General features: G+C 44.2%; 3 protein-coding genes across 6 annotated transcripts in view; 1 reads left to right on the plus strand and 2 right to left on the minus strand.

Annotated features, from left to right (window-relative positions):
- LOC104048812 (claudin-15) overlaps positions 1-1,766 on the plus strand; it is a 16,861-nt gene extending 15,095 nt beyond the window's left edge. For all 4 annotated transcript variants that reach the window (XM_064457295.1, XM_064457298.1, XM_064457299.1 and 1 more), the window contains one exon: positions 1-1,766. This exon is cut by the window's left edge and continues 1,370 nt beyond it. The gene's annotated coding sequence lies outside the window, so the exon portion shown is untranslated.
- Positions 774-2,454, minus strand: DUSP28 (dual specificity phosphatase 28). Its single transcript, XM_009509383.2, is given in 3 exon segments — positions 774-818; positions 820-948; positions 1,857-2,454. Coding segments are annotated over 3 exon segments (522 nt in total). The 5' UTR covers positions 2,205-2,454.
- Positions 2,455-15,570: 13,116 nt separating this feature from the next.
- On the minus strand, positions 15,571-240,057 carry GPC1 (glypican 1). Its single transcript, XM_064457300.1, has 9 exons — positions 239,335-240,057; positions 129,017-129,175; positions 46,824-47,215; positions 30,474-30,639; positions 25,859-25,989; positions 22,653-22,772; positions 21,771-21,904; positions 20,395-20,570; positions 15,571-19,894 (listed from the first exon to the last, which is right to left on the minus strand). Exons 1-9 carry the CDS (start codon positions 239,489-239,491, stop codon positions 19,677-19,679), a joined length of 1,653 nt encoding a protein of 550 aa, XP_064313370.1. The 5' UTR covers positions 239,492-240,057; the 3' UTR covers positions 15,571-19,676.
- Positions 240,058-288,358: the final 48,301 nt, after the last annotated feature.

Below are 288,358 nucleotides of genomic sequence, written 5' to 3' on the forward strand. Positions count from 1 at the left end.
GCTGACTTGTAAACTGACACATTAAGGCATGAATTGGGCACTGATAGACCTTGTTAGGCTTAGTAAGTAAAGCTAAAAGGATTTAGGAATACTTTTAGAGTGCCAGTGCCACCACCTTCCCTCCAATATCAGCTATTGTTTTAAAAATCATTCCTTTGGTATTTTGGAAAATAATTTCAAAAGCTGACAAGGCACTTAACTTGCATGGTGGGACACGAAGTCCTTACCATCACCTGTATATTCTGTCCTCTGGATTTTTAGGTAATTTTGTGATGATATTTTGGTCTAGTTGAATGTAAGGAAAATGCAGAACTCAGGCAGACACTAAGCAGTTCCAGTGTTGGTTTCCCACCAAAGGTTGTGCCAGCTCATAAACATGAAGTATGAGCCAGTAGGTGAGATAGAAATTCAGAACTTCCTTGGCCTGGCATCAGGTCTTCTAGTGACGTCAGTGGGAAGTTTAATTAAAATCCAAGAGTAAAATCCCTATGTAGTAACTCGTTCATTCGTTCAATACATTGTTATCATATGCAGTGCCATTCAGGGGAAAATAAATGCCAAAGATGCCATGCCTTTCTTTGGTTTGTTTACAGTCCTTCCAATCACTTTCAGTTTCTGCTGATGCTCCCTGCTTATCTGCCCCTTTCCCATGCACTTTCAGGGGTAATGGTCTGAAAGAATTTGAATTTAATGAACCATCAACTCAGTTTTGGGAGTGAGGCATTTTACGCATAGGTGATATGTGATGTTTTTTGGTTTGGGTTGGTTTCTTTTTAATCTGTAGCAAGCCTCTTAACTATGTTTAAAACATCTTCACACATTGCTATTTCTCAGTCCTTTGCTCAGCACCTCACACTGCTTTGGTATCTGCAAATCTTCTTCATATCTTTGCAGCTGAGACCAAAATCCTGCATTGGGTTCTGCTGCTGGTCTGGCAGTCTTCACAGTCTAGGAAAAAAGAGACACATTTTAGAAGCAAGGGCGGATTTTTCGTTTGTTTCTTCTTAGACTTTTGAGAAGATTTACTTTGGGTTTGATTTGGCTACAGAATAATAAACAGATATTTTGGTGAGCTGACCTCACTCTATGCTTGCCAAGACCTCTTGGCATGTGATCCCTGTTACAGAATGGAGTCATGGGCAAGACATGAAAAGGAGCTGTTGAATTTGCTGTACATGTCCCTCACAAAGTGTGGTGACACCACGCATGTTTAAGAGAGCGTGACATTTGGTCACGTATCTGCATGCCTCTGTCTAGTACTGAGCAAACAGTTATCTAAATTAGAGGCTAGTGATATACCTACCAAATGGGTGAAGACTAAAAGACTGTAGAGCATGAGTCATATGTATTGGACAGGCATCCTAATAAAGTTGAGATGCTGTTACTCATAGCTAGCTAGTCCCTAGCTGCTTAGCAAGCCTAACAGATGATGTTTCTTTGCTGTGTTGAGCTGTCACATCGGTGATAAAAGCAAATCCTGCAAAAGAACTTCTGCACACACTTGCATCCATTTCACTCATTTGCTTTACGTCTCTGTGTCTAACTTCACATAGCATGAATAAGGAAACGATAGGGAAAACACGTTCACAAAGCAACCACCTTTGCATATTGGCTACCAGTGCTTAAAACCTATTTGTTCTTGTAATTATATTTGTCCCAAAAACTTATTTGTCCAAGTTGGGGGTGAAAAAACTTACAGTGGACTTTTTATTCAAATGTTGAATAGCTGTATAACTGCTAATAAACAGATGAGAGCACCAAAATAATTCTGCGAGAAATCATCATTACTCATAATAAACATTGCATTTCGTATCCAAAAAGATGTTTAAATATAACTCTGGGTATAAGTACAATACCTCAAAGGCATCCTTGAGTGGGAGGTTTCTGTGTCTCATCAGATAAGCAGTGCAAATGGCAGCTGATCGGCTGCGGCCATTTTTACAGTAAACTAAGCACTTCCCACCGCTCTTCACAGCCTCTTCTATGGCATCACTGCACTGTTCAAAATACTGATACAGGTCTTCAGCCGGATCATCAAACACAGGTATGCGTATGCCCTGGACCTGCTGGAGGCCAGGGAACGGCTGCTGCCTGGTGACATTAATGCAAAAGGTGACTCCCTCTCGCGTGAGCAGGTCCTCGTTGCAGGCTGCCCTGGCGTTGCTGATGAGCAGTGAGGCGGTGACCTTGCAGAGCTGGAGCATCAGCAGCCAAGGCCGCAGCGTCGCCAGCACCACCACCCCACTGCAGAGCTCCCAGGTTGCCTCTTCTGCACGGCATTCAAGCCACGGCACAGCCCCGGTGCGGTGGGACGCCTGGGGTGTGGGTTGCTTACCTCAGCAATGTGTACAGACTGCACCAGGCTGTGCTATATTTATCCCCTCCAAACAGTCTCAGGCAGGTCCTAGCGCCTGCTGGAGCCTGAGAGTCACATTTCAACAGCTAATTTAAGAGACCACAGATCATTTGTAAAACAATTGGCTTTGTACAGTCCCTAGCCTCATAGCAGCCTCTTACAAGGGCCTAAACCCCCTGTCTTCCTCACAAGAAGGCTGCTGCTGGGGTCAGCACTGATGCAGGATTGGTGCAATAATGCAGTACTAATTAGATTACCTCTAGATCATCTAGTTGCTCCTCACCTACAACAAAAGTGTCTTTTGAGGACCCAGAAAATGATTTACTAGGCTAGCTAGATATGGTAGTGCTAATCTTGCTGGACTTCAGCAAAATTGCTGGTGTGGTGCCAGAGTATCTTATGCATGAGTGTGCAGACACGCATTCAAGCTGTGAAGGCTGGGAGGAGATGGGGCCAAGGACCTGGCCACGGGAGCGCCATATCAGCTGATGCCAGGAGGGTACTGCAGGGCTGGCCACGGGTACCAGCTGCTTCCTGGCAGACTGAGCACGTGGCTGAGCTTCTTGAACACTTTTCTTTCTAGCCATGATGTAAAAAAGGAGCCTATGGCCAATATTTGCTGCTAGCATGAAGATGAACCTAGACTATCACAGCAGCAGGGCATGGATTAACGTGACTGGTGTGAAAAGCAATGCCAGCCAGTAAGGAATCAGCCATGAGGGATGAGGATGGGCTTTTATTCCATCATGGATGGAGAAGAAGCTGACCTGCCACACATCTGCCATCAGTTGTGCCACTAACAGCCTGCCAGAGAGATGCAGGCTCTGGGGTCAAGGGAGATGGCTCCCTAATATGTGCGCAAGAGCACAGTGTCCCCTCCTGCCACTCGGCACATGCCTCAGCTGCCGACGGGCTCTTTCCTCTGTCCCATCCCTTCCTTTGCCCAGGACTCAGGGTGTCTGGCTGGAGAAGGGCTCTGCCAGCCAGAGGAGGTACAGTTCATGCTGGGTCTCTGGAGTCAGAAAGGAGAAAGCTCAGCAGGAGAGCATTGCCCCGACACTGCCCACCCCAGCAATGTGGGGAGGGCTATTGGGTTCTCCTGCAGCCACAATTTCTGGGATTTTTCAGGCCCTCCCTGGCACTGGCTCTTGCCCAGCTCAGCATTTCCTTGGCGTACCTTTATTCCCAGGCCATGACACTGCAGATCAGAGGAGGAGACTTTCTGCTATCACAGGTAGGGATTTTCCTCGTCGGCGAGGCACATGTCAGTTCCCCACACTGTGGAAAGGAGCCAGCTGCTGCCTTACCTTCCTCTGCCTGCCTGGGAGGTGGCAGAGGCTCTTCTTTCTTTTGTCTGCCTTCATCAGGGGGCTTTCTGGGGCCCTTGCAGGGGGGTCCCTGGGTGGTAGTTTATTGTCACACTCTAGTTCAAACCTGGGTGCAAGGAGAAGACACCAGCGTGACCCAAGGCACTACAGCCCCTTTGGAGCATGCAGCATTCATCAGAGCCATTTTGACAATTCTGTGAAGGTCATTGGTTGCCAAAGCTGAGCACACTGTATCCCCAGGACACCAGGAAACATCGTTACTGACCAGAGCAGCTCAGGTCATGGTGGAAAGACAGTGTTGCCTGAATTCCTGTGCCTAGTGGCATGACTGCATGCCGGGGATGCAGCTGACAGGCCCTCTCCTGTGGGCCCTGCATGAAGCCACACTTAGTTGCAAGAGCAGCCAAGGAGGGTGCTGAGAACAACTGCTTTGAGGGTGGCAGTCCTCAGCATCTGCCGGTGCAGGCAAGCCCTGAGCAGCTGCCAGCTAGGTCAGCTGAGGGCTATGGGCATGCACATACTCTGACGTCATGGTTTAGCCTCAGTTAGCAACGGAGCACCACACAGCCGGTGGGATTGGGGAGAGAATTGAAAGAGCAAAAGTACAAAGGGTCATGGATTGAGATAAGATATCTAATAATAATAACAATAAGAAGAATTAAAAGGAAAGTAACGAGAGAGCGAGAGAGAGGGGTGAAACTTGGGTGGGGCTACAAAAAACCCCAAACAAACAACAAGTGACGCAACCGCTCACCACCCACCAGCCCCTGAGCCGTGATTGCTGCTTCTCCCAGCCAACTCCCCCCGAGTTAATATACTGAGCATGATGTCATATGATATGCAATAACCCTTTGGCCAGTTTGGATCAGCTGTGTTGGCTGTGCCTCTCCTCTCCTGGCTTCTTGTGCCCCTGGTGGAGCATGGGAAGCTGGAAAAGTCCTTGACTAGTATAAGAACTACCTAGCAAAACTTAGCACTTACTTAGCAACAACAAATACCTCAGTGTGTTATCATTATTCTCATACTAAATCCAAACCACACTATACCAGCTACAGTGAAGAAAATTAACTCTATCCCAGCCAAAACCATGACAGTATCCACCCGTTATTCCACCATTTACATCATGCTCGGGTCCCATACTAGCCAATACCACCTCATTAACCACGACCCCCCTCCCCCCCTTCCCATCCTTTGATATAATGTACGGCCATCATTCCCTTAGTCTATGGACCATCCCTGTAAAATGTCCATAAAATAGTCACAAATGTCCACAAGATATCTATTGAGTTCATGTAGTCCATGACTTTGGGCTCCGTCTATTGTAATAGTCTTTCAGGGCAGGAGATACGGGGTGTGTGTGGTGTTGGATTGTTGCATGCTGAAGTCAGTCCTTGTTCCATCTCCGCTGCACTTTGCTCAGTTTAATCAAAGTTCATGCTCCATGAATTGGAAGATTCCTACTGTGATATCATTGATATGGCGTATAGCAACCACAGAAGAGATGACATCCAATATTATATATCAATAAACAACATACCATTCAGTGCATTGGCCATTTTCACCCCAAATCAAATCCCCTTGGGGTACACATCAGACTTCTCCATCCTTCCGCATCACCCACCAAGTGCACCCAGGTCCTTGAGCAATAGCAGTTCCACGGATGGCTTTGCCTTTGCCTGAGACAGGTATCACCCAGACTGTTTTCTCCAGCATATTTTTACATGCACTACAGGGACTTTATCCCCTTCCACAGTACGTAAGAGTTCTGACTGGGCAGGGCCAGATCGATTGGCAGATCCCCTCGTGTTGACTAACCAGGTGGCTTTTGCTAAATGTGTATCCCAATGTTTAAATGTCCCCCACACCCTCCCACACCCCCCACACCCTGCAATTGCTCTCACTGTAGTCTTTAACAGTCCATTGTATCATTCGATTTTCCCACAAGCTGGTGCACGATAGGGGATGTGAAACACCCACTCAATGCTGTGCTTTTTGGCCCAGGTGTCTGTGAGGTTGTTTTGGAAGCAGGTCCCGTTGTTGGACTCAATCCTCTCTGGGGTGCCATGTCCCCACATGACGTTTTTCCAGGCCCAGAATAGTGTTCCAGGCAGTGGCGTGGGGCATGGGATATGTTTCCAGCCACGTGGTGGTTGCTTCCACCATTGTAAGCACATGGTATTTGTCTTGGTGGGTTTGTGGAAGTGTGATATCATCAGTCTGCCAGGCCTCCCCCGTATTTATATCTCAGCCATCCTCCTCCATGCCAGAGAGTCTTTACCCACTTGGATTGCAGCACATGTTTCACATTCGGGGGTATCCTGTGCAATAGCGTCCATGGTCAAGTCCACCCCTTGATCATGAGCGCATCTGTATGTTGTGTCTCTTCCTTGATGGCCTGAGGTGTCATTGGGCCCACTGAGCTAGATATGATTCACCCTTATGTTGCCAGTCCAGACCCACCTGAGCCATTTCAATCTTGGCAGCCTGATCTACCTGATGGTTGTTTCGATGTTCTTCAGTGGCCTGACTCTTGGCTACATGAGCATCCACATGATGTACTTTCACAACCAGGTTCTCTACCTGGGCAGCAATAGCTTGCCATAATGTGGCAGCCCAGATGGGTTTTGCCTCTGCGCTGCCAGTTTTCTGCTTCCACTGCTGTAACCACCCCCACAGGGCATTTGCCACCATCCATGAGTCAGTGTAGAGATAGAGCACTGGCCACTTTTCCCGTTCAGTGATGTCTAAGGCCAGCTGGATGGTCTTTACTTCTGCAAATTAACTTGATTCACCTTCTCCTTCAGCAGTTTCTGCTATTTGTCATGTAGGACTCCATACAGCAGCCTTCCATCTCCGATGCTTTCCCACAAGACGACAGGACCCATCAGTGAACAGGGCATATTGCTTCTCATTTTCTGGCAGTTTGTTACACAGTGGGGCCTCTTCAGCATGTGCCACCTCCTGCAGTGATATTCCAAAATCTTTGCCTTCTGGCCAGTCCATGATCACTTCCAAGATTCCTGGGTGATGGAGGTTTCCTATTCAAGCCCAGTGTGTGATCAGCGTGACCCATTTATTCCACACAGCATCAGTTGCATGGTGTGTAAAGGGGCCCTCCCTTCGAACACCCAGCCCAGCACTGGCAGTTGGGGTGCCAAGAGCAGCTGTGCTTCAGTACCAACCATTTCCAAAGCACCTCAAACCCCTTCATATGCTGCCAATATCTCTTTTTCAGTTGGAGCTGGGCTTCGGACCCTCCAAAATCCTAGTGGTCTACCTCAGGTCTCCCCTGGCGCTTTCTGCCAGAGGCTCCAGGTAGGGCCATTCTCCCTGGCTGCGGTGTAGAGCACATTCTTTACATCTTACCCTGTCCAGACTGGCCCAAGGGCTACTACATGAACTATCTCCTCTTTAATTTATTCAAAGGCTTGTCATTGCTCAGGGCCCCATTTGAAATCATTCTTCTTCCAGGTCACTTGATACAGAGGGGTTTCAGGCTATAATTCGGAATAGGCGTTCTCCAAAAACCCACAATGGCTAAAATAACTTGTGTTTCCTTTTTGCTAGTTGGTGGAGACATGGCTGTTATTTTGTTGACCACATCCATTGGGATCTGATGACATCCATCTTGCCATTTTAGTCCTAAAAACGGGATCTCCTGTGCAGGTCCCTTGACCTTACTTCGTTTTATGGCAAAACTGGCCTTCAGAAGGATTTGGACTATTTTCTTCCCTGTCTCAAAAGCATCTTCTGCTATGTTGCCCCACACGATGATGTCATCAATGTATTGAAGGTGTTCGGGAGCTCCACCTTGTTCCAATGCATTATGGATCAGTCCATGGCAAATGGTAGGGCTGTGTTTCCACCCCTGGGGCAATCGATTCCAGGTGTACTGGACACCCCTCCAAGTGAAAGCAAACTGTGGCCTGCACTCTGCTGCCAGAGGGATTGAGAAGAATTCATTAGCGATATCAGTTGTGGCATTCCACTTGGCTGCCTTGGACTCCAGTTTGCATTGAAGTTCTAGCATGTCCGGCACAGCAGCACTCAGTGGCAGAGTGACTTCATTCAGGCCACGATAGTCTGTGTTAGCCTCCACCCTCCATTAGGCTTCTGCACTGGCCACATGGGACTGTAAAAGGGTGAGCGGGTCTTGCTGATCACTCTTTGGCTCTCCAGTCAATGCATCAGCTCATGGATGGGAATCAGAGAGTCTTGATGCAATATTGCTTCCAGTGCACTGTTGTGGTGGTCATCAGCTCCTGTTGTTCTTTGGCCTTCAGCAACTCCACAACAAAATGGTCCAGGTAGACAACTGTTTCATTACCTCTGTCTCCAAGACAGCTACACCAAAAGCCCACGTGTACCCTTTTGGGTCCTTGAAATACCCTCTCCTGAGGCAGTCTATGCCAAGGATGCACGGAGCCTCTGGGCCAGTCACAATGGGGTGCTTCTGCCACTCATTCCCAGTTAGGCTCACTTCGGCCTCCAATACAGTTAGCTCTTGGGATCCCCCTGTCACTCCAGCAATGCTGATGGGTTCTGCCGCTGTATAGTTTGATGGCTTTAGGGTGCACTGTGCATCCGCATTAGGGTGCACTAAAGCCTTATACTCCTGTTGGGCTGATGTGCCAGGCCACTAGGTTCACACAGTCCAGTAAACCCTCTTGTCCCTTTCCTCCACCTGGCTGAAGGCAGGGCCCCTCTAGTCCTGATCGTAGTATTTGCTACTCACTTCTTGCAGGTGTGAATTAGAAGTCCCTCTATTGAGACCAGAGATAAAATCAGCGCTTCTACTCCTCTGTCTAGGGAACTGCTCACTAGAAACTGGGGAAGCAACTTTTCTGGAAGAACCCCTGAGTGACTGTTTTTCCTTGCAACTCATGTACCCGTGCCTCTAGGGTTGAGGTAGATTTTCCATCCCACTTCCTCATGTGCTTTCCATGGTCATGGAGGTAAAACCATAGAGCAGCCCATGGTGTGTATCATCTCTCTCGAGCGAAAGGATGCTTACTCCTAATGGCTCTGATACTGGTCTGACAAATCTTCTTTGAGTTGCTGGACCTACCAGGACAATTTCTCCACAGTGAAGAAGAGGGAGGAAGAGATAGTTGCTTCGCAATCCTGGAGTCTGCCAATCATCCCCCACTGCTGGTGCCTCTTCATCTTTTCAGACCATTACTACCAACAAGTTTATATGTGATGCTGGTGTGCTCCATACAAACTTCTGCCACACGGGTCGTGTACACTGCGCTTCATCTGGATGACTGTTCATTATCCAGGTCACTATAAATCACCTCAGGCATGGCTAATTATCTCAGGTACTGGTTACCTTTTTCTATAGTGGTCCATTTTCCTGGGTGATATATAAGATCTTCCTTGAAGGGATACCTTTCATTCAACAGGACAGGAGTTGCCTCCAGAGGCTGAGGACTCGTACCGCGTTCCAATTGCTTTGGAATTTAATGCCCCCTTCTCTAGAAAGGGATCCCAGTTTTTTGGCTTCCTTCCCCTCTAATTCCACGCTACTGGCCCCGTTATTGCCGCATTAAAGCAGCCGGGTGACAATGTGCTCACCTAGACGGCAGCCAAAATAATTTCACATATCTTGCAGCTCACTTAAGGATAGGGATCAGGTGGTTTCTGTCTTGTTTATGAGTTCTTCCTCTTCCTCCTCTTCTCCTCATGAGGACCCTGCTTTTCCATCATCTCTAAATGAGTTGACTTTCTTTTCCAAGATTTCTTCTTGTGTATAGGGGTGACTGATACCAACATGGGTTGATTCTCTGGTTCAGCTGCAGTGCCTGTTGCTGGGGTTGGAGTAGCTGCAGTGCCTGTCACTTTCTTTTCCTTTGTCTTTTTAGATCCAGAGGCCGCCTCTTCCCCTTGGGGGTACTGAATAGTGTTAAACAGGGCTCGGTAGGCCTGGTCCAGGCCCCAGCACATTGCAGTGATTTGTATCTCTCTGGAATTGCCTGGGTGACAACATACTTTCTCCAAATATTTTACTAATTTTCAGGACTCTGCACCTGTTCAGGGGTGAAGTCCCAAAAGACCGGAGGTGCCCACTGTCCTTTGCATTTAACCATACTATCCTCAAACCCTGCCACCCATAACTATAAAGCCTTGGGGCAGACCTCTATATGGTATTCTTAAATTGCTTATTACCCTTAGATAAAACTGAAACAATATTCCCAAGAAATACCAATAAATACATCTTAACTACCCAAGGATGTTCAAGATACTGAAAGTTATTGTAATGAAGGAGGAGACATCATAGAATAAGGTAGTGAAGGTGCTGTTCTGTATTTCCTCCATATAAAACCACTCGGAGGAGGAGGTATAATCGCTAATTGTCACTATGAGGTGGTACCCAAAGTATAACAACAGCTTCAATACAAAACCCAAATACCCAATAAAGCTCAAGGCCAGTGTTTTAATAACAACTCTCCCAGGCAAAACATTGCTAATCACTGCAGAGCACAGCAAACTACAGAAACCAACTCCAATCTTTAACATGCACTGCAAAAATAAGAGCATGGTGTAGATCGGATAAACTAGTATTGAGAACAGATGAATCAATGCTGTGACCAGCAACTGTTATTGTCTCAAACGCTTTGTGACCTACATTGGGTACCAAAAAGGGCTCTTGTGGTTTAGCCCCGGTTCGCAATTAGCCACCACACAGCCGCTCGCTCACTCCTCCCACCCCAGTAGGGGTGGGGGGAGAATTGGAAGGGCAAAAGTAGAAAAACTCATGGGTTGAGATAAGAACAGTTTAATTAATTAATTAAAATAAACCAACAATAATAACAACAATAACAATATAAAGAAAAGGGAAATAATGAGAGACAGACAGAGGTGAAAGCCGGTGGGGAAGAAAAAACCAACCAACTAACCAACAAGTGATGCAAACGCTCACCACCTGCTGACCAATGCCGCCAGTACCCCAGCCACGATTGCTGCTTCCCCCAGCCAAATCCCCCCAGTTAATATACTGAGCATGATGTCATATGATATGCAATAGCCTGTGTCGGCTGTGCGTCTCCTGTCCCGGCTTCTTGTGCTCCTGGTAGAGCATGGGACGCTGGAAAAGTCCTTGACTAGTATACGCACTACTAGCAACACTTAGCACTTAGCAACAACTAATACCTCAGTGTATTATCAACATTATTCTCATACTAAATCCAAACCACACTATACCAGCTACAGTGAAGAAAATTATCTCTAACCAAGCCAAAACCATGACATCTGGAGCGATAATGATGCAGCCAGAGTAGGTCAGGGAAGCTGTGGTTACTGTGTTAGGTATCACCAAGCCCAGCATCCCTGGGATGTAGAATAGAGGAGCATGGGGTGGGGGAGGTGATGCCAGGGAGGTGCCAGTCCTTTGCCACCTGGAAAACCACATGAGAAGGACAGGGTCCATTACTGCAGCTGCCTGTCGGCAGGCTGTGATCAAGTGCCAGCAGCCCCAAGGCTCTTGGGTGATGCCTCACTACAGGCATCATGGCTTTGAGCTGTGGCTGGAGCCAGCGGTGGAGAACGTCCCAGGGCCCTGTCTCCCACCAGGCAGTTCTTCAGAAGTGTTGGCTCTTGCATCCATTGCATACAAAGGCTCCACCTTTGGACCTGCTCCATGGCAGGCAGTTTGCTTTTGAGAAGCATGAGCTACTCTCCAAACTGTGGGTGGGGTGGGATATGAGCTGGCCAGTCAGCCCCTCCACGCAGCAGGGGACCCTGCACCCACCTGTAGTGGTCAGGGTGGCAAGGTTTTTACCTGGCGGTCCTACCCGGCATGTACACCTTGTTGACTGTCAGGCAGTGGATGTCACTGAGGTTTCTGGCCAGGTGGAAGACGTGTCTCTGCTCAGTCAGGTCACTGTCCCCAAACTGGACTCATTCAGGGATGGTGTTGAAAGAGCCAAGGTTGGAATGCAGATGCCCTGCAAGCAAATGAAACAGGCAGAAAGGTGAGGACTGGCTGAAGGGAAAGCACTGAAGCTGCCGTGCCAGAGCTTTGGAGAGGACCTGTCAAGTCCTCATGCTCTCCAAAAAAGCTGTGCTGGAGCCAGGGTAGAAACAGCATCCTCAGCCCCAGGGCATCCAAGGCATTTCCAGCGACTGGAGTACAGACTATGCCTGTGCAAGCCTTATTTCTCCCTTGGCCCAGAATCCTGGGTTGAGGTCCCCGCTTCCCAGGGAGGGGAAGAGTAATGGCACTCCTTGGCCCAGGAGTGACTCCTGAGCCCCGCCAGGGCAGAGAGGGCGTGATGGGTATGACCCCACCTTGTGCAGCAGGAACTGCTGTGGAATGTAGGCTGCCAGCATCCCAGATGGCAGCTTTCACTGGGAAGCAAGGGAAAGCCAGGTCATGCTCTGCACCCAGCAGTACCCAGCACTCCAGCTCACCACAGCCAGTGCTGTGGTGGCAGATGGAGGGCCAGGGCTGCACCCAGCCTGACTGGAGACATCCTGGGGAGCAGTGCAGGGCCAGGTCTCACCCTCACGACACTCATCTGCATGGGGGGACTTGCAGGGGTGTCATGGCACTGCGATGCAGTGATGGTGAGTTATGGCCACACTCCTGCAATGGCTGTGGACAGCCTTACCCTGGGCGGTGGCAGTTGGCATCATGGCCCCCACCCCCAGCTCGTGTCCCAGAAGTCCATCCTTGCCCACCTCCTGCTGGCAGGGTGCTTCCCGATGGCAAGGGGCTGTGAGGAGCTCAGCCCTTCCCCAAGGGGTCTCCTGGACCAGTGCCCTGCCTCCCCTTGCCCTTCCCTCCCCATGGCAAAGCAGAGCAGCCCATGCTGCCGGCAGTGGCTGGGCGGGAGGGGCTGTGTGTGCAGTGAGAGGCTGTCCCACAGAGCAGGTGGGCGCTGGGGTGCTGCAGGGTTGGGGGCTGATGCAACAGGGTCCCTGTGTTGCCTTGGCAGGTCCTGACCCCTGTCTGCCGGGGTGTGTGCCCCGTGTGTCCCCCCGGTCTTTGCCTGGCCTGTGCCCCACCACATCTCCCAGGACCATGTGCCGGGAGCTCGCTGCTGCTGCCGCCTGGGACAGCCCTGGGGCTGCCCGGAGGAGGCAGTGGTGCTGCGGACCCCTGCAATGGGGAAGGCTGCAGAAGCAGCCCAGCCTGCTGGTTGAGCACCACTAGTGCCTTCCCCAGCCTTTCCTGTCCATGGAGGGGCTGCTCACAGCCACCTTTCAGCAAGCAGCCTTTCTACAGCAACCTGCTTTCCTAATGGGTGACTTCAACTTGTTACCTGCCTCTGGGAAATTACTGGGAAAATTGCTTGTTAACTGGCAAATGAAGTCTGCAGGTGGCTAGGTGTTTAGGCTGGGATTGCCTTAGTTTGTACAGTTAAATTGCCATTGCTTTATGATAAAGAAGAATAGAAGAAATACTGGTGTTTTCAGCTGTCCCCTTGATTAATCTTAAATGTAGGGCTGATGTATTGAGCAGTGAGCTATTCAGCATGGCCTTTCATAATAAGTAACCCTCCACATGTCTCCCAATGTCTGAGCTACTTGGGTGGGGGGACCTGGCCTCTGCCCTGGCAGCTGCCACTTGGCCAGGCTGTGCCCAGCAGTTTTGGTGGGCGAGGGAGCCTCTTCCTCGCTTTCACCGTGCCCCTGGCATCTCTGGCTCCCTGCTGATCCGGCCACCCCAGCCCTGCCCAGCACACCCTCGTTGCCCTGGGTACCAGTGGTGGTGGCCAGGTGCTGGCATGTGCCCAGCCAGGGTGGAGAGGCTGCTGTTCGGGGCACTGAGCTCGGGCTGAGCCAACCGCTCCATGCAGCCCCTCCACTCCTTGTCCTGCCTGAGCGGGGCATGAGGATCCCCATCACTTCCTCAGATGAGTTTCTGCTGTGCAGTATCACATCTCACCATCAGAAAAATCTATTTCACTGCCTCATTTTCCTTCCTGAGCACCTGCTATTTGTTTCTGTGTGTCATACTTGGCTTCAGTGTGGCCCAAAATCTGTTCAGAGGGATTATCCCATTAAAAGAACATGGATAACAGCAAAAACACTCCTCGCTTTGAAAAGTGCCTGCTGTGCTGAGTTTGCCCTTAACAGCTGCTCTTGTTACCAAAATCAAGCTCTTTGTGTGACACCACTCTTGATGTGGCATGAACCCTCCACCAATTCCTAAGGGCAGCAGCAGCCCAGCCGATTGCTCTGGGAGTTGCCAGAGGGGCCTGGTGTGACTTACCAGGGTGAGACTGGCTTACCAGCTCCTTGCAGCTCACCCCAGCACTGGTCCAGAAGGCCCCTGGGTGCCACCAGCCCAAAGCTGTCATTGCTGTCGCATGAGCAGCAAGAAATGTCACTGCTTCTGCACCTGTGATGCCTCACCACGAGGCTACAGATGTTTACTAGCTATCTGCCTGCAGCTGACTTGAACACAGTCCTTCATGCCTGAAAGGTTGCCCCTTCCCAGCAGCCTGCCCTGTATTGTGTCCCTGCGCAGAGGAGGAAATAGGAACAGGGTAGTTATAATTACATGTAGAGTAATTATAAGCTGAATGAAAATGTCACCTCCTGGCAGGGAAGACATTTGCCTCCTCTGAGACAAGAGGGTTGAACTGCAGGGTAATAGTCTCATCCCCTGGCTAGAAAAGGTCTGGTGCCTCAGTCCAGATTTTGCTGAGAGCTGCGGGTTTCTGGTCTTCGTGCCACTGCAGTTGGGGTACAGTGCAAACACCTTGCGCAAACAGACCCAGTTACACTGCCTGTCTCTTGTCCTCTTGCCATCCACCACTGTAAAGAGCCTGGCTCCATCTTCTCAGTGAGCTACCTCCTTGTAAGTAAAGGTCTGCTATTAGGGTCCCTGGCGCCTCCTGTTCTTGGGGAAGCAGGGCTGTGTGTGGCTGCAGGGAAGCAGGAACTGAGCTGAGCTTGTACCATGCCCACCCCATCACAATTTCTTAGCAGTGAATTTGCAAGCATATGGTGTTCAGTGGCTTTACAAACCAAAATGCTTTTCAAACAGTTTTAATACACACAGAGCTTTAAGTAGCCATTATTTAAGATCCCACAGAGGAGGCAAAGGAGGTGACTAGTCTGGAAATAGTTTCACGTAGTAGAAGACCAACATTTCCACACTTGTCTATATGTATATAAATGTGTGCATGTGGTGCTTAAATACCTGTAACTGCAGGACATGAAACTAAAGAAATACCTACTCACTCAAGGGTATAACTCAATTTATTAAATTTAAGTGATATTTGCTTCCAGGCAGATACACTTCTAGTAGTTTCCAGTTATCAAGTCTCTCTTAGACACTTCATGAGCTGCTTTTGATGCATTACCTTGACTTCTGCATTCACCCACTTCTGGAATTGAACAGTGCAGAGCTGAAGCACAAACCTTTCTGCTGCATCAGTTCAGTCTCAGTTGCTCAAGATTAAACATCCACATCACTGCGATGGGCTGCCTGTCTGCTTTGCTTGCTGTTAACCCCACCAACAGCTGCACTAGTACAATGCCACAGTAAATAATTAGCACAACACTTTGTGATGACAAATACCAAGGGTATTTCTGATTCCTTGTACTATTATGCCATGAGTTCTTGTGCATCTCTATGAGAAACAGAACATTTAGCATACTTGCTTCAGTGACTCAAGTTAGGTTCACCTTGTTTCCACAGACATCACATCCATACAACCCCAGCAGTTGTTCCTCCAGCTTACACAGGGTCGAATGCAGGCAAACCCGTAACGCCAACAATGGCATCAGCCCATTGCAAACCCTGTGGCTGAAAGCAAACTTTCATTCCTCGGGACTCCTGACCTGGCCTTCATCTGTGCCTTAACAAGGAAAAAGAAAGAAAACTCCAAACTTGGCTTAAACAGAGAAGAAATAAAACTGCCCTGTAAATACAGATTTAAGTCTCCAGCCTTTTTATTTATACAAGGATTCAAAGAACATATTTCAACTTTAGATAAACAGTGCAAGAGAGTTACAAGTACCTTGGTAACAGAAAGAAATAGATAACTGTCCGACTATGCCAATAAGTGAAATAATTCTTACTCCTGCAGATAGAAATGCATCTGTTTAAAGCAAAGGTGGACTTTAGATATTTTTGCTATACCTTAGCCCCTACCAAGCCCACCAGAAAACAACAGGCAGTTTGTCATTTGTAAATGATGAGTAGCTACGCTCTCAAAGCCTTTTGAGACCCTTGCCCTTAGTTAAAACACATGTTATGGCACAAAAGAGCAGGCTGAAAGACAGAGACATTTGGAAATCCACTATTTCTGGTTCTCCCCTTTCCAGGGACAGGGGTCTTCTCTACACCACCGCCCCCCACCCCTGCAGCCCTGTGAAGTACAAGGCCTTTTCAAACCAGAACACTGCAAATCACCATCTTGGTAACATCAAAGCAAATGTTCCTCCCCAGCCCCCCCCCGCTCCCCAGAGCTCCCTATCCACATAGCCAACCACGGCAGCTGCCAGCCCCCACCGTGGCTGCAGCCCTCAGCCCGTGACCACCATGGGGCCGAGGAGGTTTGTCACAACCTTTTCGAGCAGGTGGTAGCCCAGGAAATGTAATTTATAAGCACTGAAGGGTCCCAGGCTCTGAACCAGCCTGAGCGCAGGCTCGGGGCTTGTCTGGACCTGGGCTGACTTCAGCTTGTTGAGCCGTGCCAGTGGTTGTCTAGCCATTGGGTAACTAAGGTTTGCTTTAGTTTAGAGTGATACTGAGTAGATACCCTGGGGGGACTTGGCTGTTTTGGCTCCCCAGCACAAGGTGGTGTGGCCAAGTGCAGCCCCAGGCCATCAAATTGCAGCAGGTTGGAGAAACCACTTCGGGGCAACGAAGAGAACAGAAAAACTGAATAACTGGGAACTGGAAAAAAGCAGCTGCATAGGTGGACCACGTGAAAAGGTATACAAAATAAACCCAGCAGCCCCAGGGCCGAGCAGGGAGGAAGCATCAACACCCAACATCATGTGTCTCCCGGCAGAGAGGGGGAAGAGCCCCTGGCACTGCCCTTGCCCATCCCACAGACCTGAGGCTGACGATGCTGCTCTAACCCCCAGCTTGGCTCCAGGAGGACTGGAGCAGGTGCCCTTGGGGCCCAGAGGGACACTGAACTGTGAGCTCAACCCCAGCCAAAAGGGGAAGGCATCAGGAAGGGTTTCTCCTGCATAACAGTTTTTACTCTGTCCTTGAGGCCTTGCCTTATTAATTTGGACTATTGGGTTTATTATCATAACAGGACCAATAATTTGGGCTACTAAAATGTTAAAATAGTAACTGGACAATCAGTAAATCCTTGGCTTCCTATTTAAGGTGTGTTCCCCTGGGACCCGTAAGAAGCTTTTGAGGGTAATATGCTGACAGCAAACACTAACTGCACAGAAATGGAAACAACAAGAACTTCCCTTTCAATCTCCCATTCTGCAAAGCAAAACATTGACCTTGGCAGTCATGTGTTAAAATTCCAATTCAACCCAACTGTTTTTTGAAGAGGGTACAATGTTCTAATGCCACCCCCCATTTTTTTTCTGGCTTTGGATGTAAAGTTTCTGCAGGATTGGTTGTGGGATTTCTGTAATTGAAGGCTGAATTTATATTGGCAATTCTGGTAAAAAAGGAAGAAAAAAAGACAAGGACTCTTTAGAGCCATAAAAGCGAAATGTGGAACTTGCCATATAAGTAAATAAATCTATATAAAACCATGACTTGTATTTATCCACTCCTGGGTTTTGATGGGTCTAGTGGTGTTGCCTGTCCTTTAGCCTGTCCAGAACCTTGGCTTTCATTTCTGAAACCCTGCCAAATTAGATCAGAAGCCAGCGAGTACAAAGCAGGAAGGATACCAAGTCCGTAACATCAGTCACTGTGACTTGGAGTAGCCAAAGCTGGCCTGAAATCTCTGCCTAGTTTGATGAACCATGAGCGTCATTACCTGGCCCCAGGACAAGGTGGGCAGGAGCTGCTGCTGCCTCCCAGTGCCTGGTGGGACCCCTGCCCAAGGGAGGACGGGTGACAAGTTCCCTCCATGCCTGCCTGTGCCAGCTTTCAGCATTACCTTGCTCATGTTCTCGTTTTTCCCTTAAATTGCACATTCTAGAAACTGCTAATGTTAAAAATGTTTTTTTTTTTCCTTTTCTTAGAAAACAGCCAAACCCCAACCCCACAATGTTTGCTCAGCCTGAAGACACATCTCCTCTGGCAAGACAGAGGAGAAACACTCAAACATGCTGCGCAGACCAGCAAAGTAGGAGATAGATACACCTCTGCCCTCCCTCTTGCCCACAGTACAAACACATTTGAAACTCAAACCCAACCCCATATGAATGAAGCCCAACCCCTGGGCATGTTCTTAGCCCCAATGGTCACAGTGACTGTGTTGTACCTATAACATCCGCTAAACCTACATCTCCAGCCAAAGCTTGCCATACCTGTGAGGTACAGAAGCCCTCTGGAAGCCCCGAAGCACACAGCCCTACAAGCACAGACACTCCTACAGCTACATGAGGATATTTATATTTTTCACTGACCACCCCCAGTCTCAAAACCTGGCACCGAGTCCACCCCAGCAAGCATTTTGGGGTTAGGGCAGCTGCCCGTGTGACCCAGAGGCTGATGCGTGGTGGGATGGGGCAGCAGAGGGTGAGCCTGGCCCTTCCTTGATCCGAAATGGAGCTGCAGGTGGGTGTCTGACCTGCTGTCTCACCCCGTCCCTGCAGTGGTTAGAGAAGGTGCATGGGAGGATGGGGAAGGGATAGGGAAAGCAGGGATTCACTTAAAAACCTACAATGCAACAGGAACAAACACCAACATAAAAAAAAATCCTGAACAAAACATGTCCTGTCCCCACGTCCTCCCCAGTAGATGCTACCTTGAGTTAGTCTCCTGGGCAGGGACACTGCCCAGGCCTAATCGCTACCAGCCCCCCTGTGCCCTAAGGCAGCTGCCTGGTGTCACTCCCTCATGTGCCTGGTGTGAGCTCTCACACCAGTCACAATGATCCTGTTAGTAAAATGTCTCTGGTCTTTTTTAATACAAAAAAAAAAAGTGATTCCCATCCACGACTGGGGCCGGAGGAGGAGGAGGCAGCACAACTGCCTGTCAAGTGGAGAATCCCACTGTGCATATTTTCGTCTCTCTGTTACCTATGACGGTACTGCACTGCAGGTAGAAATTGGACCATTATTACTTGGGTAAAAAATGGCTTTCCAACTAGCATGCAAAGAAAAAATACCCCAAACCCTAACACTCATTCCCAGTCACTTAGATGTAGGAGACCTACATTTCAAATTGTCGTCAGCTACGAGCTCTAGTCAAGAAACCCACTTGTGACCTTTCCAAAGAAAAAGGGAGTTCTGCGTTTTTTGGGTCCAACAGCCACCGCCAAACTGTTTCAGTTCAACCCACCAAACCTGCTCACACTCCTACATACGCTGCTGGATGTGAAGGGCCACCTCTGCCTGCCTAGGAAGTACAGAGGAAAAACCCGAAAAAGCCCTGAAAGCAGCACTTGAGCAGCGCTGACGATCTCAGTCTCTCCACATTACGAAGTGGCGTTGGTCCTGGCACCGTCGTGCTTTTGGCAGCAGTATGATAAGCAGTGCTCTGGCCAGCGGCTGGGTAACATCAGGGCAATTGCATATTCCACTGGAGGCAGCAAAAGAGCTGCTCTTGGAGAGGTCGGCTGGGTTCCCCCTGGAGGCCTCTCTGCAAAGGCTTGTTTCAGCCCGGAGAGCCAGTTTGTGGCAATAACAAAAGTAAAACAATGAGGTACGGAAAGAAGGGCCCAGCATTGGGGAAGAGACCAAGAAAGAAGAAAACAGCTCGAGCACTGCCAGAAATAGCAAACAACTGAAACCTTTTTCTCCTCCCTCTTTTTTTTTTTTTTTCTGCCAAGGTGAATTAAATATGTCCTTTTGTTGGTTGGTTCGTTGGTTGGTTGGTTGGTTTTTGGCAAAGTGAAGCCCTCAGCTGCAGTCTCTTTCCTGGCTGTGCTAGTGAGTTACCGCCACAACTGCTGCGCGGCAATGAAAGCCACCGAAAGGAGGAGGAGGAAGGCAGAAGGCAAAGATCTGCTGCTGGCTGCATTGATGCCGTGTCCAGACTGCTTAGGAATAGCATGTGTTTCTGGCTGCCTGGTGCTAGGACTCTTAGAAAGTCTTTTGCCACAGACATCATCAGGACAGCTGTCACCACTCCCGGAGCCGCTCATGTCATCACCTGTGCAGAGACAAACATGGGGTGAGCCCTGACTGCCTTTCTTATGGCGGTCAACATCGCTGCCTTCCCCTGGCTGCAATCCCAGGGAGCTTGGTCACCAGCCCTGCCCCAGAACCTCCTCTTCTCTGCATCCCCCGCTATGGGATGCAAGCCCATACCTGATTTCCAGATGACTTTAGCCACCCACTGCTGCAGCAGCTGGAAACCTCCAGAGCAGGTGGGAACAGTGGCCCCATCAGCAGGGCTGAGCTGGGACTGGAGAGAGCACCTGAGGTTTCAGTAAATTGCTAAGAGCAGCACAGCCTCCAGCCACCCTGCAGCAAGTTGGCTGCACTTGAACAGACCCCCTGTGGCCCAAAGCCAAAAGCCAAGTTGACACAACCCCTCTCTGCCATCATGGCCCAGCTGCAGGGTCTGCACGGAGGCCCATGCAGGCTGCCAGGACCAACTGCTCAGATCCTCTTGCCTGCCGTGGACCTCTCTGGTTCTGCTAAACTTACTTGCGTCTTGGAAATCCACGTCATTCCCGATGTTAGCATTGCCCAGCCGGTTTGTCATGATCTTTAGCTGCATGATTTGCTGACGGATGGTCATATCTGGCTTGGTGATATCCACCTCCACCTCTGGGTTGTTAATCTGATTAGCCAAGCCGTCCCCCATCACTTCAGGCAGATAACTGCGAAGGAAGGCAACAGGTTTAGATGCCTCCCCCCAGCCAAGCTCACCTCTCCCCATTACAGGCACCAGTGATAATCCAGCCTCTTTGTACTCCAGAGAAACTGCAGTCAGTGGTGTTGGCTTGTCGGACAGCCTCCATATTTTGGTGTTTGCTATGAGGCAGCCAGCTCTGTGCATGGCTGAGCCATGCTGCCTTGGGCAGACCCCATCAGAGGAGTCTCACCCTGAGGCTACCTCAGCTTGCAGGAGGTGGCTGGTGGCCTTGCAGCATCACTGTCCCAGCATGGGGAGGGACTTCCTGCAGGAAAGACTGTGCATGGGGCTAAGGGGTTGCTCTCAGGATGGTGCTACCTGTGGAGCCACGGTGACACTTCTCTATGGAAAAGCTCTCTCCATATGGGAGGCTGAGGAGTACTTCATCCCTGCCCCAGTTAAACCCTGTGGGTACTGACATCCTGAGATGACTGAATGCCCCCAGCCCAGTACGACCAGCCAGGCCCCCAGGGAAGCTTCAGTTATCTGGGAGCTGTCAACCAGCAAACAGAGCTGCACTGCTCCCTTTGGCACTGCCCCTGGCCCATCTGCTCCTGCAGATCTGCAGCATTGTTGGCAATGACATGAAATATGGAAGAACTGAAGGTGCTGGCTCTGGGCTGGCAGAGACCATCACAGCAGGTCCAGGGAGAGGAGTGGAGAAAGGTGCATGTCCAGCAGCTGCCCATTTCTCCTCACAGCCAACCTTTAACCTTCAGCTGTGGGTGGGAGGTGTTTCTGCAGCTTTTTGATGTCACCCAGCTGCCTCCTCTAATGGGGGAACAGCATTTCAGATCAGGTATGGATAGAAAGACATGTATGCAATTCTCAGCAACAGTCTGGAGTTTGTGAGGTAAATCCAGCCCTTCTGTCTTCTGAATGCACGGGGAATTGCACAACTGCTTCATTAGTACAAAACTACACAGTTATTTCATGGTGAATGCATTTCAATGCTTAACCCTCCAACACACAGCAAAACGACAACAGGCTTGACATTCCCAGCTACCAGTTTTTCAGGGAACAGCATTTCTGTGGACAGAGACGGACCTTTTGGCTCAGTCTGAACAAGTGGGACTGGCTGAGATGATGTGTAAGTGCCTTTTGTCAAACCCTCTCTCTCTCACCCCAGAATGGTGCTATCCTGGCACTTTGACCCTCTCCATACCTGCCCTTGGTCATCCCGTTCCAACACTTGTCGTCCACTGCTGAGCTGGCCATTACTTTTTTGCTGCACAGACTGCTGGGCAGGGTGATCCAGTAAGTCTTGAGAGCTGTCAGATTCCCTTTGGCATCTAAAACCTGTAAACAAAGAGGATGCTCAGGGCCAGGAGAGCTCTGGAGTGTCCCAGGGCTGTGCAAAGAACACAAGAATTCTGTCGATTATTTTTGTTTTACCATCACAAAATCTGTTTTTTATGCAGACAGGGATGTGTCTCCAACCTTCCCCTGAAGACCAACTGTCAACCCATGAAACCAAGGCTGAAGGTTACATGCTAAGGACTGTTCTGGTACCATAAGATTAACCAGGAGAAGGTTATCTTCTGGGCCATGAGGGCAATGCTGAGAAGCAGCCTTGCTGGGAATCAGCAGGGGTCTGCCAGGGTGGGACAGGTAAGCACGTGTGAGTGAAGCCTCTGAAATGTGGGACCTTGGCAGGTCCCACAGCTCACTGTCCACAGAATCCAAAATCTCCATGGAGGTGGACCTCTGGCCTCAGTATCCAGGCTGGACTGCCTGAGGCTCAATGACACGGATGGCAAGGAGCCTTTTCTGATAAGTTTGGCACCAGATCCCTGAGAAATTGGTTATCAGCAACCTAGACCCTGACCCTGTGCTGTGGCAAGATCAGATCTGCTTAGGTCATGCCAGCACTCGCCGAACTGATCTTCTTCAGGCTCGCCAGCAAAGGTGATTCAGCAGCCTGCGGGGTGGTCTGCCCTGACCCGCAGGACCCAGTGCTGTGCCGGCCGGGCTCCCAGGGGAGGCAGCGCACCAGCACGCCTGCCCTGGCACGCCAGTGGGGAGGGAGCTTTGGAGGCAAACTCACCAGCATCTCCAGTGCTTGTGCAGAGGATTTTGCTTCCAACACGACCTTCCCCCGCCTTTTCTTGTCCTCGGTGCTGGAGCCTTTTGTGCTGATTTTGGGATTTCCACAGCCTTGGAAAACCTGAAAAACAAACCAAACTCTCTATCCCATGTTTTGATACTATTTCTTCAATTAATTAGCACTCCACAGTTTTTGTTTTCTTCTTGAGTATGTTTATCTCTCCTACCTGCAAGATCTCAGAGATTCTGGCTTAAGTTTCTGGTCAGGTTACTCTTGTGCCAGGATGTTTCAGCGTACTGTAACTGGTTTTGGTTACCGTTATCAAGCAAAATGTTCAGCACTAACACGAAGTTAGCACGTGGTTTTGGATGAGTCACCAATGTTGATATTAAATTATTTCTAGCAATCTTACCTGTTCAAATGATTGAAAAATAAAATTCTGGAAAGAACAAGATGGGAGTTGCTCACACTCGTTACACTAGTGGTGCGGGCTTCAAAACTGCAGAGCATGTGAACTTCATTGACAGACAACAGACCAAGGTAGGACTACCCCAATGACTCTTGCAATCAGCTCCTACGCTTAGCAAATAAATGCCCCCTCCAACCAGGGGAGTGCAAAGACAGTAGATGTGTCACATCTGTCAGGCTGGATGTTTCAGGGGCAAACGAGGAAGCCAGACTGATTTATCTCCTAACTTCAGGTACTCCCCATCATCCTAACTACCTGCCCAGGCATGCTTTGTAGCCAGAGAGCAAAAGCACTTTGAAGGTACAAATCCTCAGACTTTGCCTCTAGGAGAAGACAAAGGGTGCCCTGGAAGTGCCTGTTTCTCCCAGTCTCTACATGACCAGTCCAGACAACACCACCTCTGCTGCAGACAGCCAGTGCTCAGGCAACTGAGCCTCACTGTGGCTGGTGGAAGGAATGCTTGGACAGCCAGATTTAATGAAGCGTCAAAGGTCACTCAGAGGGCCTTTGCACTGTCAGTTTGATTCAGGAACACCAGCGTTTACAAAGAAAGCCAGCTGATTTGAAAAGATGGCACCAAGCTTGTTGTGGTTACCAGGGTGCTGTCAGAAGCTATTGATAAATTTGACTTTGCATGGTGCTCCCTTAAAGCAGAGAAATCAGGACCTCAGACAGGAGAACTGCTGATGCAGCTTGTGACAGCTGCTGAATGCTTTTGCTAGTGGATTCGGACAGTCATCAGCAAAGTCCTAATCCAGACAAGTGTCTAGATTTGGTAACAGTGGGTCTCATTGGTGTGTCTGAGGGACATTCAGCCTGGAAAGCCCCCTCCTGAGGTCCACTGTCCTGCTGATCAGATGGATCTAACGCCTATGGCAGTTCAGCACCAAGCCAATTTGTTCATCTGTCTCCTTTGCTCTGTGCAAAAAGCCACACCTTGAAAACTAAACATAGAGCATTTTCAACTTGGTTCTACCACAATAAAACCAATTTAGTTTCACTGTTGTATCTTTCTAATTGGCCTATTACTGTTGTTAGCAAGAGACAACTCTTTCAGGAGGTAAAAGCCCTGGAAGGTCTCCAGGACAGTGGCTCTTATAGCGGCTCCAGCACAGCATGCTATCAAGGCAATCCTCTTGCCAGCCCAAGGGCTTTAGGTGAGCAATGCCCATTACTGATGGAGAGAACACATGTCCTGCAGACTGAGGCGATCAATAGCCTCCTGCATAATGACAGCAAATAGATATTTGCAGCCTTTGATAGCTCCTGCTGCCTGAAATCCATCAGAGAACCGCAGGGAGCAAGGGGGAGTGTGAGGAAGCAGGGACAGTGCTCCGTGGTGCAGTGAACACAGAGCTCATTACCAGAAGTGGTTCTTTCCAGTTTTTCCCAGGAGAACCCATGATTGAGGGTGTCACTGAGTTCAAGGGCCACTTCTGGCTCTTCTCACAAATGTCAGACAGTGGCTTGGCTCTAGGCTGGTAATGTTTGAAGCCCTCAGCTGCAGCCTGAGCCTGCTACCCTCAGCCCTGAGAGAGAAGACTCCCAGGACTGGCCTGGGCCAGTCCTGAGCTTGTCTGATAATGATATCCTTTAGCTGATTCTTTGCCATGCTCAAACCCAGAGCTTAGAGCTGCAGCAATCTGCAGCTCCTGACCTCTGCTACCAGTGCCACCAGCAGAGACTGCCACATTCACCTGGTCACCAGATCATACTGAGAAGCTTATCAAACATGTTTGGTTGCTCCAGTTGAACACCAGTTAGACTACTCCTTTTCATTTTACCAGATATACTATATGCCCCTTGGAAACATGTTTCTTTGCAGATGATGCCATGTTTTCCCACATCATGGGCTTGGTTTTATGTGGACAACCTCAGTCCCACCTGACAGGGGAAGAAAGAACATGGCCTTTCATGTCAGAAAAGAAACCTAAATGAGTACTTGGATGCGTGCTGCTGTTAGTGCTTTGACGTGTGCCAGTGAATTCCTGCTTGGCTAAGCAATACTTTTGGCCCTTCCCTTCTCCAAGACCCTGTTAGGACCTGCCCCGCTCCTTTCATCTGCATCTCTGCCCTAACTGTGGGATAGCTGCAGGACTTGAGGAATACCTGGGTTTTTATTCCCAAAGCTTCTCTTACTTGCAGCTACAGAGGTGATTGTGGTTAAGTGGAAAAATATACTAAAAATAGAAGACCAATAGAGGAGAGCTTCATGATATACATTTTGGAAGACAGGTGAGCATCAGGAGAGCCTGTTTTACATCTCCAGATGGACTGCCAGATTGCAACACTGTCCCACAGATACAACCTGATAGCGCAGTGTTTCCACTGTAGAACATCACCCCAAGGCAGGTTAAAGCAGCTGCCTTCTCTCACTAGGGACTGTGCACTTTCTGTAAATGTCTCAGCTCAGCCAAAATACGTCAATACTCTTCAGACACAGGCGCACCTGACAGCAAATGGCACCGTGCCTCCCACAGTCACCGTGTATGCAGTCCCACCTTGTGTGTCTGTACCTAAAGGAAGCTGGCTGGATGTGGCAGGGAGGAATATCTGGAAACACCTGAGAAGGTTTTTGCCTGTGTAAGATGGGTGGCTTCCTATCATTAAGAGTGGGCATCTGATCTCCTTCATCCTTCATCTCCTTTAGTTCAGCTGAATAATGAGCACAAAAAACATTTGGTCCTGGCAACTACCCATGGTGTATCCTCAGCCAGGCCAAGGTACATGCTCTTACCTTGGCTGTTATTGAATCTTTGTTTTCTTGCAAGTTAGAAATAGCTTCAGCGATCCTCATGTGAATAGTCCCTATTACAGTGTCTACGTTGTACGGTCCATCAATCCGATCAGCCACTATGACCAGGGAATCTAGTAAAACAAGACAGAGACATCTCTCATCAGACTCTGTACAAAACAAGTTAAAGATCATGCTCATGCCACGTGGGATAAGCTGTTGGCCCCTTGGCAGGCTGGTGGGGAGACATCTCTCAATTTTCACTACTGCCCAAGTACATGCTTATTTTCCTCTGGCATGGGGCAGGTGTCCCTTCACAGAACACAGGTAAAGCCACGCTCAGTGACAGAGGAACAGAGGTCACCTCCTGCAAATGGTAAATGAAACACAAAGTGACCAACATTTCCTGGGGTGCTACAGAAAGGAAAAATGGAAAATTGGTGCTGAAATATTAAGTAATGCATAGCAATATGTGGACCTAACCCTCCTAACTCACTGTGTATTTTCAGCAAAGCACTGCAGCCAGCAGAAGGTTGGAGGACTGGGATCAGCAAAGTGCCAAAGGTACTCAACATGGGCAATAGCTTCTGTGGCAGTGAATGAATGAGAAAAGGAGTAATTCTTCCACTGTAACCTCTGGAAGGACAACACATGACCAGCCAGGGAAATATCAGGCTCTGAAGGCAGAGGATCACACCAAAATGTCCACAACTAAATTGGTAAACACGACAAGGAGTGACTGAGGTGTGTTTCTTGCTCTCAGCTCCTCTTATCTTGGAAAACTCTGCTGTCCCAATGCTCCTGCCTAGCCTGGAAGCTCCTGCCTTTATGGCTGCTTTGAGACCATGCTTGGCTTACAAAAAAATTACCAACCTTTGCCTACCTCTGAAGATGTTTCTCAGCACTCTAGTTGGGTCTGAAGCAAAGGCAGCTTATATGCTCACAGGGCTCGAGGCACTGGGGAATGCCACTGCAGAGGAAGGCTGACATTCTTGGTGTCCAGCGAGATTTAGATAGCACCTCAGAGCAGGGCTAAAACTAGGTATGGACATCTAAAAAGGGATCTTAACCACCTCTGACTTTGCCCGTCAAAAATTTTAATTCTGAAAGTCACTGCTTAGCTGCTGCTGCCTCAGTTTCCTATTATTTGTGCTTTAGTAGGCTGGAGGCCAAGTCATGCATAAGCTTCATCAGCATTTAGGGACTTGGCATTCAGTTACGTGTGACCTCAGATGGCTCCAGTGTGGCCTGTGTCCCTCAGGGCACACCAAAAACCTCCTGGCAGGGCAAGGGATCTGCCAGCGTGCTGGGGTGGCCCGTGCTCATCTGGAACAGAAAGTGCTGCATGTTCCTGTGGCCTCGCCACATGGAAGAAAACAAGTGTGATGGCTTCATGTTGGTTCTTCTTCTCAACACAAAGAGGGTCAAAACCCAGGGTCTACGATGGAGATCTGTACCATTCGTAAATGGAGTTACTCGTTAGGATTGACTAATTCTTCTGTCCTAAATCCTGATACCATCAGCCTGGCAGGAGACTGTCACAGCAGACAGCGTGATGTTGCAGAAAAGCTTATTCAGCATGAGCTGGTAGTGCCGAAGTTATTGATGAGCAATGAAACCACCAGGTGAGTTATACCCAGCAGTTCAACAGAGTATCAGTGAAACATGTCCTTCAGCCTGCACCATCCCACAGCGTGTACGTGTTGCTTGTGATACTGCTTTAAAGGACCGATGCTTATCTTTGAGACACACAGCATATTTCCTTCGGGCAGGAGTCTAGCCAGCTGGGGCACAACCAGGGACTTCCACCATTTCAAACCTGCTAGGAAAGTGTTCTGTCCCTTGCCTGGGCAAGCCAGCAGGACTTGGCAGAAAGACCCCAAATGACTTCCATGAGGTCTAGGTGAGGTTTGTGCAGAAACACTAGATCCACAGTGGAGGTAGTATGTTAATAACAGGCCTGATCCTGAGCCTACTGTTGTCAGTTTAACAACACACTCAACCCTAGCAAGTATGTTCTCTCTGCTGTTACATCATTGATGTTCAGACCCTGACAGCTCTCAGACAATGACGAAGCTGGGCAAGGACTGGATGTGGAACAGCACAAACCCACAGAAGATACCAGATTATGCCCACAGGGCTCACAGTCCAAAAGCAAGTCCAGCTGGCGGGGAGCAAGGGCACAAGTCAATTAGAAAACCAACTGGGTGGGCTCAAACCGCAGCCAGTCTGGAGTGCGGATCACAAAATACTCTTTGCTCAAGTCTATAATATAGGATTTAACAAAATACAAAGTCACAGCTTGGAAAAATTATGCATTTATTTTCAGCACTTGAAAAAAAAGAAAATAATTTTTGCTGGTTAGCCTGAGCAAGAATGGAAAGAAGGGCTACAGTTTCCAAGTTAATGTGTTATCTTTTCTGCAACACAATCCTACGGCAGCTCTAAATTCTAAAGTTAAACATGCCATACAAGGGGGTAATGGTTTTTTGTATTCTGGGAAATAACATCACAACATTAGAGAGCTTGAAGTTTAACTTTGCTGCCACTCAGGTATTGTGGTGTCATCTTTGAGACTGTATTTTCCAGACAATTTTAGCTTGCAGAGACACTAATGTTGAAAGACAGACATTTAAATCAAAGGCTGCACCCCCAAAATTAGTGATAAATTATGTTTGAACCACTTACTATAAAAATGTCCCTTAATTTGACCTGCCCTAATTTGTCAAATTGAAAGAGTAAGTCCGTGTTTAGTGTAACAAAATCCTTTCCAGCTACACAGAAGGGTCTGGAGAAGGGTGAAGAATGGACAAGGCCAGTGAACTGCTACTTTTGACTCTATGTCTTGCTCCAGTCCTTCATCAAATTGTGACCTCTGACACTAAAATGTCCAAATGGAATTTGAAAGAAGCTCCAATTTGCTCCTAGCCATCACCCCTTGACAAGAACAGTGTCTCTTGGGGAAGAGGAAGCGAGATTATGTGCAAAACGCACTTGGAATTGCCTCCCTGTCAATCAAGGAGAGCTGTACATTGACTTTTCAGGAGGTGGGCAGTTATCCTGCCAGGAGAGCAGTGACAGGTAACACATGGCTTGCACTGGTCAGAAAGGCCAAAGCGCCATCAAAATCCTGGTGTAAACCCTTGGGGAAGAGAATATTTGTCCCCCACTTTTATAGCAGCCTCCCAAGCCGCTCTCAAGGGGAGTACTTCCAATTAGCTGGAGTAAGTTGCCACTTGGTTCGTTAGCCCCTAGCACGATATGGGCAGCTGGCCAACACACCTCACCAAGCCTCTGTGTGCAGTGGTTCGATATTTATTTTGCAGTGTCTCTTGAGAGGCAGATGACACTCCTTGAGCCTCAGCAGGATTTTTATTATTAACACCACCACGCATCAACTGAGCTAGCCTGTCGGGCTGCAGCTGGCCAGTGAGTCGGCAGTCTTGCTGGCCAGGCAGCAGGAGCCAAGACAATGGAAAAGGCCAAGCCCTAAGCTCATCCTCTCTGGTGCCTGCTTTCTGTGAGCCCAGACAAACATCAAGGCTCCCTCAAGTCTCAGATTACTCCAGGTCTGAATGTACAACGTGGGAGAGAAAGAGAGGAGTTTGCTGGGTGATGCTCTGGGGCACAAGGAGGAGTGAGAACTTTACCACTGCAAACAGCCTCCCCTGGTGGACTGCACATGGGGAGAGGACCTGCACTGTAACAAAAACACACCATTTTCTAAACACAGACCCTCACTAGCCTTAAACCACGCCTATCAGCTCTACAAGCCACTCAGCAGCAGTTCACATTTAAACCAGGAGCCACAAGCTCTGGAAAATCAGCTGAGTGACTCATGAGCATCTTAAAAGAGATGCCCAGGTCTGATCAGGCACAGAAACCCCTGGTTGAACTTTTCCAGCCTGTGTTGCACAGGAGATCAGACCACACCATGACAGTCATATTTCTGGCTTTAAACTCAATGAAACGGACATCTCTATACATATACAACCCACTTTAAGAGCCCATCATCTTAGCCGACTGACAAAACAAAAATGAAATAAGCTCATATTTAAAATGCAAATCTAATTTTCCCATTCCTGGTGATGCCTGCGACTTCCCCCTCCCCATGTATTTGTTTAAGACACCTCTTCCCATTTAGAAGTATGTGACTCTGAGCCCTTTGTTTTCCACCCATGGAAACAGTTTATGGCTAGTTTCTAGACTACCTCCTGAGGAGGGCAGCAAGTGCTTCTCCTGTGCCTTTGCAAGTGCTCTGGTAAGGACAAGGAGGAAGCTCTGACAGGGTACAGGTGGCATGATCTGTCCCTAACCTTCAACACTCAATAGGGAAGGAAGAATTACTTGAATGAAAAGTGTGGGCAATCCCAGATGAGCACTGGCAAGATGAAAACTCTTCACGCCCTTGTTAGCCACCCTAGCAGTGTCCTTTCTAATGGTATTAAAGGCCAGCAAAATGTCCTGCAATAGCTTCTAGGTGTCAGATCACGGACAGGGAGACTGTGGTGTAAAAGAGCCTCCAACAGTCCTTTCTTTACTTGCCAAGCACAACCTCAGAGGGTCCAAAAGTTGCCATGAGAGGCAGCTGTGCTGCAGCAGAGTAAGTTCATCTTACCCATCAGGTACTTCCACTCAGTGTTCAGGTCCGCTTGGTTGGCCAGGCAGCCCTTCACAACGTTCAGGCAGTAGTTGTTGCATGGCTTCACGTTGGACATGCCCCGGCAATGCGGGCAGTACATCAGCTTCATGATGGCGCGAGTGCACTCATGGCTGAGAGATACCTGGCGGAGACAGATCAGCGTCAGACACATAGGCTGGTCAGAGGAGCACATGGGCGGACTCCCCCCACTTCCCTGGAGCGAAGGAGCTTGGTGTGATCCGAAAGGCAGCACAGCTCCCTGGGTGATGACCTTGGGAAAGCTGCTTCCACTCTCACTGCCTCTCCTTTCCCTCACCCTTCCTCAGGTGTCACCCCTGTTGGAGGGACCTCTGAGGCAGCCGCTATTTCCTCGGGCTGTGTCTGAACCCAGGGTTCTGGGAAGAATCCGTATGTAAGCATCATCCCTCTTCCAGCCAGGTCTGGTGGCCACAAGGACAGCCTGGGCTGTCCACCAGTTGTAATCATGACCTAGACACATAGTGCACATGTACTCCTGGAGCCTCTGCCATCAGTGCCACTGCCCTGCCTTCCTGCAGGAAGGGTTTGTGGCCACCAGCCAGCAGTCAAAGGTGTCCCACCACAAACCACATCTCCAGCTTCCTGGGGGGACACACAGCAGGGGCCTGGATATTGAAAGTTCTCAGCTGGCATCTTTGGAAAGGAGGACGGTGTTGGGGGAAGACTTGAAGAATTAAAAAAATATGGGCAACTGAGAGCACTTGACACTTGGAAGTGATTGCTCTCTGAGAGTACTTCAGCAGGCAGCCAGGGAAGTGGGCCAACACACACCATGCCAGTGGCTTGCAGGCACTGCACGTGCAGTCGATTCTTTGCAGAGGTGACTCTGGAGGCAGCTTTGCCACCTTTAATGAAACCACCCTGGTCCCATAAGCACAGAGCCAGTGCACGTGCAGAGCCCAGAGAGCAGTGTGGCAGCCTCTGCAGCATGTCAAAGTCCCCATAGCCCATCAGCCATGGGACAACTGTCCCTCTCTGACTGCCACAGGCAAGGGGCTGTCAGTGTAAGCTGAGGGATGCGTAACAACCTAGCAGACCCTGCAGAGATACTAGCAGAGCTCAGTGCTCCTTGGTCTTATTGCTGAAGTGTTCTGTCCTTTGTGGTCTTTTTCTATCTTTACTCAGATCCATTTGCAATTCCCTTGATGATATTCTACAGCCATTTACAAAAAGAAACATAAGTCTCTGCATGCAAGTCTCCCTTGGTACCAGGTACTCAGCACTGACAAGGAGCCCAAAGGGGGAAAAGTGATGGAAGGGGCAAATCTTGACATGGAAAAATCCCTGAGCCTCGAGCTACAGCTGCAATGCTCAGAACTGCCCCAACCTCTTTATTACTTGTGAAAAATACCTTGAACATAGCCTTTTAAGTTTCTTCTTGGGGACTCCAGAAAGATTTGGTTCCGAGGTACCCTTAGGAAAGTGTGAACATGCTGAGCCCACAATCAGAGGTTGAGAGAGAAAATCCCTAAGCTTCCCCCCTCCTGAAACTGCCTGCATGGTAGCACCTCACTTCCAGTCAGCCTTGGAAACCAGATGTTGGATGGTGCTCCATCAGGCAGGAAATTCATTGGAATAACCTCATGAGAATCTTCTTCAGGACTAAGACAAAAATTTCTACGTCTCAGAGAGAGAACCCAAAGAGAGACCGCTTCCCTGCCTCAGCAGGCAGAACAAGCCCTGAGATGCCTGTGGAAAAACGCCATGCTCCACCGTGGCTAGAGGGGCTGAGCCTTTGTGCTTGAGCACACCAAGGCTTTGCTCTGCCTCCTCAGCGAGGTTTCTGCCTCCTTTCTGGGACAACTGCCACAGACAGAAACAGGCACCCGGCTGCCATGCAGCTTCACCGCCAGGAGATGGAGGCTTTGTCCCACTGCACTGCACGGATGCCACACACTTCATCCCTGGGAGAAGCTGGTGAAGGCACCCCCATCTCCTGCCTCAGTGATTGAGAGGGGATGCAACACAGCAGAGGGACAGGCAAACAAAAGAATAGTTTATTTTTCATCTCAGGGTTTAAATAACCATGACTGAATAGTGACTGAGAAGACAACAGGACTGAAAAGAGCATGTTGAACGCTAACACAGGCTGTAGCTGAAGATCTTCTGAAACCAGAGTATTTACACAGAAACCAGGAGATGCAGCTTGGAAATGAGCTGCAACCTCTCCTTCCCCAGACAGAGCATCTGTGAACATGAATTATTATATGGTTAAGCTCCAACCACAGCATGTAACCTGCACAGGCAATCAGGTCCTGAACACAACTTTGTCTCTGTGTTTTATCAGCATGCCTCATCACTGCTCATCCTGCCTTACCCAGCCGTAACTGTGGAGCACTGCAACCTCACGCAGCACAAACTGGGCTGCAACATTCCTGGAGCTGCAGCACAAATAAGCCACATAGCTGGGTCCTGAAACGTGGGACTTTGCACAGTACTGATGAGAACCAGAGAGCAGCTGGATGGTTTGCCTGCATCCACATACATCCAAGGTTGCACTGTGCAGCGTTTTGGAGTGGAGGGAGCTGAAGTGCTTTGGCTGGAAAGTGGGATTGCAGTGTTGCCTGCCCAGGAAACACCCCTGGGGTGGTGTGGGCTAGCCATCCAGTGGCAGAGAGGACAGCCACCAGCAGCTAGAAAACAAAGCTATTTGGTACCCTGCCAGAGACCATGGGGGACATGGAGAGAGGCAAGTGACAGATCTTGGCTCAGAAAAGCACCTCCAACACGATTAACTTTCAAGTACGGTGTAAACCCAGCAACTGTACTGTACTGCAGCTACCCAGGTGACCACACCAAGCCCATATTTAAATGAGCTTGTGACAGGCCCAGTGGGCATTTCACAAGTATTTCTGCTTGCAGAATTTATCCTGGTCTCTGCATTTATTTTTGTGCATGCCTTTGTCTGACAAAACAGAAAGGACCTTCGCACCCTAAGCACAGCACTCCTTTGCCCACCAGAGAGTACCTGTGCAGGGGCACCCGTGCCCTGCCACCATGCAGTGCTAAGGAAGGGGAGCAGCAGCAGGGGCCTGCTCCTCGGTGCCCACCTACTCCATCTGGCCTCCGGCATGACTGGTGAGTGTGGGCAGCTGCCAAGGCTCCCTGTGATGCAGACAGCTGCCTGCTGTCCTGCAACCCACTGCCCTCTGACCTCTCCATGGCTGTCAGCCAGCCAAAACTGCCTGTCCCCAGTTACACCACCTGCGTCCACGCTGCTGCCCACAGAGCAGCCGCCTCCTGCCCATGCAGCTCTTGTGGGCTGTTGCCACCTGCCTTGGGGCAGTAGGCAGGCAGCGCACTGGGTGGCAACAGTGGCTGAGGCTCAGGCTCACCTCCTGAGGCTCTGGGGAGGGGGAAAAAAAGCTGGATTTGCACCTCAGCAAGGATAATTTCTGGATGTCAGAGAGGAGTTGTGTGTGTACCACCAGCCTGTCACTGTCACAAGGTGGCTTTGTTTCCCAAAGGACAGTGGAGTGCCACACTCCCTCAGGTGCAGGAAGTCTGCAGGTCCAGGCAAGGCAGCACCCCTCACCCCTGCTCCTGTGCCCCAGAGTCTCTCCTCTGAAGAAAAGCAGGTGACACCAGCTGTTGCTCCACTGAATCTGGAAGGTGCCAAGTGATCAACTTAATCTCTTGGCAGAAAGGATAAGTATTAATTTTTGCAGGTGGAAGAGGCCAGGCTCCACTCCCTTTCCCCAAAGAATGACTCAAACCTCTCCTATTGGCAGCAGCACTCCTTTCTCACAGGCAGGCTGCAGGGGTGAACCAAGAACAGAGGGATGAGAGGGCAGGAAGAGGAATTTCAGAGAGCATTTTCTGCATGTTTTGCTTGGCCAGAGCTCAGTTCCTCGTCGTTCCACCCATCCATACAGGGCAGAGGACAGTCAGGGCTTGATCCTGCACCATCCCTTTGGGGGACTTCCAGCATGTTAAGGAATGGAGCCCTTTAACCATCTCTTAGTCCTTGTTGATTAGTTTGCTGAAGTAAACTTCCAGGGTTTTTTCAGGTATGCTGTGTCCACACAGGGGAATCCCTGCCCCAGTTAGGTGGGGCTGAGATTCCCTCCCCTGTATGGATACAGCAACACAACCAGAAGAGCCCTGCAGCCCACTGCTGAGCACCTGCTCACCTCTTAGGCACAGCCAGCTCCAGCAGTGGCACTGGGGAGAACAGCTCCTCAGGCTAGAGCTGTGGGACCAGGAACCCTCCATGGCAGCTTGTTCAAGAGAAACACCCCCACAGTGAGAATGAAGCAGTTTCTCCAGGCTGGCAAAGTCATGGCTGACCTCCACCTGCACACTGAGACATCTTCACTTCCTTGTGCTGCTTCTTTCACACTTCATCCTTTAAAAGAACCTGAAATGTTATGACCTACCCCTCCTGGCCAACAGCTAATGGATGCCAACTAAGACCTGATGGAGACCTCCTCTGGCTTCCCAGCGCAGATTTGCAATAACTGATAGATCAATAAACAATGTCCTCTATTCATCACAGGTGACCTGAAAGCAGGAGCATGCAAACTCCTGCAGATGGAGTGAAAGCTAACATAATTTCTGCATCTATAAATGACCTGGCACAGCACGAAGACAGTACATGACAATAATTCATTTCTGTAAGTACCATCAACCTAACTGAGCCTGTGGCTCGTTCTCCTTTAAGGAGACATGATTCTCCTTTAACTTAGTGGCACCTATACTCTTTTCTTAGCTCAGTGACCTAGAAACTGCATTAAGATGTCAAGAGAACATGCGCAATACATTGGAGAAGCCATTTCCCAAGGATCTGAAAAAGAATTACTACTGAAGGATATGGCTTGGAGACAGGGCACTCCTCATTCAGTTGTCAGAGGTATAAATAAATATGCAAACCAAAGTTAATGCCAGCTTAAAAATACATTGTTCTTACGTCATTGCTCAGTTAAAATCCACATACTTTATTCTGATCCAAGTGACATCAGTGGGTACAGTCCCTTAAAGTGTAAGCCCAGTGAGGAAGTGATCAGGAAAAAATATTATCTTCTAAAATAGACCCAAAATAGGGGACAAATCCATATTAAGCAATAAATCATTTTAATTAAAACTACTTTACAGCTGGGGATGCAGTAGTTGATTCGAGTAGCAATGAGGTAATGCAATGGGAACAGGTGGCTGCCTCATAAAAAGCCCCGTTCCACCATAAGCTCTGACATTTCAAGGAGGTTGTCATCAGGTATTATCCTGTGACTGTGACTTGCAGCAAGAGCTGAGCTCTGTGCTTTTCCATGGCTACTTTCCAAAGCCTGATGTGCCCATGCTTTGCTGATGGAGCCACGCGACCAGATGTGAATTGCTGGAGGCAAGCACTTTGCCAGAGCAAAAGGTCTTTGCAGACTCTCTTGTATTATGTCTTGGACAGAGCTGGAGCTTGCTTACAGGTTTGCACAGCTCATGGCACAGCTGCCCAACGCAACCACTGAGCTGGGTCTCACCATGTGACCATTCGGCACCGGCGTTTGCACAGCAGCCAGCAGAGAACAGGCACATGTGGAGATAATATAACAGAAAATTGAGAACACATAATTCTCAGCATTCAGAGTGGCATTGGGCATTGGTTTCCCTAATTTTTCCTCCTCCTGAGCAATGTTTAAATCAATTACAGTAAAATTAATGACTTTTGCAAGCAATTTGCTGAGAGGATGGACTGGAGGATTAGTCACTAGCTGGATTCCTTGCCAGCCCCCAGCCAATTTATAAAACATTCAGTGTGAAGGGCTTCTAACAAAAAAAAAAAGCTCCTGCCATCTATTTTATTAATATGCTTTCCAAGCAGAGAATCACAGAAGCACAGGGGACTCAGGGATAACAACCAACCACCTGCTTTGTCTCTCTGCATTGAGACAGATTTGAGGAGAGCTAAGTTTTCCTTCATATTACCTAAAACACAACTTCAGAACAGTTATAAACTTTCTGAAGCAAAGACACAGGGAGACAAAACTACTTGTAGAAGGGGAAAGCACTCAGCTCAAACAGGTGAGATACCCCTGCACAGACACTTGAGGGACTGAAGACACCTGAGGGCAGACAGTTCTTGGGATGGCCAGAGCTTTAGTCTCTGTAGGACACACAGCAGCAGGGCAGTGCTCTGGTCAAAATGGACTAGATTTTTCCAGAACATAGGAAAAAGCCTTCTTGTCCTTCATCTGTGAAGAACAAATCAAACTTATTTGCATGTTCAACTCAAGTTACCCATCTTTGCACAGATACACATGCTCACAGATAACAAAAGCATGTTTTATAGAGTCATGGGACACTTCTCTCTCAGACCCAAAATTATCTGTTCTTTCTCCCACTAAAGCACCTACCCAGGGTATATGCTGATTTTCCAAACAACACCCACTGATTGGTAGACCTCTCTTCAGCGTGAGGTTTGGTGCAAGTCACAAGGGATGCTGAAGAGGGGCACAATTCCTCCTGGCCTGACTCTGGACCTCTCTGAATCTACAACAGTGGGAGGTTGTTACCCTTCTGAACTGGGACCTCATTTGACAGGTCACACAGAAGAACAGAGAGGTACAAAGAAGAGACATGTTTTCTGCCGTTACCCTTATGCCTACTGCTTGGAAAACACCCAAGAGCCTCTGAAAAACCCTGAGTAATATCAGGGCACAGAAAGGACCGCTGAAGTGAAGATATGTCTTGTATGTAACTGAGTTTTCACAAGTGCTCTCTTTTAGCTAAAAGCTGCTACACCCTCCTCACTCCAAAAAGCATTTCTTTATCCAAGCCAATTAATTCCTGAAAAGGAGGCTGGAAAGACCAAAGAATGAATTGTGGGATGAAGAGAGGAAGGCCCTGGGGAACTGCAACCAAATAAGCACTAGTGCTGGGACAAGTTCTGTACATCACATCCAGGAGTTACAGAGTCTTTTCAACCGAGCAATGATCCTCCCTCCCCTTCCCAGGTTCCTAAGCATTGGAGAAAGGTTAAGCTTTAGGAAGCCACAGGCATCTAGATAATCATTTTAACAGTGGCAGTACCAAGCTGTTACTGCAGTAGCACAGCGTATGGTCAGGCTGTGCTGCTGGCTCTTGGGCACAGCACGCCTGGCTTTGGCTGGCTGCAAGGGGTGAGCCTGGCTCTGCTCCTCCTGCAGAGAGTGGCACGGCTCCTCCTGTGCCCATCAGGAGGTGGCCAGCTCCTTTGGCACCCAGAACCTGCAGCCAAGCTGCAGATGCTGCTTTTGAAGTGCTGGCTTCAAAAAAGGAAGGGAAGGGAAGGGAAGGGAAGGGAAAGACCAAAAAAACCCCTACAACCAAACAACCGAAAAAACAACCCCAACCCCAAATCGTTTCTCCTTTTGAAGACTGGCTTAAAAGCAAATGAGAACCTGCAGCCTAGCTGCAATGTGATGGGACGCCTCAGCCTTCAGGGGCCTTTAAGTACATCTGAAAGGCATTTAACACCAATAAAATAGGCTGAGCTCTTGCTGGTATTTTTCCTACCCCCACTATCCCCTTGCACATTCACCCCCAGGGCTGCTGTGAGCCATCTGGGCCTTGCTTCCCAGGGGAAGAAGTGTTTCCCAGGAGAAGCAGGGTTAAGTAAGGGGGGAGAGATTTGGGGATAGAGGAAGTGGCCTGGGTGAAAAATACAGGCTCCTGGAAGTGCTGTCAACCCCCCTGGGTTGTCATGGGGGCACAAACAGGTTGGCTGTTGGAGGGAGAAGGCTGAGCTAGTCCCTAATGCTGTTGGTGGAGGGGTTGTTCTGTGGGCTCTGTCCCCTCTTAAAATTTTGCCCAAGGGAATATGAGGTTGGCCTCTAGGGAGCTCTCTGCTGCGTGGTGTTGGTGTTCTCTGAGCTGGACCACGTTCCTGCTGTGTGGCTGCTCTCCTGGTTCCTTCCTGGCTCTAGCCTCCGAGGAGCAGTGCAGACCCAAGGTGGGTATGAGGACCTGTAGCACCCGGATGGGGTTTTGGTGTGATGCAGAAATGGTTAGGGTGAATACAAAATATCTCCAGACATGTCAGATACATGTCAAAACGTGCCTGCGCTAACTCTCAGGTATATTTTTCCAGGAAGATGGACTTAATGTCTGAATGGCCATTCTAACCTCCAGAAGTTAAACTCCAGTTAAACTTAGTGACATCAGGCAATCTAGGTTTCCAAACTGACAGATGCTTTAAAGGCAGCAGATAGCAGGCAGCTTTCTAGAGGTAGGTACATGTCCTGGGCAGCCGGAGGCAAAAAACACTTATAGCTGGAGACCTCCACAGGTTTTGGGGGGCTGAACACAGCTGTGCAGGCAGCTGCAGCCAAGGCGTTCATAGCACCCTCACTTACCTTCTCATGCATATTTTCAAGGCAGCTGATAGAAGTAAGGGTAGTTTTTCCTGCCAGCTGTGAAAAACCCATTCTGGGATAGTGTTTAAAAGAAAACAGGTCAGCTCTTCAATTCACAGACCAGGCCGTGCACACTGTGAAATGCAGGTGGGTGTTCAGAGCCACTCCAATTACCCCAAATCCCTCAGTTGGAATTGCACAGTTGGGATAAAGTTGTCAGTATAAAGAACAGCAGGTACAAAAAAACACCAAGCAGGAGAGCAGGTCCTGCCAGGCTGGTGGTGAGGACGGCTGCCGAGCCACCCGTGGCTTGAACGGCAGCCCAGGAACATGCTCAGAAAGCCAGCCTTGCCCTCTCTTTTATAGCAAGACCGGCACTGGGAGGACAGGTTTGTGTTTTGCCAGGCAGCTGGCCTGCTCTGTAATCAGGGCTATATGCAACATGGCAATTTCATGTTGGGAAACATTTCATTTTTGCAGTCTCCCCACAGAAGGGCCCTCAAATACTATGACCAAAAAAAGCAGTGCTGTGCTGTTCTTTGCATCTCCACATGTGCAAGCTGGAAATCAGGGCGATGGTTACTCCATGCACTGGGCCATCAGCACCCAATTTCCCCGGTGAAAGGAGCGGGAGCTGCAGGTGCTGCCAGCCCTCCGCCAGCACAGGAGAGCTGGTGCAGGGAGCAGACCCTGCTCTCTCCACCACATGGTCAGCAGCTGCCTTGTGCATGTTTATGCCAGCCTTGATACAATTAGCACCTTGACGTGTGTTAAATGAACCAAGCTTTCCAATCTTTCAGAATAAAATTCTAAAAGAAACAGCTGTGGGGCTGACAGAAATATGATTCTTTCAAAGTCTAATGAATTGTATAATCACTTCAGTCATTATTTTGCATCTTTCTTCCACAAATGTACAGCCACGAGTCCTTGGAGCACAGTGAGTTTTAAGCCTCACCAAGCCCATCGTTCAAGATACATCACGCGTGTTTCCAAAACCCCACCAGGGATCAGAAAATGAGCAGGGCACAGGTACAGCATGCTGGGTGGTGGCTGCGCTGGTGTCCAGTGGCAGGGGTAGGGCACAGATGACCCTGCAGTTCAGTGACCCTCTTGCTTTCACCTCGCTGTGTTCAGCTCAGCACAAGGCGAGGAACACAGAGGATGAATGCTGATGCCAAATCCATGCTCTTTGTGCTCCAGCAAACCAGAGCTGCTGTTAAGCCTGAGGCCAGACAGACTGCCTGGGTTCATCCCTGCCAGCCAAGCAGCCAAATGGCCATTTTGCAGACTCAGAAAAAAACATAAAAGAAAAGAACACTAGGGTAATCCAACCAAACTGGGGCAGCGCAACGGTGAACAGAGGTGGCCCCGTCTCCCTCCACAGCCAGCGGTGAGGGCACTTCCAGAGGGCAGTGACGATGGCTCCAGAAAGCAGTACAGCCTGCGAGGGACACCAGACTGAGGAGGGCCGGACTCACGGCTAACTGGGAGGATCTGCGCCTTCTGATTGCTGTCTAGTGTCTAACTGCCTTCAGATATTAAAATAAGGAAGATTCATGTGGATAGATAGACTGCTGTCATGCTCCTCTTCCTCCAGAGAAAAATACTGCAAGTCAGCACCTGCCTATTCAACACACTCCATGCTCTATTCATCTGACACAGTTATTTCCAGCTGGTACAATTTTCAATCCTTTGAAAGCTAGATTCAATTGACTTTTAACCACTATGTAAATGTGGGAGACATATATCTACTTGCCTGCATTATTTCTATTATATTCAGAACACCTATGGGTTTTTATCCCTGAAGGGTTGTGATTGAAACATAATAATGGATAGAAATACTGGAAAGTTATATATGAAATACATCAGGATGTGTTCAAGACTGAATGCTCCCCATCCAGCTTGATTTGAATCTGTCCAAATTCCAACATTATTGCAAAACTCTCTCCCTAGCTTTACATTCAGCAGTGCTGGAAAAGAGCAGTGGGCTGTGAGGGGTGCCTGTGGCGTTGCAGGAACTGCTGTACCAAGCTGTTTAAAGCAAGAAGGCAGCTGATGGCAGGCTGGTGTCTCAGGGATCATGACCAGCTCAGGAAAAAGGATATTAAGCTTCTGAGTTTGCAGAGGGAATCGGGCTGGCTGGCACTTCAAACATTTCAAGCCATACAATCCCACATACAAACTGCCCAGGGACAGCTCAGCAAAAAAACATGAGGCACTTCAGCAGAGGTGACACTGACGTCAGCAAGGAAGGGCACATCCCAGCCCTCTGCACCCGCCAGCCCTGCAGTCCTCAGCAGTGGGGCAGGTCTCGGTGGCTGTGCACAGGCAGGAGGGAGCGAGTGCAGAAGATGCTGCAGGAACTAGTCTCTGAAGGTGCAAGATTTTATTTCAGCCTGCAGTCTAAGATGGTGTTCACAGGCAGAGGTGCCTGAAGTACCACAGGCTTCTCAACTCCTGGGACTTCAGGCCCCCTCCTCCTGAATACAGCCACACCTGAAAAGGGTGCTTGTGGCATTTTCCACCCCATGAATTGCTGCTGGGTGTGCAGCAGCACAAACTTTTAGCACAGGAACCAACCAGCTAATTTTCAGAAAGCCCCATCGGTGGTTTGCAATGACAGCAGGGGAAAAAAAAAGGAAAAATCCAGCATGCTCCAGTCGTTGCTGTTCATACCTGGCTGTGGTGAACTGCATCCTGCCTCCATCCCTGCCAGTGATGCCAGCACCCTTGGGACCCACTGCTCCCTGCTGCTTGTGGAGAACCCGCAGGACTCCATCTCACATTACCTCCCCTCATTTTCTTAAAGGGGAGGCCAGACCTGAAGCTGAACTCCTGGATGAATGGCATCTGACCAAGCAGTGCTGTCTACAGGTACAGGTAGCTGCCATTTGAAGGTGGGAGGCTTACTAAATCCCATGCAAACAAGCAGATGATCTCCCTGAAGGAAAATGCTACCTCCCTTGGTGGGAGCAGCCCCCCAGATGAGAGCTTCTCCCAGATGGAGCCATAATTTACTCTGGCACCTTACAGCTCCTTGGGGCAAAGCTAGTCTCTGCACAATGGCATCCTGCCATCGAGTTATCGTCATAACGCAGGAACACACACCTCTGCCGTGCAAAAACTGAACAGCTCCAAAATGAGAGGTGGGATAACATCCTCTGAAAAGGAAATAAACATGGTGATATGACAATATTGCCACTTGGCAGTGCCACTGAACAACATTCTCATAACATCAATTTAGAAACACTAATATAGTCTTTTCAGGATCAAGAGGAGGTCAATATAGGCAAATGCTTAATTTTATTACAGAAGTTAAATCATTTGAATGAAATAAAATCTTATTTATGGTTGCATGTACTTGCTGGTGATGCTCTGAATAAAGATAAGCCACTGAAAGGATGGAGATATGTCAACGAGCACATGGGACAGGAGTTCACTGCACTTAAGCTGTTTTAGCACAGTGGTTTCATATGTGTGTCAAGAAGATGATATTCTTCATTTTATTCAGTCAGATCAATTTTATGCCTACTTCACCCAAAAAGCAACTGGAAGCTGAAAGAGAGAAGTCAACTATGTCTTTCCAAGCTACGGAAAAAAGTGGGGTATGAGAAATAGCTACAACTTTAAAGGACACGAGGACCAGGAATGACCATGCTGTCTTTGTAGTATTATTGAGTTGTTGGAAATGCAAAACTATTTAGATAAACATTCTTTTCCATATGTGTCCAGCACATACACTTAACTATTAAAATAATTTATAAAAAACTCTATTTTGGGGCCTTTTTAATTGGAATTCAGTTCCCATCCAAATGCAGCTTGACCCACCATGTGTTTAAAAATTACTCATATGGTAAATAGGAAAGCTGCCATTTACCTTATACTAACATATAAGTTTAAAAAATAAAGCTGAAATGTATTGTGAGACACAGTATTGCTTAAATAAAAATGTACTGATAGACAACCTTCATCAGTAAAATGAAATACAGGATTTAGCGAAAAAGCTTGTAATTAGTAAAGAAAATCATCATGTTTTGTTTTAAACTCAAATGAGAATCAGCCTTAAGACCTACTGAGAAAAGTAAATGCAAAAACCTATTAAAATTGATTATTTAAGTAAGTGTTTCTTGCTTACATAGCTGGTGTCACTTCACATCAAACCCCACTAGCATGGGGAAACTTAAAATTCTGGAGCACGAAGCAACAAAGATCCAGCAAAGGGAAGACTGTCATAATAACTCACTTGCTGACTGATGAGCAAAATTGATTTGAAAACACCTACTCTCTCTGACTTTGGAAACAGAACATTATTTCTTTACTTTTTCTGTGCTCTCACCTGGGATTCACAGGTTGCCAGGTCTCCGAGGGGAGTTGAGGACTCTCAACATTTTTTGCCGCGCATGGGGCAGCTCTCCTCCCCATCGCTGGTGCAGCACGGGCATGGTGCTGAGATGCAGGAGGCCAGCAAGGACCCATGCACAGTCTCACTGCCCTTTCTGGGTGCCCTGGTGCAGACAGGATCACCTCTGCTACCTGACCCCACAACACTGTGTGCAATAGTACTGACCTAAGACTTAGATGCCTGATCAGTATCGTGAGTAATAAATAACAAAACCAGCCAGGATATTCCTGTTTATCACACTGCATGTCTCAGGATTTTTTATAAGGGGTTATCTCTCAGCCCTTGCAATTTTTACTGTCTCAGTTTTGCTTCCCCCCCAGTATTTCAATTCACCAACACCACATATTTCACAGGGGCACATTCTCGCTCTCATTGCTGAACACGGCAATTGCTCACACCAAGTATGGATCTCTGAGCAGCAGCTGGCAGGCAGCGAGTCTCCCAGCACAAGGCCTTCACCTGTTCACATGAAGCTCAGAGTTGCAGCAAATGCTAATTTTGGGCAGCTGCCAATCTCACAACCAAAGAAAAAGATCCTAAACAAAACTGGGATATTTCTCTCTTGCCCTAGCACGCAGCATGAGGTGTGCATCCCTGGGGGAGCCCCTTCTCTTCACTAGGGATTTTGTGGCTGCTGCTGTTTTAGTAGCTGCTACTTCACACAGATGATAAAAAACTCACTTGGCATTGTGCAACTTAAATGAAAACCTGCAATTTGTGCTGAAAGAATAGCTACAGAAACTCAGAGATGCTGCCCCAACACCCCCACCCATGTGTGGCGTGTCGGTAACAGCTAACCCTATACCAGGGCAGGCTGCCAACCCGCACATTCAGCCCCAGCCCTGCCACACCACCAGGCTGCAAACAGCCACGTCAGCCGTGTGTGTCCCAGGTTCCCCGGGCCACCTCCCATAGCCACTGTGCAGATGGCAGCGCTTCCGCCGCTGCCGGTGTTGGGCCAGGTTGGTGGCAGGAACTGCGGCATTAAAAGCGTTAGATCTTGGTGTCAGAGCCTGCAGTCTGTCAGGGTGACTTTGCCTTAAAAGATAGCATGGCAGTAAAGATGAAAAATGGTTTTGCCATTTTCTCCCCAGCTGCCCTCAAACTATTTATCCCCAGCAGGACGCAGAGTGCCTGCTCCCAGCACACCACTCACGTTCCTATCCCTGCGTGCCCACCAGCCACCTGACAAGGGCTGGCCAAAGTGATGTCTTCCTGTGAATCAGGCAGCCGGAGGCTGGAGAAGAAACACCACTTGGGCACAGAGGAGAGGGGGCAGGGATTAAAGAAATCTTATTAAATCCCTGCCTGTAGCTTAGTCGGGGCAGGCTCTTCACCCTTTTAGGACAGCCAGAAAATCTGGCAAACAGCACCAGTCTTTCTCTAGGATGACCAGTAATGTAGACTTTGCACAAGGACCTGAGACAGTGATAGGATACAGGTGACAAACACTGAATGGGAAGCACATGAGCAGATGAAACCAGGAGGGTTTTAATAAAAATCAGTAGCTTTTGTGGGATTTGCAAATAAATAAACCTGAAGTAATCTAATTTTTCAGACTGCCAAAGCTAGGTAAATTATTTCTACGTGTCCATTTCCATGGGCTTTCCCCAGGCTTCCTGACCAAAACACTCACCACATTTCCCTAAGAAATTTCAGCTCAAAAAGTTATTTTTAAAGACCGCTGCTACCAGCTGACAGGAAAGTCAAATTCCAGACTCTGATCTTAATAAAAGTCTTACACATTTTCTCCTAACATCCTAAGTATAAAGCAACATGAAAAATTACTAAAACCAATGCACCAGTTGTGGATTGCATTCAGCACTTTACATCTATTTGGCACTAGTGTAAGTCCATATCCGGTAAAGGAAAGTGGGTTAAGCAGGCCTTTTATTTTAGACGTAGCTGAGGGCTACCAGGGCATCCATAAAACGGATTTCTTACCTCAGCATTCTTACCCCCTCTTGCCTAAAGTACTAAACCCATTCCTGAAGACAGGGGAGATAGGCCAGTTTTGGCCTTTGTTACAAAATCAGCACTCAGGGTGGCTTTGCTAAGGTTTCCTGACTCATTTCATGCAGTCTATGCTACAACAGCAACATGCCAGGTTATCTGCAACCCCAGTGAGAGCTCTTTTGAGAGACAGGAACAGTTGGGACCCTCCTGGAAGACCCTCCATCCTGGAGGAACAGGCTGGAGGGAGGCAGAGGGAAGAGGAGGATCTGTGACTGGTCATCTACCCCATATGGTGTTTGATAAGCAATGCCAAGAGAAGGAGAATTCAGAAACTGGGGACCAGAATCAAAATCCAATGGGTCAGAAGCCTACATGAAGGTGGAGGAAAAATATGCTGCATGTTGGTATCATAGGTCCTTCTCTTCTGCTGATACTATGACTGCAGTTGCTCTGCCAGCCTGCTTTACCCAGCAAAGTCAGCTACAGGCAGAATCACACACATCGAGCTGGAAGTCTCTGCCATTCAGAGGATTTATGAAAAATATTTTACTTTGGTCCTCCTGAAATTACACCATTCTCCTCTTTTATCTGTCTTAAGTGTCAAGAGAGTGTGATGTTAATGAGATGTACAAAGGCTTTTGGGTAGCTGAACAGTTTTATAGTCCCATGATGATAAATTAAAGCATTTGTCACTGTTACCATATTAATGTTTTTTCCTGAGATCAAAGTCTGGATTTGCTGCATCAAACAGTACTGTCCTCTGCTACGCATTACTACGCACTACCTTCCGAGGAAATTAATTGCAATTCCGTATTTTTACATTCATAGTTTAGTCACGCCCTGATTCTCATACCTGCTGATTGCCATCTCCACATGCAGTATGCAAGTAATTTTTTAGTATGGATTTTCTACTTGTTACCTGTGTGAAAAGCCTGAATATCTTGTTTCAGGACAATCACCTCCTTCTAGCTCTGAAAGGCTGCTTCTGCAGTTAAGAATAGAGAGAATTTCCTTCCTCCTCAAACCCTGGATTCAGTCATGTTAATTTACATTTATATAGCACCTTTCATCCCAGAAGATCCCAATGCACTTTACAAGCTCACCCTCTTTGTACACAGAAGCTGTACAAATATACATGGCTACATAAACAGACACAGCAATCCCATCACCAGCCACTGAAATACATCTCTCTGCATTTATTCCCAGCACACTTGTGGCAAGTCAGCTCTGCACACCCTACATCATATCGCCATCAAGAAGGAAAATAAGGCAGCACGCTTCCTGCTGGGGAAGCAACAGAATGGCTTTACAGCCTGAGCGACTGACATCTCCTTGGCCCTCTGCTGCACAGTCTAAAATGAGGTAAAGACTGATTTGTGGTGAGTTATACCTTGCTGCTTCTGTGCTATCAGTGCCTATAGAAGTCCAGGCTTGCTGTTGTCTTCCTCTGATGGGTGACTCTCAAACAGTTTGTTTTATAAAACTGAAAAATACCTGCTGCTTTGTAATGAAAACATAAAGGGAACTAAACCATCCTCTCCCTAACAGCAGTAGTTGACTGGTTCCTGCCAATCTGAGGATGGAGAAGAAAGAACCCCAACATACCTGAGACACCTTTTTGACCACATCGCTGCCCACAAGAAAGCCCTGTGCGTAGGAGCGTGCTGCGATGAAGGCTCGGGTTGCCTTCACCTTCAGGTCCCTAGGAACTTCCCCGAAAGGTCTGTGCTGCTCCGCATGTTTCACCATGCAGTCCAGGTACTCATCTGTGATATGGTACTGGGGATTCATCAGCTTGAAGAGCCGCTCCAGCAAGCGTGTCCAGAACTCATTGAGGGCCTCTTCCAAGTTGATGTTGGAGCCCCGGTAATAGCGGCGCAGCTCGCTGTACAAGTCTTTGAAGACCTTCATGTTTTGAGTGTACAATTCTCCATACATGCTTGGAAAAGCATCATAAAGGGCCTTTTCTGACTTGTTCAACAAATCCTGGAAATAACCTGAAGAGAGAAGAAAAAGGAGACAGTGATGCATCGGTTGGACAAGCAGGAAACCAATGGGCTGCACTGTTTTGTCAGCATGACTGAATTCCTTGAGGAAAGAGAAGAACCCTAACAGAGTTATTTCTCCAACCAACCTTACCCACACACTCAGTCTTGAGCCTTAGCTAAGAAGATTGAAGGAGGAACCCCCCAGTGCCAGTGTCAGAGCACCATAGCCGAGGCCTTTCCACCTCTTCTGGCAGCCTCACCTGGAACCAAAATTGAGTCTCTTCTCTGCCCAGGTAAGGTGCCATAGCATTACTCATAAGCTTTCTTTACAGAACACATCAGTTGGCATCGCTGACATATACCATAACTTGCCACAGTTGTCAGCCAATGCCTTATGAGACACTCAACCCCGTATCAAGAACCAGCCACTTCTGGCACAGAAGTTGACACTTGTTAAACATCACCAGAAAATGTAAATGCACGAGGCTTCCTGGACGCTGCTCAGGCAATGGAGGTCTATCTTGTAATGACTGCTGTTAGAGTCAGACTAGTTTATCAATACTAGCACCCACATCAGATAAGGATTTCATCTAGAAGGTAACCTGAAGTCTTCCATTTCATCATGTCAAAGATTGGAATTCCTCCAGCATTGCCTGCTCTTACCATCATTCCAAAGTGAGGGCTCTTCTGGAGAAGACTGCAACTTCTTCAGTTTTAAAACAGAACTTCCCCCCCACCCCCCACCCCCGCCCAAATTTCCTTTTTCCTTGGAAGGCTGCCATTCCTGGCTGAGGCACTGATAATTTGGGGAAGTGAGCAGGACTCCAGTACAGCATACATATCTGAAGGACAAAGCACAGCAGCCTAAGACAAAGTCCCTGCAGGCATGAGCTCTTCTTTGGGACAGCACATTTACTTGAAGAAGATGTGGATTTACCCTGACTAGCTGTCATCCCCACCGACACAAAACCACCATGATCCACTGCACAACTTGAAGTTGCCTTTGGAGAAACCAATGCAACTTGTTTGAGCCACCCTTCTTTCCTGCCTCAATGTTTATTTTTCCGACACATTATTTCCAAAGCCTTTGTGAGATGGAGCAGGGCTGCCATCAGCGATGCTGCCAACCCTTCACAGAGATGCCCCCATCAGCCCTAGCCATCACAGCCACCCTGGCTCTAAGGCACAGCCTGTAAAGCACATCCCAGAGTCCCAAGCTCTGTGACAGGTACAGGCACATCTTATTATGTATTTAAAGACAGGGTTGTGGCTCAAGTGTTTTTGAACTGAGGCCAACATTATCATGTTCGAGATTCTCATCCCATTTGCTTATTTGGATTTGCATCCTGCTTTTGTTTAGGTGTAAACAACTAAATGGTTTTACACCCTAGGCTCAGTAGCTTCTCGTAGAAGTGAGAGAAATGCGACTCTCTTGCTATGCACAGCAGGGTAAAGATGACAGATTTGACTCCTTCCTTACCAACATCTTTAGGTATTTCTATCCTCTTGACTGCCAGCTACCTTCAGGTTCTCTGAGACTGCACAGTAGGCAACTCATAGCAGGACCGGTCTGATTCAATTTGTTGATTTACATAAGCAACTTCAATCATCATTTAAGTCAGTAAGAGGAAAAATGATTTAAATAGTAATTTTCCTTTCAATCATATTTGTACTTTTTAGGGCCTTTTTGAAGCAAACCTGATTATACTATTCTTTAAATCTAAATTACTGCTTTTTTTGTGATGTACGATAAGCTCTAGTTGGAGGGAAACTGTTATTCAATTAAAATCAAACAGCATATATTTAAGTATATAAATTAACTTCACTGTGCTAGGCATATAAGAAAAGAAAGAAAAGCTTCTGAAAAATGCATATTGCATGTACAAAGCTTTGTTAAGCAAAGTATTTTTTTAGGGAATGGCACTGACTACAGTTAAACAACTCTAAAATTTTAGAACTAGTAAAGCTTATTTCTATGGGTCTTGTTTACACTCATAGGCTGGAAGGGCCATACAAGCTTTCCTACATTAATAATCTCTCATTGGCTCCCTAGATTTGAATGAAGCTAAAACTCAACAGGCAGATCAAGCAAGTGAAAATTCCCTCTGCATCTGCACCACAGGCTGTTAATACTGAAACTTCTTGTAGTATTTTAACAAACTAAATTAAATTTTAACAAACTAAATTAAAATTGGGGTGTTCCCAATATGAAAAAAATGAAAAGCGTGCTACTCCACCAAAAGGTGAGAGGCTGCAAGTGGATGATTTACAACTTGGGAGCTTCTCATCCAGCATCTCTCTCCCGCCATAGTGTCACATGTGAGGCTGGCCTAAGGAGATCACAGCAGTGTAAGCCCACGTCAGAGCTTCCACTGCCCCGAGCTCCCAGCCCGCCCAGTCTGGCACTGCTGTGAGCTGACTCAAGGCTGACCCTTCTGCAGCGTCACCGCTTCTTGTTGCATGGTCATCTTCCCCTGCAGCATCTCCTGAAGGGGCTCACTCCTGGGCTTGCAAGCCAAATAGATAACTGCCAGGCAGATGATTTGTTCTGGCAGGACACTTTTTGGGTCTGACTAATCTGAGGTGGCTTCATTTTTGTGTTGCCACAGCACTCCTACCTGTACAATGAACAGAAATGGCATTCACCTACAACAGACACAAAATACAAAGTTTCTCTGATGAGATATCTAAAAGCTGCTCAGTATCTTAATGTATCACTCCAAGCACTGGTGGTTACCCATTCACAATTTAATTAAACTGAGCTCAAACTCTCCTTGTACAATCAGTGCTCTTCTCTCTGTGACAAGTGATGCTAACTGAATAAACTGCTCAGCAATCCAGGAACGACATGCAGCTTGGCACTCACCATCAGGAGGAAGAAAACACCAACAAACGCAGACTGATTTGTCAATTCAAGGTAAAATAACCTTCTTTGTATTGCTACAGGAGAAACAAGATGTATGTCTTTTTTTCAAAAAATTGGAAACTGCTCTCAAAAAAGTCCAAGCTAATTAAGAGTTGATGAACTGTTACTTCTCACCTAAGTGAGTGAACACCAATTTCAGTCAACTCGTTTGTGGCTGGTTTTCAGAAACTTCTTCTAGATTTCACACTCAGAGAAAAAAAAATATATCTGCATTATCTAGGGAAAATTACTTAGCAATTAAGCCTGAATGTGTTTGTGATGAATAGCAGACCTGGCAGAGAATTTAAATGCACATTTTGCAGCATTAGAAGACACTGAGAAGTGAGGTTTGCCAAAAGGGATGCACAGAAGCTTATGCTAACTGCCCTGGTCCTCATGATCTCAGCCTGCACTGCTCACACACCTGACATAAATATCTCCAATTAACAATGCATCTTCTCCTTGACAGTCCCTGTCTACTAATATCCACCCTTTTAATATATTTAGACCTGTGTCATACATTAAGGATGTGCAGGGCCTTGGGATAAAACAACTTGCTGAACCATAGTTCAGGCATCTATCCTTCTTGATTTCAGGTAGAAGCAATTATTTATTCTAGGGGAAGCACCTGAGCCATGGTAGGTGGGGAACCCTTAGGTAACCTGGGTGGTTGGAAATGTCTAGTAATACAGCTGTCCCACTATTTCTACACAAAGTTGAAAATAACCACCCAGTTGGTCCATTTGGATTTATTAATGCTCACTTGGTCCACCACTGCTGGGTCTGCTCTGGCTCCCTAAGGACAATTAGAGTAAGTAGCTCAGGCAGGTAATGAGCACATGGAGGCAGCTTCATCCAGGTCGCATCCTGGACACATCCCCAAGGCCCCTGAACTCTGCTGACACCACGTTCTCCAGGCCAGAAGCAACATGCTCAACCTATGTCTGCGTTCATGCACCATAGCACATGACTTTGTTAGCCTCAGGAATGCAGGGACGGAAGGAAAGGGCTTATGAGGAGCCAGTGCTGGAGCTCTAAAGCCCTTGCTTGCTCCAGGAGTCACTGCTACACTCCCATCCCTGGGAGCAGGCACACAAACACCTGAGGTGGCTCTGCACAGGGCCAGTTTCCCTCTGAAATGATGCATTTGGTTTCACCCTGAGTCTCAAGAAAGCAGTTATGTATTTTCTCAACCCGTGCTGAAAAACCACAGAAGTTCTCAGCTTCTGCCAGCCTCAGAAATTTTACAATGGAAGTGATACCTTCCTGTGAGTCACCTGCTAAATCCATGACTGGGCTTCCCTTCTTTCAAAAAGTTTTCTCAAAGTGCCATTGAACAGGTGAGTCCTTCCTCACTGCTGCCTGATAAGGGCTTTGCAACACTGGAAAGCCCAGCATGTGATTTTCTAATGCCAGTAATTTAGACAAACCAAACTAAATTTTTCCTGGGCCAATGAAAGGCACAGCTCCCCAGTCAAAGCTGTTCCTATATGAAACATCACCTTTCACACTCTTGCTGCAAAAGTATTCAAAAGAAAAAACATGAAATGGGAGCCTGGTTTATTATTATTATTATTACTGCCTCTCACTTTGAGGCTCAGAAACAAGACAACCGTCTTTGCTCAAATGAAATTTGCCTTTTGGCAGAGGCCAGGTTTTAAAAACTTCTGCATCAAGTACAAAAGTGCCAGAAAGTTATGAACAAAGAAATGAAAGGTTTTTTACACCTGAGACAATTCTGCAACCTTGGCCACTGTTGTGACAAAAACTTACTCCTCAGAGATTTAAGTTTTCAACAGGAAGCTATAACCTTTGCATTTGAGAGAGATTGTAAATCCCCACCCATTCCCCTGCTTCATAGCTTCCCAGTGTTCACAGCTCATATTTTCACAGTTTCCACATTTTCACAACTCTGGATTCAAATTGGGACGCTGTGAACAGCAAGGCAGGGACTGTCAGTTTGTCTCTAAAGATGGGAAGTTTTGAGCTCCCCCTTCCTCACCACCCCCAGCACCAAGTATGTTATCCAAGCTCTTTGATACCATTTTATCACTCAACATCTGGAACACACTGGCGTTTCCTCAACAATGGAGTAGTAATGGATGTAGGGGGAATAAAGAGGTCACTGAAGGAAGAACATCCAAATGCTCTTTGGGCACGCAGCAGATCTGACTTTCTTCAAACCCCATCAAATTTTAGAGGCAGACTAGAAGAAATATGACAATTGGAGAAAGGTGACTAAATTACTTTCCATCTTAATATTATTAAAGAGTTAAGCAGAAAACTGCAGTACAAAAAGTCTTAACAACTGTAAAAAGAGTAGCACCAAAACTGAGGAGATGAGAGAAGAAAACACATTGCTCACATGATGCCATTAATTCCAAAATCAGATTTTAAGAAACCTGTTCCTAAAGGCAGGTTTAACATTGGATGATTGGATTTGGTGAAGACTCTGGGCAACCCTCTCTACCTGCATCTGGAAGTCAGAGAGAAGAGGAAGGGAAAGGCACCAGGGTGCAGGTCTCAAGATCATAGAATCATAGACTCATTCAGGTTGGAAAAGACCTCTAGGATCATCAAGTCCAACCATCAACTCAATACTACCATGTTTTCTAAACCATGCACTGAAGTGCCACATCTACACATCTTTTAAATATCTCCAGGATGGCAACTCTACCACCTCTCTAGGCAGCCTGTTCCAATGCCTGACCACTCTTTCAGTAAAGAAATTTTTCCTAATATCCAATCTAAACCTGCTCTGACTCAGCTTGAAGCCATTTCCTCTCATTCTATCACTAGTGACCTGGGAGAAGAGACCTACACCCACCTCGCTACAACCTCCTTTCAGGTAGTTGTAGAGAGTGATAAGGTCTCCCCTCAGCCTCCTCTTCTCCAGACTAAACAACCCAAGTTCCCTCAACCTCTCCTCATAAGATTTGCTCTCTAGACCCTTCACCAGCTTCATTGCCCTTCTTTGGACAGGCTCCAGCACCTCAATGTCCGTCTTGTAGTGAGGGACCCAAAACTGCACACAGTACTCAAGGTGCGGCCTCACCAGTGCCCAGTACAGGGGCACCATCACCTCCCTGCTCCTGCTGGCCACACTATTCCTGATACAAGCCAGGATGCTGTTGGCCTTCTTGGCCACCTGGGCACACTGCTGGCTCATGTTCAGCCAGCTGTCAACCAGCACCTCCAGATCCTTCTCCGCCAGGCATCTCTCCAGCCACTCCTCCCCAAGCCTGTAGCGTTGCATGGGGTTGCTGTGACCGAAGTGCAGGACCTGGCACTGAGCCTTGTTAAACCTCATACAATTAGCCTCGGCCCATCAATCCAGCCTGTCCAGGCCCCTCTGCAGAGCCTTCCTACCCTCGAGCAGATCAACGCTCCCACACAACTTGGTGTCGTGTACAAACTTACTAAGGGTGCACTTGATCCCCTTGTCCAGATCATTGATAAAGATATTAAACAAGACTGGCCCCAACACTGAGCTGTGGGGAACCCCGCTCATGACTGGCCACCAACTGGATTTAGCTCCGTTCACCACAACTCTCTGGGCTTGGCCATCCAGCCAATTTTTTACTCAGTGAAGAGTACACCCGTCCAAGCCATGAGCCACCAGCTTCTCTAGGAGATGGAAGGAAGTCCATGGAAGATGACACCTCCAACCCTTCACTGTCCCTTGGAGCAGCAGAAGCAGCACCCAGGGCTCTGCCCTGTCTCCACCTTCCAGCTCCAAGCTCTCCCCTACTTCTTTTCTTAACAGCAGACTGTCCCACCCTGAGTAGTCCTTGCAGGAACTCCTAATGATTTATGCTGCAACCACATAGTGCAGCAGTGCTGTACAGCTGCAGGAATGATGGCCTCATGCAAATGCTACAAGTTTTTCAGCAGGGGGGCAAGATGAAAAATCTCCTGTTGGCTGGACAGCTTTGCATGGTGAGCTAGATTTGTGATCTAAGGGCCTTGTAGTGCAGCCATAAACTGCCAGGATAGCTGGAGGTGGGGGCAAAAATGTGAGGAGGAAGAAGCATCAAATACTGTGTCATAGTTTCTCAAGTTTGAGCAAGCACAGAAGTCCGTGGTGGAATTCACGCAGGGTCAGAGGTGTGGAGCGTCTCCACAGCTCTGAAGGGAGGCCGAGTGAAATATGCCCACCATTAACACTGCTATCATATTTCAAGACTGGACTAAGAACAGGAGAGAAAAATAGGCTGACTCTGTGGTGTCCTGTACAGCAATAAAAGCACGGAAAGAAATAGCACGGGGATGTCTACTAGAGCAGAGCTCCCTCTTGGGGCCAGCCCTGTTGGTCTGAGGCAAGTATTTTCCCGGGCTGAGTTCCCATTTAATACACTGCTGCGCATCCCAATACCAATTTGCTTCTCCAGTTGCTTTTAATGCAACAGATTTAAGCCATTAAAATCCAAATCTAATGTATTCATGTCTATTTTATTCTCTTCAGCAAGTACAGTGATATTTTATTTATAAAATTGTTATTACTTATTATTAAGTGCTACCCATGCCTGTGCTGAAGAGCTGATACCAATACAACAGCAGTGATATGCTCCAGTTTGTACCTTAGCTGGGTGCTGCCAAAGGAAATAACCAAGGATGAGACCAAGTGGCTTAGGCTCCATGTGCCAATAGCCCTGCATGTAGCAATCCTGACGGCATTTTCCTTGGGAGATACCTCTCTCCTCACAGTTTCACACTCCTATGAAACAGCTGCTCTTGTGTAGCTCAGTTCCTGTTCCTCAGTCCTGATCTACCCTGGAGAATGCAGTCCCTCCCTGTGTATTCTGGATCAGTTTCCTCTACAATGTCTGTCCCACATTACACATAGCCCCTGTTTGGTGGCTGTGACCTAAGAGGCATCATGAGAAACCAAGACTCAGATTGCAAAAAAGCCCAAACAAATGGAGATAAAATTAGCTTCTATCTAGAAGCCAAAAGATGAACAGCGTGAGCAAATATGCCAGGATGCAAGAATTATGATGCTTTTAGGTAGTACAACTTCTAAACTTTTAGGATTCTCTCCAAAGAGCCACTTTGCATTAAAGGGGAGCCAAATACCTTTATCTGATTTCTCCTCTGCACTCTGCATCTAGGGGGTGCTAAGAACAGTGTAGGAACATAGGACTGAAGAGACTGAAGAGATGTTGTGGGTCAGAGACAAGTGCCAGCTCTGCCATGCAATCACCTGATTTAGTATGCTCCTAGGCCTGCTCAGTGCCCAGCACAAGAACAGTTAGAGATTTTGACCTCCCTGTTCCTATTGAAAGGCTGGTCCAGAACATCCCCTCAGATGGGTAGGCTCCTTTTCTCAATATCTGGTCGAAGTTCATTCTTTATCCACTTGGTCATTGCCAATGTGGTCCTACAGTTTCAATAGTTGTTTTTGTTTCCTGGTGTTCAGTCTCTGAGATATTTATACATGAAGTCCCATATTTTCTCAGCATCCATGCTGCCTTGCTACACAAGCAAAGGTACTTTGCCCTCTTTACACCCGACAGACTCTCCAGCCCTCTTGGTCATTCCACTGTCTCTTCACCTCTTCTGATCGTCATTAACTTTTCTTAACTGTGGATGGTCAGAACTACAAAGAACATTTCCTTTTCTTCACTGGAAATAATACTGTTAATACTGCAAGGACTGCGCCTACCTTTTTAAGGAATGCATCACATTAGCATTTCACAGACTTTCTGCCATCCTCCAACTCTCTCCTTTGCTGTTTCCAACCAGTTAGTCCCCAGCTGTATGCCTCACTCTGGAAAACTGAAGTTTACCCTATTTCCATTATTTTGGTCATCATAGTTATCCACTATTCTCTTCAATATTGACAACTTTTCCCAGCACTGTGTCATCAATTAATTTCATGAACACCTTTCTTACCATTTGTGCCAGTCTTTAATGGGACTGTTAACCAGGCTGGGCTCTAGGCCTGTCTTTGTAAACCACAACTGGGACCTCCCTCCACCCCAGGAGCTCTTCTTTCAAAACAACGTATTGCTACCTCCCCTTTAGCAAGTCCTCCACCTGATAATTCCTTTACTAATTTCCATCTTCTTCAGCTTAATTAACTACTCAAGGCACAGATGCAAATGCCCTTGAAGTCTCCTGAGATGAGATTAGTTGATAGAACAGATACACCATGAGCAACAGTGAAAGCAGGTAGCTATATAAGATTTGACCTAATCTTTACAATAGCTGGCTTTGGCTAAGACCAAAAGATAGACTACCTTAAGCTGGTTTTAGACTGGGATATACATCAGACAGCTGGTTTCTTTTGTTAAGAAAAAGAAGAGCTTTTTGATAGAACAAAGAAACTTTTTCCTGGGGAAAAAAAAAAAACAAAAGCTGCTGTTGCATGAAAATCTGTCTTGGAACATGGCTCTGCTAGCGAGAGACCCAGGGAGGAAGCACTGCCAGTCACTCCAAAGAAACTGCACTTTTCCTCCCAAGACTTGGATAACATTTTCATACATTTACAATGGAAGCTCGTGCCCATTTGACACTGTTTTGAATAGTGGAGACATGTAATTATTTGCATCTATTTTTTCATTCTGCATATTCCTCCTCCTGTTTCTACAACTTGCCAAGATAGCTTGCTTTTATCTAAGGGAAGCAGGACTGGATCCAGCTACCAAAATAAGGGAGTGGAAATTTCCTCAGAGGGAAGCGGTGACCCTCACTTGAGGAACAGTGGGAAAATGGATATTCTGCTTGTCCTCCTGGTGAGCACCATACAACTACTGGGTGCCCAAGGAAAGCCGCCCAAGGTGACAGCAGCAAGCCTGCGTGTCACAGGCACAGTCACTGAGACCCTCCCCAGCCCCAGTAGCAGTTCTCTCCAAAGCACAGCTAGTGAAGAAACCTCTTTAGACTTTGATGATCTTGATGTGCTCTGGATTACCTTCCTAATGTCCCTCAGAAACAGATCTGTACAAACTTTAAGACCCCTGAATTCAAGTTCATATAACAACTTTGCAAAGACATGAGTCACTTGGGAGTGGGGGGCACAGAACACTAAACAGTCTGTAGGACTGGCAGGACATATAAGCAAAGCCTGTGCATACGCTGCAGCATTAATAGCAGCCAGCATCCCCATGCTGGCACACCCGAGCCTGGTATTCCCTTCTGCCCAGTGGAAAAATAGCAAGGAGGGAGCAGGAGCAAGTGGCACGCATCTGCTCGGAAAGTGATTCCAGGCGCCACACAACACCCTAACAGACTCCAGGATATTAATGCCATGAACTGTAATGCACCTGACATCCAAACCATTTGCCTGGGTAGCTCCTCTGTTGTTTAGGCTTGAAATTTCCATGTTAGGAAGCTTGCTGCAGTGTAATACCCAGGGCAGGAGGAGGGGTGCTTGGGGCAAGGGTGGCCCGGTGGCTGCTCTGGGCTGCACATGTGGAGGTGCACATGTGCATGTGTGTGGCCATGCTCCAAAGGTTGAAACGATCAAGCAGGAGTCAGCTATTAAGGTGTGCCAAGGTTTGTGTGTGCAATGACAAGGTCAAATGGCCTCCGGTGGTGCACACAGGCAGAAGGCCCCCTGCACACACACAGCTGGAAATATTCAAAAGTTGTAGGCGACTATGGCTCTGTGTCCATCTATGAGACTGAAAGACAAGCTGCACGTAGGCTAGATTTTTCACATGGTTTTTTCAAACTTGGGCCTCCGTCAAGTTTCAACCTTGTACCCTGTACATCTCAAAACCCTTTTTAGATTGAAGCCGTAATGCCGTAATCCAACACAGTGAAACAAGCCACAGAAATGCATGTCTTTTCTGGATACTCTGAGTATTTACATATGAGGCTATAACTGGGTAAGCAATACAGTCTGGAGTTACAGGCAAGTGTGCAACACTAGAGGCTAGTCAATACTGCATACTTAGGAAAGGCACTAACAACAGGACAAGGGATGACCTTACCCCTCAAAACTCATGCACTGAAAGATTTCCTGGCCAAGCCTCAATGTTTAAGAGTCACTGATTGCCACCAGCTTCCATGGGCTTGTCAGACCCTGTCTGAGCTTAGGTACACTATTGGGCTCTTGCAATAAGCCCCACTTTTAGTTACATTTTCTGGGGAAAAGTACTTACCTCCGCTGGTTTTAAATCTCTACAGTACAACAGTCATAAACCTTCTAGTGTAAGAAATACAGTGTACTTACCCCTTACTTGCCACCTCTAAGTCTTTCACAGACCTCTATCATACCTCCATGTCTTTGCTAAGCTGAAGAGTCTTATCTATAAAAAGTAACTGTGTTCCTTCATTTTCTTTGCCATTACCCTTTTCCTCCTCAGCACAGGCTCGTTTTGCCAGTGTATCAAGCTGAGAAGACTCTTGTGGTCTGAGGTCCTATGCTCCGCGCAGAGGAGCCTTGTGCTCCAGCCTGCCTGGTGGAGAACAAAGAGCTGTGCTGCAAGGTCTTGCTGTGAGGAAACCTGCCGTAGGCTGAAAGCCCTTGCGGATGGGATTTGGTCTGTTTGCATCCTGAGTGGGATAAGCAAATACAAGAGATGTGAATCTTAGGATTATTTTCCCCATGTGTGCTCCTGGGATCTGAGCTAGCTAGGGATTTTAATCACAGCTCCTTCTAAATATATCTGTGCTACAACTACAGACTTGCAGCAAATGATGAACTGTAACTCTTGCCCCAGCATGCTCTTATCAAACAGATTTCACCACAACCTCTCCATGAGATAAGGACTGGGAAGGAGCGTGGGTGGGATTCATCAAACAGGAGACAAGTCTGATCTGGCGGCTTAGTCCTCACTTAAGGAAGAAAAGGCACCTCCCTCTTTAGCATGCGTTGAGCTCTTTAGAGCCGCTCATCTTTCTCTATAGACTGTAGTAGGAGCTGGGATAACTAAGCTAGAGTAGGCTGAACTCTTGGATAAATGAAATTTTGCAAGATGAATTCCATGCTCATTTTTTCCTCTAAGAAAGCCTGCCTTTAAAGGCAAACCAACAAGCATCATAGCTATCACTGACAGAAACATGAAAGGTGGTAAAAGTAATTGCTAATACTGCCTGTTCCTTTCCACGTTTATTCAGCAAGACCTGAAAGGCTCAATTTTTTTAACAGTAAAATAAACTCAGAAGTATCTTACAATACTGACGGTTAGCTGGCAGTTTTAAAAGGTGCGAATTACACCCTGGAAAAATGCACAGTACATACCTATACAGCAGTGGTATTTTTCACTCCAGAAAGAAAAGTGTTCCTTTCCTCCAGCTGAAATAAACAGTCAGTTATGCGGAAATGTGCTCTCCCAGCTACAGATAAAAAAGGGACGGCCAAGGTAACCTCGCGATGCCCCAGCTGCATACCCATGTACTGGGCTGGTGACAAACTGCAGAGACATGGCATGAATGAGAGAAGCAATGGATTTGCTCAGGAGAGGCCCATGCAGGTTGTCATGTTTCCAACACCACCTTCCCGATCTGCCCCACAGAGGCTGAGTTTGACTTTCTGTCTCTTTTCAGCAAGCACCAGACAGCTGCCGCTTTGCATGTTAACCTGCCAGGGCACAACATCTCAGCCTCCTTTGCTGAAGGCTGGAAATAATTAAGCCTTTATAACTTCTGACACACATCTAACTTCTTCCTTACTTACAAAATGTACAATATCTTGATCCAATTTGTCACTAAGTCAGGCTCTTGGCTGTAATATTTTCATGGAGAAAAACATCAGCAAATTATTATCTCTCTAAAATTAAACGCATTTCATTGTCTCAACAAAAAAGTAAAAGAAAAAACCTTCATGTTTTGTGCCTATCTGTGACACCTTCCACATTCAAAGAGGGACTTATGCACTCAAGCATCCTCACTGCGTATTTTTCAAGATCAAAACTCCATGTTTAAATTTCCAAAAGCTGTAGGCTTCACACTGTGGCAGTGGGACAGAAGTGACTTCAGCTTTTTATCTTTTTCATTAGTGTTGCCCTCCACTCAAAATGGCCTCTAGACAAACTATTTATTTTTGGGTTAATTAGACCATTTGAATCTATGCTTGCCACTGCATTTTTGCAGTATAGCGTATCCAAAACACATGGTCCTTGAATATCTAAGTATCTTGAGTATCTGACACATGGGCTTTCCCAAAGGATCAAGGAGGAGAGTAATTACCAGCTGTGTGAATAATACTCTAGCCAGGCAAAGTTCCCCTGTTATTATTGCAGGAGTTTATCTAAGTCTGTATAAAGCTCTTAATCTCTAGTTGTCTCGCTTTCAATGCCATCAGAAACGAACTTTTCTCTTTGTAAAAATAATTTGCTCATGACATTCCCACCCATGGAACTAGTATGAAAAAGAGAAGCAGGTAAAGATGACAGAAGACAGCTACTGTTAACAGGCAACTTGAAGTATGTAGCATTCACGTGTATCTGACAGCTGGGTGCTAAGAACATACACATGTACAATAATATGCATGACTGTTTTTTGACTAGTAGGCAAATTAACATCAATTGCTATTTTAATATAGCTGAAATACAGCTGTATTATATACAGCTACCCTAAAATAATATTAAGACACTACAACACAGCTTCAGAAATCAGGAAAAGTCAGAAGGGTGGTGGGTAAAACAGCAGTCCCTCAGCGCTTCAATGCATGGGGATTGTACTAGGTACAGCCACATGGTACTTCTTTCCCCAGAGGACAGAGAAGTGTGTCCTTTTCCCAGATTTTAGGTGCTTGCTTCAAAAGAAGCAATTTTTATCAATTGTTAAAGAAAAGGAATTAATGTTCCCTGGCAGATATTACAGTAATAAATCCAGTAGCATAATTTTAGGTGTCCTCCCACCTGATAGCACCTGTTTTGTTAAACACTGCTAACTTTTCACTTGATAAAATGATTGATAATGATAAAAACTTGATAATGATAAAAACTTAGATATAGCTTGATTTTCTAAAATCCTGAGCATCATTCAACTACTTCTATTTTTAAACACAAAGTCACTTATAAAGCAGTCCTAAAGAGAGATTTAAGCTTAGCTTACCTACCTTATTTTTCGCTTGGGCTTTTTTTTTTAAAGGCTGCTAAGTGTCTACTTAATGGCCCATAGCCATGGTTGGACAAAACCACTGGATTCTCTGTCTGAGCTCAGAAGCCTTGCTTGGCTGGAGCCTACCTGCAACCGCCAGGTAGTGCTGGGTCTAGCCAATGAGATGTGGTTGATCACTCAGTGAATGTTGGATCACAGAAAACCAAACAAGTAGAAAGACTTCATTCAGCCCTGTCATCTCTTCTGAATGAATTGATGGTGGATGGAAATGTGGCACCAGCCCAGGAGGTGCAATAGCTCAAGTGTCCTAAGCCTTGACTTGGAGTTGAAAGCCTTATGAAGAAGATCAGTTCAAATCTAGAATGAGTCAAAATACTGAGACACCACAAGCTATGGACACCTAAGTTGTAAAGATAACTGTAGTACTACTGAGTTACTCCTGCATTTCATTGAGATTCACAGAAGTAAAGAACCTTGTCCAGTATTTAGGCTTTTTTCAATTATGTCCGAATATATTTTCTAATGGGCATAAATGGGTATAAAACATATTTTTGTTTGTTTGTGGACTATACACATTACATATTACTGGTTTGATTTATTACTTGTGTGTAAGCCTTTAAAGTAAAATTGCATTATGACTGTGACCAGAATGGAAAATCTGCCACAAAATCTATTTGCTTTGGAAAATTGTACGACAAAGGAAGTCGCTGTTCAATCCTAACTGTGGCTTGAAAAACCCCCATCCCTCAGCTGTTCACCAACACTGTTTTCAGATGAGGCACAGTAGCTGACTGTATGTTCCCAGTCCAACAATTTGGCGAAATCCCTGTGGATAGCCACATAGGCTACACCTGACAGTGGTGCATAATGCAGCAGCAATCTATAAATACATGGCTACTGGTCACTTCTGCACCCTCTGCCTTCACTCTGCATAAACAGGACAGACAGAAGACATCAGCTTTTTCACTTGCCCATGTGGCATCTTCACTCTGTGTGAGCACTGCAAACCTGAACCATCATGAACAAAATGTAGTCCTTATTTAGGGGCCCAAGTAAAGCAAAGCAGAAACCAATTTGTGTTTGAGACATCCCACCCCTCCAGATCAAGTGTGCTTCCTGCAGCCAGGGTTGACTTACAGACCAGCAGTCTCCTCCACGGTATTTGTAGACACTTAAACCTCATCAGAACATTACCTGGAGGAAACACGATTTTGAAGACTTGGGAAAGAATCTGCAAGAAGTTGAGAAACGTCTCTGATCTCCCATCCTCATTAATTCCATTTTAAGATGTATGTATAATGCATGTATTTATAATTTATATGATTCAAACATAAATCACTTTAGAATTTGCAAGCATCACAAAACCTTGGAAGACAACCTATCCGGGCGCCTTGTGCCTCTTAGGACTATCAGCTGAATACATCAATGACTGAAAACATCTGCATCTGCCATGGGCTGTCATCATGCTTACAGAACGGAGATCAAAAATGTGTGTTAAAGAAAATATTGCTGAGAACCGGAATGCTAACCACACTCTGACTGTAGCTATGCTTAGGGGAAAAAAAAAAAAGAGAGGAAATGACACGTGCTCCTTCTTTTTAAAAATTGATTTAAAACAACTGAAAAAAGGCTTTGGTTACCCTGGGATGCTGGCACGCTCCTCATGCCTGAGTTAGGGTTTCTGCTGCTTTTGAAGCATCTCTGGCTCAGGTCCAAGTTTGAAGGATAGGAGAAATGGATACTTGTTAAAAGCATGTGCTTGTTTCACTTTACTCAACTTCAAGCTTTCCTTTTTTATTATCAGATCTTATTGCAAGTACATTGCACCAGTGAATTGGACATGAATAATAAATTCTGACTTCTTATAAATGTTCTCAGATTAATTTAGATTGAAATCCCCATTAAACAGCTAGATAAATGAATGCATTTAGTATGCATTTATGAGGATGCACAGAGATGTTGACGAGCAGCTGCCATTCACCTTTTTTCTCTTATCGTGAATACTTGGGGACAATCAGAGAAATCTCAGATCTGGCAGAAGATTTAGAACAGACAAAAGGAAATACCATTTCAAACAGACAAGTTATGGAAAAACCCAGCCCTGTTAAAAAATGTCCTGGATGCTGAAGACTAAAATAAACTCAAAAGATGATCAAAACAGAAAAAGGAAAGTCCATTTGGTGGACATGAAACAAAATGACCAAGACATCTAGGGTAATAGAGGAACCACAAAACATTCATGGGGCAGAAGGCACACAAGATAACTTTGGTGCTTCCTGCATAAGCAAGGGCGCACCTTACTAATTGCCTTTACCCTAATTATCCTGGGATGCTGTCAAGATCAAGGTAAGAATCAAAGCTAATGTTATTCTCTGGGAAAAGAAAGTTAAGAAACCAGTCACTAGGCTCAGAATGCAGACCCACTGAACCCTAGCAAACCCACACCGTCCTAGCCACACATCACTCTCCAGATCCACCTCTCAGTCATGCTTGGCTCACTGGGGATGAGGCACCCCATAGCCTGCCTATAACTGGGACCCAGGGCTTTTACAAACTCTTCTTTCTGGCACCCTAAATCAGAAGCTTTTTCCTGATGCAAATCCCCTCCTGTGACCTTGTTGTGCCTAAGTGTATCCCCAGGGATCCTCCCTAACCCAGTGATTAACTTAATTAGGATAACAACTTATGTATCTCCTGCTAATGAAAAGCCATGTGATACACTGCCAGATTATGATGTGCAGACGTGCTTTCTGAACACAAGTTTAGACTGGGTGAAGTAGACCATGTTATAACCCAACTTATTAATAGACAGCTTGTCCAGGTGACACAGATGCAGCCTTTTCTTTATAAGCACACTGGGAGTGAGACCTGAAAATCTCCTCTGCGTGTACATGAATCCAAGTAAACCTACAAAGATGGCTTATACTATCACTGCAACCATGATAATAATAAATACAGCTTACTGTCAGCCCTGGGCAGAGCCAACAGATAACAAGGCAACCTGAGCAGTACCCTCCTTATGGCCCTCTGGTACAGAGAACCTATCCTATATATTGACTGTTCCACGCTGGTTGTGGCAGGGTGTAATGCAACAATTTGCCTTTGCTTCCCTCAGGATGTTCCATCTCAGTTCAGACCAATGGCTCACCCAGCTGTTTCAGCTGAAGTCTGCTTTTAACTTGCTGACTATAAAACAGTCATAAGTTTCTGGTGTGCTCAGGAAAAAATATTATTGGTCAAGTGATGTACATTCCCCAGATAATATAATCCAAGTAAGCCAATTTGTGTCTGGAGGAACTAATTTTAAGTTCTGCGAGCTTTTCAAGAGGACATCAAGTACTTTTCTGTGCAGTTTAGACAGGACAAAGCAAACCAAAAGACCATTCCCAATGTTGAATAGCTGCTCCCAGTCCTGAAACACCACAGATGTGGAAGCTGCCAGCCAGAAGGGCCCTGGAGAAGGAACAACACCCTGACAGGGCATGCTCTCACAGTACCTTTTCTGAAATCCTCATTTACACCATTTAGCTGCTGCACATAACCAACTACTTAGGTAGCTGATTTCCTATGCTTTTAATTCCCATTTCAACTACATGCTTGGCAAATTTCTGTTTATGCTGCTCCACTGTCTTTAAAGAGGGAAAAACAGCTCAACTCTGTTAATGTGGCGAAGGGCAGTATTACTTCATTTAGAGATCCCCCATGTCCATATTATACGCTCCAGGACCCATGACACTGGATTCTTCATGCAGAACAGAGTAAGGACCATGAGGAATGGGTGGCACTTGTGTGCCTCTATCAGTAAGTCAAAGACAAGAGACACCCCCCATTTCAGACGATGGATAACCAAACCTTCAGCCTTTGAAGATTTTGGCATTGCTGTCTTGATCTTTTGCTGGTACTGTTCTCTCACGTAACAAATGGAAGAACTGCCTTGCATGATCTCCATCTGCCCAAGTTCTCCTTCAGCACCTAATGGTAGTTCTACCAGTAACAGAGAGACATCTCTTTTCACTGACTCACATGCAATCGCTTAGATTAGACACCCAGAGGCCTCAGCTGAGGTGAGATGACACTCACCCCCAGGCTTCAGTTTCCCATTCAATTAATTAAATTAACATGCTCTGATCCTGGGACCATCTCTCTGACCTTCATTATAAATGCCTGGGGGAGGAAACCCCTGGCATTTGCAAGCTTGCTCCTGCTTCAATTCTTTTAATCAGTGTCCTACAGTGATACAAACCACTGCTGCTTTGTGGTGCTGACATGAGAGAAGATGACATTTAAGGTGTTTGCAGCTGTTCAATTTGTGACACAGGCTTTGGTGCTCCTTGGTAAGGTTTTTTGTGCACAGTCTCACATAGCTGACAGCGTGCAATGTGTCTGCAGCATCTCTCAAACAAGATGAAGTGTCACAGAAGCCCATTTGTGCAAGTGGATTGAACAAGTAAAAAAGAATTTAAAAAAAGCAGGGTTTCCTATCTATACTGGTCTTTCCTCTAGGATGCAGCTGGAATGTGCTGGCGGATTCAAACCAACAGTAACAGGGAGGGGGAACGAGATGGGTAGTAACATAGCTTCTACCAGTCTTGTGAAATGGGGAAGAGCAGGCCAGGAAGAGGAGAGGGACCCTCAGCGTGCTGTCTCTATGGGAAAGGCTTCTCAAGCCTTTAGCTTACTGATTTGTAGAGAACGCATGCAGGAGACAGCTAATATAAATGTAACGAGTTCAGGAAAATCTTCAGTGGGATAGTAGACCTTCTTTGACATGAAAGTCAATTGTGTGTGAGATACAAACCCCTAGAAAAACAGACTTCATTAGTTCTAGTTCTCACAGAACCACTTGCACAATGTGTTAAAAAATAATAATAGGAAAACTGGTCATAAAATATTGGCAGAATGGAGCTGCATGTCCAGAAGCTAAGATGAGTCAGAAAAAGAAAGAGAAGCCAAATAGCTGCAACTTATTTATTAGAGATCATTGAATAAATGGCCCTGGGAACTACTGTACCAATTCATCCTCAACAAATGAAAAAGCAAAAGCTGTTTCCTTAAATAAATGCCTTAGAATGAAATGTTCTGTAGCAATATTAAAGACCATATTTGTGAATTTATGTTTTTTTAATTATACAGTACTACTTTTTCAAGTCTAACAGCTAACCTTGAAGGCTGGGCAGGACCTTCTGACTCTTATTGACATATTTCAAATTCAGCAAATTGCATGGGAAAGTACTGCGAATGTAAGTGGCTGGGAACAAAAGTCACCTGTGTTTGCCTGTAAATACAACAGCAGAGGTATGGAGTGAAGCTGCTCTGCCCCATCTGAGGATGGGGCAATTGGTCTCTGACAAGTCCATGGCCATGACACCTACAGCACAAATCCTGGTGATCAGGTGTGAACACCTCTGCCAACGCAGCTGGAGCTCAGTACAAGCGTACCTAGTGTTAGACTTCCCTGCTGACAATGGAAGGGGAAGGAATATCTGCTGGACTGTCAGCTTTGTTCAGCCACAGCAATGGTCTGCGCTTCAGTTTGAGGATGGGAGAGAAATGTGGGTTCACTTTTAACCAGCGAAAGCTATGCTCTTCCTTCCTGCTCCTCTGCCTCCAGATCCATGGGCTATGAGACAGACATTGAGTTGAGACTGCTTGGAGAATACATGCGCTATCAAAAGCAGAGTGTGCATTTTGTAAATAATTTCAGTTGTGTTACTGAAAGCTTTAACCAAGTCTAATTAATGTTTTTAGCCCTTGGCATTTCTATCACTAGGGTTGATCTAACAGCACTCCTTTTTCTAATCCTCTTAAAATAGGCTGTTTTAAAAGTTTACTCAAGCTGACAGAGCATGATGCTGAAGTATTGTTATTACGAGCAAAGCTATCTGGCATTAATTAGCAGGATGACAGTTAGCTGAAAACCAAGTGTAGCTTGAATCACAGGACTCGTGCCTCCTTACTAATTTTATTTGAAGCTCCTAAGGACACTAAGCCACAGACAGTGCTAATGGAGGAGGGAGAGAAGCTCCTTGGGCTCTCTGTGGCAGCCAGGCAAGGAGAATCCTGCACAGATTCCCAAACACCCTGCCCACCTGGGAGTTTCACTTGAACAACCACAGCCATTTTCATTATTAGCTTTTATGGAAATTTCTCTCTCCAAATGCTTTCCTTCCCCCTCGCCCCACCCTTTTTTGTCCCTATGTGGCTTTGAAAGGATCTGAAGGAGCTTTGCTGTCTGGTGTTAAACAGATACCACAGAACAGGACTCTCTAAAACACTGACTTATCACCACCAGATTTATTTGTGTCTGTTTGTCTTCGCCCCATGAGGTTTGAATGGGTTTCTGAACCATAACTGTGGTAGACTTTGAGGATAATGATACTGATTTTGGTCTTCAACCAGCTGTCTTTTCAAATATAATCAAACTACTGTGTTCTTTTCTCTTCCCGCAGTGAGCACAGTTAGTTTATGTTTGAAATTTTCCATCTTTGAGAACATGTTTACCACTGCCTCCTTGAAGGACTTTGGATCTCATCTGCTTGGACTTCCTCTGTTCTCTTCTTGCTGTGAAGAAAAGCCCTTTTTGTTGATGTGAAACTATAAAAATCCATACTAATAAAGTTAAAAATAAAACCCCTGCTAGAACAAATGAGCTGAATACAGTGAATTGTTTTCTAAAGTAGTATTTGGTTCTGCCCTGTATTTTCATGTCTGACTTCAATTAAACTAGTTTTCTTCAGCAATTCAGAGGCCTTTAAGCAACTGTACGTGACTGAATATAAAAATCACGGTGTATCTATCACATAAACAAGAGTGCACACCACCACAGGCTGTCTCACTTCAAAGGTCTTATTCCAACAGAAACCTGCTTTTTTACCACTCAGAAATTGCTACCAAGGACCCATTAAACCCCAGAGCCTGCTGCTCTTGCCTGCAAGAGCTCTCTGGGCATGGGAGGCAGCACTGGGAAACCTTGAGCTTGCATGCTTTCACTGGAAGTGCTGTGCTAGCAAGAGCTGCAGTTGAGCACTGTAACATCTCACAGCCCACAGACCTCACAGCCTCTTACCTGCCAAATTGGCAACTATTTTGCTGCTGAGACCATGTTTTGGGCCAGGCTGACTTCTGAGTTCTCTTTACAGTGTATAACCCCGCAAACAACTTGCTATACTTGCAGTCATGACAAATAGCGGCCAGCGCCATGTGGCTGTATAAGACCTGAGCTTTACAACCACAGAAAACCAAACCCTTTGACAGTGGAAGACGCAAGTGCCATTTGGCACAACACCTAGTCCTAACCCTGACAATGCACACCATTACCAAATGCTGACAAAGGCAGTCGGGTTCATTGGTTCCAGCAATGTCAACCAGCACTGTCCTAAAGTCCCCTGATGCAGCAGTCCCTGCAGGGATGAGGGATCATTGCTGTCCGCACCATTTTCTGCCTTTTTTCTACAAAACCCACTGATCCTGAGGAAGCATTTGGCAGATAAGAGGAAGGGATGAAGAAAACGTAGTGGAGTTCTTTGTCCAGAGTATTTATTGCAATCTTAAGTCATCTGCCATGGTGGAGGGTTTGATTCTCCAATAATTCCACATTACATAAAAATAGAATCTCTGATAATTTAGGTAGGTTACCAAGCACTGCTGATCTTAACCATAAACAAAACAAAACCAAACCAGTAATTGGTTTTACTGAAAAATGATGTGTGTTTTAGGGTTTTTACACTGGACTATCCCAGGGGAAGGAGAAGAAGATTGGAAAGCATTGGTTTCAACAAACATGAAATTGCACAAGAAGTAGCAAAAATTAGATGACACTGAATTTCCACACATAAAAGCACATAAAAATTCTGTAATATTGACTCCTTCAATTTAATCCAATCAGCCTTTAAGATTTCCATTTGTTTTGATATGAAAAATATCAATTCATTGCAATACTGAATTTTCCAATTACTTCATTGTGATTCTATTACTAAGAAAAAGCTATTGATTTAAACCATGCATACACAACCATGACTTTTCAAACTGGCATTCATATTTTTCTTGAAGGGTTTACTCCCAAAGGTTGCAGAGGGCGTATGCAGCGTCCACACGTGGTGGACAAGGATTGCAATCTACCAAGCAAAGTGAACACCTGAAGTACAGCCCCTGACAAACACCACATTTATGGCCGAATTTTCTGTGAGGGTGAAAAAAAATAATGGTTCATGGGTATGACAAAAGCTTTCCAGCCCTGTGGCTCACAAGCTGCACAGCAGCTCCTTGGCAATACAAAGCTTGCAGTCAGAGGTGCTGCAAAATTTAGCATTAAGGCTCATGGCCTCTGCAACCTCAGGCATCAACACGATCCCCAACTGAGGTCAGGAAGGCATGCAGAGGAGGCTCTAACTAAAATCATTGGATTTAAAGACCTTAAATATTTAAAAAATTTTAAATGTGAAACTTCTCTTCCTATATTGCTGGAGCTTTGCTCCTTCTTCTTTGCTGCTCCACAGTCTTACAAGGCTAAATTGGGTGCCATTAATTCCTAAAAGAATTTCAGAGCTATCACATAGGGTTTATACTTTTACATTTAAAATATTCCTCTAAGCTACAAAAGGCAAGTCTGGGGCTTGATGATGCAAAAAATCCTCCTACTAAAATTGTAAGAGTGTTAGACATGGCAATAGGTTGACAGACTAAGCATCCTCAAGGCAAGAAGTAGGAAGGCTATAACTCATCTGTGCCTCTCCAGGGCTGCAGAGCCACCACTCTGCACACAAGGAGCTCACCTTGAGTCCCACTCCAGTTTAGACTATAAAGTACCCATTATCCTCGCTTGGTGCATATATTGCTTTTCCTAAATTAACACAGATGCCATTTCCTATTATAAATAATTTGTTCCACAAATAGACATTTTCAGGAACATCTGTGCATGTGCTTAATTTGCAGCATGCTGGTTGTCTTACAACAGTCATTGTGAGAGGTCACAGCAGTTGTGTGAGAACTAGTTGTGAGACCTGAACTTTGTGGCATCAGGGCCTTCATTTGCATTTTGCTTTTGTTTTGTCTTTGCCTGCTGTGGTTTTTGTGATATTTCAGTGACATAAGTCTCACGGGGTGTGTGTGGGTTATTTGTGGGGGGTATTGGAAATGCCAGCCTTTGTATTTCAGCTTTAGGTTTTAACATGAAAGGCAGTTGTAAACATTTTCTAAATCATTTCAGAAAGCCTCAGAGGCAGTTTTTTAAAAGGTAATTTTTAGTAAATTGACTTTAACTGCTCCATGCTGCTGACGGGGCCCTTGCACCCGGGTCTCCAAGCTGCTGTAATAAGAAGTGGAAGAACAGGGGCCAGGCCATGCCCCGCCACGTCCTCTAATCCAGGCAGGTCACAAGCTCTGCAGTCACAGGCAAGGCTGTGCTTGAGAGCTTTGCAGTTCTGCTTACAGCTACCACAGACCAAACAAGTCCCGAGACACAAAGAGCCCATGCTGTGTGCTGTACCCTCATATTAGCAATGAGTGTATCAAAGCTGCTGGCTGGAGCCTGTGCTCAGGGAAGAAGGGCACATCCATCAGGGATGCTCTCTTGAATGGCAGTGTTGCCGGCAGCTAGCATGAGCAGCCTCCCCAGGTTGCAGGGTACAAGCAGGGATCCCACAAGATCTCTGCACTCCCCCCTCATATGTTGCCCCCCACCTTCTACTACCCCAGACTAGTCTCCAAGCCCTGGCACCAAACTCATCTCTCACCTGGCAACTACCTGGCAGGGTGAAACTCCCCTGGGGCTAGGAACTCCCTGCTGACTGGGATCACCACAGCTACGTTCATCAGGGTACATCCTGCAGAGCCCCATGGCAGTGCTGCACCTCTATGTGCCTCCACCCAGAGGCAAACGTTAATTAACCTACGGTTTAGAGTGGTTATGTCTGGTATGGCTTTGTATGTCAAACCCGAGCAACACAGGGAGCAGCTTTTCAGTGGCAAGCACGAAAGATAAGAGGTCCCCAGTGGCTCAAAGGGTATATTGCTGCTTTCTTACAGCAAATAATAGATACCAAACTGCCCCCAAGAAAATTTGTTATACGTGTAAGATCAGGAAATTTAACAAATCATTCCTTCCTCCTTTTCCAATTTTCTCCAAACCCATAATCTATAATTTCACGTCTGGTATAGACCTGATGGATTGCAGCACTGTTGATGTAATGCAATAACAAATAAACAGTTATTATTAATGGGACTACAAATCACATTATCAACCCCTGTGCCAGCTAATTGTAGTCATTTACATTCTACCTGCAACACTGCTGCGGCCATTGCAGCTGAACATGGCATTACCTGTCGTACCCAGCTGTAAAACCACGGGTGTGTGGAGTACCTTGGCTGCTCCATCCACCCCAGTGGTGGCTGCCCCTCCTGGCATGAATGAAGGGAAACTTTCTGCAGCATGATGAATGTGTGAGAGAGGATCCTGATATAAAAATGACTGTATTAGGTTTTTATCTCTGCATAATTTACTGTTATGAATATATGGAAAACTGGATGCTAACTGAGCTGGCATGTGTGGACGTTCAATTTTCTTATTGCCGTGGAGGAACGGGCAGTAGGTTTTAACACCACACAAAGGGATGACATTGCAACAGAGCTCCATCGTTCAGCCAATACACAATTTTCAGCTCCTCTGATATACAATTCAGCAGCTCAGCACGTAGCTGCAGGCTGCTGGATGATCAGCCACAGTGGTTAATAATTTTGTCTTCTTGTGTGAAACCCTTCCATACATTCCTTCAGCATTATCTCCTGCTGTGTTGGGTTTTAGCTCAGGCAGCTCCCTTGGGATCTCAAAAACCAGCCGGGTTGTTATATTTATGTGTGTTTGCCAAATGGGTGAGATGGACTCTAAAGCCCTGTGAACTATCTGGTCTTTTTTAAAATAAAAAAAAACCAGAATCCCCTGCTGCCATCTCCAGTGATATGGTTAAATAAAATCCTTGTACCACTCTGCTCACAGCAATGGTGAGCAAATTGAATGGCTGGTACGAACAGAGGCGCCAGCTGGGGATGGCACTAAGTTACACACTTCAGTGATGTGAGGACAGAGGTGCTGTCCTGAACAAGCACTTAGTTTCAGCTTCGTCCTGTTCCTGCAAAGAGGAAAGTGGACCACATTTCCCCAGTGATATCTTCTGCCCCATTAATCAGAAGACTGGTGAAAGGAGTAGATGAAGGAGGCCAGGTAATCCCAACTGATGTACCTGCTGGCAGGAATGCTCTATTTCCTTGAAACACACTTCTTGCCTTGGTTTTATGGCAGGAAGCTGCACGTTAGGCCATATCCCTTAGTTAAAACAGCACTGCTCAAAGGTTGGTGCTCTTTGCAACACTGCAGAATGCAATAATTCCATTTTTCTTTGTGAGCTGGTGCAAAAAAGTCAGTGTGCTGGTGCCTGTCCTTCTGCAAGGCCACAGCTGCATGGTGACACATGCGCTGGCCTGTCACCACCTAACAGTAGCATGTGCATGGGATGAAAATACCAAGTGGATTAATTGGTAGGAAGGTGCTAGATGGTATGCAGTTGGGAAAAGGCCTGCACTGATAATGAGAAACTAAAATGCTCACTTCCAAACTTTCTCTCACCAAAAATCAGGCCATAATAAGCACTTGTCAGCAGAAGAGGAAAAAGTGTTTCAACACCAGCTTTCAGGAGGGTGGGAAGGAAGAGAGCAGCAGCAGATGTGTCATCTCATTGTTTCTCCCAGGCTCTCTGCCCCGAGGTTAGAAATTCTTCAAGTCTCCCTTCCAGGATGAAGTTTTTCCCCCAGAGGCTGCTCCTCCTGATTTTTAATGTGTTTTCATTGCTGAAAGAAAAGAATGTATCTACTACCAAATTTGCTGTTGACTTCTGGCGGGGCTCAGCTAGCCTCTCTTGGCTTGAAAACATGCTCAATTAATTTAGGCTGACCAAATATAGACAATAAAACAGACTTATAACATGAGAGCTTTTCTGTATTATTTTATATAAAAGAAAACTCTCTGCCACTTGAAGACACCACCCTTCCCCAGGGGAGGTTTTTCAAACACCAAAGGATGAGAAACATCCAGGTCAAACACCAACTCTTTAATCCCATCAGAAATATACACACAGAGACTTGCCCATCACATAATCCACCCTCCTCCACGCAGCTTTTATCAGTGCCAGATTCATTATCTTTTCTCCAGTGGATGTTGGAGAGGCACCCATCCACCTAGTACCTCCCACCATGCTGGAGGACACCCTTCAGAGCTGAGCCAAGATGGCTGTTGAAACCCCAGATGATTCCTGCAGCATTGATTGCCTCTCACAGCCCCTCACCCCAACACTGCAGTGATCCCATCCACTGACCCGCACAGCTCCTCTTCCTCCTTCCACCTGCTCCAGCAGAGGCACAAACCTTGCTCATTCCTCTCAGGCAGGAGAATATGGGGCAGTAGATATAGATTTTCTTGGAGGTAGAAAAAGTAGGAGCAGGAGGTTGGCATGAGACTGGACAGCCAGAAAGGAGAATGAGGACATACACTGAAGGTAACAGAGATAGGCTGAAATGAAAAGACTGTGAATATGCAGGATGTACCCCCTTGGGCTGAAAGCCGCAATAAGAGCAGAAAAATATGAGACAGAAAAATATATACCAAAGGAAGAAGTTGCCAAAATCATGACAGGTCCTTCCTACTTCACCAGACAGCTCCCATGTGTTCACCTATTTGGAACAACTGCACTGAGCACATAGTTATATTATCACAGAATCATAGAATGGTTTGGGTTGGAAGGGAACATAAAGAACATCCAGTTCCAACCCCTCTGCCATGGGCAGGGGCATCTTCCACTAGACCAGCTTCCTTGAAGCCCCATCCAACCTGGCCTGAACACTTTCAGGGATGGGGCATCCACAGCTTCTCTGGGCAACCTGTGCCAGTGCCTCACCACCCTCACAGTGAAGAATTTCGTCCTTGTATCTAATCTAAATCTACCTGCTTTCAGCTTAAAGCCATTACCCCTTGTCCTATCACTACATGCCCTTGTAAAAAGTTCCTCTCCAGCTTTCTTGTAGGCCCCCTTCAGGTAAGGAAGGCTGCTATAAGGTTCCCCTGGAGCCTTCTCTTCTCCAGGCTGAACAACCCCAACTCTCTCAGCCTGCAGAGACAAAGAAGTCATCATCCCGCTCTACTCAGCGCTTGTCAGGCCACACCTGGAGTATTGTGTACAGTTCTGGTCCCTGCCATACAACAAGGATGTAGACAGGCTGGAACGGGTCCAGAGAAGGGCCACCAAGATGATCAAAGGACTGGGAAGCCTGCCATATGAGGATAGGCTGGGAGAGCTGGGTTTGTTCAGTCTTGAGAAAAGGAGGCTCAGAGGGGATCTCATCACCATGTACCAGTACTTAAGGGGTAGCTACAAAGAAGACAGAGACTCCCTTTTTACAAGGAGTCACATGGAGAGGACAAGGGGGAATGGACACAAGTTGCTCTTGGGGAGATTCCGATTGGACACCAGAGGGAAATTTTTCACATTGAGGACAGTCAACCACTGGAGTAATCTCCCCAGGGAAGTGGTTGACTCGGCCACGTTGGACACCTTTAAGAGTCGTCTGGACAAGGTGCTGGGCCATCTTGTCTAGACTGTGCTCTTCCTAGAAAGGTTGGACTAGATGATCCCTGATGTCCCTTCCAACCTGAGATTCTGTGATTCTGTCTTCATAGCAGAGGTGCTCCAGCCCTCTGATCACCTTCATGGCCCTCCTCTGGACTCACTCCAACAGGTCCATGTCCTTCTTATTTTGGGGGCCCCAGAGCTGAACGCAGCACTCCAGGTGGGGTTTCACAAGAGTGGAGTAGAGGGGCAGAATCATCTCCCTCGACCTGCAGGTCACGCTTCCTTTGATGCAGCCCAGGACACGGTTGGCTTTCTGGGCTGCAAGTGCACACTGCCAGGTCATGGCGAGCTTCTCATCAACCAACATCCCCAAGTCCTTCTCCTCACGGCTACTCTCAATCGATTCTCTGCCCAGCATGCTTGGGATTGCCCCGACCCAAGTGCAGGACCTTTCACATGGCCTTGTTGAACCTCATGATATTCATATGAGCCCACCTCTCAAGCCTGTCAAGGTCCCTCTGGATGGCATCCCTTCCCTCCAGCATGTCAAGTGCACTACACAGCTTGGTGTCATCAGAACATGCTGAGGGTGCACTCAATCCCACTGTCCATGTCACCGTCAAAGATGTTAAACAGTGCCAGTCCCAACACCGACCCCTGAGGAACACCGCTCGTCCCTCGTCTCCACCTGGACATTGAGCTGTTGACTGCAACTCTTTGAGTGTGACCATCCAGTTAATTCCTTATCCACCAAGTGGTCCATCCATCAAATCCACGTCTCTCCAATTTAGAGAGAAGGATGTTCCATGGGACTGTGTCAAATGCTTTTATGAGTCCAGGTGGATGAAGTCAGCTGCTCTTCCCTTAACCCATTGTAGAAGGTCACCAAATTTGTCAGGCATGATTTGCCCTTAGTGAAGCCATGCTGGCTGTCACCAATCACCTCCTTATTTTCCCTGTGTCTTAGCAGAGTTTCCAGGAGGATCTGCTCCATGGTCTTGCCAGGCACAGAGGTGAGACTGACTGGCCTGTAGTTCCCTGGGTCTTCCTTTTTTCCCTTTTTAAAAATGGGGTTATGTCTCCCCTTTTCCAGTCAGTGGGAACATCATCAGACTGCCATGACTTCTCAAACATGATGGATAGTGGCATAGCAACTTCATCTGCCAGTTCCTTCAGGACCCAGAGAAGCATCTCATCAGGTCCCATGGACTTGTGTACCTTCAGGTTCCTTAGATGGTCTCTGGTCTCCAACCTGATCTCCTAAAGTGGGCAGTTCTTTGCTCTCCCAGTCCCTGCCTTTGCTTTCTACTACTTGGATGGTGTGGCCTGAGCACTTGCTGATAAAGACTGAGGCAAAAAAGTCGAGTCCCTCAGCCTTCTCCATATCCTGGGTAACTAGGTCTCCTATTTCCTTCTGTAGAGGGCCCACATATTTCCTAGTCTTCCTTTTGTCACTGATGTACCTATAGAAGCTTTTCTTGTTGCCATTGATATCCCTGGCCAGATTTAATTCTATCAGGGCTTTAGCTTTCCTAACCTGGTCCTTGGCTGCTTGGACAATTTCTTTGTATTCCTCCTAGGATACCTGTCCTTGCTTCTACCCTCTGTAGGGTTCCTTTTTGTGTTTGAGTTTGTCCAGGAGCACCCTGCTCATCCATGCAGGCCTCTTGGTATTTTTGCCTGACTTCCTCTTTGCTGGGATGCATTGCTCCTGAGCTTGGAAGAGGTGACTCTCGATTATTAACCAGCTTTCTTGGGCCCCTCTTCCCTCCAGGGCTTTATCCCATGGTACTCTACCAAGCAGATCCCTGAAGAGGCCAAAGTCTGCTCTCCTGAAGTTCAGGGTACTGAGCTTGCTGTGCACCCTTCCTGGTGCCCTAAGGGTTTGAACTCCACCGTTTGATGGTCACTGCAGACAAGACTGGCCTTGAGCTTCACATTCCCCACAAGCCTCTCCTTGTTGGTGAGAACAAGGTCCAGCATAGCACCTCTCTTGCTGGTTCCTCTATCACTTGGAGAAGGAAGTTATCATCAATGCATTCCAGGAACCTTCCTGATTGCTTATGCCCTGCTGTGTTGTCCCTCCAACAGATAGCAATGTGGTTGAAGTCCCCCCTGAGGACCAGGGTTTGTGAACGAGAGGCTGCTCCTATCTGTCTACAGAGGGCCTCATCCACTTGGTTTTCCTGGTCAGGTGGCCTGTAGCAGACTGCCACCATAATGTCACCTGTCCCTGTCCTCCCTTTAATCCTGACCCATATGCTCTTGCTCGGCTCCTCATCCATCCCCAGGCAGAGCTCCATGCACTCCAGCTGGTCACTGACAGACACAGAGGGTGACACGCCGCCCTTGTCTCCCCTGCCTGTCCTTCCTAAAGAGCCTGCATCCTTCCATTCCAACTCTCCAGACACAGAATCCATCCCACCATATCTCCGTGATGCCAGTAAGATCACAGCCCTGAAGGCATGTGCACATCTCTAACTCATCTTGTTTATTCCCCATGCTACGTGTGTTTGCAGAGGCATTTAAGTTGGGCCCCCGGTGAAGCTGACTTACTGGCTAGAATTCCTTTGTGCTGCTCTTCAGGCGCTCTGCTGACCTGTGATCCTTCTGCAAGCTCTGGGCATCTATTGCTGGCACTGGCATCAAACTGGTAGGAATGGGATAGGTTGAGGTTCCTCTCCCCCAGCAACTTTAGTTTAAAGCCCTCTTCACCAGCTTGGCAAGCCTATGACCGAAGATGCTCTTCCCCTTCTCTCACAGATGGACCCCATCAGCCTCCAGTATACCAGGTTTCTCAAAGTGAGTCCCATGTCTAAGTAGATGAACCCTTGGCAGCAGAAAGAAAGAGCAAATTGCAATTAAAAATATTTTTAAAAGGATTAACCAGCATTATTCTGCCTGAACAGCACATTCCTCCAGCAGTAATCTCTTCTATTTTTAAGAGATTAAAAACTAAGAAAGTACAGCAGTGTTTGGCCCCTAATTTGCAGAAATAACAAATCAAATGCCTTAAAATTGGTAATTTCGTAGATTAAATTATCAAAGCCTAGTCTGTTGCTGTCCACATCTGATAGTGCTTTGATCTTGTTTATATCTTAGAAATTGTTTCATGGACTAACTTTGTTGATTATCTTCAAACTGTGACAGGTTTTATTCCATCAGCAACTCAGTTGCCTTCTAAGCAACAGCCTGCTCTTTAAAGTGCAAATTAAGAACCAGGGAAGAAAAGAAAGGAGTTGTTTGAAGGAGCTGCTAGATGTCAACAGATGTCAGTGCTTCGGTTTTTATTCTTCACTACATATGTACAAATGGCCTAATGCAATCCAAAATTAAAAGTTATGGCCAAGAGAGGAGGAACAGCCAACTATAGCGTATCAGCATGCTGAGCAGCAGATGATGGGCATACCAGCCCCAGCCACTGGGACAGTTTTGTGGAAGAGATGATAGAGGCCACAGCAGATTCCATCCTGGAAAGCCTACACTAGCAGGATCTCCCAATGAGCAGGAAGAGAGACCAGATTATTCTTTTGCTAAAATACATAATAGCGTGTGTAACTGGGGAAACACTAAGCAGAATAGGGCAGTGCACTGCCCATTCAATTATCGAATGAGCTGGCCATAACACAGGAAATGCAGGGAAATGCAGCTTATTCCACTTCCAGTTCTGGGAGTAGAAGAGGTTAGGAGATGCGGCTATGAGCTGGCAACTGCTGCAGCTGGATCTATTTCCATGGGAGATGCCACTGTGCAAACTACCGTGCTAGTCCTGCAAGAGAGATGCTAACCCAGGGCTCTCTTCAAGGCGCTCTCCATCTGCTCGCGGCACTGCCAGCAAGGCTTGTACACCAGCCACAGCTGCCTGGTGCAGCCGATCCACCCTGGTGCCCGGCTTCTGCTATACCAAAGCAACTGTCAGGGCTGCCCTGTGCAGCTGCTTGTGATAAGCTCTGCCTGGCAGGGCCATGGGGTGCTGGCGCTTGTCCACTCATGAGGAAGCGAGCTTGTCTAAATCCATGTGCTCTAACTGTGATGAGCAGCCAGTATTAGCCTGGCTTTTTGAACTAGCCCAACACTGCAGAAAGATTAGATCTTTATTTTAACAAGATTATTATGGTTTCCTAGGCAATCCAATGCATACAAACAATGGAACTAACAAAACATTGGATAAAGACATATCACTTCAATTCCCACATACTGCAGAGTATTACTTGCCCTGGGAGAACTCTGTGGGGAAGATGAGAATGCTTCCAGAAACTTAACCCTGAAGAAATGAGCTGGAAACTTCAAGTCTGACCAGTGTGAACATGTTAGAAACCATGCAACTGACATACAATCTCTAGCCTTACCAAGTAAGATACTTTATCTCTGAGCCAAGGTTCTGCCCAAACCACGTGAAAACTTTCTTATAGACATAAAAAGAGACAATTTACGTATGTACACCTCTGTCTTAAGAAATGTGATTCTGCACCTGAGGGTCTGCTATATGATTTTTAGAGGCTTGACATTAACTTTATTGTTGTTATTTGTGTTACTGTGCTTCAACTCAGTAATAGCTAAGGGTCAACTTCAAATTATTATTCAAATAAATATACAGAGAGGTCCCAAGGGCATGATGCCAAAAGCCAGCAGGCAGATCAGTAAAGAAGTATAAATTTGTCCTGAGTGGAAATTCAAATGAGATTTACTCTTTCACAAAACCCAAACAGTTCATCCATCCCAGACTTTGCATGAACTGAGTTAAAAATATCTGACTTTTATGCCAAGACTGACAAGTCTCCTCTGTGCCTGACACTCCTTTTCCTCTACTCAATCTGCAGCCAGTGTTTCTGGGGTGGACCCACAAACCAGCGTCACAGCCCAATAAAGCAATCCTTTTGCTGCTCAGAGGGGTTTCCTCCTCTGCAACAGAACCAGCAAAGCATGGTTAGCAGCATTCAACAAGCTGCTTCTGTGCAAATGCTCAAGAAAATTTCAGCGCAGTCCACTAAGACAGAAAACTCTCAGTTTTATTACTAACCACCTACCACCTGTTGGGAACTTTGGTCCCATCTAACATTCAAGAAGCAAAGAGATTCAGCTGAGTCACACCCTGAGACTCTCTCCCAGCTGATAAAAATGGCAAAGACACACACTTGCAAACAAAACCAGGGAGCTCCTCTTCTGTGGAAGTGAAATATGCCAGCCACATACAGAAAATGGTCTGGCTCAGTCTGACTTGTGGGATTCAGCTCTGCTTTACCAGCTTCATCCTGTGCAGCTTCCTGTTTCTACCAAAAAACAGTTACAACCAGAGCGCAATATCTGCTAAAGCATGCTGTACACCAATGCTTCACATTGCAGTACAACATAACTGGTTGTTAAGCCACAGGAAAATGAGAACTGCCTTCTTGGGGTTTTGATGGGGTCCACTCAATGCACTCATTCTACTTAGTGCTGCTGTCTTGTACAGGAGCTAACCACAAGCTGCTGATAAAGAACTTACATAGCTTTGGTAGAGTAGATTGCTCATCAATTTAATAGCTCCACTCAATTTTCTTAATAAACCTCAGGAGACATCTTCTGCATTCCCTAACTGACCTCATCTATAGGGCCCCACACAGAACAATCCTCAAGTTTTTCCTTCAAAAGCTGATGGCAGTAACAAATTGCATTTCCACAGGTGAAATCAATGCATCACAGAAGCACTGCAATGCTGCTTAGAGAAGAAAAGCTTTAAAGAACACCAGCTCATATAAACCAAACCCCACGGGGCTCTGTAGCTCTCGGAAAAGAGAAGCATCTGCTTCCCTGCTAAACAGGTTTGCCTCCATATATTCCCCTAATGTAGAAGCTGACATGGTAGAAGTTGGAGATCCTGTGGCTTATTTCATAAAGAGCAAGGATCTCATGGATCAGGCTTGCAGCCAGTCCTCACCACTGTATTGATAACATGGGCTTGAATGCTCAAGGCTGTGCTGGAACTGAAACCATCTGAGCTGCTACACTTGCCTCCAAAGCTGTAATAGCAAGATCTTTCAGAGCATTACATTACCCTCATCCTGCGACACAAGTCCCTTAGACCCAGCCTGCCTCATGGACTAATCCGGATTCTAGAAAGTAAGGCATCTCCGATAGAAGCTGTTAACAGCAAAGTACCTGTCTCCACTTGCATGATGCTTCCACAGCTGGAGAGACTCTGAGTCCAAAAGTGCCTGTGGGTCATCTAGGCTAACCAAGAATTTTTCACGTCAGAGACAGCTAAATTTCATCAGGTGCATCACAAGAAATGCAATAACTTGCATTTTGGTAATGCATATCTTCTAGAAAGGTATATGAAAAATAGACTCCATTGCTCTTCTCAGAGCAATGTTCCAACAGTTCCTGGGTGCTAGAATATGTACCTTAGTTTACATCAAACCGATTTTAGCCCTTGGCTTGCCTGCTAGCAAACTGCGAGTGTAACACAAGTAGGAGCCTCAGAGAGCTGAACGTCTCAACCAAGCTCATTGAAACACACTGGGTAGGAGCAGCTCTAGTGGAGAAACATTTGTCCAGGAGTTTAGCAGAAAGCACTTGGGCATCCAGGATGAACTGATGGAAGGCATGTTTTGCATGGCCACGCACATAATTCCTCTCATGCATGGAATGAGCTTTCTTTAAATCATAGAAACCCTACAAAAATATCAGTGACAATGTGATTGCTCCCCATCTTTCAGGTAAGCATTTGCTACTAGGGTCTTTAGGGTCAAGGACTGTCTTTTCATCCCGTATTTATAGAGAACCTACTAACTTTGAGCTGAAGCTTTTATAGGTGCAGCATCTGTAATGTCTTTGTACAGGCACTTCTTCAGTTCTGTTGTTACAGAGCCTCTCAGCAACAGAATGAATGTTTACTCAATTATATTTATTTTGTCTGGAAGGATTTTTTTTTTAACCCATGTGCTGTAGTTTCTTGGCAAATGGTGCCAAGGAGCGGCAAAAAAAACCTCTCAGCAAATGGTGCCAAGGAATGGAAGAAATGCATTTCTTCATCCTACACCTCTTCAGCAGTTCTTTGCCCTCACAAACAAACCCCCTTTCTCTCTAAGGCCCGAGAGCACTGCTGCCCATGGTCATTACAGAAATATTCACAGTGCCGCAGCCTGCCACAGCTGATGACAGCTCTATAATCTAGGTGCAATCAGATACATTGCCATGCTTAAGTCAGCTGGTTTGTGTTGGAGGTTTCAGCGTGGCATGCCTTCAAACTGATGTAATTCTCCATGTTTTGTCTGAAAAGCATGGCTTTTTGTCAAGTTCCTCTGAAGCCCAATGAAAGAAACCTATATTTTTCAGGCCCTCCTTGGCCGCAGTGATAGTTGGTGGGAGGCTGCCACATGTAATTCAGAAGCTCAGGCTCATCCCTGGACAGCATGCAGACCGCTTGCCTGCAGAAAGCCAACTTTCAGCTGAAACCAAACCAAATTACTGTCTGACTTAAAAAAAAAAAAAAGAAAGAAAAAAGAAAGAGATTCAGCCATTCAGAAGTAATAGAGGTTTGCCAATCCAAACTAAGTCTCCCTAAAAAATTAACTCCCATTTGTTTATTACCAAGTATTTAAAACATATTCCACTTGGGGAAACCGCCAGGGGCTATTTTGCCGAGAAAGGCTGACACGCATACTCCAGTCTCGCTGATGCCACGGGAGCCACCCCTTCCAATCTGTGCCCTTTGCTATAAAACCAAAACCCCCAAACACCATCAGTCTTTTCTGTTTGCAGCCACTGATTGCACGCTGTCCTTGCCCTGCCAGGCTCTGTGGCTTCCTCTGACATTACTGGATTTTCAATACCATTTTGTCAGCAGGCACAGAGAGAAGCCAACACTCTGTCTTCTCCCCAGTGAACAGGTACAAGACCCACTGCACTAACTTGGATTTTAACTGGCTGGTCCCAACACAGCTGCTTCCTGTGAGCCGCAGAAAGGCAAGTTTGTAAGCTCTGCTTGCCCACTCCAAAGGATAAAGGCTTTATAAAGGAGTGGTGCTGGGCTAGTTTCAAAAAGCACCAAGGCACCATGAGCCTGTGAGACAGGTTTCACAGTAGTACATGATTTTCAGGGTATTGCAAACTGGTGATTTTTCAGTTTCTGTTTAAGGGGAAAATGGCCTTCTAGATAACATTTGCACAGTCCAGTATCGGGGCCTGGGGACCAGCCCATGGCTACCCTGAATAGAAAATGGAAAATGAACGGCCTTTTGAAACCTCATAAATGACAGCAAATCAAAATAAGAACATCCTTGTCTCCTTGTGCTACAGGCAGGTCTGAACAAAACAGTAGGATTCTCTGTAATTAATTACTACTGTATCCAAAACAGTAAATCAACTCTTTTCATCTATTACCTATGCATGTTTCTGTCAAGGGAAATGTAAATTTAAAGCTGGATGAGGATCACTTCCAAGGACTGGACAACAGCACTGGAAATTATTTATTCCTTTACCCTACTTTTTAAAGGTACCTTTATTCAATTTGAACACTCAGCTACAATTTTTCCACAAAATGTTGGATAAGTCATGCAAATTACCACCTTCCTGATACGGCATTACTAGTAATCAGCTTATAAATCACAAAGGCTTGGATTTTTCTTACTAGGTCACTACTCTAGAAAGACTGTTTCAGATGGAAAGCAGTGGACTAACCTGTACAAAAAGCTTTTTTAGGGCTAAGTTTAAGACCCAGCAAAAAAAAAAGCAGAGATATCAGTAGCTAAAGGCAGACAGCAAACTTCCTGTATATCTTTTTTACTTCCAGCAGATTATTTAATATACAATACTTAATATGACTCTATAACAGAGCCACTTCAAAATCTCAGCTAGTAACACTACGAACGCTTCCCAAGCGCTACCCTTTTATACCTACTCACACTGCACTTCACAAGCTAGCAAGGCACACAGAGTTAAAAAACGGAGCACTGAAAGTGACCTTAGAAAATAGTGAAATGTTAATTTCAGCTACTGTTTTATGTATCTGCAATAATTTATCCATGACCTGACATAGCTTCCTTGAGATCTTCAGACTACCTGTTTGTGACTGTGCATGTGTAATGCGTGCTCAGCTATAGCGGCGCCTGCAGCATGCACCGCTGTCGCCAGCGCTCCCCCTTGACCTGTTTCCCTATAAAGACCTTGATGCTTTTGACAGGTCTACCTCAACTGTCTATGCAAAGCAAAAACTGGTGAGCCAGGAATAAAAGCACCAGGAATAAAACCTGCTTGGCGAAGGGGAAAAAAGATACTGACTGAGAACCTACCCAGACATCCTTTACATACAAAGCTGCAAGTGTAGGTTGGCCGAGATGAGTCTACGGCAGGGGTCAGTGGTGAAATTACCGTCCTGGCGCTGGCCTTGCTGGTTATATTCAATGAGTTTTGTGCAAATACAGAAAGATTTGGCCATATCAATATTTAATTTTTAGTTCTATTTCCCAATATAGTATACGCTTTTGGTGTTTCTTCTTTTTTACACTTCATGTGCATCATGCTGTTTGGTATACTTGCCTATACGCATGCACATAAATACAAAGAGCTAAGTAATCAAAGTATCTGGGCTTCAAGAGCCAGCATTTGGGGCTGCTTCCATACATAATGTATATGTTAGATTCAAAGCCACGACTAAAGCATTGTGGTAACCTTCAGAAGAGCCTCCAGGTGATGATGCATAATTAAGGGGCTTGCTAAGCCTAAAGCTATGGAGAAAAATAAATTGGAGCAAAACCAAAACAAAACCCCTGTTATACTTAAATCTATTATTAGATACCTGTTGTGGGGGATTTATAAAATGCCCTTAAAGCAAGCGATTCATAAGCCATAGGCAAGTGACAGACAGCTAAGAAACAGAACAAAATAAGCTGGTGTGAAGCCTGGCGGTGTGCTGGTGAGCCTCACACGAAGCACCAGTCCTGCTACCCTGACACACCCTCCATGTTCCTTAAAAATGGATGACTCAAAAATCAAACCACAAAAACATGTTTCATAAGAAATAATGTGTGATGGCAAGTTGCCTACAGCAACATTTAGTATTTTTTTCTTCTGTCAGCAGGAAATCTGGAATTTGGTCCCTTGCCAGATGAACACTGTCCACACTGGAAGCCAAGGGCATGCAGGGCTGCAGAGTAGGGAACAACACTTCTTGGACGTTTTCATTAAAATGACTTACTTTTCACAGTATTTAATATAAATCAGCTTGTGCATCAGATTTCTATTCGGAACTCATCCCCAGTACCCAGTTGAGAAAACTAATTATATCTAAACATTTAAAAAAGCTTCCTGGGAGTGTAACAGATGATCAGTGAGGTCTAAACCTCAGGAACACTTCTGTGCATGCAAGTCTTCCCACGGCAACTCAGATCTTTTAATTTTTTGGAGATGTTCTGGGATTTGAGCCTTTACTTAAGCCAACATTTTCCATTCTCAACCATTCAAAACATTTTTTTATAATTAAACTCAAGCAATGCCACAGTGGGAACCACTTGGATGATGAGCTGCTGTACAAGTCAGTCTGTCAAGACAAATCAGTTTGTTATATATCAACTTAGAAAAAAAAAGTCTGTATTCATGGCAGAACCCATTTAAGTTAACAGCGGATTATGGATATTTCCCTCAGCAAGACAAGCACCCTCAAGATAAGGTTATTTTTTTTAGCAAAATCGGATTTGTAATTGCTGCACAGGAAAAAAAAAAGCCAAAGAAAAATGTTCAAGAAATGAACAAAACTCATGTAAAGCCAAACGCTGCTGCACACGTGTACTCTGCTGAATACACTCTAATTGTGTTTGCACTGCACACATGGTCTTACATAAAGGCAGTAGAAGGAAATATTAAGCAAAGTACAATGAAGGTCCTTTATGCATGTCAAGAAAGGAAAGAAATGCACCAGGTAGAAGAAAGTATAGTATGCTGAATGAAACAAGCCACTACTACAAGCCACAAGTTAGCTACTCCGCATTTTTTTGTGAAAAGGCAGACCATATTCGCAGCTAGGGGTCTAATTGAAAGCCCTCTAAAAGATGCGTTCCTACTGACTTCAGAGGGATTTTGGATCACATCCAGCAGATCCTGAATGCTGTCCCTTATCTTATGATGGATGTGAATATATACCATCATTAATACTCAAAACATCACCTTTCAAAAGAACTTTATAAACAGACGAATACAGAAGAAATACTAAAGGAGAGATGCAAGAGGAACTGCTGAAGGAAAAAGGAAGGTTAAAAAAAGGCAAACAAATTGTTAATGCTCTTCAGACTGAATATGTAACTTGGTGATGGGGAACACATCTTGGATGTAGATGGAAACCTAAGCTGTGGCTTCAGGTTCTCCCACCCTCAGACACTAAAATTCAACCACCGGCTTCTTGGTTTGCATGGAAACCTATTCAAAAGTTTAGGTTCAGAGAAACAGGCAGAAGAATCGCCACTTGTTCCCCATTTATCCAAACACATCAACATTGATTGTTTTATGTTGCTTGTGTTTGTTCTTCCTGCTTGCTCTTTTGAGATGTGTTTATTGCACTTCATTTGGATGCAGAAGACAAGCTGACACAACAGCTATACAAGCGTTACCCCATTTCTAACTCTCAAAATTTGCTTGTGTTTAGTCCGATTAGGATCTGGTGATTAATTCTTCTTTTGTTTAAATTGTTTTTCCTTCTTCTTACTTTAAGTTTTCTCTCGACATTGTAAAGAGTGTTTTAGACAGTCAGGTAATTAAACACTCTGTAAAATAATTAATTAATGTAGCACCAAAAAAATGAGATTTTTATCCAGTGCCTTAAGGGCTACGGTCTTCAGAGGGAAAAAAAATGTTGATTTGAACCAGAGAACTGACAGAAAACCAGGACCTCTAATGGAGTCTCAAATGAAGTCTAAGCTGCAATTGCTGGACCAGAATTATAACATCTTCTGTGGTCACCAGCAGATGTTATTGCACAACTTCAAAGCTAAACACTAAGTACAGAAGAAAATAAATATTCTTCTGTACTAAGAAAGGGATTAGCACATCACAGCAAAGTCTGCAAAAGAAAGATCTAACTTCTAATTGTAGCTCTCAGCATTCCAATTTCTTATTTGCCCACCACACATGCACAGACGTACACACACCCACACCCCCACCTTGTTGAAGACTGCAGGATGGGTCTGTGCTCACTGACTTGTTGCACATTAAGTCATACAATCTTATTACACATGCACTGATTCCAGCTCACAGCAAGAGAGCCGTGCTGCGGATATGGTGTTTACAGAGCCAGTTCAGTTCTCGTCATGGGCAGGCATAAAGGGCAGACTCACAAGCTCTTGTTACTTAAAAATTTAAAAAGAATGCAGAGCTTTGCCCGTCATGTATAAGATGAGACTTATTCTGTCAGACAGTTTTCAACATCATTTGTGAATAAAAGCTTTTATAAAACTGCAGAGACTGCATTTATGATCTGATATAAAAATCAACAGATTACTGTTAAGGTATTATAATGAAGAACTTGTTTGACAGGATTACATTCATTACTGTAAGTGATTTACATCCTATAAATCACTTCTTTAGGGATTTACTTTAGTTTTCCTTTGGCTGGCAATGCTACTCATTCTGTTCCTGCTATTTTGGAGATGAAAGTTTGGAATATCTCACATATGTAGAATGCATAAATATTACAAGACAGAATGAGAAAAGCTGTCCTGTTCACCAAGTGCCTTTGGCTAAAGGAAATTTCGAGCTTCTTGTACCATCTGTGTCCATTTCCACATGCACTCCGTACATTCAGCCCTGTTCGTGCCGATCCAGCCTCAGAGCCCGGTGCCCCAGCCAGGTGCAGCTTGGTGGATCTCAGTGGAACATGGTTGATTTCTATCAGGTGAGAATCTTGTGTCTTACACCAGAAACCATTTCTGTAACTTTATTCCTATGGTGCAACGCTGGAGTAATGATCACAATGACCTGAAAACAATCTACTACTGTGTCAATGGAGGAAAGGAAATGCACTAGAAATGCAGCAGCCTGGAACAGAGCAAGGATGGGTTTCATGTGTCCTGAACCTCCTGCCTGCAGTGCCAGGGAGGGGAAATATGGGCTAGACTGGGCCTGAAGTCATGCAAAAGCATTACTAGCAGAAACCACCGTCATGCTTGACTTACAGTCAAGATAAATCAAAGGGGAAAAGTACTTGAAAAGACTGGATAAGCAAAATTTGATGTGGTACAGAACCTGGAATCAAAATCAAGTAGAAAATAGTGCCAGGGAAAGAGACCTGGAAACAGAGAGTAAACCCATCAGAGTCCTAAAGGCTTTAGGTCCATCTCTGTAGTTCAGGTTTGTCTCCAGCTGAAGTCATCTTCAGTCTACAGAATGTAATGGGGAGATATGAACAAGTAAAAACTATTTAATGTGTGATAGGTTGCAACACTGAATCCTAATTGCTGAGCTCTTCCCACAGTAACTCCTAGATAACCCTGCTGCTCAGCAGCTACATGTGTTCCAGCCTCCTTATCAGGAATGCAAAAGGAAAGCCAGTTGAATTTGAAGTTTGGATGATCACTGTAAGCTTTGTCCTGCCCTCACCCCTTTTACTGTGTGTATTAGATTTCAGCATAAACCACATGCAAAGGCAGAATTTTGAGTGGTATCTCTTCTGCCTCTGAAAGCCTTGCAGGGATGGAGGTACTGTTCCCAGAAGGTGCTGAGAATGATATGAAACACGGAATGTTAGCCAGCTTGGATACATAAAGCGTGATACAACAGTGTATCAATATTATTTGGTAGAAAGGGTATTATCATACTTTGAAATGAAAGCCTTTAAAAGTAAAGACTGGAGGGGTAGAAACTGGTATAAAACTCTGAGGCAGTTTCACCTTGAAATTAGCCCTGTGGGAACCATAAGGATGAAACAGGATCAAGTTGAGTGAGATCTGCACTATCTTGGCAAACCAACTATGACCAAATTGCTTTGGATGAGTGACGGAGGCTTGTAACTGCCTGCTGAGCCCTGCGTGCCATGCTGGGTCTCTGATGGGAAGTTAAAACAACAGAAAATCCTCTAGTTAAAATCCCCCCTAGTCCCCAGAAAGACTGAATCCTACTGACTTCTCCACATCAGAAATCACACTATGGAAAAGATGAGCAGCATGTAGGAAAGATCTCTAGAACGTCATAGTTTCCTTAACTTCTTTCTGTTTTTCCTAAGAGCAGCTGGAATACAGAATGACCCAGGAGAGCCTGAAAAAAATACTATGCCTCCAAAAATACCCTCCCAGCTAGAGTTTAGCAGACAGGCATGCTTTCCAAGGGGCCACAACCTATGTGCCCAGCTGTTGAACAACCAACCTTGCCATCCAGCAAGGCCTCTAAGCTTTCAGTGACAAGGGTGGGAGCCACGGCTGCAGGCAGCCAAACAGCCCTGGGAAGCCCAAGCGCCTCGTGTGCCTGCAGCTGAACAGCTGCACTATGGTGGCTCCTGGATAATCATTCCCATCCCTCTCCTGGTCCCAGAGGGGATCAGCGACTGCTCCCTCACCTCCATCTGGGGGAACAGCTGGATGTGACACGCCAAGGAAAAAAATTCCAGTGGGGCAAAAATAAAATCTCTCAACAATACAATTTTTATGCTAGGAAATGTTACCAACCCAAATCCCATAGAGTCTCTCTAACTAGTAATTTAATTATTCAAATCCCTTTCCAAAGGCAATTTTTTCCCCCTGAAGAATGGGCTGGTGGCCGGCAGCCGTGTAGGAAAAGGAATGTCTGTGTGGTTTATACATTCCTCTCCCTTCCTTTCCCCTCCTAATTAAAACAACTTTCCTTCGCTCCATAAGAACTAATTTTGCCCCTCAGACCACCTTTCATACAAGCCGTTCTCTCTATTTTAACCACACACATCCTGTGTGTGGCAGGAGCGGAGGGGACCCACATGGCTGTGCCTGGGCTGTGACCCGGCAAAGGGCCTGCCCCCCACCTGGCTTTGCTCCCGCCACCCATTTGCTCCCTGCAGCACAGCAGGTAGTGGCTCTCCCAGCTGTTGGTGTGGCCCCAGAGACCCCAGCCCTAGGGGACTCCAGCCCTGGCTGGCTGTCAATGCAGGCAATGCACCCCAACCTGCTTTTCCTGAGCTAGAGGGAAGGCCCGACCCATCCACCCTGTGCCACCTACAGCAGACTGCAGTGATTTGTCCTGTGCAGTAATATCTGAAAACACACTTCATGATGGAAAGGAACAGTCAGTCATCAAAAATAACCACGTCTTTAGCCACAAGGCTAACAAGACCTGTTCTTGTTTCAGGAGGCTGCTCTGCCCTCTTCTTTGAAACCTGGAGTCAACTCACTGAAGTCAAGGTTCCTCTGAGGAGGTTATCAGGTTTTAAAATATGCAGCTTACTCTCTAAGAAAATTAACAAACACACCAGCCCTATATTTCTCCTGGAAACGTGCATTGTTATCTTAAGCAAAAAGAAATTATTTTTATTTTCAGAAAAAAGCTCCAGGGAACAGTGCCTGTAACCAAAAAAATGTTATTTCTCAAACAGCGAAGAACAGTTGCCTTCATTGGGCTGGTCTTGAAGCTGGATTTTCCCCAAAATGAACCAGTGTCTTTAGAGAAGGATGAACAGAAGTGCCAAGAAAAACCCTCTAAGGAATGGAAGTGGAAAAGGAACACTTGGCTAAATTACATGGACCTCAGCAAGTGTGCAGCCTCTCACGCAGCTCCCATGGGAGCTGCCCGGAGCCCTGCCGCTGGGTACCATGTGGCGAGCTGTCATGGTTTTAGCTGGGATAGAGTTAATTTTCTTCACTGTAGCTGGCTTTGGACTTGGTATGAAAACAATGTTGATAACACACAGATGTTTTGGTGTTGCTGGGTAGTGCTTTTACTGGGTAGTAACTGAACTGGGTAGCACTTTACTGACTGGGTAGTCAAGGACTTTTCCAGCTTCCCATGCTCTGCCGGGTGCACAAAAAGCCGGGAGGGGGCACAGCTGAGAGAGTGGATTCAAACTGACCAAAGGGATATTCCATATCATGTGATGTCATGCCCAGTATGTTACCTGGGAGGAGCTGGCCGGGGGAGGCAGGCAGCAATCGTGGCTCAAGGACCAGCAGCGTCGGTCAGCAGGTGGTGAGCGGTTGTATCGTTTGTGGTTTTGGGTTTTTTATCTTTTTCCCTCTTCCTTTTTATTATATTATCATTATTATTATTATCATTATAATAATCAGTATTATAATGATTTTAATTTTAATTTATTATCATTATATTTATTTTAATTATTAAACTGTTCTTATCTCAACCCACAAGTTTTGTTTTGTTTTTGGTTTTGTTTTTTTTTCATTTGCTCTTCCAATTCTCTCTCCCATCCCACAGGGGTGGGGGGGGGAGGGAGTGAGTGGCTGTGTGGTGTTTGGTTGCTGACTGGGGCTGAACCACAACATGAGCCAGCTCCCTTTGCCAATAGCCCTGCCCTGGGGAGCTGTACAAGACTGCTGCGAAGACCCCTGTATTACTGAGCCAGCTCAGTGGTACCTCTGGTTCCCAGTGCAGCATGGGCTTTAACCTCCCTGCAGTGATCAGAAAACGTGTTGGAGGTCAAATTAACACAACGTAGTGTACGAGCGACAGCCTTCCTCTCTTCCTCTCTCTGACTTCACAGGATACTCGAGCAAAAAACTGGTTTTAAGTTGGAAGTTATTGTAGAAACATGACGTTTTGAAACTTCAAACAATTTAAAAATACAACTTTAAGCAGAGGCTTAACATGCTGAACCATTGTACCCCTCTGCACAGGGAAAGCAGCAAAGTAAAAGCTCTTGGCAGCTCCTCCCATGATGGACTGGTCCTTCCAAACGCAGGCTCCATGGTGGGCAAACATTTCCCTAGTCTCTCCAACACATCTATGGTCTTATCCCCACAGAAGCAGCTTTCAATGAAAACAAGGTTAGCAAAGCACGCTGACTTGTGATAAAACTCTCTCAATATTTTACCTATGTAGATGCTACCCAATTAGCAGATTCAATGCTATCAGTACACAGCATTTGGGACTACACTTTTAATTTCTAATGTTCAACCTTCCATCTTCATGCACTGTACCTGTTTTTAGACAGACCTTTTGCACTTGCAAATTGTTGTTTTCTGGATATTTTGCTTTTATTTGTACAAGCATCCCCGCTCCATCTGCTCAGCTTCAGGCACATTATTAATGCAGTGGCAACCTGAAAAGCCTCCACTCCCTGCACAAACAGCAATGTGACTTCGATGACGAGGTTTCTAAAAGGAGCTGGTGCCAGTAGGAGAAACGAGTTCACCATCGGCTTATGGTGTGAGCTGAAGAATAGCTTTGGGAGTGAGAAGATGCCAAGGACTCTCCAAAGAGTGAGTGGAAATGGAGGCTTCCCAGAGCATATGAGGCTTGGCAGAAGCAGTTATTAATACTGGTTGTGGTTTGCAAACTTAAGTCCTTAAAGTGTAAATTAAAGTAGGGCTATGAATAGAAAAGGTTACAGGGACAAACGTCTTAATAAATGTCAGATCCTGGAACTATAGTTAAGGGTGAAGTATGTTTCCCAAACCAAATGCTTATATTCCAATTGTCCATAATATGCCCATAAAGATTTAGGGGCAGAGACAGCGCGTGAGGACCCCAGCTAGTATGCATAAACATGCACACGCCCATTTTGGGCTCATCAAACTGCCTGGCAGCTGCCATAGTTGGCAAATCCTAGCTTCCTAAGACCATGCTGACATCAATGGCCATGATGGGAATGGTCCCAATTTCCTGCTGATCCTCTGAGAGGCCAACCACTGGGGAGGGCGCCCATAAGAGTGCACAGAGAGAGACATGGACCCTCTCTCCCTCCTGAGAAAATGGCATCCCTGTGAAAGGAAACCTCAGAGGACTTCTTCCATGCCAGCTCCCCATCTCTGTGCTCCTTCCCAGCAGCACAAGTAACGTGGCTGCCGGCTTTGAATAGTATGACGAAGGCAGAAGGCACATGCACAGCTTTTTCACTAATGGAAGCACAGGTTAATTCCCCTCTCTGAACATGCCTATGGTACTTCTGGTTGACCAAGCCTTCTTGCCTTGCTTTATTTTTGCGTCATCATTCAATCTTCCCTGTTTTTGGAAAGTTGGAGCAAAACCAGTGCAGCTGGTATTCAGCTGGACAAGCCTAAAAATATGCCTTCTTCCCATATGTGCGGAGCAAAAATTTTTGCAGCTGTATGGAACTGCTTAGATCAGAGGGCCAATCTTCAGCTTAGCTTTGCTGATGTCCAGTACCTTTGCCAACCTACACCAGCTAGAGAGTTGGTAGAAAACATGTCAGACTGTTGAAACGCATGGTGCAAATATTCAGTAATATCCTATGAAATCAAAAGCAAACACACCAAAACAAATAAACAACTCTAAAAAAAATATTCTATATTGGTTGTTTTTTCCTTACATGTGCATTAAAAGTAAACCAATAATTCCTCTAGATTACTCCTGCAGTGCATTTTTAAAGAGATTGCAATCAAGGACAATTGATTAGAAAGCCTGAATGCTCAAAGTGCCCAAACATTTCCACTATCTAGCAAGACATGGTTTGGAAAAAGACCTAATCTCCTTTATTATGCCAGCCTCATGATAAGATCACAACCTTCGTTTTTGTCGAAGTTCAAGCCTATATAGGGTCATGCTATTAAAAACCCAGTCAAATTCCAGTATCAAAACAGGCACATCTGAACAAAATTACCGTCTCATAACTAAAATAGATAAGCTCAAAAGTAGAGCATTTAGAATACAGACAATTTTAAAGTTTTATGTATTTTTCTACTCCCACTTTTATTGTTAAATTGACTTCTTTTTATTATTTTTTTTTCTCCTGGATTCCAGGTTGTGACACTGCAAGTAAGCCCGTAATAATGGGGAATATGCATTTTCAGAAGCAGTAGATAAGGAAAGAGCTCAAAGTCCAAGTGACTGGACAGAATATAAACTTAGAAATACAATACTTAAACGTAGTTGTTGTATCCAACAGTTTGAACACTGTGATGGAGTGGATTATTGACAGCTGCCTCAGCCAGACATCACTAATGAGAAATCAGATAAAGCAGAATTATATCATGTTCTTGGGTTAAAATGGGGCGGGGCGGGGTGGGGTGGGGTGGAATAGCGACAAGCACTTAAAAAGCTTAAGAGAGGAGAAGAGATAAAGACTAGGCCAGAAAGAAAACAACCTGGAGGGTAAGGAAAGCAGGAGTGTTGACAGCACTAATATAAGAGCAGATGACAGTGAAGACAAGGAAGACAGTTTGTGGTGAAAGGTAGGATTTATGTATCACATTTCTGGCACCATTCCTGAACACTTTTGAGGGCACAACCTCCAAAAAGAACTCAATTTAATGTAGAGTATATTGGAAAAGGCTTGTGCCCCTCTAGCTGCCTCACTGCTCACTCCAAGGTTTCCTCTTCCCCAGCTCAGCTCTCCTGTTTGTTTGTTTGTTTGTTTGACCTTAGCTGGGCTCTCATCACAAATTAACAGGCTTCCTAGTTACAGCACAAGATGTACATGCTGAATGCCTTCAAACAGTGCAGAAGCTCTCATCTACTTGAAGAAACTGGCTCATCTCTTACAGCAGTCACTTTGTGCTAAATGTCAACCTTTCTGTTCCTGCAGCTCCTCTGACACTGAAATGGATGGCAAATCTCTTCATAGTTTTCAGAATGGTTTGTGCAATAAACCTTAACAACCTGCTAAAACATGACCAGTTGCTGAAGTCCCAGTAGATTCACTGGAAATTTGGTCCATCCCTTCTAACGTGCACTAAAGAAAAAAAAAATTAACATCCAAGCCCCCTGATATGAAGACTACATAGAAAGAAACCCCTTACAACAGCAGCCTCAAACATCAGAGAAACATGACTATGGTCTTCTGGGCTGTTACAATAGAACAATGCTTCTTTGTTAAGGCAAATGTCAGAGGCAGACACTGAACGCTTCCCTCTCACCTGAGCTTTCAATGTACAACAGCCTCTAGTGAACTGCCTTGCTCACTACATGTCATTGAAACGTGAGATCCAGGGCGCTTTAAATGCTAGAAGCAGCTGCCAGCCAAGCTTCAAGCACTAAACAAACGTTAGTTAAAAAAGGAAATAAATAATCATTTTATCTACAGGTACCATTGGATCATCACTTCTGAAAACCTTCCCAGAAGCTCTGAAGATCCAGTATGCAAAACAGCCCACAGGGAAGAGGTTTGCAAGCTGGAGCTGGGGCACTGTCAGCCATTCAGCAGCTTTGGCTTCCACCATCCCAACTATTTTTCTGTAAATATTGAATCAGTTGCTAAGGGATTTCACTGGACAATATGATATCACTCTGTTATTGCACCAGTGACTATACATCATCCCTTGAAAACAGAACAGCGTTGTTTAAACCCGAACTTAATTTCTTGTCAATACAGCTGTGGTGGGAAAGTCTCAAGAATCCATTTAGAGAGCCAGATCCCTTCAGCTGCTGAGCCTGCCGATAGTGCTTTCTCCAACATGAAATACAATACCTCCCCATTACAATGGGAAATCTTAGAACAGTTAGCACAGAGCTTAGGATAAAGCATATCTTCAAGAGCAAATACAATCTCTCCACTCTAAGCAAATATACAGAATTTGACAGGCATATTGTAAAAATACATCACCTCCCAATAACAGAAGCATATTCATTAGAAAAGCTGAACAATGGCTTTTATTCCCTTAGAAAATCTGGTTTAAGTTAATATTCTGCGATATGGGATGGACATACATGTTACAGACAAGAAAACACTAGACAATTATTTAATTAATGATCCTTCTTAGGTACCATCCTTTTATTTGAAGGCACCTAACTATTTTCATGGGCTCTTTTAATTTTATAAGCTTTATCACAAACTGTTTGCAAAGAATAATTGTTGCTTTGTATTGTAAACTCCAAGGAGCGCCAGTCTCTCCAGCCTCAGGAGGGAGTTTCAGTTCCCCATGTTGGATGAGAGAGAGGGTCTGAGAAAGTTTAGGAGCTTTCCAATAGCTCAGTGGAAGGTAGTGGAACAGGAGCACTAGGTAACTGATCTCCTTTCAGGGCCAGCTATGGTGGCACAGGCACTTTTCCAAGGGAAAGGGTATGAGAGGTAAGAGCTAGTGCTTGGATTTAAACTCTGTATTTTGGCCTTCTGCATGATACCCACAGCCTGAGCTGCAAGAGGGTGAGGAACACTGGTCTTATGCTCCTGGTTAGGCAGCGTCCTGTCCCATGTGCCATGCAAACATGCCACTGCTGCCCTGTTTCCTTGTCACAGCGTAGCATGGGTGGTCCTGCCTGCACACAGTGCTGTCAGATGCTTCTCTGAACCATTTAACTGCGTAAAGCAGTTTTTGTCAAGCAGTATCTCTTGATGCATAGAGAAATGCTAATGCTAATAAATGCTCAAGCGGGCACATTTAAAATTCTCTTCTGCATTGCCCTGTCACAAATAAATGTCTCTTTCTCAGCTGTGCAAAGGACTCAAAGAGAAAGTGGCTGAAGTATAATGATTTCAAAACACAGCCACTCCAGGATATCATTTAGTGATATTCACGGTGGGCTGAGGCACATCTGTGCACATTTCTCAGGGGTTCTACAGGGCCAAAGTATGTGAAAGTTTGCAAAAAGGCTTCTTGTTAGAAGTGGAACTCCCCCCAGCTCTCCCAGCAGAGCTGGATTCCTCTGGCAAATGCTCCCACTCCTACTGAGGGGCTGGGCTGCCCCAGCCACAAACGCTGCCCCTTCCTCCTCCTCCTCAGCAGGACCTGGCTGCCTTCCAGAAAAAGCAGCTCACATACCTACAGGTAGGACTGGCTTTTTTAGAGAATCAGCTTGGACAACAGCATATATGGCAAGTCACAGATGAAGGGTACATAATTAGTGATAAATAACTTCCTAACACAACCAGCACATTTGTTCTTAATTAGCCTCTATTCACATTAAGTGAATTTATGTTACTGCTGTTATTAAAAATCTTTGCAGAGAACAATCAGGATAAAGTTACGACAGCAGAATGCTAACAGGCAAGGTGTTATACATGGCTGCATTTTGAAAATCTCCATGCAGTGTGAAAATGACCTTCAAATTGTAGCAAAACATTATCCGCTTTTCTAATGGTTGTTCCTAGGAAAATGGATTTTACTGTACTTTTGGGCAGATCTCTTCCCAGTCCCCCTCCCTCTAAATCATTTAATGTGATGGAGGTGATTAGGAACACTGATCTGCTCAAGTAATTATGATTTTTTCTGACAACATCCTCCAGGGGAAAAAAACCCAAACCACCACCACCAAAAAAAAACCACAACCCAAACCAAAAGCTGACTCTGTGTTTGAAGGGTCTAGACTCATGCTGTGGAATGCATGCAGCTAGGTGAGATGCACAGCTGTTTGACTTTTGCAAAATGCAAGATGTGCCTCTCTTACGATTAAAGCTTTTTTGTTTGTCTCTGCTGAAGCAAAGCAGGGAGTTTTGCTGGGTGGGGATGAAAAAAAGAGATCAGAAAATTCTTGCTACTGAGTCATGACCTGATGGAAAAAAATAATTTAGCTATTTCACATGCTTGGGAAGAAAATAATTTCAGCCAGTGGAGACAAATAGGGATTATCTAAATCAAACACAGAGAAACATCTGACTCCTCCTGGTATTTCTTGTGTTTAAGTATGCAATACTGTGAAGGGTCGCTCCTGTAAAATGTTCTATGCTTGATCCAGCTTCTGCAGGTCAGGATTTCAGCACCTCAGCAACAAGACAGATTTATAACAGTAACAGTGTATTTTCCCCTCCAAAAAGCTTGACCATCACTTACTTTAATCCTTATCTACCCAAATGGGAATTCTTTCTACTGAGATGAACGCTGGCCAGTGTTTCAAATCCCTGCCTAGTATGGACCAAACCTTACTGGAGAATACATACGGACAGGCACCCGCTGCCACCCACGATCCCACAGGCAGCCCCATCTCTTCTTGTGGTGCAGTACCACCACAGAGGCTATAGCAACAGCATAAGAAAAAAAGAAACACCTACTCATTGTTGTACTTATAAAGGGGACAGCAAAAGAACGGGCTACAACGTCTGCCTTCTGCAGACTGGCAGTATTAGGAGAATCCTGCTGTATAAAACACCATCTATTTTAGATCCCAGGCTAGCATACCTTCAAGAGTATTAAACAATTAATAACTTCCTGAGAAACCAAGTAAATTAAATACTTATCATCCTTTTTGACATGTCAAGGGCAGTACAGCAGAATGTAGGTGGGCAATGAGGAGTAACATACATAAACTAACAACAACAACAACAAAAAATCAATAAAAACTTAATCACAGAAGAATATAACCAACATATATCTAATCCACTGAGATGTTCACAGGGGAATTTCAGTTTCAGCAATAAACCAAATTCATTAAACTAATACGGACATCTTGAATTTATTAGTGAAAATGAAGGCAATGTGAACCGTAAGTTTTCAAAAGCAAAAAGATATTTAATAAAATTTCTTTCTTTTTGCCATGGGACTAAGGCAAAAAATCCAATAACGTATTACCCGTGCAATTCCGGTAAGTTATGGATTCTTATTTACAACACGTTTTACCTTGATTTTATCTTAATATTCTGTAATGATTTGCTGTCATAATTGAAGTTTGTTCTATTGTTAATCGTTACCATAACGAAGAAAAATTATTTAGATTATAACTAAGAGAATAGAACTAACTATTGCTATTAAAGAGAGTCTGTGGGTATGTTGCCTGGGGCTGGCACAACCATTACCCTCTATTAAATAATAAGTATGGATTACTTTAATTGGCAAACTGTTTTGAAATAGCGAAGGATGGTAAACATTTTCTAAAGAAATTTGTATTCCTGGAAAAATGCTTTTGAGAAAAGCATTTTGCCAAGAGTGTAATTTTCCAAGGAAGGACTGACCCTGAGATATTTCAGTTTGAACAGCCTGTGAGAGGGACCCATAGTTCAGCTCCCTTGTGCCCACCACCCTGTCTGTGGGTTTTTGGTCAAAGCGCATCCCTGGGCATGCTTGCTTCCGAAATGCAGCGGCAGAGCCTTGCAGCCCCAGCAGCAGCTCTGCCAGCAAGAATGGAAACAACCCACAGCTCCTGGCACCGCTTCCAAATAACAACATTCTGGGTTTTGGCCCAAATGTTTAATTTCCAATTAAATTTGTAATGTTCAATTTGCAGCTGAAAAGACAAATGTGTTTATAGAAAACTCTGATGCAGTTCCTTCCCCTGTGTGCACTGTAATATTCCATAATTTCATGTCTGTCACCAAATGACCACCAAAAAGCAGTGCTTCGTAGGTTTCAATCTGCATACTTTCCAAGTGGGCAGCTAGTGGCAAACACTTCTGACAAACAAGCCCTGTGCTGTACCTGCTGGGCACCCACTGAACGCTGAGGGGCTGCTGACTGCACCAAAACTTGTCCCAGCATCTCATTTCCAGCTATTGACAATTTTTCAACTCCAAGAATACATGTAATATTGGGATTTCTTTTTCAAAAGACAACATAATGTAATGGCATGAACAGGGAACATGATCAGAATAGTAAATAAAGGCTAAAAATCCATCTGACAATGAAAAGCTGCTATGAAACACTAATACTCTGTGATAGCAAATCCTCCCCAGCCCATGGAGGTCATTTTTGAAACAAAGCTGACACGGATAGAGTGAGCACTGCCTACATTTAAGTTTTCTTCTTTCTCAATTCTTTTTGACAACGAGCTCTAAATCTTACAGTATATTTATAGCATAGGCCTCCAGAAGTCCTACTCACTGACAGAGAACTTGCACAGGACACCTGAGAAAATACAGGCTATGTGCCTAGCACACAGCAAGCTTTTACAAACACACCACCGCACAAGGATAAAGTCCATGCTTTGAAATACTGCAGCAAGAAATTATTTGAACTTCTAAACCCCACCAGTTGTATCATAACACCACGCCTGTTTGCTTTTAGATACAGTGTGTCCCCAGTACAGGGCCAGGATGGTGCACACAGGCATCCAACAATCCTGGAAATGGACCCCCCAGTGGCTCACTGCACAGGCAGGGTCCTGCGCCCGGCTGTCCCAGCCTCTCCTCACAGGCACAGGGCTGCCCACAGCACCCACAGTGCCTGTCTGTTACAGGTCTGGACTGCATTTGTCTCAGAAGCCCTGTGCTGCCATAAGAGACATCTGCCGCCCTGGACACTCAGCCTTTCCAGACCCATGCTCCCAAGTCATTTGCTCAGCCCTACTTAGATTGCACATTTATCCTTTCTGTGAAAATAACAACAGGCCTTAAAAAGAAGCTATGAAAAAAGCTTTTTCCTTGGCTGCAAGAAGAGCCCTGTGTGAACAGATCCACTAGACATGTAAACAGCGGGTTGCGCACCAAATGTTTGTTTTTCATCTCAAACAAGGAGAGTGTGCTTAGCGATGAACGAGGCTGAGTACAGACTTTTATCCAGCCACTTCTGATCTCCTGATTTCTCTTGCACGTCCTGAACCGCCTGAAGGCAACTTAGAAAACCCTGCAAAAGGCATGAGGCACATCATCCTCAAAGTGATGTTTGTTCCTCTTGCAGTTGTCTTGCGCTTTCTTCCCCCACTGTTCCCTTCCTCTGCCCCCTTCTCCTCTCTCTCCTCTCTCTCCTATTGCTCTGCAATTTATTTTGTTTCTTCAGAAACATACTCCCTGCTGCGTACATGTCTATGTGGAGCTCTAGTGAGCTACCAGGTTATCTGACAGATACTCTCTTATTATACGTCTTACATCTACCATGTCTTCCTGAACTGTCACGGCACGTCCTTCCAGGGAAGGCAGTACAGTATTACCTCTGCTTTGCAAAATGCCTGGCACATGTCTGGGTACTGAAAGAAATAAAGATTTTTAAGCACTACGTAGCTGCAAGACAAGCCTACACTCCACGTCTTTTCAGAAAAAAATCACAAACACTTTTCATATTCTCATCCAAAAGGTTCTAGTGCTTAAATACAAAACACTTGTGAAGGGCCACAGGTCTACCTGCACTTGCCAGCACCAACCGAACCAACTTCTCACATTAAGCAGTGCTGAGCTTCACCACAGAATTGGTATTTATAGCCATACTTCTCTCAAATTCTGTGGTCATTCAGTCCTGGAGGCTTTGGTTAGGGCTTGTCTTTACTTCTGACACCACAAGAACAGTAAAACCTTGTTTAATATTTAATGCATGCCTTAAAAGTGAACAGGGACCTCTCTTCCTGATTAAGCACCAGGGGCTTTCCACAGGGCATGGGCAGCCTTTCCCTCCTGTCATGCGGGAGGTCTGGCTCGGGGACTTTGCCTTTTGGAGGAGCTTTCAAGGAATGTCACGCATAGCAAGTGATGCAGTCTGTCAGCATCACATTTCTGTGCTCCAGAACTGAAAACCTCTGACAGAATAGACTTCAAAGTTAGTGTTAAAATGCAACACTACCTCAGGGTAGGAGAGACCTTAGAAAACAATCTTCTCTAGTCCCCCTCACAGCTGGTAGTGAGAAAGTTCCTTACTTGTCTCTTCTATGTGGCTGCTTATTAGAAATAATAATTACCACAGACTTCCTGTAGAAGAAGGAGAGCATGACCTGAATAAAACAGTTGTCCCAAAGTGCTCTTTCTTCATAGCCCAGACAGGCCCATGCTACAACACAGAAGAAAGCCAGTGAGGTGAAGCTATAGCCAGAAGCAAAAAGACTAAAGAGGAGGATTTTAAGAAAAAACTAAATGATCCTGAAAAAAACCTTCACAATTACATGCAACTATTTCTATGCAGAATTAGCAGACTTGCCAAGGATAACACAAAGGGGAAGGTAATTATATCTGCTCAATATTTAGAAAAAATTCAGATTAATACAGTGCTATCACAGGGTGATGACCAAAAGGTAAAGCAGTAACAACTGATATTGCACATTTTAAAAACCCAAAACCTTTAGCTACACAGTGTCTGTGAGGGCTAAAACTGCTGTCGCTTTTATAGTTACTTTTAGTAACCCATAAAACACTGGACAAGTTTCAGAGGAAGAAAACTGTGAATTTTGTATAAGTTCTTGAGAAGGTAAATGAGTAGCTACATCTCTGCCAGCCTGATGCCAGTGCCCTGCCTGACATGGGGTTTGACTTGTAAGGAATTAAAGGAAGACGATAACTTGTGTGCAGAACAGCTTGTCAAACCAACTTAATACAGGGAATTGTCTACAAACAGCTCTTCTGTCAGGAATAAAGTCATGACAATAGCCAGTGACTAGAAGATAAAGAGGATTAAGCCACACGTTAATTGTGACGGTAAAAACGACCTGAGTTACTCTACAAGCTACAACTGAAAGCCCCATCACAGGAAGGGTGAGCCCAGCCCAGACATGCCAGCAGGAGCAGGATTTTGTGGGTGAAAGTGCAAAAAAAAGCTCTCTCTTGCCTCTTAGTCTGGTCATAGGTCATGCCTGAGTGATGGGGTCTGGACCACATCTTAAAAAACTCACATGCCCTGCTGCAGAATTGAGCTAACAACACAGAAACATTTGCAGGCTGGGAGGATGCTGGAGGGAGGATCCTTTGGCCTCTTTATACCCTCTTTAGTTTCCTAAGCTTCTTCTGAAGTGTCATTTCTTTGTTCTGATATTCTTATACATTTGTATTCTCTTCCTTATTCTTCTAGGTTTAAATTTTCCACGCCCTTTTGTCTTTCACGTGGATCTATTTAGAAAATGGATGTGATATTCCCACTTAGAACACCGTGTACTGGTGAGCTAAATCCTACCCCACACTCTGCACCCCTTCCTACACCTAGATTTCATCCTACAAAATCACTTCTATCTTTCTGCACACCACAGTCTGCCAGGATCTCACTATTCCCAGAGGTGGATGACATTGCTAATGTGTATGTATTACATACAAGCAGATATTAGTGCTGTCTGCTGTACATCTGGATCAATATCATGGAAATAAAAATGCATTCTAGACATATGAATGAAAAAGACAGACAAAAAAGAAACCAGAAAATCTTTAAAGAAACCCATAAAATGAAAGGCAGAAAAAAGCAGCAATTCCACCACATAAATACCTAGATTTATTTGCAGTGTAACTATTTTTAGATACCCCATTTTAGTCGCATTTTTTCTAACATAGGTTTTGGTGGTTTTTCTTTCAACTGTCTGTGGAAGCTTTTTGGTCAGATATAGTAACAGGCACTCACCACAGTAATTTTAATTAACAAGCTCTAATAAATTTGCACATGTTGCAATATACAGCTCTAAAAATACACGTGTGCATCTCCAAGACTGCAGCCAGAATGCTCTGCAGTGAGGCTCCCCAGAAGCCATAGGCTGCTCTTTGAACATCAAATCCAACCCCAACGCCAGCACCGCTGCCCACGGCATCCAGGCAATGCCCTCCCACCCTAAAGCTACATCTGGCTGCCACCCGGCCATGGCACTCACACACCATTTCACCCACCACGGCTGCAGGCTCCTGTAGTTCTCATGTTGTATCCAGCTTTGAACAGATGACACAAATCACTCCTTTTTTGGGGTTAATCTCAGTCATTTTGGCTATAGCCAATCTGTCAGAGGCCAGACTCAGTGCCTGGCAGAACCACAGTTAGGTGGCTGTGCCAAAGAGGGGGAAAAATAAATCTCACTCTTGTCAAAACCTTCCAATTCCTACTGAAATTGTTGAGTGCATTGGTGTTTGCCCCAATTTTTTTTAACCTGTAAAATGCCATTCATTCTCAGTGTGAGACACCAAGCAAAAACAGAGGGAACAGCTACACTTTTCCCCAACTCCAATAGTCTCTTGCCCATAGCTGACTCACTTTCCTATGGGAACATTGCATGCTTCAGCCAAGGCCATCAAACCCAACATAGACACAAAACCTACCTGCCTCTTCCGTCACATGCCTCTTTCCCAAATCTGGCCCTGATCTCAGAGAGCTGGAGTAGTCCCACTGGCATCAAAGAGATCGGTGCCAGGAATAGGAGCTTAATAGGATTATCTTTATATTTTCAAGCAAACCACAGCACAAAGATGTGAAGCTACGCAGAGAGCAGCTTTCCTGGGGACAGCCTTTCCAGCCTAGGCTTTTTGCAGCTGCCCAGTGGGTGCTCCATGCCCTGCCAGCACAGCCACTTCACACAGCTGAATCCGCACAGCTAGCGTAGGCATTTGAACCGTCCACACAAAGCTGCCATGGATCATGCATAACTCCTGAGAAACACAGTGCCAGAGCTTGGATGGGAATGAGGACAGGAAGCAAATCCCGTGGTGGGGTGGTAGCCAACAGGTGGGCGCGCAGTCCCCCACAGTAGGAAAAAGTGTCCAGCCTGGGGAACAAACCTTACTGCACTATAAGTAAATTCTTCAATGATACCTGTGCAAAATAAAATTGCCTATGATATGCAGATAGTCAGATGAGATTGGACAATGATAACATGGATGATTTCAGCTGCACGTGGCGCACACACAGCTGGTCAGTGCCATACCCCCTGGGTCTTTCCTTTTTCAAAGGGAAGAAATGGTTTCAGGTGGATATTATTTCTTATATATACATCTTTCCCATCACAGATATTTTAAAGGTGGTACCGGTCAATTAACTTTTCACCCAAAGTGAACTGTTTCTCATTTGAAGGGAAACATGCAGAATAGGGCATAATGTACTTACCACATATCAGAAATACCTGGCCATACCATAATTTTTAAGTACTTAGAAGAATTAAACTATAAATGAGAGGGTATGAACATGTGCTGAACAGAAACAAAATAGCTGCTGCTAGGTCCTGTGAACCTTTACATAGTTTGGAAAACTTCAATGAATTATACCCTCCATAGACAGCAACAAGCTCACGAAAGCTTTTTCTGTCCATATGGGAGTGTTCCACTAATGCCAAGACTCCTTTTGACGTGATGTAAAGCATCTAATAATTATACAGCAAGTATGACAAGATGGAATTGAACCTGATCTCAATTAGCAACCAGAAGTATCCTTCCAACTGAGATTAATATTGATTAAACCATAACAAGACTAGTGCTTGCCAATAAGAGCTCTATAAAATCAAGGAAAGGTGAGGCCAACCTCTAAGTTGGGAGCACTTTGTCACAAGCTGTAAAGACAAGTGATCGTCCTATGGCCTAATTTGTCCTTTTCAAAAATGGAAGTTTGGCTCTGTATAATTCAGGAAATTACAGTCATTTCAGTGGACAGTTAGACTGGCCAGAAGCCCAGAGTAGAGATCAACAGCCTTCAGGAGACAGCTCTGTTTTCCTTTCAACTTTCCCTATCCCTGGCACAGTATTAATCACACCAAATCCCATTCCTCTCTCCCTTCCCCCCCTCTCAGAAATACAAGCTAAGGTGTGGTTCCCACTACTGGTGTATTGTACTTCAAAATATAGGCTTGTGCTTTTTAATTTCCCCCCTTGCACCAAATTATGGTGGATATTTTGTAGCTGAACAAATATATTGGATTTATTGGCTCTTCCCCGAGTGAGTTATAATAGTTCCACCAGTCCAATCCTACACTTCCTTTACATGGAAATAATTGGATTTATTACTAGCCATTTTTAGATCACATTAAGTCAAACCATAACAACTAAGAACCCTTCAGGGCTTACTGCAGATAATAAAATGTTGTTTGAAAAACAGACATGTAAGAGTATGAGAGGCAACAATACAAAGCTTACCACAAATCTTATTTTCAAGATTCTTGATCCTATTTAAGTAATGTTTTAAAATTTTCAGGCCAACTTCAGAGAACTCCTATACAGCTCATGAAACAGAGTGCTAATGTTCTTCAAAATGTAAAAATACATATACACAGAACATTAATTGGCAAGTACCTGTTAAAGTAAAATTCTTTTAGTAAGTTTTTGTTATACTTTTTTCAATAAAGAGCTACTTGCAAAGAACAAAGAACAAATGTAACAATTATTAATTACCTTAAAATGAGGGTAGGAGGCAAACAAAGCCTGCCTGGGAATCTCTACACGCTAACAGATCTTGGCTTGGGCAACAATTTATGCCCATGTTCCTAGGCTGCCCCAAACACAAATGCTTCCCTAAAAAGGAGCTCGTGTGCTTTCTGATGCAGTAGCCACATGGCCCTAGCCAGGGAGCACAGCCACAGCATTTTATTAACACAAGCTGCTCCAAGATCTGCTCCACAGTATGTTCTGAAAGACGGACCTTGTCTCTCCTGGTGAGGGAATGTCTACAGTTCGTTAGCTGAATAGAAAAAGGTACTCAGAGTCCAAGAAACAGAGACGACAACTTTTCCAGGCTACTACTGCAGAGATCAACTCTAAATGCAGATTAATAAATATTAATGCAAAGATATAGAAGGCCAGTGAGCTACAGGCACAGCAAATGAGTATTATCTGGTCAAGAAAATTTTCTAGCCATTTGGAATTTCACCTGTGCACAAAATTGTAATCCTTCACATACAACAGTAGGCAGAAGACAGCCTAGCATAGTAAGGATAATAAAATGTAATACAGAAGCTTATTAGGAAATAAACAAGTCTGTCTCAAGCAGGCTGTCATGGGAGAGCATCAGGAAGCCAAGAACCACTGAGATGCTTTTTTCATTGGGTGCAGCCACTGTGACTTCTACAGGTTACTTGGCACAATGTCATAATACCAGCACACCGACACCCAAGAGCTGCAGAGATGTAAGAGAGCAGTAGCTGCCCAAGTATGCACTCATGATTGCTAAGTCTCTAATCCCAGCTTTGATTCCTTTTTCCCTCCATAATCAGTTCAAACACAGCTAGAATTAATCACTGTTGCAAATTTAAAGGTTTCTTTTCTTCTCCCTGCTTAGGATCTGTCTTAGGTCACACATAGAGCTAGCATGGGTGAAGACATGGGCCAGACCCCCTTCAGAGTCTGGCATTCCTCTAATGCACAGTAACACCCATAGCAATAACTTCAGGGTGATAAAAACTGCAGCACCTTCTTACTCAGCAGTGGCTCTGTCTCAGAGGCTGCTCCTGCCCATTTCCTGGACCCATCTCTGAACAGACCCTTACACCCCCATCTACACCATCTCTGGCCATCCTGGTTCTGGTCTAGACCAGCTCCATAGCCTTCCACTCACCTCCTCCCTCTTCTGGTACACTGTTCCCCCATCCACTCTATTCCACCTTTAATATTAGATACATTGAGCTGCCCTGGTCAGCCAGCCACGCACTGGACACGACAGTCCCTTCTCTTGAATGCTGGCCAAGCTAATATTCATTCACATTAAGGTCCTTGTACCTTGCTCTGGAGTTCAAACGGGCATTTTGGCCAGCACAACTGAAAGTGATTTCCAATTCAGGTCACCTTCACATCACAATGGTGATCAGGCTTCAGTCATTAGGTCCGCCAGCATTAATGATCCCTTTGTAACTCTTCTAGATGGCACGCTCCTTTGTTTGGATTATCTCAAAACATCCTATTTCTTATTATTATGGAAAGTCAAGAAACATAACATGAGCAGGGCTCCTAAAAATGAGATTTATGCCCAGCTGCACAGTCCAAGCAGAGTTACAGTGCAGAGAAAATTACAGGCAATAAATAAATGTGTATATAGATAAAGGATGTCTTTAATACGTATCTGCAAAACATTCTTTGGAATGCTTAATGAGAAACCTATTCCTGGTCCTCTAAAACCATTTGCTTAAGACTTAGTGTGCTCTGTACTTAACTAGGGTTAACAGGCAAATGCAGTGTTTTTCATTTCCATTTCAAAGGATTCCAGCAGAGGCAGATATTTTCAAACACTGCATTTGCAAAATACTGCTGCTATTAAATCTGTATGACAAACTAATTGCGTCACCCACCATAGAAAATCTCAGTATCATTTGGTATGCCATGGGAAGTGCAGAGGGATGGAGGACAGCCCTCCAAAGTACAGGTCACACCCATAAATCCTCTTTTACTCACGCCATGAGCTTCTTTATCTGATTCTCTGGGATCATGTAACACGCCTGGAGCTGACTTACAAAAAATGAACATAGTTAGGAATCTAAAATGAAGTTTTTTCATCCTTGCTTTCCATGGTCATACAAAGCGGGGTCATGGGGATAGACTGAGCTAATTTGATAGAAATGCCCACTAGAATAACAGCTGATACTCCAAGATGATCTGAAAAATACTATCCAGCACAGTTCATTCCCCACTGCTGTCCTCTCCTGCCCAGAATCTGCCCAGGATTAATAAGCAACTCTTCCTCTCACCGCTGTCTGCTCAGGCACATCACTAACTGCACTCACACACCTGACTCCAGAACAGGTTGCTATTACTTTGGCAGGACACCCTAGCGCAAGCTGGACAAAGAACAGAATAAATCGTGTGCCTTCATTGCTTATGCACATGCGAACAGCAAGGAAAGCACTGGTACGTCTTCATTGGCATATCTGTCACACAAGAATGTCACAGCATGTTTCACGGTTAGCAACCATCTAAACATACTCACTGAAGTCAATACACAGGTCAGAAGTACACACTGCAGTCAATAAAGAAGGTGAAGATGTGGAGAAAGCCCACAGATGACAGCCAATAAGCACAAGAATGAGTAAAAGGCAAGGATGCAACACCACACTAATTTTACAGGAAAGAGGAGGTGGGTTTTGAGAGCTGAACCATATTTAAGTTGAAGATATTACCATGAGAAACCTAAAGACTCCCCATGCATCAAGAAAATGAGCTTGAAAAAGAAATGATGGTTGCACTAGTAGTTTATAAGCTCTCAGCTGCTGGGATTGTGAACAGCAGCACTTTGTAATCTTATAGGGAAAGCAGCTCTAATGCCATCTGGTCGTGTATTTCTGGCCAAGATCATTTAGTGGAGCCTGTAATGAAAAAAGTTGCACATCCTCCTAAAAATCTGAGTTATACCAGCTGTGCCACAGTGCCACTTGTGTTTTCAAAGCAAAGGACAGCTCTCATTCCCTTTCTCTGAAGGCAGGAAGCCGACTGTCTTGCTTAAGAGACCTAATTTTTCTTGGATTGCCCTAAATTATCTTACCTGTCACTAGGAAGAGAAAGGGTGAAGTCCCTGTTAATATTTTTGGTTTGCAGATGACACCAAGCTGGGCAGGAGCGTTGATCTGCCTGAGGGTAGGAAGGCTCTGCAGAGGAACCTGGACAGGCTCGATTGATGGGCCAAGGCTAATTGTATGAGGTTTAACAAGGCTCAGTGTCAGGTCCTGCACTTGGGCCACAACAACCCCGTGCAACGCTACAGGCTTGGGGAGGAGTGGCTGGAGAGCTGCCTGGAGGAGAAGGACATGGGTGTGCTGGCTGACAGCTGGCTGAACATGAGCCAGCAGTGTGCCCAGTGGCCAAGAAGGCCAACAGCATCCTGGCTTGTATCAGGAATAGTGTGGCCAGCAGGAGCAGGGAAGTGATCGTGACCCTGTACTGGGCACTGGTGAGGCCATACCTCAAATCCTGTCTTCAGTTTTGGGCCCCTCGCTACCAGAAAGACATTGAGAAGGGCAATAAAGCTGGTGAAGGCTCTAGAGAGCAAATCTTATGAGGAGCAGCTGAGGGAGCTGGGGTTCTTTAGTGTGGAGAAGAGGAGGCTGAGGGGAGACCTTATCACTCTCTACAACTACCTGAAAGGAGGTTGTAGCGAGGTGGGTGTTGGTCTCTTCTCCCAAGTAACAAGTGATAGGATGAGAGGAAATGGCCTCAAGCTGTGTCAGAGCAGGTTTAGATTGGATATTAGGAACAATTTCTTCCCTGAAAGGATTGTCAGGGATTGGAACAGGCTGCCCAGGGAAGTGGTTGTGCTACGCGGGGACATGGTTTAGTGGCAGACTTGGCAGTGTTAGGTTTATGGTTGGACTCAATGACCTTAAGGGTCTTTTCCAACCTAAATGATTCTATGATTTTTGCTGACATATATACAGCAATTGGTTTCTATATCCACCTTGATGAGCTCCTGTGAAGAAGGTGATATTTAGACCTTGACTCTAATCTGAACTGAAGCCAGTACAAAGAGAGTATGTGCCCTACAAAAATCAGCAGACCTGCCTTGGCATAAAAGCTGTTTGAGAGTGTGCAGTTAAGCTCATCAGCTTCACCTCTCCTAACGAATGAGACATTTCACATTTTAGAATTTACCTCAGCAATTTACTGCCAGTTTTAAATTGCTGTGTCATTTCAGATTAGCACTCATCATTCATGCTCCCAAAATATGTGAAAAAATAAATGGGATTACAATGAGGGTTGCAGGGCATGACATTTCTAATTCACGAGCAACTAATTGTTGTAGGTACTTCTTGGTACTTCCGTCCACTGAGCCATCAGTTTGAACTGTATATTTACTGTTATGTTATTCTGAGGTAAAATCTTGTTTGCCTTAAGCACACAACTACTCCCACTGGCTTCAAGGGGCTGTTTGCAAAGGCAAAGATATATAACCTCAAATGAGCAGGAAAAGAGGTACCACCAACAAACTGCCTATAGCAAAACTATACACTTCCAGGAGACAAGGGGTAAGAGCATGCCTTCAAAACCATGCCACGTCTAGACTCCTCCACCCGCACACAAAGAAAAGCAGCAGTGGGGAGAATTATAGCCCAATACTCAGTGTGTCAGAAAGGAAATGGCATTGGGAAATGCTTATTTTAATGACAGAAAAATATTTGCCAGGCTTGGGCTTAGCAGCAGTAGAAATGTTATTACTTTCCAAGCTGGAAGAGGAAATATTTCAAGGGCTGTTTTTTGACACCTTCACTGTGGCTTGATTTTTTCATCTATTAAGAAAAAGTCTATATAGCCTGTGCTGTGGATTCTTTGCAAATCTTTGCATACCACTCATTTTTATAAGGCTATAGTGTGATAGAATTGTATGTAATTTACAGCAAGCTGAACAGCTACGAAAAGTGAAAGTAAACGAAAAAATTAAAATCCCCTTGGTTTTATTTCCAGAATTAATGCTAAATTCAATGTCTTCATTTTATTACTTCTCAGAGTACATTGAAGTAAGACAGAAAAGTGCCCCATGAAGCATTGCTGTGTAAAGACGCCTGATTGCATACAGTTTCCTGCCTAATGCATAAGGTTTAACTTTTTAAAGTTAAATGCACCTTTTAACCCAAAATATCCTTAAAACATTGAGAATATAGAAAGCTTTATTTCCCAGTGATTTGTAGTTTCACCCTCCCAGCGTGCTTATGTTGCGTGAAATCCATTTACAAATACCATGACTGCAAGCACTTCAAAGCCTAGGAAATGTCTTTTCATTGCAATTACTGTGCCTGTCTTGGGCCATCCTGACCCTCCCATCAGATGCCCATTGATTTTGGTGTGGATGCAGAGTACTGAGCAATGACACTGGCAAGTACATTAGCTCTGTTACGCTGCTCTGAAATTAGACAAGAGGAGAACCAATATTTCTGTGCTGCAAAGTTCCAGTAAGCCAGACAATCCTGGCAAGTGCATAAGTGAATGGTTTTGAAGGATGAATATTAACAAATGTGGGACCATCTAGCTCTGGAAATTACCTCTTGGAGTTATGGTGATATACTTTAAGGCTTCTCCCTCATTATGTGCAGGCAAGTTTTTAGTCTAATTTATGGGTTAAGGGCTTTCTGAAAAGAAATAGTCATTCATTTTAATTTTGGAATAAAGAGAAATGAAAGAAAAGAAAAATGAGGCAAAGACATGTCTACAAAAATGCTTCTTAACGTGGATTTCTCCTGGCTATTGCTTATATCTGAACTGCTCCTCTTTAATAAAGCCAATCTCTGTTTTTAACACAGGGTGTTATCCTTCCTCTACCCTATACCTTCCATGCATAATGAAGTTCATTTAAGGTATTTACGTAGCTGTTGTTACTAAAGGATGTGTGCACCTTTTTAGTCTATCTATCTTCATAATACCTGTGGAAGCTGGGAAAGTCCTATTACAGTCTCTGGCTCAGAACATCAAAGATATTTAGGGGCCTGCCACTGAGATAAATGGGATTAGCTGCCCCATGGGTTTTCTGGCTCAGAGCCTCCACTATGTCCCTAAAATCACAAAGGACATCTTAAATGAAGCAGGGAACCACTCTTAAGAGTCTCACTACCTAGGCTGTAGGATTAATTTCTGCACCAGCTCTTCCTTTTTGATTTAGTCTTATGTTACTAAAGGATGAGGATATTAGATAAGGTAAAAATCACATCCTTATTTTCTTCTGTCTACGCTATCTTTGTTAAAAGCTTTCAGCTGTTAGCATACACTGACTACAACCACTTTGGTATACTCTGCTTTAATCCAGCTCAGTTTTCTCTCAGAAGGCTCTGCATAAAAGTCCGCAAATAACTACCAAATCTCTTATTTAGCTCAACACTCCTGACTTCTTTCCCTACAGAGCCGCAAATAGACTTTTATTGCCCTCTGCATCTGGCTTGGTTCTGCAGAAGCACTGGTGAGCAGTTGCTTCTCCAACACAGAGTGCACTCAGCTGAGGGCTGGGCGGCTGTGCAGTGTCGGTACACATGCACCCTTACCAGCACTGCCAGCTTCTAAAAGAAATTTCCATCTTTCCTGGGGGCCTCCACCACTTCCCTGCCCAATTCTGAGCAACAGATGTACAAAACACACAAGCCACCTACCCACACCGCACAACGGGAATAGTGTAGCTCCTGTCCTCTACGCTTGGGAATTTGCATGAGCATACTCCACTTGCACACATGGATATCTATTTTGAACGTCAAATTTCCCAAAAGCAAACAGCAAACTGGTCTGACACAAGGCAACAGTATACAATTTTCATAAAGAAACAAAAATGCAATGTCTCAAAAACAGGTTTTATACAAGGACCTTTAGGTGGTCAAACAAGCAGCTACCTTGAACCTCTTGCCGTGGGTGGGTTACCACAAACACTCTGGCCTTGTGATGCAATGGCACTATGACCTTTAGTGGCCAAATATTCATCACAACAGCAGGGGTGGAATATCTTTCCTTACTGCAACCACAGGAAGACATTATTTTTTTCCTCCATGGTCACTAAGAATCCCAGAGTAACCCCAAAATACTGTTCCATCCTAATTGCCACAGGCACACACCTTTAAATAAAAAAGAGGTGGTATTTTCCACTTCCTCAAAGCAATTACCTCTTAAGATATGTGTTAGTTCAATATTTCCAGGATTTAAAGTAAGCCAAGCATTAAATCATCCAAAGCTAACTACCTGAACACTTTCAACATCTTAAAAACAAGACAGTCTTTGATGCTCGTTACTTTAAAGCCACAGAATTTTGTCTGGAAATTGACCATTTAAATTCCCTAAAGGGAAATTTAAGAAAAAATCTATTTCCAGATTCCAATTAATATTTTATTATTTAGCCCATATGTAAGAGAGTCTTGAACCTGTTTGGTGGATTTTAATATCAACTTGAGATACTCTAGGATGTTAAAAACGGGGTTTGTGTTAGGCTTACAAACACAAACACCATGTTTGCACATGTGTTTGGGGTAGGAGGGATGAAGATGAGAGCTTCCTCTATAAAGGATTATACTGGGGTTTTGGACTTGCATTGTTCATTTTGTCTAAGATGTTAACATGCTAGCATGGTCATGATAGTAGTCCCTCAGAGCATGAACACAAGTCTTGCTCATCAGATCAGCAATACTTGTAAATAAGAAATTACAAATTGTTCCTTAGATATTACTTTTACTAATTTGATAGAGTTGAAAAAAATTTTATTCCTAATAGGAGTTCAAAGTGCGACTGCTTCCTTGCCCAAACTGCCTGTTTGCAGCAATCTGAAAAGGAAGTATTTTATCAGCTTAGCTTGACACAGTGAGTTTTTATTATTGGAAGAAAAAGAACTTCCAGTATCCAATTTCAGGATCCAAATTGTTTCAGTTCATTGTGAATCTTTGGAATTATGGAGAAAATGTACTCTATTTCCATTTTAACATTGCTACGAAATACCCTAAATCTGCAACTCTACAGATAAATGTCTACGTTTACATACAAAGAGGACAAAACTCTAGTGAAATAATTAGCAGGATTTACGGTAGTGCTATTACTGCAGAAGAGACCTGAGGAGATTTAAATGTGCTGTTGGTGGTTGCTTGCTTCCTGGGTTGCTTGGGAAGCTTCTGGTGCAGAACACAACAAATATCAAAAGCTCCAATTACCATGATGAAAGTGCTCAGCCAACACGCTGTGACCCATCAGTCGAGTCTGGCAGGGAAGCATTTTATCCATATTGTGGTTTGTGGTTTGTGCAGATATCGCCTGCTATCTCAAATGCCTGTCCTTTTAAAATACATTGCACAATAGAGACCTGCAAGTTTTACGACAGCACAGGTTCCAATCTTTTTAGTTCTTGTAATGAAAACGAATCATCATGCTTTTTTTTAATGGAAAAGACCAAATCAGTGCCTGCTTGACAGAGTTCTGTGTATCACTCCTAATTGCCTTAAATGTGCTTTTCATGTTTGTAAGAAATATCCCTTTCCTCTCTTTGCCTATATACCCCAATCTATCCCTTCGATGTCCAAACATGACTGCTGCTGATCAGGCTATTTTCTCCTGACTGCTATCTGCCAACATCTCCCTTCTGTGTGCTCAGGAATATACCTCTAAAGAGCCTGAATGGAGGGCGTGCAAGTGTTACTGGTTGCAGGTTATTTATATATTTATATTTATTTATATATTCTCCTGGTGTTAAGCTATCCCCATCTTCAAAGCAGAGTCACCTTCCACAAAGAATCCTTCTGATCTGCAAATGAGGAACATGCAAAACAGCAAAATTCTCAGCCCTGATGCCCAGGAGGGACAGCCTGTTAAAAGTCAGCCTTTCCAGCTTCTTCACACCTAAGTCTTCAAGTGGTTTTTCACCTTATCCACACAGTGTCCATGTCAGTGGCTGTAGAAGCACCCCTCCAGCAATTACAACAGCCTCTGTATCAGATCCTTGCCATGTGTCATGTTTATTTAAATGAAAGAAAGACTTTACACTCCGTAAGAAGGGCCATGGGACTAGGAGCATGTTTACTCGTTTAGGAATGAAGAACAGAGATACCATGGGAAAAAGTTGTGCTAGTACAGGCCAGTTTGTTTCTATAGCATTTTTTTTTTTTTTTGGTGGTGCTAATCTCTGCCTGTTGCAGGGAGAAGTCAAAGATCACCCAACAGGTATGCCTGGCCATGCCCTTCAGTGCAGTATGAGACCTGTGCCTCACCAGCTTCCATGCTGAATGAAGAGCAGTGGCTACCAAGATTGCTGACCTCTGGCACTGCAGTCACTTAATGGTCTTACACATCTCCTCTTTAGCAAGTCTTGCCACAATGCTTACCCTGATCTAATAAAGACATTTATTCCCACAGCTATATTTCTGCTATTGCTGTTCACTCAGCAATTGGGTTTGATGAGATATTTATTGGGGTGACTCATATTCCACCCGTGGCTCACCCGGGCACACTCCTGAGGCAGCTGTTATCTGGGAAGTGAGGGTAGGTTTACGGCAGGCTTTTCACATTTCATGCTTGCTACCTCCTCCCTTCCCTTTGAAGATGCACGAGGCAAGTGCCTATTGACCCTCTACCATGAACATCTCCAGCAAAAGCATCCCAAAGTGCTGCCATGGACACTTCCAGCTCCCCTAGGAGTGTTATTGATCTCAGCATCACTGACCAAAGAGCTCCCAGCCCTAAGCCTGCACAGGCAGCCCCACAAGCACTCAGAATGAGTCAAGAAAATTGCCCCAGAGAGCTCAGAGAAAACTATGGCATGCAGCTATCATAAGGAGAGGGCTGTGAGCCCTACAGGCTCACTCTCTGAGCTCAGTAACTACAGCCTCAAATAACAGATAATCGGATCTTGTAAACTCATTTCCGTTAGCTCCACTGGCCAATGATTTCTCTCCCTGTTTTACACACAGCAGACAAGGGCTTGTTCTATTTTCTTTGGCCCTCAGAGATAAAATTTTATATTTGTTGCTGTGTATTTAATTTTCTGGGTTTCTTTCAGAATGATATAGTCTGTCACAGCTTTATTTCCCAGTGCAAACCTCAAAATCATTGGGCCATGTCCTAACCCAGTTACATCAACTTATTCAGTGTCAAAACTTGGCTCAGTTTTACATAAAAGACTCTTCAGTGAGTCAGCTTCCCAGTAAATCTTCAGGGATGTTAATCCACAGGCAGATCCTACTCTGGTATAATATATGTATGGTGTTTTCCTTGGCTAGGAATAAAACAGAACAGCTTCAGACACACTGTGCTTCAGCTGTATAAAATGTCTCGATTAGCTTTTCTTGTTTTATTTTCAGAAATAAAAGGAAATAACAATAGACTCCAAATCTCTTTCTCGTTTATAGCGAGAGCTGGCCCGCATAATTAAAGGTAACTGTTAGCTTCTTAATAGCTTGGCATTTTCCACTGCACCTTCTAGAGAAGAGAAAAATCCAGACAGAAGAACTACTGAATTGTAAATGTTCATTCAGCATTCTCAGTAGGCATTTTCCTTTTGTATTTAAGCCAAAACAGTAAGTAATGTAGGCAGGAAGCATAGAGAGCAATTGCTTACTGGTGACCAAAGGTAAGAAAGGTCAAATGTTTATTTCCTACGTTGTTCCTATGCGTGCAGTGCCCAGAATCTTTTAATTATATTTCATGGTACTCTGAACTTGTACAAGGACATAAAATATATTTATAGCTCACTTAAACTCTTGGTAATGAAACAGCCACACTACGCAGGACCTCTGCTAATCAACTGAAGACTTTCTGTGCATTAACTTAAAAAAATACAAAAAAAGCACTTGCTCGTTCCCCAACAGAAATGCTTATCACAGTTTAAAGGCAACAACAAAGAAAAAGCAGTACTTTTTTTTCTTAACAGTTTCTCCTAACAGTTTGGGTCTGTATCAGTTCACCTGTGATGTCTGAAGTACAAAAACACAATTTCACTGGCAATGCACGTTTATTATAACCATTATTATAGCACTGGAAGCTCTCAACCACACTGTGCCAAACACCGAATAAACACATAATAAAAAGATCACCCCTCCCTAAAGTTTTTCCTGTCTAAATCTGTCATTTTCTCTCTTTCAGACAACAAAAAAGGGGTAATCAAATAAAGTGGTCTTTAAAGATTCACTTAACTAATCGTAGTTGATGCAAATTTCTGATGAGCAGATTGAAAAGCTCCTGGACTACTTCCTGCTCCTGTAATATACACCTCGCAGCAAATTTACCTTACACATCCTACACAAATCTTCCATGCTGGGGATCTGCTTTAAGATAAATTCTGGGGAGGAAGACCAGCCCAACATGTTAACTGTTTCTAAGGATGAGATTAAGGAAAGGAGTCGGTGCTTTACAACAGGACCAAGATAGCTGCCTTTGCAAAAATTGCCTTTCCCTCAGAAGCTGTTGGGCTGTGGCACCCTGGAGCAGGTAGTGATCAAGGGGAGGGAGGCAGGCTGGCCCTCTGCTTGGTGCTGCAGCTCCCTCTGCACCTCCTGGGCCAGAGGCACACATCCAGCTGCCTCGCAAGGCAGGAAGGGGGCTGCTGGAGCACTGGGCTCCTGAACTGGCTGCTGCCCCTTTGATGCTGCGAACCATAATCGCTGGGGTGAAAGTGGGGCCTTATGTTGGATTTGGAAAGACCACAGCCAAGTCCATCTTACAATTTCAAAGCCAAACATCCCCATTCTTAGGAGAAAGGAAAAAACTCAAGTTGCTGGTGAAACCTTAATTCAGCTCCCTGATGCATGTACGTTTTGATACAAACTTTAATTAGCCTATGAGGAAATTAATACTTATGTACTGAGTGCAGAATTTGGCTGCTGTACAGTAAATAATGCATCACCCTACCCAGCGAATGATGATGATGATTCAGCAAACATAATATATCATATGTCCTGCAAGAGGCAAGGGCCTGTCTTAAAGAGTGAATATCAGTAGTTATTTGTGCCAGAGAGGGAGGCAGGCACAAATTAAGACTGCACAAGAAATCACAGTTCTAGTCTTTTGCCTTCTTGCTTTTTTTTGATGGACTATGCAAACATGAAAATATTTAGTGTTTCTTATCTGTTTCATACATGGTCAAACAGAAGTTGAACTGTGTACCATTTCAGGGACCTGATGGTGACAGGTGAGGCACTACCAGAAAGGCAAATGAAAGGCAAAGAAAGGCAAACCAGACTGCGCTTCACCACGACTTGCAGGGTGCTCAGCTTGGCGAGGGGACAAGAGGAAAGCTTGCCTGTCTTAGCTCAACCATGTCTTCTCCAACCTGACTAAAAACTGACTGCTGGAACACACAAAAAGCAGAGGATGCCAAATCCTGCATAAGCAAGAACAATTACATTCCTTTCAAAGAGCTCCTCAAACTGGACAAAATTCAGTTTTGAAACAGCCATGATTTCTCTGAAGTGCAGCAAACGCATGCCCAACATTTAAAATACCGGCTGTTTTTGTCATGGGTACAGCCAGCTGCATAGCCTTCCTATTCACTTGAAAGTGTGAAGAAGGAGGATCAGTGGCTGCTCCTGGGCTCTTGATGCCAGCCAAAGCTGTGAGCATTGGAGGAGGAGGAATGCTACCTCTCTACTGTTATTAATTGGGAGCCCAAATTGGAGAGCAAAGATACAGACAAGTCCTTGATTTAAAGTGAACCAAGACAAACAGGATGCTCTATTTCTGCCCTCAGACATCACAAATAAAGCACAAACCAAATAAATTATGGCTATATATTATTCCTGGATTTTTCCACCTAAGCCTTTGCTTTTCCTAATGACTGGGAGGGCAGGAGCAAAGCTGCAGGCATGGATGGGCACACCAGAAAAGAGCTGAAATCCTGCTCTCAGGGAAGTAAATTCCAGCCATTTCCTCCACAACAAGTTTAGTACACGCTGCCGTGCAATACTTTTATTGGCATTCATTAGTCCCTGAGAACCAATTTATTCAGTTTTAGCAGCATTAAAACAGAGGTTGCATTTTACAAGTGAATCGCTATACTGCTGGTGCTGTGGTAAGCCACTCAATTATCTCCAGCGTGTTAAAAGTTGAATCCAGAGTCAATACTATTCTTAAATTGTAACAAACATCATTTCCCCAAGCCTTGATTAATCAACACTCTGATCCCCAGTTTGCAGCTGTCCTGGGCTTTTGGGGAGGGAGGTTTGGGTGTTGGGTTTCTTTTTTTATTTTTATCATTGCTGTGCAGCTTGGGAACTGGCAGAGCAGAGAGAGTCACCACTGGGGTGCTCAGCAGTTCATTACTTGCAAAACACTACTGGAAAGGAAAACCAAAAGATTAAAGCCCCCAGTATTCACAGTGAAGCTGCTCCTTGTTTTGTATCTGATTTCTCCTTCATTTGGAGCTTCATTTCTGTTTAAGAACAGCTGGAGACCACAATTTAGCGTTCACATTTAACTAGATATTTGTGGCATTCCCAAGTCAAATTAACCAGCTTGTAACCTCTTGACATGTAAATACATTATAATATTAATTCCCAGTAACACCTATAAAGAATACAGCAATTCCTGAAATTGGGGATTACCTTATGAAATACACACACCTGTCAACATATGCAGATACATACATATATTTCTTAATATATTTGACCCTCTCCCTTAATCAGCTGCTTTGAAAAATATCACAGCCCTCATTCTTCATGTAAGAATGGAAATCCAAGCAATTTTCATGGCTCCCTTTATGGTAACTTTTCCTATTTTGTTTAATTTTGTTTCAGACTATCATTTGGCAGCTCTTGCAGGTTGAGCCAGTGAAAGAGATTATGGTTGTTGTTTTTAGCAGCAGGTGTAGCGATCAACGTGGAAATATATTTCCCCTCTTGGAGATGTAGCTACAACAAATGGAGACAAGAGTTCCAGCATTACATGCAAAACTAAAGCTAGGTAATTGATAAAAAGGTGCTTCAGAGGGAAAAAAAAATGAATCCTTATTTCTTTTCTTTACTAATGTATGCAGCCTCACTGTTTTTCTAACAGGGCTTTTGTAGGGCTGCTTTCATGGTGGCCTATGGGTGAAGTGTGTGCTGATCCCCTTGGTCAGCGGGACTCATTGCCAAACAATGTGGAGCAACTTTCTGCAAAGGACAGATCCTGCTGGGATAGCAGCACATTAGAAGGAGTGTCACTAAAGAGAAAGCTTTAAAGGCCCTCGTCGAAACTACTATTTTCACATGTCCTCTCCTATAGATGGCAATCTAGCTGAAGTTAAATTAATAGTGTATCCTAACCCTGGCTCCACTGACTCAAAGCGCCTGATGCTGGACTCACATTTTGCTGAATCAGGTCCTATGGAAGCTGGGTTTTCAATTTCTATTTCTCTTTACAGTGAAACAGACCCAGCTCACTGGTGTCTTGGCCAAATCTGCAGATTTCTTCAGAAGTAGCTATGAACTGCTGGGTAAAATGAGGCTTTTCGTTCACTCTAACCTGGCTAATTTCAGAAAATACAAGAAATAGAATCAAAATACCCTGACATAGCCTGGAAGGGAAGTGACGCACTGAAAAAGCTCTGCACATACCACACCATGTTAACTATGGTTTTAAATGCAAGAAGCTGTGTTGGTCTAAAGGGAGGAAATTAAATGAGAATAGGGAAAGAGGGGAGAAGTGAAGCATCCTTAAGCAGCAATCGCAAATACAAGGGTGAAGTGTTCCTCAGTGAAGGCATTCAGTCTCTTTCTACATTAAGAGGGATTATCTTTGACTCTCCCTGTAGAGAGATCAATTCTCAGCCTAGTTTTCATAGGCACAGAGTATCCTCAAGTTCCCACTGGTACCGCTGGTACTCATGTTACACACCAAAAATCAGCCCAACTCCCCTAGTCACACAGGTTGCCAGATGCCAAAAAAATTCTGTTACACCCTTGCCCCCATTTATACAAGTTGTTTGCAGACGTCACGATTTTGATCACTACTTCCACTTTGGAAGGGGCCTTACACAAAAAACCACTTTTACCAATGATCCAAGGTGCATTTAGAGCCAGTGCCTATTCCTTCTTAGGTCAGGGGTGCTGAGAACAAATGTATGGAAAGGTCTTGGTTGATAAACCCCTGTAAGACATGGAATGACATGATGTCTTTTGCTCTCTTACCAGAAGAGGATCACTGCGTTTCATCAACTAGAGGGACTTCTGGTACTCCTGCACCTTACCCAAAGTCAAGGCACTTGAGCTCTGTTCCTACCTCCAGCACAAACCTATCACACGACCTTCCACTCACCTCTTCCCTCCGTAGTCCACTCACTCAAACCTGTTGTTTGTTTGTTCTGTTTTTTTCTTTTTAAACGAAGTCCCTGGACCACAGGTTGAGTCTCAGATAGGCAGGATGCCCTGCAGTGCATTACAGTAACAAGAAGCTTCTTAGGTCTATGGATGTGCTACTTTAATGCCAATAACTAATAAAGCAGAATCAACAGCTTGCTGTGAGCATTTCTGGTGAGACAGAACAAAGTAATTCTATCATCTCAAATGAGAACAGATATCTTGAAGTACTCAAAATAACACAATCTCCTATGTCAGGACATGCCACATATTTCAGTAGTGTATTTTCAAGCTTATCGCGTATGCCGATCTGTAAGCAGGGACAGCACCTTGCTGCTGGAGCCCTTAATGTTCCCAAATCACCCCAGCACCTGGCTAGGAACAGAGAAGTGATTCTCGGCAAATGCCAATCTTGGGGGGAATTCAAGAGCTGATTCAGAGCCCCTACATTTCTTTGCAATAAGAGTAGCTCAGGAAATCCTAGTACTTTCCTCTTATGAGAAATATTGAGCATCAGAGACCTGAAGGGTGAAAACTGCTTCACATGAAAACCAGGAAACCAGCTGGAAGTCGGCTGAGTATAAACTGGTTCAAGACACAGGCTCTTCTGAAGAACCATGCAGAAAAACCTCAGCTGTTCATCTCCTGTTACACTGCTCTGACTTCCATCCGGCCATCTGGGTGTAATACTTCTTCAGTCACTGAAGTCAACATCCAGCACTTGTAATAAAAGTTTGGCTGCTTATGGCTGTGAAATCAGAGGTTTTCAAAGAGATTTGTGCATTGATTCCTAAACGTTAAAATAAACTCCGCTGACACTTCCTTCTGAAACACTATCTGGACATCACTAATTTCTTACAAAATATGCCTGTGTGATCCAGTATCTTGGAAGAGCAGGTGCTTTCTTTTACATCCCCAAGCAGATGAACATTTCACTGTTCCCTGAGCACTCAGAGGCAGCTTTTTTTGAGTGTGTGACAAAACAAGGTGACAGCTGCTGAAACAGAGATGCCTTGTCTACCTTTTCTACCTAATCTGACTTCTGCAGAGATGAAGCAGCTCATCTCTTGGGGTGTGCAAGCCCTTGCAGGAGGTGCCCCGGTGCAGTGCTCTCGTCACAGCCACTGCCATTGCCTTGTTTTTTTTTCTTTGCTTTCTAAGAAAGAGAATATTGCACCTATGCCATCTGTTAAGCAAAGTGCTGCACGTACATTGCAATATACCCTGCAGGACACAATGGAGCCTTACAGATTAAATATGAAGAGAAGTGGCTGTAAGGGGAGAGAAAACTCCAGGTGCTGGAACTGTTACAGGTGAACCTAAGCATTCGCTTCCCTGAGGCAGCTGCCTGTCAGGATTAATCTTGCTGAGCCCAGGAATGTGCCTTGGTAGACACCGCACCCCATTCCAGGAAACCATAAATACCAAACCACACATGAAAGCATCTTCTTTTTGCGGAGCACGATTGCAGGGGAGTGACAGCTGGACTAGCATCAATCCTGCCTCATAGTGGGGTTTTCTTAAGGTGGTTCCTTGGAGGAAACAAGGAAGGAGGCAAGCATGGGTGCTTGCTGCCTTCCTCCTAAGGAGGCCTCCAAGGGAACTCCTTTATTTGCTTCTCTGTCCTGGATCTGCCGGGGACCCTGCTTTTTATTTCCAGGTTAAAGGATATTCTCTCTTGTTCTATCTTGTCCCAAAATCAACCCTAAGGAAGGAAGTTCAGGGGAGCCAAAGGCATCATCTTTGATAGTCTGTCTTATAAGTACTTTTGATAACACATCCCAGAGGCAAAACTGAGGGACAGTTGGGCTTCTTCTGAATTATGCTGTCCAAGCACCATGCAGGCGGGGGCACAAAACAATTAATGGTGCTTTGAGTAGCACAGTTTTGCCAAACAAGGTAGCCCTGGCCTGTCAGAGAAATGCAATGCAGGTGATGAACACTTATTTAGCAAAAGCCATTGACTCCCAGGTTCCCAGGTTTCTTTTCCTCCTATTTCTCTGTCATCTCTCTCAGAAAAAAGATCGTTAAGCTTCATGCTTATCTCAAACATCTTCCTCCCCTTAATTCCCCCATCTTCCTCAGTTTCCCTGACTCTACTAGTTTTTTGTTTGGGGGCTGAAGTGTTTTAGGTTCGTTTATACTTTTCTGTTTGGAAAAGATGCCTCTGCACAGGCACTGCTTGATATTAGGTAGTCAGTTAAAGACCAGCAGAAGGCCAATGCAAGACTGATGTTTGGAAAGATAAACATCAGGGGAGCTGTGGAAGTCATCCCAACATCCCCACCACATACCCAGAGGGACGACTGAGGTTGCTGCCCCGTGGGTGCTGGGACCCACTGCCTCCTCCCATCTGCCTGAGGATGCCCTGGAGGTCAACGCTCTCCTGCAGAGCTGAGCCCATGGCCAAGGCCACAATTTCAGGGGCAGAGCCCCATTGTGGGGAGTTACCACAAAAAAGAGCGTTCCCAGCTAATTAGGGGCTTCTGGATCAAAAGCAATACATTTAAAGTCCAAACTCAAATGCTTGGCCCAAGGGAGCAGCCAGTGCCAGATGCCAGGGGCAGCAGGAGGCAGCCAGCTCACTGAGCACAGGCTGGGACTGCCAGAGGGATACTGCTGACTGCAGAAGTGCTCCTTTCCACAATGTTTGAAAGGAAGGAATTTATTTCAAAAAACAGCAGCATTTCCATATTTTGAGGCATAACTACCCCCTGGAAGATTTCTTTCCCGTTTCTACATAAAACCAGTATCTTTTAGACAGCACCTCACCAAACCCAAAACATGCGGCACCTCCGTGGAACACCTACAGCCAGGATCGGTGGCAGCAGGATGCTGGAAGTGTGGAGCAGTTGTGTTGAGGCAACACATTTGGGGACACAGGCACTGCAGTCCCCATGGCCCAGATAATCACTGCTTTAGTCTTGTGTCAATCATCATCTGCACAGAGTAGTCCCACATCTCTCAGAACACATCTTCTGGTGCTTGGGCCACCAAATTTGGATACCTTAAAATTTCAGGCTGACAGGGCTTGATTTATGTTATCATCAACTGAGAAAATACCCGCAAAGCTCAGATTCAGGTCTGGATTTTGTAGTCCAGGTTTAAAGTCAGTGGGGTAGGACAGAGCTCTGCCTGTTGGGCTTACTCCACAGCCTCCTGATCAGCTTCCTTAAGCATCTACAATATATGTAAATATATATATGTATATACGCCTCTCTCCCCAAACAGTTCTTTTAGGGGCTGAAACCCTAGGTACTGTGGGTTAAGTAAGTCGGTTCCTCTGACAAAGATGCATTTGGTTGAATTTTAAACAAGAGGCCTTTAAGAATCTCTAAAATTTTAACCATCAGTGTGTAACAGCTTCTAAGATGTTCCCCACCTTGTAACATTAAAAATAATGATTCATCTTTGTAAGAAATATGTAACTGTCTAAAACTAACTCTCAAATAACATTAATTATCTGCATGGTCTGTGTTTCAGCATACGCAATTTCCAGCTACCAACATTGGACATTATGAAAAGCTTTTACACGACATCAGCTTTCCAATGAGCAGCCACCTATAAAGTACATAATTTTTAATCTGCATTTGATTGCCACAGCTTAAAAATCCCAGAATTCATGAGAGCTACAAAACATTTTTAGACTGTGCAGTGTGGAAAAAAAGCCAAGATTTTTGGTTCGTCTTGTTGATATTTCCTGAAAACATGAAACAATTCTGAAAGGACAGATTTCCTGGCTCACAGCTAAAGGTCAGCAGTCACACAGGGAACGTTGCTAAGTGTACCAAAATGATTGGGAAGGAAAGATTGGCACAACATTTGCAGTATTATTAAAAAGTGATTTAAGCGGGGGGAAAAGGGAGAAAAGAGAGAAACAGACAAGGATTAGACTCTCAACAAGTGAGCTTTTATCAAGACTAGAAAAACGGCCTTGTTTCTTGCTGCTTGCAGCCCCTCACTGTCACTCTAAGCACCACTTGCTTTCGCTCTCTCTTTCCACCCCCTCTGCCAGCAGTGCAGCCCCAAGCCATGCTGCTATCCCAGGCTACACTGGCTCTGAACGTGACTGCTCTGAGTAGGCACCACAAATCACTCCTCTGGCCTTTCCTGCATTGTCTAGAGGCTTTTCCAGGCTCCTCTCTATAACAGATTATGGAGGCACAAGTTTCACTGGGAAGGACAGGAATTTGAAAGTCCCATGACTTTGTGCAACACTGACATACAGTTGAGCGATATGCAAAAGCAGCTCATTTTCCCAAGGAATCTCTCCCAAATCTGCCCAATGTTTACAACTTCCTCTCAGCACAATTCAGGAACCAATGCACTTGACTGGCTAACTCCTGTTCTGCAGCCAGCAGAGGGGGCAACAGGCAGCTCATCGTTTTCTTGAAACCATTTGCTTGAACAAAGTTCCTTGTCAAAGTATTTAATTTTAGAATAGCAAATTTCCCATCCACTGAGATGATACCAGTTTGAAAACAAGCACATTCTGCAACTAAAATCTCTGAGACACATATAATGTTGGTAGCATGTCTAAAACAATATTTAGTACCAGTCTCAACAGAGACTGTCCTAGCTCCCTCCAAGACTCCCAATCTTGTTTTCATTTTTATTATTCATGTTTTTCTTTTAAAGTATGAGTTATGCATAGTTTTCCAGGCAAATAACTCTGACCAAAACCACCCTAGCAGCCTCCAGCAGGTCCCCACCACAGGTTGTGCACCCAGGTAAATACACCCCCTTGATGCCTGACCAAGAGCCCTGGGACATGAGAATTAACAAAGAATTTGTGCATATAATCCTGCTAATGAAATACTGCTGCTCTGATCTCAACGTCCTCCCTAACACTGACTTATCAAAAGCTTATACTCCCATCACTCATGGTCTGTGCTTTTGTTTTGTTGTGTTTTTTTTTTTTTTCATTTTTCATTTTAAAATTAAAACCAACTGGTCGTAGAGCAAAATACTACCTTTTCAGCTAAAAGATTAACAGCAAGACAATGCCATGTGTGTAGCTCAAACTGGATTCCCCCAAAACCTGCCAACTACAGTAGACTAAAGCAAAACAACAAATACATTAATAAACAGCTAAGCAATACTGTAGGCTGTTAAACTTTAAATTTAGCCCTGACAGATCCTGGAGGAAGGGCATCCCAGAAGGCACGTGTCCTCTGCTATGCAGAGAGAGCACTCAAACCCTAGGATCCTATTCCACATATATCACTTTTGAATATATGGCTATACATATCATATGTCATCTGTATTTCATATGTATATTTTCTCTAAAAGTACTTTGTATGAGACAAAGAGCACTCTGCTCTTGGCCACAAAGTGATTGCCCCAAAAGCAGCCAGTGAGACTAAACCAACAGATTCTAATTCCTTGCAACAGGACAAAGCCATAGCTCAGATTAGAGGCACTCTGACAATTCAGGGCTTTACAGACCACCACGTGCAAGGATTAGTTATTCTCTAAAGCAAAATGTTGAACACTAGCATGGAGAATATTACTTCAGAGGCAGATTGCTAGAGCCTTGCTATTTTCTAGCTGAAGCTTCAGGGCAATTTACAAGTAGAGACTATTGCCATGATCAGCAGTAAGATTACAGAAGCACGATTTCCTGTGATGAATCTAAGAGAGACAGCTCCAGGCCTAAAGTTCAATGTGCCACACCTGCTAGCAGAGACTAGATGAATAATCTGATCTCCAGGCTGCAAATACTACAAGAAGGGGTTGGACACCCACTTCCAGTGGAGCCTCGCCCACTATGTCCTCCTAAGGCCAAATGGTATCGCTGATACAAAGAACAGCTGTGCATCAATACCTGTGCAACTCCAAAACCTGCACGCTAAGCTGCTGCTAAGGAAATCCAGCAAAAGCAGGCATCTGGTGCCAGAAGGACTAGAACTCATCAATCTGACATTGAAAAACTCTTATTGAACAGCTCTAAACAGCACTACCTGCAAAAAGTCTTGTTAACTGTGAGATTAATAACATTAATTGGAAGATAGGGTGATTTCTATGGCATTGTTTCAGGAACTGAGGTGATTCCATTGCCCCATCACCAGAGGTCCCTCAATTTTAAACCATACAGTAGTTATATAAAAAATAATAATACTGCTTATAGGTAAAGTCATGCCTGAAACTTAAACACTGTATACTGAATGTTTTTTTTAAATCATGTCTTGCATAAATTATAAACTCTATATCGATTGCAAGGGTAGTTAAGCAAACTAAAAAGGTATAATGGGAGCAGGAGACATCATCTTGGCCTTGTGGGCTCAAGTGAGGTTATTCCCACTGCAAAACACCAATGATCTGTGCATTACGGTCTGTTACAGTAATACTTGGCTTATTGAACACTTACTTTGTTTGATGCTTAAAAGAAACTCAGGTACGCACCACAGAAATACAGCTCTATTTTTATAAAATGCTGGGGAACAAAAACAAACAAACAAAAACCAAACAAAAAAAGGAAAAAGAAAAAAGAAAAAGGAAAGCCCTTAGAGCTTTAATTAGCATCTCAACACAAGCATCCCCCTTTCATATGCTTGGTTTTGCTTACTCATCGTATTGCTGTTATTATTTTTAATCCACCAAAACACCACACATACTAAACTGGTTCTTTACTAGGCAATTTCTGCTCATCAGTATAATCCTCAAAGCTTCCATCAAATTTTGCACTCTCTTACACGACAGATGTAGAATTATGTTCTTTTGACTGTCTGTGGCAAAAATAAAGAGCAGATAAACCCACCAATGCTGCAACAGGCAATGAAAGGAGAGGATGCCAAGGCTGGTGGATGTTCTGCATTAACCCCTGCGCAGGGCTGGATTTCAGAGGTCAGCAAGTGCACTCAGTGGCAGCTACGTCAGGTCCCATTCAGACATCAGTCTGAGGAACCAGCATTGTAAGGCTCTTTTGAAAATCCTGGTCATCGCTTTTTAAGGCAGGCGAAAATCAATTATTTTTGAGCTTTTAAAGGAATGCCTTCACTGTGGTCAACCCTGGTCACACAGTTACAATGCATTTTGCAGAGATGCACTGCCTTTTCTTTCCATTTAGTGTAAAAGCACTTAATCTTGGTTATCAGCTCCCTGAAGGTCAGGCTTATTTCTTTAGACCTATTATTTACTGCTTGAAATTTCCAGTTCCACCTTTCTGGCTATTATAGCTTCTTTCCTCAACTCCTATTCTTTTCATGATAACTCCATACGATGACTGTTGATAAAGTTAGGAGAACCGTGATTCTAAATGTCTGACCTTCTTCAAAATCTGATAATGGATACAGTTACTGAATCATAGGTCATCTCAATTTTGCCAATAAACCATTTATTTCCAGTGGCCTTCAGACCTTGAGGCTTACTGTGCACTGCAAAACAGAACTTCAGGGAACAATGAGAGAGCCATCCTTAGCGTTTGCTTAGCATGGTAGGAGGGATACTGTACATTGGAGAGCATGTTTGTCCACAACATACTCCAACCACAATCTCTAAGACCTTCACTGCTGTACGACATTCTCTGATGTTTGTATGAAGCTGAAAGTTGTAAGAATCTAGTGTGAACTAACCTCCTTTCATTTACAATCTATATGGAAAGGACAAGAAAAATCCATGCCTCCTTAAACCCTCCCCATCTGCTGAGGGCTATCAAGTCACCTTTACCATAATCTTCAATTTACAGGTCAAGGCATAGTGCCAAGTTGTACATCACTACGTCAAACATTATGCTGCTGTGGTAAGACCTGATTATGCCATGCTTGTAAAAGCTGTGTCTATGCCAAGGTACACAATTTGTTGGTATGCATGCCTGCCAGCCTCCTTCAATGGCTTCACTGAAATGGAGTTCTCAAAATTACTTGGAAAAACACTGCCAGAGGTACAACATTTCACACAACTTATTATGCAGATGAAGGTGTGCTCAACACGAATCCCTGGCTCAAACAGTGCTTGGAAAGTTAAGCAGTGACTGGATCCTGAGCAGGGGGCAACCGAGTAGGTTTTACTTACTGTCAAAGCTTCTGTGCTGTGCTGTTAGGGTTGTCTGCACAGAGCGACCAGCCTCTTTGATCATGGCTTCAAATTCACTTCGGCTTTTGTTTGCAAAGTTCTCCTCCATCTCACTGGTGCAGCAGGTATAGCCTTGTGGGCAGATTCGCAGGTGCTCCCCTAAAATGAGAGAAAATGTAGTTGAATGGGCAGGTCTGGAAAAGGAAAGATTTCACCCCAGACAACCTCAGGATAAAAATAGTCCAGCTCCCTAGTAACCTGGATCTACATCAGGCTTTACATGTTTACCCCCTAATTTGAGTTATCCTGGCTTAGTGTAGTGGTTGGTGTGAATGCAGGTACAGATTTTCTCACTCCTGACTGTGAGGGAAGGAAAGTAAAGGACATAAAATTCATACACGGGGCAAGGAGAAGGGAAATGCAAAAATACAATTCAGCTCTGCCTAGAATCCCAGAAGACATGGAAGTCTCTGATTAAATGACATAGTACTTGTCCTCATTAGACTTAACATTTATATTAGAACAACTGTCTGAAATGACTGCGTCAAAAAAAATCCCCTGACTCCAACACACTCCCCAAAACCACCCCCCCAAAAAACAACTATCCTGAGAAGACATTTCCATAACTAGAGAAGTGAGACTAGTGAGAAGTTTTCAAAAGACAGATGTGCTTAACACCAGTGGAATTCAGGTGAGTCATTCCCCTTCACACATTTTGACATCTGCCTATTTACTATTTTTTCAATTAAAAATTTGTCTCCCAGAAAGATACAAGACCACCCAAAAGAGGGTTGCTATGACAATCACGGATTGAACATACCCTTTGCTATAGGGAAGGACAGGAAAGGTAAGAGGACTCGACAGTCAAATTGAAAAATTCTTCAGTATTAGAGCTCCTCCTACCCTCTGCAATCTCTCTATTGTGGAGGAGCAAGTGCTTGCATAGGCAGAGCCAGCAACATTTGAAAAAATAATTGCTTAAGTTTTTATGAGTCCTTACAAAGACACATCCACCTGCAAACACACCCTACATTTCTCCTTACCCCGCAATACGAATTCATTTGAATGAAATATAACATTAGGGTTATTTTTTCTTAAAGAATTAAAAAAACCCCTTGTTCCAAGCATGCACAGGGGTAGACCAGTTACAAAGAAGTTACCATGCTTAGCATAATTTGATTGGGATTGCCAATGATTTAGCAGTCCAGTAAAACTGCCAGCAATCTTAACGTCACAGCTGAAACATATATTTAAAACCATGTTTCATCTTGTGTGTCTCAATAGTTTCAAACCCTGAACCTCCACAGTCCTCTGGAGTTTCCCATTAAAGTCCTTCGCTATTTCCAGCCTACAGCCCTAAGGAAAAGGGTGCCTTAGGGTAAAGGGTCTTTGAAATTGGGCATGTGTCCTACTCTTGTGAATGCCATGTCATTAGTAGCCTGACTAAGAGCAATTTTGACAGGAGTGCTCTGTAGTAGATACATTTTAGGCAGAAGCCATTCAGGATGAGTTTGCATTTTACTGGCCCTCAGGTCCCTGCTCACAGACAGCTCTGGAGCAACCTCTACAGGGTGCTGGGGTGAGCCTGCCCTTGGAAAACTGGTTATCGCATGCATTTGCACCGAGAGAGCAGCCTTCCTGCCTATGTGAGAGGAACTGCTGCACACCAGCTTTGGTAGGGTAAGAACTCCCATCATCAGGCTTGTGTCATTCTCCCAGCTGAGAGGAATGTCAGGGAGGTCAATGTGTCCTATGGCCTCCTGTCTCCCACAAGATGCCCCTCTCAGTCCCCACGAGCACGCAGGCACCACTGTGCCACTCTGTCAAAGCAACAGGAAAAGCAGCAACTTGCTTCAATATAAAAACTAAGAGTCAAAGATATAACATCATGTGGCTCAATGCTTGCCATACCAAATGCAGTATAAGTCACAGTGTTTGCCTAAGCCTTTCGTTTCTTCATAAACTAAATTGTTGCAACTCATTCCTTGAGCTCATTCTGTAAAGCTGCATTTGTACCAGAAAGTCATCATGAGTATTGCTGACGTGACAGACAGGCGAAAAAGGGAACTATAATTTTTTGACAAGACACAGCTTTGTTTCCTGTCATGGTAAATTAAAAACTTTCTTCTTGTCCTGCCTCTTCTGTCCAATTTCTGCTGCCACAGGCTTTGTGATGAGAATCAAAGTTTTGTTGACAGTTGTTTTACTGTGGTGTGCATCCTTCCATGTTGCCCTTCGTGCCCTAAGGACGAAGTGAGGCCTCTTCAGTGCCTGGCCTCTCTAAAAGGCCTATAAATAAGAAAATGGATCCCAAAAGATCCCAATGGTTTCCAAAGACTGCTTTTACCACCACCAGCTCAGCTGCTGATAAATTTTGCAGATGAGGTTCTGGTCCTGCAAGCCCTTGAACTCAATAGCACCCAAAAGCAGGAGCACACCTGCCACTTCTCTGTGTGCCGTTACCCACCAGGGCTTGCAGGTTCAGCCTTTACAAATCCCGTTTTGGTAAACTTAGATAAAGCAGTGGGAACCCACAGCTTGGGGAACTCCCATCTCCTGGCCTGCTGCCAGTAAGCAGGGCCTGGCTGTGCAAAGGCCTCCTACCCCCTCCGGCGGGATTTGGGCAGAAGACCTGCCTGAAACTAGGGAGGGCAAATGTGGCCGTCCCAGCAAGGAGACACCTATGTGTTCATCAAAGCTGCCGAACAGGCGGTTTCCCCCTGCACTGGCTTTAGAAACAAAAGAAAGGGTGAAAGTCTGGGGATTGCCTCTGGGGAAGAACAGGGCCTACCCCCAGGAGGAAGAGCCCCATGTTGCACCCAAGCTCCCTAATGAACAATGAGGAGCAGCAGAAGTATGAGGCACAGTAATTAAAACGTGACATGACCAGACAGAAACCTCCATGCTCCCACCCCAGGCAAAGCAGAGAGCATGTTTCAGCAGGATGGCGTTTGTCCAACACCTTGCTGTGCTAGCAGAGCTTCAAATAACCTCCAGCCAGCCAGCACCATGTAACAGAGGAGGAAAGAGACAGAGGGAAAGAAAAAAAAAAAAGACAGAAAGGGAAAAGTCACATCCGTAGCTAAAATTGCTTAATTTTACACAACTTTGTGAACTGAATATAGATTTTTTTTTTTTTTAATGCTTGAACTCAGAGCAGTTTCAATCCCTTTTGAAGCAACATTTATCTTAGCTTTCTGCAGGCATTCATACAGTCCTCAGCACCACAGCACTTTATCTCAGTGGGAAGCAAAGTTTTTATCATTCATCTTTGTAATTCAAACTCAGTACACACAAAACAGTCTTGCAGCACTATGAAATTACTTTGCTTTCTTTGCTTTTTAACCTGACCCACCCTGGAAACATTCACTATTATTATTTAACCTTTTTTTATTGACCCCAAAATAAACACACTCTAGACTGTATTTTTGCTCTCCTTGTTTTTCAAAGTTCATTTGTTTGCTAACTTGCCATTATGTCATTGCTGAAGCTGCACTATAGATATCTCTGGGTTCACTTGGCAGGAGATTATCTGCAGATATCTATGGAGAGCTAGAGGTGTTTTATGAGGAGTATCTGCAAGATAGAGTGTGCGTTCTCCTCTCCACTGCTGCGTCAGAGAAATTTCCCCCTGTATACAGCTGACATGTTGCTAACTACTTGCTCAAGAGCGCATGCTCCCAGCTCCTGGAAGAGCTTTACAGAAAGCAAGTAAGCATGGCAGAAGCCAAACCAGCAGCAAGCAGAGGGCTGCTCCAAATCTCCTTGAAGATGACTGATACACTCCCAGTGACTGAGGCCAACTCTGGGTCATGCCCAAAGAGAATTATACTATCCCATATGAATCTGTAACTGAAACCCAGCCATCCGTCTCCAGCCCTTGACTTGCAAACCCCCAGGCTGAGCAGGCCTGGCCGTGGAGCACAGAGGTGCTCAGGATTCATTCGATGGCTCAGCTAATACCTGCTCCACACTACCATAAACACTCTGGATTTAAGACACATTTGTAAGTAAGAGAAGATGCACTTTGGGATGTTCGGCTTCCCTTCAGAAAACAATCAGCTTGCCCAAGCCTGTTGCAGCCAGAATGTGTGGTTCAATCTGGGTGTCCCTGGAAGAGCCGGCCCTCCTGCAAAGGCTGCTGAAGTCAGGGTGGGATGTAACCCACTGACTTCACAGTCTCCTGGAAATGGAGACAGGGCAGAGCATGCATGAAAACAGCATCGAACAAATATCTCATTTATGATTAACCGCCCTGGAGTGGAAAGAAATAGGCAGGAGGCTGATGACAAGAAAATACCACACTGCCTGGCTACAGGCTTGCATCGTCCTTCACATACCCTCTCAGCTGGCTGGGTTAGCAGATCATTTTGACTATCAAATTCATGACTGTGTTTGAAAGTGCTGAATATTAAATCACTTGACCACTTTTCCCTCAGGGATGGAGCTGGGCTGCTTTGTGGCAGGGTCCCCGCAGGGGGAATAGCCCTGCCCACAATCACCACTGACATGAGCTAAGATGGGGCTCAGCTCCCTGCTTCTTCCCCTGTGTGCTCCTGGCTTTACTGCCCTGGCCCGCACAGGCTCCCCTTGGCTGTGGGCCTGCCTGCCACGGGCTGTGCCAGGAGCTGCTGGGCAGCAGGATCTCCACTGAGCTAAGAAAAGCTCTCTAGTTGTTCACCGCTGCTGTGCTTTGCTCCACCACAAGGCTCTGTAGCCATGAAAACAAGAGAAGTGCAGTCCCAGGGGTGTAAAATACAATACTGAGAGAAGAGTCCTTGGCTCCTTTAAATAGTGCTATTTCTTCTATCCCTCTCACAGGATGTTGGAGATTGAATTCATTACAATGTTTGCAGAAGGTTTGGGGTTATTTGGATGTGTCAGAGTATCTAAATGCAAATTATTACAAAATCATTCTTCCCAGAGGTTAATTTATTTCAGGCTGTGATAAATCTGTCATGATTCTTCCCTCATATTTGTAACCCTCCTCCCACTCACTCTCCAAACTGCTCCAAAAACTCATCTCATGCTTGCAGACCAAAATTGTCCCTTGGCTGCCTCAGTCTAGCCCCCCATGCCAGGACACCTACAGCCCAAATCCCCTCCCTCTCAGGTTTCTGGGTGGACATGTCTTTGGCAATCAGGCTTGCTCAAGTCCAAGGCTGCTGAGACCCCCCTGCCAGGCATGGCAGGGACACCAGGACGCAGCCCTCAGCTGGGTACAGCCCCCAGCTGGGTACAGCCAGTGAGCATGAGAGCACCTGGCAGCCAATGAGCTCCAGTCCTCTTCTACTGTCTCTGGTAGGCGCTACCCTCTCTTGGCCTCTCTGTCTTCACACCTAAATCCCATCCAGGCTAAGGAGCATCACAGCCAGGAACTGACGACAAAACAGTGTAATTCAGACCTTAGATTTTTTTTCTCTCTCCCTTCTTTGTTTTTTTTAACCATGTCAGAGTGTCTGCAGCTGATGCAAAATGAGCCTGGAGGTGGTACCCTGCAAAGAGGTAGTGCAATGGAAGTAAATCTCCTTCCTTCTGCCTCTCAGCTTTTCCTGGTTCAGGTGTTCCTGTCCACATCTCTCTTGAAATACATTTTTTAAGGAGAACGTGATTTAGCACTTGCTGATAAGTAACTGACAGCACAGCCTCTAGCACTAGTACCATGATGCTACCTTGAAACCCACTCTTGTCGCAAGTAACTCCAGAGGAAACGGGGGTATCCAAGAAACAGACTAGGAGACAGTCCTGGTTGACTGCCCTAGGAAAAGCTCTTCATGCCCTTTTCATTCTAGTGGCACTGAGAAACATGAGCTGGCAAGCTGCTTCCAAACACCTACGCCCCATAATATTTGTGAAAGGTGTCCAGGCATACAGCTCATCTCTCATAGCAGCTGCTAACATCAAACTGAACCAGCTAACAGACTGCTCTATTAAGGAGACTGCAAACCAGGAATTCTCCCATATTGCAAAGGCAGGTGTTAGCTAAGCGCTGTGCAGCCTGTTTCTTTGATTTGCAGTCAGCTATCCGCAAAATATAATATATAATCAGAAAATAGAAGATATCAAGAGTATTGTCTTTTTTGGCTTCGGTTTGCACATAATGTCAGGGGAGTCATAGCAGGCCTGAATATTAAGTATTGTATATCAGACCTTCACACTTTGATAAAAATGCACTAAGCCATATTTTCCCCGCTCTTAGCAATACCATGGGTTGAGGATATGCATGGTGGGGCAGGGCTATGGGCTGGTCAAGTGATTTTCCTGCACTTTCATACCAAGAAGCACTCTCAGGATAAGAAGCAGAGCTGGCAGGGTATAGCTGGGAACCAGCCCCGCCATGGACTCGTTGGGCATCTTGGATGAGCCAGACTGGGAGCTAATGCAACGATGGGGAGAGAAGTGCCAGAGAAAAGGTGTCTGCTTCATCAGCACCATGCAGGAACCCCTCATGGACCTCAGAACATGCTATGTAGGAAGACCCAGGTTAACCTCAGCCAGCCCAAGGCCACCAAAGAGCAGTGTCACAGTCACACACTGATGACTGTGGGGAAGAGGCAGGTACCGTCTCACCTCCTGCATTCCATACCAGCCTCTCCATGCACATTGCTGCTGCCCCTGCACCTCAAGACGAGAGGGATTTGGCTCTAGCACAACCAATTTCTGTTAGCCCTGCTGAGGGAGTAGCTGAGGGGTATCAGTCAAGGGACTGACAACAAGGGCATGAAGTCTTTGCAAGCTGCACACCACAGGTCTGAATTTGTCCCTTGTCAGCAGGTTTTATAATGTCTTACCATCCGATGGCTGATCAAATAGCTTATGCTGAGATGAACTAATGTTTTCGCTCCAGATAAAGAAAACAAGCACTACATTCCACATCAGTGATAAAAACAGCAAACTGAAAAAAAAATAGGTAGAGAATACACTTACTCTGTGTTAAATGCACGTGTTTAAGATGAGACAATAGCAAAACATTAAATGCTTGTTCCCACAGCTCATCATCCACACCAGGATTATACCAACAGAAGTGAAGAACCAAGAGCAGATAATTCATAAGATTTGCTATTTCTACTCCTTACCTTTCTACTCCTATCAGGATTTAATAAACTAGCAAAACAGTGTTAACCAAATAAGACAATTTAATCTGGCTACTAGCGTGGAGTTGGCTCCCTACCATGTTAGCACTGTTCTGTAATTGCATTTTGGTGAAACTCTGAGACAGTGAACAGATACAGGTATTTCTGAGAAACATCACAAATAGCATCTTTGGAGCAGAAAACCATGGGTGGGTGCGAGGGCTTTGGGAATGCCGTTTCCTACTGACACAGGCTGTTCAAGTCAGGATCTGGGTGAAAGGATGTGGGGGAGGCTGAATGGGAATTTCCTCTGTATTTGCTCTGTTTGTGTGTCAAAATACTTCAGGCTCTGAGGCTGTTACCTCAGTATCATGCTCACACACTGGAACTGTGGTATCAGTTTGTTTAATCCTAGCCCTGATGCCAGAGGAATTTATAAGGCAGGCAAACATGGGCAAAAAAGTTAATTAACAGAGGAGAAAGAGCCACTTCTGTGTCCTGGAAAAATATTAAGTACAGAGTAGATAAGACTGCCTTCAGAAATGACAGTCTGAAAATCCTAATGTCATCTGTGTATGTTACAGTGGCAAACTGCCCAAAGGAAGGTAACAGAGAAAATGTCACAAATGCTGACAACTGACTTGATTCTTACTGAAAAGATCTGCACAAAAGCACTTCACTCACACATTGCTCCTTTGGGTTTTGGGAGTATATTTCTGAATGAAACGGAACTCCTTCCCATCACACTGTTCCCCTGGTTTCTCACTCAGGGCCTGGGTCTGCCCTTAGCTACATGGGCCTGACTCTGCCTCTGACTCTGACTCCGAGCTGTGCACATGCGGCAGGAATCAGCACAGGGTGCAATGATCCAAGCCTATGTTTAAGGACAAAGTAGAAAATGCTTTATAATTTAAAGGATAATATCTTTTTCAGTGGTTTGAGATGGGAATGAAAGAATGAGGGCCAAATCTACATATACCACAAGAAATGAAGGACGTCTATCTAGCAGAATGGATTGAACTCACCAAAATCCAACACTCTTTAGACCCTCTCCTGGGCACTGGACCCACTGTTGGGAAGCTCCTGAGCAGATAGGTCTCAGCTCCAGGAAAGGAGATGAAACACTACGAAAGGCTTCAAAGGGGAGCCATGAAATGGTCTACAACTAGCACTCTCCAAATAAATCAATCTTTAAAGAAGTCTTCATTTCAGACTAGACCAGTTGCAAGGATCATGGTGAAATACACAGGGAGTTCACTGTTACACTCTTTCCTCTCCCCTTCTCTGAAAAACAGAAAACTCTTAAAAAGAATCTTAGGCAAGGGAAGAATTATCCTGTCTCTTCATGTAACACTTGTGGAGATATATTGAAGTTGTGTGTCATAACCCATCACTATCAACCTCTTTCAGAGTTGTCCTGAGCACATCAGTTTCTCACCAGATGTTTTGGTTTGGGGTTTTTTTTTTTTTTTGTCTTGGAACAAAGAGTCTTTCTATCCTCAGTTTGCTGCAATCTAAAATAAGATCAAACTGGAAACCTATCACTCTTATCAGATGCAGCTTCACTGGAGGCTTCATAACAACATAAATATGTTATTACATAAGAATCACAGAATCTCAGGTTGGAAGGGACCTCAGGGATCATCTAGTCCAACCTTTCTAGGAAGAGCACAGTCTAGACAAGAGGGCCCAGCACCCTGTCCAGACGACTCTTGAAGGTGTCCAACGCGGCCGAGTCAACCACTTCCCTGGGGAGATTATTCCAATGGTGACTGTCCTCACTGTGAAAAATTTCCCTCTGGTGTCCAATCGGAATCTCCCCAAGAGCAACTTGTGTCCATTCCCCCTTGTCCTCTCCATGTGACTCCTGGTAAAAAGGGAGTCTCCATCTTCTCTGTAGCTACAAAGCAGCAAAGCAATTAATTAAGCAGAATCTTTTTTTCAATTTCTTCTCAAAAAAAAAAAAAAAAAAATCAACTGAATAACTGTCAACTCTTCCCTGTGCCCTGGCAGCTTGCTGCCAGAAGGATCAGACTGGAAAAGGAACCTTGGTAGTAAACTGAGGATTAAAGGTGCAGTTCCCACTAAGAGGTTTAAGAGGTGAAGGATTTTGGTTTATTCTCCACTAAAAAAAAGAAAGTTTTGGGGCAATAATAAATATAGTCCATGACAGGAACTTGAGGAAGGGTTTGGTCAAAAACAAAGGCTTTTCCAGTCCCCCTGCAGAAGCCTTGCAAGGAAAATAGTGATACTGCACTTTGGGCTATTTTGGGATAAAGACACTAAGGAGCTTCAGCAAGCTTGTAAAATTTTTGAGCAAGAATAAGGAGTGCTTGTGGCCAGCCCCAACCATTTCAATGCAAAGAACAAACCTGAATTACCCTCTTATGGAGAAGTTAGCATTCAGAGAACATTTCCTTCTAACCCCAGCAACGCTGCTCAAGCAGTAGATGCTGGTGTGAAAACCATGAAAATCCTCTTTCTGGGTTTCAGACACATGCTCAACACCAGGCTCCTGCAAGGCACCCCCTACTTCTCATCCCTCTGCCACCCTCACCAGATGCTGTGATGAGCAGGATGTACCACACCAGAGGAGGAGGTTGGTCATGATGCACAAGTGGGCCGCTGTGGCTGCCCACCCTGATGAGCCACACTAGTGGTTGCAAGCTCACCCAAGCAAGGACTGCATGCTGCCTCCTCCTGCTGAGCATAGCTACAGACACTGTTGGTAGCACCAGGGACTGCAGGCGCAGCTCATTCCATTCCTGCAGGAGGATGTGTGCATCCAAGAAGGATCTTGCCTTATAGCAACAAAAATCTCCCAAGGGAAAATAAGCAAACTAAAAAACCTCAACCACTCTGTCGGCTGGTAAGAATGAAAATGATGCCTGAGTTTGCAAAAAAATCTTGTCTTTAAAGAGTTATTAAACAAAGTTTTTGGATCTGAATATGATTCTGAGAGTTCACAAAAACAAAATGGCTATGCCTAAAAACTTAAGAAATTAGGTTTAATGACACTAATTAATCTTAAATTCCATAAATGTGTGCACACTTTTCAAAATTAAAAATAAAAAGATGCATGTAACGAATTGTCTGAATCCCACAAGTTCAAGATCATCCTTTTTTAGATCTTTGTAAAAATTTGAAACGTTAACTATGCAGAGTTTTGGCTTGTTCCATAAATTAGGAGCACTTATATGTCCTCTAAAACTCTTTGCTGTATGTGCTGGCAAGGAGGTGGGAAGGCGCAGGATTGAAGACGCAAGTTCTTGCTGCTGTGGGCTTTTTTGCTTTGCAACTTGAAGTTTTTGTCAGCTCCAGAAATGCTTGGTGGTTCTTCAGCTATGGCTTTGCTTTGTTTCATGAATGTTTTGGCCGGCAGCAAAAGTGCTGAACAACTGTGGAGCCCTCTTCTACAATTTGAGCCACCATGAAAGGAAACAGCAAGTACGGGGTCATCTTGTGGGAACATAAGATTGCAGACTTCCAGTTCGACAAAACTGATGCAGCTGATGCATAACTTGGATGACGAGTACCAGCATCAAGGCTGGAGTCTGCAGAAGCCTCTGGCCATTGTGTGCAAGAGATCTGCAGCAGAAGGAATTCAATATGCTACTTTTCACTTCTGGTTGCAGAAGCACATAGATGAAACCTGTGCCATCATTATTCTTCTTATGACCCTATCTGATCTTCCAGAAGCAGATCACAGAAAGCTGCCTGTAAACCCAAAGATACAGTGGATTTCCATAAGGAGTTCCTCTTCTACCCTTAAAATTAACCCCAGGCTATGACAAGATGAGGGCACCAGTCTGATCCTGCCACAACCGTTTCATGAACAGATTTCTGTTTCCACAAGAGTCAAACCATCCCCTTTCACCCCTGCACAGAGGGGTGACACAGAGTACCAGGTTTAAACTGGGATGAACATTTAAAACTCCAACGCCCTGCTAGATGTCAGCATGGCTCATCGTGCATATGCCCAAAATTTTACCAGAGAAATTTATTCTAGGCAACTTCTGTTTGAAAACTTAATGGAAGTGTAGCTGTTCTCCCCTGAGCGTCAGGAACAGATGACTAAGAAATGTTGCCAGTATCTGTCTTTCAGTGAGATTAGTGTTGGGTTTGTGTGGTATCCTATTTATAACTTTGACAAACAGCTCACCCAATCATTTCATACTTAATCATAGCTGTCTGCCCAGCTCCCTTCAGAGAAAAGCTTTTCAAAAAATATGTGCCAACATAATATGAATAAAAGGAAGAAAACCACAGTAAAGAAAAAAAGACCTTGCTCCCCAAACCCGCAACCAGCAGAAGCTCACAAGCTGTACAGAAACCAGGTCCTGGTAAATCATAAGGCATAATTAGAGCGTCATTATTCATGGGTCTGCATAGCTATAGTTAGTCAGTGTTTCCACTGTAAACCCCTATTTTCATAGAGGTTTGCAGCTCAGCTGCAAGGAATTAGTCTGTGAAGAAATTTGGCAGTAGAAATTTTAGGGCAAGGATTTTTTTTTTTTAAAACCATTTGCAGATTTCTCCCCCCCTTCTTCAATTCCCCTCTTATTTCTGAGGCTGTAGCAGTACTCATAAAAGAACAAAAAACACTTCTGTGTGCTCTTTGATGTTTGGTTTCTGTGCCTGTCTCTGTGTGGTTAATGGAACCAAAAATACCAATTTAGCAGGGACTTTCAAATACAGAGGTCTTAAGATATTGAAGTTGTGATTCCCGCAACAACTACCACGCAACTTCCCCTTGGACATATTAATAAGTATTACTATCTATCTATGGTGTTAATTGCTATGCATTAAGGGGCTTTTAAATTCAAAGTAAACCCTGCATATTCATCTAGTGCTGAAGGTGGGTTTAAATTTCATGGGATAGAGCTGTTAGATTTCTTTACATTTCTTTACATGTTTCTTTCTTTGAAATAACATGTTCCAGGGATTAAAAGAGATCCCTTTCTGCTGGACTTGCCCCTAAGCCCTGTGTTCACCTGGCTACTTCCTCACCACCTACCTAACCATTCCATTAGGGCTCACATTTCAGCATGTACACAGGCATCGTTGGGACCACTAAGAGGAAGCATGAGGAAGGGAAAGGGCCAGGAGAAATATCTCAATGGGACATTTTATCCCAGACAGTATTAAATAGAGCCTTTCACAACATTTTCAACTACTCAAGAGAAACAGACTGCTGTTTGCATTTGTAAGAACATCAGGAGAAGGTATTTGCTCTTTTCCAGCTAGCTCTGGCTGAAGCATCCTAAAGATTCAGCATCCCTGGATATCAATGAGATTTATTTTCACACATATGGACCACACGCTAGGAAGATACAGCAGTCTATGGGCAGTACACCTGGTTGTCACTGCATGCCACAAGCAGCACACATCAGAAGGCAACTGTTTCAAGTGTAGTCCCAGCTCAGAGTGGTGGAACATTTATCCAGGTTGAAAAACAAAACAGTGTAAAACTGTGAGCGTGAAGGCTTGCAAGCCTCAGTCTGGAACTGGAACGCTGAACGGTCTGAATGTTCATACCAATATCTTTGGTGCCCGGGTTTTTAAAGAACAGACTAGTTTATCCAGGCAATTCTATTTTCTTGTGAAATAAATGCCACCATGTAACACCACCATGCAACACCACCACGCTTCAAACCCTGTATTCCTGGACCTTGATTTTGGCATATGGGAAATCAGGTGACCTCCGAGCTTCTGAAATCTTGCAATGTTCATGCCTTCCTTGGAGCTCCCCACCCCAGCCCTAATGAACTTCCCCTCAGTTAGCCTGGCCGAGGTGACAAAGGTGTGAGTGCTTCCAAGGTACCACACAGCATTGCTGAGGGTAGCTGCCTCCAAGCTCCTTCCAATCCCAACGCACTCTTCAGAGGACTAGAACAGCAATACCGTCTCTTCTGGCTGGGAAGAGAGCAGATACAATACCCCCTTGACCACTATAATTTGTGAAAAACATAAAAGAAAAATTCTCCTTTTAGACTGAAATTCCTTATCTCCGCTACAAATTGTAGCAACCACAGTATTTATGTTGCAGGGAGGATCTGAACTCCTGCCATGTCTTAAAAACAGTATAAAGCCGTAAATACACTACTTGAATCTGCTTTTCAAGGTGGTAGTTAGGAATTAAGAGGCAAATGAACTCGGTAAGATTACTCATGTACCTTCAATCATTCACAGAAATGTTAGCAAGATCTTGGCTTCAGAGGGCTGGTTCACACTTTCCCACTGCAACCGTTATTAACCTGACATAACATGTTCATAGAGTAAGAGATGATAACGATGCTGTAACTGGTCTCCATAGAATACGGTTATGATTAAGGAATATCTTAGAGAAACTGTCATTCATTAAGTACTCAGCTACATGCATTAAGATGTGTGAAGGAAAAGCTCTACATTTTTAGGAATTTAACTTGAAAAAAGTCTGTTCTTGACATTTTGGTTATTAGGTCTTTTTCACTTGAGTGTTGCTAAAAGTGGCAGATTCAGTTTAAATGCAAACGGCACAGGTTTTTTTCTTCACCTCTTTTCCCTTAAATGTAAGTGTTCAGTCTTCTGCAGCCACCTTAAAAGATGTCATGGGCCAGTCAGTAAAAGATTGTACTTTTAAAACCTGAATTTAGTTCTCCCAATACTATATAACCAGGTAGGTCAGTTAGTCTCACCTGGGAAAATCTGTATCCTTCAAGGTGCATCTCATACATCAGGTCATAGAGTCATAGAATTGTTTAGGTTGGAAAAGACCTCTAAAACCACCAAGTCCAACCATTAACCGAGCACTGCCAAGTCCACCACTAAACCATGTCCCCGAGTAGCATGTCTACACATCTTTTAAATACCTCCAGGGATGGTGATTCAACCACTTCCCTGGGCAGCCTGTTCCAATCCCTGACAATCCTTTCAGGGAAGAAACTGTTCCTAATATCCAATCTAAACCTGCTCTGACGCAGCTTGAGGCCATTTACTCTCATCCTATCACTTGTTACTTGGGAGAAGAGACCAACACCCACCTCACTACAACCTCCTTTCAGGTAGTTGTAGAGAGTGATAAGGTCTCCCCTCAGCCTCCTCTTCTCCACACTAAAGAACCCCAGCTCCCTCAGCTGCTCCTCGTAAGACTTGTGCTCCCTACCCTTCACCAGCTTTGTTACCCTTCTCTGGACACGCTCCAGCAACTCAATTTCTTTCTTTTAGTGAGGGGCCCCAAACGGAACACAGTATTCAAGGTGTGGCCTCACCAGTGCCAAGTACAGGGGATGATCACTGCCCTAGCCTTGTTGATTTTCATACAATTGGCTTTGGCCCATTGATCCAGCCTGTCCAGATCCCTCCATAGAGCCTTCCTAACCTAAGGCAGATCAGCACTCCCGCCCAACTTGGTGTCATCTGCACTTTACTATGTCTAAACCCAGGATCCCAGTCAAAGTGGCAAGCTCTCCTTCTGATCCCTCTGTTCTCTGAGCACACTGAGATGCTTTTGCTCTTGAATAGTCACATTCTTTGTGCATCATGGCACAATAACATTGTCACCAAATTTTTCTTTCTTTGTCTTAGCAAGAAAGAAGCGATCATCCCCAGGATTCAGAAAGCAGTTTTATCAAGCCTGCAAGTCAACTCCACTTCCAGATTCAGTTAAGCCAGTGGGAAATATTCTTGGCACTCAAAGATGTGATATACTACCTCCACACATTCACCAGTCTGGCTGCTATTAGCGTAAGTCATGAATGTAATTCAAAAGCACTTTTTCTTTTTGCGAGATCTTAGGAAAAATTTAATACCAGTCTGACCAGTAAGGAAATTACACTATGGCTACCACCACAATTAATGTTTTTCAGCAATGCCTTGCAGCATTCTTTCCCCTGGCCCTACCCACCTCTTGGCTTGTTTCTGAGCTACTGGTACAAAAGCAAGTACCCACAGAGAAGCAAAGGCTCTCAGAACAGAAGACCATGTTCTGCAGAGCAATCATGCTCACGTGCAGGTTGCTTGCCTCCCACCAGCTAACTGCGTGGCCTTTATCAACCAATTTGGATAGGAAATTGGAGAGGATTTGCTCCTCTGAGCACCCATGGAAGTAAACGCTGTGCAATTATCTTGGTTTAGGCATTTATAAGCAAGTCATGTTCCAGCCTTCAGGTTTCCCCAGGGTACTGCTGAGGGACTGCTCCTCTCCTACCATATGTGCACACACAGCTTGAATGCCAGTCACGGTGAGCCTCAGTGAACCTGCACTGGAGAAAATCCAAGTGGAAATCTCACAGGAACAGGTGTTGTCACTGGGGATGCTTCGAAACAGGTTGGGCAAAGAGCTCTAAATACACTCCACTGAGCAACTCTTATTTGCTGTATTCACTGAGACCACATGGTCTCAGAGGACGCTTTCATTCTCAGTTTCCCAAGATGTTATGACCTGCCCATCTCCCTGGCTGGGGTGTCAGGCAATGGTAGAGATTGTAGGTGAGTTTCTTGTACCTCATCTGGGAATCAGCACAACACATTCATCAGGATGCGAGAGTGACAGAAAAGCATGCTTATCCAGCATTAGAAATAAGAGGGTGCAACAAGATCTGCACCTTTAATTGCATCCTCATTCCTTGTGACAGCTGAAAAACCCTTAATTAATACACTTCACAGACTGTCTGTTTCTGATCCAGTTCAAATTCCAACCATCAGCAGAGTTTGTTCGTCCCATCCCTGCTGAGAGGCCCCCTGGGATTTGTGATGCCCATCACTCGGCTTCGCTTGAGCAGGGAGACGGAAGCGGATACCTTTCCCCCACTATGGAATACCCCCCTTCCCTCCTTTCTGAGTATGACTTGCTTCCTCAGCACTCCAGATTGCCCTCTGTCCCTTGGCACTTAATCCTTTAATGAACCCTGTCTCCCACCCATCCTTCAGTCCTTGTCTCTGAAATTTGACCATGAGACTTCTGTTACATTTAAAAAAGGTACATCGCTGGTCTCCTATAATCAACAATTCTGCATGTCCTTGCACACATACAGCTCATCAGCTGTGGACCATACTGCATTACTGCAGGAAGGAGAAGACCACATGGCTGACCAGCAGCTCAACTGTCATCTCTTCCTGTTCCTTCCCAGGCTCTTCTCACTGACACAGATTGTCCACTCACTCCATCTCCTTCTTGCTCTTCTTCATCCCCTTTCCCTCCACTCTGATCCTGTCGTTTCACACATTAGTGTTGAGTCAGCAAGCAATGCTGGAGTGGCAGTGCAGCAGCTATGCTCTGAACTCCACAGCTCCTGTGAGCCAAAACCTTTGATTTCATCAAAGTTCCCACTTCCCTCACAGCACGTGGCAATCACCTGGCTTGCCGGGGACATGGAGGAAATGTCCCTGCTTCTATCCCACCATGATCTTCCACTGACAACCAGCTCCTCCTTCTGCTTACAGAGTTCTGCATCTGCCTTAATAAGATATTTATTAGGGTGTACAAATAATGAAACCTGCACTTTGATCAGTGATTGCCTTAAGTCAGCAGCGACATTGAACCACAGACATCGGAGGCGGCATCTACCAAGAGGAACAAATGGGAAAGGATCAGATCTCCTTGCAGAGGAGCTGCTGTTAGAAATCCATCTCCTTTTCAACATGATGCAAAGCACTTGCTGTAACTTCAGGTTGCTGCCCACCTGAGGGCTGAAGCTGCTCCTACTGTAGTCAATGGCAAAACTCCCGCTGACTTCAAAGGCAGAGGGACTGGACCCCTAGTGCGTTCAACTCTCATAACCCACCTGTGTGTTTAACAGCAGGTTAGCCAAATTGAGAAGAGCTTCCATATCCATCAACCCTTTTCTGAACAGCACAGAGGTTTGTCCAAACCTAGCAAAGCCTTTTTCTCAATTACTTTAATCACAACAACTATACAGCAATTTGTCCTGATGTCAGGAGCATGAATAAAGGGCTGCTTTTCAGAAGTGAAGCATGTTACAAGTAAGATGCTTTATAGATGCTACAGGCCTGACCTAACTGTCCCTCCAAGGTAGACTTCGTATATTCTGTGCCAAACGGTCAACTAGTTCCTAGCTATGACCCTTTAGGCTCTGTAATTAAAGATACTGGCAAAGATGACCTTCCTTCACAAGTTCTGAAAGGTATTCCGATTTCATGCGTTTGCCTGCCAAAAGATGTGGACTCCTAAATGGATTGTTTTTTTTCCCCCAGCCTGAAACGTGATAGTTCAATAAAGGGATCCAAGGATCACAAGAACAAGTTAGTGTATACTTCCTGAGGCATTTCAAAGCTACCAAGATTTCACATGAGAACAAAAATAGTAAAACAGAGTTTCAGAAAAGGAAAATGATCTCAAGCCTTATCACACTCTAACACGGGCAATTTTCAATGTGCCCCTTGTTCATATTGCCTACTTTAATTCCCAGCAAATTGCACTTTCGTTGCTGATTTGTATTCAGAGAAGCCACACAGAGCAGCCTGCAATGCAGCAGAATTACTGTACTTTTCAGGACTGTTATCATTCTGGAATATCCTACACTCCTTCCTTCTTCCTCAGATGCTTCAGCCCCGCAAAAACCCCCACACCACTATTCCAATTCTGATGGATCTCTGTTGTCTGCGGAAGACTCCCTATTATGCTCACGCATTCATCTGACCAAATGGAGAGCAGGAAAGAAATGTAGATACATTTTTTCTAAAACCCCAATGTATCAGCAAGTACCAGACCAGGACACTCCTGAACACAGTGAGTAGAAAGACCAAGTCCAAAGAGCGCTTGCCTATTCAACCTCTGCGACCCAGCACCAAAATCAACCCTAGCTCCCCTTTCCCTGTGCTTTCTTAGCTCACTCCAAACGACCCCTCAGTCTGCGCAAGGCAGGGGGTCATGGCTCCCTTTCCAGCAGGAATCCTCTCCCTGCTTAGCTGCATGGGGCTGAGATCCAATGCCAAAGGCGAGGCTTTGCCTTAAAAAGGAATTAATGCATGGTGACCCTACAGTGTGGGTTATGCAGGAGAGCACTCCAGAAGATCGCAGTCCCGTGTGGCTTTACCACCTACCAGTTAAATTCCTGAGACCTACTACTAGTCAGCTGCTAGGAAACCTCTGCATTACAGTGACCTGTGCCATTCAGCCAGCACTACTACCTCTCAGCAGTCTGTTCTTCTTTCACACCTCTTCCTCTGACTTCATCCATTCAAACTTCCTTGCCACCCTCTGTCCTTTTTCCTTGTCTCATAGATAAGGAGCTTGACAACTTGACACTAGCAACTTCAACTACCTGAATGCAACTCTGAAGTTGCTTGCTTAGTAGGAAGAAATAAACCCCATCAGCTGCACTACCATGAATTAGTTGTCTTTGCAAGGCAGAATGGGCATCCCTGTGGTGTTTCTTTTTAAAAGAAAACAAATGTCTCGTAAGAAAGCTCAGTATCTCAGAAAAAGAAACATTTAATAGAGTCACTTTACTGAAAAGGTGTGTTGCACTGAGGCTTATAATCAAGTGGTTTATAACAATAAATTGTGCTTATCATCACAAAACCACCAAAGCAAAGGCACTCTTTCTCTCACTTTGAACGGGAGACCTGAGACTCAGCAGTGCTACGTACCCTCGGCCCCAGACAGGCTCAGAGAAGCCCCTGAAGTGTACTGCTGCCTGCTGGCACCTGAACCGCAGACCACCATCTTCTCAGGTGAGATTAGTTATGCCAGTAAAGGACTTTGGCACCTTGTCCATCTTGGACAGGCACAGCAAAATGGCTGGAAAGGATGGTCAAGGACCATGATCAGAAAAAAACTCCATGTACCCTAACACATAGCAATCTACGCCCACCCATCCACACACAACACACTTGCTCAAACACAGGCATCTTGCCATAGCCTCATGCACTAACTCCCCTTCCACTGAAGAAGCGGCTGGAGAACCCAGTAGAAACAAACACAGCAATTCACATGAAAACGTCAAATCTGTCTGTGCGGAAGAGACACAGGGAATGTGGAACAGGCACAACCCACGGCACTCCTGACATAACAAGCAACAAGTCTTTCCATAAGCTGAGTGAAAATATCACCTCCCTAAGGAATGGGGTATTAATTATAAGCCTACATAGTTTTAGCAATGCCTGCTATGTTTATTTTTATACAGGCCAGTCAGTCTCACCTCTGTGCCTGGCAAGACCATGGAGCAGATCCTCCTGGAAACTATGCTAAGACACAGGGAAAATAAGGAGGTGATTGGTGACAGCCAGCATGGCTTCACTAAGGGCAAATCATGCCTGACAAATTTGGTGACCTTCTACAATGGGGTTAGTGTGTTCACGGATAAGGGAAGAGCAGCTGACTTCATCCACCTGGACTCATAAAAGCATTTGACACAGTCCCACGGAACATCCTTCTCTCTAAATTGGAGAGACGTGGATTTGATGGATGGACCACTTGGTGGATAAGGAATTAACTGGATGGTCACACTCAAAGAGTTGCAGTCAACAGCTCAATGTCCAGGTGGAGACGAGGGACGAGCAGTGTTCCTCAGGGGTCGGTGTTGGGACTGGCACTGTTTAACATCTTTGACGGTGACATGGACAGTGGGATTGAGTGCACCCTCAGCATGTTCTGATGACACCAAGCTGTGCAGTGCACTTGACATGCTGGAGGGAAGGGATGCCATCCAGAGGGACCTTGACAGGCTTGAGAGGTGGGCTCATATGAACATCATGAGGTTCAACAAGGCCATGTGAAAGGTCCTGCACTTGGGTCGGGGCAATCCCAAGCATGCTGGGCAGAGAATCGATTGAGAGTAGCCGTGAGGAGAAGGACTTGGGGATGTTGGTTGATGAGAAGCTCGCCATGACCTGGCAGTGTGCACTTGCAGCCCAGAAATCCAACCGTGTCCTGGGCTGCATCAAAGGAAGCGTGACCTGCAGGTCGAGGGAGATGATTCTGCCCCTCTACTCCACTCTTGTGAAACCCCACCTGGAGTGCTGCGTTCAGCTCTGGGGCCCCCAAAATAAGAAGGACATGGACCTGTTGGAGTGAGTCCAGAGGAGGGCCATGAAGGTGATCAGAGGGCTGGAGCACCTCTGCTATGAAGACAGGCTGAGAGAGTTGGGGTTATTCAGCCTGGAGAAGAGAAGCTTCCAGGGAGACCTTATAACAGCCTTCCTTACCTGAAGGGGGCCTACAAGAAAGCTGGAGAGGAACTTTTCACAAGGGCATGTAGTGATAGGACAAGGGGTAATGGCTTTAAGCTGAAAGCAGGTAGATTTAGATTAGATACAAGGACAAAATTCTTCACTGTGAGGGTGGTGAGGCACTGGAACAGGTTGCCCAGAAGCTGTGGATGCCCCATCCCTGAAAGTGTTCAGGCCAGGTTGGATGGGGCTTTGAGGAAGCTGGTCTAGTGGAAGATGCCCCTGCCCATGGCAGAGGGTTTGGAACTGGATGTTCTTTAAGGTCCCTTCCAACCAGTCTCTGATTCTGTGATTCTATTCTGGTCCTCACTACCACACACACAGAAGTTTCAATACTATCTTTTCCTTGGAAGTATTAGATGTTACAATCCTCATTTACAAAAACAGATTTTGTCAGCAGGCCATCAGAAAGATAAGAAATAACCTGACTACACTCTAGGCCATAATTGTTTCAGGATTTAGCCATCAAAAGTACACCTTTTGTAGCCTGCTAGCATTGGGAGATAGCATCTTTTTTAATCACCTTTGCTCAAGCCCCTCAGATGCTGCTTAACAGCTCTATTCAGACTTAGAAAGCACAATTCTGGGCTGTCTGTCATTCTTGCTTGCAATCGCTATTTGTTTCCCATGCTGTAAAGTGTTGCTGTCAACTAGATTGTATTTTTTCTTTATCCTAACTGATGAAAGTAAGATTGTGGGAGGCCCTTACAAGAGCTTATAACCCTTCTTTCCCAGCAGCGCAGCCACTGTTTTCCTTTTGGTTCAGCTCCCACACCATCAACCTCTGTGCCAGTAAATTAAGCAGTATCTGGTGTTTATATCTCCCACTGGTCACTGACATTTTTTCCCCCAGGGCCTGACTAACACACCAAATGCAAGCCTAGCTCCAGAGTCCAGCCTTTTGAGCTCATGTGCTTACCCCTCATGTTTTTCAGTTACTGCAAATTGGTTTAGTGTCAGCTGAAGTGGGATCAATAGCTGAGAACTGGACCCAGACAGACCTTTGCTCGCATTCACACACCATGGCCAGATCACAATAGAGCCCCGGGCGGGGAACACGCTGCAGGGAAACCCACCTTGTCTCCTCTCTGCTTCGCCTCAAGTTGCTCGCATTTCCAGTGGGAAGGATATGCCCCAATGTGAAGCAGAAGCTGCTGCCCCCTTGCTTCCAGTGCGTGCTCAAGACTCTGAAGCTGGATCTGTGAAAACTTGTGTTGGTTGGATTCAGGACACTATGCAGTTACTGCTACAAACCAGCAACTGAATCGCCCTGAAATGTGGCAGTCCTCAGACATGTCTCTTGAGGTCTGGGTAGGTGACTCATAGGGGAAGCCCTTATGAGTCTGGATATCTTCCTGTCCACTCTGGCCATTGGTGTTGAGTTATTAAGATAATCTGATGAGTACTTTCAAGAAGTTTTTGTTATTCTGAGTGACTAACTCCAGGCATCTTAAAGAAACCCAGTTTTCAAAAAGTGCTGAAACTTGCCTTCCAAAATTCAGAGCCTCTCTTATTGCAGTAAACTAAACAAGTTAAGGCAATGGAAGTAACTATGAAAATATGGTATTAAATGATGAAAATAAAAAGTATGTACTAGTCAGGAGCAGCCATCTTTCAGCACCCTTTTTTCCATTCTTTCGATGTTAAAAATCCAGCTGGATTTCTTTGAAAATTCTCTTTCTGCTGAGAATAATGAGGTACCCACGGGGGAAAAAAATGCAGAATATCTAAGCTGCCTGACAGGTCTGCTTCAAATGTGCTGGTTGGGCAACAGGAGCCTGTGACACCGAGAGCTGTGTGCAGCAGAACAAAGCAGAGCAGCAGATGCTGGCTTACCTGGGGCTCCAGCTCCCAGCTCTCCCCAGCAAGCACCTCTGCTTTGCATCCTCAAAATCCCAGCTGATGCAAGTTCCCCACAGGGGGTACCTTCCTCCCTGACATCAGAGCAAGGCAGCGAACAGCTACGCTGAGAGAGCAAACTTGAAGTCCCTCAGACGAAGTAAAAAGGTATCTTCGTTGAACGTGAAGGGGGCTGCAATACGCTTCAAACTGTGCCTCCAGGCCAGGACACATCAGGGCAGTCTGCGTCCTGGAGAACGGCATGTGTAGAGGGGACAGAGATGGTACTGGGAACTACACGCCTCTGCCTTGCAGAGGTGCCACAGCTCCCAGAGCGAGCAAGGGCTTTGGTTTTGTACTGATTCAGAATGGCAGATGTTGCTCTGAGATGGGAGTGAAATCATCACATGAAACCTTTTTGAAAACACCAGGGAGCTAAGTGGTGTCTTTAAGGACAGCAGTAGGTTTATAAGGATGCTGCTGTGCCCAAATCATATGGCAATGAGCCAAGCCAAGCAGCTACAGTTGCTCCAGGGGAGAGAACGCTGAGCTGTAGGATCAAAGGAAGCCATCACCCACCATGCGCAGCCAAATTCAGCCAGCCAAAAGCGTGCTTCCTTCTCCACCCGCTCTCCTGCTCCCCATTCCACCCTGGGTGGATGCTGCAAGCCTCGGTAGCTTTCCTGCATCATTTGGACGAGTTTGAAACTTTCTTCAAACAACTGCCAGGTCTCTGCAGTGCATCTCCCTGTCCTCTTATCTGCTCGGCTGCTGACAGCGCGTGGGAGATGAGCGAGCAACCGGCGCCCTGCAAGTCATGGCACGCCACATCCCAATAACAAGGCTGTGTTTGATCTCCCCCTGACAAGGACTGTCTGATGCATTTGTCTTTGCCATGCTATTGCTGGCACACAAGGGGGAAAGGAAGAAAAGACACAGTGGAGAGCAGCCTGGTCCAGTGGAGCCAGCAGGCAGTGTTTGGAGAGCCATGGCAGCAATGCCAGCCCAGGCAGAGAGAGCCCAGCTGCAGAAGAAATGGCTCCCTGAGCACCCAGAACCGAGCCTGCTGCCCTCAGCCCCAGGACCAGCCCCTGCCCTGCAGTGAAGCCACAGAGCCACCTGCAAGTGTCCTCTGGCACAAACTTGGCTGCTACTCCCCTGGCAGAGACAGCACTGCTCCCCAGTGGTTTTATACACTGGCTCACCCCCAAACAAGATTCCTCCTGTTCCTTGGGGTATAAAAAACCCTCAGCACTTTGGGCCTCTATTGTATGGGGCAAAATCCATCAGCATACTTTGGTATCTAACTGCTCACAGGTATTATCTGCTTGCAGAGCTGAGGAGCACCTGTGGATGTGGCCTCAGCAACCCGAGTGCAGCTGTCATGGCAGAGCAAGTACACTAAGCGAGTGAACAGTCATAACCAAAGAGGATCTGGGGCAACAGCCTTCCAGTAAAGCATCCCTTACACTGACATTTTCTAGCTGACTTCCTTATTTCAGCTGAAATGGGTTTTCTGATTTAAGGAACATTTCCCCTACATACTGCTCTAGGATTTTTCTTAAGGTCTTAATTGAGCATGAACAGCATGGGAGGGAAAAATGTGAAGTCCAGATACATTGGGTATTAATTTTATGCTATTGTTTAGTATTTTAATATACTATAGACAATCACAAGCTACAGTAGGTATTACAACATTGCAAAGATAGTGCACATGCAGGACAATGGCTGCCAGCTACAACTGGCTTGGTGTAAGCAGTCATAAAACCAGTATTCTTGATATTAGAAGTAGCAGGCTGTTTTCTGAGCCCAGGTTGTTTTTAAGATACCACCTACCATTAGCAGTAAAAGATATTCACAGTTCCTTCTAAATTACATTTTGGGAAAATGCGCAATAGGATGCAGAAGGGGTAGTTTGCTATTTGCTGTTCAGGTTTATCTTGAGGAACAGCTCTAAGAGCACATATCCACTGGGCAGAGGGTTCTTGTGTGTGACATGCTGCACTGCATATCTAAATGTTTTTATCAGTTCTTTGCTTTGACTGTATATAAAGCAAGTAATTTACTTTATATGTAGAGAGAGCATTTAAATCAATAACTGGACTTTTAACATACTTGCAGCTCCAACAATCCAAGAGCAAGAGCAAAGATGTGTCTGAAAAACCCTGTCTAAACCGCCTAAGGCACTTCATTCCATAGCACGTGCCTCCTCTCCTACCACCCCTCTGCAGAAGCCACAGTACCCAAAATGCAATCTTTAGACTCACTTTGTTTCTGAGGTCTAGTTCTCCCCCCAGAACTCCTTGACATGTGCCAACAATATCTGGATTTTCTTTTCCACCTCCCATCCAAGCTCTGGACAGGGCTAGAACTGCTTCACTTGTAAGATTAGACCCAATCCTGTGCATTCAGCCCAGGACAGATACTGCAGATCAAACACGCCACCTGTTTCCAAAGATACTGCCTCCCCTACCATCTCTTTCCCTGTGCCTCTTTTTGCTGGGTTATTGACAAGATTAAATTCTGCTCACATGATCTGCCTGGCAACTCCCTTCCAGCAGCACATGCAGTCATGCTTGAGAGTACCCACCAGGAACCTTTTCAAAATACCTTTTTAATTCGCTGCAATGGCAACTAAATAAGTTCAAGAACCAACACTTCATCCTTCTTCCCCCGGTTTCAGCCTCTCTTTGTCTCCCCTGCTGACTATGGCAATCTCACAGCCCCCATTCAGCTGAAAAGGCATGCCATGGAGTTAAGCCTTGTGTCTTCATGTTTCATCGAAACCACTCAAGTGGCAAGGAGAGACAGCCTGCCTGCTACATTCCCAGTCCCCAAACACTCCCCCAGCACCGTGAAGGCTGTCATTTGCATTCTCCAATTTCCGAGTGTTGAACAGAGTTCATCCATGCTGAATACGTCTGCTGTTCGCTTCCTTACCAGCTGCTTTTTACCTCCAACGCACTGCCGTTTGTAGCCTTATGCTTATTGTGTGGCGGTGATTCCATTTCACATGTACAGCAGCTGAAAAGCAATTAGGGGCCAAGCCTCCCTCCCATTGATTCCAGTTGTTGTAGCCTTATTACTGCAGTGTGCTCAGGGGAGGAGATGCATATATGTACGCATGTATGTATGCATGCATGCAGCGGACAGTTACAGTCTTTCCCTAACTGGTCACCTTGCAAATTCAGCCTGGATCTGGAGAATCCAGAGAGACAGCTGGGGGGGTGCTTCTTCTCCCAGTACCTCCAATATATATACTAATTATTAAACAAAAGATTCAGCTGACAGTGCAGTTGCACCATTTCCTGACTGGAACTGGGTGAACCTTTTGTTGAAGATGCAAGAAGCAGCATCGAAACCAGCCCACTCTCACAGCTGTAGTGAGCTCAACACATGCCGTACACTAATAAGCAACATTTGCTTATTTTGGCCATAACTTCAGTAAGCCAGACTCTTAATACAGCCTACCTGCACATCTGCTGTGCCCAGTCATTTTTCAGAGCAGAACTGTTCTCCAGGATCAAATGTTTCAATGAACCGCAACTTACAAATTGTTTTTGTTTAAAATAAATCACAGAAGCGTTCCTTACAAAACGGCAGTGCGCCTAGGCAGTTACTACAGGGCTGTTACTCATTTGCTGTTTCAACCCCACCAGGGTTCCAGTACTGGTGCACTAAGCGATCTCCATGAATGTGCAAAAGAGTCTAGTTCTTCCAAGTTTTCCACAAGGAAAAATCCTTGTCAAACACCATTACAACCCAACAACAAAGAAGAGGCAGCAGGCAGGCTAGTAGCACAGACTTGGACATAGAAGGCTAAATGTTTCCAACCTAAATTCAGCTCTATGAGCACTACACATCCTGCTGCTTTTTGCAACTAGCAATCCTGACAGATCAGCTTGAAATGGGTAACTATCCTATAGTCCACGACCACTGATGGCAAAACTGAATCCTTGTTACACTGCTTTTCCTTGTGAGTTTATGATTTCTCCCTCAATGCAGCCAATGACATTCTGAGGGACCACAAGCTACCAACGTCTTAGTATCTCATCTCAGTTTGGACAGGACACACGTCCCTGCTAAACTACAGGTCTTGTGTTCTGTATTTATGCCCCCAAAACAGGACAATATCTGACAGATAATTGTGATTACTCCTGACCATTAAATACTTCACTGAAACCACTGTGTGCTTAACCATTTGGAAAACAACATCTGAGAAGCGGATTTTTTACTTTCAAAACTATTGGTTGACATAAATTGAAACATAACACACTGTGTTGGGAAACATCAAGACTTGCAGTCCAAAGGAGAGATTATGGTGTCTTTCTGCTTTCAGCACCTTCTGTGCCCTACTTGTCCTGCACGAAGCACTCAAAGTTCTTCAAACAAGAGTTGACTCCCTGTCAAGCACTCCTTCCTCTGCACCTTCCACTTAGAAGCAGCAGATTGCCAGCTAGCACACTACTTACACTAGGGTAAAAAAAAAAACCCAGCGTATGCCCAAGAACAGCCTGAGCTCTGCCATGGACTCCCATCCTGTGGCCTTCTTTCTGTTCATTACTGTTGAGCAGACTCCCAAGCCCTGGTTTCCATCATGCCTTCCCTGTCCTACGCCTGTCTGCTCCACTCCTGTGAGCTGACAGATTATTGAAGGCTACAAGAGCACAATTCTTGTACATATCAATAACCTGCCTTTTTCAGAGAATAAGCAGGCTGACCTAGCAGACACCATGTGTGTGTCTCGGCTGAGAAATAAGGTCAGCAGAGAGTCACTGGGTATGGGAAGTCTGGCCCCATCAGCAGGCACGTGTGTGCTGTTGCTTTAAAAATTCATTCCTGTACTTGCTTTCAGGAACACCTGGACTGATAAGATTTTTTTTTCTTTAGTAAGAGTGATAGTCAAGGATAGTCAGATGAGTTGGGTTGTATGTGAGGCCCAAAACCAACCTTCAATTACAGTAACAAAAGCAACAGCCTATTATTAATGGATGTAGTTCTGATACAGAGAATTGGCTTGTGTAAGCCAGAGCAATTCAGCTGGCCCTCATTTGCTAATAGCTAGCATCCATTAATTACCCTATTGCAGAGGAGTATTTGTAAGGGCTACTCAAACACAAAGAGACTGCACTGCATCATTTTCTGCTGTCAGACTTCCATACATGGGCTAATCGTGAGCAAGCCTCCTCCATGCTACTGCCAAGGAAGAGCTTTTGATCTCCTTGCATCTGGCCATGTATTAGAGGGACATGGGATAGATGAGAGACCGTTTGGAAGGAGCTGGGCTACTGCCTGGTCCTTGCAAGACTTGCTCCAAAAGTGTCAATGGGCAGACCCTGGGAGGGAAAGCAGATGGGGAAGTGGTCACTCCTCATTAGCAATTATTTCACTACTGCCAGCAGTCATCAGCCTAATATGGATGCTGGCTGAATGCCTGTATGGATGTACAGTGGTGCTTTCTTAGCTCTAGAAGAGGTCTTTCCACATACCAAAGAATTTTCAGCCTAACTGGACATTACAGAAAAAGGGCAGGCGAATGAAGCTCTGTGCAGAAGGGGTACTGACTTACTCAAGTTTATGCAGCAATTCTGCAACAGAGCCAGAAACCGTATGTGCAACTCCTGCATCTCATATTTGCCCTTTAACCACCAGGCTGTTCTTTGCAAGTCCTTGTGCTATGGCTGACAGGCACATAGAAAGATGGGCCATCTGCATAGGCCAGGAAAATGCAGTATATCCAGCTCCAGAATCTCAAAACTCAATCTTTATACAGAAGTTTTGTGATAGAAAAAGGTTCTGTGAATGTCAGCATTTCCATGTTATCACTGTCTGTACACAGATTGCCGTGGTAGGGAGAATTTAAAAGATAAAAAAATGCAATTTAAAGATAAAAAACAGTTTAAAGTTGACAGTCTCAAGCAGTTTCAGTTCCTTGCATCTCTCATCAGTTTTCATTCGTCTAATTTTTCTTTTAAATACACTCAACAAACTCAGATGCTTGGAGGGGAAGTGCCTTACCAAAGAATGCACTTCTGCATGTCCCTCACAGTGTCACAGCCCAAGGAAAAAATGGCACTCATAGCACAGGGGAGGGTTGTCTCCTGCATCCAGTGTTTGCTGCATTGTATTACAAACCATAATCTGTGTTTCAGCTCTCACATCCATCACACCCACCCAGCCACAGCAGCTTTAACAGATGCAAAGCCTACAATACCAAAGTGTCAGAGAATATCAGCTGCACTCCGCTGGCAGAGTGTGTTTATCCTGAAGGAGTACAGCCCCCAGGGCAAGCACAGAGGTATTCTCAAGCCTTGGGTATTCTGGCTTCAGTAAAGAAGAGATAAACATGGTATCATGAAAAATGAGACAGTGCCTCAGAACCCATTTTGTGGATTCAACCACAAGCAGCTTTTTTAGTATTCCATTAGCTAGCTATCAAAAGACAAAAGACCAGGAATACAGCCAAGCAAGTAAAATGATCATAGTAGTTATGGCAATAGCCACCTTCATAAAACCATCTTACACTACTTCATGATAAGATAAAGAACCAGAAATTTGAAAGCAGTGACTGACTGATACTGTCCTTTGTCCAAGGAAAACATTGACTCCAGCTATTTGGAAACACGAGATGAGCAGACTCACTGAAGTCTAGCTCGTGAGACAGAAACCATCCTGTAAATTCAATATGACTCTCCTGGCACAGCCAACGTATTTTTTTTTTTTATTTCACTTCCACAGCTAAACACTTAACTAAGGAGCAAACAAGACATAAGCAAAGGGCAGCCAGCACCAATGTGCCCACTGAAATGGTCTTTGCTGTTGCAAGACACACTGCTGGGCCAAACATGGGACTGGGAATGGCGGATGAAGTCTGGCACTCTCAGGCCATTAATCTGAGCCTGGACAGGACAGTAGTTGTCACCACTTAAAGCCATTCTAGGCTCTGTGCAGAATTCATTGGTGATTTTAGTCCAGCCTAGGCCAAATAAGCATCTTTGCTCACACATGGAATCATGCCAGCAGATATGGCACCTACCAACTTTTTAGGGAGCTCTGCTTGCTCAAGAAGTGCAGGACCAGAAGAAAATAAAACAAAAATCCCTTGCTGATAGTCCTGAACTGTGAGAGTGATCCTATCTCCTGTTCCCAATATTGCTTCCACAGACCAGAGAACAGGGGAGGACTGTGCTGTACTTTGAGCTGGAAGAGTGATACTCCATTGCTTTACAAGAGGCCTCACGTCTGCCAGCAGCACTGTCAGTTTTTCTTCTAAGATATTCTGGGGCTTGTTCATACCTGAGATGAACTGTTTCTTACATGCTTTCCTGTGTGTTTTTAGGTGACCTAGAACATTTGGGAGGTGTTTAATTTGAGAAAATACCTGGCTATACCTTAAGATTTTGTCTCTGCCTCTCAGAGTCCACTTCTTGAACTCCCCCTTCTTTTCAGAAAATAAAATTAACGTCTCCTTGCCCCTCCCCTGTGCACCTTTGGCCTTTTGATGGGAATCCAAGAGACAAATGGCTCCATTTCTCCAACCAGTGCAAGAGAAGTGATGAAGAAAATTTGTCATCTCTTCTGCAGCATCTACAAAGTTGACATGCTAACCCAGCCTTGTGCCAATCAAACACACATGCCTGCAGGCTGTGAAGTCCAGGGGTGGGAAAAGGAAGGATTTTTCACAGTTCATTCCAGCACTGAGACTTCACAGAAAGAGCAATCTCTCTCATACAACCACCTCTTACATGAGGGAAACCTCAGTGAAATCCAGGCGTTTGAATAAGATGGGGAATCCACTGCATGGATCTTGACCTAATCATGTTTGCACTGTTCAGTTTTGGGAGGGAGAGAGCAGGTTACATCAGTGTTGAACATATTTCAGAACAAGAGAGTAAAAAAATTGTATAAAGATGTTCTCTTTATTAAGTAGTATGCCGTATTTCTGAGCATATACCACGTATTACCAAGAGACAGGGGACAGCTCACAGTCACCAGTTTAAGGGATACCACAAGCCAGACTTTCATGTGTTGTACATCAACACAGAGACCCGCTGCTATGCCAATTTAAACTATCCAAAGAGCCTGTGTTCCTGACTCAAGGTGGTAGAATGAATAGCAAGTACAATATTCATATTCCTAACGATCAGAAATGAAGTGGTACAGGTAAGGTGAAACTGTAAAACAACATAAGTAGTGGAGTAAAAAAGGGAAAAATTGCTCATCATTTGCACCCCATCTGCCTTGAAAGGAAACGGTGTTTTATTTCCTTTGGTACAGGAGGGTTTGCATAAGACATAAGCAAGGTTGTACAAACCCTTGGGGTTTAATTTGATTCTGGTTTATCTTTTGATCAGCACATCAAACAATCGTGCAGTGTTTTCTCCTCCCGCCTCCCCTCCCAATTTCAAAAAGCTGCCTGAAATATCTGTGCATTGTCTCTCATCAGGGCAGTGCAGAGCCTTCAAGGTAATGCCATTATATTTTAAGGGAAGTCTCTGCCAAAACACCCCAACACAGGGACAGACCTAATGCCTGCAAAGGGTTTTAAACAGTGGATTAAACATGCCTTTCAGTTTTTGAGCCTCTCTTGAGTGGAAAGGTTATTACTGGATGGAGAAGGGGGAGGAGAAAGTAAAATTATTACCCATCACAGCAATTGCAAGAGGCTAACCTTCTGCCATCTGCAACAACAGGGATCCATCACAGCTAGACAGCAATCCAGCTGTAAACATCTGTGACCTGTCCCCACTGTCCACAGACCAAGTCACTGTTGGAGTCTCATTCAGCTCACACCCTGGATTGCAGTCAACATTATTTTAGTGACTTCTTTAAAGTAGCAACGTCTTTGACCTCTCAGTACAAGCAGAAATACCAGCCATGTTATTTGTGACAGGAGGCAAGTCCAGAAGGAAACTATGCTGTGCCACCATGGACTAAAGCCCCTCTGGAGTAAGTGGCTGACCCAATGGTGCCATCACAGTTCATGCAAAATAGTTTGCCTGGCTCATTGCATACATGTCTGGACACACCTCATAGCTTGCAAGAAAATAATGATGTAATGAGAAAAGAGGATTAAATTTTCTTACCCAGCCTGTAAGCTGTGTAGAACAATACCCAAGCTTTTCAAAAGACTTGTAGGGGGGAAAGAAGTCAGGAGTTCTGACTGACTGGTGACAGTGCTGCCTCAGTTCAGGGTGGTGGGAGATATATCTAGTCAGTCCTTACTGTAGCTGGGAGCTAACAGCAGTCTAGTGTATACAGTTTTGGATCTTTTTGTTGTTGCTAAATCATATTCTGTTTAAATTACCCCGATGGCTTCTCATTCTGTCACTTATGTTTGCCATTCAGCCTCACAGAGCCACAGTCTTCACACGCACACCACACTGAACACACTTCACCTTTACTAAGTATTTCCTCAAAAATGCAATTCATCTTTAAACTTAATGTGACTCTATTCCCTGGTAAAAGGCATTATGTTGCCAGTCCCGTAAACCAAAGCCCTTCTATTCCTTACAGAGTGTAAGTGGACCCAGTGAGTAGGATGAACCATAATACTCCAAACCTCAATCTGTGGCAGGAGACCCAACCCCTGGCTGACTCCCACTGACTCTAAAAGGTCCTGCGCTCACTTGTATTTAATAAAAGCTAATGGGAGTCCTCCTGCTCTAAGTGCTTTTGACAAAGTCCTCAATGCTCTGAGCACTTTGCTGCAGCCCCCACCAGGAAAACACAATCATGATGGCAGTTTCTAGGACAGGGTGCCTGTGGCTCGCCGGTGCATGCATTCCCGGGGACTGTGGCAAGCTATGAGAGCTGCTGGGGAAGGCCTGCCCTCCTGGGCACAAAACACACTTCTGCATGGAGAGCACTTTGCTGGTGACACTATGCAAGAGTAGAACAACTGAGATAAGAGGCTGTCCCAGCAGTGGAAGAGGTTTCCTGATCTCCTGGGTCTACCAGGCTCTCGTGGCACCTTGTGCAGACCTACCTGTGAGTGTCACACAGAACATCAGGGCAATACAGCAAGCAGAGGGCCCTGCAACACATAAAGCAGTTTGCTACGCTTTGTATTATATTCAGGCCTGACAATATATTAAACCGATTTAGCTCCCTTGTGCTGGACACCGGGTTATTTTAGACATGCTTTGTTTCCTGTTTTCATTCTCTTCATGCTTCTCATAATCTGGTATAAAACTCTTGGTTTGCTTTCAGCACCTTCTATAGCTTGATTTAAAGGCTAACAAAGAGCTCAGTGCATATTTTACATCTGAGGATAATGGGAAAAAAATCCTACATTTTCACTACCAGAAGGGGGCCACTGGATCATTTAATGTGACCACCTGTAAAGTACTATTTCCCTCTGCTGAGCCCAGTAACTGCCTTCAACTTAATTAGAGCTTGAAGCATTGACAGTTCTGGTGTTCCATATAAAGACCAAGCACAATATAAAACAACTTTAGAAAAATAAAAAAGAGTTCTGAGAGCCTCCTGGGTGTTCCTCACATATCATAAGGAGCTTAAAAATCCCTTAACAGACCTTGCAATGCTTTTTTATGCCCCATTCACAGTTTCTCTGAATAAAAGCAGACATTCTTCATTGACCCAAATAAGTTTCAGTAATCATAAAAAACTGATCATTCCTGTGGGGTTTGCTGCTCCTGATATTTAAGGGATTTTCTCTATGCAAGACATTTTTAAAACCTCTCTGTGCTTGGCTACATAAACATTCACATCCTCCTAAGTTCTTGAACAAAAGCTCAGAGAAACCACAAGGATAGCAAATTAAACTAAAGAGTTATGAAGATGGGAGCAGGACTCTTATCACTGCACTTAAGTTCTGCTGATAAAAAAGACAAATCAGCTCTACAAAATGAGCATGTTGATGTATGCACCAAGCTGCATTACATTTCTGTCCTCACTTACGGCATTTAAGCCTGGCTCTTCTGCCTCACAGCTTGGTGCACGCCCTGCATAGCACCATTTTGGGGAAATCTGCTGGCACAGCACTGAGCCCCCCCCAGCCCTTCGCTCTCGGCCCCACAAGGCACCCACTCCCCATGTACCCAGGCACATACACACGCCCCGGGGCCCTGGGACCTGCCGCCGGGGTGACTGCAGCCATTCTTCCAGCCAGTGTAACATTTGCCTTTCATGAACATTGCAAATAAGGTAAGACACAGAAGCAAAATTTGTTCTGCAAAACTCTTGCCACTACTGCTCTATTCTGGAAAAAGCCATCATAATGTCTTTTCAAGCAAGTTACACCAAGAATTTGTTTTCATTTAGGAACATAAGCCACGCACTGTCCTACTGTTATTTCAGCATCAAAAAAGCTGATTCAGATGCCTCAATCCTCCTGACAAGCTGGCTCTACAGTCCTGAAAAATGGCTTTGCTCCTACTCTGGGGTTTCCTTCAGAGGCATGGTTTGAAGCCCACCATTGGGACAAGAATTGTTCCAATTCTTCCAACTTTAGAGGGCCACAAATAAAACTGAATAAACCTACAGGTAAGAAAGAACAGATGAGGAACAAGAACAGCAGGAGATGATAGAGGAACAAAGAAGTCAAAGTAAAGGGAAAGGTAGCCATGGCAGAAGGAAGGGACTGAAATATTCCCAGAATATTTCATAGCTAGTGTTCTGTGTGGAGATTACTGCTTGGCTTTTCAGAGGCACTGAAAGGAGTCAGCTGTCCAGCTAACCAGCACCATGAGGCACATAACTCATGCCTTTAACTTTTTGGAAATCCCAGCTCAGAATGGCAAAAAGACTCTGCATTCATTACCTTTGCAGTAGCATGATTTTTCCAGCATGTATTAGGGTAAATTCATTCCCCATCCCCTCATTCTGGCCAGGACCTCCTGCTATGTCAAGAAACCTTTTTGGAGGCTCCCTACCTAAAGAGCTACATAAGAGTTAATTAAGAGCAATTACACATCAGGAAGTTACAAAGTGCAAATGTTTACTTTGCACATGACTGTGACACAAGCTGACTTTAGAAGTGTAACAAAGCCCTCCCTTTCCCCACTGTAAAACAGGAAAGTTGGAAAAAAAGAAGAAAACCCACAGGAGTGTTCACACTGTCTCCTGGCTTGCATGAATACGTCAGGAGACGTAAGGATCCCATAACCTGAGACCTACCTGTAATGCCTTATCTCGTGCACTTTAGACTTGCAGAAACAACGGGGTTTTTTTTCCTGCATTAGAAGAAGTCCAGTACAGGGAACTCCTGGATCGGTGCACCAGAGGGGTGAGACTGAGCTATGCTCCATTTATTTGTGCAAGATTTACGTCTGGAATAATCCTAGGCTACCTTGATGAATAAAGAAGAAAGAGGTTATTCTTCACCTTATTGAAGTTCCCATTGCTACTGCTCCAGTGCCTCTGAAGAGCAAATGAACTGGACACCCTGCATGGAGAACGGTCTCCATAGCGCACACATCACCACTGTGACCAACCCCTCCTCCAAATGTCATGTATTTTAAAGGTCTCATTGGGGTACCAAAGTTTTAAGCCAGCCATGTACATATTGCTCAGCAAAGCACTTTCTTCTTGCTTAGAGCCACCAGGATGCACAGAATTATTTTCCACCTAAAAACTGTGTTACTACAGGAAGCTCATATCATACACTCTCCTACCAGGAGTAAAACATCACAGCATTCTGTGCTTGAGACCGTACCATAAAGCAGCAGTCACCTCTGACCCTGCAATCATTTGGAAGAGTTAAACTCTGTTATAAATCCTAATTTATATGCCAAGTGAGTACAGCTACAGAGCAAGGGATCAGATCTAGCGCTCACAAGTAAAAGCCCATAAAAGAGGGGGAAATGTGTCATTAACATTTACTCCACAAACAGGCAGACTAGAAAAAAAGCATTTCTCATTTCTACAACATGGCTTGTGAAATTGGAGAACGATATCAAGGCTCACACATCGTTCTGGAAATCAAAATCTCTGTTTAGATGTGTGATGCTAATTCAGCTCTGCCTTGCTGAGGTAAATTAAAGGTCAAATATACATTTGAAATCTTGTTTAAGCTTCTTACTGCCTTAATAACAAGCACTGAATTACTTAAAGGTTTTCTTAACAGTGAACCTGTTTTGAACATATTTCAGCCAAAGATATTATTTCGACTATCATGTTACACAAGTTCCTAACTGAGAGGTAAATTTGCCGTCATAACCAGGAGTGCAAAATTAAAACATATTCCATGGGAAAGAGTTCAGAGTGCTCCCTTGGTAGCTGGTCAGAGTTAACGAAGTGGAGGAAATTAATTTATTGGGAAAAACTTTTCAGACCATAATCAACCATGCTTTTTATTTGCCTACTGTTAAAGGGAAAGCAACTGTATGTTGTTCACTCTAACCAGCAGAAATGGCACCCCTTGCCACTGCAGATAAACGCTAAGTAGTATTTTAATTGATACCTTAATTAAATTGCTTAATTAAGAAATAAGGACAGTAAGCATGTATCACTCAGACATTGACCCATCCATAGGTGCAATATTTGTCATGAGGGCAAGCAGTTCCCCCAGCCTAGGAAACAAGATATAAAACTGGAAAACCAGTTACCAGTGACTGGGACTAAGCTCAGCATGTGAAGGCAGCTGGGCTGCGCTGGGCACGGCCAGGGCTCAGCATCGCTGCCTGGGACCCAGGTGACCGTCTGCAACTGAAGGGGAAGCTATGTACTCACAGCACAGCCCATGCTCTGGTCAACAAACAAGAGCAGCTCTGCAATATCCCCAAGTTCAAATATCTGCCATCCAGGGAGATGTAAGCAGCTTCTCCCACATCTGCTATCCCATACAAAGTTTTCCACAAGAGAGGAAGAAGTGAGAGCTGACAGCAGCGCCCAAGCTCAGCACACCCCAGGCCACCAACCTCACTCACACATGGGGAGAGATGCAGGGAAGCCAGTAGTTCATTGTGGAGTCCAATGACAGGAACAGCAGGTCAGGTTTAAAGATTAAGGCTGTTCAAGAAATTGTTCTGCTTGCTGCTGGCAAAGTAGATTGTGACTTGCATGCAGCCTCCGCGGCAAACTCCACTTCTACCAAACTGCAAAAATTGTTTGGGGCAAAGTCAGATATTGATCTGATCAGATATTCAAGATAGAAGGTATAGTACAAGAGTAACCGGGGATGTCTGCGTGATCCACCAGGTAATGACAACAATTGCATGCTGATTGCTTTCCAAAGGTGGTTCAAAAGCAGAGAGATAATTTCAAGAGCAAGGTTTATTTTCCTCTTGACTGGTCTCCCTGCCACACAGAAGGTGCTTTGAGAGTCTAGTGGTGATTGAACTGGATGGGACATTGACATAGCTCTAAGGCCTTTATAACCTCAGAGGGTCAAGGGACACCTAACACTTTGTTATCCTTATGTCATTGGATTGTAATGACTTTTGGCAGGGGAAATGGGGGGTATTACCTGACTCGTAATATCAATGAGAGTTTTATCTGCTGAATCCTGATTCCAGGATCATACCCATTCCTACTTTTGGCTAGGCTACTGCCTAAGGGGATATTCTGTAGCACAAAAATAATTGGGTGTAAAAAAAAAAAAACAATTCCAAAAAGTTATGAGTGACATATACTTATGGAGATAAGCACTGGACATGAACACGGATCCAGTATTGCGTGGGATACCATAGCTTATCTATGAGGCCACACCCAGACCCTCCGCAGCCTAAAGCGGGAGCCCCTCCTGCCTGAGTAATAGAGACCTAAGTGCCAGCTCTAGGAAAGCTGCATGATTCATGAACCCATACACATTGCCTGGCACTAAACCAAAGCAAGAGCCAGCGCTGGGGTTACTGGCATCGGTCCTTCCTGCCATACACAGGTTGCTTTGGAAGTACCCAATCTATCACTTCTATCGAAATAAGTGGGGCATGACTTGACACCTACCAAAGATCTCTAAGAAGATACACATGAATGTTTGTTTGGTTTGCTAACTTTGTTTGGTCAGTCAGCTCTGCATTTTAATTACGTCTGTCGTTTATTACACTGACAAATGGCTGGGTGCTCAACCATGTTTATTGTTCCACAATAAAATAAACCCTGCTTGATACCAACAAAACATAAACAGAGTTTATTAGAGTCAGGAGGAATTGTCCATTGCATTAATTAGTTTCATTTCTCATTTAAAGCTGTGTTTTAATAGTGGATAAAATTAAGTAAATTTTCTCAATTATATAAAGTGCATAGGGTGAGCTGAAATTATGTATCATACAATTACACATAGCTTTGGGATTCAGAGAATAGCTCTGTACCACAAAACTCTCAGCAGCAAGAAGCCTGGGGCTAATATTAGTGAAATTACTTATATAACTTGCTGTTTTATTAACGTGAAAACAGACTATGATTAAAAGCTGGAAGCTGGAGAAAAGAACTATCTGGACCAGCTTACTAGATTAATGCTATTTATTAAATTCCATAAATACTCTAGGACACAGGGGTTAAAAAAGGAGAGATTTTAGAAAATTTAGGTGCACTATTTCTCTACAGCAGTGGGCTAGGTTGCACTACCCAACCTGCACTTGGTATGCACTGTACATGTTATTTGTCCATTTCATTTCAAATAATAGCTGCTTTTAGTGCTATATTGTCAGAAAATTAAGGAATCAAAGAGCAAGTACAACCATTAAAGGTTGAATGAGGACTGGTGATTCAACTATGCAGCTAAACAGAAAGGAAAGGGCACATGCCTGCATAAACCAGAGTGATGCATGGGAGTAAGCTCTGGCCTTAGCTTCAGAAACACTTTTTCAGAGCCTCTTCACCAATATCTACACGCAAACACATTTGGGCACCCTTGGCTTCAACTTGGAGCATGTGTGAGGGCAGGTGTCTGTCTTAATAAATTAGACATTTCCAATCTACATACAGGTTAACTAAATTATTTTCTTCTGGAAGGTGCCTGTGCTTAATAAACTAGTTTCTGTCCATTTACATCTGTGGCAGCTGGAATTTTCCAGCTAACAGTTCACCATAGCAAAAATGAGAGGAAGATGTGTTCCTAGGAACCTTAACTCCCTTCCTCCTTAGTCTGCAATTAATTTCCTTTAGCTTATACTGAAAGGTCTGCTTGTTTTTTTCTCAGGCTTTCCCCATGGAATGGAAAGAGAATTTAACAAGGTTTTTGGAACAGATGTTTGGTTTTACAAAGCAGTTGTCACAGACTAAATACTAGATTCCCCATTCCTTACTTTTGCATAAGCCACTTCATAAACCCAAATAAATAAAACTGTGTTCCAAAGTTGCCCTTGTTGACTCTATTAGCACTATCCCTGATGCACTAGGCACTGCAAATTGAGTTCTTACTAAGCCAAAAACTGGGCTTTCCACAGTGCTACAAAGCGGCACCATATAATATAATCAAAAATGTATCTATTGTGGTATTTGTCATCTTGGCACTGAAGGGCACTGAAGAGCACTGAAGATCATCTGTTGACAGAGTGTGGTGGTATGAGATCAACATCCATTCTTTTTGTGAAAAAAGAAAATCTCATACTGGCAGCAAGCTACTAACAATCACCAGTACATTTGCTCATTCTGTATCTTATCAAGCATCTGTTCTGCAAAATTACACAAAACTTAGGGGGAAATCTGTCCATCTGAGGAAGCACTTGGGTTCCTTCTAAACTGGTTCTAGCAGTGTTCATCCAAATAAGGAGATTTACTTCATCAGTATGAATTAAACATTAACGCCATTCTTCATTCTGAACATACTTCAGGGGACTCTACCCAAGGGCCACAGAGGGGCTGTTCCCATGGCAGCTTTGCCATGATGGAAAGCCCTCTGCATCTCAGGAGATTTTGGAAATTCAGGCACTGAAATGGGGCTCCAGTGCAAGCACATGTTATTGTGCACATAGAAGTGGCAGACAAAAGCCCACTGGAAAGTGGTTAACACAAAGTTAATCTCCCAAATGCAGTCCTCTTTCGGGTCCTCAGAGCTTCAAAAATGAACAATGAAGATTTTTGAGTGCAAAAGTCTAAAATCAGGGTCATACCGAGGAGCATACAGATTTCTGGACGTGTTGAGTAGTCCACCCTCCTGAATTTGAGAGAAATACCTAAATTTGGGTTGAAAGAATCAAGTTTAGGTTCTTTTGTTTGAATATCTGTGTATACACACTCCCTATGTCAAGGTTACTGCAAGCTCTTCCTGTGCGGTGCTAAGAAAGGATACAGGTCACACAGGAACAGAATTTTCAACATCTGACTTTGAGATTGGGAGATGAGCAAACACTGGCCTTGCTCTGCTTGTGCCAGACGCAACGATGACACTCTTAATGACCACTCTGGGAAAACAATATTGAAGATATCAGAAAACCAGCACTTGAAAAAAATCAAGATCTTCAAGATTCTGTATAAAGCTGAAATCTGCTTTAACTATGTTATGACAATATCACTATGATGAGAAGATAATTGTGATAGGACATTTTGAATAATAACAATATCTATCAGTCCTTTTGGAGAGTATTCATCTGGCCCAGCACTATGTCAGCCGCAGTCAGCATCACTCCCACCCTCAGTGCCTCAAACCTCCCACAAACCGTTATACCTTTAGCCCTAGAAACAGTCTGACAAAAATGGGAAGAGGAAAGAAAATTAGGTATTAGTGCTATGGCTGTGCCTGTGATGGAGTTACCTGGCAGGAAGAAGAGGAAAGTATTGCTCATGTTTTAATGAGCAATTAAAATTGTCCAGGTTCCATGGACAAGCCCAACTTTGGGCTTTCTGAAATTTCACTGAAAGATGATTTAACCAGCCCTAAAAATAAGCGAGACTTTAGGTATTAACTTAATACTCCTTATCTCATTGACAAACAGGCATCCACCTTACTTCTCTTACCTCCTATTTCTCTCCCTTATGGAAAGGCATGTTATCCACCCAGAATAACTGGCCTTACAGCACACAGGCAACCACAGCCTGTGGTGAAAGCTTTACCTCCTAGAGACTGCCAGGAGGGAAATCAAAGCAGCCAGGGAAGCACTGAAGAGCGGAGATCCAAGCACCGTTAGCCAGCGTGTGTGCAGTGCTCTGCACCTGTCAGCTCCCAGTAGCCAGAAATGGTGGAGAAGCAGAAGCTTTATTTCCTTATCTTCTGTTGTGCTTTTCAATTAACACCTCTAAATGTGATGGCTTTTTTTACCTTGTTCGGAGACAAGCTCAGACTGTAATACCACAACCTATGACCAGTCACTGAGAGCATACTCTTCCTCTCTTTAACATGAATATTGTGATATTTGAAATATTTTTTTTCCCAGCATGGCAGATGTATTTATTTTCCACTTAAAAGCTACTTCAGTCACATCTGGTAGAAGGAGGAAATTCATTAAAACACATTCTGATCTTGCTTAATGTTTTAACCAAGTTTCCTACCACCCACTCCACCTTTTAATATCATGTAGGCAGGTTTAACGAATTGCTAAGAATCACTGATAAGCATCCTGTATAAAAGAAAGCCATTAAAATGAAACTTATAAAGGTTGTAGGGAACAGGGACACCCCCCTGAAGCCATAAGGTCACAGCAGAAGGTAGAGGTGATGGTTTTCTAACCACTTACAAGCTCTGTCCAAACCTAACAACTATTCCCAGACAACTGCTTCATGTGACATTTCTTGCAGTAGGAAAGCACAGCCCGTTGGCACAAAAACTGAGATAAAGGCAGTAGCACAAACAGTGGCTGACTGTTTTCACTGCTGGGAAAAAAGAGAACAAATAGTTCACTTAGTCTCACACTACTGTCAAAGATGGAAGGATCTCTAATCTTCTGGGGAATGGAGCCAGAGGCCTGCTGGGGCAGTCCGAATGCTGCAGAAGGAAGGCTTTATGGAAAACTTTGCAAATGCTGTTTTCATATGAAACACAGTGATGAAAATATGCAGAGCTAAGGAGGAGAAGCCTGCCCTTTCTCCCAACACCAGCCCAACCTTTCAGCTGTGTCCGCCGCTCTTCAGCTACAGAGCTGCTGATGCAGAACGGACACGAGCCTGTCCCTTGTATGTCTGCCAGCATGTCCTCGCCTCTTAAAACCACTTTTATTTCTAGCAAAAAGACACTATCTGTAAGAAAACTGGAACGCTAACTACCTGGGGATCCGGGCGGGAGGACACATTTGGCTGTCCTGTGGGGAAGCAGTCAGGCAGGAACGGGGTCAGGCTGATCCAACGTTTCCAGCCACCCCCCTAAAAACTGCTACAAGTCCACATAGGCTTCTGCCTGCAGAAAGGCTGCAGGCGGGATACGCAGGCCTGCCCACACTGCTGTTGAGACCCAGAACCACAGACTTTCCCTCTCTGGCACAGAGGGTTTCATCCCTCTCAACCCCCATCACAGCGCCCTCCTCCTGCAAATGTACTGATGGGCAGGGTAGGACCTTGGCAGTCCCATACTTGCCTGCCAAAGCCAACACCGTGATTTGCTCGCTGCAGCAGGGAGCACACGAATCTGCTCCTTCGCACCCTTTGTGTCTACATTTCCACCAGCCCCTTGGAGCCCTGCACTTCCCAGCAAGCTTGGCCACACGCTCCTCAATTCATTTTACTCCAAGAATTTGTGGGTGTATTTGCCCAAGACTTCTTATGACCCATCTCCACCCGAGTCTCTGCTCCCCTCCATATCACAGCACAGCAGTAATGAGCATACAAGACATCTTTTCCCTGAGCCTTAAATCATTACAGCAAAATCTTTTGCAAACCGGAGGCCAGTGCACAGTAAGGGCAACAAATGAGTACATACACCATGTTTCCTGCCCACTACATAAAAGCACGTTTTGCCTTGGAAATGAGTTGCACCACAAAGGTGTGCTGAGCAGAAATAAGGCACAAAGGAGTGCCGTGGCTTCCCCTGACCACTCACAGTCGAGCACCCTGTGTGCTCCTGCAGCAGGGGCATCGCTCACTGCCCAAGCGAGAGCTCTGCCAGCGTTACACTTCAGCCATCGGTCACATCCAGTTCACTTATCTGCAGGCTGGGATATGGCGGCTGCACATCGCGTTACAAGCACAGGCAGACACGACCCAAAGAAGTAGAGAGGCTCCTCAGAGCTTGGCAAGGAGCCTGCTGCTTTCTCCAGAACACCACCAAGAGCCTTCCAACAGGATTTGTTTCATAGCAAAGGGTTCTGTTACAAAGCTGTGTGGGAGAAGGAAGGAATAAATGCCCCCAGGGCTGCTGTGAAGAGCACGCTTCAGAGCAGCTGCTCTGTTTGTTATCTAATCTTAATTTTAATTGAGGTTTTTTCTTGCTTTGCCTGGGGTACCTAGATCCATCTGTGCGTGCTCCTCCCAGGGCAGCCAGCCACAACCCGCTCACCCACACCTGCACCCGCTGCGGCCATCACTGGCCCCTGCGCTCCTGAGGCAGGACTGAGACTAGGCTTCACATACACTTTGTGCGAGCTTCCCTCCGAGACGTTCCCTTTAATGCCAGCTCTTCATCTATTAAATGTCTCCAAACTGCCAAATCCCTCGGGGATTCTAAATATTAAACGAAAAGGGTTATTACAATACACCCAGCAATAGAAATCGGGGTGAGGCTGACTGTCACAGATAGCCTGAACGAGAGTTAATTAATACATGCTCGCTCAGATTTTTTTCCTGTTTTGATAAAGGGCAATTTATAGTTGGCATGACTGTCACAACACCCCATGACCCTCAGTCTAATTATAAAATATAATGTGGAGCTGCAAATGCAAGATCCTAGGGAAGAAAAACCTTGGCTTCTGCAGCTTTTACATTTTCCCGTTTCACTTTTTTTTTCCCCAGGGCGTAACTGTGGCTGTGAGTGCCTGACAAGCCCAGAACATTAATGTGTGTTTATTTAGAGACACCTCTAATATGTTTGCATTGTGTGTTTTCTAGAGCTACACACCAAAACAGGCAAGGTAACAGCTAACCAACTGCAGAGCAAATTCCCAGAGGGGAAGACACAAAGGGTTAGTTGCTGAATGCATCTTAGTCAGGAGAGAAGCTGGAGCTGTTTTAATTGTTCATCAATCAATTAACGGCACTCTCAAATGTCTAATTAAGCAGACAACTGGAATTAAGCAAAGGGCATCTCTGAAATGCCAGCCCTCTTAACGAAGGCACTTCTTACATTCAAGTGAGTCCTTGATTAAGGTGTGCTTGTATGGAGAGATGTGCAGAAAAATCCTCAAATGATTAGTATGTCTCCCCAGTAAGCCTGTGAAAAATCAATCCTTTGGTAACGCAACTTAACCTTCACATCCAAGTGAGCACTTGAGCTAGGCGGCAAAGTGCAAAACAAATTAGCCTCATTTAATGTGCAGAAGTGTGGCGCAAATGCTTGAGATGCGCTCAGTGGGCATGCTGGGCTCAATCAGGAAAAAGGTAATGGGGACAAGGTTCATGCCCATGGCGATGGAGACCTTGAGGATGCCAATGACGGCACATCAGACTGGAGGTCTGAGGCGGGCCCTTCTGCAGCAGGCTAAGAGAGCAGCAGCAAGCTCCTGAGAGTTTGCTCTCCTTCCATGGACAAAGCCAAGGCAAGCAGTGACCCCTGTAAGCAGGGCAGAAACTTCAGAGCCCACCATCAATTATCAGGATGCATCAGACCAGCGCAAGCTTTGGGGAGGACATACGTCCCTTGGCAGCTGAAATGCTGCTGCAGGCACGTCAGCAAAGGATCACCTCAGGGACACACACAAGATGGAAGGAGAACACTGAAATACTTTCGATCACGGGAAATGGATGGCTGCTCAGCTCCTCAAGATTCATTACAAAGACAAGCAAGAGAATATGAAGATGCTGCCACCATGAACTACCCATACATCAGGGACACCACAGACCCTTAGTGAAACCATGCAATAAATGCAGAGCAGCAGCAGGAGATTTAGCATATATGACAGATTCAAAACTAATCCTGGTTTTCTTTAGTGCTCACAGGGATCAAGAAGTTTCCACAAAAGCTCCACAACTGGTTGCACACACTGCATTACACAGCATATGCCATGGGTCTATGCCCCAGGTGTTTAACAGTATTGTTTCCACAGCTATGTCCAAATACTTAAAAAAAATTTGGAGAGAGAAGAAAAAAATTTCCAGGATTTCTCTGGAAATCTTTTACCAAGGGGTGAGGTTGTTCCTGTTCACTGAATTCACCCACACAGCAGCCTGACCAAGAAAAAGAAAATGCCAAAGTTGCCCTTTGAAAAGAGGATGAAAAGCAGCGGAGCTCCATTGGCCTCGTCTGGCACATAGACCTGCACAAGGAACTCCTGAGCCTCTCTGTGTCAGGGTTAGAAGGACCCTAAAAATAACCCAGTGAAAACTGATAGAGCTATCCTAACAATCTCTCTTGTGGGCTTAGTCCTGAAGTGGGTTACTTTGATACCAACTTTGGCCTTAAGCCGAGCTTACTAGTACATACCAGTCTAGAGAGATCAGTTTTCTTTCATCTTTATCAGCTTTTTTCCACCCTGGCAGATACTCTGTCTCCTTGTCTGCTTCTCCAGTTGCTCCAACATCACAAATTACCATCAAAACTTTGTGTACTCACTTTCCAAACATGTAAGCTGAGAAAATAACAACTGCTAGGTTGGCTTTACTTTGCAGCAGGGGAGCTGTGACATTAGAATTTATATTTCTAAACAGAATCTGTCTCTTAAAAAAGAAAACAACCCCAGAAGAACCCACAAGAAAGAATAATAAAAATAAATCCCAGAAACCACCTCCCTTGCCACGAGATACTCTTGCAATGGTCATCTAAGAGAAGAATAAATGCTGCAAGCTTACAACAGTAGAAACTATTTTAATACAACAGTTTTCTCACATATATAATCAAGGTAGAAAGGCCCAATTTCTTGTTTCCTTAAATATTTTCTCAAAATCCCAGTAATTATTTATGCTGTTGCTTCTAGAAATAAATATTCTCACAAGTTAAAAAACCCAAACAGCCATGACTGCATCTCTGGCACTTCCTTGGAGCTCAGCTTCAGCAAACTAATATTGGCATGTTGCAACATCGATACATTTTTAAAATATATTTTTAAAAAAATTCTACATTTGAAGCTCTTTATATAAAGGAGGCTAGATGGTGCTAGATGGTACAAAATCATACCTGAATAAGAAGAAATCAAGCAAGCTCTTCCACAAAGGAAATTACTATCAAAATTGATGCTTCCTGCCATGTTAAAATTCCAATAAACATTTATCTCAGCAAATCCTCAGCAGCCTCTGACATTTCTATTATTGGGGCTGACTGGGTTCATCCTGCCCTTATGAGAATAAATAGTGGAACATAACAGGGGAAGGGAGCTGCAGCAATAATATGCACATCAGTTATCAATTTAAAGCCCCTCTTTGGCAAGTGAGAAAGTTGGCTTTTTCCAGATGTGATGCCAAAGGGAACAGGGAAGAGTGGACAGATTCAGCAGCTAGAGCTCCCCTAGTATCTAGCAAGGTTATGGTGGTGGTGCCTCATAGTCCATAAGCTAAGCAGTGCAGTATGGCTGCTTTTCAAGCCTCCAGGGGCCATGGGTAAGGAAGGTACCCAAGAGCTAACCAGTTCTTGCCAGGGACCACTGCCCATCGCCCAGCCCATCTCTGGGTGATCCAGCAAGCAACAAGCCCTGCTGGCATAAATTTGGTGGCCCAGACTAGCCACAAAGACCAAACCTGGGATGGATCATACCCACACCAACCATGATCCAGGTCTCACCTCTGCTTGGTATTGCTCAGGACTGCTTCAGATTACAGGGGAGGCTGGGCAAAAGCAGACAGGAACCCAATGAGCCTAGAAGGGAAGGCAAAAGCCAAAAGTGCAAAATAAAGCAAGCCAGCATGGGCATCTCAGGAGAAAGAAGGCCCCTAAGTGAAGTTCATGGTAGGCAAACTGCTCTAGAAGAGCAGTTCAGGAATACGCACTTCTCTAGTGTCTGTCCTTGCTGTTACAAGGAGACAAATTACTGCTACACAGAGCCTAGTGCCACCATGAAGTCTAATTCCCCACAGCCAAATTAAGGCACCTGCCAGGAGCGGTGTGAAGGAGCCTTGCCGCTCTCCCACACTCCTCCCTTCGTGCAGCTCCAGCTCACGTACGGGTTAGCTTCCTACCGCTGTTAACAGCTACAGTACAACATGCCGGCTGTCACTGCTAAATGAGAAGCACCAGTGCCAAAACCTGAGTGCCTTTCCCTGGCTGAGAACCAAATTCTTTATTTAAATGTTATTTCTATGACTCCTTCCTTGCAGATCTACAGACAATCTTAATTCTTTTGAGAAACCAAGAGAAACTATCTTGCAGCCTTTCATCGTACATTTGCTCTTTCAAAAACAGATATCCTTATTCTTTTAACCTTCCCTCTGTTGTTGTGGTTTTGGTTTTGTTTTGGGTTTGTTGTTTGTTTGTGGGGTTTTTGTTTTTATTTTTTGTTGTTTTTTGTTTTTTTTTTAACTAAAACTCTTTTAGTTTGTAAAATCAGTGGTCAGTTTGTCACAATCACAGAACAGTAGGGGTTGGAAGGTACAACCTCTGGAGATCATCTTGTCCAACCCCCCTGCTTGAGCAGGCACACCTAGAGCAGGGGGCAGAGGAACATGTACAGGCGGGTTTTGAATGTCTCCAGGGAAGAGACATTCCTTAGAGCCCACAGCAGTACTGCCAGTCAGTTCTGAAGAGAGCTTGTGGCTTGCACACATATTTGGATTGAGAAAGCCAAAGAAAAAAAAAAAAGCAGTATTTTAATTTCCTGGCTATATAGAAATTATTTTCTGAAGTAACTTCAAACACAGAGACTCTCCAAGTAAGTGGCTCTGCATTACTGCAATATTGCAGTAATATATACCCTCATACCTCACCCACAGACTGTTTTGCCACTCTCACCCCCTTAATACAGACAGTCCCAGAAACCCCTCATGTAAGAGGCCACTAGAGATAGCAGAGGTAAGTCTCTCTTCCATATATAATCCATACAGCAGGAGACCTCTTAGGAAGCCAGGTAACTAGAAGGACTAATAATGAAATACCTCTCATGCTTATGCCTTGTTGGGTAACAAAATTTCTTTCTCAAAGGTATCTTCAGGGCCAGGAAACAGAATAGCTTTGCTTTGCCAGAGGGCACAGCTTGCACAGGGAGGCAGCAGCCTCCTCTCCCTCACTGCTGGTGCTCCCCAGAGCAGCCAGTAAGAAAGCCTTGCTTGTGACTCACCACAGACATGCTGCAACGTCCAACATGGCTGAGCAGGGAGAGCACAGCTTGCTACCCTTCGTATACGTAACAGAATCCCATTAAGATAATGCATATGCGATAACGCATGTTGTGAGATAAAATGCCAGAGGTTATGATAAGTTGGGGTGTGAAGGGTCAGCACGTACCCTGTGGGTGTCTGCTCTCATACGCATGCATGTCAGGCACGGTCCTGCATTAATCGCACGCCCAAACTGCCACTAAGCAGTTGTTGCAAGGAGACCAGGTGGATCAGGAGAAAAGGGCTTCTGCCAACCTAAACACATCTTAGTTAAAAGAAAGAACACACACTCAGAACCCTACAGCTGACTACAAGGCTGACAAAAGCCTCTGGCGTAGCATCACTGTACTTAGGCTCCTCTCAGACCTTGCAGCCCCAGGCTTCCTTAATTGGACCTGAATCCATGCTAAAAACAAGAACTTTTTCTTCCTTTTTTTCTGGCCCTTCTCCCACACAACAGAATTAAGCATCACATTAGGTTTTGGTCCAGTTCATCAAGGTATCAGTAAGAAGATCAAGCACATTCAAGTCCATGTACATGCCAGGAAGGCAGATACAGTCTGCCTCATGGTAATCACTGCTACGGGAGAAAAGGCTTGGGCGGATCTCATCAATGCATACAAATACCTGAGGGGAGGATGCAAAGAAGGAGCCATGCTCTTTTCATCGGCACCCAGGGACAGGACAAGAGGCAATGGGCACAAACCAAAACATAGGACGTTCCCTCTGAACATCAGGAAATGCTTCATTACTGTGCGGGTGACTGAGCACTGGCACAGGTTGCCCAGTGGAGTCTCCATCCTTGGAGAACCTCAAAAGCTGCCTGTATGTGGTTCTGGGCAGCCTGCTCTGGTGATCCTGCTTGAGCAGTGGGGATGGACAAGATGACCTCCAGAGATGCCTTCCAAGCCCAACAATTCTGCAATTCTGGAAATTATTAATATAGGTCACAGGCTTAAGAGCAGCCTAGCAAAGGCAATGCTTTTCAGATAAGCACTGATGGCCTGTTTACACAGCAAGGAAATCCAGCTCTCAAGGCAGAGCTACCACAGGAAAAGCACAGAAATTGCTCTGCAGACCAAGGTTAGCGTTGGTGTCAGGAAAGCCTATGACTACTTCATTTTTTCTGAAATGCAAAGCCAAGCACATTTTTTCCTATTCTGAGTAATAGGAAGGAAGAAAACGTAAAAGGGGTTACTTTTAAGATATTTCTGTACTTTATAAACTAAGGGTATAGTTAGGAAACAGCTCTGGGAAGCTCAGAGAGTTGCTCATGCTGGAAAGCCATGCTTAGTAGCAGAACATGAGCTCCAGCTGTACTGACAGCTGGGCAAATGTCCAGCAATGGGGATCCGCATCCAGGAGCGATGAGCAGAGCTGTCACCAGGGAGACCACCTTAATCTGCTGTCTATCCACTTCGCTGCTTTGCTTCCAGTTTTGTCAGCCAGGTACAAACCTTTTACTCTGCTGGCGTGCTTTTTGACAAGGTTTACTGTTAGCTTCTTCTGGCAGTAGGAGTAAACTTGGGATAATCTGGCAGGCACTGCCCTCTGTTCCTCAAAAAGCAGCAGATCTGCCTGTAGTAGGATGCAGGTATCTTCTCTTGCTATGCCTGCTTTGGGAGTAGGGACAGTTAGTTTTTCTCACCAAGCTGCAGCAGTAAGGAATTTCTCTTTGAAAACACCTTCAGTGTCAAGGGCACGTGTTCAGGCATCTACTCTGCAACACTTTATCCAAAACTGGTGTTTTATTCCTATCACAAAATCTTAGCAAAAGTGGAAAATATGTTCTTATAACACTTAGGCTTTACTTCCGCATACCCCCAAGATCCAAAAACTCTAGGCTTCCCATATCTGTTTGAAAATGGTTGCAGAACTCAGCAAGCCTGTATCCTTCTATTTTCACATTCATTTTTCTTCCCCACTGATACCACAAAGCAATTTCTAATTCATAATCATGTCTGTGTCAGGTTCCCAATCTTAAGAGAAGCACTTGGCACTTTAATCTTCAAGCAGATTACACATTTCCTGTTAGGACTTGAAATCTAACTCTGTGCATGTGTGTGGGTGCCTGCAAGTTTCTTAAGATTTTTCTTAAGAAAATAATAAAAGGACAAACAAAGGCTTGATATTTCTCTATCAGGGGTCTGGAATTAGTTTCACTGTCAATGAAAAAATGAAGTGGAAGCAGCTGCTCTTTCTCCGCTGCCTGTGGGGCATCATGGACACTTCCTGTACTAAGTGCCACTGCACTTAAAGATTGTCCCCTTACAGCACAGAGTGGTGGAAGCGCTAAGCTCCAGCTCCTCAGGAGATGCTGCAGCACTGTAATACAGAGAGCACAGCCATTTGTGAGATGCATGTTTGGAAAATAAGGCTGGCTACACAACACTGAAAAGCTAACCATAGGGGAATTCATAGGACAGAGTCAAAACAACACATTTTTGACTGTGAAATACTTCACCACTGAGAGACTGATAAAATAAATTTAGCTTCAGCAGGCTCTCTCCTGGAATTAGTTGGCATTCACAAAACCACTACAAAGCCACACATGTCCAGCCAAAGGGGCAACATTAAACATGATCTCCCCTAACGGGCTGGGCCATAGGAAGGACCTCCAGATGAGAACTCTACTCAGGTTACTGGTGCGAGCTCTGCTAGACAACAGTGCAGGAGAGATTAATGATATTAGGAATACAATCAAGGTTTTTGAATATTGAAATTTGACATGTTAGTCACTGCTTTTAAAAATATCTTGCTCTTAAATGTGTACTGGCAGCACATTAACTGCAAAGTTACCGATACTTAGGGCACACACATCACAGGCAGTGTCAAATCAGAACACTCTGCACTGCTCTGCTTTAACCTTGATCCAAATGGACTGCTTCTGATGCCTGGAAGCTTCCAAGTCTCCAGATTCATCCATTCCCTGGCTTCCCGTCTGAAGCTACCAGTAACACTGCCAGCTGGGTACTTCTGTGATGTGGAAGACTGTCTGCTAGAAGCTAGAGCAGGGTCAGTAATTGAAAGCACATACTGGATGCGGATGAACAGCCGCTATACTGCAGAACTTTTGGTCACCAGCAATCTGGTTCTGATTCAAACTAGAGGCTGTAGTTCTTGAATGCAAGCAGCATTTTTTTATTCAAGCGATGGAATGAACAGAATGGGGTAGATTTTACCTCATAGGGAAGACAGTACCTCACATTGGTATTTTGAGCATATGTGTATATATATTTATTTATATACCCATAGAAAAGTGCAGGATAAACGTCTCCCTTTTGATGCATTTTGCCCAGAACCTAGTACAGTTCCTAGAGTTTCAGCTGTGTTGTGGGCTCACCGCTCCTCTGCATGAGGGCAGGATTGTGCTGATGGCTGATGAATATTCCCTTTCCCAGAGATGGAGCAAAGAGCTGTCAAGGCAGGAAGGCCTTGACTACAGCTGTGCCTGCCAGTGAGTCTGATGAGAAAAACATGGTGGTACCTAAAAGCTAGCAGTTACGGGATGTAGCACTCCCTCACACACTCATTTTCAGAACTATTATAATCAAAGAGTGTTCTAAGCAGTTTGCTTTGCTCTATATAAGTGGGGGACAGAGGCCAGCAGTGTGTTTTGCAGTTAATCATACAGCACAACATGAAATAGCTGTCAGTGAACTGCCCCCCATACTATTTATTAAAGGAGGAAATGCAGCAGGGGCAGTAGCACGTATCTTCACTAGCTCATCCCTGCTTAGTGTGGCATATTCTGCCTGTAATGCCACCTAATCAGAGCAGCCTCTTGTTATGTTTCCAGCCCCAATGTCACAACCCACCAAACTGGTGCTGAAATAGCGATCGATGAAATGCAGGCAACAGCCCGGTGCAGGACCTCATGAGCTGCTTTCTTACAGCACATCCCAGATGGAAACTGGGCTGGCTCACGGGAGAGGCAAGAACAGCTCAGAAGGAATAGGAGGTGTTATAAGGAAGTAAAATATGATGGAAACAACCAGCAAAAGTAAATTTAGACTGAGTATCAGGGCAATGTAGTACTGAGATGTGTTAGAAAACACAATAGTGTTGCTGAAGTACTGCTAATAGACAGCTAGTTGGAACTGGGCTGGAGAAGAGCTAACAAGATAGCACAGGCTCGCTCCAAATCAATTTGACCTGCAGGATTTATGATGTCTTTCCTGTCTCTGAAGCCTATGAAATATGTAATCACCTTGCCTGTTTGCTCCCTGACCCCTCCCATAAAGTCAGTCACTGTGAAGGCCAATTAGTGCAAGGCGAGGTGGGTTTTCCACTGCTTTATATCTCCTCGCTTGGAGATGACCCCAGTCCTCCATGCCGTTCCACAAACACAGGAGCATGTTTGTAAAAGAACAGGGCTCACAGAAGTACAAATCAATAGTTCAGAGGTGCTTTTCCAACATACACACACGGACGCTCTGTACTTGGCATAAACAGCCAAATCTGATCCAAACCACTGAGATTAAACACCTCAAACCCAGAAGAGACTAATAGACTCGAGAAAAGGGCACTTTAGGAGGAAATGGGACATGAAGCTTGAGAGGGCAGTTTCAAAAGCTGACTCTTACCATCAAACACACTGGGAACTCAGGAAGCAAATATCCAGTATTCACTGGAGATCTGCTGTCCTGCATGATTACAGAGCTAGTCAGGCAGAGGTGATAAGTGAGCTGGGTGCAGTCATTATACCTCTCACTCTGGGAAAGATTTATTCAGGCCCATCGGAAAGAAATGAGACAGGACAGTGAGACCTCACTCTCAATAAACTTTTCAAAAAACCAAGTAATGACCAGGACAGGAGATTAATTTGGCAGACCACAGGACAAACCCAACCCACAATATTGGCCCTTAGCTTCTTGTTCATATTATGCAAAAAAACCAAACCCATATAAAACAGTAGTGACCTTTACGGACTAGACCAAGTTGAACTGGGGCAATTCTCAAAATGATGAGTCTTAAATAATAGAGAATATTGTTGCCTCTGATCCCTGGCTCCACACCTACAGAAATAAAAACAAACCGTCATCTCAGAGAATTTTTATACAACACTTATTTGTTGGTTTGTTTTCAAACATTTCTTTCCTAAGGTAAGCCTATGTCAAATTGAAGAGCTGGGAGAATGGGGGGTGTGCATGTCAGGCAATGAATCTGAAGATATTTGAGGGTAGCTATACACAAATCGATTCCCAAACTATTGGTCCCAGAGCTCTAGAAGTATGAAGCCCCAACACCCTTTACTTAGGAAAAAAAATTCTTATAGGCATATGTTGCTGGGACCTTTATATGCTGCCACATTACATATATTAAGTAACTTTCCGAAGACCTAGATACCACTTTTAGACCAGCTTCCCTCACCTGACTAAGCTGGTATTAATGAATTGAATTCTTTCTTTACTTTTGGTTTTGTTGGGTTTGAGTGACACAGAGGCTGACTTTTGGAGAGAAACTAACTCATACAGTTCCTAATAGCGCATGCACACATGCAACTGCTAAACGCCCACCAGCTTGAAGAGAGCTAACTTTTGGAGTTGATATTTCAGATACAATGCAAGTGGTTCTAAACCCCACTTGAACCTCCCCACTGGGCTGTGGAAAAGCACAGAGACCATTTACACTACATGTAATTCAGTCATATCTGGTGCTCTGTGTTCAGCACTGTCCCTAAACTTACCTCTTCCTAAAGCAGCTCCTTGATCCTGCAGTGCAGAAAATCCACCTGTCCTGCATTAATGTAGCCGTTTAAGTACCAAACAGTATAACAACTCAGCACACTTAGGGTCCTCAAGTCTCCCGCCAACGTTTATTGAAGTATGTAAATGAAGAGAAATCCAATAGCTGCAGACTCAATTCCAATTGCTTTATCTAAATGAGTAAAGGAAAACAGCAGCTCTCTAACAGGTATTTCAGTGTGTGTCTACACTAAAGCTGCGGTTTGTAGACAAGCATGCTTCAGACACAATCTGAAGGTTGACATCATCCCCACTCACCATGCTTTGGCTCACTAGGTTATAGCAGTCACACAGCACAGGAAGGAGATTCCTTTCAGCTGAAACTAAACAGAGCCACGAGCACAGGAGCATACCAGAAACGCATCCCTTGCTCACAGGCATTCTGTCTACAGGCCAGAAATAGCCTGTGGCACAAGTCCTCAAAATGCATACAGTGTGGGCATTTGGTCCTCAGCACCGACTGTTCTGCTGTGCGTGCTGTTCTGCTCCAACACTCCACATTACCTGCTGAGGCAGCCTCAAGGGTCTCACCCACAGGCACTACGGTCACCCGGTGCACACCAGCAGGAAGCCACGATTTGCCTGTCTGCAGGACCTTACTACATCCATTATTTGTACAGCACCACCCAGAGGGCACACAGCACACGGGGCAGTAAGGTCTCTGCCCATCTCTGGCTTTCTTTCTGTAGCTTTACACTTTCCTGCTCACATTTTGTAATTCTTTCCTACTTTGGTCTTTTACCCGCCTCTTTGTTCTTTTTAATTCTGCTCTCATTTTCTCTTTTTCTTCTAATTTCTTTTCCTGTTCTCCCCTGCACTCCCCCCTAGAGCACAGACTCCCTTTCAGTCCTTGGTCTTTGCCTTTTTTACCCACTGATTTTGATTCCTTTCTGTTTTCATTAAGTCTCCTACACTATTTCAGTTCTTTAAGGGAAAGACTTTAAAGTGACTAATTGTTCCTAGGAAACCCCAGTTACGGGTCAGGCCTGTAGTGCTAGGTGGTGTACTAAAATGGAACATTCAGCTCATTCCTCTACAAGGACTTTACAACTTGAGTTTAGCACTTCTCCGCCTCTACACAATTACTCATGTTGCAGTGTGCTCTCAAAAGAAGCCACACAATGACACTCGTGTTTAAGCAGGGGACTTAGGTTTCCTCCGACAGCTGGGTGGGGAATGAGGTATCTTTAAGTAAGGCAGATTTTGTGGCTGAAGGCTAGCTGGAAACCTATAGATACTGAGGTTAGCCCTCTCTTTCAACCTTTAATACTAAGCACGTTAAATAGGCATAATAGTCCAATATTTCCATAGGCACCCAAAGGCACTGGACTTAGAGGAAGGAGCAGCATATTACTACTGCCTCCTGAGAAAACAGGTGTTTAGTCTCCACATTTATTTTAATTCCTTCAACTTTGCTGCAGTTCGTAAGAGACTAAACATTTATTACCAGAGCTGTATGAGAGTTTCACTGTTTCTGCTTTACCACAGAGAGGAGGAACAGTACAAATAAGATAGAAAAAATAAAAATAAAAAAATAAATCAAGCAAACTAAAAGCTAACATTGTGGGAAAGCTTAGCAAGCATAGTGACTAGAAGATTTATAAAGGTGCCTAAGAGCACACTGACCAAGACTATTGCAGTAGAGACATTCTGAGAAAAATTGATGCCTCCTTGAAGGAAACCAAGTATTAAAAAGAGCCTTATCCCCCTGTATTTCTTATTATTTTCCAATAACCATATAACACTCCTGTGGTAAAATAGTAACACGAACTTATGCTGACCTTTGATATTTGAACTCAGACCAAAAGAGAATAGGAAATGCTGAGTCCACAAGAGGCCAGAAGTGAATGGGGCTATTCATAACCGCGTGCTGCGGGGAGGCTCACTAGTGGTGGCAGCCCCCTTAAACCATGCACTTATACTGCATTCAATACCCTGCTCCTCCTCAGCAGAAAGGAGTGGCCAGTGTTTACTGGGCTACAAAACACATCATCATTGTCACCTTCTTCAACAGAGACATCCATGATGCCTACAGACCGTGGTTTTCTTTTTTCCCCAAAAGCCAGGTTGCACGTCTGCTTTAGGCAGCCATAGGCCACATCACTCAGGTTGCATCGACTTCAGTTTTGACACTGCTAATACTGCCTTTGGTTGGGTAGCACGTGGGTGTCAATATCACCACTGGTTAGTTCATTAAAAGGGCACTTGTGATGGCAGCGAACAAAAAGCATTAACTTCGAAGGCCAAGCACATAAGGTAATTTTTATCCTGCATTTTTTTTTAATGAGGGTGAAAAAAACAAACAAAAAAATCACAGTGACATACAATGTCTGCTAACCTTAAGCTTCCAACCACCAAGCTAATTCTTCCCCCTGCAGGTACCTCATCTGAACATGCAAGAGAAACTCTTTGAAGGATTCTTTGGAGGACAACTTGTCTCATTTAAACTGAAGGTAAGCGGATCTCAGGAGGAAAAGTCAGTCAAACTCAGTTTCACATCTGATTAAACTTGTAAGTCCCAACAAGCGCCTTTGCTATGAATGCATTTGAAGTTTTAAGGATGCTGCCAACTTCCTAGGGGCTTAACACAAAAAAGGTAGCCAGGGGAGATGCCCCAAGAGAAAGTTAACTGTAGGGGGAAATTCAGAAAGATCATCTGAATACAGACCACAGAATGTGAACTGTTCCAAATGTGTTCAGAAGTTTCCTTCATAACCTTGTAAAACACTGGAGAAACTCAGAAGTGAGACAATTTCTACTTTTCAGAGAGAAATTTATTCCATTGTAATTCAAATTGCAAGCCCCATTAAATTTACTGACCTCACACTTTATCCAGTTGTAAAGTTCCTGCCCTTACTTGCCAGATCTTGTCCAAGACCTTAGCCCAAGTCCACAGCAGTGCAGTGGTGCTGATACTACTCTGTGTTGCCCGCCAGCAGGAAGCTACAGACAGACGGACATTGCAGAAGATCAGCCCTGGGGCCTGCCTCCAGCTTACCCCACCACATGGGAAAACAACGGGTCAAACCTATTTTTCAGCTTCCCCTTTGACAACTTACCCCTCTACCCCCAAAAACAAAAACAAATGCAAACCCATGGGAGTTTTCAGGCAAATCAATTCTCATGCAATGCAACCCGTTGTAGTGCTGACAGAGGTGAACAGGAACATGCAGTGCAGGCTTAAAAGGTTGGTGGTCCCCCTCCTGCTTACTGTCAGAGAAAACCTGAGGTAAACTACAGCTCTACAGCCAACTCAAGCTCATTTCAAACAAGAATTGGATTACCTGTGAGCAAAGCTTCCCTAGGGAGCACGGTTTGGGAACATGGCTTTGCAAGATGGACTGCTCTGGACATTTAGTTCAGTTACCTCAAACTCAATTCTTTTTCCCAGATCCCGTGGGAGTTCAGCACTACAGCACAGTGTTTAAAGGCATCTGCAAAGCTTCCAGAGCACTAGCATTACAGCTCAATCTTCCCAAGCTGCTGAGCAAATTCAGATGCCTTTAATGACAGTGCCAGAGACAGGGATGCTCAGACCCTACACATTTGTCTAACAGCATTATCACACTTTACTAAAACTATGAAAGCATTACACCAAATATAAAGGCAAGATGAAAAATATGCATGTTAAAGAGAAATAAAGATGATCAAAACTGCTATTCTTCAACCATAGAAAGTAGGTTTTCTGTTGCTTAATTAAGTTCAAAGAACAATGTCCAATGAAATATATTCATCCCAATAGCAAATGTTGCAACTTCAGGTAGGTAAATGAATCTTTGAATCATGCTGCCAGTTAAAAGCTCTTATCAAAGCCATTCATTTAAGCCTCTCATGCTGAAGAAGCCATGACACTTCATCCTTCTCTAGACAAATACTGCTGTGTCTTTATATCCAACTTCCTAAGACACGTCTGTCTTATTTTATTAAATGCTGGAATTGTTTTGCTGCTTGTTGAAGGTGACACACACTTAGGGTGGACAAATAAAGCTCAGGCACCTCATTCGTGATCTGAGTAGTTCTTTGCAGATAATTCAGTTTTTCAGTCAATCTAATTATAGTCTGAAGTTATTGCAGCAGAGACTTTCAAGTACAAAGCAAAGAAAACCCAGTAGGAGCAGAAGCCCTTCATAATCCCACCGGCATTAGGAGGAGTGGCTTGTGCCCTCAGGCTATTCTCCCCACCTTAGCACTCAATCTTTATCTTACCTATTTTGTGAATCAGCTGGTAAATATTTTACTTTCTCTAAACTACAGTAACCCTTATGGTGATCGCCAAGACAGTTTGGTTTGTTATATTAATTTCTTTCTTCCAATCTAAAACATTCCTGAGGAAGATCCGCCAAATGGTATTAACTGACACTGTGGCAATAATATATTGAGAGAATGGGAGTAAAAAAAGAAAGCCTGTTCATGAGAAGAATTTCTTCCTCCATAATACCTTTAATAAAAACAATAATCTATTCATCCCCCTTTACTTTTCATCATCTCTGCCTTATTTGAAGAATCTACATCTGCCACATCAATTGCTGCTGGAATTTAATTTTTAAAACTTGAAGTCATTAAGATCACAAGGTAATTTTAGCCCGGCAGACGCAGAACCTTGCCACTTCAGGGCATGATTTGTTACAAGGGGGGGAAAAACCCCAACCCAACACCCAAACCCTGCAGGTAAAACTTCTGTCTTTTCCTTTTGATTTTGCAGGGCAGACAGTTTGTCTTCTAAGATGCAGCCTGGCCCTTGGGAGGGAAGACGTGAACCTGCCTGGGCCAGCGAGGTCCCTGTGTGAACAGCCTATTTGGGAAGGATGCCCATCTGCCACACGCTTCACCTTGTCTCTCTGAAAAAAACCCACAGCGCTTTGAGGGTTTCCCATTCAATACTGCAGCCAAAGGCTATTCCAGAAAACACTTCACCTTTCCTGGCACAGCTATAATATGCAGCCATCTGCAATTTCGCACCCACAAAACAGCTCATAAATCATAGCAGAGATGGTGGAGCATTAATAGGTCTCCCAAAGTGCTGGTATGCCAGGGTTTGTCCAAGGGCAAGTGTGGAATGCTTGCAAGCCCTTGCACCCCACACTGGACAATGCTCCTGGAAGCTGACTGTGGGCAGCCAGGGATGTGGCTCCTTTCATCAGGCTACATTTGTCCATCCAACAAATAGCACAAAACCCCTTTTCTTCCACTCCCCTCCCCCAGAGGAGGGGACATTTTTCTGACAAACCCCTACAACGACAGCTGGCTTTGTGGGGGAAGCACAAGGGAGCACAGATTGAATCTGGTGCTCAGTAGGTGAGGCAGAACCAGGCAGTGCCTCAGCTCAGCTCCGCTGACCTCTGGACATCTCCCTGGTACCAGAGCTGGGCCAAGAACAAGGCCATGAGGATCCCAGCTTTCCAGCGGGGCTGGGTCAGGGTCAGCGAGGAGACCCCAGCCCCCTGCCACCCACAACCACCACAAAAAGCAGTAATGGTGAGCATGCTGTATTCCAGATACAAGCTGTGACAACCATTTATGAATGGTCAAAAACAAAACTAGGCTTGTGGGGTTGTAGCATAATGTAGCAAACCCATGACAGCAACACCATGAGTCTCAAGTTACTATTCCCTTGAAACACTGGAGGTGAGCACCCATTACAAGTACCCTGCTCTGGTGTAAGCTCTGAGCTACATGTGCCAGTGGGGCCACCACTACCCTCCCCATCTGCTCTCACTTCCAAAGACAGCAGTCTTTGGGGGAAAGCTGAGATTATCAGACAAGCCAGTGGTTCCCAGTTTGCCAACAGACCCATCAGGGAATAACACCTGTTACGATTCATGGCCTTTTGACAGCCTGCCAGGTGCTCACAGTTAACAGCATTACAGAAGGGCTGTTTGCAGCTTGACACACTGTTCCCAGGGAGTTGCCTGTGCCCAAAGGCAGCTGGGCAAAGGCCCTGGCACAACCAGTGCTGAGACAGGTTTCTGATCACTGCAGGCTGCAGAAGTGCTCTATCTGTGTCCTGCTGGTCATCGCTGCCTGCCCATACTGCACACCTGCTCCCACCACCCCTGTCCTTCCCACAGGACCCCATGGAGGGTGAGCTCTGGGACACACTGGTTGTTGGGAGCAGAGTTTGCCCTGGACTACTGGCTCCAAGGGTGGTGGCAGGAGGGGGCCACTAGCCCAGTGCTGGGACCAGCCAGGCTGCAGGGAAAGATGGCAGGCGAACAACACTCAAATATTTATTCTGGCCTGCAGCCTGGTCCCTCTCCTCATTTGCAGAGGTTGTCCTCTTTTCCAAAGTATGAGCTACTCTGCAGGGGAGCACAAGCACCTCAACAACCAGGAGTGGTTTAAAATCCACTGCTATCACACTAGCGTCCTATGGGTGCCAGGTGTCAAGGATGGGAGGTAACCTGAAGCAAAGCACTTGGAAAATGCCACCACTACATTTCTGTTCAGCACCAATAATCCTTGCTCTCCCCGCCCCCCAGCCCCTTATTCAGCCCCTCAACACTGCACTACCAACTGCCCAAAACTTCCCCCCTGCACTTAGCTTTCCTATCAGTAACAAGAGTGACCTCAGCCATCTGCGCACTGAACGCACTCTGCCAAATCCCACTCAGAGCTGGAGGAACTCTTCAGTTGAAGACAGAAGCATCTGCTGCTCTTGACCAAAGCACTTATTTTGAAGGTGTTGCAATTGAGCCTAAAACATGACAGGAGACAGAGAAACCTGATCCGGCATTCGTTACCCATTAAGCAGAGGTCTGTGCTAAAGTTGTTCAAGGTAGTTTGTTTAAGGCCTGTACATTTATCTATCATCCTGTGCTTGCAGGGGAGAACCTTTCCTTCGTGTTGTACTCTAACACCAGCCAGAGTTCACTTCTGGGAGCTGCAGGAGAGTAGGAGACTGGCATCTGCTATCAAAACGGGAAGGGATTCCCCCACCCCCCAGACAAACTCAGATATGAAAGTGGATGGATGCTGATACTGCCGTCGGCACTGAAGCTGCAATATGGTCTGTGTGGGCAGGTCCCACTTCAGCAGTGTTCATGGTAAGATCACACAGCAATAAGAGGAAGTCTGAATGAATGAAGGGAGAATGTCATGTCTAAGCACATAATCTAAAAGTCCAACTCAATTTCTGTATAGGCCTTTATATTAAATTCTTGCTTATTTCATATGCCAGATGAAGATTTTTATTTAAAGCTGTGTCAGAGAGTTCTGAAAGATAGCATTCATTAAATCTACTTAGGCCCTGAATCCAGCTTTTTTCAAAAATATCTCTCTCCTACTTATTCCCATTATTCCCATCTAGTAGTCTCTCATTATCTTCTCAGCAGTGCTTAACACTGCTCTTTCTATTTAAAGTTACCATCATTTCATTGCAGCAATCAAAACCAAAGGAATATAGTGAGAATTTCTCTATTCAGTAAATATAGACAACAGTAAAATATGCCACAGGGAAGTGTTTTTAGCTAATTCTTCAAAAGGACATCAAACCACCCCGTTTCAGACTAGATCTTGCAGAGAATTCAGGCAGGACTCCCAGAGATGAGTACAAACAGCACGGAGCATCTGCCTGCCACCCCGCTGGATGGGTTTCCTCTAAGGCAAGATGATGGCCACATGCCTATGTAGTTTAGTGGCTGCAGTGACAAGTAGCTGCTTGGAGGGATGGCATCTCTATCATGCTGCCTTGTCACCTCTCAGGCACTACAGCACCAATCACTAACATGCTGCGCTTCATAACCGCCTCCAGTTGGGAGGCAAAGGGCACCTGAACAAAAGTCTCTGTCCATCAAGTTGAATCTTGCCCTCATGCTTAGCTCTGCTCATTCCTCAGCTGTTTTTCTAGAATGAGAATGAGTCCAGTGGAGACCACCAAGATGTGTCTTTATATAGACAGCTTTTCAGAAAGGCTAATCCGAAGGAAAAAAAAAAAAACCAAAACACAAACCACACCTCAAAAAACCAAAGACCCCCTTCAAGGCCCTGAAAACAAACAGAGCACCCCACCCACAAGATGTAAAAAAATGACTAAAAAACAACCCCAGACAACCCAAACATTGTATGGTTTATACATAGCTTTTGTATGTGCCTTCCAGAGTTTAACGCTTTGGGTTGTAACTCTTCTCTCTCCCCTCTTTATCATGAAGAGGTTATGTTTTCTACTGTGTGAGGTTGCAGGTTTCTTAACTGGACGGAGTCAAACTTCTCACAAGCCCCACTCTTGACAACCAAATGTTCCCTATCATCAGGCTTGCGATAAAGCCTCAGTAGTTATCAGCGTTGGGATCTACCTATAGCAGCAGAGCGTGAAAATTTCCCATTCAGATCCTGGCCACAGCGTAGCTACAACAAGGCTATCACTCGCGCAGTTAAGCACACATATAAACCTCGACAGCTCTTTGTGCCTTGCACTCTGCCAGCCTCCAGGTGCATAGATATTGCCACTTTACGTAAACTCCAACAATTTTTCACAACTGCTCTTTACTTTGATAAGGAGGGCCTCCTTAACAAGGCACCTGCAACATGAGTTTTACCTGATAACAGTATTGCCCCATTAGGAAATACCATCTAATGATTTCTCAAAAACAAAACATGTTCCAGTTACATCTGAGGTGATAAAACCAGATGTCTGAACCAAAAGGGAAGGGGGGAAAAAAATAAAAATCATTAAACTAGTTGAAGTACATGCTCTTGATCACATCCTTTGAAAAAAATAAAGACAACCTCCTTCGGCATATCCATAGGCAATATTGCTAAACTGAACTGATTTCCAGCTTACGCACTGCAAAGCCAAGCATATCTCAAATAGAAGATGTCTGGTTTTGAGCCATTAAAACACATTGATTGGAAAGAATGCAATCCAGCATATACTCACTGAATTACTTCACGTGAAATGCAGTTTCTGTAGCACTCGGGGAGGTGTCCCTTTGCACAACAGCACTGATGGGACCCCAGGACTCTGGTACCAGAAGTCCCCGAGTAGGCGCTGCAGGTTCCTCCCAAGTCTATGACAAGTCTATGACAGTTTTGTGTTGGTGCTGGTCTCCCAGGTACACAGACTATCAATCAATCACTTTTCCACCTCCTGCACTTCCATTCTCATGGCAAGTATTTCCAAATGCACTTCTAGGCTGTGCAGAGAGGAGCTTCTGTCCTAAATGTGAAGCCACTACGGTGCCTACAGTGGTACGCTCTCCCAGACCCCGGGAGAGACCCAAAGGCAGAGCTCTCTCTGGTTGGACAGTCCCACAGGTAGTGTCTGTCTAGCTGATGTATCAATGTGTTTAAGGAGATATCTTAAAGACAGAAAGGTACAAGTCAGAGCTCCAGGGAAGGGATTTCCACCTAATAGCAGCAAGTCATTTGAGATTTTGAAAAAATAACTTAACCTGTGTAAAGCCAGTAGGATCTAAGTCCTAACTATTTAATTATAAAAGCTTCCCATACAGAGTCTTGTCTGTGTTTCATTTCTGTAAAGTGAGTGAAGACCATTTGTCCCTTCCACAGCTCAGTTTTCGTTAAATTCTGTGTCAGTAAGTGATGGGCTCAGAGAAGTACTCCAATAGATACACATCTAGTGGCCATCCACAAAAAGATGCTGCAAATGCAGACCCCTCTAGGTAACTAAGCATCAGTCGTCATCTTCAGGGCCTTTACACCATGACCCTGATCTAGTTCACAAACAAGACGGAAAGTCACTGTGGCTCATTAAAATTTATCATCTTCCTGATGCTGCTCCTGGAACGCTCTGTGAGTAAGCACCAAACACACACTGGAACTAACCTGCCTCTAGAGAAAACCTGCAGTCTGTTTACATAGCTACACAGTCCAGAGAAAACATTCATGGCTTTGCATCATAACCAAGACATAAATTGGCTCCCCAGCACTGCATTGCATCTGGCCATCATTAGTGTTGTCCTTCCCTGCTTGTACACACCAGTTTCTCACTGAATCCCCTTCTTCCTTCAGCAACACCAAGCAAACCCTTAAGAGCCTTGCTTAAACACTTCCACGCTTTTGACCCCAGCACCTTGCACACCGTGCTGCTCCGCCCAGGCAACCCTCCAACCCCACAGCCCTCCTCCAGGGTGCCCGCCCTGCCTGCAGCTGGCAGGGACCAGCCGAGTCACAGGGACTGACTGAAGGGCAAGTTGGGAGAAACAACCATGTATTTCCTCAGTAACAGATACACGAATGATTCCAGGGCTACTTCAAGAGAAGAAGCGGCAATGACATGACTCTGTATCAAGGATTACACTCAACTGCTGCAAGAACAACCACAGAGAGCCAACAGCTCAGTGATCATCTTTAAATTAACAAGTTGCAAGCTACCATAATGCAACAGCAAACAGAGGTGGAGTGACCTACACTCACTCAAGATCTCCCCCCCCCAACACAGACATCTGATTACAAGTGTGTTTAAACACGAAGTAAAGACCTGCACAGTTCCCTGAAATCTTTTTTTTCAAGCTCAGTATCAATGAGACAGCAAATTTTATCAGGAAGATATTTTCTCCTGATATTATCTATCCTGACACTATAATGTAAGCAGTTAAAATGTAACTTCAAACTCTGCAACCTCTACTGCAAAAGGTTGAGGGAAAACATTGTTCACTGGGCTGGGCAGAATATATGTGTATTTGTAAAAGCTCTAACAACTGAACTTTGAAAGCTGTTGGACTGTTGTAAATAAGACAACATAAGTGTACAGCTGAGACACATGCACAGGACCACAACATAGCTTCTCTTCCCACAGATTTTCAGGCAGTCAGATGCAGTCCATGTTACAGCACTATTAAAAAAATGAGGAAAGTACAATTCTACTAAATTTGATGAATAGGATAGGCAGCCTTGCAAGTCCTTCAGAGATAAAACTTCATAGCTGTTTTCATCTCAATGTACTGAACCAAGCCCTCAGAATAATATGCAGTTTTACTTACCCTGAACGTTGAATAATGAAAGCATCTCAGCAAATTGGCTGTGGGGTGGTATAAAGTTTGGGAGCTGAATGAGAGAGATGTCTAGCACCCACTGCCTGTTCTTAAGGGTAAGAGGACTTGTGGGCATTCACCATGCCTCAGTATTAACCTTTAGGAATAGCAACTCTCCAAATGCATAGCAAAGATTGACATTATCGAGGCAACCGGTCAAATTTTATTGGTTTAAATGGCCACATCTGTAGCTCATTAAAAGTGAGAAATAAAAAAAGCTTAACTAGCAAAATATATCTAAACCAGTTTCATCCCCAAGGACCAGAGAAGAAATTAAATGAGACACATGCTAGTCATATTGCTTAACACGTGGTTGGAAGGTACTCAGAAACCACAGTGACAGCAATATCGAAACCTGAACAGAACAAAAGGAGACAGCTGAACATCCCCAGGGAGCATTAGAGCATTGCCTATGCCCAACATCAAAATAAATAGATAATGTCTCAACTGACTACATCTATCAGAAATTGAACAAAAGTTCAATTCTGCTTTCAAACAATAAAGCTAGGAAATCCCTTAATTCTGCACCACACGCCTTAGGCATTGACATATTTATATAACATACTGATTTACTCACACACGTTGCCCTCATAAATGCCAGGGTTTGACCTCTTGATCACTTGAGGTACTTCAGGATTTCTGAAAGCTATAACCAATGGTTACAGTCAGGGCAGTGGCTGTCACTTGGGATCTCCGCACTAATGTCAGCTCCCAGTGTTTCACTGTATGAATTTTTCATTGTCAGAAAGCATGAGTTACATTGACAGCTACTGCTTTAGCACCTACAGACACCAGCAAGAAGCGCAGCAGCAGCTGGGTCAAAAGGAGACAGCCAAACAGCAGCCACTGCTCAGTTTAGATGTCTGAGAAGACTCCTGATACCATTTGCAAAGGAAAAAACCTGACTCGCCAATTTGGCTTTATGGGAACCTTGAACCAAACCTCACTCCCTGGGACCTCACTTGCTGGGATTTGCAACTCTGATGTTCACAAAGACAAAAGATGGAAGGTAATGACTCCGCTCTCACTGTGATAAAATCTTCACAAGATGTGACGGCAGCCCAGTTTGGCTATGAAAGTCCAACAGGAGGAGCTTCAGAGGCAGGGAGATGTAGGGATGACATTACTGACAAGGGATATTGCTTGTCTACAAAAAAGTCTAAAATACTTCAGCGATCACATCACAGAAGCTTGTATGAAAGCCAAGGAGAAGTGCATAAAGCCATTGCATTGCTCATAGGGGTTTAATTACTAAATGACTGAGTAGATACCCATGCAAAACAACACAAAAAGCCATTTTTTTACAGCATCTCAGCGCACATATCACTGTGCAGAAAACAGTCAAATGCATAGGCCAGATGGCGGATCAAAGTCCTAGCCTGATGAACAGCACTGAGGTTAAGCAACGTCCAACTGATGTTCTTACAAAGGGGAGGGGGGGGGGAGAGAACGAAAATACCAAGAAACACCAATCATCTCCTCTTTGCAAAAGACAACTTGCAAAACACTTTAAAGAATTCTGAGTGCTTAAGAGGGAAAAAAATACAGCATATAAAAATCATAATATTGGCACTAAGTGAAATATAACTAAATGCAGGAATACACCGTAGGGAGACGTATCATCATCAGACTGATGGAAATTATGAACTTCATGGTCACAGGTCTTCCTTAAAGTCTAAAAACTGAAGCTATAAATTAAGCTAAGTACACATTAAGAACACTACTTATTCCGATCTAGTTTAACAGAACAGTGCTTGCACAATTACTACCTATGTATCTGGGATGAATGAGGAAACTTGGGCGGGGGGGGAAGGAATCCTACTGTGACATAAACGCCATCATCTTTACTGCAACTAAAAATCAGAGATTTAATGGAGTTATAGTTTGTCATTTACAGATCTGTTTCATTGCTCTCCTGTGAGGTTTATTACTGAGAGGAGTAAGATGGTGTACATGCTTGGTGAAAAAAATATTCTCCCATTAGTAAATAAGTATTTCCATCCTCTACAAGTGACTTCAGAGTTCTTCAGTTGTTTGCTCACTCACATCCACACCAGTCTCACAGATGCATCTGGTACAACAAATAACACCGCAGTACAGGACGTGTCTGAATTCAGTGGTTTTGATGTTCTACTGAAATCAGGAGGTTTTGGTACTGATTGCGATATGTTCTGCATATTTTGCATTTGCCAGTTTGGCACAGCCTGTTAGTACTCATGCCTCTGTTGGTCTGCAGAAAAATTGCTTACAGTAGTAATTGTAGTAATACTAAGGGTGTTGGTTGAAGTGTAGGATGAGCTCCCACTTTATATCCAAGGAAAGGGTTCGGAGCTATATTCTCTTATCAGCTGGTTTTAACAGGAGGTATTACCTCCCCTGCCAACCTGGCCCTGCTTATGGTCTTTGGCTGGCATACTCAGAAAGAGCGCAGAAGATTGCAAAGATCAGTAAAGTAGGGAGGAAAACACTACTGTAAAACTCTTAGTCCAAAATATGTGTCCCTGTATCATGACAGAACAATATAAGTAGAAACACTGCTACAGACAAGTGGGACAGACCTGTGTTTGGTAAGAGCCAAACCCAAAGGCCGCCACTTCCAGAGTCATTTCCCTGCCTTCTACAGGCATTAATGTAGACATTAATGTAGGCATTAAGGTCATTTGCAGGGAACACACAAATTTGTCTTCCAGAGGGAGTGAATGGGAATAGCAAACTGGAGTCAGAGGTTAAAGAAAGCATTTAACAGCACTTCTTACAAATGGGAATTTTGCCTGTCTTGACACATTGTATGTGAGCTGAAATACGTCTCACTAGGTGGGAGCTGCCGGGGGTGGCAGGAGCTTGGTCACTGGGCTCCTTAGGAAGCATCATGAGCCCCATGAAAATGGATCCAAGCGCCAGTGCATGGGACTGTAGGGCTGTCTGCCCTCTGCAGCGTATCTGGGCCCCCACTGCTCTGTGCATCAGCCGAGATTACCACACTGTGGGGAAAGAGCAAGGCAGCAGCTGTTTTCTTCTAGAGATAAAAATACCTACTAACACATCCCAAACTCTTCCATGCAAAACAGTGGACTACTCCATAGCAGTGACTGACTGCAGATTAGCTCTTATACATTATATGGGGAAAAAAGTTGTTCCACTCTCCAGTATCAGATTCTCATTATTAATTTGTACTATAGAAATGTATAGAAACCCTGAACAATCTGTGTGAGGGCTTTGCTGTACTGGGCACTTCACACCTACATCACATGAATCAAGAAGCTGTTTTTAGGGCATTCCCCAAGAACAGGGAGATAAAATGAGCAATCAGCAGGCCCGTTTTGCAGTTGGACACACAGGCATTCCCTTGTCAGCTCTTGACCAACCATGCAGCCATTTTGTCACAGCACGACGACAGGCAAAGCCACGCAGCCCCTTACGGCCGAGCACTAGCACAGCTACAGAGCCTCCAGCACTCAAGAGAGCATCTCTTTATGGCTCTGAGCAAGGACAGGAACAAATGCCACATTTCTGGGCACTGGCTACACCACCTGTAGCACGGTGCTGCACTGAGCAGCGGCTATGAGGCCCAGAGGATGTGTTCAAGGTCACAAAATTGACCAAAAGTTGCTCTCAAATTTTCAAAATCCTGCCTCTAGAAGTGTTAGATGTCCTACAAGGGAGAAAAAAAGAATATGGGATGGGGATATGGAAAGAGGCAGGACCATCCCTCGCAGCAGCTTCCTGCAGCTAAATTAGGTTAAGCAGAACATGAAACCACACTGCCAGCCACCCTTGAAGAGTCCTGTGGCTGTATGAAGCACACACTCTCAAGTAAAGGAGAACAGAAACAACAGCTAGAAAGAAAAATGGAGATTGATAAGAGAAACTAACAGCAGCTCTAGCAACTGCCTGAGGACACAGTGGGAAATTTAATGTATTAAAATAACACTTTCAAATAATGCTCTAGTTAATTGATGCTAAATTACAGCTGAATGCCTGTAGAAGTACTTATGACATCTGCACTATTAACATTTCAGTTCATCAGGATTAATATTATTCTAATACATGCCAAAGGAATTAATAAGTATTGGTACTTTAAAGCCTCTAAAGTGATGTTTTGAAATAGTTTAGCTTTCCTATCCCCCTTCTCCTTCCTCTCAGCCCTCACAAAAGCTCATTTGCAAAACTTATTAAAAATAGAGGTGTTTTCACAGATCTCATCCACTTGAATGATGATACCGTTCTTATGCTACTTTCTACACCTGGAGACTAGAATAACACTTCAGTTCTTGCAACCACCAAGAAAAGAGGTGGGCCTGGTGCAAAAATAGCATCCTGTTAAAAAAAACATGCCCAAAAAGGAAAAGGAGGTATGATCATACCTCTCCACTCCCCATATACAAGAACAAAACCTGAAATATTACCTATTGGCCAAGCTATGGTTACAGTAGTAACAGACTCCCAAAAGCTTCACTCTTCTGATCACACAGAACTAGGGTTCAATGCCTCCTTCCCACTCTGCTCAGAGCATCTGGGAAGCAGAGGGCTGGAAGAGAGAAGTGTGTGGGGAAGGTCAGTGACTCTGCCAGCCCTCCCCTTCTCATGGTGACAGGCCCCACATGCCATGTAAGCTCATGTAGCTCAGAGGCAGCAAAAGTAACTGCACAGCAGTTTGAATGGCTTGGCCAAAGGAATTGCTTCCCATCACTCCCGACCAAAGCACCTTCCAGAGTGGCCAATAGTTCAGCTCTGAAAGCCACATGCTGGGTTGCAGGTGTTAACTCACAGGCTCTCTGCTATTATCAGTCTCAAGTGTTGCTTTTCAAGCAGTGACACACAAGGAGTTGTATCTAAAAATCTCATTAAAATTTAACAGGATTTGGCACCCTTAGCTTTCTGCTTCAGAATTGAAGTCTCCAGCTCAGGTAGTCAATGTTTTTATTTTCATATATCACATTGCTTCTCTCAATACCCCATGCTAGCAGAATAATTCAGTAGCTGAAAATCAACCTTTTACACTTTCCACCATTCATCACCTTTCACATTCTTCCTTTTGCTAATTGGTAAAGATAGTTTCTTTTCCACCTTGTGTGTTTATTTTTATCAGGGATATCCTGTCCTCAGAGCCCACCTTCTCCTCCAGTGAGCCTTCCAGTGTCAAAGCAATACTGGGAGAAGATCAGGAGGAATAAAAATTATTAATGAATGGAAAACCTTGACCAACAAGAGAATATTACAGTCGACTTGGCATTTCTTAGTGTTTAGGAGAGCTGCAGAGGCAGTAATGTTCGGGATTAGACAGTATCAAACTCACTACAGCAAAGACAAGAGTCCTGTTGACCTTGACTGGCTTGGGGCTAGATACTGAAAGAATCACCTTCTCAGGGGTTCAGGGTTTAAGTAAGCAACAGCTAAAGGGGTCATTAGGTAAAGAAGTATTTCCTGGATAGACAAAAAAAAAAAACAAAACAAACCACAAAAAAAACAACAAAGCAGAAAAATCTCACACCAACCACAAAACAATCTCCCCGTGCCCAAATTCACTCTACACCTTGAATGTGCCCTCTTTAGGCGTATCTTATGCTGGCCACTGATTTGGCATGTACAGATACAACTGTCAGAAAAGTAGAAAATGAGAAAAGGCTAGGACATGCCTAGTGATGTCAAGACTGACATTTGAAGGCTATTCCATAACCTGATACAAGACAGAGAAAATAACATTCTTTAAAACTAAGCCAGAAAAGATGCAAATCTACAGTAATATTGCAGTCCCAACAAGACCTTTGATTCTCAGGGAATGTGGTCTATCAGCTAGGATCTTGCTTTATAACGGAGGGACAGCAGTCCAAAGTTCAGCTGTGCCACCAGCCAAATAAGTGATCTGGGAAAGTTCCCCCGACCCATTTATAACTCTCCCTCCACTGACATGTTATGCTCCAACATAATTTTAAGAGAAACACTAGTGTTTGTCCAGTAAATAACATGCCTGCTACTGTGGCATAAAAGACTAGAGAAAGATATTAAAAGCAGGTGACAAATTATGCCACCGGATAGATGTGGCATAAACACAAACAGGATGGCATAAGGCACTGTAAAATTTTGGGAGTTTTACTACAGCGAGGCAGCTGTAACTCAGCAGTGGCTGTTCTGCTTGTGAGTAATGTGCTATCATCAAAACTATGGCAATAAAAAAACCCCTTCTTAACACTCATAATCATCACATTCCCTTTCTCCCCTGCCTTTTTCTGCATATAGGCAGATATATTTTATGACCACGGAAAAGAGTGGTTAAAAACAGCTCATGAGAAACTAATAAATAAAAGTGGGCCTGAAAAATGCTTCAAATGAGACAGACAGTATAATGAATCACACAAAGCATTTGTGCTACAGAGTGATGAAAGGCTGGGAGCCACACAAGTGCTGTATTAAGGTTTAAGGCACTGCTGTTCAAGGTTTAAGGCCCAAAAGCATCATTGCAACCACCAGTGCAAAGAACCACCCACACATGCTCAAGGCTGGTATGCCCTTCCAAGCAGGACAAGACACCCTCCCTTCAACGGTAGCGTGCAGGTGGCAGGAAGGGGGACATGGCCACCAATCCCACTGAGCAACTCCAGGAGTTTGAGAAAAATTTGTCTATATTTTTAAAAAAAAAAGAAAAGAAAAAATCCAGTTCAGAAGCCTTGAGCTTCAGTTCTTTCTATAATGTTGTTCTAGTCAGATTTATACCCCTAAATATTATGACAAAATACATTTAACTAGGAACAAGATAGTGCACAAAAGCTTTCAAAGTTTTTTTCTCTCAGACCATTTTGTTTTCTTGTTCCTGTGGAGATTATTATTTAGCCATTATAATCTACTTCTGTGACATATACGAACAATGATTGGAGTCCCCTCCATTTTAATCAGTATAAAAGAGTTATAATTAGCTAAGCAATGCATTAGAAGCAGGATCCTAAAAGCCAGCCATCAGCAGGCTGATACATTGCACCCTAAAAAACTGTAGCTGCTTTGCTGGCAGCAGATGTGTAACCAGCAGGATGCACATACAGGTACCCAGGCTCACGGACACCACTTCCACAGGAATTGTGATGGATGCGTCTTAATGCCAGGAAAAGCTGGGATAGCATCAAACACGGAGATCATGGAAACACAGCAGCACGCCATGTTCATTCGCATGTATTCATGATATTTTCCAGTCCTATCGTTTCTCAGCAGGCCCAAAAGCTGAGGTCTGGAACTAAATGCAAGATGTTAATACAGAAGATTGAGCCTAATGCAGGCAGGAGTATAACCCATGTCGGTCTATCTAGCCTGTGAGCTAAATGCAGATCAAAAGAAAGCACAACAAATACTCTTTCTAGCAAAATCCCAAGTCGATTAAGGACTTTAAGAAGACAAAGTATTAGAGAGAACTTACTTCCTTCCAAGATAAAAAGACAAACATAGCAAGCTCTGACAGGTGTGCTTGCCCCAAATATTTTTTTTTTCTGGTTGCAACGAAGCTGCAGGAGTGTCCAGGTGTTGGTGGGCTGCAATTCCCCAAAGCCCTGCACAGCATACACCATTGTTCTTAAGTCTGAACCATATGGATGAAAAGTTTAAAAATCTTAAACACACAGTGGAATTGATTTGTGATTAAAGGAAGGATTAAATGCTAAATCTGGGGCAATCAATAGTCCTGCTAATGCTTAGTGAAAGATTTCCTGCTCCAGCCATGTCCCCTTTGCTTTGAGACCATTGTCCTTATCAGTGGAAAGATGATCCTTTCAAGATAACATCGGTTTTTGTTTTCACACACACACCCACACACACACCATTCCTCAGCACTGCTGCACTACAGCATAGTGCCTGCAACACCACTGCCAGCCGGGCGACAATCCCTGCAGGATGCTCATTTCCCATTGATGTCCCTGTGCCTTATCACTCAAAATCTCCAAACCAAAAAAACCCCACCCCACAGCCTCCAAATGCCACCCCCATACACCCTTAAAAGCTCCAAACACAAAGTCACTCCTAGAAACAGGGGGGCCCCACTGGCCTGGGTTCAGCTTTCTACTCTTCCCCCCCAGACTGGGCTGAATCTATGCAGCATCTCTACAGACACTGATGTGGGATGTGGCTAGCCCCACTATTATTTTTAACTTATCAGAATCCGTAACAACAGTAATTAGACCCCATTAGGCAAAAGATCGGCATCCTCACACTTCACAGTAACAGGTGTTTTCTTCTCTTGCAATTATGTATTTTTATTAGCCAGATGGATCATGAAATTATTACAAAAACTGGGATGAAAACTCTCTAACAGCACCTAAAGCAATTAATACTGATTTATAAACACTCAGGATTAGAGAACAAATACTTAATTCTCCCCTAATCCCTCAGCCAGTGCTGCTTTGTGTTCAACATACAGGAATATAGATTAACCAGACTGAAGTTAATAGCATTTGAAGGACAGAGCTGATCAGTCATGCATAGCACCATGATATGCAATATGCTTCCACCTCTGATTTAGTGTAACCTGTGAGATTAGGACAAATTCAAGAGACTGATACTTTCCCGTTCCATTTCCAGTTTTCTCCATAAATTCATAGACACCGAGATTAAAGATAGTGAACCTTTAAAGAGGATCAAACTGGACACCTTATAAACCTATAAACCAGTGCACTACACTGGGATTAAGTGCCAAAACTTATATCACCTACATATTATTTCTGTTGAGTTTCATGAGAACTGATTTTTATTCCCAGCCCTGCCAGTGATTTGCTCTGTGACTTGGCAAGTCTTTGCATTTGTATCCTCTGTCATCCTTTGCCCACCTCCTCTGCTCAGCACGTAAGTAAGGCCTAGGCTGCTTCTTTTGCCACAGCAGAACCGCATGCAGCGCCACTCACTCTGAACAAGGCCACCGAGTGCTGTTGTAATACAAACCATTAATAATAATACAAGCTACCATCTGGTACTATTAACCTCTGTTTCAAGCTATGTGTCAGCATGAAGTACACTGCTTTGGGTGTCAGGAAGAAATTAATGCAATTTTCTGAAAACCTCCTAGGTACAACTCACTGAGCCAAGAAATTTTTATCTTCTCCTCTCCTAGCCTGTGGTGCCCTTCTGTTTCTGCCTCTTACGTGAGAGTTGTTTTAAAACCAAAACCTTTTCTGTGTAGAAAAGAGCCTTATTTGCTCTTATCACTGATGGTTTTTGGGTTAAAGATGCCATTGAGAAGAAAAAGAGTCTGTCCAAAACCTGATTTGAGGCAAAGCACAGAACTGCCACCCTGCTGCATTACCACACAAGCACAAAGTAGTATCACAAGCATGAATATGGCTAAAGCCAGCTAGGCAAACCCAGCAGAAGGCAAGCCAATCAAAGCTGCTAAGGCAGGAGTTCACTACCGTGTTACATCCAGCTGCAAAGAACCACGAGGGAGAAGAGGAAAGGTTACGCAAAGACAACAAATGCGCTGCACCCTTACCTGTCCCTGAGTCCAATTCATTGGATAGAGCAGATAGTCTCAGAAGAGAAAAAACCTAAATGAAATACTGCTGTCTTCTGCAGGGAGCAAACTTGTTTTCCTGGAGCAGCTGTGCACCAGCATCATCAAGAGTTAGCACTTCATTTAGCACAATCATCAGTTCAAGGGTTTCAGGTGTTTTACAGCATGACCTTTGCCCACAGTACTAACTTCAAGGTTTCCTGCACCTACTCTTTTCCCTTAAGAAGTCCACTTTGCCCTCAGGTGAGCCAATATACATCAGGATCAATTTTCACAGCATCTTCCCCAAAATAATAAGATCTTGCATTTACATGGCACTTCAACTCTCAAGAAACATCTCAGTGTTTTATGAATTTAACAAGATAAAAATACACATTCTCTTTCTGGGTCACTTAGCCAACACTGAGGTGCGGGCAGCTCAGTGATGAAATGCTGCTGCAGTTTGATAGTTTCTACAAGTTTTACAGCAGCAAGAAAACACCATAACAGAATTTTGATACTTGAAACTGGGAGCTAGCCACGCAGATGGGAAAACAAAACAAAACAAAACCAAAAAACCCAAACCCAAACAAAACCAAACCAGAAACAACCCAAAACTCAGTTGTTTTGTGCCTGACACCTAGCTGTTTACATTGAATGCTCCCTAACTCATGAATTGGAAGAGAAAGACCAGTTGTTTGTTTCATCCTTCCTGCCAGACTTTGAACTTGATCTCCAATATTATTTTGTATGGGTTCATATGTACGTACTACTATCACAGCTGCATACTATATGTACTGTCAACTAATTACTAGCAGTGAAACTACCTTTAAACAGAGTTATCACTAGAGGCCCTTTGAAAGGCCACCCACTCTCCTCCATCCATACCACACAATTTTAGCAATGCAGAAAAATGTTTTAGGCATCAGAGCAGAGTTACATGTTTTGTAAAGTGTTTTCTCCTCCACTGATTTACCATCAGTGGTAGCTGACAAATCAGCTTCTGGGTATATGCAGGAAGCTCTCATTTGCTCAGTGAAACCTGGGTCATTGTTTTCAATGCAAAACATGTTTCTCATTCTCCCAACTCTCATTGCTCTCTATGCTGTCCCTTCAGACTACTTTAACATTACTCATAAAGCATCTCGCATCACCTACCTCTGCTGCCTGGAACAGCCCGTTACCTGTCAGCCACATCAATCCTCCAACTGCTTCCAAATTGTCTTAAAAAACCTCTCTTGTCACTTCTTAGCTCTCTCAGTTTCTAGTCTCCTCTGTGATGTGGTCATTCAACTTAATGGGAATTGCCCCCAGAAAACTGGGTGTGTGCCACCAGTTAGCTTTTTCACATGTATTTTAGACATTTGATCCAATGAACAAAGTTACATATGAAATACATCTATTTTATTTATGGGCTGTAAGCACTAATTCCCAACATTTATTCCAAGAATTCAAAGCAAAGCATCTCTCTATTGCTTGGTGTAGTTGCTATTAATGCTAGTGGATGTAACATACAACCAGTGAGGAGAGACTGGTCTGGGTTGTAAAGAAAGAGTTTATTTGGGCAGATGTTTTACAGCAAGACAGTCGGTCTATTTAACTCCTCATCTGTTTAGTGGCTCAAGGCACTAGAGTGCTTGGCAAAAGGAGTCCCCTTGTGCAGTTTCAGGCTACCTGGGACTGGATGGTGAAGCTGTACTTTACCACAGCAAATAAGTTTCTTTCTGGGAGATGGAATAAGGGTCTTTAGAGGTCAGACTGGAGGTAAATAACAGAAACCTTTTTATATGCTGCTGCTACATGGAGCCTCCGGATAAATACCTCAAGGAACCTTCTCCAACCCAAGGGGGTTAGATTGCTCAATGTGGGTTAAGATGCAGCAATTTCAGGACTTCAAAAGCCATTATGCCTGGGAGTCCAAATTTATACTTGCATTTAAATTACTGTGCAAGCCACATTACACACCACATATGCAGGAACCTAATGAAAAAAGATTTCCATGTTACTGCTCATTCTCACGGGTAAGAAAGTAAGTCAAAGTGAGAGCACAACGGATTAAGTACAGGATGAAAATACAGTACCATCACCTGCATAAATATTTACCCTGACAAATTTTAAGGCTCCATTTTAGAAGGATAATTTTCTTATATAAGTGATGGAGACAGATCAGAACCTGGACAGCAAGACTATCCAAACACAGGCTGACCTGTGTAAAATACCTGAAGTTGGCTTTAGGAATACTTCTGTGTGTTTATGACATTTTGCTGGAACTGCATTAAGTCCCATCATCTCCAGATCATCTTTCCAAAGTGCCACTGACTGCCAGGACCATCCTGCGGTTTCACCTTCTCTGATAAGGCAGAAATTCCACATGCAGAAGCATATTTTGGCCACTCGCCTCTAGCATTATTGCAAAAGGAAACAAGCTAATACTTGCTTGGTATTTCAGGTATTCCCTATATAGGGTGTATTATCATCTGATTGAACACTAAAAATTTCCAGAGCTCAACCTGTGTAGGTAGAAAGGGCAGATGTATCGCTTACTAGTCCTCTTCAAACTCCCAAGCCCTCTGGAGAAGCCTGGAAATGCAAGGTCATCACTCAGCCATTTGCTCTCAGATTCAGCCCAGATATTTGACATGAAGGCCTTATAGACTTGTTATGTACCATATAAGAAATATGCCCTTAAAGCTTACTGAATGGCGGGGGAAATTCCCATGCAAATTCAGGGACTCCCATTTTCAGGTGAGTGACTTCCTTCTAGCTGGTAATGATGATGTCTTTTCAGTTCTCTCAGAAGTTACAGCTCCTGAAAGTCTAAGAAACTTGTGGATTCTGCTTAATCAGCATGGAATTTTACTGTATAAGTCCAAGCATACATGAACTGGAACCCAGATGTGCCAGGTACAGATCCCAGCACACAAATAATTCACTGTCACACATCATGGCTATCCCTGACTAACAGATAAAAAGGAGACGGGATGAGGAACAAGGTAGCAATGAACACTGACATCTGTGTAAGGACATGCTCCGAGGGCTCACAGTCATCAGTACCAGTTACTTCCAATTAAAGTGAACAGAAACATCTCTCTCTATAGCATCAGTGCCTTGCTGCACTTGCTTTGGCTAGGTGCCTGGCTTCAGGGAGGGGGTGCCATGAAAGAAGGCAAAAAGGGATGTCCCTGTAGTGCATCACCACGTATATGTGTCGGCATCCTAGTGCTGTTACCTCCAGGCTATGGCGCTGAAGACAGGTATTTGCTGCTCAGTTTCGTACTGGTCATGAACTTGATGAGTGATATTTTCTGCAAAGCACCTTGTTATGTTCTAATGAAGGATGCCAGGAAAAATAAATTATAGAGAGGTAATAGTGCCTCCTAAAATGAAAATCTGGAAGGTGTCCAGAGTGATCTACACAAATTGTATATTTTAGCCACAGGATTTCTGCAATAGTTTTCTATTAACCATCAATCACTAGTTTTAAATCTAGTCTACCATTACTGTACACCAGAAACAGAAACGACTGCAGTGGTCTTCCACACTGAATATATTATACCCTTATGCTGCAGTTTACCTTTCCCTAAATAATGCTATTCCACCCTATGGTTAATATAAAGAATACTGCAAAAAGCAATACTGTTATTTATTTGCAAGGGGAATGGAAAGGTTAAAGACAAATGCTACATAAACAATTACTATTTATAGACCACAATAGTGTGCTTTCTACAGTGGAAATGCAGAAGGAGATACTGTCTGTTCCCTAGAGAGATTTCATTTTAACTGAAGCAGAAACAATACTGAGCAGTCATAAACAGTACATACAGTGGAGGAACACATTTTGAGCTGCCTGTATTTCTACACGGTTATGTACAGCGATTATGTCTAGACTTAGAACCTCCCATATTTTGTATTATGTCTGTGTATAGTGCTTTAAAGTTCGGTGCCTTGTGGAAGAAGTGCATTTTAAGAGGAAGGCTTTATGCAACTCAGTATTGCCAACCTGAATTTAATTAGGTGTTGTTTTTCAGTGAAAGAGGCACTAGCAAAGTCTAACACTTGATTTAAGAACTCTTTCAAATTCCCTACTTATAAAAACAAGGAAGGTATGCAAAAAGGTCCAAGAGTATTAGGAAGCTGCAAAAGTTAATGACTTAAAAATTTGTACATTCGGGCCAGACTCAAACAGGCACGTATCAACGAGGGCTAGGAGCATCAGTGCAAGAAAATGGGCGCTTCTTCCTCTGAAGAAGTCCTGAAGGTAAGCACATACAGTAAGCCAGCTAATTCAATAACTAATGACCTAAGACCATGATTTTCTTAGGTGTGTTTGGAAGTTAGATGCCAAAATCCCAGTCCAGGTTATGTGGTTGAAACTAGGGGGATAAAATGGGGAATCACTTGCATTTGTGGAGCTATTCCTCCAAGTTTTGCAGGTAGGCCTTCAAGTGCTGCAGTTAACAGCTGTACTGAATAAGTGCAACAGAAGTACTTTGACAGTACAAATATCTCTTCTGGTTTTGTCTTCGATTCAGAGCAACTTCAGATTATTTCTTACATTATGAAAATTCAAAATAAGCAATCTCACACAGTCTTTCTTGGGTAGTCCTGTTGAGATACAGGGGTTTTTGCCAAGTTTTTTCTTGATATTTTTCTGCAATTTAGGATGTGTTCAAACCTAAGATAAAAACCACCACAGTTAGTGCTAATGCAGTTGCATTAGCAATGAAAGGCAATAAAAGAGACAAACTTCATGAGTGATAACCCAAAAATTGTCCAAAGACAGCCCTGGACAGAGTTACAAGAAACACAGTTTGGATCTGAGGTCCTTGCTTACAATGACTTAGCTACCTCCTCTGAAAACCAAGGCAATTCTGCAAACGCAAAAATGTAAAAATAACCTCCTCTGACTATCACTGCTGAGATACTGGACTGTTGCCACTTGTTTCAGTAGTTGAAAGAGAAATGTAGGTTTGCTGACCTTTTCTCTTTTGTTGGTACAGAACATTCACATTTAAAATTACAAGAACACCTCTGGAAAATCTCCAAACCTGAGCAGCTTAAAGGAAAATAATGGGCAAATCTTGCACAACCTTTCTGAATGCGGGGATTCTAAAGGTGGTGTAGCACTGCTGGGCTCTGCTGTCCAAAAGATAAATGAGATTAGCATGAGGAACAGAAAAGCATCAGTCTCGTGGAGCTTCATATGCACCGCTGTGTATGGTACGTTTGAAAGGTGATCCAATGCTCACCCATTGCCACCTTCTAGGCATGCACATATATTTCACAAGAAATTCTGCAGGTTTTCTATGCCACAGCACCAGCCACACAGTACTCAGTGGCCTGGGGGGAAATCCTCTTTTTCCTCACAGCCATCCCAGCTCGCTTTGTCTGCGCAGCACTCGGCTATTTGTGCTGTATGCAACTCCCCTATAGGACTTGGAGCGTATAGAATACTACCAAGAAGGATTTGGTTTATTATTAATACTGGCCTAAGATCTAGGAGCTCCAGTATAAACCTGAATCCCACTGCACATATACCGAAGGCACACAGGACAGCCATGGCTCTCTGCCCCAAGGACGTTTGCTTGTGAGCCACAGTGGTTCCTGTTACAGCCAAGCTTGGCTTTGTTGCTTGATTCAAAGACCTGGGCATGGCTTCAAAGGCTACAGCAGTAATGAATCATGACACCAGTTACTCATATCTTGCTGTAATGTTTAGGAAAGTGATCAGAAGTATTTATATATGTCCAATACACAGAAATTGCCACCTCTTCCACGCTGGGCTAGAGCTACAGCTGCTACTTGCCTCAAGTACACAAAAAAAGTCTGGAAGGCTGAACAGAAACAGAGGAAGCAACCAAAGAACACAACCCAGCTCTTGTGCATGCCACAACTGTCCTCGGGTAGTAAAGGTGGAGGGATTTAAATCACCAAGAAACAAAGACAATCCAACGCTGCAATTCTCTACTCAGATCTTCAACTCCAGGCTGACTTCCGCAGTCAGAAGACTTCGATAGGAATTATGGGGAATTAGTTTGTACATTCCCAAAAGCATCTGTTTTTGAAGAGAACAAAACTAAACATACAGTGGGCTTCATGACCTCCCTATGCGCTATTGAGTTTTAGATGAGGGCAACCCTAGCAAAGCAAATGGGATTTCCAAGGTAAGAGAGCATTAGCTCATGATGATGTGAGACAGCGTGAAGAGTAACCGGGTCAAGCAAGCCTCCAAAGGCCAGATCACACAATTCATCTCTAACAAGTATTTTTTGTTTCTACACTCAATACCTGCATCATGCCATTGACTCACCTTTGGTTAACTGAAGAGGTTTGAAGTCTGATTCTCCCCAGCTATCATGTGTTCGTCTTTCCCAAGCATAATGATGTAAATCAGCACCAAACAAAAACAAGCAAAAAATCCAACCAAAACAAAGATTGCTGTGCAAACTGAAGTGAGCACTGTGTTGAAGGCTGTGCAGAACCAGCTCTTTATTCTACTTTTCCTTCCTGTCATTCACATTCACAACTATTAGTTAAACCCCACATGTGCCTCCCCTCCATACCATGCAATCTCCTTATGTGCGTGGATTTTGGTCCCAAAGAAAACAGATAAAAATGCCACACCAAACAAATTCACCAGCAGCAGCGATGTTCTGGTGCCGCTTCTTGCGGAGAGCTTTCAGCTATCCAAAGTTTAAATTAACTTTCTGAGAGGGCACAAAAGCCAGACCTCAGGTAATTACGTACTCATCTCTCCCTTGGGCCCAATTTTTATTTATTTTAGGACGTCTAACAGCTCTCTTGGGCTTGCTCTACAACTCAGGAAAAATGATTACTTAGTCCCTGAACCTACAAACTCTATTCTGTGTAAATTTTACACCCGGAGCTATGCAGGGTGATTAAAAAAAGGCAGAGTTTATCAAACTTTCTGAAAGCTTGATTTGCTTCATGGCTCATCTGTCTTCATAAAACCCACTGAAGGCTGAAACAATGGGTAAAATTTCACGATCAGCACTTAAGTAAAAAAGAGAATGTGTATGCAACCACTTAACTTTATTGATTTTGATTGTTACCTTGTTTTCTTTTCATAATAATTGGTAAGGGTTATTTGTTTTGCTTTGCTTTTTTAAACGAACCACCTTATGAGGCTATTAATAATAATTCACAGCCCGCTATCCTCTGAATCTTTTTGCAGCTCTCAAAGGGGACACAATCCACAGTTTGAAACAGGGACTATCTTCCTGGCCTTAAAACCTATGAGCTTTTACACCGATGCTTCAGTTTATACACACAAGCCATTGCCCTGAAACACCCACCAGCTTGTCTCTTCTGGGCTTTAGAGCTTCCCTCATTATCAGTAGGACCTTCTACCCCACATATTTTATATGGTTACCACCATGAGAGAGGTCTATGTGTAAAAGCAGATGTTTCCCACCAAGGTGCTGCCCTGGAGGTCCATTTTAAAAAACATTATAGTGGATATATGAATGTATGCAAACATGCAGTTTTGCGTTTGGGTTTGCTGTTGTTTTTTTTTTAAAAAAGGATGTTTCCTAAAGTGCTGGTTCAACAGCTGGAACAAACTCAATGACTAGGCTACACTGAGGGGATATCCCATTAAGACACATGACAAATGGAGCATTTGTGTTGATATAAGATCTGCTTTTCTCACGCTCTAGAAAAATGTGGTATATTATCTCTTTGTCTGTAATTTGAGGGTAACTGAAACGAGGATTATGTGAGGCTGACAAGGACCTTTGTTCCCCTCCTTTCTCTACAAGCTGCATGTGCAGTTTTTACCATCATTCCCAACACTTCTCTCCACTGCAGATGGAGAGCAGCAAGCCCTGCAGAAAGCCACTTTTCAGAAGGAACAGAGAAACATAATTTGCCTTTATTTCATGCAGTAGGTCACCAGGAAGCTGGCAGCCAATCTCCACACTGCAGCTTTAAGGCATGCCAAGCACAGTGCAGGATCAATGGGGGAAATACGTCCATTTACCTGCAGACCCACAGCCTTCCCTTCCAACCTACTAGCCTGGCTCCTCTCGTCACACCAACAATGCAAAGCAAACAGAGACACTGTAGCTACACCACACACTTGGAAGGGATTCACCCATTTGCTTACAAGACAGTTCGGCACACTGCAACCCCTCCACCACTTTGCTACACAGGAGACTTGCTAAAGGCCAGCTGCACAACTTATCTTTTGAAGGTGTTTCATCAGAGCAACAAATGCCCTAGCACAGCTGAGAGGTACGCTTGCTGTTTAGCCAAGCCACAGCTGGAAGGGGTGTTTGACACAGGAAAATGCCACAGTCACCTGCCCCAGAGAGCTGATGATGCCCAAGCTGAACAGCCATGTGTGGCCCAGGCTCTCACGTTGCCTTTGTTACCTCCACCCCAGAAAGGGCTTTACTGACAAATTGCTCAGGCTGTGCCAGTGTCCTAATGCTGGCCAGCAACACAGCCTAGATTCTGATATTGCCAGCAAAAAAATCATTGTATCTATTCATGCTCTACGCTAAGGACTAAAAAAAAATAAATTTCATGCTAAAGTATAAATCATGTAAGAGATGGTTCTCACTTAACATTGATTAGCTCCACCATACAATCAGTTATTCAACATTCCAGCACGTTAGTTTGTAGCACAGGCTTTATCTGTCTGGGCTCTTTACAGCACCCCTGAACATTTTGGCTGGCTGACCCAACCAGCCACTGGGCTCTCCATGCTGGCTCTCCAGCGTGGGACCAGCTGTATTCAGTCAGCAAACCTTTCCTTTCTGGTGTAGGGTGACACAGGCAGCAAGAGCCATGCCCCTGTCCTGAGACAAAGCAAGATTAAAAGCAAGCCTAAAGGTGCACTGTTACAAGAGGAGAAAGGAATCACATTTTTGTAAAGTCTATTTAACAGATACCATCTCATTTTATTTTTAGCCTAATTGACTCAATCACTTTTCTCTTACCATCCTGTCACTTGTTTTTATCTGTAGAAATCACAAAACTTGAGAACACAGTAAAGAATGAAATCATATTAACAAAAATCAAGGAAATTAGGAAACACAGTTCTGAATGCTGAGCTCTCAAAGCAAGCTTGAGCAAATCATTCTACTTCAAGCGACTTGATTTCCCCAACCACAGAACAGGATAGCAAATGCTTTGCTGTTACTTTATTTGAGTGGCTGTTCTGAAGTCTCTTCGGATATGCTTCACAGATGGAAAAGTTGATGGGGACGTATATATACACACATATATAAAATATTCATATGCCCCAACATGCTAAGCTATCAACACAGCAAAGAAGCAATGGCAATGATAGAGTAAAAAATATAATTTAACTCATGATGGTGGCTTTGAAAGTGTAACAAAATTAATTCCTTCCTTCCATAGGTGCAATTACATCCCAAAGCATGGCTAGGGAAGTGAGGTGGAAGCTTATTTTACCAGCTATGACCTTTTCATACTTATTGCTGGTCACTAGCAACACCCCTTTCTCTGTTTTAGGACCTGGAGGAATAGGAGGAAACAAATACCTTATCAAGGCAGAAGACAGCAGATATTTTTAGTGGGAACAGAGATCCTAATAAGTCTGCAAAACACTGCACAAATGTCTCCAGATAAAATTGTTAGCTTTGGATGGCGCACATTTCCTAAATGCTTAATTTTGAAATTACCTCCCAGAAGAGTTTCTCCATGTTCTGCTAAAGTATTAGAGACATGCAATCATAAAGACATCCATACAAGAACCTCCAACAAGGAAATATTTAGTCAATTCAACTGCATAATGATGACAGACTTTGAAAGTTAAAGGTGTGGTGACTGCTGAGGGCCAGAAAGTGAAAATAGTATCAGTGAGGGGCAAGTCTTTGCCAGGCTTTCCAGGGGTGTCTGGAGGACCAAGTCGCCAGCCTGCCAAAGTGGCTGCACCAGTCAGGACAGTGAGCATGAGGGATGTTTCTCAGTCAGGTCCATATGAACACATCTATGCGGCCGAGAGGCAAACACGCTCCCATGGGCAGCTCACACCACACAGAGCACAACCAGCTCTGCTCTCAGAGCTCGGTACGTTCCTATGGGAATGTTTTAGGCAGGCCAGAAAACTGGAACTGCTAATAGAAATCAAGAAGTCCAGACTTAAAAATGAAAAAAAATTTATATATTTATAATGCAGACATAAAACAGATTATAACTATCTAAAATACTTCATAAAAGTATTGAAAGTAAGTATCTCCTAGAGGCAGAGCCCTGACAAATCACCCAGCCACCTACATGCATTTATGGTTGTGGCTGTCTGGGGATCACTTAGAACTAAAGTAGCAATGGAAGTCATTAGACAGGGAATAATTCCAAGAAACTGGAGTCTCAACAGCAGAAAGCGAATGAAGAAATCATAATTGCAGGCAATGGGGCAAAATGACAGCATACGAGACAGATTATTTCCTCAGTGAAAGAAATGTGAATTGTAATAAGGTTGCACAGTCAGCATGTGGCAAAGACGCCCTGAAGAGACTATCGTTACTTCTCCCTCTAGGCTACAGAACGCCATTTAATGCTTCCCATTTAAGCGGGAAGGCACATGATGAGGTCCCTTAAAAGCCACGAACAGAGTCTCTCCTGAGCCCGAGGGTTGCTTCTGCCAGCTGTAATTGCACTGCCTCAGCCCCGCCAGGCTGTGGGTAGCCAGCACCCACCACGCGGCACCCGCCGTACTGAAACGGCCGAGCTTTTTTGCAACAAATTTATCTCTTGGAAGGAATGAAATTCAAGGACACTTGAAATTGAAGAAGAGTACGCAAACTACACTGTTATTTCCTGTGCCCTGTTTGACAAAACGGGATCTGATATTTTAGATGGGCAGACTCTTCATCTATTTATTCTGTGACAGGATGAAAGAATTTGTGTAGAAGATCATGTGCTATGTTTCTCCATCCTGAAGCCGAATAGAAAAGGTGCTTGAAACTCCCTTTATACAGTATTCATTTCACAGGCCTAAAGAGCCCGAAAGGCTGTTAAACCCTTAGATTAGATACCTGAAGCCACAGATCTCTCAAGTCTGGAAGAGCATTCTGGGGCAAATGATTACAACATTCTCACCCGGTTCCTTCATTCTTCCTCAAGCACTTGCATTTGGTGTCCATCCGAGACAGGGACTGCCAAGCCATGCAGATATTTGCTCTGATGCATTATCCCTTCTCTTTGGCTCTCCTCCTCCCATCACTGATGTCTGGCTCCATACATGCACCACCCAGGTGGCACCAAGCCCAACTTCAGCCCAGTTTGCAGCCTGCTGTCCCTACAGCGGGGCAGGTGTGCCACAGAGCCAAGCAGCGCAGGAAGTGACCAGCAGCCCTAGTGTGGCTCTCCCAAGCACAAGAGAAACTCCTGGTGATGGCTCCAGCCGATCCAGGAAAGAAGCAGCTGTGTAACTGCCAAGCACTGCAAACCACAAAGGCTTGATCAAGTGGAGGCCCTTACTTGCAGACATGTGTATCGAACTGGAACAGCTTTTTTTTCCCCCGTCACTGATAAACAGGGCAGAGGAAATGCACTCTGGATACACACACATATCCAAACCACAGTTTGGTCTGGTAAGAGTTCAGTCCTAATAACAACCAGGTCTCTGTTGCCGGAAGCCTCTGGTCCATGTTTCTCAGCCCTGTGATAGTGACAAACTTCCGTTGCATGACACAGCCAGAATCTGGTTAGGCGGCTGCTGCCTGCACACACATGTATGCCGGCCTCCTTCCCTCTCCCAAGACGCAGACCCAAATGCATGGACTGCCTTTATTCTCCATGCAGCAGGGCACCATCCCTGGCAGTGTGGTTTGTTAAGATCAGTTTTCATTTGGTTAAGATTTCACACTCCTTCCCTTTCCCTGGCCTCCTATTGCTTGCTTCCCCTTCCACAAGCACAAAATCACATGCCAGATCTTTCCACTGCACATCACCATCAGAGACAGAAGCCCTGGCATGGGCAGATCCTGCACACCTGATCCCTCAAAGGGGCTGAGGCATAAACACATGCCACCCTGCCACACTAAGCAAAGTCACTACACCAAACCCTGGGAAGCCAAACTTTGCCATTGGTGAGACACTCGGGCAGCCCACACCGAATCCAGCATTGGCACATAGAAAACCTGGGCTTAAAATTTCTTTGTGTGAAGTAGTGTATGTATTTGTTAATGCATCTGGTGGTTCCTCTATATTGCTGCCAAGATGCTTCACTAGCAGAGTCAGACACACGTGATTCTCATTGATTCGCAGGTTCCTATATGTGCATTGCATTTCTCTCGCAGTGGGCGCAGGGCTGGGACTGCAGAGCATGGCTCTGGATTTCCTACAGGCAGGTCACAAGAAACTTCCCTGTATTTAACTGACACACACAGCCCTAGCCTTGGTTTTAAGGAACAGGCAGCTTTTCAAAGGACAGAATGAGGCAAGATCCGTCATCGGGCTGCAGGTTACATCCAAGTGAAGACACACAGTTTATCTGTTGGACTGGGATTGCAAACGCACTCATTCCCAGCCTGATGGTTTCCAATGAAGTCAAGAGGAGCCTGGCAGGTGGTTTTGCAAATCCTACTCTTAAAATCCTTTGCATGCCAGCAGCTGCAGTTTGGCCAACTGAGAAGCCCCGAGGCTTCAGACCAGTTGCTTTTCCCCATTTGTTCTGAGCACTGAAGCTCCCGTCTGGCCTGAGCTTTGATTGCTAACAGAGGTATGTATGTAAGAGGATGCAACAAAAACACAAAGAATGAGGCTGTGCTCTGCTCAGAGTTATCAGAGAAGCTGTAAACTCCTGGCTGCATGTCTCTGTTGCAGAGAAGATTTCTGGCTCCAGAACTACTAGTGCATATCCTTTCCTCATGACTAAATTCAATAAAACTTAGAACCCTGACCTCTGCACATGACAAGTCAGATTTTCACCTTGTCAGTCCTGATGAAAGGTCTTTACAGACTGTCCCTTGTGCACCATGGGCAGCCCTCATGGGGGCTTACCAAATGCTGAAAGGAGAAGGACCCAGACCGATGGCTGGTTTGGGAAGCCCCGTAAGCTGATCTGGACATGCAAGGGGCACCTCCAATTTGTCTAGGCTTCTGGTTTCTTTGCAAGAGGCTGTTGTTTATGTAAACAAAGTGAAAGCAGAGGCTACAGTGGTGACAAACAGCCTTGCAAGCTTCAGCAGAGGTTAGGACCTAGGATCAGGTTGCATCTCAGAAGCACTTTTTAAAAGGTACCGTTAACTCCCAGACCGGACAAGGTAGAGAGCTTTCCTTTATGACTTACCATAGATAAGCCCTCTGATGTAGCAAATGCCAGATATCCTGATGCTCAGCTAAAGGAAGGGAGGAGGGAAAAAACCACACGGAGACACCTCATTCTCCAATCTGGTGTGAGTTTATAATCAAAGAATTTTAGAGGCTAAGGGCCAGACTTTCAAAGTACTCCCATAAGAGTCTAAACAAGTGGTTAGATCTTCAAAGAGCTCAGCTCTAATTCAGGCACATAAATGAAGTGGACAGATTAAAACAAAACAAAGCAAAACCCATGCTGAGACAACAGCAGCTGTCTGTGTCCACAAGCAGCTGAGAACGACAGCTGAGAGAGAAACGTGGGCCACTGGGGAAAGCTTCAGCAACAGAACTTCGGTCAGTCACCCAGCCCCATTGCTCCCATTTCTGTAGCCTCATCCAGCGATGCTGCTGGGAGAGTCCCATTCCTCCTGCAAAGCACTGGGTGCCAAGCTGTTGGCAAAATCTGGCTATGGGAAACATGCTGGAAGAAGGCAGCATTGGCAAACCATCAGAAAATGTTATATGCCATCAGGGGATGATACAGACTCAGAGATGAAGAAGTGGCCTTACAAAGTATTCCCTCTTTCAGTAGAAAGGATAAAGGGTCCCACGGAATTTGGTAACTCAAACATTTACATTACTGTAAACAAACACTCCAGATTTTGCAGATGTCTGTGAAGGACTGTCAGGCAGCTGTGGAAAAGAAATATGAGGAAATTGCCCATAAGAAAATGGTTAATTCAGACCAAGAAGGCAGGAGCAAAAGAGCTTGGCAGATCTTCTGAGGGTAGAGCTACAAACCCTACTTATTGAAAGTCTGGATACTGGGAAACTCAATCTGATAGAGTTAAAAGACACTATTTTGGCCTGCCAGAACCCAGAAACAATCAAGTTCAGCCCCGTTGCTGCTGTTCAAAGCTACAGCAGCACCTCTGAGCAGCAACCTCCTTAGAGAAAAAACACAGCTTTCCCAGCACATCAGGGACCTCTGAGCAATGCCAGATAACTGTACAACACCAGTTAAGAAGTCATATATACTTAAAAATAATTATGTATTGGAAAAAAATACCTCTTTTTAAATTAAATTATGACAGTGTTGAAAAAGGTGAAAGGCACTTATTAAATTATTTCATCTAGTTAGCGGGGGGTGGGGGGCTGGGGTGTCTCCTACCAGCCCCTTGCACAGCCATGTCAGAGTTGGCTGCAGAAGTAAGAAAAATTATTTTGAAGGAGACATACAAGTTTTCTACTAGTCGTTTTAATAGCTGGTTTCCTTTTGCCAATGCTATGCTTGGCTCTCTTGTCCTCCACTCCAAGGTATTCCTACCAGTTCTCATTACTTGTTAGACAGCTTCAGGACCTGGCAGGCACAGCTGCTTCTGATGGACGAAAGTCTAGAAACAGCTATTTTACTAAGGCTTACAGGCGCCAAGAATCCTTTAATTCTCACCTGACTCCCATACCACCGAGGATCCACTGCAGGTGGCCTGTCCTGACCTGCATAGGATAACTTGTGCCCACAGGTTTCCTGGGTGGAAACAGGTGGCTGCACCGGAACAGCCCTGGGCGCCCAGGGATGCCGTCTGGTGTGTGTGATGAGGGGTTGTCAGTGCACCGCACTCCGGGAAGAGACCTGCCCCCAGGATGGCAGGTACTATTTGCAAAAACAAGAACCGTAGCAGCACCATTACTGCATAAGACAAGTGATAAAACTTGACTTAGTTCATACCAACATACAGTTCTGCCCCATGGAGTGGCAGAGGTGGGCCATTAGGAGAACTGTGAAGTTGCTGTCTCACAAAGGAAGATAAAAAGCTTGGGGAGTTCTTCATTACCGTTCCTTTTCTAACTGGTACTGGGGCACAAGTGATGCTTTTGATCTCACCTGCCATCTCCTCATTATTGGCCTTTGCAGAATTTCACGGCTAGTGGTGTCTGGGGACACGTGGAGGTGGTTCAGCAGATCTTCACGCATTAGGCTGCATGTGATTAGAGGACTGGTTCTCATGACCCAGCTGTCCTTTCCAACTCCATATGCCCATGAGCTAACCTGCCAGACATCCTCCTTCTTGCTGAAGGAGGAATTAATTCAGGTAACTCAATTATCAATAAAGGATCAACTACATTAGTGTAGAAAACAGAAATTCAGGATAGACATGACTGCACAGTTCATTTCTTGGTATATTAAACTCACTGGGACATCCCAATGCTCTGCCTTTTTCCAGATGAATTTTACAAAACAGTTTTTTGAGCTGCTGCAATCATGTTTCTTTACAAAGCAGCATCCTTTCTTGCTTCCTTCAGAACTGAAGTGCTCTATACAGAGTCCTGAAAGTAAGAGATAGGCACTGAATATCTGTCACTAGAGAGGTTAGCTTAGATTGTTTTTAATAGTTTGTGGTACTCATAACTGGTTTTAAAGTGACAGGGGAAGGCGATAAAAAGAATAAGATCTATGTTTCTGAGCTCACATCAAAGAAAAGCTTTAAAGAACAAGTAAAAAGGCTGTCAAGAAAGGAAGGCTTTACCCAACAGCTTAACAAAACAAGCTGCAAAAAAACAAGCAATAGCATCCCAAAACAAATTAACCAGATAAGGAAAATATTAGTTGAAAAGTAAATATTTAACAGGGCCCATATGTGCTAAGACAAAAAAGCCTGAAAAAACTGATCACAGAAGAGATGGTTTTGCTGTAGAGAGAAAGGACCATACAATTTGGAAGTACTTGCAGTTCTTTTCTGCAGTACTGACGACGTTTAAGTCATCAGCCTGAGATCAACTCTCCATTACACAGCACAGAGTCTTCAGATTATTTCCTCCCTGACATGAATTTCTCTTACAAGGCTTCTTCAAACTTCCCTTTGTACCCCCAGCTTTTTAACTGCCATCACAAACCTTCACCATTTAACCCTAGGAGACAAAGCAGCAGTCTCCTGATGCAAAGATTAACCCCACTCCACAAAGAACTGCAGACACATGAATTATCCACAGGGCTTTCATTCTGACAGAGCCTTTTGCCCAAAGCAATTTGCAGGGCAGGTACATGCACACACCCCACCGCTGGAGCAGAGCCGCCTTTAGGGTGAAGGGCAGCAGCGGGCAGTTTTCTCTTGTTTGCTTCCCTCCGGATCTGCAATGCACACAGCAATAGCAGTTTCTAGAGCTTTTTCTCCTCTGTGCTGAGCTATCCCAGAACAGATGGTGTTCAGTGCTAATACCTGGAGCAGTGCTTAGCAATCCCAGAAATGCTTTCTGATGCACACTTCCCCTAAATTGTCTTTGGCATTTCCTAAACTAGAACTCAGCCTCATGGATAAGTGGCTCCTTAGTCACTAAACTCAAAGGGAGCCCATCATCCAATTCAGGCAAGCACTATTCAGTGTGGAAACAAAAAGGTTTTGGCAGCACCCACTCCTGTTGCCAATCAGAATCTCCCAGGTCCTCAAGTCACTCCAAGTAGCTCCATTTCCTTTCTGAAGCTGCACAACTACACCTATCTGACATTCTCCCTTTCCCCCAGGCACTTCCTGCGGAAAAGAAGGTGCATCCACTTCTCCAAACCTCAAACTTGTCTTTTGAATACAACTCCTCCTTAGCATTTGGGTTTATTAATAAAAAGCCCTTTTACGGATTCATCTGGCCAGATGATCCGAGTGAAGAGCAGCCACATAAGCTCAAGCGCTTTGCCAGCTTAAAACAGACAAAAGAAAGTGCTTCTTTACATAGTGGGAGGTGAACTTTGGGACCTTGCTGCCATGGGAGTTTGTGGAGGCAGACCATATCCAGAAGGTTTGAAAAGAGATTAGATAAATGCACGGACAAAAGGTCCGTAAAGGACTGGTCAGGGATATAACCCCTGATATCCCCTCTTCAGAAACCGTGGGTGTTTGGGAGGACAAAGTGAGAGACTTCAGAAAGGTACCACAGCCACACTCCATTAATAAATATAATCTGCTAGCACTATCAGACACAGTTTGCAGGGCTAGCTATGTCACCATGGGGTGACAGACATTTCTTTATGTTTCTACAGGGCAACTGCAGGGAACCGAAGTCCCTGACACACCACTCCTAGGTCTGGCTGTAAGAGCAAGAACCAGCTGCCCTGTGAAGGCCAACCAGACACCTCATACGGGTATCTGAGACCCTCAGAAGCCCTACAGCCCTGCTTCCGCACTGTGATCAGACAAAATATGTAGTCCAAAGAACTGGGTGTAGAACACTGCAGAGAAGGGCCAAGGGCCGGTAAGGCCCAGCAACAGCTTTTAGTGGTGGCACCTTTGGTGCAGGAGCAATACTTCTGAATTTTGGAGGTTGTCAGAAGCGAAAATGAGAGTCATAGAGGGAGAGAACGTTTGGATTTTTGGGAGGCTGGGCAGGCGCAGAGCCCCAGTATTGGTGTGTCTGTAAAAGGGCTGTCAAGGGCTGGTGAGGCTTTTAGTGGTGGCACATTTGGTGTTAAACCTAAGTTAAAGTTGTCTTCACCTTGCTTGAGTTCTTTGTGCACACATTGAAGTCTAAAGCCTTGTCCCAACTTGGTGGTTACAGCCCAGCAGTGAGTCCAGGAAACCCAGCCGTACAGAGGATGGCCATGCCAGCACATTCATACACCATGAAGGGAGGAAAACAAATCACTGAATACATGACAATTTTTATGCCAACTTGACATGTTGCATGTGTGATTACTGCAGAAATCAACACGGGTAATTATGGCCATCTGCACCCATTACTACCATTTGTATGCATATTCATAGTAACTGCATGTTAGTTAAGCATGCCACTGCACAAGCATATTAAACAGCTAATTAATTAAAATAACAGACCTTCTCTGCTTAGGAGGAGCCCATCACCCACTAATCACAAGAATACATTTTCTCCATCTGTTAGATGATTTGCCCCCTGCCCAAGGTCATCAGGGAAGGTGCAACTGGCCTGCAGTCTCAAAAAGGCTCTGCTGGAGTGGTGAGCCTTCTGTTTAAGCGACTTCCTTTGTGTAGCAAGGCTTCAGACCATGGCTGAAAACATGCTTCTGATAACATGACCATAGTACTTCCACGGAAGAGCACTGTGCTTTTGGATTACCTCAGGTGGCCTTTGGATTAGACACCAACCACCTTTCCACCACTCCCAGCACTCATTCAGCAAGCACAGAAGAGGTTAACTGCACACCCCTTAACAGGGCAGCATAACAGCAACCCAAGTGCACATCCCATACAATGCCTCTTGCCATGTTGGTTCCTCTTCTGGCTCCTGTTTCTACAGCAAACTCCTAAAGCAACAGTAGAACATAAATACACAGAGGATGGCTGTGCCCCAATGCTTCACTGCCATATGGTTCGGCCTCAGTTAGAAGCTATGGACTTAAAATCAGGGATAGAGCAGGGGGTTAGGTTTTGAAATTCCAAGATAAATCCTCCTGGAGGAGACAATGAGACCAGAATTTCCTCCGTCTGGTACAGCCTGAAAGCAGATGGGAGCATGGAGTCGGTGCTATTGAGCAAACTGCACTGCTTGTGCAGCCCTGAAACACTGTGCCCAGCTTTTCAGCTGTTCGAAGATTGCTGTAGCTACAGCCCTTTGTACCAGCTGCTGCTCCACCAGCACCAACAGAGCAGTCAGGACTCTCGCTGGATATCCAGTGAGATGGTAGAAAAAATAAGCTATTGGCTTATAATAATTCCTTATATTATAGCAAAGGGTAGCAATAGTCTGCCTCAGGTTGAATCATCACTTGCATTAGCTACCCATCCCCTTCAAAACCAGTGTTAGTGTGAAGGGGTAATAAGCTACAGGCCTAACAGCTTTGGCCATTTTTCATTTGTGATGAAAAAGGAACAAACACATTTCGAATCATTGTGAAACAAGCCAAACCTCTCCTTCCTGCACACATGAAATGCAGCGCTGAAGAAGCCACTACAATGCAGTAAAGTGCAAAATGCTTTCATCATTTGGCACTGTCAATGCTTACCCTAGTTATGGAGTAGCTCAAGACAACCGTACAGTAGATTTTACTTTAGCTCTTCTAAAGCTAGAGACAATTCTCTATCTTTATGTGCTTTTAAAAAGAAATAACTGCTGTTGATCCATATGCTGGCAGGCAGGCTGCAGCTGATAGTGCTTTGTCAAATGGGACATGTGAAAATACTGTACTTCGATCACCACAGCTGTTGACCAGGCAGTCCAATCGCTTTATACTTGCTAAGAAGTCTTCTGACATCTCCTACCCAACCCCCAAATTGCCACAGCTCCAAAGATGTCCTAAGCACCGTACAGCAGAAAAAGGCAGAATGCCATGGCGTAGCTCCTGCATGCAGCTCCTCTGAACTGCTGCAAAGGGTTCAGGGCAGGACTACGGGCTGAAGCAAGTGACCATGACACACTGGCACTTCAATCATTTCTAGAGGATTCTGCTGCAGGACCACATCAGCATCGCTGTACGCATGCAAGTTTTACACACAGACACACTTTCCTTACGCTCTTCTCCAGGCACAGATTATTTACCATTGTGCAAAGCACAAAATTATGCTGACTGGATCCATGATATGGTCCAGTACCTTCTGAACTAAGGCAAAATGCCTTCAAAGAAACAGCATTCAAGTGTGGTATGGGCAATGGCGTCTTCCGCCACTCCTCTGTCTCCTTCCTCTGTGCCCACGGGAGGCACAGCCAAGCCTTTTGGGAGAGCCTACAGCCTTTGGTGCTCCCCACCTTCCCAACCCAGCCAAGAGGAACCACTCCACAGGCAGAATCCTCCTCTGGGCATTACCCCCTCCTTGTTCTGCTTGACCACCTTGGCCTTGTTGAACCCAAAAAAAGCCGTCTCAACAAAACCTGCTGTCCTCAGTCCCTCAATCAGATGAGAAGCAGCAAACATGCTGAGTTAAGTGCAAGGTAAGCAGTATTTTCATTTGGTTAATTAGAATTGCTCATCAAATGAAAACAAAGAAGTGATTTACTGCAGAACTGGTACAGGTAGTTGTTGCATAAGTACATTCCTGCATATTTGGCTACTTTAGGAATATTTTTTAATTAACAGTTTCTCCTCAGCTAAAGCAAACCATAGAAAATAAGGAAAGAGAAGTTTCACACAAGGGCACTGCTGAATCTCTCTACTGCCAGATTTTTTTTTCTTCAGGGAGGATTTTAAATTAAAAGCAGATTGCCTTCATTAGCGTTACCAGAAGCCATGTAACTGCCAAAGCTGACAGAAACAGAACTGTGATTTGCAACTTTTGCAAGTGTCATTTTCTCTTTCTACAGCTGTGGGTAATGTCATTCATATTAAGAGAGCTTTTGTTGGGGACACTGTGCAAAGAACTACTCCCTCCCCAGGAGCGGAAAAATATCTCCAGAGCAGCAGCTTAGTACTCTTAAGTCACCCAGGATCTATCTCCTTGTTTATTTTGCAAGAAAGTGCATTGTATTAAATTTGTGCTGAGAACGGTCAGATGATACAAGTGCTATGAATTGCCTTCGCCTGATGACTGAGCAGAACCCATAACAAACATTTCAACGCTGATCTTTGACATATAGCCATATACTCAACCTTTCTGTGACTTGTTGCCAGACCCTCAGAAGCCATTCAGCATGGTTTCTCACTGAAATACCTATTCTCTTTGCTTCATCCTAGCTGAAAAAGCTGATAATATCCTGGATAGGAAAGTTACATTTCTAACAAGTGTTTGCAGGCTTCATGGTCTGCTCCAGACTCTCAGCCTTGGTGATAAGGCGAAAGTCTTGGTAGTATTTTTACTCTCTTTCAGATTCCTGTGTGAATAGCTGCAGAACTGAGGGAGGCATGCATGAAGCCAGCCTGCCAGGATGTAAGAGCAGGCAGCAACGAATGAACAATCTGCTGTTCATTTTTAGAGAGACTCCACATGCCCTGCTCCCCTCCCTGGTACATTAGCCTCCTCTAACTTCTGGTGTCTAGCTTTCCTCAGTCTTAGGAAGAAAGCTTAACATACAAAACCAAGGTGTTTAAAAATATACTGATGTATTTTATTTTGTTACATGCGACACAGTGGATGCTAGCTTCAGGGGCCAGATTGAGTTGCTGATGTGAAAACAAAGCGATGAGGGTGACCCTGACCTGTGAGGACTCTCTGGGGTCAGTAACAGCCGCCTCAGCACCACCACTGCGCCAGAAGCTGCCACTGGCACAACATGGCAGGACAGCCAACGCCTGCTACATATTATATACCAAGTCTTCTATGATAAAAAGACAACAAAAATTGCAGGATGAAGAAACAAGAGAAACAGGTAATTCCAAACACAACACACATTCTCAGCAGCATGACACTAGAGACCACAGCACCCCTGAGTGAAGGAAGTATATATTCCCCTGGCTGTAGCTGAAATGGGAAAGTCTGAACACACTATTAAACTTTGCAGGAAGTAGTTTAACACAGTAAGTATTACCACAGTCAAATATGAAGTCTTTCTGTATTAGGATTGTACTACATATGATTTTATTAGACACTGTCTTATAATCACGGCAAAAATAGCTGTCTATGTAGTAATCACCAGTTTCTTAACTGTCTAAAAATAAAGCAAGAAGTGTAATGCAATGCCAGGCATGGAACCAACCAAAATAATGTTAACCTATATACAAGCTTGCAAAGGTAATAGCGGTACGCCTACTGGTAACCTTCAGTCTAACCTAGGGTTAAATGTTCAGTGACTCTGCAATTTTGGTTTGTATCTTCAAAAGAACCCGAGAATCCAGTTCTCTCTCTGTAGTCCAACTCTTCTCCACCGCACAGTGGACAGAGTTCATTATCCATTGAACTAAACACTGAGTAATGAGTTAACAATAATTAAGCTGAAAGAGATACAGATTAAATTAATTTATTATTCGCTGACCTGCCAAGCAAATTGTTTAGATACCTGCAATCAATGAGTAATGATGAAACAAAATAAAAACTCAAACCAAAAGAGCCAAGAACAGGCTTGTAAAAATCTGTTCAGTAAGGCCCATGTATCTTCGTTATGTTGAACAGCACAGCATTTTAATCAACAACCCCCCCCGTCTTTATATATCATGAGAACAGAGGGCAGAATGTGCCCTAAATTATGCTGTTACTGTTTATTATTCACGTACCACGGGACTGATGAAGATTTTTGGTTCCATTGTGCTAAGTACTATATAGAGAAATAGTGAGACTTAGTACTCCAAGACTTGATAATTTAAAGACAAACTAAAAACCCAAGATATTATCATTTAAAGACAGTAATGCACAGATGGGGATTGGAGATACAGACAGATTAAGCAACTTGCCCAAGGTTATGCCAGACACATGTTCCAGAGCAGAAATTGAACTTGGATCTCTGGAGTACCCGCACAGGTCTTTACTCACGTAGGAGAAGATTGCTTCCCCTCTTTGATTTCACTAGATGTCATATTTCATAAACTATTAAGTTAAAAAAATACAAACATTACATGGCAGTACTAGAAGGATTTCCTTTTACCCCTCCTCCTCTGAAGACCTTCATTAACGAGAGAGCTTTACCTACACATACACCCTATTGGTGTACGACAATTGCAGCATTTGCACAGAATCACAGAATAATTTAAGCCAAAAGGTGTTCTGGAGCCATCTAGTTCAACCCCTTGTCCACTTACACTCCGAATATCTTCAAGGTGGGATTTCCATCTCAATCCACTTCTCTGGGCTCCTATTGCAGTCTTCAATCACTCATGTTGAAAAAGTCTTTCCATTTATGAAATGAGAATTTCCCCAGTTCCAACTTGTGTCCACCACTTCCTATCCTGCCCCTGTGCAGCCAAGTCTACCTTCACTTTCTCTATTCCCACCCATTAAGTAGTTGCAGACAGCAATGGGATCTCCCCTAGCCTTCTTTCTTCTAGACTTTTCAATGCTGAAAAAAAAATACCAGATTTCACAGCTTCCCCTTGTACATCACGTACTCTAGCACCCTGACCATCTTTGTGGCCTGTGCCAGAGTTGCTCCAGTATAGCTATACCTTTCCTTTACAGGGTAGCCTGAAATTGGATGTCATGCTCCCGATGCAGTCTCACAAGCACTGAGCAGATGGGTATAAGGCACTCCACTTTTTTTTTCTTTTTTTTTTTTTTAAAGTAAAGCATGCAAGTAGTTACTTCTCTTTAATAAATTATTGTAATTTTATGCATTTTAACTACACAAACCCTGCTTCTCTCAGTTTACAAAACAACACAGGAACATTGTTTTTGCACACCACTTCTGGAAGTTTGCTGCTGCAGGGGTCTCAGCACATTCAGGCACACTGGGCTCCGACGTCAACTGCTACTACTCCTGTAAAGAATACTGAAAAGGGGTATGTCATATGTCTGTTTCTCTAGCTGACAGAAAGGATAGCCAGATCAGCCTGAGTGATGTAACATGCTCAAAATATATCAGTGATAGCGGGATAACACAAGACGCCATGTTGCTGGATACACATACATCAGCAGATATATTTAGGAATTTAAGTCCTAAATCCTGCCACAGCGTATATTGGTAACAGTGAAAAATATTTAACTTATGACTGTGACCGGAGATTGCTTCAGTGCAACACAAACAGTAGCAGCAGTGTTACTTATTAAGACAAAATTCAAGCCCCCAGACAGCTGATACAGGATAGTGGGAGAAATGATACTGCATTTAAACACAGTGGCTTTCTTCCCTGGTTTACAACTGAAATGTGTCCTGTTTCAAGAAGGTATTTGCTCTCTGTTTATCTTAACAAGAGCAAAGTCACAGCTTCAGCTTTATTTATACTTGCTGGCACCTGTGAAGATTTAGCAATGAAAATTTCATTTTAATTAGTTCTGCAAAAGCTCTATCAACATTTGGTTTACGTTTGCCCTGAATGTACTGTCCTACAGAGCAGCAAAATTAGCCCACCCAGTAACAGGCAGCCATCCTGATACAAAAGGCATCTGCATGGCATGGAGACATTTGGGGCTTTAAGTGATCCCACAACTGAACGGTGCAGTACATGCGGATGTGGCAAAACAAACTGTCTTCCATGCTGCTGTCCCGGACAGGACAAATCAGTCATGTGTCAGAAACAAGCATGGCTCTGTATGCAACTGCTCACCGTCATCTTGGAAGGCTGCTGCACATCTGAGCTCAGGCAGGGAAATGTCATCCTGCAGGAACGGTGGCACAAGCAAACTGCCATGGGAGCAGTCCCTCCACAGCTGGGACTGAACGAGCAGCACCAGGAAGACACAGACCCAAAACAGGCCACATCCCCTCCTCCAGCCAAAGCCAAGAATGGTCCAGTCTACATCTCTCAGAGCACAGGCTCAAGAGCTGCTTGTCAAAATTCCCTTTCCAGAGCTACCAACCCATGTACGGGCACACACACACATATATATTTATATATAAAACCCATTAGTCGCTTCCAGTTTCCAGGCAATAAACTATAACCTCTCTTATGGTGTTATTTCATATAACAGCAGCAGTCAGCTTTTCAAAAAGACATCATCCCTATCAAGCACAAAATTGTTCTGGATGACAATGTCACCTCTATACCAACACTGAAAGTAAAACAACTGAGCCCCAGCTTTGGACTGGGATGAGTCATTCCTCCATTTATGGATACATTTAAAGCCATACCAATGATTCCTTGTGCACTGTGAGAGCAAAGGTGCATACTACATCAAAGTATAGGTATTGCATCATACCCAATAGATGACTTATCCAGTTGCATGACAGGTGTGTGTGTTTGTGAACACAGGGCACGTGGCCAGTCAATGCTCTCGTCTATCACAAGCCCAGCACATATCCACTGTGCACCTGTAATGTTTGTATTTTGGGCACACAACAGACCTGCCACACGTCACAGAATCATTTAGGTCGGAAGAGACCTTTAAAATCATTGAGTCCCACCATAAACCTAACACTAGAGAGTCCGACTAAACCATCCAAATGCCACATCTACACGTCTTTTAAATACCTCCAGGGAAGATAAATCAATCACTTCCCTGGGCAGCCTGTTCCAATGCTTGACAACCCTTTCAGTGACAAAATTTTTCCTACTATCCAATCTAAGCTTCCCCTGGTACAACTTGAGGCCGTTTCCTGTCATCCCATCACTCACTACCTGGGAAAAGAGACAGACACCCACCTCACTACAACCTCCTTTCAGGTAGTTGTAGAGAGCGATAGTCAACACAGCAAGGAGTGGCTGTGAAACTTCCTGGAGAAAGAAGCAAAGAGTAGGCCACTGGCGCACCACGTGCCTGAGGTTGGACATCAGTTACCTGATCAAGCCCTTTTCTAGCATGATTTGGCTCACTTCTACTCTGCAAACAGTCAAGTAGAACACTTGCCAGGTAAACTTAATCTAAAGAGCAATTTACAGCACTCTGCTTTGCTCTCCCACACCTAATTCCAACCCTTCACGTCTAGTATCATTTTGACCACCCTGCATTAATGAGTCTAGTAAGTGTGTGACATACTATCACCCCATATAAACTCTAGCACACAGAGTAATTTAAGTCACACTTTCCACATCCAAACTTTTTCTGCTCCTAATGTCAATGTGTAGCAGAGATAAAGTTATTGTTTACTATGAACTGATCAAATCAAATACAGCTTCCTGAGACGCAGTAAGTCCAACAGTCACTGTTCTAAATCAGCTTAATGCAAAGCCTAGAAAGAGGACAAACGCACACACTCACCTGGAAAGACAATGTAGTGTCTCATCACTGACCCGAGGACAGTACTGAGGAACAGGGCAGCACTGACAAACAAGAGGGTTTCCCTACTCCTGCACCCCACGCAGGGACTCTACTACCTGATGTGTTATAGAGATTCATGTGTGTATTTATATAACATCATATCACTTTTTGCATCTCTGGGCTTAAATTCACTTAGGGAACATGCTACTGGCAGATGAAAAGCAAAATGCAAACTGGAACATTTTTCTGACCTCCCTAAGCACTGCCCAATCTCTCCTCCGCACCAACCCAAAAAGCACAAGCAGTCAGGACGTTGCTACATCCTACCACCATCTGACAGGACGGGGCACAGTCCCCCGGGAGCCTGCGGCTGAGTCAGTGGGACTTCTACCCACGGGTTCCCACTATTGTGCAGCCCTTCCTCAAATTCACAGCAGATGAGTCTCCAGCTATGGTTTGGCCTTAGAGAGCCTCTCTAATAAAAATACCAGCCTCCTCAACATGGAAGCCTCTATGAGACCTCCCACAAATGAAAGAGGAGCAAGAGGGGTTTTTTTGCAGAGCTTGTTTGGTATTCTGTCACAAAGCCAAACAGATGTTTGTAAAAATCTAAACTGGTTATACAACTGTGTTAAACTCATGCAGCTGTGCACAGCGAGCAACTGCATCAGGGGAGAAGACCACTGCTCTCTTTTAAGGCACTCTTACATCTAGGGACTAGAGTTTAATAAACCGAACTTCCCGTTAGTTATTCAAGCTCTCTCATTTCAATTTAGTGTTTACTGTAGAGGAAACTGCTGAAAAGAGCAAAGTGAAGTGGCTTTTCCAGCTTCATGATAAAAATCTGCATCCAGATGGGGACTAGGACCAGACCGCCCTCCTTCCAGACCTACAAGCTAATTACAGCACCCTACTTCCACCATTCACCTTATCCGGGGAGACAGCAGGAATAGACAAGAGATGCTAATACAGCAGCCCCCTGCTTTGCCACTCATACAAAATTCACTTTACACTATGCTTGGCCATCACTTCAGGATCAATTATAAAATCAAATCACTGCAAACTTTATTGCAACAACATGAACTGAGACCAAAAGACTGAAGTAGTCTCTTTTTATCTGTATTTTTTAAAATAAAAGTAATCTTAATTTCTGACAGTGCTTTTATTATATTTTTATGAGCAAAATTAACAGCTGAAAGAATTTCAGAAATATTAATATTTTAGAAATATGCCTGTCTGCTCCAGCTAAAAGTCAAGAGACTTGGTAAAACTAGTGGAAACACTCCAACTAAGTTATACAGTATAGTTTTACAATCCTATAAAATACCAATTTTTTGCAAGCCAAAACTATTTGTCATAGAGTATTTGCATTTTAGTTATATAAAAGATTGACTGTCTGCATAAGTACTATCGTGTTGTTCCTGAAACCACAGTAAAACTTTTTTGTCGTTGTTTTCTCCTTTCTTTAACACTTCAGAAGAATGCATGGCAATTTAAAACAAAATTGTTTTACTTATGTTGCTAGCATTGAAGTTTATAACAGTTAGAGTAATTCTGTACTTTTGATTCATGCTGCACTGTACACAAAAAGGCACAAAAAATTAAATTAGTTTTATAATGTCTGTATAGTCAACACAATTGTGATTAATATATTTTCTAAAACTCAGAGCCAGAGTGTTGTGAATAACTATCACAGCACACTCTGCTTATTTAAAGCGTAAGAAAGAAAATGTTTTCCATATCTTCCCTTTGGAAGATTTCAAAGAATTCCAAAGTAAAATGGGAATACATTACTGGGCAGAAGTGACTGAATCAGCTCACAGCTCTGTCACATATAGACAAGCATTTTAAGTGTCTACAGTCTAAAGCTTCATTATTTTTTGCAGAACAATCTGAGAATGGAGGTAACCCGATTCCCTGGGAATCAAATGTTACTTAAAGACAGGTTTCACCTGCCATGGATATAACACATTCTGAGCAACCAAGAGTCAGGGTATGCAGACATCACAGGAGATGGCAGTCTGTCCTTCACAGATAAGAGGGGAAAAAAGGAAATTTTCTGCTTTCACAGAGCTGAATTTTATGTATTTTTTGGTAATTTTGAGGGGAAATATCCTAATGCAACGGTGGCTACAGCAACTTTGTGCAAACAAACTACAAAACACGATGGAATAATCTTCAAGTCACTGCTACGAGGGCTCCTGCAAGCTTTAGGGTCTCCCTTCCGTAGGTCTCTCCCTGTCGTGATGAGGCAGAGCTGCCCTCAACAGCTGTCAGGAAGACACAGTCAATCCTCATTCCACATACAGGAACACAAGAACGTGACTTTTTCCAGGGAGATTTAAAGATGAAGAGACTCTGTACAGACTTGCTCCATGCCACCACCCAGACAGGTGGTGTGTCTGGTCCATCAAGCTGCCCACTGAACCTCTCCTTCCTTCTCACAGCTGTGCCTGGTAGTATTTGGAGACGCATTGAAGAAGATGGCCCAGCTCTGACCTAACTTATACAGGCGGAAACAAGGAGGGACTCGCTTAGGATTTTCAGAAAGACTCCATCTATGCGTAAAGTTCAGAAGGGGCAGATGAAAGTCAGTGCCAAGTGCCCTCCTCAGCTTTACTGTCATGCAACCATAAGTAGCACATCCAACTCCTTTCTGAATTAACACTCCATTAAGGAGATGCTCTTCCATGGAAAAAGCCAAAAAGGTGACTCTACGTGTTTGCTGCATCTGCTGCAGTGCAGAGCATTCACGGGGACATGGGAGGACCTTTGCATGTATGAAAGGCAGCCAGAGCCAAGCCGTGCTGTTACAGGCAGCAGCTGCGCAGCACACCGGGCGCGGGGAGCTGGCTGTGCTTCTGGCAGGAGACACCCTGCCACTGCAAGACAGGATGCCTCACTGAAGACAATTCTCTGCGGGGGCTTTTGTTACTGCTTCTCCAAGCAGGAGCAACACGTGCACATACCATCTTGGAAGCTGCTTGCGGGAAAGCTAGCAATCACATTTGGAGGTAGCGTATAGCGTATGCCCTGTTGCAGAAGTTAAGCAGAGCTGGCAGGGCCAACTGTATGCCAGAGCAGCATGCTGCCTTGACACTATCCCCTCTGTAAGGCTACCTGCCTGCTAGATGTACAGAAAAACACCTCATGGGACAAAGAAAGAAACACAATATATAGAAATACATTGCATTCAGCAGGGGCCAAGGCAGCAAACAAAGACAAAAAGAAAACAGAAAGCTGTTTTCCCCAAGGAAGCCTGTGAATTTCCACAGAATTGGGATGACCATTTCCCTGGTTTTCCCCTGAAATTCCCAGGCAGTATTTCCAGCTGAATGCTGAAAGCAGACACAAAAGTTCTCCCTACATCAGTGACACTTGCCAATCGCCCTCCCACCTACCCTGTTCCTCACTTCCACAGTCCCACAAAACAAGCAACAGGAACACCCGAGCTGCTGCAGGAGACCAAAACTGCAGCATTGGCTCCAGCTGCACAGTGCTGAGACTACTGCAGAGAGCAGGGTCAGGATTATTGCTCATACCAACAGCCCTCTGAGGCTGGGCCCATCCTTTTACCCTGCCTTCACTTTCCATACTATGCCTAATGCAATTTGATGCTGCAGTAAGAATAGATGATACTTAACACCCCCTCTCTAGTCTGATGGGCAGCAGTGGTGAGGTGCTGAGCCTGTGCTCAGCTGCTGTTGATGGGCAGGTGCTCCATGCCCTCTGTTTTCAGTTATCATTGTTGTGACCTGTGAGGAAAATAAAACCTCTGCTCTAAATACACATTTCTGATAATCAAGTTAGAAGCTCCTTCCCCTCCTTTGGTTAAGTCAAAGCACATTTAATTACTGAAATTACCCAGAGGAATATATCTATCCCGTCCCCTCAATGTAAGACAATTGTAATGAAAGCAATAGAACATTAAACCAACTCTTTCACAATCCCTGCCAAAAGCCACACATCTATCAAACCCATTTGGCATATCGAGAGATTGACTGACATGTGTTCTTAAACAAAGCAGGGCACTTCTAGGGCAAGAACAGAAAAAGGAGAGATGAGGTGAACTCTACAGCTTCACACAGTGGTGGTGGTGGGTGTCTCCAGCTACGCATGCATGCAAATTTTTTCAAAAAGAAAATATCAGGCTTTTGCTTCACCAACAAAAGAAGCTGTTGAAATAGTTTTGTCAGACACAGCTGATAATTATGTGTTGAGAAGTTGAGAACTTAGTCATCCTTATCATGGTGACAGAAAGGCAGATTCTCTTAAAAATAATGTCAACACCACAAAACTCTAAAGAATATCTAAGTATAAAGCTTTGCGGATTTCTGACGTAGCTTAGGTAAGCGCTGGGACTGTGAAGACACAGGCTCCTCCGAGACTCTGGTTCGGTCCCATACGTAACCGCTAGAGGGAGCCCATTTTTCCTACCTAAATCTTATTTTCATAATTGTTTTGTATGCACACACTCTGCAGTCACAGATTAACAAAACAATCACAAAGTGTAAAACATGCAAATTTCTATGTATATTTTAAGTTAAACAGAAGTGGAGATACACAGTTCAGGCATGGCCTCCTCTAACGTTTGCACCGATATACTTGCCAGATGGAGGAAAAGGCACAATTCCCTGTTATGCCTCACTGGAAATAGCACTCTAAACCAAGCAGGCTACAAAGGCCATTCCAATTTGCCCTTAACAAATTCATTAGCACAAATGGGTTAATATTGTATTCGGGAGTTCACCATATAGCAGATAACCTTGAGAAATCCCGTCTGCTTTGAGTAACTACAAACCAAATATAACAACCTCAAAAAGTGCTGGAGCAACAGTGTGCCCTTTCAATTAAGGGGTAAAGAACTTCCTTGGGAGTGAAGGAGCCCCAGATTTTATTTTTCGTACTACAGATGCAGGTTTGCCCATGTTTGCATTTATGCCTTTTGTACTGCAACTGCCAGAAGTTAAAATAACTTCCAATATTGGGTTTCATTACTCTCTTTGTTCTCCGAGAGCCTCATCAAGCCCCATCCTGTAGGCAGACCTGTTCTCTACTTGGCTAACACTCTTCCAAATGGCTCTAACACATACACTTGACACTGTTTTCCTTACAAAAACCAAATTATCCAGCCTAAAAGGACCAAAAGATGTGGCTGGATGAGCAGCAGTGTGGCCTGGCAAAGTCCAGCTGGCTTACACCTATCACCCGTGTCAACAGGCTCAACCCAGCAGTGACCCAACTCTACTAAGGATTAATCTGGGGAATAAACAAACCAAAGCAAAGTCTAGCCCAAACAGCGAGCAAGGTCCAAGCACATCCACATCAAATCACAACTCTCAAGTCTTCTCCAGTACATAAGAGAAATATCTCTGCTTGCAACACTGGGGAGCAGTCGCCCATCCAACATCTTAATCTTAATCTTAAACCACTCCAAGACAGCACAGAAAGCTGGATATCCTCCCCAAAGCACAATACTTCCTGCCATCAGCTCACTCTCTTTTGTTACAAACCATGCTGTGTGCCCAAGAAGATCAACCTTTAATGCAGGCACTGAGGTATGCCTAGTGCAGGGCACCTTTCTCCCGCAGCCACCAGAGTAGGGGACCCACGATAGGGTGATGGTCTCTGGGTAGCACGAATGCGAGAAAGTATGAACTGAGGGTTGCAACCTCCAGAAGATTTGAGAGGGAACAGAAGAACTGGAAGCTCTCAAACTGTTTGTCCGTATTTTGTAACAATCACAGAGAAGGGGTGGGGGTCGTCCAGCCAGTAAGCAGGAACACTCCCCAACACACAGGAAAACTTTTCTCAAGTTAGTACGTCTTACAGAAGCAAGTGTCGTAACTTTCCCAAACCAGAGGGGTAGGGAGCATTTCCCCCAGCATTAGAAACTTTCTTCTAGGCAGATCTTCACCAGAGACTCTGGGTACACGTCTGTCTCTCAGGATTACTAATACCAACAGACACTTCTTTCATGTTTGGGAGTTTTGCCATTGACTTCAAAGTAGTAAGATATAACACCTTGCGTATTCCCTAAACATGCTTAATAACAGTACCCAACACATTTAAAGTGCTTAGACATGTTAAAGGCATTGTACAACATTAGCAAAAAAACAGGAACCCCTGTCTAGGTGGTTAATGAGGAATCTGGTAAGCCAAGAGTCTATCCCTGAATCTGATGCTTATCTATTAGCCAGCTAATAACTGTGCGACTACTTCTCTAACTGATCTGTACAGTCATAAGCAGGGACTGTCTTCTGCTGAGCTGTGGAGACTTTGTATTACTCATAATCCTCTTAAATCATAACAAAGAGTACAGATTAGAAGGTGTAAAGCATGCAATAAGTGTTCAAAAACCAACATAAATGCAGCCATCTCAGCCTGAATCAGAGCCTGCATCATGGGAGCTTACTAAACTCCTTTTGAAGTCAAGTTCTGGGGGTGCAAGCAGCATGTGGTTTGGCTCCTGGTGCTGGGCTGGTGTGACGGCAACACACATCAAGCAGTGCCTGGAGCCAGTTCAAAGCAGACAGGAGCAAGGTCAGCCTAGCACGGCAGCACTGCTTGGGGGACAAGGCCATGGGGCTAAGAAATTAGTTTTGCCCATTTGCTTCAGGGCAAGCAATGGAAAGAGAAGGAACAGCAAGATCCCCTTAGAAAGGGAGAAAGTAAAGGGCTTTTGCCTCTGGAGGGCTTGGAAATAAGACAAAAATGTGGTTCTTGGTGTAGCTCTTGAACCTCACTGGATAAGGCCACCATCAGGAAACAGCACAGGTCTAAGTGGAGTCACCACTGAACCATCTTCATCAGCATTTTTTAACTTAGTCAAAAGCTGTCATAGAATCATAAAATCATTTAGGTTGGAAAAGACCTTTAAGATCATTGAGTCCACCTTAGCACTGCCAAGGTCACCACTAAACCATGTTCCTAAGCACTACAACTACATGTCTTTGAAATACCCCCAGGGATGGTGATTCAACCACTTCCCTGGGCAGCCTGTTCCAATCCCTGACAATCCTTTCAGGGAAGAAACTGTTCCTAATATCCAATCTAAACCTGCTCTGACGCAGCTTGAGGCCATTTAATCTCATCCTATCACTTGTTACTTGGGAGAAGAGACCAACACCCACCTCACTACAACCTCCTTTCAGGTAGTTGTAGAGAGTGATAAGGTCTCCCCTCAGCCTCCTCTTCTCCACACTAAACGCCAGCTCCCTCAGCCGCTCCTCATAGGGCTTGATCTCCAGACCCTTCACCAGCTTCATTGCCCTTCTCTGGACACGGTCCAGCAACTCAATGTCTTTCTGGTAGCGAGGGGCCCAAAACTGAAGACAGGATTTGAGGTATGGCCTCACCAGTGCCCAGTACAGGGTCACGATCACCTCCCTGCTCTGGCTGGCCACACTATTCCTGATACAAGCCAGGATGCTGTTGGCCTTCTTGGCCACCTGGGCACACTGCTGGCTCATGTTCAGCCAGCTGTCAACCAGCACCTCCAGATCCTTCTCCACTGGGCAGCTCTCCAGCCACTCTTCCCCAAGCCTGGAGCGTTGCATGGGGTTATTGTGACCTAAATGCAGGACCGGACAGTGAGCCTTATTAAACCTCATACTATTGGCCTTGGCCCATCAACCCAGCCTGTCCAGAGCCTTCCTACCCTCTGTAGAGTCTTCCTACCCTCAAGCAGATCAACACTCTTGCTCAACTTGGTGTTGTCTGCAAACTTACTGAGGGTGCACTTGATTCCCTTGTCCAGATCATAGGTAAAAACATTAAACAGAACTGGCCCCAACACTGAGCCCTGGGGAACACCACTTGTGACCAGTCACCAACTGGATTTAACCCCATTCACCACAACTCTTTGGGCCCGGCCATCCAGCCTGTTTTTTACCATAGCTAAGAGTACATCCGTCCAAGAAATGAGAAGCCAGTTTCTCCAGGAGAACACTGTGCAAAACGGTGTTAAAGCCTTTACTAAAGTCCAGGTAGACAATATCCACAACCTTTCCCTCATCCACTAAGCAGGTCACCTTGTTATAGAAGGAGATCAGGTTAGTCAAGCAGGACCTGCCTTTCATAAACCCACACTGACTGGGCCTGATCACCTGGTTGTCCTGTATGTGCCGCATGATGGCACTCAAGATGATCTGCTCCACCACCTTCTCCAGCACCGAGGTCAGACTGACAGGCCTGTAGTTTTCCAGATCCTCCTTCTAGCCCTTCCTGTAGACAGGTGTCACATTTGCTCATCTCCAGTCAACAGGGACCTCCCCGGTTAGCCAGGACTGCTGATAAATGACGGAAAGCAGCTTGGTGAACCCTTCTGCCAGTTCCTTCAATTCTCTCGGGTGGATTCCATCCGGCCCCATAGGCTTGTGTATGTCTAAGTGGTGTAGCAGGTCACTAACCATTTCCCCTTGGATTATGGGGGCTTCATTCTGCTCCCCATTCCTGTCTTCCAGCTCAGGGAGCTGGGTACCCAGGAACAACTGTTCTCTTACCATTAAAGACTGAGGCAAAGGCGTTGAGTACCTCAGTCTCTTCCTCATCCTTTGTCACTATGTTTCCCCCTGCATCCAGTAAAGGATGGAGATTCTCCTTAGCTCTCCTTCTGCTGCCAGGAGGAGTATTCATATAAAAAATTTTATTGTTGTTTGTTGATGTGTAGGCATTTACAAGTGCCAATCAGGTGTAACCTGACAAGACCCTCTACGTACCAATTTGAACCACCATGTCAGCAAACTGAACTGAAGCTGTTGAAACCAGCCTTACGCAATAATTGAATATTTCCACAAAACATGGAATTATAAACTGCATGATCCTGAACTTATTACATGGGGATACTGCAGTAGGGTCTCGAGAGTCTTCCTTCTGGACACAACAGAACTGGCATGAACTTCTGCACTAACCTGCATAACTGCTAAAAAGCATACACAATACACAACACTGTACATATTAGGAACATTTCTGAGGTTAGTATTAACGTACATCAATGTTTTAACTGTACTGGATACATACGACAGCAATAGAAAGGGGCATTCCTGAATATGTATCAGTCAGAAGGTACGCATGATAATTACCAATGAAAATCATTAAGTCCGTTAACTGTTTTAAATACCAGGCTAATATTATCAGCAGCAGGTTTATGAGTGGAACCTTCTTCCCCCAAGCACTTCTTCATATTATTTTCCATGCGGTATTCCTCAGGTTTTTATAGCATTTATCTACCGAGTTTCCCTGTTTACAGTAACAGCCAGAGATGCTCAGTTTGATACTGTAATTTTAACCCCCATTGCTCAAGACTGTCAGCATACATGCTCGTAGCAACAAACAGCAGGCAACAAAACTCCTGGTTCCTAGAGATCTTCGTGTCCTCCGTCACTTTTTGAATCACAATGATTTGTGGGCACAAGACGCTTTACTCGCTGCTAACCTGCGATACGTGATACTTGTAACCGCAGCTCACACGAACCTGAACGACTGCCCTGTACCACTACCCCTGCATACAGTGCTGTAGCCACCTCCCCGAGTATTTGTAAGTATTCAGTCTTCCAAGAACTTTCCACTTGAAACATTACTACAAGTGTGATTGCATTAGCAGTCATTAGATGCAAATTTATAAAAATACAGTTTCTTGCTCAACTGAATTACGATTCTATTAATAGTGATGTTCAAATGATTTTGAACCTCCCCACTGTTTAACTTAAAAGATCGCTCATTTTATTTTGGAAATTTACTCTTTGTTGCAACTTGACAAAGAAAGTATTAATTTGTTCACGTTTGTGACACATTTATATGGTTCAGCCTTTTCCATTCATGGGTCAGATAATGAATTGGCTTCCCTAGAAAACTACACAATGAAATATTCAACATAAGGCATTCTGTAGCTTAGATGTGAACTACAAACTGCAATTTTATTGGGATGTCCCTGTAGGGTGGCTTTGGCACGTACGCCTGCATGTTTTATGCTTTGTCTGACGAAGGAAGCTCCCACAACTGAGGGGAAAGCTCTCAGATATGGGTCACAAGTGCGTGTATCAAAACTTCGACGAGAATGAAAAAAACCAAACGATACCTCAGCATATTTCCCCCCCAAAGCTTTCAGGACAAAAGAAAAAACAAACGAACAAACAACCCCAACCCAGCATAAACCAGAACTTGAATATTCCTTGGTATTTCAGTGGTTTTCTGCAAAGAAAAGGAAATCAACCAAGAGTTGTCCAAAACCAGAAGGAAGGCAAGAGGACACACTCCGAGGTTGCTCGGGTTTCCTCTACGCTTTACACGCTTGACACAGGGTCATTTTGCTCCCGCTTCATTTTTAACAACAGACAAATGCCATTTACAGGCTTGTTTCCCCACCCAAAAGAAGATTAAGAAAAATCAATTCTTCTCTCTCATAACCTTATGGCACTTTCCAGCTCCAACACCAAAACCCATTACAGACCGATTATCCTGATTTCTGAACCAAGCCCCTGAAACCTTTTCAATTGTACTCAGAAGAAACGAGACAATGGGGGGGGGGGGGGGGGGGGAAGAAAGAAAGAAAGAAAAAGGCAAGCCACCACGGAGCACTTGGTGCGATCACCCCCCCTCACAGCTCCGTCCGCATCGCCACCGAGGGAGCCAGCACCCTTCCCGCCCGGGCAGCGGCTCCGAGGGGTGCTGCGAGGGGAGAGGGGATCCCCGCCCCTCGGGGAATTCTCTCGGGTCCGACTTCTCGCCTCCCACAGCCCGAGACAAACTCCAGCGGCGGGTCCCGGGCGCCCCCCCGCCCGAGCCCAGCCCGGGGAACCCCCGGGTCGCACTTTCGGCCACCGCCCCGCGGGACTCACCGGAGATCTCGGCCTGGGGGACGCCGCTGAGGCTGAAGCCCTTGGCCCCATACAGCTGCCGGACCTCGGCGCAGCTCCTCGCCTTGCTGCCGCTGTCACCGCGAGCCGGGGCGGAGGCGACACACAGCAGCCAAAATCCCCACGGGAAGAAACGCATCCTTCTCCGCTGGCCCCGCCACCTGCCGTGCGAAGGGCAAAGCCAAGGTCCCGCAGCGGGGAGGCGGCGGGGGTCCCCGGGGCGGCGCGGTGCCGTGCCGGGGGGTGCGGGGCGCGGCCCCCTCCCCGGGCAGCCCCGCGGGATGGCGCGCAGCGGGCGGGGGACCCCCGGGGCTCAGGCGCTGCCCGCGGCGTGCGGGGAAGGCGCCGCGAGTTCAATCCGGGCGCCGCCGCGGCTCGGCGGAGAGGGGCTGAGATCCAAGTTTAGCCGGGCCGGGCCGCTTTAAAGCTCCGGAGCGTGACCGCGGAGAGGGGCTTTTGTTCTTAGCGCGGCTGCATCCCCAGGCAGTCCCGCCGCGATGCTGCCGCTGTGGCGCCGCCGGAGCGGGGCGCGGAGCGGGGCAGGGAGCAGGGCTGCTTCCGCGGCGTGGCTCAGCCGGGCCGGGCTGGGCTCGGCGGGCCGGGTCGGGTCGGGTCCCGCTCGGGTGGGTCCCTGCGTCCGGCGGCACCGCTCCACCTGCGCGGCGAGGCGGGCGGCGGGGGAGGCTCCCGAGCGAGGCAGGGCTTCCCCCGCCGGACGTGGCATCACGCCGCCCGGCGCCAATCCCGCGCAGGGCGCAGCCCCCCGCCCCGGGGCCCGGCTCCGCCCCCGCCGCCGCCGCCCCGCGCCCCCGCCGCCGGCGCCGCCGCGCGCCCCGCTCCGGCCCGGCCCGGCCCGGCCCGGCCCCGGGAGGTCCCGGCTGTGGCGGCGGCACCGGCAGCCCCTTCCCCGGCGGGTTTCGAAACCAGCCTTGGAGCAGCAGCGACAGCTGGGGCGCCCGGGGGGGTCTTTCGGGAAGGACGGAGTGAAAACGGGCGTTAAAGCCGTCTTTCTCTGCCTGATGGTGGTGGTCCGCGTGCGTAACCTGAAGACCCCCAGTTCGGTGGGAAAACAACCACGTAGAAGACTTACCTTGTAAAACATGCAGCGAGACCAGTGTGTCGAAAGCATCTTAAACGACAGCCTGGGAACCCCAGCAAGGTCCTGGGGAGGCTAAAAGTGGCCCTCTAAGAGCACATGTGGGAAGAGAGGAATTTTCAGCACCAGATTCTCTGCTTTGGAGTTTCGTTCCTACAGCAGCCTGCCAGCTCCCAAAACTGGTGCTCTGGCAGCTCTGCCAGCGTGGTTTAGACTGTCCCACAGAACTGAGGCATCTGTGACCACCTGTGTGTCAAGGTAATGCCCGTGTGTTTCCCCCCAGGTGAGCCCTCAGGCTTTTGGCCAGTATCCAACACATTTCACAATGGACAGAGGACCCAAAGATCACTCCCGAGTCTTCTGGGAGCAGTTGTTTTCTGTGATAAAACCTTACTAGACATCAGAAACACCACCACCACCATGGTCTTCCCCAAAACCCAGCAAAATTTATCAGAGATTGTACCTTTTGGACTAGTCACTCAGGCATGCAAAAATACATGGGTAAGTGGGGTTGTTCGTCTTGCTGCTTCAGAACTGTTTGTTATCCTGAGGAATGAGTAAGGGAGAAGTAAGTGACAGCAAAGTAATAGCCCCAGGGAGGGAAAGGGTGGCAGGAGGGAAGAGAAAAGTTGTTGCTTTCCTATGAAATCGCCTAATGATTTCCAATGAAATCTTCTTAATTAAATTCATCGATGAGATACGACATAGCAGATTAAGAGGATCTAATTGCAAAGACGGGTAATTTTGTGTAATAAAGATGTGGCTAAAGTGACATATCATTGTCACCAAAAGTTAAAAACTATGAGTCAGATACACCCCACACACCCCAAATCTTAATTGTTTTTCACATGACATTGTGCCTTTTGGTCTCTTGCTGTAACTCTCTCGATGCAGAGATTAGAAGCCCAAGGCTTGCAGATTCCCCAAAACTTGGTACAACTCAACCCGGCACTTGCTTTGCGGGCGTTCCGGAGCATGGAAGTAGGTCTTGCTCCTGGAAATATGTGGAAAAAAATTGCCACTGATGATGTAAAGTCTGACCCACCTTGTTTTTGAAAAGGATCTCTCTTGTAAATGCAAGAGTAGTGCACACAGAAGAGGTTACCAAGTATGTTACGTGGCACAAGGTTATTTCAGCCCTTACTCCTGGCTATTTATTCTAATTTTAGAACAATAACCCTTTCGCCACCCCAGGTTTTGAACGTACCGCTTGGAGACCTATGTCAGAGATCTCATGTAATTAATCCAACTACAAAAACAGCAGAAAACAAGCACCAGAGGAATCCATACAAGAATATATATTGCCAGGACTACAGGAATACCAGGATCTTGGTTCCTCCTCCTGGTACCAGAGGGAAAATCAAATACAAACACACATTTAACAATCCTCTCACTTGGGTCTGTTGAGGGGAATGAACTGCAGGAATGCAAACTCCAGAGACAAAGTACTTGATAGAGAAGAAAGGCAGAGTCATAAACCTCTTATCTGGTCTGGCTGCTATAGAATGACTTGGGATGACACAAGGGACCAAACTAGTACCTAATTTTCTCTTTTCCTTCTCAAAGGCTGGGGTTGAATGCTTGCTGCTGTGGTATATTGAGGGCTTGCTTCCAGCTCTGCCTGAAGTGACCTTGGGGAAGCTCTCTGTGAGATACGGCTGCACCCCAAGGTTGCAGCACAAAGACCTCCGCAATCATACAGCTGCTGAAGCGGACTGAAATATTAACTGCTGACAGGGAAAGAATTGGGACTGAGACCCTTGGGTTTTGGCCTTGTGAACCATCCCCTGAGCTGTAGGTCATTTCACAGACTGAAGTATTTCCCTTCTTCATATACATCTCAATTCTCCAAGCTGGGTGACAATGGTGCCTGCGGCAGGGACTAAAGTCAAGTCATTGCTGATAAAATCCTGAGAGATCGCAGCACGCACTCTTTGCTTATTCACATGCACTCTTCTATTCCCATGGTGAAACACTAGGCTACCAACTGCCAGCACAACTCACACTGCGAGCTTCCAAGCCCATTTCAAGAGGTAGAACTGGAAGTACAAGCTCTGCCACAAACCTCTGTGATTAAGGGACCATCATCAGGTCATTTACCTCCTCGATAGGGATAAGAGCGCTTCTTATCTGACCACCTTGCTGCAAGATGCTCACATGCTATCATAATGAGAAGCTTACAGGTAGACAAATTAAAAAGAAACCCAAGCTGATATAAGCTCTTCAAAGAGAAGCTATCTGCAAGTCTTTACAGGATCCAATCCTGAGCAAACAAACCTGAAATTATGAGGCGCTTCTATTTGTTTCGCTGATAAAGTTTGTATGCACACCCAGGATTTGGGCTGAGTACCTTTTAAGCAAATTGAAATAAATATCTTCAAAGTGTCATGATGAAAATGTATTTTTGGCATGCATTATAAATTCATGTCTTCTGTGTGTATTGGAGGACCGGATCCACCTTCTGGATATTCTCAGTTAAAAGAATGGAACCTGGCAAAAAGTGAACAAAAGATATCCAACAATGGGCAGAAAGAGCTAGAACTGGGGAGGATAAGAAAAAGCACAGTAAAACACAAGACAAATAGACAAAATGCAGAGGAGGAGAAAAGCACAGAGCCAGCCAGCGTGATAGCCAGAGGAAGACAGAAAATCCATCCTGCTGTGGAGATCACCTCTTGACAGTCCGGGCAAAAAGCACTGCCCACTGAAAAGCTGATCCAAGCATTATGAAGAAGCAAGAATGATGAAGAGGAGCCAAATCACCTGGCGCAAGTGGGGAAAGTTATCCTTAAAAACAAACAAACAAACAAGTGAACAGAGGCTTTGTACAACCTCGACTTTCACAGGGTTGTCTTGTTTCTCTAATGCTTTCCAAAAGTTTCGCAATGCGGTGGACATGCCTCTCTCATATTGATGCAAATCAGGAATTGTACAGGCAGCAATGCAATAACACCCACCAGACCTCCAGCTGGTTCCAAAATGGACCTATGCTGAGTTACAGCAACCTAGGGTCTGACAGCAAAACTAGAGCAGCAAAAAATCCTGATAACGTTATCGAATTGCATTGTATGCCACATAAAAAGAATAGAGCATTCCCACTTGAATTCAGTAGTGTTTCTACTTTTTTCTCTCTGCATCAAGTACAGAGCTCGCACAGAGTGGGAAATGGGGAAGGACAGGAGATGGGAAAAACCTAAGTGGCCTACAACTTCCTCCCTCTCACCAATGTCATGTAATGAAACCCTCAGCACCTTTCCCTTAGCCAGTTTTCTGCTACTTTTGATTCTGTGGAAGCATCAGAAAATCTGGCATGTTTAGTTTAAAAATCTTCATCAAAGTAGGAGTATCTCAGTACCTTTTCTGCTGGTTTCTTTTAATCTCTGCTATATCTGTCTTCTACAGGATTCTTGAAAGCTCTCCCCCTGCTCCCTGCCCCCCAGCATTTGCTGGTGTTCAGCAGAAGCTGGATATGTGTTTTGCTGAATCAAATCTAATTAAGCTATTCAGAGGATTGACTAGATTACACCTTGCTACCTACAGCTGCTTACTTCTTCACTGGATCTTCCGTCATTAGAAATCCAGCACCTTCTCCTACCCTCTGTGCACATTCTCTCGTGGAGCTTTTCTGACATGTGCAGGAAGCATGTGTCTGGTTGTTTTGGTCACGAAAAATATCAGATCAGTCCCTTTGAGTGGCTGGGACATCTATGTACAACTGACAAACCCAGCTTGGTCTCAGTTGACTTCATAAGAGGCCATTTGCCTTACAGAAATGCTAAGGCTTGTTGAGACTTGTGTGTCCAGATCAATTAATCAAGAATATTATTCAAAAGATATATCCTTCCCAGGTGTTGAGGGAGCCAGACTCATCCCAGGGGAAGGACGATCACAATTCTGGCTGCTGGGGAAAAGAGGAAGGGGGGTTGCACCGAGGACAAGTGTAGCAGTGTACGCCAAGGCTCAGCCAACCTGCTGTTCAACCCTTCGGTGGAACAGACCCTTTAAACGCAATGTTTAAGTCCCCCGTGTGTGGCTAGTACTCTGCAGGGGAAGATTATGAAAAATTTCAGACAGAGAATTTGGCTAATGCAGGTAATTTGCACTCTGTGCTATATTTTGAATTGAACAACCCGATTTTACAGCAGCGACTTAAAGGAATGTATTGCTTTAATGACCTCTTACAAATGACTCCACCCTGCAGGACTGAACTTGTATTATATATGAGTCAGAGTTTTCCCAGTAGAAAGAAGTCTTAAACTCCAAAAAAAATAAAAAAATGCCATAAACTCATTAGAGAAACTGCTGCTAATTGGGTCTGCCCCAGGAAGTACATTTCATCCTTTCTGGACAAACGTTCAATAAAGCTTTCCCCACTCCCAGCTCCCCAAAACATGCAACAGTGAACAGAGAATATGGACGCGGCACTGAATCTGTTTTATGTTTGTTTGATAAGCAGAGCTTAGTTCGACAGTATGAAATGGCTCAAAATTGGTCTCAAAATTACTAGGTTAGAAATGTATTATTTCAGCATGCCACTACAGTGATATGAAGATTTCTCCCACTTCCTGCAAAAATTGTGATCGTATGACTTCCTCTTATCATTCAAGAGGCCGAATCCAGAAGTTGACTGTTTTTGAAAGGGATTTTTCAAGTATAAAACTCCCCTTATTGTCATTGGTCTCTGGGAATTGGCTTAAGAAAAATGCCTGTAGGAACATACTATGCTCCTATGAACCCTAGCGCAACATCACACGTCTGAGCATTGGACTAAGGCATGTGGAACTGGGGCAGACATCTCGTAGACTTCTGCACGAGAAAAACTTACAGCTGTGAAGAAAGAAGCGTGTGGAGTTGCAAAACAGGCATCTGGCAATGCTAACAGAACTTCTCAGCTGACACTTTATCCTCAGCTTTTGCTACATTAAACACTACAGACTAAAGTACTTAGATGAATTAATACTATTATCTTACGTTCTGCTCAAGTGTTTATTTTTTCTCTCACATCCAGTTAAGTACAACATAACCTGTTTTTCTAGAGAAACTGACTATGAGGAAATGCTGACAACATTGTACTGAAAAGCACTGAACGCCTTTAGTTGTAAGCAGAGGCTCTCATACTCCAGGTTTTGTCCATGCTAAAGAAAATACCCAGGGGTGACCGGGTGCCAGCCAGAGGTGCAGGTAAACTAGGGTTAAACACCAGCTAGCTGGCAGGATAGCTAACCGCAAAAACAGAGAAGAAAACCTGACTTGGAGTTTGGAAATGCGTCCTTCCCATGCCTTTTTCTCTGTGTTGCTAGTGAGGTAATTACTAGGTGACACACATTTTCTGATGTGTGTCAGCTTCACTTCTGATGTAACTGTACGCACAAATAGAATTACAGCTGGAATTGATTTGGTCCAGTGTGTTTGTCATTTCAAGATCTATGCATTTTGCAACACAAAGACAGTGTATGAATCTACTAAGTCTACATAACTTCAAAGGTGCTCGAAGGCCAAGCCCTCAGAAGACATTGCGATGCCAGTGAAGGTACACCAGTTTATCCTTGCTAAGGATTCAGCACCCTTATAATCCAATATCCTCATGTAACGTTATTGTCTCTTTGGGTACTGTTTCTTTGGTCAGGACCACATAAACATCCAGTGTTGGATATTTCGAGACACCAGACAATGCAAACCCATCCTCTTAAGATTAAAAAAGGAGTCTTAATGTGATTTCATTTCCTCAACCTGCTAGAAACCAGAGGGCATGAATACGCAGAGATGCAGAGACACTGGGTGTTAAACATGACAGAACTCACCAGGACACTTAGTTCTTTCTTAAAGTTTTTCTGTTTGCTCATTGGTTTGTTTTTACAGTGCTACTTTTGAGCATAGCCGTGAAAATAAATTGTTTGTAATAGCTATGTATTTTTACATCACATATATAGTTTTGCTTTAGGCAGGACTTTTCTTCTGTGGCTAAAGGAGCAAAGCTTAATTCCTTTGCCTCTATTGTAGCAGATGCAAGGGACATTGGTTTTTAAAGCATTTTAAATAGAAGTTGGTGGACTGGGGGACTCTGGATCACGCTTTCAAATCTTCTTGCTGCCTTACAAAAGCTAAGCAGTTAGGTGCAATGACTCACTCACACTGACATTTTTGGGAGAGAATGATGCCTTTTATAATAACATTGATATTCCCCCATTGATGTCTCAACACTGGCTAATTTAGAAAAGAAACATGTAGTGCAAGGTTGAAAGGTCACAGGCCAGCCAAAGAGCTCATGAGATCATGGGACCATGAAAGAGGCTCCGGCTTTAAAATAAAATAGCCTTTTTTCTTTTTGTTTCTTTTTTTAAGGAACAGACAAACTTTTCTGAAAGGCCAGGAATTTAATCTGAACTCTTCTTTCACATACTGTACAAATAAAAACTACACTGCAGAACTACTTGGGGGGGTTCAGTAGAGTTTATCTCCAGAGGTCACTTTAATCTATATTGAGTAGAGAAAGAGAGGGAGAAGGAAGGACACACATTTACTTTTAGAAAGCTGCCAGACCTCTTTAAGCTCTGATGTTACCATTGTCAAGCCAACACCCTTCTTAGATTATTCTCCCGCCAGTTTGCAATGCCTCTGCAGTCTAGTGACTGTGAAATTAAATTATGAAATATTGGATTATTTGTACTGGTGTGTTCTGCTCTATCCACACTGTTCTCCTTTTCCCAGTCTTCTGGTTTTTCCCTGTCAGAGCTAAAGGAAAAGATTAAAAAAAAAAAAAAAGCTTACAATAGAATAAATTTACTTCCATGGTGTTCTCTAGATGATGTTTGCGCTCTCAATGGATTTTAACACAGATTCAGGTTTGAGACTGAAATCAGGGCCAGATTTTCTGGCTTTGAGTCATGCAATGACTACTAACCCACCAAGTATTCTTTTTTTCCCCAAAAGAGGCCTCTGTTGGTTTCTTCCCAATATCAGGTGTATATAAAAATAATTACAGTCTGATGGAGACTATCTTTCAGAGTCCAAATGAAACAGAGCATCATTTCCTTTACAAAGGAAGTTGAAAATGTTAACGTTGGATTGAGAAATGGATTTGCAAAAACACAAGAGGCCTAATGTGCTGTGTTCTCTCTTCCCTCCAGTGCAGCAGCAGCTAACAAATAGTATTTGTTGATGCAATATATATAAACCATATGTCTTTAGTACGAGAATTTGTTGTTAAACCAAAGCAATTAGGCACTGAGTGCCTTCATAACTATAGCCACTCAAACTGAAAAAGACAAAGTGGTTTCCTAATGGAACATGCAATTGATAAGAGAAGAAATTATTCTTTCATAGCTCATGTCTTCCAAATTTAAGAAAATAAAGACTAGCTCCTATAGTGAAGCAGTGTACTTTAGCCTTGCTGTCCTCCCAAATTTTCATAATGAAATGCTTCATTTCTGTGCTTTCTCGGTTCTCTTTTTTGTCACGTTAACCAGGGTCATAAACTCTAAAGTAACCCAGCATAAGGCACCTGTAAAGCTTACTGACCCATGAGAAGAATTTACTTTTGGGGCATATTCAAAAACACTGTTAGAAACTGTATGGATTTGCTTAACCAGGTGAGGATTTTTACTGGATACCAGCATCCATAGTGTTCTCTGCTTAGAAAGAGACTGATCCAGTGTCAGAGGAGAGAACTATTTGCAATCTCTGACTGCCTGTCCTTCCTAGCTCCAGCCTGGTGGAAACAGGAGACTCTCTCCTGACTCTTTTGACATACAAACACACAATCACCTCAATTAAGAGGTCATAAAGTGCTTGCTTGTAAAAAATGTAACCTGCCTTCCACTGTGATGGTCCTGTGGCAGATTAGCCCCGGTAGGCAGCTGATCACCACAGTGCTTCAAAACCCATTCACAGCCATAAGTACTCACTCTTTTTCTTTCATTTCTTTGAAAGTCAGGATAGAGTTCAGGGCTCTTTTAGCATGTCCTTCTCACAGAGGCCCACCATATTTCAGGGTTATTTCAGTTAGTTGCATAAAGAGTTTGGCAAAAAAACTAATCCCAAACCATTCCAGTCCATACAGCATCCACTATGAAAATAATTCTAAAAGATCTCCGATGTCACTCCTATGGTCCTCCACTATGTGAATGAGTGTGCTGATGACCCTGCAGTGAGCCCGTAAGTCCTCATACATGCTATGGCCTCTATTAGCGAGTCCGTGTCCCTAACATCTACGTTTCTAGCATCAGTCTGATAGCTCAAGTTCAATTTCAAAAGCTAGTATCAGAATTTAGAGTTGTTCACTTAACAGCTGCTGTTGCTCCCACATCCTCAAGGCAGACAAAAGTTGACCCATCTATGGCTGCCATTGGCTTGATGGGTCACAAGGTGAGAACACCATGCAGTGTGTCCACAATGGCTTTCTTAGGTATCAAAGCACAGCAGTGTCTGTAAGTCCTTATAAATTATACCGGTATACTATCTAACCTTCTTATATAGGCTTAGACAATTTCCTCCCTCCTCCCATTGCTCATTTTTCACAACTCACAAATGTCTGTTTCACAAAAACAAGAAAAATGAGCTGGCAAACACCCTGCCCATAACTCAATTTTAAGGCTGAGAGATACAATTTTCCCCAAATCTTTCCTTCCTAACGTTTTGTGAAATGAACTGTTCAAAACTATCTATTGAGAAGGAGCTGAAAATCCTTCCCTCTAAAAAGTAGCATAATAAATGTACTCTTCACTCTTCAAGAGATGCAGCATAGCCAACAAGAAGGTCCTCTTTTTCTCCATTTATGGCTTTTGATTAAGCGTTCTATTCATATGGATTTGGAAGTTTTGATGTCATCCTTTTAAATGTTGCTTTTGTATATGAGAAGCAAAATCGGAGATAGCCAAATGCAGAGAAAACCTGCAAAATTATCTTTGTTAGCTCAGTAGGGATGTCTGGAATCTCTTTTCTCAGATTAACTCCCCTTAACATCAATGGGAATTTTACATAGCTATTACGCGCAGATATCACTCTTGGCTGGAGAGATCCTGAGGCACAGACTGCTGGAAGCTCGGAGGGTGTCAGTGTTGAAGTACTGCTACATGCTCTTCCCTGTAAATCCACTAGTGGCCATTGTCACTGGCAGCCTTTTGGTCTGACTCATTCTCAGGCACACTTTACAGAGTCTCAATTTACTAATCTGGTTATCTGAAACCATTTGAAGGTACAGTTACATGAACAACAGCATTAAGAACTCAGGTGACTCACAGTGAGGCTCTTTGTACACTTAGGTGCCTCGGCAGCAGCACATTGGTTTCCCGGGATCAAGCAGCTTAGCTCCAGGGAGCCTGCATGCGTGGGGTGGTGATGCTGAGGGCAGACTCCTACCTCTTTGTCAGGTCCTGCAGCATGCAAGGAGCTTTCTGTGAACATCTGGGCAGTCTCAGCTCTCGTGGTAGTCAGGAGGGAGGGAAGTATGTTTGTGTGGTATGATGCTTAGGAATACATTTGGGTCAGTAATGGATACAAAAAAACCCTGTGGGGTATCTTAATGTCTTTGGTGTCAGTCCCATTCCCCAGCTGGTATTTGTATGCCATAGATACAATGATGCCAGCAAAGAACACAAGCTACAGATATCCAAGGAAGTTCGTAAGAACACGTAATTCAGCTGTCACAGCGGTACCCCTTAGCATGTCTGTGCAAACCCTCCAATAACACTGTATATTATCATCTTCCATACTCCATGAATATCCCTGCTTTCCCTGCCTGCTGGTTTTGTTCCTTACTCAGCTAGAGAGGCTGCTGTTAGGATGCTCTTTCTCCTGTTTGGGCGACTGCTTTGCCTTTCTAATGCTCCTCCTGATCCTGCCAGTCTAAGGAGCATGAGGCTCAGAAGAGAAACTAAGATCACATCTTAAGAGCAATCACAAAAATCACTGAGGTGGGTGAGCTTTCCCTTTCCTTATTTTGTATTCACTCAGCAGTGACCCACAGTCACAAAGAGGTTTTGTTTGTGTGCAATAATCAAGCAAGTCAGGAACTCACCTCAGAACTTGCTATGCAGGACAGCTTGTAGCCACAGCTCTGGCTCAATGATTCATCAATTCATTTGATTGATAGGGTTGGTAGAAGGTCTTAAGGGCCCTCCTGAGGATCAAAATCAAAATCAAATAAATCCAGATGCAAAGGTGCCCTATATCTTTCTAAAGCTTCTCTTAGTTGGGAACTAAGCTCATCTACTTTTAATTTCATATAATAAGAAAGTACCATCTTACCTTAGTAAGAACATGGTAAATATTAATTAAGCACTAGAAAGTAAAAAGAATGACAATATCTACCAGGATGGATAAGTCTGAGTGTTTGGGGTTTAGACTGTATGAGGCTGAAAAAATAATATTCAGAAAGCATGGAAATTAAAAACAGTACTTCTTAATTAGAGAATATTGAATGCAGCAGGATAATGAGAAATGTCCACTTTTCACCTGTGGCAATGGAGACAACTCCTTCCTAAAATTAAACCTCTGGTCTTTCTGTACGTGGTCCTGTTGCAGTGGGGTACTAACAACATCATTATGTTAGATCACTTAGTTTATGATATGCAACATAAGATTGTGCTGTCATGTACTGAGGGTTCTCCCCTAAAATATGTGACATTTGCAAACTGGCTATTTTAAGCTGATCTCATGGAGCTGAAATACCCATTTGTAAGAAACTCTCTCATGGAAAAAGTTTAAATTCTGTCATTATTGTTCCTACACAGGCAGAATTTCAGTGGGGACACCTGCCTTTATCTGTGGCTTCCTTTCCAGCTGGGCTAAAGCAGTTAACAGCAACTGAGGATCTGCATCACACTTCTGGTTTCAGGCAGAAACCTATTTTATCAGGAGGACAGAGTAAAACAAACTATAAATAAAACTGCATAAGGGCTTTACAAATCAGTGTTTTAAAAACTTAACTTTTCATCAATCTATCTGCTGCTCTGCGATGCCACTTTATCTCAGCAGAGACATAGGCAGCCTGTATTCTTTTAACCTCCGCAGGCTGTCACTAGTCTTTGATATAGCAGCTGTCTCATAGCTACCACTAGATTTCAATTAAACCAGACTATATTTAGGGTGAAAATAGGGCTATTTTAAACTGCCATACCTGCCAACTTTTATTCACTCTCAGCAGTAGTTATTTTATTTGATGTTCCTGGTTTTAAGCTGTGCCATCCATAAAATGAAAGAGATACCAGAAACTGTGATGTATTTTACATTCACATCACCAAAAATCTATCATTAAAAGCAGCACTTCTCTGGAGAAGAACATGCTTAAAGGTGATAAATAATAAAATGCTCTGTACTCAGAGCCAGGGTTGCTAGCATGGACTTTCCATGGTAGGGCAATACAAATGATTCTCCAGTGCCAAGAATAATTAAACTCAATACATTTTCTACTGATCACAGGGGTCTATTGCTAACAGTGTTACTGTTTCCATGGAAAGAAAGGGCATGGGATGCCAGTGGAACACTTTCATGTTGTCCGACACAACACGGTCGTCGTAGGGACAGATTATGTGATTTGGGGTAAAATAGCTATGTCTCTTGGCATTTTCAATTCAGACAGTCATCCCTTTCCTCCTTCTTTTTCATTTCTGCATTGTTCACATTTTATCCGCAGATAACGTGCAAAAGCTGCATTAGCAGACTGACTACAACCCCCATTCCCCATCATTACGGTGGGGCACAACTTCCAAAATACTGTAACACTCAACCTGTGGTCAGCGTGGTCCGCTAATCACCATAAAACATATGTTATATGTACATACACACGTAAATGTATGGACACACACACACTGTGATGCTAATCTGTTATTAAGAGTGCGTCTCTGTTCTAAAATGTGTGAAGAGCCCGTATTTTTAGACAATGCAATTACCTGCATGAAACTGTTGGTGCATATTTTTGCATGAACAAGAAAGAATTACTCAATATTTTGAGTAATCTAAAATATAATAGGTTACGAACATAGCTATAGCAGTAGATAACTCTCTCATGCAAAAGCCTGCTCATCACGGTCTCTAATTACACTTGCTGCCTTTCCATTGAAGGCATGGACTTTATTAAGGGCAAGAGCTGTTTTTCTGCAAGAAAGCCTAGTGGAGAGTGAATTAAAACAAGCATGGTCACATCCTGACATGCATAAAATGCTGATTGCCTCACTTGCCTTATATGCCAAGCGCTTACTCTTGCAAGGTATTTGGAGCTGTCAACGCCAGCTGAACTCAGCGAGACAGGTGCTCAGCACATCTTAAAAAACCCTTGGCATCGGGAGCAGGCCTCAGATACACTCAATGTTTGCCAGTAAAACGTACCATGGGAACGATGGCAATTACAGAGCAACTATTTGTGTGAGCATTACTGGAACCCTGTAACATTCTTCAGAGAAAGGACACTAGCAAGACGGCGGAGGGTTGCAGAAGAGCTACAGCTGTGGCTCAAAGACTGCAAACCTACCTGGCACTAAGAGACTAAGTGTACCTGTTGAGCTCATTATGTGCAAAATATAATGTGAAAACAACACTATTTAAAGGGTCAAATGGAGACACTCAAAAATAATACCAGAATGGTTACACCTGTAACGTCTGCAACACATTTTGCATAGCCTTTAGGTATGTGTGTTTGGGTGCATTAATCATCTGCTTCAGCTGGGGCATGAAATGGACAGTGCATCTGCACTGGGTAGTTATTAAAAATTTTGGTTTAACCTTGCTCTTCTCAGCAAGGCCCAAACACTGCCTTCTTTGCTGTACTTCAACCAAGCCCAGCTTTGAAGGCAGAACAATTAATTTTTATTATTTTGTTTTTAATGGCAAGATGGTATCAAAGCACTTCAAATCGTCATGGAATTTATTTCCACAACAAAGATACACCTTTCCAGATGCTCATCAAGGCTACTTTTCTTTTTAACCATTAAAAACAAACAAACAAACCAAAAGATATGCTTTCCTCTGCTTATTCTTGCACATGACTGACTCATTTTGGCTGAAACTTGGAAAAAAAAAAAAAAAGCTGTAAGCAGCCATTTAGCCCTGACTGGAAAATCAACCTAACTGGTTCCACTTCGGCAAAATGATAAGCAATTGGGAAGAACAGAATCCTATGGAGAGAAGCATCAGGCAACCATTATATATCCCCAAGACTGTTAAAGAGTGAGTTTAGTGCTAAGCATGTACGTGGGGAGGGAATGTCTCAAAGCAGATATCTTCATTACCTGGGAGAGAAAGGGATAACAAAGACCTTTGAATGGGAGCAATTCACATGAGATGAGATACTTCTTTTTTTAAACACCAGGGAAGTATATATAAGAGCAGCCCATTCAGGGATGTGTTAAAATTACCATTTCTTAAAGTCTTAAAATCCCTAGCAGACATACATCTAAAAATACATTGGTTCTAACAGATGCTGGGAGATCAATGCCAGAATCTTCCAGTGCAACGGCCACAGCTGTGTAGGATGGTGGGCTACAGAATCCCTGCTGCCCCCAGGCACTACTCTTTCCACACTGAATAACCACCACTGTCTTTTCAAGTGGATGAGATTTTTCTCTGAAACATATGGCTACTGCTTTTTGAGTAGTGAGAGGTCTTCTAACTTTTTTTTGCTTTTAATATGTACACCAAACTTCTCCTTTTACTAGGAGTGATGCCACAACAGTGGCTGATCCACACAAGAAATGGGTGCAGCAGAAGGTTGCCTACCCAGGTTTCAGAACAGCTGTAGTGAGCATGAGCTTAGTACGTGCCTAAACTATGTACTCAAAACTGAATCCCTGCTTCCCAAAATTTTGTCTGTGCCTCTGGAATCAGACACAGACACACCGCAGTTATTCTGCAAAACCTCACAGCTTCCCACAGCTCCTGCTCTAGTATTAACCAGTGCAGCTGACTGAAAACTTGTAATCTGTTTCTCAGTTTGATTACCATCATTCCTGCCTCTTCCTGCTTCCTTCTGCTGCTGTTTAGGACCTTCTCTGATTTTCTGCCTTTGTTTGGCCATGGTAACAGATTCTTCACCTTTTGCTATAATTTAGAACGACTCCTGATGTCTCAGAGCTTGTGCAGTTTTTAACTGTACGCCTAATATATCTTTAATTCTTTGTTGGTTATTCAGTGCTCTTGAGCTTCAAGGCCTTAATGTTTTTTCTACCACTCCTTCTCAATTTATTCCACCTCTGATCCCTGCATGCTGGTTGCCAATTCTCCCCCTTGCTCCTTATCGTGAAGCTGACAAGGAGCACAGCAAAACTGACACAGTGAGGCACAGAGATCCTGTGGGAATAGCTGAAAATTGACAAGTGATGGCAGAACAAGTGGCAGTGACCAGTTTTTGACCCTGAGATCTGATCTCACATTTAATGTTCCTTGAGACGATGTAGGAGTAAACAGGTATTTTGGTTTTACTCCTTTTTGTGGTCTCTGTTATAGAAATATGACTAGTTTAGACTCAGAGGAATCTGAGTTTTTCTGGGATTATTTGATAGACTCTAGGCTTTCTCTTATTTCCTAGAGCCAGAGCAACAGATATATGAGGGGTAGGACTTTGAAGAAGGCCGGTGGGCCTGAGAAAATCTGACTTGATGTGACAGTAATGAGGGACCAGGCAGAGACAGCAGAAGATCAGTTTTGCTGGCCTGTTGGAGGCTCAATAGCATGCTGGGAACAGTTTGAGACTTTGGCTCCAAGCCCCCAGCACCTGCTCATTGGCACACTGGGCTGTCAGAGTGACAGGGCTGATGGGGTTGGTACAGCAGCTCCCTCAGTGCAGAACAATCTGACCACAGAAACAGCTCAGACCTCAGGCTCCTTGTGCTCTACCTGCCTTAGGACACCTGGACAAATACAGAGAGGACCTATTTTTGTCACTGTATATAAATAGTACCCACAGCCGTAAGCACTGTCTTTGTTCTTCCCTACCCCAGCCCAACACATAACACTTGCACAACAGTCTGACCTGAAATCTCTGTTCACTCCCAAATCTCAAGGGAGAGGGAGCTCTGTGAGGACTCTAGGAGGTGGGTCATGAAATTAGCATTTTTGTCTCATTAGCTTTTAAAAGCAGCAGTTACAGCACAAGGGACTTGGCCTGGTGATGTACCTACATATGCACAGCATGATTCGACTAAACCCATTAGAGCACCACGTGTGCTTGGAGTACATTTTTCTGGCCAGAACCTATAATATTAATCTCTGCTGTGTCCTAAATCCAAAATCTGATTTTACACCTACTGTCCTAGGAGATGCTGTACGAATAAAAGGATATGTCACTCTTGCTCCTTTTGCAGATGGAGGCACTCTGGGTTCCACTCCAGTACTGTGGGACCCAGAGGCGAGTTTGGGGATGATGTGGGGACCAGGGGGACAGAAGCAGCCCAAGAGTGCTGGTGGGAGTAAGGATGGTGAGACAAAAGGACCACAGAAGGCAACAGCAGTAGTTTTGGGGTGAGGAAGATGAATGAGGGTGCTACCTAGAAGGCTACAGTAATGACTATCAGCTGTGAGAAGTTTGACTGTTACCACACCAGGTTGCACCCATACATACATACGTGTGCATTCAGAAGTCTCCTCTTAGCCATGTCTGCACTCACTTTCAAAAACAGCATACATGGATGTGGAGACCGATGAAAAGAATAATACCGCAAGCTCTGCTTGCATTAGGGCTAAAAGTTTAAGTACAAGCTCCCCAAATGAATGTCCAGTTTATAAAGCTCTTTCATGTGATGTTAATTTGGTAATAACCACTACAGAGAAAAGAGATTTTGTGACAGCTTGTAAAGCTATCGGTGCCTCTGATAGCTGATGTGAATGGCAGCATGCTGCAATTGGACTCAGCAAGTATGCGTAAATATTGTGGCTACATTCGTTGCTGTTGTCACAGTATATTGAACTTGCTTAACTGTGCAGCCTGCCCTTCTTTTGCACAGATTACACTCCCTCCCGATTTTCTGTGCGTACCTGCACTGTCAGAAGGAAAGATTGATAGCTAGTGCCCCTAAGGTAGGCCCTGCTTTCCACAGAAGTTTGGAGCAGATGAGGTCCCTTCCAACCCAGTCTTTCCTCTGATTTTAAGTTATTTCTGGGAAACTCTGTAGAAAAAAATGTCCTGAATGCACGGTTTTGGTTAAGTCCAGTGAAAAAAAAAGACCGAACTACCTTGTTCTGCTAATGTTGAAGTTTCTAAACAGTTACAGATTTGATTAACACATCTAATAGGACAGACAATACCTAACAGCTGTCAGTAATTCTTTAGCCTCTGGCTGGCTTGTTTATCCTCAAAAGATTAAAGAAGCTGCAAATATACTTCACAGTGGAGACAAGGAACTGAATAAGATTATTAGCCTTTATGAGAATGAACACTTCACCAATAAAAATGACATGGGAGAGCTCAGCTCTGTTTCTTGAACAAAAAGAAGTCACTATTCTTTACACGCTTAATATTTCACAAATGCCAAGATTGCGTATCTTGGGAAGAACCGTGGGATCTAGTTGGCATCACAGAAACTGTATTCCTCAGTCATAGTCATATATACTGTCTGTGATGTTGCAGAGAACTGGGCATGACTGTGCATGTTTTGCTAGGAGATGGAGAAACACCACTCACAGGAGCTGTCTATGCTTAACAGTTTCTTAAATTATGGTACAGAGAACAGATGTTATTCTCAGGAACCAATTTTCATTGTTTTGCATAGTGGATATCCATCATTAATCTGATGGTAATGTTTGGGGCTGTCTATACAGCAATTTTAATATGACTCTGATTGTTAGGAGTATGATTGCCATTAGTACAAGTTTACTTCTAAAAGTTGGTATATGCTGAATCCTATGCTCTGAGGAAGATTTGTGCCAAGATTTTGGGTCAGTGAGAGAGACTGTATTCCCCTACAGCCAGGAGAAGCCAGAGCAGAGAGGTGAAAATGGATGGAAAAGAGTCAGTAGGGAATCTAAATGATTAACGGATAGATGGCTCTGCCAGGCAGTACCATGCTAAACGTTAAGCCTGGTTTTAAATGAGAGATTACACATTTAAAGCACCTCCCTCTACTTAAAGCTTATTACGGAGATCTGTGAAGTCAGTGGATTGCCTTTCGATTACATCTAGGAGACTGCAAACATCTCAGAGATGGGGGTCTTTCCCCTTCTAAGTATTTGCACAGCATGCAGGACCAGAAGAACTATCTCTGTTGGGAACTCAAGACTTTAATGAAATACAAACAACAGTTACCAGGAGGTAACTGCTCAGTGCCACTGTTACCTTAGGCAAGCATAATGTTTTGTATTAACTGAAGAGAACAGTGAAATTGAAAACAGATGAATTAACCCACTATTAGGGGTGTGTATTCCACACTGTGCTGTGCTTCAAGGAATTTGTGAGCTGAACACATTTCTTGGTTACCTACTCACAAAATTTTGACGTCAGAGTACAATGGCATTAAATATGAACTGATTTGCCAGAGGGCTTGAGATTATTTCTAAGTAGGCTAAAATCCCTACAGTTGAAAATTATAGATGAAATTTTAAAACTTAGCAAGTAACTTCAAGTTACAATGAATAACTGGAAGACCAGAGCTGATGGGAAATCATCTTCCCTGGCTTCTTGTCATCCTCTCTTTCATTGCTTCCCTCTTACTAATACAATGAATGGTGGGTGACTCTTGGTATTCTGGTGGGTATAATATGTAGCACCTTAAGAACTGTAATTGAGCATTAATTAGCATCCACTTTAGATAAAGTTAATGTACAAAATAGCTGTCCATGAAACAAATGAAACTTGAAATTAGAGTTTAATTGTCAAAAGAAGTGTCTAAAGACTATTTGACAGTTTTTATGGGTTTGTTTTCCCTTATTTCAGATTAAAACTTAAATTAACATCTAGATACAGTACAAGTTTTGGGTTTTTGTTTTGTGGTTGTTTTGGGGTTTTTTTTTAATCTTTTACGTAGAGCAAAGTTAAATACACTGATTTTCTTTTAAGTTTAAATTTCACAAGGAAGTAAGTGCTAGCTCGGCTTAGCAAAACAATGCCATATTTGTGGAATACTAATTAAGAAACCCCAACCCCAAACAATTCTCCCCCCTGTTTAAACAGAAGGTTGGTGCATATCGAACTCTGTCCTCAGCTATTATTCAAATTGAAATAGGTCAGGTCCCTGAACACCTGTAAATTAGCTTGGAAATTCCCTCAATTAATGAAGCCTTGTCTGCCTGCATTTATCCTGCCTTCCCCATAACGTCTGGACAATCATAGCTGTAGCATGTAAAATTAATCTCATTCTGTTACTATCTGTGGAAGGCCATTTTGATTGCATTCTGACCCCTGAGAAAAAGGTTAATACTTGTTCATTCTCCTCCACATTTTGCTCAGCAGACACCCAACTCCTGCAGTCTAAACCAGCAGGCTTACTTTAGTCAACAATCATAGGGCCCAAAGAACTGGACTGCACAGCTAAAACCTGAATTTGCAGTTCCCCACAATGCATGCCCTTAAAGCAAGATGCTTACACTGGTTTAACGAGAAACCAGTGTAAACCAGTATCTTACTTTCTTACTGCCTCTATATAGACACAGCAAGTTTCATATCTAATTTCCTTTGAAAAATCATGCTTTTTCAAAAAGTACTTTGGTTACTCAAAACTATCGGTTGTTCTGTCCCCTTTTCCCTTTCTAATGGCTTGTGCATACAGTGTGATCTGGAGCGCCACAATGTGCTGCAGGATACCAGCACCCCTGGGATTTACAGGCAATTCCAACCAAGCAGATATTTACCTTTTCCAGAGTTTGCTCCAGGTTTTTCCTAAGGTTTAACTTTGCTGCTCTGAGCAGGAGGAGTTGGGCCACTGCTGCTCTGGGAAGGCAGTAAGAGGGGGATGGAGCAGAGCAGGGAGGTGAATGGAGGCCTTGGAGCCCACGCGCTGCAGAGGGGCCAAGGGCAGTGGGGCCAGGGCTGTGGGGCTCTCCTCTGCAACACACTGCCCATGGCTCCCTCTCCCTGTGCCACGACTTACTGAGTTACTATTAGCAGAGCTGTAACCCAGAAGCACAGATGAATGTTTACTCCTCTTTGGGACTGCCCTAGACTTGCTCTCAACCCAGACCATCAGCGAAGCAGAAACTTTAACACTCTCACATACTGTACAGGCCTAGTGAGAATGACTAAAAAGTCATCTCTGATGTTGCCGCTACACTTTCATATAAAATATGTTAATGGCAATCACTAAACAGCTTTGCAAAAGTAAAAGTATTTAATATAAAAGCTGATTTAATAAAAGCCTTTCTATCTGTAAGCATGGCAAATGCACCACAAAGATCTTTGGTACCTGCTCTGTCCTAAATGCACTCCCATCAGAATCTGAGTAATGAAAAGGAATAAACAAGACAGTTTTCCAGCGTTTAAGGTATTAACTCATAAAGTACAGGCTTATTACTGATATTAATGCAAATAGTATGTTGCTATTACACTCGCTAACAATGACGCTATTTGTAACTTATTTTTACACCATCAGAGGTATGCACTGTAGAAACCGAGAATGGATTAAGTGGATGCTCTCAATTAAAGAAAATGCTTTCAGCTTCAAATAATAACGTGACACAGTGATTAAAAAGAAACAAAAAAGGCACAATGCAATGTAGCTGAAGTTTAGTGGTGGATTAAGTTAAGCATGTACATAACACCAACCACTCTGGTGCTGTTTTTGATTGGATGGTCTTCAGCTGCATGGAGGAAGATGCTCATTTACACTTACTGCCAATGTTTAAATGCCATAGCTAGGATAAAATACAGTCCTATTAAAAACAAAATGTAGAGGGACAGGAAAGGACTCTGTTGAAATACTGGGCTAGCATCAGAAAAATCCATCTTACCCTCAGCCTGTACAGAGCATGCTTTTCCAACAGGTGAGATAAGTGCATCACTGCCTGCAGCCTCTCTCATCTATACTGAGGCTACATTGTCCCCGGCCTTGCTCTGCTGCAGACTTCAAAGGGGAATTTGGCCAAGGCTTTCTGTTTGCTGCTCCATCTCCAGTCGTGAACACCATGATGCCCCCCTTCTCCTGAGCTTACCCCTTCTGTTCCCAAGTTCTTACGTGGCAGGTACTGTCTCTGTCTCTGTGCTGGCAGACTGCTTCTTCCATCCAACACGCTCCTGAAATGGCATTTGTACCCTCAGGCCCTAATTCAATCATGTTCTGCCAAAATCTGGTGTTGAAGATAACCGCTGCAGAAAATTATAAAAGTGCTCAGTCTTCAAGGAAGACTCAGTTCTCCTCACAAGAAACAAACTTGTTCTTTCCCTTCTCTTCTAAATATTTGAAATTTTTTATCTCAGTGAACCTAGATTAAAAATTAGTTCGAATATAGATATGGATACGGATGTATACATATGCTTAACTACAATGGCCCCTACGGGAGCCATCAGACATGAGCTGAGAACAAACCTGGTATGGCTTAAGATGTTTCTGCTGGTCAAGACCCAGCTAAAACAGACAAAGTGTACTTACATGATGTGAAAAAAGTTAAATCACCTTCACTGACTGGAGGTGCCCCTAAATCTCTTTAATGAGGTAGTCAGATATGTGATTAAGTTAAAAGAGCATATGTAATTTACATGCATAATTATTTCAACCATATATGCAAATCAAGCCCTGAGGGCCAGCCTTCAAAGAGGCGGAAGCAAGAAGCAGGTGATGTACGAATTGAGAGTAACACAGTGTCAAACCCATGGGAGCACAGAGCTCAGCCTTGTGGCCAAGGAGAGCCCCTTATTTTAAAAACAAAGCCCAATTATGGCACATTTAAACTTAGGCTCTGATCTTGCAGGTTACAGGGACTCCCTGGGCTCATACAGAACATCACCAAATTCAGACCAGACCAATTAGCTGGTTATGGAAAGAGCCACAGGCAACTGCGCTACGCTGCACTGTGCAAGCAGAGTGCTCATACTGGCTTTTACTGCAAAAACGCTCCTTCTCTGCAACATGACCAACTGCTACAAGGAGAGGTTATCCCAGGCGATGTTATTTCCAGACGGGCTGTGTCAGAATAGCAAAAATCTAAGAGTTTAAGAAATGTAGAGCATTTTGCTTAGGAACTGTCACTCACTTGAGCTTCACCCTGCCCCGTTCAGCTGCTGTTCCCATCTGTACCCTCTTTCTGGTTTTTTGTTCGTGTTATAAAACTGAATTGGTAAGCAGAAAATTGTGGTTACTGAATAAACTGCTGCGAAAAAAAAAATCTCTAAAGGATACACTGAAGAGCAACAAGGTTGCTGTGCGATAGGCAAAGAGCAACTTGCAGTCCAGAGAAACTCAGTAGTTTCCCACTGGTGTGGTTAGAAGGAAAGTCCTTCATGGCTCCCTGGGGAAGCTGTAACCCATGGCTCACGGGGTCACACGGGGTCACACACACCCCCACACTCCCCATGGCCATTCTAAGGGTGCAATTAATTTCATTTTGCACTTAGTGGTTTCCACTCCTTCCACCCGCTTGTAGTTCCTGCCTTGTATTTGATCTAGCAATCACCAGTTAGGTCTGTTTTATATCCAAAATTTTGCTGTTGAATGCAGCATACCCTTAAGAAACTCTTGGTCTGAAGACACAAACACCAATGTCCTTAGCAATGTTTCTCAGTGGTGAAGTGCTCCCACTTGGTAAAAATGGTAACTTGGTAAAACTTGGTAAAAATGGTAAAACTTGGTAAAAATTTCTAATTTAAATTTGTTTACCATTACCTTCCAGCAATTGGTTTTCATTATGTCCTTATTTTCTGGTTTAAAGAAATCTTTACTAGATGGCTTCCCCCCTCCATGAAGACACTATCCATTAAACAACTCTCTCCTCTCCTCTTTTTGATAAGCTAAATACTCTGAATTCTCATCTACACACACTTATCTCTAATTGCTGTCTTCACTGCAGAACCAAAAAACCTTGAATCTAAAATTGTAATCTTCCTTCCCTGTAGCTTTATAAAAGGCTCTTCTTATGCATCTTGCAGTTTTTGTTTAGGTTTTTTTCCCATTTGAGTGCTATCCTCTTAATTTTCTTTATTTGGAAGAAAGATAGCCCTTCTGACCATCATTTCTGGTTGAGACTGCCATGTATTTGCTCATGAGCTCTAGCGTCTACACGCTAGCTTCAATTCTAGGGTACAAGTAATGGTTTTCTTTCATAGCAAGGTCCAGACAGGACTATCCTGTGTGATGTTTCTTGAATTGGAAAAATGGTCAACTGTAATTGTTGTATGGTATAAGCTACAATGTCCCTTTTTTGTATCTCACTGTGGGATGCTTACACTACCAAAGTTCTAGTTGCGTTTCCTATAGCCATCTTTCCATAAACATCTTGTACCAAGTTTTGCGCATATCCTCCAAGTCTCATGACCTCACATGTTTAATGGCCAATGGATGTACTGGAAGAAAATCAGCGATGATGGCAAAGAGATGAGAGCATGAGAGCAACCCTGGTGTATAATCTGCAGTTCTGTAGGAATTAGGACATCTTTCCTGCATGAGATGGAGTACAACACAGAGATCCCTGAGTTAGTGAAAGCTCAAGAAAGGAAAGAAACTTATGGTGAAGTTCTCTGGTGGCTCCTCAGCCCTTGGGCTGTGTGGGAATGACTCAGCTCATTCTCCCAGAAGATCTTATTACCTCTAGGACAGCATGTAACCAACACCCATGTCCCTGTGTGAGCTTGTTCACATGCAGCCATCAGCACAGGCACCTCTGTTTTGTTGATCCAGCACAGAGAGCTTAGATCTGATCTCTCCACCATCATAGGCTGACCCTCAGCATCACAGTCTGTTAGGTCATGCCCTCGTCCAACAGGCAGTGGGTACAGGTCCTATCCAGAAATCAAATCAACTTGTGCCAGTTTGATGAACAATCTCTCAATGACTGATGGGATCTGCTGCCCAGGGGTCTCTGCTACATGGCTTCTACACCTACAGCACCTGGCACTGAGAGACAGGCAGCAGGTGCCAATTGTGGATACACAAAGGGCTCACATTATCAATATTAGATAAGCTCTAAAAAAGGCACTTCATGTAGAAACTGTCCTGAAAGGGTAGGATTTCTTAGGGCTGAAACTCTCACTTCAGATTGTTTTCACTTATTTCACTGTGATGCCTGAAATTCAGTTATTAGGAGCATTCAGCTTATCAGTTAAATGGATTTTTGAGTAGCTCTTCATCATCTCCCTTCAATATTGTCAAGTTTTGAGGGAAGATGTTTATAAGCCATTATACAGAGATGTCTTTTATGTGTGCTAAAGAGCTCTTTCTTCAAGATCTTTACACTCACACTCCAGGGTATAATCAGCTTTTACAGCTATATTAAAGTCTTCAGAATAGGTGGTTGGTTTTTACAGTGGAAATCCTTGGTATATCCTTAGCTACACCATTGCTCAATACAAGAGTACAGGAATACATTTAATATAATACATACAACATTTTATCATGAAAACTGCAATTACTTTCAACAGAACAACAGCCTCCAACCAGAAAAGCTGACCTGACTGTTCTCTCAGCAAATGCTGAAACCAGCACTTACACATTGCAAAATAGAAGAGAATCTCTCCCCTGACAGGACAAATTATAAAAACTAATGCTTATACTGTAAATAGCTTTAAATGCCACATAATGTGGGTGTAAATTAGCGTACCATTAGAGCTATACTCATTTATGCCAGGCCTCTAACTAGCCTATAACCCTGTATAACTCTAGTATTAATTACTGGTGCTTTTTTAGTGAATGGTCTATTGTTAGTTCTCTCAGCAGGTGTTCGGTGTTACTGTGTGGATTGCCTCAAATTCACCTAATACTCTGAGAGTTATAGCATATCCTGTAACTTCCCAGCAAGGGAAACCAGAATTTTAAAGTGTTGTTTCTTATTATATCTCAAAATATATTTCCTTTGTGTTTGTGGAAAAAGAAGGAAGAATGAGAGTAGTTTAATAATACAGAACCTTTTACTAATCTTTGCAATCAGATCTCTGGGACTTTTGCTGCCATCACACAGTGCAATCACTTCATACGAATCAGAAACCAGCATGGGGTATCCTGATAAAGTTCAGTACATAAATCAGCGATGACTGGGCACGCTACACCAATCTTTCTGGTTGGTACTTTATTTTGATAACAACTGTATCTGTGTCCTTTCAGATAATATTTGCCTAACACTAACATAATCAATCTAATTTGAGAGTCAAACTTAACATGTTTAAACCTATACCTAAACTCCATATGTTGTGTACATTCTGCTGGTATTAACATAACTCAATGCCGTGAGGCATATTCATAGAATCATAGAATGGTTTGGGTTGGAAGGGACCTTTAAAGGTCATCTAGTCCAACCCCCTGCAATAACCAGGGACATCTTCAACCAAATCAGGTTGCTCAGAGCCCTGCCCAAACTGACCTTGAATGTTTCTAGGGACGGGGCATCTGTCACCTCTCTGGGCAACCTGTTCCAGTGCCTCACCACCCTCATAGTAAAACATTTCTTTCTTATATCGAGTTTAAATCTACCCTCTTTTAGTTTAAAACCATTACCCCTTGTTGTGTCACAACAGGCCCTTCTGAAAATTTTGTCCGCATCTTTCTTATAAGCCCCCTTTAAGTACTGGAAGGTCACAATAAGGTCTCCCCGCAGCCTTCTCTTTTCCAGGCTGAACAACCCCAACTCTCTCAGCCTGTCCTCATAGAAGAGGTGCTCCAGCCCTCAGATCATTTTTGTGGCCCTCCTCTGGACCCGTTCCAACAGCTCCATGTCCTTTCTGTTTTGAGGGCCCCAGAGCTGGACACAGCACTCCAGGTGGGGCCTCATGAGAGCGGAGCAGGGGGGCAGAATCACCTCCCTCGACTTGCTGGCCACAGTTCTTTTGATGCAGCCCAGGATACGGTTGGCCTTTTGGGCCACAAGTGCACATTGTCAGCTCATGTCCAGCTTTTCATCCACCAGTACCCCCAAATCCTTCTCTGCATGGCTGCTCTCAGTCCCTTCATCCCCCAGCCTGTATTGATACCAGGGGTTGCCCCAACCCAGGTTCAGGACCCTGCACTTGGCCCCATTGAACCTCATGAGTTTCACAGGGGCCCACTGCTCGAGCTTGTCTAGGTCTCGCTGGATGGCATCCCTTCCCTCAGGTGTGTCAGCTGCACCACTCAGCTTGGTGTCATCTGCAAACTTGCTGAGGGTGCACTCGATCCCACTATGTCATTGATAAAAAGATATTAAAGATAATATCAACGATATTAAACAGTACTGGTCCCTGAGGGACACCACTGTGACCAATCTCCATCTGGACATTGAGCCATTGACCACTGCCCTCTGGATGCAACCATCCAACCAATTCCTCATCCACTGAACAGTCCATCCATCAAATCCATATCTCTCCAATTTAGAGGGAAGGATGTTATTGGGGACCATGTCAAAGGCCTTACAGAAGTCCAGAAAGATGACATCCACAGCTATTCCCTTGTCCACTGATGCAGTCACTCTATCACAGAAGGCCATTCAGTTGGTCTGGCAGGACTTCCCCTTGGTGAAGCCATGCTGGCTCTCTCGAATGACCTCCCTGTCCTCCATGTGTCTTAGCATAGCTTCTAGGAGGATCTGTTCCATGATCTTCTCAGGTACAGAGGAGAGACTGACAGGTCAGTAGTTTCCTGGGCTCTCCTTTCTACCCTTTTTAAAAATGGGTGCAATGTTTCCCTTTTTGCAGTCACCAGGGACGTCACCTGACTGCCCTGACTTTTCAAATATCATGGAGAGTGGCTTGGCAGCTACATAAGCCAGTTCCATCAGGAGTCTGGGATGCATCTTCTCAGGTCCCAGTACAGTTATGTATGTTAAGGTTCCTCAGATGGTCATGAACCTGATCTTCTTTTACAATATTAACATAAGATATTAATGATATTAATGAATCTTATGTGCAATTTGCTATTTGTTTCAAAAGAACTTTGTTGTTGAAGTTCTGCAGCCGATTCACTACATGCGTGAAGTCAGCAGAACAACTGATTTCCTACTATAATAAGACTTCAGTCTCTGGATGGGATGGTTGGTTGCCAGAAGGAATGGCTTTCTTAAGAATGGAAGCACACAATTGCCTTTCTTAGCTCATCTATTATTCATTGTCAATACAGTGACCTTGACATTTGTTTTTTCAGCATTGATTTGGAGTTTTATTTTTTGAAAGGGACACATCACCTTCTCTTCTCCCTCCCCTCAGATAACTGTTTCTTTAAATTATATAACTACCAATTTTCACAATATCTTCTTAACTCACACTTGTACCTTCCCCGTATTTCTCCCCTGTATTTGTGAATTGGCCAGCTCCTCAACCACCACTACTACACTGACCCAATTCCATCAACTGTGGCAAACCCACTCCAAATTGCGTCAAAGTTTGGCATATGTTCCCCCAAACCATCAGGTATCCATTTTTTGGAAGTCAGGTCTATTCAAGGCCCTAAATCTTAGAACATGAAAAAAAAATAAAAATCCAAAGATGCTGTGCATACATTAATAATATTTAGGAAGGTTTGCATGGTAACAACCAACATGGTCTTGTCAGAAAGACATACATCTTCCAATAGTCTAAAACATGGACTTGTAAAGAATTTGTAGAAGGTCTTATTTACCCCAGATCTTTTCCTTTTCCCCACAGCTATAATACTTGGTCTAATAAAAAGATTTCAGATCTCCCTGACAACTTTTCTCATAATTAGTAACTGAGAGCTAGTTGATGTTATCCTTGGACATTCTGGTGCGACTTGGGACATAAAGCCATAAATTAGGTCACCTGTCCTCAGTAGACTTTCCATTTCCTTTCTGTATTTTTCTTGCGCTTCTACAAAAACCCTCAGCAGAGAGAAGGAAGAAAAATAACCTCATACTCAGAACTTATAAAGTTCAAGTTAAAAAAAGGGAGAGTGAGCATTTTATATATCTGTGCTTTCTGGGGCACCCATCAGTGACAGGATTCCCTGATCTCTGTTTATTTTCCAGGACACCAATTTAATTTCTCTGTCTGAGCCCACTGTGTTTTCACCTATGTTTCTTTCTCTTCTTTTGGGGTTAACTGAAGTGGTGTTTTCCTACCGCTTCGGAATATATAATAATTTTGAAATTTCTATCTCTAGATGAAAGTAGAAATTAGAGCAGTCATTTTGCTATAGTAGACATTTGTTTTCTTTTATAGCTTTCTTGGCTACTCCAGGGTAATATGATCAGAACAGGAGAAGTTTTGTAGTCTTGATATTCATTGGTAATTTTACTGTAAATTCTCTGACAGTCTTCTACTCTTGCATTTAACTGCACATCTGAGCAATGAAAAAAAACCCCATGAAGTATCCAATTCAATCCTGGCAGAAACAGCACGAGTCCCTTGGACACTAATATATACTGCACTTAGCAATATCGTGATATGACCCGAGACTACATTTTCTCCTTCAACACGTGTGAACGGCTCTAAGAATACTGCAAGGTGCTAGATCTTGTTATGAACTCATTCACACTGAGCCTTCATTTCTTTCATTCTTCAACCTCTTTGGGACAATAAAGGATTGTTTCTCCTACCTTAATCAAAGTTTTAGCTCTTTTTATAGTTTTTAATTTTAATTTAAGGAAGATGCCTCTCCCTAAATACATCCTCCTTCGACTTGCTGTCTGTGTGGAGGAAATACAGCCAAGTTGGTTGACGTGAATCAACTAAATATCATAAATACGCACTAACATCTACCCCTCACACACACAGAACAGGCATCAGCACTAGCTACTGAGACACATAACGGAAAAGGGTATTTCACAAATAATGTTTTTCCTGATGCACATAAACTTGTTATGCCTGCCCTAAGTGTACTGAACTTACTCAGAGTCTTCCCAGTGGTGTCTCTAAAGCAAAGCCAGCATGGGTATACACAGTTTTAGAGATAATGAATGCAGAAGTGACAACTAACTCTACTCAAAAATATGCATTACAAAAGCAAGCATTTCTCTAACTCTGCTGAGCAATATCTCTGAGATAGCACTAACTTTAACAGAATCACAAATAGTCATCTCAGAAATTGCCCCAGTAAAAGTGACAGAAACCTTTATTTAGCCCTTACCTAAAAAGACTAAAGGAATATCCCTGAGACCAAGAAATTATTCATAGATGGACAGGGTCAAAGTCCTTCAAAACAATGCAAATTGCGGAACTTTATTTTTACTGACACATTCTGTTCTGAAACCAGTCTTGATCCTACTACTCAGAACATAGCACTGCAAAAATCATCCCCCAGTATTAAAAACAACAACAAAAAAAAGGAAAATAAAAAATACCCTCTCCATAAGAAGTTTGACTCAAGTGCTTCAGTGTAACTCACAAGTATTGACACAAAAGACTTTGGCTTACTATCGTTAAGAATGAGTTAGAATAAACTGTGAATCCCAAAGCTCCTGTTAATAGAAGCATAAAGAGAAAATTGGCAGGTAGCAGTTAGACAGTGGGCTGAACAGCTGCCACTGACAATGCCTATAAATAGATTTTTCAAAGACAAACACATTTTATTGCATACAAACATAATGCATTTTTCCACTTTGAGCTAGTACGAGATTCTGATTTTTGAAGAAACGTGGAGAACAACTACTTTACAAGTTTGTCACAAGGGCAGATTTTATTCAACTTCCCATATGCTTCTCATGCCTGTTTGCCTTTGATGCAGAGCAACATGATACTGATGTGGGTTCTAACTTTGCCTTAGACATGCATACCACAAAACTAAATTTATAAGCACTTTTAAAAGTAAATCTTCCATGTCTCATGTTAAGTAGAATCTCAGTGTGAACAGGGGTAGGTCATTTAGTGCAACTCCTGTATAATGTTTACTCTCCAACCTGGCTTTGGCAAAAGAAGCAGCCATCACTGCAGGTGGTGCCTGAAAATGGCTGTTAGGTAGTGCTCTTAGCATCCTTATTAATTAAGGCTCCAGAATAGCAGGACAACCCTAGAACACTTAAGTGGGATTTTCAAAACCACTTGGCATTTGTTAAACTTCTTTCCAGTGAGGTCGACAGTAGTTTTACCATTGCCCCTAGTCAGAGCATAATTGCACCAGTGCTAAAGTGCTTTCAAGTGCCTAATAATGTCCACACACAACCACTAATACAGGTGCAAAATGAAGACTGCCTATCCAGACACAAACAACTGCCAACTGCAGATTGCATTTAATTCAGATTTGGGCACTTCAGCTCATTGAAGCATCATGGAGATGGACACAAAAGGGTGTCATGCTGTCTCTGTGAAAGTCCATAATAACCAACCCGCTGGAGTGGCTTTACAGTGTTTCCCTCGCTAAACCAGCCTAAGATCCAACTACATTTTGTGTCGTGCCTTGCACTAGAATTATTCCTGACAGCTTATGTGGGTTAGTAGAGGAGTAAAATGCTAGTTGAAAAAGAATACAGCTTCTGATAATCCTGCTCATTGTGTAGGATGTCTGATTTCCACCACAGGGCATATAAGAACCTGCTCTACTGATATTTTACTGGAAGATGTTCTCTCAAAAAATACTATTTTCAGGATGGAAGGTGCCTTGGAAGAGAAACTTGATGGAGGTATAGGAGACTTAGGCAAAGACAGAAGGCAGATGAAAAGTGTAATAGCAGGTGGAAAAGAAGAAAAAGACGTACTACTATTAAAAAATAAATTAAAAGGGGGAAAGCACGACTGGCACGCAGCACAGAGCAAGAATATGAAGCAGAAAGAAGCAGGTCTCTTCAACCACCTTTCTGTTGGTGCTGGTTTGCAAACAAATATGTTGATTTAATGAGCTTCAGAGGAGTTCTTGTTTGTTCATTTTTACCTTTCAGAAATCAACAGCTTTCAGCCTTAAAGTCTGAGCTAAATTCAAAGGCTTCAGAACACAAGCAATAAAAAATGACATAGAGCAAAGAAAGGAATACTGTGTTGTAAGGCTAAATACACCTTGCAGACAGATATAATTACTCAAGTTCCAATATATGACCAATCTCAGAACAGCAATATTAAAAGAAAGATAAAATGAGTGAATGTCACTGAAAAATCCATGTAGTTACACTTCTGTGCCAAATAAAGCTAGAAACCAAAGGATCAGCTGCTTTTGTTTGGAAGTGACATTGTAAGCAAAGAGTTTAAGGCCAGCCACGTCTGCCTTCTCCTTTGCTGTACTGAGGCAAATGATTGTAAGAAACCTACACCATTCATCAAGCTTGCAGCAAAACCACAATTCAGGCAATAATCCTGCAGGTTTCCATTACAAAATGCACTATTAGGATTAACGTTTTCACAGGTCACTTTGTTTAAATGCTATTTTGCTTCAGTGTGAGTTCATGTTGTTCCAGTGATGGGAACGGTGACTATTCTGAATGCTTTTAGATGAAAGCCACGATGAAGTGCTAAGAATCACTGATAGTAAGATGTGACCAGCCACCTGAGCTTGGGATAGAGTCAAAAAAGGCTGGGTACTAACATTTCATCTGAATAGCCGTATTCAGACCACAGCCTGGTTGTCTTTATTGGACTCAATGAAATTGCTGTTCTGAAACCCATTGGAATCAAGATCTCCGTGAAACTATAGTCAGGTTTGGATCAGACTCTCAAGCGTTTTTTGCCTTCTTAGCCAGCCACAGCATGGCTAGATAGGGAGACTTTGCTTGATCCATTTGCTTATTAGAGAATATACATACAGGTACTCAAAAAAGCTATGAGCAGCTCTACCCCTTGTCTCCAGGGAAATAATTTTTCATTTTAGGTATGCTGATAGATCATAGGGCAACAGCCGTGGCACACAGGATGAGCTATTAGTGAGTTTGTCCCATAGGTTATCTGCACTCGAGATAGAAAAAAGTTTAATTTGCCTTAAAGGCAGAAATGTTCCACCAGAGTGGAATGATTGACTGACCTTGGAGCACTATGGGTGATCATTTGGCACTAGTGTAAATGAAAAATTCATCACTACTGATGATTTTTGACTGCCCTAGAAAAACCAAGTATTAATATGGTTTAATGCAGCACAATTGAAAATCCAGAATGCAATAAAACTTTCATATCATGCTAGCACAGGGATTTCTTTGTGTTATTCATTCAAAGAGTAGGATATTCTCCCTCTCTATTTCAAGTCATTCTTTCTAGAGCTGAAACAATGTGGTATTTCATTTGAGTACCTTTCACCACACTTTCAATATATGGACTCACAAGTATTCTCAGACTTTCATAAATTATAAAACTTTTGTCTGTCTCTTACCACAAATTCTGAACACAGTTGTTGGATTATTTCCCCAAGAAATACTTAGATACATGTGTATAAGTACAATGGTCTGTGAGGTACTTCAGTACTAGGAAACTCCACACCAGAGTAAAAGCTGAGATAGAAAAAAGGACTCTTTAATGAGACACATGGTTGTGACTTTTACAGGCTTAGAGCTGACAAATAGCCCAAGTCTATGATGTACAGTCTCTATACATGAGACCCTCAAAGGTCATGAGTCAAAGACAAGATTTTGTATTTTTCCTAACCTGAAATTGGGATGCCACTTGTAGAAAAGAAATAACAGCCGACCTTGGAATAGTGTAAAATATGAATTAGCCACAGGGGATTCACATTTTCTAATTAAATGCCGATTAAAATCAATTAAGAAGCTACAGCAGTCCTGCACTAATGAGGGAAGTCATATTATTACCTCTGCATTAAGTACTGTATCATCCACTAATTCCATTTAATCACAGTGAATTTTTTTCTTTGTTAATACAAGGACCTAGACTAATATTGCAGTAGTTATGAACAATGAATTATACAGGTTCAGTGTTTCCTAGCCAAAGTAACACATTTTCCTGTACACTACACATGATTGTGACTCTAAATGGGATCTTGTGAAAATTATGAGGTGTCACCTCCATTTTTTAATTCCTTCATGTTTCAAGACTGTTTTTGAACTCTATGGATTTCTAGTAGTAAATTTCACTTGTCCTGTTAAAATGCAGGTAGAATTATAAACCATTGTGATACAAGATTTTTATAAATCTTGCTACTATGTCTTCAGGCTCCAGTAAAAACAAGAAAAAGCACAAAGATAAAGCCAATATGTAACCTAGTAAGAGACTAGAAATAGATACATTAATCAAAATGTTAGGGGAGGAGACAAAAGGACCCAAAGATCTTCATGGACTTACGATGTCCTAACTTTCCAAACACAAGAATCGTGAATGGGCAAGTAAGCAAAGCTGCATCTTTCTTTGCTTTATAGGTAAGAGCAAATAATCTTGTGGTCTGGATAGCAGAGACCCAACCTCAAACAAGAGTAGGAAAGACATTCCTTCAAGAATTCTCCAGGACATCTTAACCCTGGACTAGGTCAAATAGCTAATTAGCCTCCTCATAACGCAACTGAAAGGCTGCAGAATTTAAAGAGGATCTTTCTTATTCAGTATTAACTTTGATAAGATGCTTTGTTGGTTTTTTGCTTTGTAACTTGGCCCCATTATTGCAAATCTGTGTTCCCTCAGCAAGCGATAAAACTGATTCTCTAGTAACCTATAGATAGCATAGCATCGCTCCGCTCCTTCAGGCAAGGGCAAATTCATTACTCAGGGGACCACTGGCAAATTCCTGGAGTGTGTCATCCCACTGGATATGGGGCTGGCAGGTTTCTGAATGTCTGGAGAAGCCCATCCCAGAGCTGCAAAAGTTTGTTTGTAAGTTTAACACACCTTACCGGTTTTGGAGAAGAGGAGCTGGAGTCTCTTCACTAATGAGAAGAGTAAGGTGAGGGTCCAAAACTCAGAGCTCAGGTTTTGCATTTCTCGTGTTGGTTTCTTGCTGGTATCTGATTTGTAACTGTTTTGTGTTGGATTCACTTGTACAAAACCTATATGGCTTGTTGAAGCAGCTATAAACCATGTATGTTAGTGCTTTCTTCGGCAATGGAGTTTGCAAATAACAGAGCCCTGCATAGCCAGGGCACTTATTAAAGAGCCATTTACTAGTACGCCTATCAGAGCTAAATTATAAGCTTCTTGCTCTTACCAGCCACTAAACATAAATGTGTCTTAAAATGCTTTATAGTGATTATAGTGCTAGGCTGAATGGTATTGACAATTTATTGATGGTTACCAATATGATCATTTTTAATGTGATTTCCATACTTCACCAAGCTTCCCACCCCCCTCCCCCCAATGCAGTCTCTCTGTAAAGCATGCTTCTTTGCTCTGTAATTGCAGAGAAAGCAGGAACAGAAGAATGTCTATGACTACATTTAGAAACCTTATTGAAACTAGAGTGGGAAAGGGAGCAAATACTGTCTTCCAGACCGGCACTGCTTACCATGCTAATACTTGACAGAGAACAGGTGTGATCGCTAGGCTGTTGTGAAGTGTTCAAGAATCCCACATACCCTGGAAACGAAGGCACAGTCACTGTAGTGACCCAGGGGATTTAGGGAATGAGAAAAGTCAGAGAATGAAATAGAGGACCATTAATGAGCAAATTAATAATCTGTAACATATCTTTAAAATGAAACCTGTAGTGTTTATCTGTATCTCATCCTTGGGAAACTTATAACCCCTCCAAAAGCCTTGACCAGAACCACCAAGCTCCCAGCCTGGGCAATTCAAATCCTTTCTGTTCAATGAGAGGAAACTAATACACCTGAGTTCTCATTTTGGGATAAGCCTTTATGCCTGGATGAAGATGAAAATCTGAAGAGGGATTGGTAATACAACATGCTACTGACAGAAACAACATTCTGGATGCTGTGCGTTGTCAAAAAAATTTCCATGTTGGCTTCTTATTAAAAAGCATGCTAACCCTTGCTAGGGCTGACAGAGAGAAGGAAACATCTTGCAGCAGTCAAGGCTCGTAGGGCAATTGTTGCAGTTTAGAGCTCAGCATTTTCCCTCCTTTTATTATTCTTCAGCCTGCTGTGGCTGACACTATGCATAACCAGCTCACAATCCCTTCCTCATCACATTTGATTTCTCCATATTTCACCCTGCGGATTTTACCTTGCTAATGAAACCTAGGCTATTTGTCCTCAGGTATTCACATGGTCCCCATTGCTAGAGAGCCTGAAGACTTGAACATCTTAATGGAGCCTTACAAATTCCACCGGCTGCTTCTGAACCACCCGAGATGAAAATAAAGACTTTAAGTCATTCAGGCTGGGTCACTGGTGTTGTGTATCAATTATGCAGATTCCCCCAAATGGATTCTGAAAGCATCTGTCACACATGAAAGAAAAGCTCCGTGAGCCTTTGCTAACAAAAATGTCTTTTGTTCCCTGACAACTTTGTACATAAAAGTGTGAAACAAGATGGTTTAAACAGCCTTTCCTACTACATGAAGCAAGCAAAGCCTATTGCAGGGATGTGGGGAAGATAGCTTTTCGTATATTCTGAGCACTGGATGGATGAGGTGGGGGATGGCTACCCCCAGCCCAGGACTTGCCCTGGGGCAGTTCTCACTGAGGGAACAGCATAAAGGGAATTCTGTTCCTTCCCTGTGCACACAGGAACTCTCCGAGAGGAAATGTGCACAAGCACAAGGCTATGAAAGTTTCAAAGACTGTATAATGAGAGTGATATGCTAGTAATCAGCTTAATTCCCATTTTAAACACCTAAATTCCTTTGTGAATCTGGTCCTATAGACTTAATCCTGCATATAGCTTAATTAGCTTAATTGTTGACCATGTCTGGCAAAGGGAGGGTGGGCAGGACAGTGTGCTCTGGGGAAACGCTCCACACTCAGCAGGTCAAAGAAAAGCTTATGGTGGATGTGGCTTGGAGGGCTCTAAATGGAAATGGCTTTGTTTCAGAAACAAGAAGCCTGGGAAGAGGCTGCAGAAGTTTGTGTTCAGATAGGCAGAAGTAACTGGGACTGAATAAAGAGGAACCTTTTAAAGCTTTTCAGGACCAGAATTATCCCATTCCCAGGGCACTGAGGATCGCTTTTACATTCTCATCTTCAGACAAATGCCTAGCTTCACTGTTTATGACTAGGGGAGCAAGCGTGCAAGGATCTTGTGACTTATTTCTGTTCACTCTGAAAGAGCATAGCTTAGGCTTGGCTGTATTTCCTCTGTGTGTCACTTCCCTTCATACTTTCACTGGGACACAGTCCACGTGACTGTTCTCTTGTAGCTTTGGACATCTTGCAGGATCAAGATCATACTGCTTAGAGGACTGCTTCCTGGCACGCAGGAAGAATTTAAGGCTGTGACTGAGGTCCTCATGTGGAAGAGACTCTCAAAGCCATGATAAAGGGTCTGGGACCAGCCCCACTGTTGATGCCCTTGCTGGGACAAAGGCTGCCACGTGCCCCTCTGGCATGACAGCTGACCTTTAATCACTCTACAGTTCAGGTGCCTGAAGTAATGTTTTTCGCTATAAATTGCTAATAACCTGGCAAAAGTAGTACCTGAGTATCTTCCTTTCTGTAAGAACAGTAAGATAGAAGTTGGCCTTTTCTGGGGAAGTTCTGAGAAGTTATTTTCTGCTGCATACAGGAAGCAGTTTTACTTTATGCAGCAAAAGTCAGGTGCGTAATTAAATTAATATCCACCTAAGGCTAAGTATCCATATAAACGTTTAATTAGGCGATTGAGAATGCCAGAACTGAAGCTGATTTTGGATTTTTTTTTGTTTACCCTGGTATACATGGTTAAACAAGGAGAAAGTTTGGTCCACCAAGCTGTTTTAGTTTGTAGAAGACTCATTAAAAAATAAAATAAGCTATCCTTCCACAGTGAAGAAACCATTAAATATAACTTCCATAAATATTTACTCGTGAAAAAAATTCAAAATCCAAAGAGTTTGAGCAACATAGTCTTGTTTTACTTGTCCTACTATAAAAAGAATCCAAGCCTGCCCAACCTGATCAAGCTGCCTTTCTAATATTGCAAACATGTGTATGGAATTGGTTTTTACATTTTCCCACGTTGTCCCAGAGGACAGCATCATATTACATTATACACCAAAGCCACAAGCATTTAAAAAGACATAAAGTTCATCCTGGCTATTAGCTAGTTATTCAGTCATTCAGGCAAGGCAGTTAAACTGGAGTCAGAGTAAAGAGCAAGTACCAGGAATTTCAGTGAAAACAACCTTTCGAGAGCCAGCAGTCATCCGCAATCCAAGATCTTCATAGTATAATTGAACATCCCAGACCTACTGATATATTTAAAAGATCAGAAAAGGAGAAGCAATATCCCTAAAATCCTCTCCCTGTCCCCCTACGAGTGCTGTCAGTGTGGTTTGTGTAGCAGATGATCAATGCCTGCTTGGCAGCGGAGACCTGGCTGGAGCTTGCACTTCCTCCTGCCCAGCACAGCTCATGCTGGAGGCAGGTCTCCACACCAGCTCAGCAAGGCTGCTCAGCTACCAACCAGGCACTCTTTACTTCTCTGTACATGGACTATAAGCTAAATCTCCTGCTTTGGGGCTGTACTCCTGAACAGAACATGAGTATAGACCAGCTTGAGATAGTCACCATACCCATCAAGAGAGACTGCCCTTCCAAACAGCCAGAGCCATGTGCTTTAATGGTTTGAACCAAAGCTTGAAGACAGAAATTCCAAAATACAGTGTTTTATAAGATGCCAATGTCATGGCAGGACTGGTGTCCTCGAGTGATCATGTCCACATAGGCACTGATCTACTTCTGCAGTACGGGCAACTGCTGACCTCTGAAGCAGCCCTCTGAGCACAGTGGCACTCTCCACGTAAAGCTCTCATTTCACACTCTCTCTGTTAATCTGAACAAAATAACTGTCAAATAATCCACCTTCTCTCTCCTGGTTACTACACTTCCCTGTTACTTTGGTTCCTTAGACCATGCTCTTTTTTTAAAGTAAACAGTATTAGCATGTCTCTTCTTTTGCCAGTGCTTTACAATCTGCTCTGCCACTTCAGACAGGTGGCCTTTTTTGGTAGACCATGCATCTCATCTTCTCTGTCCTGACAGGCTTTGACCCTCTCTATGTGCTTTTCACACTTCTAGTTAAATGGGCATCTGTTTTCTCCTCCTTCCTCCTTATGGGAAGGTTTCAGCTAAGTGCTTATCAGACTCTGCTCTCTAACAGTCATTCAGTAACTCAACAAATACGAATTTTATGGAGGAATTTCGTTTGACAGTTCACACAAAAGCCTCCTTTCCTCTTGAACACGCTCGTTCAAGCTTATTTTGCACTTAGTTATTCCTGTAGAAGTAAAGATATGCAAATATGTTTTTCATTTAAGGCAGAACTATATTATTCTATTAATTAAAAACATCCTTATGTACTTTTCCATGACAAGACTGTGGTCCTGATTTGCAATTAACACTTGTTACAGCAAGCTTAATTGATGCTTTAACACTGGAGCCTATTATCATTCAGTGCTTGCTAATATAGTCAGTGGCTAGAGTTTATTCTTTTTGCTGAAGTAGTGTTTAATTTCCTCACAGCATTACCTACCATTAGTGGATTTACCTTATCAGAAAATGCAGCAAAAAGCATACGCAGCTCCCAGCCTCTGACCGGACCAAGCCAATATTTTTCAGTTGGAATCAAAAAGAGGAGAAGTAAAGGCAGATTTTTGAAAGGCCTGAAATCTTACTTTTTTTCTGAAATTTAAAAATAAAACATTAATGAAAATATATTTGGCACAAATAATTTCCAGGACATGGCAGCAGAAACATTACTGAATCTAGCTCCTTTCACTCACATAAAGCCACCTGTGCTGCCCTCAGCTTGCAGTTGCTTTTTTGCTGCACCTTTCTGTTGTTGATTGCAGGAAAGATTAATAGGGGTAGTGGTTACTTGTCTTGAGAGGTTTCATGGGATTGTACCATGACCCCGGTCAGCTGGGGTTATTTCCCATGAAAATGATGCAAACACTGTTTGCCCTTTTGCACTATCCCTCACACTGAGGGGATATCAGTTTGTTATCTAAATCCATCTAGCGCCTGAGGAAAAATTTCATTTATTTCAATTAATGTAGACAAATAGTCATTTAGACCCTCTCACAGCATTCAGGAGAAAACTAAAACTGAAGATGGAGAAGCTTCATGCAGCCATGGCTAGGTTTTCAGAATGAAGTTAAGAGGACTGCATGTGCGTATGTGCATGAAAGCATGTGTGATTGTACCCGTGCTAACTTAGAGCATATGGAGATTATACCTTGTAACTCATAATTTCTGGATCATTGGTGTTGGCGTGAGGTCACCACTTCATTTAGCTGTTCTGCAAATATAGTGGAACATTTAAGATGTCTAGGAGAGATGGTCGTTTAAACATCTTGAGGGATAATTTTGGCAGGGTGTATTCTTCTTAGAACCTACCAGCATTACAGAACAAATATACAGAAAAAGATACTCTAATTTATTTAATAAAATATTTTATACAGGCAAAAACATTGCAGTGTGGATATCTCCACATACTCCCCATACCAGATGCGTGTATGATTTTATGTACATATGACTACGTGTAAACTATATGCAAAACATTTATTCGGGTTTAAGTTGGAATAGACACCCACAAATAGGAACCTACATATAAATATGCAGATATATCAAATAAGACTGTAGTCTAGTTGTTAGTTTTATTTCATAAAAATGATATAGGACTAAGTTGGAGTACTTAACAATACAATAACATTTATGGTACTTTGAGGCATAATGCACCAGACTAACCAAGAGGAGGACATAGGACATAAAAAGCTGTCTGTGTAAAGCAGAACAACAGGGATTTAGAGTGCTGTTTCCCAGGGGCTTGATCTACAGAGTTACTACAGCAGGGATTGAGAGAACGATTCTGTGACACAGGATCCCAAGGCTGTGATTAATCCCAGTGTGCAAACCCCATGCTGGTAAAGGCCAGGAGGGTGAGGATGTCTCAGTGCTGCAGACTGCAGTATAGTGTAAATATACCCGAGCCATTTTAAATAACCGAAGTGGGAACCAGGAGCCGCCTTGATGCAGTGACAGAAAGCTCAGTGTCAGCCTAGATGCAGCATAGACTCCCACTTAATACGAGCGCTGCCATAACTAGTCTGTGTCTAGTATCTCTATACTGTACAGCACTCCATTTTGAAGACATATCTTAAATCAGAGCATACAGTTTAATACCAAAGCACAAAAGAGAAAAGATGATGTTTACTGTTGGGCTCCTTCTCGTGGGAAAGCCGGGACAGCGTTCTGCCCCATGTGCTGCATGCTATCGCATGCTACTGCTGATACCTGATTTCACACTCATGTTCAGTTCCTGAATATTATATTTTAACTGACCTACCTAAAATTAAGTTACTTTTTTTGCTGCAGAGAAATACAGAAGCAGCATGAAGCTCATTCTGAGCCTCTTGTGGGGAAAGTGTGGGGAATCCAGAGGGAGTCCCAGTCCTTTTTGAAGAGGATTATCCATGTCCTCATTCCCCTTTGCAGGGAGGACAATAACAGAAGCTACTGCCATCAGGCTGTCTCCATTGCCCTGTCAAATCCAACAGGCAAGTTCCCTGCTGACACAACTCCATTAAAACCAATGGACTTTCATCACTGGAGATTATAGCCCTAAAAATATTTGCAAAGATTTTCCCAGAGAAAAAGCACAGATCAACCTTGAAAAGAAATTAAAGGCACAGTCATCAATTGCCAATATTTGAAATTCAACAACTGTAAGCTCAGGGAGGACCAACACCTGGAAAAAATTCCACATATCCTATGGATAAAATCATGCCTAAACACAACAAGCACATATGTTTTTATGCTTAGTCCCCAGAGGCAGTACTGTCATGTATGATGTTTATGTATACACAAGCCTGTTTTGTTTCTAAGGTCTTCTACTAACTTGAGAGCCCATAGAAGACAATGATATGGGTGCTCAGTTGATTAGTTAAACTACATTAAGCGTGCTGCCTAAACACTTAAAAAACACCCAAAAATACCCACAAACAAAAAACCCCAACAAAAACCAAGCAAAAAAACCAACAAAAAAACCCCAAGCAAACAAAAAACCCCAACAAAAACAAACGTACAAAAAACCCCAACAAAAACAAACGTACAAAAAACCCCAACAAAAACAAACGTACAAAAAACCCCAACAAAAACAAACGTACAAAAAACCCCAACAAAAACAAACGTACAAAAAACCCCAACAAAAACAAACGTACAAAAAACCCCAACAAAAACAAACAAACAAAAAACCCCAACAAAACCAAACAAAACCCTGGAGCGTCACAACATTGATTTTAGGAAACTTCACTTGCAAAGTTTAGGTTCCTGCATTTGAAGTAATGCAAATTGGAAATTAATGTGGATTAACTTTCCCTAGTATCTCTGCATACACATACCCTAAGCATATAGCGAGAGGAATTCAAAACTAGACCTTCTTTTTCCTTCACAGCTTCCCCGTCCTGCTGTAGTTTCCAGTGAAGTCACCACTTTCTGTAGCTTGGCGCAGTTGTCACTAAGTTCAGTGAAACTGTCACAGTTGCATCAGGGATTTATTTGGAACCTCACGTTGACTTTAACATGGGAACATGTGGAACCAGACATGTGTAAGAGGAAAAGGCTACTCAAAATAAATATCTGGGGAAAAACGAAGGAGACAGGAGAGCTCAGTGCTTTGTACACATCTTGAGCTGCTAACAGCTAGACTTGCAGTTATGGTGGGTAGGCTGCACCAGGGCTAGCTGGAATCCATCCCTGGGAATTTTTCCGAGTGCTGTCAACAGTATGCCTGGGCTGGATCTTATTTTAGCCATCCAGCTTAACCATCGTCTGTCTAAAGCCAGAAATGATGCACTCTCCTCTCCTTTCATCGCGGTTCCCTCCTGAGATCAAGAGACAGAAAAACATCCCCATGTCTGTCACTGATTATGAGAAAATCCCATCCATGGGTGAGGGGGAGGGATAAACAACACATGGGGAGCTATACGCCGTGACCAGGAAATTCACTGCGCAGTGGAAGAAGCAGGAGCTCACGTGCTCAGGTTACACAAGCACATTGTCTTCGTTGTGTACCAACTAACAGCCTGGCTAGCTGTCACTTTTCATTTCCAAGTGTTTGCTGATTTAACTATTTTTGTTTTAAATGCTATTAACAATGCAAGACATTGAGGATTTGGCATCATTTACCAAATGGATGCACTTCCCTTGTGAGACAAGCAACAGAAATACTTTCGTCCACAGAAAACTATGTTTCTGAAACACAGCAGACTATGCTGAATCCCCTCAGTCCTGTCCCAGTCACTGCTTCCCTGTCCACACATGGAGACAAGGAGAAGGAAGAGACCTTCCTGCTGGCTGACAGCTGCGTAACTCCAGTGAGCTTGTTCACATGAGTAGATAAGACTTTGCTGAAAGACAAGGTAAAGAGATTTGGTATTCTGAGGGGTTTCTGGTTGATTATTTGAAGCCTCAGCAGACTGGGTTGTTACCAGTCAAAGTATAAACAAAACTTACATTTGTAAAATGTAATTTTGTAAAAGCTTACACTGTAAAATAAAAAGCTTTGGTAAAAAAACCCAAAACTAATATTTTTTGTGTATCTTGACCAATACAATGATGTACATTTTACAGTTAAAAAAAAGGCAAGAAAAAATAGAACAACAACTTTTTGGGCAAAAATGCGAAATATTCTTTGCAACTACTTTTAAAGGTAATTTTGACAAAAAAAAACCCCAAACCTTTGCTTTCAGAATGTTCCCTTCCTTTTCAGTGGCACAGAGAAAGGAAAAGAGAGGGAACGGAAATAATTTTTTCCAAAACAGAGTGATAGTAAAATTGCGCAGTTCACTTTCATAAAGAATGAGCATTTGCAACAGCCTGTGACGGCAGCCTGCAGGAGCCTCTGTGCGCAGCGGGTCTGAAACACATGCAGTACTGTGGCAAGAGACTCAGGTCAGCTGCAGTTATGGGGCCTGCATTTCTGCCCACAGCAAGGGCATCTAGAGAAGTCATTTAGAGCAGAAAATATGCCTGAACCATGGTCCTCAGCACTGTCATCAGCATTTTATGTTTTTTCATTACCTATTTAGGCACTGGCTGGGCTGAGAACCTAAGCCTATGTCTGGGTTCTTGGGTGGTATTTTCAGTCTGAGCTGGAAACATGATTTGTGCAAGCTAGCTTAGACATTTTTACAAAAATTGCAGTCACTCAGCAAGGGCCTAGTTTTTAACACCTTTAGAAAAGGCCTTCAAATGGCTTTCTGATTTTCTCTGGCTTTAACAGAATTAGGTGTCCCATCTGATTTGGTTGTTCTGTAGATCCCACTGGCCACCCACGATAACCCTGTCAACATGATACCAAACGTGTTCTGCCTCAGTCTCACCTTTGTAAATTTGGGAAAAAATTCCTTAGTATTTCTCCAATGAAAGAAACCCTGCAACCACAACTGTTCTCTCTTGAATACTTGACTTTCACAGAACAGTGCCTTAATCAATAATCTGGACAACAGCTTCGAATGCATACAAATTATGCAGGTCCACTTCATTACAACTATAAACTGTAGTTTATTTTTGAGCTTAAGAACATTTTCCAACAGATTGTACGTTAATGACACTGCTGCTGGCAAAACAAGCTACCTTCACCCCGAGCTGCTTCCAGATGCTAAACAAAGCCTTAATACACCCAGACTATCCTTAAAGGTAACTATCTGTACACCTGTATGAATGATTTAACATACAGTGCCTTACATTCAGCATCACTGGTATATAACATATTACCTCTGGATATGCAATGAAGGTTTTTGATCAAAACAAAAACCGAATGTGAGAGTAACAGCTTCCATGAGTTTCTGCAGCTGGGTTTATTCAGCAGTTGCAGATACTGTGCAGGAGTTTTCACTTTTTCCAAGATAACCACTTCAGAACGTGTTCTCTCTCTATACGGATTTCTTCCAAATTATTTATGTGTCACACTTATGCACCTGCCACAATGTATAGAATGATAAGTTCTGGGGGAGTCTTGCTGTTGGAAGAATATGGTGATCTCAGGAGAGTGATGTCTAGTCCTTGTCTTTTGGCCATATAAATATTATAGCCATAATTTCTTTGATGGACCCAGAGAAAGATAACAAATCAGATTACACCTTTGCACACTTCTCCATTTGCCAAAAACAAACAAAAAAAGCCACTATGTTTTCTTCCAAAGACAGACTGTATTGGTAGAAATAAAGCAACTTGTAAAATAATGTTTTAGCAAAGAAACAAGCACAATCCTGGTTAATTCACCATCTAATACTAAGAGGAAGAAGTTGGGGTCTGGAAAGGTGTTAATAACTCAGGACTCTATACCTGGAATGATTCTGTAATTCAAAAAAATTAAAATGGAAAAAAAAAAGTAGTATTCAGGGAAGCACAGAAAACCATCGCTACAAGGGCAAAACAAATCAAACACTGACCAATATCACTGTGGCCACCTGTAAGAGAGATGCATGATCCGTTTTGAATGCACTTTCTGTCAAAGCCATGTTTTCCCCTGTATCCCTGATGCCTTATGATAATGAAACACATATGAAATCACTTCTGGAAGAAGAATAGTTCTCCTCCTATTTTCCTTTCATTCATCCTTTGTGGTGGTGCTTAAATTGCAGATGAGGGTTGGAAAACAGTGCTTATAGCTAGATCTGACTGAAGATGATAGAAAGCCACACCAATGACAGGTCTGAAGGACTTCAAAATGGGATTCAAGCAGGCAGTTCAGTCACATTTTGCAGCCATTAGTGTCTTTGTTTCAAGCAGCTTCTCTCCTTCCCTCTTCATTCATATAGAGCCTGGAAGGCAGAAAGCAGGGCAGAAGACTATTTTGACTTTCTTGACTGTGGAAGAATACAATGAAAGAATCTTCTTTTAAATATAAGGACCTGAATTTTAAGATCTCGGCCAGGCTGTTTAATTTACAGTAACTATTAACAACCTAGTAAACCCTGCGTTTGCTCATCCCATTGCCAGATGCATACAGTTTCTCAGGGTAGCAAAGTTACTAAGCACTGTTAAGACACTGATACTGCTGCCTAACTAATGTCCTTGAAAGGGCAACCGCTATACACTATCCCAGCTTTTGGGAACTGGCACCACCACACACCAGGGCACTGCTCAGTGCTGCTCCTGCTCACGCACAACCTGACAGCAGCGCAGCTGTGGCCACGCAGCACCTGTAGGTACACAGATCAGCTGGCCCAAACACAGGACCATGCTGAGACAGCGACTCTGCTTTCAGGAGCTGACACCCCCAATGTGGCACCAACCTGCACAGTGGAGAGTGCAGGATCCCTGTGTGGCACAGTTATCTCTGCCACTCTGGCACCTACAAACACCAGCGAAGCAGAAGGTCCCATTTTGCTTGATTCGGTAACTACCAAAAAAAGGCCAGAACTGCTTCTAACGTACCTTGGAAAGAGGTGGTGACAGCAGGCTGGGCTACAACAGGAACTGAGCAGGTGGTGAAAAAGAAACAACCCAAACGCCCCCACCCTGAAACACACTTAGTCCCTGTGATTTCTCATTGTAATAGGAGTCAAAGCCACTATTGAGCAGTCTCACAGCATGGCTGACAACAGATTTAATGGCAGATTGAGCCTCTACTCTGTTAGTTCAGGCAAAGATCTGGAAAGGTGTGCTTTGGCTAGCCTGTACTCGTGGGACATTAACTGAAAGCATCATCTCTCTGTTTCAGATGAATAAAGCTACATGCAAGACGCTTCTCAAGGCATCTCTACACAGAGCAGCAAGATCTTTGCTCAAGTATGAATGCAAGGCATGCCATTTTCTGCAGCATAGGGTAATGAAAGAAAATTTAATGGTAATCAAACCAGACTCAAGTGTTTTAAAGAAAACTGTATCTTTGAAGCCTTTGAGTAGCAGCAGTCTCTCTCTCTCTCACCTTTAGCAGAGAACTCTGCAGCAGAAGCAACCCCCACATGCAAAGGCCAGGTTCCATCCCTTGACAGCTTGACAAGGGTGGGCACGGGGCTTTGTCTAAGGACTGCACTTTGTCTAACGTTTTGTCTCTGTGGGCCAGATAAATACTTGGAAAAGGAAACTTTACTGTCACCACACCTCATTTCCATGGAAAACTAAACTGCCAAGCACAGCTCTCCTCATAAGAAGCTTTGCATAGTGAATACAAAAGGGAAAAAATCAGTATGGTTTCCTGATTGCAATGACTTAATACAAATATACCATATTATATAGGGTACTCCCTATATAATCAACCTCTTACCTTTAAAAAAAAATAATCCATGGCTTCTTTTGGAAACCATCCATATTTGCTTCAGATGTGGCTTATAGTCTGGGTTTTCCAACTGGAAATATTCTGACATGGATCTGATTTTCAGGATAGGTTTTCATTCCTTTCAGTGAGTCTTTATAAGGTGTTTCAGATGGCAATTTTAGGGATGTCCATGGAGTGGAGTGTTGTTGCCAGTAAAGGTCTGAACTATAAAGGTAAGAAGATTATAATCCGTATCCATGTAATAGCGACTGTATTGGCAACACGCAGAACAGAGTGGAAAAGAGCCCATGCCCTATGCCATGGTACAGGCTACCTCATCTGTGACTATTCTGCTCAAGCATCCCTCATGAATACCTGTCACCACATAATTTTCCTACACTTTACTTGAAGTATTTAATTGTGTAACTTGAGGAGGCAATTTCTAGTTTTGTCCATGGTTGGTCTACATGTTGGAACAGTGGCAGAGAGGAAAGTCAGCACGAGTATGCTACCTCTGTTGGAGACAGCTGAAGACAACACTGCCATCCACCAAACTTTGATGTTGAAGCCCAAACACACACAAAAAATTCCATGTTTTCTAGTAATGTCACCCTTTTCTGATTAGACTCTGAGATTTCACTCCATCCCCACTGTAGTATCTCCCTTTCTTCACGGGCTTTGAGGAAAATTCACTGGAGCCTTTTCCCCATCTAACACAACTGATGTCCTTCCAACTCGTGGTGTCAGCTGCTGCGCTCACAGATCAAGGTGACAAACTTCCACCTTCTGCAGAGAACTGTATTTTGGGATGGCACTGCAAGGACAGGAGACACAGGAAGAAACTATGGCATCGTTTAGCAACAAGCTTTGGCCTACTTACATATAGCACGAAATAACTGTGTTTACAGCCATTTTGTTATCTTTAGAGAGGATCTTAATGAAGCAAAGTTTGTGGAAAAAGGTAATATCTTTGATCAGAAAAAAATAAAACAAGTCTTCAAGCACAGAAGGCTTTCTTTGTGTCTGAACTAGATAAAAGAACACAGATAAGGTTAGAATAAACCTGAGCCCAGGTTAGCCATGGAAAGGATGTACATACATGACCATGCAGGTTGTTTTCTTTCTGAGCCGATATAAACACAGACCTCAATGCAAAGTTTTCAAGTGAAAACTATCAAGCTTTCTGGAAGCAAAACTCCATGAGCTCCAGAGTTATTGCAGTGCTCCTACTTTTTTGTGACTAGATCACATCATATCACATGCCAAACATTCTGTTGTTCACTGTAAATGGTTAAAGTGCTTAATAAGAAAAGATGTAGCAAATATGTTTTGGATAAAACTGCATTTCTGATCTGCCACTAGCTTTATTAATGCCATTCTAATTACTTCACAAAATTTCACTAAGTTTTAATCCTACTTGTACTTCCAGTAATTTACTTTCAGACTTGTTTTAATGAGTTAGAGATATAAAAAAACCCCACTCTTGAAAAGCCCTCTTGAAACAACAAGACATTTTCAGAATAGAGCACATACTTTGTCACAAAAATCTCCATGATGCTTGCTCCTATAACACGTATCTCTGATGAAGGCAGGAAAAGATTGTAGAAAAGCCTTACCCTGAATTCCTAGAAACCTAGAACCACAGCCTCACACTTCACCTTCCTCTTGGTTTATTATATAGCACTACCATACTAGCTACAAATTTAAGCCAGGGTTTTCAGGTGTGACCTGTCCTCGTCATTGCCAGACAAAAGCCCTTCCTGCTGCAGGTGCGCTCTATCATGCAGCAATAAGAACAAACCCTCAGAAGCAAATTGTCTTACCAATCTTACTCAGCTGATATCAGCTACACTAGCAAGCCCAACCAAGTCCTCCACCCCACCCCCACCAGGACCTTTCAGGTCAATTCCTGATTTCCAGTGAGTTACTATGCTTATGTTCTGCTTCATATAGTTTTGGGGACTCATTTACCTATTTACTCTATTACCTGCCACTCCTATGGGGAGGAGTCTATCTTTCCGTCACATCCCGTAATCTTCCGGTCGCCGATCCCTGTCTATTCCCCTACAGGTATAATTTCTGATTTATCACCCTGCAATGTCTGAAATTCTTTTCCGTTAATGACAGCAGCATCCACCTTGACTCTCCAGACCTTTGACCCACAGCAAATCAAAACTGTGAGGTAATGGCTGCTTCTTGGACCTGACAACATGTTATCACCTAGAAGAGAGGCTACTATGCTTATGCTTAGAGGAGGACTCAAATATTCCCTCATTATAGATTCATGTTTATAGACAGGGATTTTCAGAAAGAATACAGAAACTCCATAAAAGATGATTTTTAACTGTAAAGATGTAGCTGTCAGCTCGCAGAGGTGCAGTTTTAACGAGCAACAAGAAGGTGAAGGTTATCAGTCACGTGGATCTGCATGGGGGACATGGGCACTGGTAAACTATTCCCAAGGTAAACAAGTGGAACAGTCTGGATATGAAACCTGCCTGGATATGACATACTAGTTGAAATCCGCTTTCTCAAGGTCTTCTTTTGTTTTCAGCAAGTCCCAACATGAAGTGGTACACATTAGAGAGTGCACCACTAAATAACAGGATATGAGATGTTGAATAAAGAGGGAATAGGGGTTTGGAGGGGATTTTTTTTTTCTAGCAGTATACTCAAGCTCTGCTCCATAGTGCATTGGTGGCCTC

The sequence above is a fragment of the Phalacrocorax carbo genome, chromosome 7 (assembly GCF_963921805.1).
Source record: "Phalacrocorax carbo chromosome 7, bPhaCar2.1, whole genome shotgun sequence".
NCBI classification, from domain to species: domain Eukaryota; kingdom Metazoa; phylum Chordata; class Aves; order Suliformes; family Phalacrocoracidae; genus Phalacrocorax; species Phalacrocorax carbo.

Bases quoted from the DNA above. Each gene is read 5' to 3' on its own strand.
- GPC1 (XM_064457300.1), bottom strand. From the start codon at position 239,491: ATGCGTTTCTTCCCGTGGGGATTTTGGCTGCTGTGTGTCGCCTCCGCC. The intron at 21,905-22,652 runs GTGAGTTTGCCT...CTTTGTTTACAG, and splicing joins CACAAGCACTGGAGATGCTG to GTTTTAGATGCCAAAGGGAA. The intron at 19,895-20,394 runs GTAAGTTTAGCA...GTCTCTGCACAG, and splicing joins CGTGGATTTCCAAGACGCAA to GTGATGACATGAGCGGCTCC.